Source organism: Pagrus pagrus (assembly GCF_965226575.1).
Source record: "Pagrus pagrus genome assembly, chromosome: 23".
NCBI classification, from domain to species: Eukaryota; Metazoa; Chordata; class Actinopteri; order Spariformes; family Sparidae; genus Pagrus; species Pagrus pagrus.
In genome coordinates, this window is record NC_140205.1 from 4,182,853 (window position 1) to 4,419,757 (window position 236,905).

Here is a 236,905-nt window from a genome sequence, read left to right on the forward strand (position 1 = left end):
TTTCGCCAGTATGGAGAACATTTGTGTTCAATTTCGAGTCAATCGGTCAAAAGACGACCGTAACCCTAACCCTAGCCCCATAACCCTAACCCTAGCCCTGTAACCCTAACCCTAACCCTAACCCTAGCCCCAGCCTTAAGCCAGCCTCATGAAACATTGTCCCTCTCACTAAAATATTCACCAAAAATCCAAATTCCACCCGAATCCAATGGGGACTGCTGTGTCTCGTTCAGCCAGTATAGGGCCACATCTGGGAGAAATTTCGAGTCAATCGGTCCAAAGACCTGGAAGCTATTGAAAAAATCGCCCGACGTTTTCATGAAAAAGGCGACTTTTTTCATTAAAATATTCACCAAAAATCCAAATTCCACCCGAATCCAATGGGGACTGCTGTGTCTCGTTCAGCCAGTATAGGGCCACATCTGGGAGAAATTTCGAGTCAATCGGTCCAAAGACCTGGAAGCTATTGAAAAAATCGCCCGACGTTTTCATGAAAAAGGCGACTTTTTTCATTAAAATATTCACCAAAAATACAAATTTCACTAAAAATCAATAAAAACTGCTGGTCTTTCTTTCGCCAGTATGGAGAACATTTGTGTTCAATTTCGAGTCAATCGGTCAAAAGACGACCGTAACCCTAACCCTAGCCCCATAACCCTAACCCTAGCCCTGTAACCCTAACCCTAACCCTAGCCCCAGCCTTAAGCCAGCCTCATGAAACATTGTCCCTCTCACTAAAATATTCACCAAAAATCCAAATTCCACCCGAATCCAATGGGGACTGCTGTGTCTCGTTCAGCCAGTATAGGGCCACATCTGGGAGAAATTTCGAGTCAATCGGTCCAAAGACCTGGAAGCTATTGAAAAAATGGCCCGACGTTTTCATGAAAAAGGCGACTTTTTTCATTAAAATATTCACCAAAAATACAAATTTCACTAAAAATCAATAAAAACTGCTGGTCTTTCTTTCGCCAGTATGGAGAACATTTGTGTTCAATTTCGAGTCAATCGGTCAAAAGACGACCGTAACCCTAACCCTAGCCCCATAACCCTAACCCTAGCCCTGTAACCCTAACCCTAACCCTAACCCTAGCCCCAGCCTTAAGCCAGCCTCATGAAACATTGTCCCTCTCACTAAAATATTCACCAAAAATCCAAATTCCACCCGAATCCAATGGGGACTGCTGTGTCTCGTTCAGCCAGTATAGGGCCACATCTGGGAGAAATTTCGAGTCAATCGGTCCAAAGACCTGGAAGCTATTGAAAAAATCGCCCGACGTTTTCATGAAAAAGGCGACTTTTTTCATTAAAATATTCACCAAAAATACAAATTTCACTAAAAATCAATAAAAACTGCTGGTCTTTCTTTCGCCAGTATGGAGAACATTTGTGTTCAATTTCGAGTCAATCGGTCAAAAGACGACCGTAACCCTAACCCTAGCCCCATAACCCTAACCCTAGCCCTGTAACCCTAACCCTAACCCTAGCCCCAGCCTTAAGCCAGCCTCATGAAACATTGTCCCTCTCACTAAAATATTCACCAAAAATCCAAATTCCACCCGAATCCAATGGGGACTGCTGTGTCTCGTTCAGCCAGTATAGGGCCACATCTGGGAGAAATTTCGAGTCAATCGGTCCAAAGACCTGGAAGCTATTGAAAAAATCGCCCGACGTTTTCATGAAAAAGGCGACTTTTTTCATTAAAATATTCACCAAAAATCCAAATTCCACCCGAATCCAATGGGGACTGCTGTGTCTCGTTCAGCCAGTATAGGGCCACATCTGGGAGAAATTTCGAGTCAATCGGTCCAAAGACCTGGAAGCTATTGAAAAAATCGCCCGACGTTTTCATGAAAAAGGCGACTTTTTTCATTAAAATATTCACCAAAAATACAAATTTCACTAAAAATCAATAAAAACTGCTGGTCTTTCTTTCGCCAGTATGGAGAACATTTGTGTTCAATTTCGAGTCAATCGGTCAAAAGACGACCGTAACCCTAACCCTAGCCCCATAACCCTAACCCTAGCCCTGTAACCCTAACCCTAACCCTAGCCCCAGCCTTAAGCCAGCCTCATGAAACATTGTCCCTCTCACTAAAATATTCACCAAAAATCCAAATTCCACCCGAATCCAATGGGGACTGCTGTGTCTCGTTCAGCCAGTATAGGGCCACATCTGGGAGAAATTTCGAGTCAATCGGTCCAAAGACCTGGAAGCTATTGAAAAAATCGCCCGACGTTTTCATGAAAAAGGCGACTTTTTTCATTAAAATATTCACCAAAAATACAAATTCCACCCGAATCCAATGGGGACTGCTGTGTCTCGTTCAGCCAGTATAGGGCCACATCTGGGAGAAATTTCGAGTCAATCGGTCCAAAGACCTGGAAGCTATTGAAAAAATCGCCCGACGTTTTCATGAAAAAGGCGACTTTTTTCATTAAAATATTCACCAAAAATACAAATTTCACTAAAAATCAATAAAAACTGCTGGTCTTTCTTTCGCCAGTATGGAGAACATTTGTGTTCAATTTCGAGTCAATCGGTCAAAAGACGACCGTAACCCTAACCCTAGCCCCATAACCCTAACCCTAACCCTAACCCTAGCCCCAGCCTTAAGCCAGCCTCATGAAACATTGTCCCTCTCACTAAAATATTCACCAAAAATCCAAATTCCACCCGAATCCAATGGGGACTGCTGTGTCTCGTTCAGCCAGTATAGGGCCACATCTGGGAGAAATTTCGAGTCAATCGGTCCAAAGACCTGGAAGCTATTGAAAAAATCGCCCGACGTTTTCATGAAAAAGGCGACTTTTTTCATTAAAATATTCACCAAAAATACAAATTTCACTAAAAATCAATAAAAACTGCTGGTCTTTCTTTCGCCAGTATGGAGAACATTTGTGTTCAATTTCGAGTCAATCGGTCAAAAGACGACCGTAACCCTAACCCTAGCCCCATAACCCTAACCCTAGCCCTGTAACCCTAACCCTAACCCTAGCCCCAGCCTTAAGCCAGCCTCATGAAACATTGTCCCTCTCACTAAAATATTCACCAAAAATCCAAATTCCACCCGAATCCAATGGGGACTGCTGTGTCTCGTTCAGCCAGTATAGGGCCACATCTGGGAGAAATTTTGAGTCAATCGGTCCAAAGACCTGGAAGCTATTGAAAAAATCGCCCGACGTTTTCATGAAAAAGGCGACTTTTTTCATTAAAATATTCACCAAAAATCCAAATTCCACCCGAATCCAATGGGGACTGCTGTGTCTCGTTCAGCCAGTATAGGGCCACATCTGGGAGAAATTTCGAGTCAATCGGTCCAAAGACCTGGAAGCTATTGAAAAAATCGCCCGACGTTTTCATGAAAAAGGCGACTTTTTTCATTAAAATATTCACCAAAAATCCAAATTCCACCCGAATCCAATGGGGACTGCTGTGTCTCGTTCAGCCAGTATAGGGCCACATCTGGGAGAAATTTCGAGTCAATCGGTCCAAAGACCTGGAAGCTATTGAAAAAATCGCCCGACGTTTTCATGAAAAAGGCGACTTTTTTCATTAAAATATTCACCAAAAATACAAATTTCACTAAAAATCAATAAAAACTGCTGGTCTTTCTTTCGCCAGTATGGAGAACATTTGTGTTCAATTTCGAGTCAATCGGTCAAAAGACGACCGTAACCCTAACCCTAGCCCCATAACCCTAACCCTAGCCCTGTAACCCTAACCCTAACCCTAGCCCCAGCCTTAAGCCAGCCTCATGAAACATTGTCCCTCTCACTAAAATATTCACCAAAAATCCAAATTCCACCCGAATCCAATGGGGACTGCTGTGTCTCGTTCAGCCAGTATAGGGCCACATCTGGGAGAAATTTCGAGTCAATCGGTCCAAAGACCTGGAAGCTATTGAAAAAATCGCCCGACGTTTTCATGAAAAAGGCGACTTTTTTCATTAAAATATTCACCAAAAATCCAAATTCCACCCGAATCCAATGGGGACTGCTGTGTCTCGTTCAGCCAGTATAGGGCCACATCTGGGAGAAATTTCGAGTCAATCGGTCCAAAGACCTGGAAGCTATTGAAAAAATCGCCCGACGTTTTCATGAAAAAGGCGACTTTTTTCATTAAAATATTCACCAAAAATCCAAATTCCACCCGAATCCAATGGGGACTGCTGTGTCTCGTTCAGCCAGTATAGGGCCACATCTGGGAGAAATTTCGAGTCAATCGGTCCAAAGACCTGGAAGCTATTGAAAAAATCGCCCGACGTTTTCATGAAAAAGGCGACTTTTTTCATTAAAATATTCACCAAAAATACAAATTTCACTAAAAATCAATAAAAACTGCTGGTCTTTCTTTCGCCAGTATGGAGAACATTTGTGTTCAATTTCGAGTCAATCGGTCAAAAGACGACCGTAACCCTAACCCTAGCCCCGTAACCCTAACCCTAGCCCTGTAACCCTAACCCTAACCCTAACCCTAGCCCCAGCCTTAAGCCAGCCTCATGAAACATTGTCCCTCTCACTAAAATATTCACCAAAAATCCAAATTCCACCCGAATCCAATGGGGACTGCTGTGTCTCGTTCAGCCAGTATAGGGCCACATCTGGGAGAAATTTCGAGTCAATCGGTCCAAAGACCTGGAAGCTATTGAAAAAATCGCCCGACGTTTTCATGAAAAAGGCGACTTTTTTCATTAAAATATTCACCAAAAATCCAAATTCCACCCGAATCCAATGGGGACTGCTGTGTCTCGTTCAGCCAGTATAGGGCCACATCTGGGAGAAATTTCGAGTCAATCGGTCCAAAGACCTGGAAGCTATTGAAAAAATCGCCCGACGTTTTCATGAAAAAGGCGACTTTTTTCATTAAAATATTCACCAAAAATCCAAATTCCACCCGAATCCAATGGGGACTGCTGTGTCTCGTTCAGCCAGTATAGGGCCACATCTGGGAGAAATTTCGAGTCAATCGGTCCAAAGACCTGGAAGCTATTGAAAAAATCGCCCGACGTTTTCATGAAAAAGGCGACTTTTTTCATTAAAATATTCACCAAAAATACAAATTTCACTAAAAATCAATAAAAACTGCTGGTCTTTCTTTCGCCAGTATGGAGAACATTTGTGTTCAATTTCGAGTCAATCGGTCAAAAGACGACCGTAACCCTAACCCTAGCCCCATAACCCTAACCCTAGCCCTGTAACCCTAACCCTAACCCTAACCCTAACCCTAGCCCCAGCCTTAAGCCAGCCTCATGAAACATTGTCCCTCTCACTAAAATATTCACCAAAAATCCAAATTCCACCCGAATCCAATGGGGACTGCTGTGTCTCGTTCAGCCAGTATAGGGCCACATCTGGGAGAAATTTCGAGTCAATCGGTCCAAAGACCTGGAAGCTATTGAAAAAATCGCCCGACGTTTTCATGAAAAAGGCGACTTTTTTCATTAAAATATTCACCAAAAATACAAATTCCACCCGAATCCAATGGGGACTGCTGTGTCTCGTTCAGCCAGTATAGGGCCACATCTGGGAGAAATTTCGAGTCAATCGGTCCAAAGACCTGGAAGCTATTGAAAAAATCGCCCGACGTTTTCATGAAAAAGGCGACTTTTTTCATTAAAATATTCACCAAAAATACAAATTTCACTAAAAATCAATAAAAACTGCTGGTCTTTCTTTCGCCAGTATGGAGAACATTTGTGTTCAATTTCGAGTCAATCGGTCAAAAGACGACCGTAACCCTAACCCTAGCCCCATAACCCTAACCCTAACCCTAACCCTAGCCCCAGCCTTAAGCCAGCCTCATGAAACATTGTCCCTCTCACTAAAATATTCACCAAAAATCCAAATTCCACCCGAATCCAATGGGGACTGCTGTGTCTCGTTCAGCCAGTATAGGGCCACATCTGGGAGAAATTTCGAGTCAATCGGTCCAAAGACCTGGAAGCTATTGAAAAAATCGCCCGACGTTTTCATGAAAAAGGCGACTTTTTTCATTAAAATATTCACCAAAAATACAAATTTCACTAAAAATCAATAAAAACTGCTGGTCTTTCTTTCGCCAGTATGGAGAACATTTGTGTTCAATTTCGAGTCAATCGGTCAAAAGACGACCGTAACCCTAACCCTAGCCCCATAACCCTAACCCTAGCCCTGTAACCCTAACCCTAACCCTAGCCCCAGCCTTAAGCCAGCCTCATGAAACATTGTCCCTCTCACTAAAATATTCACCAAAAATCCAAATTCCACCCGAATCCAATGGGGACTGCTGTGTCTCGTTCAGCCAGTATAGGGCCACATCTGGGAGAAATTTCGAGTCAATCGGTCCAAAGACCTGGAAGCTATTGAAAAAATCGCCCGACGTTTTCATGAAAAAGGCGACTTTTTTCATTAAAATATTCACCAAAAATCCAAATTCCACCCGAATCCAATGGGGACTGCTGTGTCTCGTTCAGCCAGTATAGGGCCACATCTGGGAGAAATTTCGAGTCAATCGGTCCAAAGACCTGGAAGCTATTGAAAAAATCGCCCGACGTTTTCATGAAAAAGGCGACTTTTTTCATTAAAATATTCACCAAAAATCCAAATTCCACCCGAATCCAATGGGGACTGCTGTGTCTCGTTCAGCCAGTATAGGGCCACATCTGGGAGAAATTTCGAGTCAATCGGTCCAAAGACCTGGAAGCTATTGAAAAAATCGCCCGACGTTTTCATGAAAAAGGCGACTTTTTTCATTAAAATATTCACCAAAAATACAAATTTCACTAAAAATCAATAAAAACTGCTGGTCTTTCTTTCGCCAGTATGGAGAACATTTGTGTTCAATTTCGAGTCAATCGGTCAAAAGACGACCGTAACCCTAACCCTAGCCCCATAACCCTAACCCTAGCCCTGTAACCCTAACCCTAACCCTAACCCTAACCCTAGCCCCAGCCTTAAGCCAGCCTCATGAAACATTGTCCCTCTCACTAAAATATTCACCAAAAATCCAAATTCCACCCGAATCCAATGGGGACTGCTGTGTCTCGTTCAGCCAGTATAGGGCCACATCTGGGAGAAATTTCGAGTCAATCGGTCCAAAGACCTGGAAGCTATTGAAAAAATCGCCCGACGTTTTCATGAAAAAGGCGACTTTTTTCATTAAAATATTCACCAAAAATACAAATTCCACCCGAATCCAATGGGGACTGCTGTGTCTCGTTCAGCCAGTATAGGGCCACATCTGGGAGAAATTTCGAGTCAATCGGTCCAAAGACCTGGAAGCTATTGAAAAAATCGCCCGACGTTTTCATGAAAAAGGCGACTTTTTTCATTAAAATATTCACCAAAAATACAAATTTCACTAAAAATCAATAAAAACTGCTGGTCTTTCTTTCGCCAGTATGGAGAACATTTGTGTTCAATTTCGAGTCAATCGGTCAAAAGACGACCGTAACCCTAACCCTAGCCCCATAACCCTAACCCTAACCCTAACCCTAGCCCCAGCCTTAAGCCAGCCTCATGAAACATTGTCCCTCTCACTAAAATATTCACCAAAAATCCAAATTCCACCCGAATCCAATGGGGACTGCTGTGTCTCGTTCAGCCAGTATAGGGCCACATCTGGGAGAAATTTCGAGTCAATCGGTCCAAAGACCTGGAAGCTATTGAAAAAATCGCCCGACGTTTTCATGAAAAAGGCGACTTTTTTCATTAAAATATTCACCAAAAATACAAATTTCACTAAAAATCAATAAAAACTGCTGGTCTTTCTTTCGCCAGTATGGAGAACATTTGTGTTCAATTTCGAGTCAATCGGTCAAAAGACGACCGTAACCCTAACCCTAGCCCCATAACCCTAACCCTAGCCCTGTAACCCTAACCCTAACCCTAGCCCCAGCCTTAAGCCAGCCTCATGAAACATTGTCCCTCTCACTAAAATATTCACCAAAAATCCAAATTCCACCCGAATCCAATGGGGACTGCTGTGTCTCGTTCAGCCAGTATAGGGCCACATCTGGGAGAAATTTCGAGTCAATCGGTCCAAAGACCTGGAAGCTATTGAAAAAATCGCCCGACGTTTTCATGAAAAAGGCGACTTTTTTCATTAAAATATTCACCAAAAATCCAAATTCCACCCGAATCCAATGGGGACTGCTGTGTCTCGTTCAGCCAGTATAGGGCCACATCTGGGAGAAATTTCGAGTCAATCGGTCCAAAGACCTGGAAGCTATTGAAAAAATCGCCCGACGTTTTCATGAAAAAGGCGACTTTTTTCATTAAAATATTCACCAAAAATACAAATTTCACTAAAAATCAATAAAAACTGCTGGTCTTTCTTTCGCCAGTATGGAGAACATTTGTGTTCAATTTCGAGTCAATCGGTCAAAAGACGACCGTAACCCTAACCCTAGCCCCATAACCCTAACCCTAACCCTAACCCTAGCCCCAGCCTTAAGCCAGCCTCATGAAACATTGTCCCTCTCACTAAAATATTCACCAAAAATCCAAATTCCACCCGAATCCAATGGGGACTGCTGTGTCTCGTTCAGCCAGTATAGGGCCACATCTGGGAGAAATTTCGAGTCAATCGGTCCAAAGACCTGGAAGCTATTGAAAAAATCGCCCGACGTTTTCATGAAAAAGGCGACTTTTTTCATTAAAATATTCACCAAAAATACAAATTTCACTAAAAATCAATAAAAACTGCTGGTCTTTCTTTCGCCAGTATGGAGAACATTTGTGTTCAATTTCGAGTCAATCGGTCAAAAGACGACCGTAACCCTAACCCTAGCCCCATAACCCTAACCCTAGCCCTGTAACCCTAACCCTAACCCTAGCCCCAGCCTTAAGCCAGCCTCATGAAACATTGTCCCTCTCACTAAAATATTCACCAAAAATCCAAATTCCACCCGAATCCAATGGGGACTGCTGTGTCTCGTTCAGCCAGTATAGGGCCACATCTGGGAGAAATTTCGAGTCAATCGGTCCAAAGACCTGGAAGCTATTGAAAAAATCGCCCGACGTTTTCATGAAAAAGGCGACTTTTTTCATTAAAATATTCACCAAAAATCCAAATTCCACCCGAATCCAATGGGGACTGCTGTGTCTCGTTCAGCCAGTATAGGGCCACATCTGGGAGAAATTTCGAGTCAATCGGTCCAAAGACCTGGAAGCTATTGAAAAAATCGCCCGACGTTTTCATGAAAAAGGCGACTTTTTTCATTAAAATATTCACCAAAAATACAAATTCCACCCGAATCCAATGGGGACTGCTGTGTCTCGTTCAGCCAGTATAGGGCCACATCTGGGAGAAATTTCGAGTCAATCGGTCCAAAGACCTGGAAGCTATTGAAAAAATCGCCCGACGTTTTCATGAAAAAGGCGACTTTTTTCATTAAAATATTCACCAAAAATACAAATTTCACTAAAAATCAATAAAAACTGCTGGTCTTTCTTTCGCCAGTATGGAGAACATTTGTGTTCAATTTCGAGTCAATCGGTCAAAAGACGACCGTAACCCTAACCCTAGCCCCATAACCCTAACCCTAGCCCTGTAACCCTAACCCTAACCCTAGCCCCAGCCTTAAGCCAGCCTCATGAAACATTGTCCCTCTCACTAAAATATTCACCAAAAATCCAAATTCCACCCGAATCCAATGGGGACTGCTGTGTCTCGTTCAGCCAGTATAGGGCCACATCTGGGAGAAATTTCGAGTCAATCGGTCCAAAGACCTGGAAGCTATTGAAAAAATCGCCCGACGTTTTCATGAAAAAGGCGACTTTTTTCATTAAAATATTCACCAAAAATCCAAATTCCACCCGAATCCAATGGGGACTGCTGTGTCTCGTTCAGCCAGTATAGGGCCACATCTGGGAGAAATTTCGAGTCAATCGGTCCAAAGACCTGGAAGCTATTGAAAAAATCGCCCGACGTTTTCATGAAAAAGGCGACTTTTTTCATTAAAATATTCACCAAAAATCCAAATTCCACCCGAATCCAATGGGGACTGCTGTGTCTCGTTCAGCCAGTATAGGGCCACATCTGGGAGAAATTTCGAGTCAATCGGTCCAAAGACCTGGAAGCTATTGAAAAAATCGCCCGACGTTTTCATGAAAAAGGCGACTTTTTTCATTAAAATATTCACCAAAAATACAAATTTCACTAAAAATCAATAAAAACTGCTGGTCTTTCTTTCGCCAGTATGGAGAACATTTGTGTTCAATTTCGAGTCAATCGGTCAAAAGACGACCGTAACCCTAACCCTAGCCCCGTAACCCTAACCCTAGCCCTGTAACCCTAACCCTAACCCTAACCCTAGCCCCAGCCTTAAGCCAGCCTCATGAAACATTGTCCCTCTCACTAAAATATTCACCAAAAATCCAAATTCCACCCGAATCCAATGGGGACTGCTGTGTCTCGTTCAGCCAGTATAGGGCCACATCTGGGAGAAATTTCGAGTCAATCGGTCCAAAGACCTGGAAGCTATTGAAAAAATCGCCCGACGTTTTCATGAAAAAGGCGACTTTTTTCATTAAAATATTCACCAAAAATACAAATTTCACTAAAAATCAATAAAAACTGCTGGTCTTTCTTTCGCCAGTATGGAGAACATTTGTGTTCAATTTCGAGTCAATCGGTCAAAAGACGACCGTAACCCTAACCCTAGCCCCATAACCCTAACCCTAGCCCTGTAACCCTAACCCTAACCCTAGCCCCAGCCTTAAGCCAGCCTCATGAAACATTGTCCCTCTCACTAAAATATTCACCAAAAATCCAAATTCCACCCGAATCCAATGGGGACTGCTGTGTCTCGTTCAGCCAGTATAGGGCCACATCTGGGAGAAATTTCGAGTCAATCGGTCCAAAGACCTGGAAGCTATTGAAAAAATCGCCCGACGTTTTCATGAAAAAGGCGACTTTTTTCATTAAAATATTCACCAAAAATCCAAATTCCACCCGAATCCAATGGGGACTGCTGTGTCTCGTTCAGCCAGTATAGGGCCACATCTGGGAGAAATTTCGAGTCAATCGGTCCAAAGACCTGGAAGCTATTGAAAAAATCGCCCGACGTTTTCATGAAAAAGGCGACTTTTTTCATTAAAATATTCACCAAAAATCCAAATTCCACCCGAATCCAATGGGGACTGCTGTGTCTCGTTCAGCCAGTATAGGGCCACATCTGGGAGAAATTTCGAGTCAATCGGTCCAAAGACCTGGAAGCTATTGAAAAAATCGCCCGACGTTTTCATGAAAAAGGCGACTTTTTTCATTAAAATATTCACCAAAAATACAAATTTCACTAAAAATCAATAAAAACTGCTGGTCTTTCTTTCGCCAGTATGGAGAACATTTGTGTTCAATTTCGAGTCAATCGGTCAAAAGACGACCGTAACCCTAACCCTAGCCCCATAACCCTAACCCTAGCCCTGTAACCCTAACCCTAACCCTAGCCCCAGCCTTAAGCCAGCCTCATGAAACATTGTCCCTCTCACTAAAATATTCACCAAAAATCCAAATTCCACCCGAATCCAATGGGGACTGCTGTGTCTCGTTCAGCCAGTATAGGGCCACATCTGGGAGAAATTTCGAGTCAATCGGTCCAAAGACCTGGAAGCTATTGAAAAAATCGCCCGACGTTTTCATGAAAAAGGCGACTTTTTTCATTAAAATATTCACCAAAAATCCAAATTCCACCCGAATCCAATGGGGACTGCTGTGTCTCGTTCAGCCAGTATAGGGCCACATCTGGGAGAAATTTCGAGTCAATCGGTCCAAAGACCTGGAAGCTATTGAAAAAATCGCCCGACGTTTTCATGAAAAAGGCGACTTTTTTCATTAAAATATTCACCAAAAATCCAAATTCCACCCGAATCCAATGGGGACTGCTGTGTCTCGTTCAGCCAGTATAGGGCCACATCTGGGAGAAATTTCGAGTCAATCGGTCCAAAGACCTGGAAGCTATTGAAAAAATCGCCCGACGTTTTCATGAAAAAGGCGACTTTTTTCATTAAAATATTCACCAAAAATACAAATTTCACTAAAAATCAATAAAAACTGCTGGTCTTTCTTTCGCCAGTATGGAGAACATTTGTGTTCAATTTCGAGTCAATCGGTCAAAAGACGACCGTAACCCTAACCCTAGCCCCGTAACCCTAACCCTAGCCCTGTAACCCTAACCCTAACCCTAACCCTAGCCCCAGCCTTAAGCCAGCCTCATGAAACATTGTCCCTCTCACTAAAATATTCACCAAAAATCCAAATTCCACCCGAATCCAATGGGGACTGCTGTGTCTCGTTCAGCCAGTATAGGGCCACATCTGGGAGAAATTTCGAGTCAATCGGTCCAAAGACCTGGAAGCTATTGAAAAAATCGCCCGACGTTTTCATGAAAAAGGCGACTTTTTTCATTAAAATATTCACCAAAAATACAAATTTCACTAAAAATCAATAAAAACTGCTGGTCTTTCTTTCGCCAGTATGGAGAACATTTGTGTTCAATTTCGAGTCAATCGGTCAAAAGACGACCGTAACCCTAACCCTAGCCCCATAACCCTAACCCTAGCCCTGTAACCCTAACCCTAACCCTAGCCCCAGCCTTAAGCCAGCCTCATGAAACATTGTCCCTCTCACTAAAATATTCACCAAAAATCCAAATTCCACCCGAATCCAATGGGGACTGCTGTGTCTCGTTCAGCCAGTATAGGGCCACATCTGGGAGAAATTTCGAGTCAATCGGTCCAAAGACCTGGAAGCTATTGAAAAAATCGCCCGACGTTTTCATGAAAAAGGCGACTTTTTTCATTAAAATATTCACCAAAAATCCAAATTCCACCCGAATCCAATGGGGACTGCTGTGTCTCGTTCAGCCAGTATAGGGCCACATCTGGGAGAAATTTCGAGTCAATCGGTCCAAAGACCTGGAAGCTATTGAAAAAATCGCCCGACGTTTTCATGAAAAAGGCGACTTTTTTCATTAAAATATTCACCAAAAATCCAAATTCCACCCGAATCCAATGGGGACTGCTGTGTCTCGTTCAGCCAGTATAGGGCCACATCTGGGAGAAATTTCGAGTCAATCGGTCCAAAGACCTGGAAGCTATTGAAAAAATCGCCCGACGTTTTCATGAAAAAGGCGACTTTTTTCATTAAAATATTCACCAAAAATACAAATTTCACTAAAAATCAATAAAAACTGCTGGTCTTTCTTTCGCCAGTATGGAGAACATTTGTGTTCAATTTCGAGTCAATCGGTCAAAAGACGACCGTAACCCTAACCCTAGCCCCATAACCCTAACCCTAGCCCTGTAACCCTAACCCTAACCCTAACCCTAACCCTAGCCCCAGCCTTAAGCCAGCCTCATGAAACATTGTCCCTCTCACTAAAATATTCACCAAAAATCCAAATTCCACCCGAATCCAATGGGGACTGCTGTGTCTCGTTCAGCCAGTATAGGGCCACATCTGGGAGAAATTTCGAGTCAATCGGTCCAAAGACCTGGAAGCTATTGAAAAAATCGCCCGACGTTTTCATGAAAAAGGCGACTTTTTTCATTAAAATATTCACCAAAAATACAAATTCCACCCGAATCCAATGGGGACTGCTGTGTCTCGTTCAGCCAGTATAGGGCCACATCTGGGAGAAATTTCGAGTCAATCGGTCCAAAGACCTGGAAGCTATTGAAAAAATCGCCCGACGTTTTCATGAAAAAGGCGACTTTTTTCATTAAAATATTCACCAAAAATACAAATTTCACTAAAAATCAATAAAAACTGCTGGTCTTTCTTTCGCCAGTATGGAGAACATTTGTGTTCAATTTCGAGTCAATCGGTCAAAAGACGACCGTAACCCTAACCCTAGCCCCATAACCCTAACCCTAACCCTAACCCTAGCCCCAGCCTTAAGCCAGCCTCATGAAACATTGTCCCTCTCACTAAAATATTCACCAAAAATCCAAATTCCACCCGAATCCAATGGGGACTGCTGTGTCTCGTTCAGCCAGTATAGGGCCACATCTGGGAGAAATTTCGAGTCAATCGGTCCAAAGACCTGGAAGCTATTGAAAAAATCGCCCGACGTTTTCATGAAAAAGGCGACTTTTTTCATTAAAATATTCACCAAAAATACAAATTTCACTAAAAATCAATAAAAACTGCTGGTCTTTCTTTCGCCAGTATGGAGAACATTTGTGTTCAATTTCGAGTCAATCGGTCAAAAGACGACCGTAACCCTAACCCTAGCCCCATAACCCTAACCCTAGCCCTGTAACCCTAACCCTAACCCTAGCCCCAGCCTTAAGCCAGCCTCATGAAACATTGTCCCTCTCACTAAAATATTCACCAAAAATCCAAATTCCACCCGAATCCAATGGGGACTGCTGTGTCTCGTTCAGCCAGTATAGGGCCACATCTGGGAGAAATTTCGAGTCAATCGGTCCAAAGACCTGGAAGCTATTGAAAAAATCGCCCGACGTTTTCATGAAAAAGGCGACTTTTTTCATTAAAATATTCACCAAAAATCCAAATTCCACCCGAATCCAATGGGGACTGCTGTGTCTCGTTCAGCCAGTATAGGGCCACATCTGGGAGAAATTTCGAGTCAATCGGTCCAAAGACCTGGAAGCTATTGAAAAAATCGCCCGACGTTTTCATGAAAAAGGCGACTTTTTTCATTAAAATATTCACCAAAAATACAAATTTCACTAAAAATCAATAAAAACTGCTGGTCTTTCTTTCGCCAGTATGGAGAACATTTGTGTTCAATTTCGAGTCAATCGGTCAAAAGACGACCGTAACCCTAACCCTAGCCCCATAACCCTAACCCTAACCCTAACCCTAGCCCCAGCCTTAAGCCAGCCTCATGAAACATTGTCCCTCTCACTAAAATATTCACCAAAAATCCAAATTCCACCCGAATCCAATGGGGACTGCTGTGTCTCGTTCAGCCAGTATAGGGCCACATCTGGGAGAAATTTCGAGTCAATCGGTCCAAAGACCTGGAAGCTATTGAAAAAATCGCCCGACGTTTTCATGAAAAAGGCGACTTTTTTCATTAAAATATTCACCAAAAATACAAATTTCACTAAAAATCAATAAAAACTGCTGGTCTTTCTTTCGCCAGTATGGAGAACATTTGTGTTCAATTTCGAGTCAATCGGTCAAAAGACGACCGTAACCCTAACCCTAGCCCCATAACCCTAACCCTAGCCCTGTAACCCTAACCCTAACCCTAGCCCCAGCCTTAAGCCAGCCTCATGAAACATTGTCCCTCTCACTAAAATATTCACCAAAAATCCAAATTCCACCCGAATCCAATGGGGACTGCTGTGTCTCGTTCAGCCAGTATAGGGCCACATCTGGGAGAAATTTCGAGTCAATCGGTCCAAAGACCTGGAAGCTATTGAAAAAATCGCCCGACGTTTTCATGAAAAAGGCGACTTTTTTCATTAAAATATTCACCAAAAATCCAAATTCCACCCGAATCCAATGGGGACTGCTGTGTCTCGTTCAGCCAGTATAGGGCCACATCTGGGAGAAATTTCGAGTCAATCGGTCCAAAGACCTGGAAGCTATTGAAAAAATCGCCCGACGTTTTCATGAAAAAGGCGACTTTTTTCATTAAAATATTCACCAAAAATACAAATTCCACCCGAATCCAATGGGGACTGCTGTGTCTCGTTCAGCCAGTATAGGGCCACATCTGGGAGAAATTTCGAGTCAATCGGTCCAAAGACCTGGAAGCTATTGAAAAAATCGCCCGACGTTTTCATGAAAAAGGCGACTTTTTTCATTAAAATATTCACCAAAAATACAAATTTCACTAAAAATCAATAAAAACTGCTGGTCTTTCTTTCGCCAGTATGGAGAACATTTGTGTTCAATTTCGAGTCAATCGGTCAAAAGACGACCGTAACCCTAACCCTAGCCCCATAACCCTAACCCTAGCCCTGTAACCCTAACCCTAACCCTAGCCCCAGCCTTAAGCCAGCCTCATGAAACATTGTCCCTCTCACTAAAATATTCACCAAAAATCCAAATTCCACCCGAATCCAATGGGGACTGCTGTGTCTCGTTCAGCCAGTATAGGGCCACATCTGGGAGAAATTTCGAGTCAATCGGTCCAAAGACCTGGAAGCTATTGAAAAAATCGCCCGACGTTTTCATGAAAAAGGCGACTTTTTTCATTAAAATATTCACCAAAAATCCAAATTCCACCCGAATCCAATGGGGACTGCTGTGTCTCGTTCAGCCAGTATAGGGCCACATCTGGGAGAAATTTCGAGTCAATCGGTCCAAAGACCTGGAAGCTATTGAAAAAATCGCCCGACGTTTTCATGAAAAAGGCGACTTTTTTCATTAAAATATTCACCAAAAATCCAAATTCCACCCGAATCCAATGGGGACTGCTGTGTCTCGTTCAGCCAGTATAGGGCCACATCTGGGAGAAATTTCGAGTCAATCGGTCCAAAGACCTGGAAGCTATTGAAAAAATCGCCCGACGTTTTCATGAAAAAGGCGACTTTTTTCATTAAAATATTCACCAAAAATCCAAATTCCACCCGAATCCAATGGGGACTGCTGTGTCTCGTTCAGCCAGTATAGGGCCACATCTGGGAGAAATTTCGAGTCAATCGGTCCAAAGACCTGGAAGCTATTGAAAAAATCGCCCGACGTTTTCATGAAAAAGGCGACTTTTTTCATTAAAATATTCACCAAAAATACAAATTTCACTAAAAATCAATAAAAACTGCTGGTCTTTCTTTCGCCAGTATGGAGAACATTTGTGTTCAATTTCGAGTCAATCGGTCAAAAGACGACCGTAACCCTAACCCTAGCCCCATAACCCTAACCCTAACCCTAACCCTAGCCCCAGCCTTAAGCCAGCCTCATGAAACATTGTCCCTCTCACTAAAATATTCACCAAAAATCCAAATTCCACCCGAATCCAATGGGGACTGCTGTGTCTCGTTCAGCCAGTATAGGGCCACATCTGGGAGAAATTTCGAGTCAATCGGTCCAAAGACCTGGAAGCTATTGAAAAAATCGCCCGACGTTTTCATGAAAAAGGCGACTTTTTTCATTAAAATATTCACCAAAAATACAAATTTCACTAAAAATCAATAAAAACTGCTGGTCTTTCTTTCGCCAGTATGGAGAACATTTGTGTTCAATTTCGAGTCAATCGGTCAAAAGACGACCGTAACCCTAACCCTAGCCCCATAACCCTAACCCTAGCCCTGTAACCCTAACCCTAACCCTAGCCCCAGCCTTAAGCCAGCCTCATGAAACATTGTCCCTCTCACTAAAATATTCACCAAAAATCCAAATTCCACCCGAATCCAATGGGGACTGCTGTGTCTCGTTCAGCCAGTATAGGGCCACATCTGGGAGAAATTTCGAGTCAATCGGTCCAAAGACCTGGAAGCTATTGAAAAAATCGCCCGACGTTTTCATGAAAAAGGCGACTTTTTTCATTAAAATATTCACCAAAAATCCAAATTCCACCCGAATCCAATGGGGACTGCTGTGTCTCGTTCAGCCAGTATAGGGCCACATCTGGGAGAAATTTCGAGTCAATCGGTCCAAAGACCTGGAAGCTATTGAAAAAATCGCCCGACGTTTTCATGAAAAAGGCGACTTTTTGCATTAAAATATTCACCAAAAATACAAATTTCACTAAAAATCAATAAAAACTGCTGGTCTTTCTTTCGCCAGTATGGAGAACATTTGTGTTCAATTTCGAGTCAATCGGTCAAAAGACGACCGTAACCCTAACCCTAGCCCCATAACCCTAACCCTAGCCCTGTAACCCTAACCCTAACCCTAGCCCCAGCCTTAAGCCAGCCTCATGAAACATTGTCCCTCTCACTAAAATATTCACCAAAAATCCAAATTCCACCCGAATCCAATGGGGACTGCTGTGTCTCGTTCAGCCAGTATAGGGCCACATCTGGGAGAAATTTCGAGTCAATCGGTCCAAAGACCTGGAAGCTATTGAAAAAATCGCCCGACGTTTTCATGAAAAAGGCAACTTTTTTCATTAAAATATTCACCAAAAATCCAAATTCCACCCGAATCCAATGGGGACTGCTGTGTCTCGTTCAGCCAGTATAGGGCCACATCTGGGAGAAATTTCGAGTCAATCGGTCCAAAGACCTGGAAGCTATTGAAAAAATCGCCCGACGTTTTCATGAAAAAGGCGACTTTTTTCATTAAAATATTCACCAAAAATCCAAATTCCACCCGAATCCAATGGGGACTGCTGTGTCTCGTTCAGCCAGTATAGGGCCACATCTGGGAGAAATTTCGAGTCAATCGGTCCAAAGACCTGGAAGCTATTGAAAAAATCGCCCGACGTTTTCATGAAAAAGGCGACTTTTTTCATTAAAATATTCACCAAAAATACAAATTTCACTAAAAATCAATAAAAACTGCTGGTCTTTCTTTCGCCAGTATGGAGAACATTTGTGTTCAATTTCGAGTCAATCGGTCAAAAGACGACCGTAACCCTAACCCTAGCCCCGTAACCCTAACCCTAGCCCTGTAACCCTAACCCTAACCCTAACCCTAGCCCCAGCCTTAAGCCAGCCTCATGAAACATTGTCCCTCTCACTAAAATATTCACCAAAAATCCAAATTCCACCCGAATCCAATGGGGACTGCTGTGTCTCGTTCAGCCAGTATAGGGCCACATCTGGGAGAAATTTCGAGTCAATCGGTCCAAAGACCTGGAAGCTATTGAAAAAATCGCCCGACGTTTTCATGAAAAAGGCGACTTTTTTCATTAAAATATTCACCAAAAATACAAATTTCACTAAAAATCAATAAAAACTGCTGGTCTTTCTTTCGCCAGTATGGAGAACATTTGTGTTCAATTTCGAGTCAATCGGTCAAAAGACGACCGTAACCCTAACCCTAGCCCCATAACCCTAACCCTAGCCCTGTAACCCTAACCCTAACCCTAGCCCCAGCCTTAAGCCAGCCTCATGAAACATTGTCCCTCTCACTAAAATATTCACCAAAAATCCAAATTCCACCCGAATCCAATGGGGACTGCTGTGTCTCGTTCAGCCAGTATAGGGCCACATCTGGGAGAAATTTCGAGTCAATCGGTCCAAAGACCTGGAAGCTATTGAAAAAATCGCCCGACGTTTTCATGAAAAAGGCGACTTTTTTCATTAAAATATTCACCAAAAATCCAAATTCCACCCGAATCCAATGGGGACTGCTGTGTCTCGTTCAGCCAGTATAGGGCCACATCTGGGAGAAATTTCGAGTCAATCGGTCCAAAGACCTGGAAGCTATTGAAAAAATCGCCCGACGTTTTCATGAAAAAGGCGACTTTTTTCATTAAAATATTCACCAAAAATCCAAATTCCACCCGAATCCAATGGGGACTGCTGTGTCTCGTTCAGCCAGTATAGGGCCACATCTGGGAGAAATTTCGAGTCAATCGGTCCAAAGACCTGGAAGCTATTGAAAAAATCGCCCGACGTTTTCATGAAAAAGGCGACTTTTTTCATTAAAATATTCACCAAAAATACAAATTTCACTAAAAATCAATAAAAACTGCTGGTCTTTCTTTCGCCAGTATGGAGAACATTTGTGTTCAATTTCGAGTCAATCGGTCAAAAGACGACCGTAACCCTAACCCTAGCCCCATAACCCTAACCCTAGCCCTGTAACCCTAACCCTAACCCTAGCCCCAGCCTTAAGCCAGCCTCATGAAACATTGTCCCTCTCACTAAAATATTCACCAAAAATCCAAATTCCACCCGAATCCAATGGGGACTGCTGTGTCTCGTTCAGCCAGTATAGGGCCACATCTGGGAGAAATTTCGAGTCAATCGGTCCAAAGACCTGGAAGCTATTGAAAAAATCGCCCGACGTTTTCATGAAAAAGGCGACTTTTTTCATTAAAATATTCACCAAAAATCCAAATTCCACCCGAATCCAATGGGGACTGCTGTGTCTCGTTCAGCCAGTATAGGGCCACATCTGGGAGAAATTTCGAGTCAATCGGTCCAAAGACCTGGAAGCTATTGAAAAAATCGCCCGACGTTTTCATGAAAAAGGCGACTTTTTTCATTAAAATATTCACCAAAAATCCAAATTCCACCCGAATCCAATGGGGACTGCTGTGTCTCGTTCAGCCAGTATAGGGCCACATCTGGGAGAAATTTCGAGTCAATCGGTCCAAAGACCTGGAAGCTATTGAAAAAATCGCCCGACGTTTTCATGAAAAAGGCGACTTTTTTCATTAAAATATTCACCAAAAATACAAATTTCACTAAAAATCAATAAAAACTGCTGGTCTTTCTTTCGCCAGTATGGAGAACATTTGTGTTCAATTTCGAGTCAATCGGTCAAAAGACGACCGTAACCCTAACCCTAGCCCCGTAACCCTAACCCTAGCCCTGTAACCCTAACCCTAACCCTAACCCTAGCCCCAGCCTTAAGCCAGCCTCATGAAACATTGTCCCTCTCACTAAAATATTCACCAAAAATCCAAATTCCACCCGAATCCAATGGGGACTGCTGTGTCTCGTTCAGCCAGTATAGGGCCACATCTGGGAGAAATTTCGAGTCAATCGGTCCAAAGACCTGGAAGCTATTGAAAAAATCGCCCGACGTTTTCATGAAAAAGGCGACTTTTTTCATTAAAATATTCACCAAAAATACAAATTTCACTAAAAATCAATAAAAACTGCTGGTCTTTCTTTCGCCAGTATGGAGAACATTTGTGTTCAATTTCGAGTCAATCGGTCAAAAGACGACCGTAACCCTAACCCTAGCCCCATAACCCTAACCCTAGCCCTGTAACCCTAACCCTAACCCTAGCCCCAGCCTTAAGCCAGCCTCATGAAACATTGTCCCTCTCACTAAAATATTCACCAAAAATCCAAATTCCACCCGAATCCAATGGGGACTGCTGTGTCTCGTTCAGCCAGTATAGGGCCACATCTGGGAGAAATTTCGAGTCAATCGGTCCAAAGACCTGGAAGCTATTGAAAAAATCGCCCGACGTTTTCATGAAAAAGGCGACTTTTTTCATTAAAATATTCACCAAAAATCCAAATTCCACCCGAATCCAATGGGGACTGCTGTGTCTCGTTCAGCCAGTATAGGGCCACATCTGGGAGAAATTTCGAGTCAATCGGTCCAAAGACCTGGAAGCTATTGAAAAAATCGCCCGACGTTTTCATGAAAAAGGCGACTTTTTTCATTAAAATATTCACCAAAAATCCAAATTCCACCCGAATCCAATGGGGACTGCTGTGTCTCGTTCAGCCAGTATAGGGCCACATCTGGGAGAAATTTCGAGTCAATCGGTCCAAAGACCTGGAAGCTATTGAAAAAATCGCCCGACGTTTTCATGAAAAAGGCGACTTTTTTCATTAAAATATTCACCAAAAATACAAATTTCACTAAAAATCAATAAAAACTGCTGGTCTTTCTTTCGCCAGTATGGAGAACATTTGTGTTCAATTTCGAGTCAATCGGTCAAAAGACGACCGTAACCCTAACCCTAGCCCCATAACCCTAACCCTAGCCCTGTAACCCTAACCCTAACCCTAGCCCCAGCCTTAAGCCAGCCTCATGAAACATTGTCCCTCTCACTAAAATATTCACCAAAAATCCAAATTCCACCCGAATCCAATGGGGACTGCTGTGTCTCGTTCAGCCAGTATAGGGCCACATCTGGGAGAAATTTCGAGTCAATCGGTCCAAAGACCTGGAAGCTATTGAAAAAATCGCCCGACGTTTTCATGAAAAAGGCGACTTTTTTCATTAAAATATTCACCAAAAATCCAAATTCCACCCGAATCCAATGGGGACTGCTGTGTCTCGTTCAGCCAGTATAGGGCCACATCTGGGAGAAATTTCGAGTCAATCGGTCCAAAGACCTGGAAGCTATTGAAAAAATCGCCCGACGTTTTCATGAAAAAGGCGACTTTTTTCATTAAAATATTCACCAAAAATCCAAATTCCACCCGAATCCAATGGGGACTGCTGTGTCTCGTTCAGCCAGTATAGGGCCACATCTGGGAGAAATTTCGAGTCAATCGGTCCAAAGACCTGGAAGCTATTGAAAAAATCGCCCGACGTTTTCATGAAAAAGGCGACTTTTTTCATTAAAATATTCACCAAAAATACAAATTTCACTAAAAATCAATAAAAACTGCTGGTCTTTCTTTCGCCAGTATGGAGAACATTTGTGTTCAATTTCGAGTCAATCGGTCAAAAGACGACCGTAACCCTAACCCTAGCCCCGTAACCCTAACCCTAGCCCTGTAACCCTAACCCTAACCCTAACCCTAGCCCCAGCCTTAAGCCAGCCTCATGAAACATTGTCCCTCTCACTAAAATATTCACCAAAAATCCAAATTCCACCCGAATCCAATGGGGACTGCTGTGTCTCGTTCAGCCAGTATAGGGCCACATCTGGGAGAAATTTCGAGTCAATCGGTCCAAAGACCTGGAAGCTATTGAAAAAATCGCCCGACGTTTTCATGAAAAAGGCGACTTTTTTCATTAAAATATTCACCAAAAATACAAATTTCACTAAAAATCAATAAAAACTGCTGGTCTTTCTTTCGCCAGTATGGAGAACATTTGTGTTCAATTTCGAGTCAATCGGTCAAAAGACGACCGTAACCCTAACCCTAGCCCCATAACCCTAACCCTAGCCCTGTAACCCTAACCCTAACCCTAGCCCCAGCCTTAAGCCAGCCTCATGAAACATTGTCCCTCTCACTAAAATATTCACCAAAAATCCAAATTCCACCCGAATCCAATGGGGACTGCTGTGTCTCGTTCAGCCAGTATAGGGCCACATCTGGGAGAAATTTCGAGTCAATCGGTCCAAAGACCTGGAAGCTATTGAAAAAATCGCCCGACGTTTTCATGAAAAAGGCGACTTTTTTCATTAAAATATTCACCAAAAATCCAAATTCCACCCGAATCCAATGGGGACTGCTGTGTCTCGTTCAGCCAGTATAGGGCCACATCTGGGAGAAATTTCGAGTCAATCGGTCCAAAGACCTGGAAGCTATTGAAAAAATCGCCCGACGTTTTCATGAAAAAGGCGACTTTTTTCATTAAAATATTCACCAAAAATCCAAATTCCACCCGAATCCAATGGGGACTGCTGTGTCTCGTTCAGCCAGTATAGGGCCACATCTGGGAGAAATTTCGAGTCAATCGGTCCAAAGACCTGGAAGCTATTGAAAAAATCGCCCGACGTTTTCATGAAAAAGGCGACTTTTTTCATTAAAATATTCACCAAAAATACAAATTTCACTAAAAATCAATAAAAACTGCTGGTCTTTCTTTCGCCAGTATGGAGAACATTTGTGTTCAATTTCGAGTCAATCGGTCAAAAGACGACCGTAACCCTAACCCTAGCCCCGTAACCCTAACCCTAGCCCTGTAACCCTAACCCTAACCCTAACCCTAGCCCCAGCCTTAAGCCAGCCTCATGAAACATTGTCCCTCTCACTAAAATATTCACCAAAAATCCAAATTCCACCCGAATCCAATGGGGACTGCTGTGTCTCGTTCAGCCAGTATAGGGCCACATCTGGGAGAAATTTCGAGTCAATCGGTCCAAAGACCTGGAAGCTATTGAAAAAATCGCCCGACGTTTTCATGAAAAAGGCGACTTTTTTCATTAAAATATTCACCAAAAATACAAATTTCACTAAAAATCAATAAAAACTGCTGGTCTTTCTTTCGCCAGTATGGAGAACATTTGTGTTCAATTTCGAGTCAATCGGTCAAAAGACGACCGTAACCCTAACCCTAGCCCCATAACCCTAACCCTAGCCCTGTAACCCTAACCCTAACCCTAACCCTAGCCCCAGCCTTAAGCCAGCCTCATGAAACATTGTCCCTCTCACTAAAATATTCACCAAAAATCCAAATTCCACCCGAATCCAATGGGGACTGCTGTGTCTCGTTCAGCCAGTATAGGGCCACATCTGGGAGAAATTTCGAGTCAATCGGTCCAAAGACCTGGAAGCTATTGAAAAAATCGCCCGACGTTTTCATGAAAAAGGCGACTTTTTTCATTAAAATATTCACCAAAAATACAAATTTCACTAAAAATCAATAAAAACTGCTGGTCTTTCTTTCGCCAGTATGGAGAACATTTGTGTTCAATTTCGAGTCAATCGGTCAAAAGACGACCGTAACCCTAACCCTAGCCCCATAACCCTAACCCTAGCCCTGTAACCCTAACCCTAACCCTAACCCTAGCCCCAGCCTTAAGCCAGCCTCATGAAACATTGTCCCTCTCACTAAAATATTCACCAAAAATCCAAATTCCACCCGAATCCAATGGGGACTGCTGTGTCTCGTTCAGTCAGTATAGGGCCACATCTGGGAGAAATTTCGAGTCAATCGGTCCAAAGACCTGGAAGCTATTGAAAAAATCGCCCGACGTTTTCATGAAAAAGGCGACTTTTTTCATTAAAATATTCACCAAAAATACAAATTTCACTAAAAATCAATAAAAACTGCTGGTCTTTCTTTCGCCAGTATGGAGAACATTTGTGTTCAATTTCGAGTCAATCGGTCAAAAGACGACCGTAACCCTAACCCTAGCCCCATAACCCTAACCCTAGCCCTGTAACCCTAACCCTAACCCTAACCCTAGCCCCAGCCTTAAGCCAGCCTCATGAAACATTGTCCCTCTCACTAAAATATTCACCAAAAATCCAAATTCCACCCGAATCCAATGGGGACTGCTGTGTCTCGTTCAGCCAGTATAGGGCCACATCTGGGAGAAATTTCGAGTCAATCGGTCCAAAGACCTGGAAGCTATTGAAAAAATCGCCCGACGTTTTCATGAAAAAGGCGACTTTTTTCATTAAAATATTCACCAAAAATACAAATTTCACTAAAAATCAATAAAAACTGCTGGTCTTTCTTTCGCCAGTATGGAGAACATTTGTGTTCAATTTCGAGTCAATCGGTCAAAAGACGACCGTAACCCTAACCCTAGCCCCATAACCCTAACCCTAGCCCTGTAACCCTAACCCTAACCCTAACCCTAGCCCCAGCCTTAAGCCAGCCTCATGAAACATTGTCCCTCTCACTAAAATATTCACCAAAAATCCAAATTCCACCCGAATCCAATGGGGACTGCTGTGTCTCGTTCAGCCAGTATAGGGCCACATCTGGGAGAAATTTCGAGTCAATCGGTCCAAAGACCTGGAAGCTATTGAAAAAATCGCCCGACGTTTTCATGAAAAAGGCGACTTTTTTCATTAAAATATTCACCAAAAATCCAAATTCCACCCGAATCCAATGGGGACTGCTGTGTCTCGTTCAGCCAGTATAGGGCCACATCTGGGAGAAATTTCGAGTCAATCGGTCCAAAGACCTGGAAGCTATTGAAAAAATCGCCCGACGTTTTCATGAAAAAGGCGACTTTTTGCATTAAAATATTCACCAAAAATACAAATTTCACTAAAAATCAATAAAAACTGCTGGTCTTTCTTTCGCCAGTATGGAGAACATTTGTGTTCAATTTCGAGTCAATCGGTCAAAAGACGACCGTAACCCTAACCCTAGCCCCATAACCCTAACCCTAGCCCTGTAACCCTAACCCTAACCCTAACCCTAGCCCCAGCCTTAAGCCAGCCTCATGAAACATTGTCCCTCTCACTAAAATATTCACCAAAAATCCAAATTCCACCCGAATCCAATGGGGACTGCTGTGTCTCGTTCAGCCAGTATAGGGCCACATCTGGGAGAAATTTCGAGTCAATCGGTCCAAAGACCTGGAAGCTATTGAAAAAATCGCCCGACGTTTTCATGAAAAAGGCGACTTTTTTCATTAAAATATTCACCAAAAATACAAATTTCACTAAAAATCAATAAAAACTGCTGGTCTTTCTTTCGCCAGTATGGAGAACATTTGTGTTCAATTTCGAGTCAATCGGTCAAAAGACGACCGTAACCCTAACCCTAGCCCCATAACCCTAACCCTAGCCCTGTAACCCTAACCCTAACCCTAACCCTAGCCCCAGCCTTAAGCCAGCCTCATGAAACATTGTCCCTCTCACTAAAATATTCACCAAAAATCCAAATTCCACCCGAATCCAATGGGGACTGCTGTGTCTCGTTCAGCCAGTATAGGGCCACATCTGGGAGAAATTTCGAGTCAATCGGTCCAAAGACCTGGAAGCTATTGAAAAAATCGCCCGACGTTTTCATGAAAAAGGTGACTTTTTTCATTAAAATATTCACCAAAAATCCAAATTCCACCCGAATCCAATGGGGACTGCTGTGTCTCGTTCAGCCAGTATAGGGCCACATCTGGGAGAAATTTCGAGTCAATCGGTCCAAAGACCTGGAAGCTATTGAAAAAATCGCCCGACGTTTTCATGAAAAAGGCGACTTTTTTCATTAAAATATTCACCAAAAATACAAATTTCACTAAAAATCAATAAAAACTGCTGGTCTTTCTTTCGCCAGTATGGAGAACATTTGTGTTCAATTTCGAGTCAATCGGTCAAAAGACGACCGTAACCCTAACCCTAGCCCCATAACCCTAACCCTAGCCCTGTAACCCTAACCCTAACCCTAACCCTAGCCCCAGCCTTAAGCCAGCCTCATGAAACATTGTCCCTCTCACTAAAATATTCACCAAAAATCCAAATTCCACCCGAATCCAATGGGGACTGCTGTGTCTCGTTCAGCCAGTATAGGGCCACATCTGGGAGAAATTTCGAGTCAATCGGTCCAAAGACCTGGAAGCTATTGAAAAAATCGGCCAACGTTCTCATGAAAAATGGTGATTTGTGTCTAAAATATTCATGAAAACTAGAGCCCATTAGCTCAGTTGGTAGGGTGTGTGTCCCACATACAGAGGATTTGTCCTTGCTGCAGCGGCCCCTGGTTAAAGTCGTACATGAGGCCCTTTGCTGTATGGGTATTCTAGGCAGGTTACTTTCAAAAATGCCATCATATTACTAGTTACCCTCATTTTAAAGTAATCTATTACGCAACAATATTACTGTCTGCATAGAGTAATAATATATTACTTATTACACTACTTTTTTAGTTAGGCCAAATTTTGATTTCAAAATAACTCACAAGCTGTATAAATTAAGGTGGCCCTGTGATGACCCTCATATACACCGCGTTCCAAATTATTATGCAAATGATACTTTTCTCTGATTTTCCTAAATAGTCGATGCAAATGACAGTCAGTATAATTTTCAAGTCATCAACCGTTAGGGTATAACTAGAATTTTATTGAACAAACCTCCCAATGATAACAGTATTTTTTTCAAAAATAAAAAACTCAAAATGCACTGTTCCAAAATGAGTCTCTATCATTTCAGAACTCATATTGGACAATGTTTCTTGTTCTTCAATAAATGTACAACATGTAGACATGTACTGTATATTTCAAAGGTGGGGTACTATGAGGACGTCCAGTATGAATTGTATTATAGTGCAAAAGTTTTACGTTACGTTACTCAACCTTATCAAGTCTTTAATGAGTCTGTCTGTCTGTCTGTCTATAATTCTGTGTGGATCATTTTAAAATGAGATGTTTTCTTAATGATACTTCTTAACGCCACTTTAACTGAGGAGAGCACGACGAAGTGAAGGATGTGCGGACAAAAACAGGAGGAGAATTTGGATTCCGGCCCACTGATGTGTTTTCACTTCCTGCCAATGTACTCTTGAGCGTGTGTGTGTGTGTGTGTGTGTGTGTGTGTGTGTGTGTGTGTGTGTGTGTGTTTCTGTGCTCATGCCAGTGCCAGTTTGTGGGTGGGGCAGGAGGGTTCAGACGAATAAGGTGGGTCTGCTTATCAGTAGTCTGGTCATGTTCAGCCAGGAAATGATTCACGTATTATAATCTGATTTGATGCAATATAAATGATGATGATGAACACATGTACACTTGCGCAACTTCAACCTGAAGGACAAAATCAGAATTTAAAACCATAAAGACAGACCTCCTGAAGTATTGTACTGAAGAGCACATTCTTTATTGTGGGTTAGGTTATTTGTCGAAGCAATGCAGTGCTCGCAGTCTCGGTGCGCAGGGGAACGGGTTGGTTCTCATTTCACTGGGAAAATGCCGAAACGATCCGGGGAGTACACGCCAAACTCCGTTAAGAAAAATGCAGATTTAAAGATTATTCTATTTTAACAACCCGCAATCATTTTTGCAAACTCGATTCAAGTAACTCAATGAATCAACGGGACTGTCCTCTTTAATTCGGCATGAATTGCACCCATTAAAGACCACACATGTACTTAAATTATAACTTTTGTTTAAAGGTTGCATGATGCTTTAAATGCCAAAGTTTTTTCGTCCGAGCAATAAACCAAATCTCAAAGTTGAGATCTAAATAAAGCAAAGTGCTGTTGTCGCTCCTTTTTTATATGCCGAATTTATCAAACAATTGATATGACAACTTGTCACTTTGGGGAAGCACTGGCAAAGTAACTACAACATAAAAAATTTAAAAACACTGTAAATCATCCACAATTCAAATGGAGTTCATGACTGATTTGTTCTCGACACGTTTGTTCCTCCTCTGTCCACAAGATGGCGTCCTCTCTATTAAAATGTAAAGTTTCTTCTTCAGCAAAATCCAAGAACACAAAGGATGTGAACATTGTAAAAAAGTAAAGGTCTTTATTTCATTTTCTTTATATACATGGCAGTGATGATGTAGTTAATATTATATTATAATATTAATATTAAGACTTTATTTGCTGGTGAAAATCAAGTGTCTCATTTCTTTCATTCTGCTGCACAAACAAATGTTTTGATAAATAATGGGAATTAAGAACAAAATGGAAAACATCACTGGGCTTCAGAAATACAGCTTATTGTTTTAGTAATGTACTCGTGTGGTAAAATAAATAAAAAATATATATAAAAATCACAGTACAAAATATTTTTGTTAATATTGCATTCAAAAAAACATGAAAGGTACATCATAAAAAAAATTGCAACAAACTTGGCACATTGCTGAAAAAAATCATTGTCTTAAGAAAATAATATATTGCTTTTTTCTACCAAACTACAGCAGGAATTCTGCAGATTTAAGAAGTCTGCAGCTTCCCAACATAACATTTAAATCACATTACTGTAGTTCATTGGCTCAAACTGTTTTTTCTTTGGCTCTGGATCCCTGTAAGACTCAAGTCACACTGAAACATCACGCTTTAATATTTTTATAATGCATACAAATCCGTTAATGCTCATCAGGTCTTTCATGTGCATGTAAACTGTAATGGCAGAATATATATATATTGAAGCTGAAGGAACGGAGTGGCAGATTTCACCACTTCTTTCATTTCAATGGACTTCATCTTCATCCTCGTTGTCACTGTGAAAAGCTTCCTCCTGCCAAAGACAAGAAAATATCAGCATTAATTTGAAAAAGGCTTCAAAGAGCAGACTATTTTAAGAAGGTATTAACAAGGTGTGTGTGTTTGACGTACATATCCTCCCTCCTGCTGTGCCCAGGATGAATAATGATCCCGCAGATATCTGGCGCCATGATCGAGCATTCGGCTCATGGGCAGAGTGTTCACTGCTGACAGACGACTGGTGGCCTGCCGGAGAACAGAAACATGTTCAGCTATTAACCAAAACAGACCTTTAAAAAGAGAAATGACTCAACGAGGCCGTTTATATTCCAGCCAAATAAAGATACAGTCTGAACACATCAAGACAGGATTTCACTTTTAAGATGGTCACTAGAGCTGCAATGATGAGCAATAAATCGATCGAGGGAACATTGCCAACTTTTCTCGACAATCAATTTTGTTGTTTCAGTTGTTTTTCATTAAAAAATGTCAAACAGTTTCCGTTTCAAGCTTCTAAATGTGACGATTTGCTTTTCTTTCTTTCTCAATGAAAAGTCTTTGTTGGTTCGTCGTGAGGCGTTGTAGATGCTGCTTCATTCGTTGTCTTCCAGTATGAAATACTACATGGAATAAAAACAGTAAACCGTATAAACTGTAGAGCTGTTCTCACCTCGAGGGTCACAGCGATCTGGGTTTTGGGGGACGCTTGTGGTCCCAGAGTGTTGGGTTCAGTGTTAATGAGGCCCATCCTGATGAGAAGGGTCCTTACTAGCCTTTCAAAGAAACGGTAGTTCCAAAAGAGCTCTGCAGCGATGTTGGTATCTTTCAGCACCTGATGGAGACAAGAAACATCTTGTGTTTCATCACTGAGACAGATTTAATTAATACAGAGGAGATACCTGGCACCAGTTCACACTCTAAAATATGTCTTTTAAAAACGTTTGATGATATAAATGTAATTTAAACAAAAATATTAGGTTTTTTGGAGCAGAATTATTTTCACTACTGTAGATCAAAAACAGCCAGTAGCTGATAAATTATTTAAAAAAGTTGTACATTTGTGAAATTCAGACAGACATTCTGTCGAGAAACAGTCGACAGCTTGAAGCGCGTACGTCACCTCATGACGTGACGTCTTGCGTGATGACGTGGCTGTATGCAATATTTGCCGTTCATGTGAAAAAAGCTACTTATTTGCTCTATTTTTGAGTTTTTCTTGAGTTCTTCCGTTCAAAATCAATACAGTGATTAAAATATCGATTAAGAATGTGATCACATCAAGAGCAGAGTTCAACAAAGTGTAAAATGTAGTGAATTTCTTTGCTCTTTTCTATCTAGACGAAAGTGAAACTGAGAAATAGTGACACAGCAACAAAGTCAACAAAACAAAACAAAGCAGGGAGTTTCAACTTGATTTATTTTAAAATGATGGGATTACTCAAATGATGTTACAGCTGTACAGTCCGGTATGCTTTGTCATTATGCCTCAAATATATGTACAAGATTTTATTTTCTTCCCATGAACATTTCACGTTCATCACAAAGTTAACAGAGGGGGTTTTTTTCTTTGTGGTGACAGAAACTTCCAGAACAAAGTTAAACGTGTTTTGTTCTGACTCGTAAGTGACGCAGTTCTTTAATAAATGCTTTGTTTTGGCACTGAGCTGTGGCAGGAGAAACGAGGAAGTGTGAATTAAATAAAAAAAGACAAAGCTTACATTCTTATAGATATTTTTCCAAGCACAGTTAGTTATGAAATCAGGGTCGGGCTCCTAAAAATGGGTTAAAATGTCTTCAGTCTGAAGTCTTTAGAGAAACTGGGAACTTTTAAAAAGAAATAACCTACATTTTGATTTAGATTGAGCTGACAAAGAATTCTTCCTCTTTTACAACAGCTGTCTTCACAAACATCACGTGCAAACATGGCGTAATCATAACATGACTCACGAGTCATGGGAGACCTTCAGCCATCACAAACAGAATAAAAGGACCATATTAAAAGACCTTAAATTCAAGTTTGCAACCAGTGTCGATGGATTTCATTAAGCCTTGAATTTTTTTTTAGGAGTCACAAGTAAAAAAGGTAGAAAACTACGAGTGTAGAAACGTCTGTCCACCGTAGTTATCAGTGATTTTCATCCTTAAAGGGGCGATTTGTAGTTCAGAATTTCTAAAAATGGTCATCATACGAACTCAGAAATATTTATTTTGTCCATAACTCAATAAACAAGCTGTTCTCAGAGGAAAATAAGGTCCCAGAACACTGTTTGACCCTAGAAAGGTGGCGGGGTCCGCCACATATAAACAAAGTAAAACAGTGTGAAATTGTGTTTGTTTATTTAGTTTGTTGAGGCAGAAAAAACTACATAGTGCACCTTTAAGTTAGTTGCTTCACTTTAGCTTTGTGTGTATTGTTATTACGTACAAAGCTACGTGACGTTAGCGCGTCACTCAGTGTGGCACCAACGTTGCCAAACGACTGGAGTCAAAATCATTTTTGTGTTTTCTCTACATATGTCTCGCTCCATATCTCACCTATAAACCAGTTTCAGGCCCAACAGTGGCAAAAAAAGCTGTTTTGTTTGTATTTTTAATGGTATTTTAGAGTTTTTAACTTCCTGGAAACATTAAAAATGCTGATGAGTACAGTATTTGTCTCTAGTTTATGACGTTGCCATGGATGCATAAAAAGAAGAACATCGCCAGGGGAGTGTGTGAGTGGATTACTTTGCAAAGACTTGTTATTACGTGATAATGACATGAACTACTCATGATCTCGAGAAAACAACTACATTTTAACTTGTCATCACAGGAAAACGGAGGAATTATGTGTATATGTTTGATCCGTGACCATTCAGGGCGTCCATGCTCATTTCATTTCGCACAATTCTGCTTTTTCAATTCCATCTCTGTAAACAGTTTATGTTGTGTTGAAACAAATGATGAAATAGTCTCCACACGAGGTTACTTTAGTAGCTGCTCTGTAGCTTTTATTCAGGTTAGGAAATTGTAAATGTTTCTGTTCCTACACCTTCTGTTTCCAAGATAAAGAACGAGCTCAACCAACATTGATGGGAACTCCTTCAGACAAAGCACAAACTAAAAAACCCCTGGTAACTCAATCCAATGAGGAAGCTCCAGAGCAGCTGGACCACAGGTATGTTTGTCCTTTAAGGAAATACCCAGCGGTGACACATCGAGCTTGTGTTCGTCTTCACGGCTGCCTGATAAATCTCTCAGTCTCGTGTCACATTCACAGTTCTTCTACAGTAACGGGAGTGACAGTCTAACCATGTAAAAGTGAAATTTTAAAGTGATAATGAAACATAAAAAAAAACGTCAGGATACAGTGAACATGTTCCAGTACGCCTGGAAATGTGAGCTCGTCTAATGACCATCAGAATATATAAAGTTTACGACTGAAACATCACAACGAGCGGTAAAATATGATGCAGTGTGGATTTCTAAAGAGAGATTTCACTGTTTCTACTGGCAGAGGAGTCTCAAACCGTAAGTGACCTTGTAAAAACACTTACATAACTCAACACACCCTGTAATAACCACTGATAATGATTTACAGAGGGGAAGTTTCCACTCTGTGATTACTTAAACTAATAATATATTTTAAGTACTTGATTCACATTCAAGGCATCTTTCCAGACCTCGTATCACCATTTTAAAAATCAAGGTAAACAAATTTAAACCAAAAAAAAGAGACCATGATTCTTAAGGTTCCAGTTGTGAACTCTATCGTACGTTTTATTTTAGATGTTTTTTGTTGACTAAAAAGAGCCAAATCTACGGTATTACATAATCTATGGAGGACTGAAACTGCTGAAATGAAAAATAAAAATAAAGAAAAAAAAATAATTGGCTCAATATTGGTCATTAAATTTACCAAAACCTAAATTTATTTATAATTAAAAATGTGGCTTAAATTGATTTGTTTTAATTTGCTTCTGTAGTCATTTATCTTTAATCAATAGTTATTTAATTAATCCCCCAATTTATTTACTTTCATTTAATTTAGTAATCTTTTTTCCATTTATCCATTTTAAGTTGTTTTTATTTACGTATTTATTTCTGCATTCTTTTCCCTTTGCATCTTGAAAGATAATACATAAACAAATATGTAAATGAATAACAAATAAATAAATTCATACATTTAATTATTAATGCCTATATTTATTTATTGAGCCATTTATTTATTTATTTTATTTTGGATGTTGGCAGTTTCAGTCCTCCATAATGCTCACATGACTTCCTGTATATTACTGTCAGTGTGATGGCAGGAAAAATAGCTGTTTAAATGTAACTTTAATAGTTTGATAACGTCCATAAAAAGTGCAGAAAGTGAAAGTGAAATTTCTTTATCAACTTCCCTCTGCTGTTCAAACTGACCAGATGGTCTTAACTCCGCCCGTCCGGGTGAATCCACAGAGCTGAATCATCATATTGTACAAAGTTAATGACTGATCTTCGTTTGCCTGCGTACAATACGAGCCTGTGGTGCAGCAGTGGCTCTTTGATTTGCATTGTGATGTTTGATTTAGATTTTTGTGTCGTGCCATGAATTATATCATCAATATCATTTTGACCCAAGGTGCTGAAAACTTTATCTGGTGACAAGTGAAGTTAATGTTTGTGCAGGTACAGGTTTGTCTCCTGGTCAGCCTGGTCATCACTGAGCCTTTTAGGCTGTTGGTACATATCTGACTTCGTATGGGCGTGGGGACAACTTTCTGATGTTTGGAGTCAATGAGCAAATGTTCCTCACACCGTGGGGGAATCTGTAGTCAGCGTAAAAAACTGATTTCCTCATTATGTTAATATATTTTTAGATAAATGTTTTTTTGATTTAAGAAACAGCAACTTCCCGGTGTCGAGTTCTCGAACAATCTTTCAAACAGGAAATAAGGTCAGAGGCGACATTACAGCATCACATCTTCTTTTAACAAATTAATAAAATAAAACAAACAAACTTCAAGTAATTCCATCATCATCATCAGCAGAAAAATAAGAAGTACAAAAGCAGAAAAGAACAAAAAAAAAAAAACAACCTAAGAGAAAACTCAGGTAGAAATCATTTAAAACTAGAATAATTTAATAATTTAAACAACAATAATAATAATGCCATCCTTTATGCCATGACCAGAAAATAATCCCAAGGGAGGTAAGAAAATGCCATGCATAGCCAACGCTGATGAGAGACACAATTTAATACAAAGTTTCTACTCAATAAAAGAGTGATAAGAAGCGTGTGTGTGTGTGTGTGTGTGTGCGTGTGTGTGTGTGTGTCATTCAGAGCGGGCCGAGCTTAGAACCACAGTCACTTCATAGAAAATGTCATCACCATTCACAGAGAGTTCAGGCTGTCATTTACACACATTTCACATAAAGACACTCAGAGGAACGTCTCGGTGTCGGACGTCGACATTTGTAGCCATCGTAGAAATCCTGCGTCGTGGAGAAACAAATACTTGGACAGGAAAATCAAATCTGAGAGGCTTGAGGTGCAGCAGAGCATCAGGAATGTTGTAAACAAAAAACAAAGATTGTCATACGAGTTTAGGAATAAAAGGAAAAAAAAAAAACAATCGCATCATTGTTCTGCTTTTTTGTAAGAAAAGTAGATTTTTGTGTGTCGTTCCCAACTCATCAAAACTTTTGACGACGTGGGACCGACGCACAAAAATCAACTTTTCTTACAAATAGCACCTTTAATGCAGGTGCTGGAAAAGTAGAACATGAAGGAGCCTGTCCTGTAGATTGAAAATGAATGCAGCTTATCACGACCCATATTTACATTTCTTGTCTCGGCAGCGACCCCTAGTGGCTGTAGAAGTTATTACAGCTGCAACAGAGGACGTGAGGGGGAATGGTGTAAAGATCGACAAGTCCGCATAGAGAGGACCGCTGTTCATGTCTCATGTCAGAGTCAGAGTCAACAGTGCGTTATTTTAACTTACTAACGTAGGAAATGATGCAATGTGCATAATCTATTTACATAACATCGATATGTTGGTTACTGAAGTTTGAGGTATCGTAGCTATTTTACCCAAAACCACAATGTTTTCCTAAACTAAACCAAACTGCGACTGTACGACAAATGTCTGGTACACGTGCTGCAACAGTCATGTTGTTTTGGTAACGGTGATATATGTCGTTTTGGGCGTTATTGGCAATCGACAGAGTCTTACGAGGATGAGCTGTTTTTAAATGTGAAAACAAAGCAAAGTTTGACCTTTCATTTGCCTGACAAGCACTGTTTTATTCTAGCGGGTGTGACTGCAGATAAGCAGGGGAAGCTAAGTGATTCACATCTAGAAAAAAATTAAGTTGATTTATTATTACTGTACAAATGTTTTTCCCCTTTTTGAAAAAAAATATTTTACACCTTTTCTGCCCTCAAGGTTAAATATCCTTTTCCGTCTTTGATTTTACGGCATTTGTGAGATAAATGTGTTCCAATTTGTCTCTGTAATGAAAGAAAAAACAAACTTAATAAAATGCTTAAGCTTGAGGCTTAAGGTGCGTCGATATCTTCTCGAGCTTTCGGCCACATCATGGAAAGCCAAAAATGTTGCTTTCTGAAAGACTTCTGGTAAGTGGACCTCGATTGAGAAATTTTGTCTAACTGGAAAAGATGCTTTCCACTAAGAGGAAGTTAAAATAAATGCTCAGTTTCTTGCTCAGCTCTATGTTAAAATAAAGTTTGCCTTGAGCAAGTTTTGATAGTAAAGAAAAATGACCTGATGGAAACATCAAATGTAAGAAATCTTTGAGTAATACTGTGAGTCTGATGTCTCCATGTTAAAAATCCAGACTTCTACGATGGCTACATCTGACAAATGTTCAAATGTCCCCACAGATACTTGGGAAACAAATCCTACTTTATATATCAATTTAGTTTACAACAGGTTATATCAAAGAGACCTCACAGGGTTGTTTAAAAGTTCAATCCATCGACATACATGCACACAAAAGAAATTTAAAACAAAAAGAGCAAGACAATCATAAACCCAACCAGCACTGAAGTAAAATTGCACATTCAATACTCCTCGGTGCTAAATGGTCGACTATGTTAAAAACATTAATGTAATGTAAACGATTAATAGAGAAATGCAAAAAGACGTCATCTATTCATATTGCATTGAATATGGCTCAGATTTTTCTTTTTTTCTTGGATAAATGCTGCGCACACACACACATACACACACACACACACACACACACCAGACAGTCTGTAGTTGTGTACATGCTGAAAAGAGAAAGTGAAGTTTCTTCCTTCTCTTGCTGCTATACTGACTTCTCTCTTTTCAGCTTTGATATGGAAAGGGGAAAATTGTAACACACACACACACACACACACACACACACACACACACACACACACACACACACACACACACACACACAGCATGTGAAAAGCCTTGTCGGGTCAGGAGTACCAGACACACACTATCGTGGTGTGAAAAGTTTGAATATTTGTTTGTGTGACGGCTACCGCAGAGTCAGACGTTTAAAAATTAACAGGTTTGTGATTATGCTTAAAACGCCTGTTTTTTGAATGTAGTTTGGTGTGTCCTCTATGATCAACTAGCTGCACTCACCGCAGGATCAATTTTCTTGATCCTGGTGCTTTCTAAATAATGTGAAGTGGTTCAGTCAGTGATATGAGCTTCAGTTCTATTTGATTAAATCTGGGAAGCAACATTTTATTAAGACTTGATTTAATATAACTAAGAGTGTTTTTAGCATTTTAGTCCTGTGATTCTCTGGATTTGAGCAGCAACTGATGCTTGTTTTTAGTATCGATTTATCTGCCAGTTACTTTCTAAATTAATCGATTAATTGTTTGGTCTGTCACATATTTAATATAAATTTGTTTGTCTTCCACACCACATAATTTTAGTCCCAACTCTTCTGTAATGACTCAGAGGACGCTGTAATCAAAAATGAAAAGTTACACAAAGTTTTGATCATGTTTGATTATTTTCTATTTTCAATATTGTAACATATACCAATATATAAATGTCCTTATTAATATCTTAAAAAATATTTTTTAGCCGTCTCGCACAGTCCTGTTAGACCTTTTCCACTAAGATGATAATAAAAACTACACCTAAGTTAATTCTTGTTATGAAAGACAAATTTAAGTCCACATCATTATGTAACATCAGCTGTCAGCTGTCCAAAATCCTGCGACCAACGACAAGTCCAACACACGGTGGAATGAAACAGTAAAAACAGGAAACTGATGATTGTTGAATAAAATGAGTGAAATAAAACGTTTGAACCACACAGAGCAAAAAAAAATGGATGGTTACTTAATAAAACAGGTTGTTTTAGAAGTCACTAGAGGATTATTACTACTTGTTTTAGCATCTTTGTATATTTATGATTTTTTTAAAAGCACATTTTTCATGCTGTTCAGACGTTTTATGATCAAAGTTTAGGGCAAATGCTCCAAAACTTTTTGGCTTGTGACGCCTTAAAACAAATCGATATCCACTGGGAGCAGCTGTGATTCTTTCTCGAGGGGTATTCTTCATAAAAACTGTTTTATATGAGTTCCTGGTGTTTTATGTGAACATGTGAAGCATCTTGTCTTTCTTGTTTTAAAAAAAAAATAAGGTTATTTTCGTCACTTCCTGCCTTCTGCACTTAAACTAAAGTGAGTCATCTGAAAGACATTTTTGAGCTCTGTTGATCCGTCGATGGATAATGAAACATCATAAATTTAAAGCAATCTGTTTTGGGGATTAATGTGAAAACCAACCGCTGTGAGGGATCATTAGTTAAACAGATATGACACTACGTCAGTGCAATGTCTTTGGCACACAGGTTTTATGGGGTAAACACAGAAGCCTTTAGTACGTCCATCAGTTCAGAAATGAAACTTTGTTATATTGATTATTTTTCAAACACTTCTTACTGAGTAAATTCATTCTTAAAATATGAATTGTGACCAAAATAAACAACGTTTTCATGAACTCACGACCCGTGACGGCTGCTCAAAGTGCACTTGCATCCTGAACCGTTAAAAGTCCTACAATCAATCACTCAGTCGATCAATCAGCACAACCAATAAATAGAATATGAATAAATAAATACAAATAAATAGTTGACCATCAAAATCTCCACTGCAGTGCTGCTGTGAGCTGAAGCAGTTCACTCCTCTGCTGTGTCTCGTTCATCTCTGTGGAGACAACGGAGTCCGATTTCTTTTATTTTTTTTACACTTTTCTCTCTCGGATTCGTCTCCACTGCGAGTGTGTGAGTCCAGAGAGACAGAGTGAGTGTGTGTGAGCCTCAGACAGCCGTCTCCAAGTCTTCGTTGGTGGTAGAAGAAGGGTGTTGGGTGCTCAGGTAGGTGGCGAGCTCAGAGTCTCCCTCTGCTTGCTCCGCGGGAGTCTTCCCCTGGTGGAGACACACAGATGTTAATGTTTGAGAGGGGACATGGTCATTAAAATTAAAAAAATCATAAGGCTGAAATTGAAAATGATTGAGTTGACGAATTTAAATGTCTTGTTTTTTCTTGTTTTTGTAAACTGTAACTGTGAGGGCAAATGATCCCAGAACAAACAAACAAAGTGTCAGAGACGACTCAGGTTTCCTAAAACTCCCAGAAAATTCCTGCATCCACCTTCCACTAGCTCGGGACATCCCCCAAATAAAACGTGAACACGAGTCAAACCTGCTGACAACCTGTTGATCAACTTCATATTTCTGTTCTACGCAGTGGAGGACACACCCTGGCAGTCAGTGAGTGGATTTCTCTGTAGATCATTTACATGTCAGGCTGCTGCTCCGATATGACTCAGCAGGACTTACGGGAAACCTGTTTGTTTTCCAGTGAGCGTGCAGCGTGTGTTTACCTGGAAGTTGGTCTTCTCGAGCGACGCACCGGCCTCCACCAGCAATCGACACACGGCATGCTGCTTCTCTGAAGCCGCTTTGTGCAATGCAGTGTCTCCTCTACACACAAACACACAGAAGTTGTTATTAGAGCACAAGATTTCCTTTTACGGTAATCTGATTAAATCTACATTAACACATAAAACCACTGATGTTCCTTTAGAAAAAATAAAATGAAAAGTACCCAACATACTTCTCTCTGTCTGTCAAATCCAGAAGCACCTTAGAGCCTGAAGAGGAAGAAACAGACACAAACAGATTTGTTTGTAAGGACAAAACACAACAATGAGCAGAACCACAAATATCATCTTTGTCATTACACATATTCTTCTTCCTTGTCAAGATTACCCACAATGCAGCTTGCAGATTCAGGTGTGCTATGCTAGTAGTGGCTAATGTAGCTTCAAGCTATATTACTTGAGGCAAATCTTCAGATTTAAGCCACAAAAAGCTTTATGCAACTTCATATATGCAGCAGTTCTCCCCAAGACCTGGAAACTGACTTTGATGCGTAAAATCAGTGGAGTTGACCTTTAACAGTTAATGTTTGTCTACATTTTAAAAAAGTCGTCATTGTTGATAAAAAAAAAAAAAAACAAGGAACCCAAAATACCGCTATTGTAGAATTCCTGTTACTGTAAACAAAGCAGGCAGCTATTCTCAGAACAGAAGTGAGGAGGCTGTCTGAGCCGTTTGTTTACAGTAATAAACATGACCAATGACACATAAAGCACATTACACACATGCACATTCTCACCCTGTTGCAGTATGTAGCTGACCAGCTCTGTGTGTCCGTTCTGAGCAGCTATATGTAACGCTGAACAACCTCCAGAGTCTCTGACCAACAGGCTGACGCCTCGACGCACACACTCTGACAGCTGCAGACAGAAAACAGGGAAGTGGAATCAGGGTCCTACAGTACAATGACTGTACAGAGATTGAACGAACTGCCTTTATGCTGACTCATTTTTGGCTGAGCAGATTTATAAATGTCATGAAGGTGAGACTTGTTCTGTTGAGTCTTCATAAATCCCAGGAAAGTACCGCAGATACAAACAGATGAAACTGGTTTTAAATTACACAATCAAGGACAAACTGTGTGCGTCCGTCTGTTTGTGTGTGATTCAACTTTACCATAGAGAGGTCTCCGGTACTGGCAGCTTTCAGCAGGGCTGTATACACACAAACAGACAGAAATCATCGCATGAGATCACACTGCATAACAAGGCGTCGGTTCACTGATTTCTGCAGAATTCACACTTTCCACAGACACCTGTTTGTCTTCCCCTTCTTCTACAAATATCTGTGTTGAAATACAGCTGTTAGATTTGATGACCAACTCTGAGCAAAGTTCTGGGGACTTTTCACCAACGTTATTTATTATTTAACCAGATTTCTGCTTAGATTGTTAATCGTGTGTGTTTTAAGATAAAGGAAGTGAGAAAATAAACATTTGTTTGTTATCCCGCACTCGTGAAGGTTAAGTTTCACTTTCAAGTGGACTGGAGCAGACCGGCTTGAGACGGGAAACATGAAACGAGGGGTGAATCCTCATGGACCGGGGCAGCAGGAGGCGAAAGGTGACGGGGTTGATCCTTGAACAATCTTGAAGGGGCCAACAAAGCGTGGCGGCAATTTGTGAGACTCTACCCGCAGTGGCAGATCCCTTGTGGAGAGCCACACCCTCTGACCAACCTGATAGTTTGGGGCTGGACGACGATGCTGGTCTGCGTAGTGCTTCTGCCGTGCCACAGAGTGTTGAAGAGACGCACGAACGCGCCTCCAGGTAGCACGGCACCGCTGGATGAACTGAGCAGCAGAAGGCACCCCCACGTCTCTCTCCTGTTCTGGGAACAACGGCGGCTGATAGCCATACTGACACTCAAAAGGAGAGAAACCAGTGGATGCATTCTGTAAGGTGTTATAAGCATACACCAGTTGTTCGCTCCACGTGGTCCGGTTGGAGTGTCTGATTGGTGCGCTCAGTCTGAAACCCTGACGAAAGACTAGCCGAAGCACCCACAAAGGAAAGAAATGCTCTCCAGAAACGGGAAGCACACTGAGGACCTCGGTCAGACACAATGTCTTGGGGGAGGCTGTGGTAGCAAAAGACATGCTTGACTACAAGTTGGTCGGTCTCTAGGGCGGAAGGAAGCTTTGGGAGGGGGATGAAATGGGCTGCCTTTGAGAAGTCCTGTAATAAAATCCAGGGCCACATGAGACCAAGGGCGACTTGGGATAGGTAAAGACCGGAGCAGACCAGCAGGAGGCTGTTGTGATGTCTTGTTTCGGGCGCAAATAGTGCAAGCCGCCTCAAACTCGCTCACATCTCTCCCCATCTGGGGCCACCAGAATCTCCGTTTGAGAAAACCAAGAGTGCGACGAACACCAGGATGATTTGTGAAGCGTCAGGAGTGACCCCACTGAAGCACTTGTGATCGCACCCGCATCTGCCGAAACGTACCGACAGCCTGGGGGCCCCCCTCCTGGGTCTGGCTCCTGCTGTTGAGCCCCCTGAACCACAGTGTCAATCTCCCAGGTGAGTGGGGCAAGAATGCGAGTAAGGGGCACAATGGGCTCTGGAGAACTGTCACTACCTGAACACTCAAAATCGGCGAGATAGGGCATCTGGCTTCAGATTCTTCGAACCTGGACGGTAGGAAAGGTTGAAATCAAACCTGTTGAAAAACAGGGCCCAGCGAGCTTGGCGAGGATTTAGGCGTTTGGCCTGCTGGATATACGCCAGATTCTTATGGTCTGTCCAGACCTGAAACGGATGCTCGGAACCCTCAAGCCAACGGCACCACTCCTCTAAGGCCAACTTCACCGCAAGCAGCTCCTTGTTACCCACATCATAATTTGAGAATGCACACAGATGGAGCTTTTGGTCTTTTGGAGAACGTTGGGACAAAACTGCCCCAACTCCCACATCAGATGCATCAACCTCAACAACAAATGGTATCGAGGGGTCTGGGTGAATCAGGACCGGTGTGGTGGTAAACCTTCTCTTAAGCTCTGTAAATGCCTTCTCAGCCTCCGGGGACCAACGGAATCGTGAAAGGGGACCCTTTCCAAACGCTGAAATAGGGACAGCAATTGAACTAAAGCCCGTAATGAAACACCGATAAAAATTTGCGAACCCCAAAAAGCGCGGAACCCGTTTGACAGAGTCAGTTTGAGGCCACTCCTGCACCGCTTTGACCTTGCTTGGGTCCATTCTGACACTGTCCTGTGCCACCATGTACCCCAGAAACTTGACTGTGGGGGCATGGAAGACACATTTTTCTGCCTTAACAAAAAGTTGGTGCTCCAACAACTTCTGGAGAACCCTCTTAACATGAGACACATGCTCCAGATAGGATTTAGAAAAAAATCAGGATGTCATCCAAATACACGTAGACAAAATGTTCAAGCATCTCCCTGAAAACATCATTAACAAATGCCTGGAAAACTGGGGGGCATTCTAAAGTCCAAAGGGCATGACCAAATATTCGTAGTGCCCCCGTGGAGTGTTGAAAGACGTTTTCCACTCGTCCCCCTCTCGTATGTGCACAAGATTGTAGGCGTTCCTAAGGTCCAACTTTGTAAAGAAAGACGCACCCTGTAGCCGCTCAAATGCCGTTGACATGAGGGGGAGCGGGGAGCGTGTAGCGTTTAACGGTGATGCTATTTAGACCCCTGTAATCAATGCAGGGTCTAAGCCCCCCATCTTTCTTCCCTACAAAGAAAAACCGGCCCCAGCTGGAGATGTAGAGGGGCAAATGAAACCTGCAGCTAAAGCTTCATCAATATAGCTTGTCATAGCCAAGGTTTCAGGTCGTGATAATGAATACAGGCGGCCCCTTGGGGGTGTAGTGCCTGGGAGGAGATTGATGGAACAATCATAGGGCCTATGGGGAGGAAGGATGGAGGCCTTCTGTTTACTTCACTAAGTTCAGCATACTCTGCAGGAACCCCATTGGGAAGAAGAGACCCAGAGGACGAAGAATCGGAAGGAGTCAAGGACTCAAGAGCCCCAAGAGTCAGGGGATCACGGGTGAGATCTCCTGAACTGGGAGATTTTGAGGCAGAGGTGTTGGTGGCCGCGGGAAGCTCCAGACCCATAGGTTGGAGTTGAACAGAGTCTGATTCCATCATGTGAGATGCACAGTCTGGGCCCCAGCTCAGCACCTTCCCAGTCCTCCAATTGATGTGAGGGTTGTGTTCCTTGAGCCATGGGTGTCCCAGAATGAGGGGTAACTGAGGCGCATCAATAAGAAAAAACTTAATCTCTTCCGTGTGATTGCCAATGCGAATGAAAATCGGGCAGGTGACCCTCTCAACCCTACCCATACCCAAAGGTTGCCCATCCACTGAGGTGATTGCGAGTGGACAAGGAAGATCCAAAAATGAGTAATTTTAGATTTCGGGCCAGGGTTGAGTCCATAAAACTACCTGCTGCTCCTGAATCAACAAATGCAGAGAAGGTTCCCCAGTGTCCATCCCATAACAACTCAAAGGACAAAAAGGTGTGATTATTGGCCACAGGCGGGGAATTATTAAGACTCTGCAAGACCTCCCCATGGTCTGACGAGTCTACTCGTTTCCCTGCGTCTCGTTTTTCTGCACTGAAGGACACTGGCGGATGAAGTGGGCCACCCTCCCACAGTATAGACAAGCTCCACTGCTCATACGCCTCTGTCTCTCCACTGAAGTAAGCCGTGTGCATCCTATTTGCATGGGTTCCTGATCATTATTAAGGGATCCCTTAGGCAGGTTAGGTCTTTCATGAGGGATGTTAAGCTCCTCTGCCAGTGGGCGGGTGTACGTCTGTTTTCTCTCTCTGTTGCACTCACGGATTCTGTTGTCAATTCTAATTGCCAATGAGATTAAATCCTCAAGTGAATCTGGAACCTCACGGGAAGCGAGCTCATCCTTAACCTTCTCAGACAAAGCATGACTAAAAGTGCTTACCAGAGCCTCCCTGTTCCACCCTGATTCAGTAGCTAAAGTTCGGAATTGAATTGAAATTCTGCTACGCTTGAAGAGCCCTGACGTAACCTAAGAAGGCGTTTGGCTGCTTCCTGGCCACTTACATCGTGGTCGAACACCCTTCTCATCTCCGCCATGAAGAGGGCAGAGTCAGCGCAGACAGGAGTCTGCCTATCCCACAAGGCTGTAGCCCATGAAAGGGCTTTGTCTGAAAGAAGGGATATTATATATGCTACCCGGGCTCGGTCTGTGCTGAACATAGAGGGTTGTAACTCAAACACTAAACTAGATTGGGTGATAAATCCCTTACACCTCCCCGGATGCCCGTCATAGCGGGCTGGGGTTGCCAGCTTGGTCTCCTGAACTACAATAGGTCCATGAGGTGGAACTGGAGGTGCTTGGGGAGTTGCAAGGTTTGGTGCTTGTACTTGGGTTGGGGCTGGTCCAGGTGTCTGTAAACATGCAAGTATCTCCCTAAGCATATTATCATGAGAGACCTGTTGGAGTCGCAACAAACTCTCCAGCACCCCAAATTAGACACTGGGAAACAGGCAATTGACAACAAATACACACACAGCTCTGAGTTGGTATTATAGAAACACCGACAACTGGAGAAGCTACAGGGAGAACCTCTCACTATTTCTGAAGGTGAGATAATGAGTCAGCACAGGGCACTGGAGACTCAGGGTATATGAAAACTCCCCACACCTGGGCTTAATCACAGCCAATCAGTGCCACACACACCTGATTGCAGTGAGTTGATTCTCTCACTCTCACAGAGCAAGATTGAGTGCCCTCACAGTTAGAATTGAACCAACAAAACAATGAAACAAACTTGACTTAAAATGAAACGTATGAAGTTACAAACAGGCAGAATAAGAAAATACAACAAGAGAAAATCAAATCCAAGCGTTTCAATCTCAGAGTGTGTTACTGTATATTTCTAGTGTTGTAGTGTTGTTTGCTGCTGCAGGTGTCAAAATTGAAAGTGGATAAACAGCAAACATGTCAAAACATGTGAGGATGAGATGAGGAACAACTTCATTAAACCGGTGAATCCCAGGAATCACAGGGACTTATTTTGGACGTGAGACCAGGTGGCCACGCCACCACAGTAAACATCTGGAAACTTCTACAGCTTTTCCAGAACACGTCTCCAGAGACATTATTGTTCTAATCATCAAAGGGCTGAACGTGGTGATTTGTAAAACTGAAACCTGTTCGGATTATATTTAGCAAGCTGCTTCAAACTGTAACTTTTGACTTTGCATGACCAGACATCCTTTGATTGGACGGTTTGTTATAGACATGATTAGTATGAAGCTATGAATATGAGCTGCTCGCCTCGGGACGACGCTACAGAATATTCCTCGCAAAGAAAAAGATCTGCAAGTAGAATTTTGTCCTGTTAGTGTGATGTTTTTTTAACCTTGTGCACATGTTTGTGTTTATATTTTCCCATGAGACGAAAGACCATTTTCTTGCTTCGGCTGGACAATAAAGTTATTCTATTTTAGCCAAAACAATAAAGCAATCCGGCATCTTTTCTTGATAAAAGTGCAACTTATTAACCAGGAAATATTTAAAAATATCTCACTGAAAAGTATGAGAGGCTTCACTTACAGGTTTTAAAGTGATTAAACTACAGCCAGAAATCAGTTTTTATACATTTATGTGTGCTAAGGTGTGTGTGTGTGTGTGTGTGTGTGTGTTCTACCTTGTTCCTCAGATGTCAAGGGAGTCCTGGAAAAATAAATTAAAGAGGAAATTAAGAATGTGATTGATAGTTCAATACTGCAAACAGGGATTATTTGGTAACAATTTATAATAACCATCATTAATAAACGGTACATTTATAGTAAATTGAGCTTTGGTTAATAGTTATGTCACTGCTAACAAACAATGAAATTACTTATATACTATTTATTACAGTCAGGTCTCCCTTGCAAAAGAGGATTTTAACCTGGTTAAATAAAGGCTCTAAAAAAAGTGTGTGTGTCTCCTTTATCTGCTGACGTACCCAGCAGTAGGTTCCACCACCAGATCAGGCATCCCCGTGGACACTGCCTGATTCACCATAGGTCCCTCGTGGTCCAGGATAAACACCTCGTCCTGACAAATTTCTGTCACAAAGTGGAGGTGCTCCTACAAAAGCACAGAAGAGAGGCATGTAAGTATACGAGCAGACAAACGTTTCAGTCAAAATCAAGTGTTATTTTAGCCAAAGTGTTTACCTGAGCCTTGTCGATGCGATAGAAGCGGTCAGCTGATGTGGCTGCAGAGCAGAGACGTACATGTGAACAAGGAAACACTTTTACTGTTGCTTGAAATTAACTCTGAATTATCTACTAATTTGTCTCATTTATTAAGTTTTACTTTTTGTTAAAGCACTTTGTAAAAGTTGAGAGCCCTGAGAGGCAAGTGAGGAAAATGGAAGACGAGACAGTGATGTTGCAAAATATGCTCACAGACAATATATGTACTTATACTAAAGTAAAACTTGCTTGGACGAAAACATTAATTAGAACGTGTGGTGGTGGTGCACATCAGCCTCTTGTGGCTGAAATTAGTGTTACAAAAATCTGGTTATTGTTGTTGGGGTTGCTGATCTTGGTGTTGTACAGTAAATATGCATTGTCTATATGTGTATAGCTAACTCTAGCACAGCTAAGAGGCTGTGCACAATCCCTGTCAAACGAACAGATAAATAATTTTCTCAATCAAGGTAGTCTGACCGACAACTGCGTTTATGTCCATCGTTTTCATTTCTTATTTCTGTCAGCATGTGTCAGGGCTTCAATCACTCACAATCCAAGAAGCTCCAGTTGGGAGAGAGTCTACTGGTTGAACTGGTCCTGGGGACGCCTCTGCACTCGTCCTGGAGACAAAGAGACGGACACTGTGATCTTCATCATCCGTTCACTGAGCAATAAAACTGAATATTATAAAGTTAACATGGGGTTTATTTGAAGAGAGAAGAAGCAAAAAGAGAGAAATCCAGACAGAGATTAAGTGTTTTTGTTTTGAGCAGTCGAACAATTAATAGCAAGACAGAGACAATTAAGACAATGAGGCAGCGTGTAGCTTGGTTTAAATTAGTTTTAGACCGAATCAGTTTATATCTTAAATGTCCAGAAACATTTTCTTTACTCAACATGGGTGTCAGTCTGTATTAGACCATATTTAGCTAGTTTTTACAGTTGAATTCCTCATTTTAAAGGGTGTAGTGTAACCAAAAAGGTATTTTTCTATCATTGCAAGAAGAACATTCTGGGAAAAAGTCTTTAAAATCATGACACAGATTGTATAAGGTCAGACTGAGAGATTTTTAAAAATGTAGCAAGTAGCTTCTAAGTTCTCCAAAACTAATAATAACCCAACTTTTCCTGCAGTGAGACACCCAAAAGTCATATACCTGGTAGTGCACTCTGTGGCCAGTAGATGGCGCCTGGTGTAAGTCCTAGCAAGCACAGCAGACAGGTTTCAAGGTTAACAAACAGCCAAAGCATTTACATCAAAAACTTGCATGGATGTTAGCTCGGCTAGCAAAGGTTTCCCACATAAGACAGACAGCTCTGCATTCCCGCTGGTGCTGGTTGCATATCCATCTATAAATAACTGGTGGAGAGATGACGCTGCAAGCATCATGAAATAATGATGACGAGGAAGAACCAGAGGAAGGGAGAGAGAAAGAAGAACATTAAAGTAATGGTAAAGCTAAAGGGGAAAACTTGCCTCTTGTAATCTGTCGATATAGAGTCGGCATGTCTCAAGGTCACAGTCGCCCCTCACCACCACGATGCCCACTGGGATGGCTGGAAGACACAAACAGGTTGAGAGGGAACTTATTGTGAGTGACCACTTTCACAAACAAGCCAAAAAATACGGGTTATTGACCACATCTTATGATCGGTGATACAAAAACCGTAGTTTCGTCAGAGGACAGTGTGATAGGCTACGTTACACTGTTTTCTTTTCTGTTTTCTTAAAAAATGTGCTGTTTTACATGAACCTTGTCTCAGGCGATACTTCTAAATGCACATAAAATAGATTACTTGAAACACGGCTACCATCAAGTTTCTTTGATTCAGAGAAAACAGAGCCTTACAGATGTCTCGTAGTCGTTCTTTGTCGTACTGCAGTCGGTCGTACTCCTGCAGGCTGATCCGATTCACCCGGAGACGCAGGCGATCCGGAACCGCGTGAGGGCTGGAAAAAGAACCACACACACAAGTGCATGTACGTGCACACACACAGTTCATACATTCCCCAACATACAACAGTAAGGACATGTATATACATACATGCACACACAGACACGCATAGACACGCAAGTCACAAACTAAATCTGAGCTTTTGCAACATAAAGACACTTCTAGTTTTGTAATTCAGCGCATTTTAAAAAATAACTGGAAGTTTGCAAAGAATAATAAAAGTAATAAAATCTGCCTGTGGTAGCAAAGATAGATCAATATAGACTATGCAATCCTTCTGCGACACAACCCTGATTTTAAGTTTGAGTTTGAGGTGGGCAAACACATTTTAAAGTGAATGTTTTTGTGGGTATTGCCTTCAGCGTGAATCAAAGAATATTGACGTCAGAAACACGGTGGGCGATAAGAAAAAATATAATGAGAAAACACTGTTGGCAAAATAACCCATCTTCCCAGCCTCAAAAGCTCAAAGCCTTACCTGCAAAGGAACGAAACGGGAGTAATGTGCATAAAATTTACATTGTTTTGGTTTTCTCACTCAGAGCTTAAGCAAAATTACAAAAAAAACAGCTTTTCTGGGGGAGGGCATGGACATCAAGTGAGAGCAAAGGAATGGTGCAGGTCTAATCAGAGCACAGCTCAGGGTAAAGTTAAAGGTAAAAGGACTACAGCAGGAAAAACATCAAGACGAGGCAGAAGCACAATTAGAGGTGGAAGGCTTCAGCATGCAGCCATACAGTCTCTCTCTCTGTCAGTCTCTCTCTTAGTCCACATATATATTATAACTTAACACACACACAACAGAAACATTCAACACGCTACAATTCAACTTGGGTTCGACCAACATGAGTTTTTGAAGGCAACACTGGCACAAATTTGTCTTGGACTTCTGATCTGAAGCCGTTTACCGACGGAGGAGAGCTCAGAGATTACTTTTTAATTTTAGGGATAAGAAGTTGATTTATCTTCACTCCTATTTATCAACCTGACTGCAGCAGTGATCCACGGATGTGACCTCCACTGTCGGATGTGTATGTTCTGTAATGTTGACTGCTGACTGGACTTCATGAACATAACGTTATAGAGAGAAGAGGGGGAAAGAAGAGAGAACCAGAGTCTCTGGTGAGTGCTGAGTTCAGTCATTGACTTGAATGCAAATACACGGGTATTAGCTTACAACTTATGTACAGTAAAGTAAATTAATCTGGCTGTTTGTGGTGAATAAACACAAATGATCCTGCAGTGAAACTCGCTCTGCTGGTGGTGAACACACCATTAAAATCGGACGTGACTCGAGGTAATGTTTTAAAGTTTATTTCACGTTACGAACTCTTACCAAAAAGCTACCATTTTGTCAAAAACACTACGAACTGTGTGTACAGGTCCATTGTCTGTGTGTATTCTAATAAAAACTTTAATTAGTAATGTGAAGATGTGGAAAATGGGGACTTTCATCACTGTAAATGCCTTTTATGTAAAGTGTTGGTTTCTGTCATTCATCATAAACACTGACTGGTTTCAATGTCATCAAATCAATTATTGATCGAACCCGAGACGAAACATGACACAACGACACCAACGACTCATTTACTCACACAGAGACGTACAGACATACATACAGTGACATACAGTGACATACAGAGGGCTGAGGTACTTACACAGAGAAGGAGTCTGGGGGAGCAGAGAGGCGGCGCAGATCAGCTGCACACACCTTCTGAATACTACCGCCGCACACACCCAAACACACACACAGAAGAGAGGAGGGATGTATGGCGGAGAGGAGGAGGAGGAGGAGGAGGGAGAGTGATGGAGAGAGGAGATGAGAGGAGGGAGTGTAGAGGAGAGGAAGAAAGAAAAGTGAGGTGAGACAAGAAGATAAAAGAGAAGAAGAGAGTGGAGGAGAGAAGCAAAGAAAGAGGGGAGAGAAGAGGAGAGGAGAGAGACAAGGAAAAGCAGGAAAGATGAGGAAGAGGCAAGGAGAGGAGAGGAGATGAGAAGCAGGGAGGAAAAAGGAAACAAGACAAGGAAATGTTGTAAGGTAAGGAGAGAAGAAGGATGGAGAAGGAGAGGAGATGAGGAGGAGGAGAGTAGGAGAGAAGAGAGGAGAAACAGAGGAAAGGAGAGAGGAGAGAAAACGAGAAAAAGAGAGGAGAGAAGACAACATTGGGAGGAAAAGATTAAAGATTTGGAGGAGTAAGGGAGAGGAGACAAGGAGAGAATGAGGTAAGGAAACAGGAGGAGAGAGAGGGAGGAGACAAGGAAAAGAGAGAGGAGGGGAGAGGAAACATTGGGATGAAAAGATTAAAGACGAGGAGGAGACAAGGAGAGGACTCAAGGAAAAGAGGGAAAGAAAACAAGGTCAGAAGAAAGATGGAGAAGGAGATGAGATAAGGAGCAGAGGAGGAGAAAAAAGAGGAGAATAGAAGAAAATGAAACCAGGAGAGGAGAGAAAGGAAAGGATCAGTGGTGAGGAGGAGTGAAGGAGAATAAAAAGGGAAGAGAAAATGAGGAAATGAAATGAACCAGAGGAGAGGACGGAAACAAAGGACGGGGAGAAGGAAATGAAAATAATAAATAATCAAAGAGTCCAGGCATGTTTTTGGCAAAAAAGAAGAGGAGGTGACAGGAGGAGGTGACAGGAGTAGGGACAGACGGAGAGAAGCCCAGTGGTAAGTAGACAAACATTGATAGCACAGTAGCAGAGCAGTACATCAAGCAGAGACACTAGTTACTGCAGCTACAGCGAGTACTTCAGTACTACTCTTCTCTATTTAACTCTCATGCAAACATTTACTGTTGCCTGATAACTTTAACACACAGTTAAATATCACATATATACACAGAGATATACATGAAGAGTTATTAGTGCTACAAAGACGGAGGTGGTGGAGGGTTAGTAGCCACAAAATGTCAGATGTAAACTGTTTTATCTCTGAAAGGAATCAATAAACATCTCATCTCCTTCTTCTTCTTCTTCTTCTTCTTCTCTCGGGTGAACCACACAGTATTACATGTCAGTGTGTCACTGGAGAGATCCCTCCCTGGTGCGTTTGTTTGGATTAATATGAGTGGACAACACAGATATCTCGACATTGATTGTGGTTTTTGGCGAGCTGAAGAGAGATGTGGGACATTGAGAGGAGTGAATGTCAGCTCCCACTAAACAGATTGTATGACTCACTCACAGTGCAACCCGGGCTTTTACAACACTGCTGGCCTAGTTCCTCTGTCTGTACTTGTGTGTGTGTGTGTGTGTGTGTGACTCACTCGTTGAGCAGGGGCACAGAGGTGCGCCTCTTGCTCTTCTGGACCATGTTGGCCTGGTTACGTAGGGAGATGCGAAGAGTGGAGGGAGCGAGTCGACACGGCTCACCGTCCACCTACGTACACAAAAAGACACAAGGATCATGGTCAAAAAATAGAAATTAATAATTAAGCAGACCATAAAATATTGCAGTTGTTGGTGTTAGCTGACAGGCAGGATGAGGCAATGATGATTCAATATCAGTGTCAAAACAACACCTATATAAAAAACTTTCTGGGTTCCATAGTTTCAGGAATAATCAGCAAGTTTGAAACAATTTTTCAGAGAAAGAAATGGTAAAAACACGATCAAGAGATATCATTATTTATCTTCAAAAGAACGAAAGAAAGCCTGAGGTGAAGCAGACGGAAACATTAAAGCTATATGGTAGGAATGGCAGATTTAAGGGTCACCTTGAAGAGAAATGTCTATTTAATGTTTTATTGTTTATCATCAAAATTTAAAGGTTCCCTCAGGAGTTTTAGGCCTCTCACAGTGCCATGGAGTTGTTTCTCATCAATGCCGGGTACAAGACAAAAGAAAATGTGCAAGCAAAGGCAAAGAAGAAGAAGACTAAAGGTAAAATAGTGATGTAAACAATGCTGGATTTACTTTATATACTATAATACCACAGGAAATGTTACAAGGCAGAACTAGGCACTAACTACTGATATTTGATTTTGTCTTCTCAAAAGTACTTTTATTAAGTATTTCTGAGGAGATTTAAACATATTTGGATATTGGAGTCTTGTAAGTCCATGTTGGATGGTCATGTATAACACAATAAAAAACATAAACCAATAACTAACACACATTTCAATACTTTTAACACGTATTTATTTGTTAAAATATATAATCTGTGTGTAATAATAATAATACAGTTAATGCAGTCACTGCAGTGAAAGGGAGGCTGGTGGGGGGAGTGTGTGTGCTCACCTGAACAGGTACGGTCTTGAAGGTAGTAAGAACGACTTCTCTGCACTGGTGCAACCTCTCTCCGTGACCGCCGACCTGTAGCGCTGCCTGGTGGACAAAAGGGAGACTTACAACAACAGGAGGCAGAGTAAGACAATCCCATTAAACATTAACACACCGCTCCTTTAACGTTGGGTTCTGTTGACCATTTTTTCGTTTCACCGACGTTTGTCTTTTGGAATTTTTTCCAAAATGGAAATCTCTGTCTTTAAAATAACTTCTCACAGTGGAGGAAAAAATACAATTCTGTCTCCACCTCCCCTGATGAGGCAGCCATGCCTGTCTTTGACTTCCTGTTTCTGCTGCCAGTTGGCGTCCACTGAGCCTGTATTTGGGAAGGATCAGTCTCTGTTTCCTATCTCTGATGGAGTGGAGATACTCAGCCATCTAATATTCTGTTTGGAGTCAAATAACAATTCTCTCACCAGCGAGGCCATGGTGAAGCCGATAACCTCGATGCAGCCGTCGTCGTGGCGCTGAGGTTCAAAGTCGCGGTGGTCACCTGTGTTTCCCCACGGCATGGTGCCAGCACAGTACCTACACACATAGACAAAAATTAAAATATAAATAAAAACATCTAGTTCACTAAAACAACTTGACGCACAGCTCCACACATAAATCAGATAGGACGCTTTCCATCCAGAAAAATCTTCCCCTACTGTATGACGATCGCTCCCTGACTACAGTAAGGGAACATGTTTTCATTAGTTGTCTAACCAGAGAAATATTCTAACTCCGGGGCGATGTGGGAGGATTTTTACTCAGTCCTGTCGGAGTCTGAAAGAGAGAGCAACCTCATGTCCCTGCCTTTAGGACTAACCAGCCTAAATTAATTTCATTAGTCGGGGATTCACCAGAGAATTGTGGTGTCTCATCTATTTATTAACGCAGTCTCAAAGGCTTTTTCACACGAACAGGAAACACTGATTAATTAGAGTTAGGTAGAAGTTTTAGTCATGAAAAGGATCCAACTGAAAGATGTTGCCCATTGACAAAAAATGTCATATTACACTGAATTCTGGTGTTTTTGTTGTTATTTTTTGTTCTTGTTATTTATGTCCCATTGTGCTTCAAGTGTCTTGGTGTATAAACTTGATTTTTATCCTGTAATATTCTTATTGATTCTTTGATCATCAGATTTATATCTTAAGGTTCTTGATTTGTCTTTTTAATCTCTTCTGTTTTTCATTTCAGACTTTCGTCATCGACAACACTGTAAGAAAACGAATGTGATACAAGCCACAGTGCAACCAGACTTTACACAGTATCATGGACTGTGTGTATCCACCTACCTGGGAATGTTTAAAAACACAATGCACTGAAACTTCAGCTCCTGGATCTTAGGAGTCAAATCGGTACCATCGCACTGAGAAAGACAAACACAGAGACACAGAAAGTTGAAATTATGACTTATGTGTTTAATTCTTTTGACTTGACTGTACAAAACAACTGGTTTTCGCTCTCAGATCAAGCTTCACTTTCCAGTTCTCAGTTTCATTCTCAGTTTCAGTGTTCTCGCTCTGGCCTAGTTCCTCTGTCTGTGATTGATTCAGGTCAAAGGTGAGACCAGATCACTCAAGGACTTGTTGCAGCAATGAGGCATGTTGAGACCTGAAGTATGATGTGTCAGTCTCAATCTTTTATGGAAATAACATGGAAATAACCATTTTTCAGTGAGGATTCTCTCTCAGCAAAATGTGAGATGTGCAGCAAAATAATCTGATTATTTTCTATATTTTTCTTACTATGAATGCCATAAATAGGGTAGGAAACCAAAACTACTGAGATCTTTTAACAGATGTGTTAACAATAACAAAAATATAGAAAATCACCAGCCTTAACCTTTAGCCTTTAGCCATTAGCCTGGGATTTTAATGTTTTGGTATATATTTTGCCAATGTGGCATTTTTTACTGTTTTCTCACATTAATCAATAAAAAATCTGCAGAAATCGATAATAAAAACGAATGTCAGTTGCTCTTCTAATCCTAGTACAGAGGTCAGTGGTCAGCAGCAGTGTAGTGTCTCTGAAAAGGATTCAATATCTGGCTGAAGGACACTTGAGCATGGCGGATGTTCAAAGAGCAGTTGAAGGACGGCGTGTGTAATCACCAGGCCGACCTGCTGCCCAGACATGTCGACATGGAAAACGATACAGAGAGAGAGTGTGTTAACACTCACCACCACTCTGACGTGCTTGGACAAATCCCTGGAGCTCCGCTGGAGGAAATCTGAGAACGCAGCCTGCAAACACACAAGCATGTTCACACACACAAACACACACATAAACAGAGAGAAGAAGCCAATCAAACAGAATTACAGTTCATTACATTTCCTTCATTAAAAAGAGATGCTTCCTCTCCAACTCACACCCATCTTCTCTCACACGTCGCTCATCTGCAGCTTCCGAAAAGTTAGATTTAACATTTCCTTAATGCAAAACTACGGTGCAGAATAAATCATCAAAATTAATTATTTAAAACCATGACATCCAAATGTTAACAACAGCGCACAGGATGCAAACTGCACCTCTGACACTCATCATTATTTATCTAAATTGACTAGCAAATGCAGTTCAATTTAGCAATACATGGTGGCGAGATAACACCACATCCAACTGCGTTAACAACAATAATTACAACCTTTTATGGCTGAAAATACTCTTTAAAGACCCTTCACACATTCTTCTTTATCTTAAAAACCTCCCTCTTGTAGTTCATGGTCTGGTCTGTTTTTCCTCGACCTGACCTTATACTCCTGTCTTTCCCCTAATTCCCTTCCTTCATTCCAATCTTTATTTTCCTCTCAGCTATCATTCTTGTAAAAAGCTTGTGCCTGTGTGTCTTATTAAATATTCCCTTTTATTAAGGCATACACAGAAGTTTTATGATATTTGTCTGACATGGTTTCTCTGATTTTTTTCATGATTCGACTCAATTTAATGGTCACAATTCGATTTAAATTTTGTTTTTCGGCACAGACAGCATTAACATTGTTAAACTACCCTCTTCGGATTTGTCAAAATCTAATCGTTGGTTTTATGCCCTGACAACATTTACATTATTAAATTCTTCTTCAAAAAGCACGGCTCAAGGGTGCCACTGTTTTAGTCGAACACGCACCCAAAACTTTGTCAAGTGAAACAAACCACTGGTGCTCCTTATTGGCTTCCAAACTGCGATGTCACAAATCATGCTCATAGGGCCGCCTCTTAAAGGTCCAATCTGTTAGATGGTCGATTATTGATTCTCATTCCCAACTCGTCAAATTCTGACATGACCCCACCAACCCAAAGTGTCAGTATTTGACGAGTTGGTAATGAGAATCAATAATCAACCATCTAACAGATTAGACTTTTACAATTAGATTTTCCAAAGAGCACAGAGAAAATGTACACTTTCTACAGAGGAATGTGAAAACAGCCTTCTAGAGTCAAACTGCACATATATTATTGTACGTAGTGTAACGCAAACATTCAACTGTAGGAACAAGAAGAAAAATACATATCTGACTTGGGGGGAACTTAAAGACAGACAGAGAGAGCAGCAGGAAGCCAGAGAAAGTTTCGGTGTGCATGAGGCAATAAGTCAAGAGGGACACTCACTCCTGCATAGAACATCTTGTTGCGGAAGCGGCTGTTAAACTTCTCTGGGTTGGCCTCTGGAAAGACAAAATCAGAGAGGCAGAGAGAGAGAATACATTAAATGTGTTGCAAAGCTGCTGGAATTAAAAGTGAAAACAAAACACAGAGGCGTGGAGGAAGATCTGAGTAAAATCTGACTCATCTGTGCATGCATGAACGCTTGTGTGTATCTGAACGTGTCCTTTTAATATTTTATTTCTGCTCTCTGAAGTGGGGTGCATTAACAGGAAAGAGGAGGACTTAATGGACTATAAATAGAGTCGATGCAGGGTGAAATGTAAAAGAAAGACATTAAAATAGATTTCACCGACCTCTCGACTCGTGGAACTCCAGGGTGACGTGAGCGTCGAAGCCCAGGCTGAAGTAGTTGTTGAACACATTTAGAGGCAGCTGAGGACGCAGGAAAAAATAGTCAAGTGAGCGTTTTTGCATAAATTTTACACAATTTATTCACATAGACAGCTCATATCCATACTGTCCAGCACATGAATCTTAATCATATCATTATGCCCATCCAGCCAGTGTTACAAATGTTCTGTTCTTTCACACATATTTTGCGTATGGATTTTGTATCCCTACCAGATCAACACACTGATTGTTTAAATATATTTTAATGATAAGAAAGGTTGCTTTCAGTCATTTTAAGTGCTTACATGTGCACAGTAATGTCACTGCAGCAGATATCGTGGCACATGTAAGCAGCAAAACTAAAAGCTGTAGTTATAAACTTAACAGGACAGAGGAAACTCTCCAGAGGAAACAGAATTCAACTTTTAGCTTTTGAAATAAAAACGTTTTTAGGCGGCTCTGATGGAGCTCAGGATTTATCAGAACATATTGGGATATTCAAGTAATCAATGATGTTAAGCTGCTGTGTCTCCTGCTACTGGGGGGATCGCTGTCGTCTTTACCCCGTACATACAGAAACAGGCACACAATCAACGCTGACTCCTGACCTTCTGTGTTCCCTCCTCTGGCTGTGAAACACTTTTCTCTACGAGGAGGTTCCACCTGTCCAGCTGCACCACCGAACCGTCCTCCACGTGACATAACACCTTGGACACTGGCTCATCCGTGTAACCCTGCGGAGAAAGAAATAGTCACAAAAACAGAGCGATATTGAAATTAATTTATTCGAAGATGAAACCAGTAAAAAGTAGAGTGAGAGAAAGGAGGGAGAAAACTGAAAAAATAGGGAATGCCTGGATGGAAAAAAGAAGAAAGAAAGCAGAGAGACTCAGATGGATGGAAGGAAAAATGGTGTGGAGAGAAGAGAGAGGCTGAGGAAGGGATGATGTCGACTCAAGCTTATTTATGGCCTCTATCCCTCTTTCTATCTGTCAAACTGTCAAGGCCTCGCTCTCCATCCCTTATCTACTTGCTAACAAGAACACACACACATACTGTGGACAGAGAAGAGGAAAAAGAGGAGTGGAATGGTCAGTGAGAGCATGTAACGATTTTCTTTTAATAAGTGATCATCACATAAACACACACACTCATACATACAGTAAATAACTGGATTTTACAGGCAACAAATACACGTAACTCCTCCCTTTCTTTTCCCATCAATCCATTACTTCCTCCTCATCCCTCCATCACATTAGTCATTCGAGCCAGGTCTCTCTAATGGACACTATTTTCTGTCTTTCATTCAGTCTCTCCATCCTCTGTCGTCTGCTTTTAATTTTCTGCCTCCCTCTGGACAGGGTCAGGAAATCAGTGTACCAAGGACTGCACTGAGTCACACACACTCACAAGGACACAACAAACTGATGATAGTAGCGCTCATCAGCAGGGCCTCCTCTGAGGCACTCACACACACACACACACACACACACACACACACACACACACACACACACACACAGCAGGGCTCACACTCGGACACACAGCAAGTTGCAGGGTCATTCACACTCGCACGGAGGGAAAGGCGGGGTGGAGGCAGCGGTGAGTAACACAACTGAGTGTTAAAGTGAGAGGAAAGAGAAAATTAAATAAAGAGGGGGAGGAAAGGAGAGGAGAGTAAAGGAAGGGAAAGGAGAAGTGAGGAAAGGAAAGGAAAGGAAACAGGAAGTAAAGAAAGGAAAGGAAAGGAAAGGAAAGGAAAGGGAACAAGAAGTAAGGAAAGGAAAGGAAAGGAAAATAGACAAGGAAAAAGGACTGGAAACAAATAAAAGAGAAAAGGGAAGAAAAGGAAAGGAGTGAGAAAGAGCAGCCAAACTAAGCCAGTGACGTGAAGAAGGACAGACAGAAAAGGAAAGGAAAAAAGAAGAGATAAAGGAAACGAGTGAAGGGGAGAAGAAAAGGAAAAGAAGGAGACAGGAAAGGAGCAACAGAGACAAAGTGGATAAAGAAACCCTGCAGTCACAAACAGATGAAACAGAGGACAGAAAGGACACACTAATTACACTAATTACACACATGGTAGATATGAATTCTCACTCAGCCTTATCCTTGTTCAAAGATCTATCTCGCTCTGCATCAGGACTGTTTCAGCTTTGTACTCCTGCAATCCTGAGACGCCAAAGTCATTCATGTGTCCTTGGCTGCAGTGCAGGCACAGACTGTAGCACGCACCACATTCAGTCGTTGTAAAAGAGCCTTATTTCACTAAAAACTTCCACAAAACTTTATGAGAACATTTCCATCATGGTGCAGCTTGAGACAACACACTGCGCCGATTATGAGATAATATCCCAAATACGTAATGAATGAGACAATGTTGCAGCGCAGAGTAAACCAGCTTTTTGACTCAGACTTTTGACTCATACACAGAGATATCTGAAGTATTATCATCGCTACAAGCCCACATAACTGGTCTAAAGAAAAGCCTAATGGAGGAATGTGGGTGCTTGTAAAGGTCGCTCCTTCTGTGTTAAGGTGCAGTTATGCAATGTGTGTGAGAGTGTGTTTGTGTTTGTCAAGGGGCAGATTCTTGATGCTTCAGCACTTCACCTTATTTTAGTACAAACTGAAGGAGCCCATACTACAGATGGATAGTGTTCACTTTCATAAGTATCTTTTATAAGCAGCCTTGCCTCAGCACCTCGCTCATTTTTATGTGGTCACATACTTACAGTAGGGTAGAGAAGGTTCGATTATATTATTAGTGTCATCCAAATGTAAAATGAAAATACATGTTTTGACTTTCCCTGAACACAATTTTTACATATCCAGCAGTTACAGTGCTGCATTATATTTCATGAGTGTCCAGCTAACTAATATAAGTCACTTGTTTTATATCTTTTAGCTGTTTTTGGTCTCTACCAACTCAAATCTGGCTTGTTAGTTGGTAAACTCCAGTGTTTTCCACACATAGACTTTACTTGCGCGGGCCAGCCAAGTATATTTAGCACTCCCTTTTACTTTCCTTTGTTTTAAACATTCAGGAGAATGACGCCATCCTACGAGTGATCGGTTGTCCACATCGGCAGATTAAAAAATAATTATAAAGAAACAGGGTATGAGGCATATCATCGCGGAGGGTTTTAAACTGGGGCACCATATCCTACAGTGATTGTCTGACCCGACAGGTGAAAAAACAAAAAACAAAAACACACATACTTTCAATAAACAGGATGTGAGGCCTATTAATATGGTGTGTCTGAAACCTGTGCACAAAAATTCCTTGACTACACATCATTACGTTACACTCCATTGTGTTTTTGGTCATTCATGCTGATCATCTGATCATCGGCTTACGTTTTAACCACTGCATAGTGATGCTGGGTTCCGATTCTCCAAAGTGGCTTCTGTTCCTACTTATTTGCAGCAGGCAATTTCTTTTTTTGATCCACAGTGCTGCAGCCCAGACAGACTACACTCACAAGGAATGGAGGACTGAGGTTTTCACCGCAACGCCTGATTTGGTTTGAATCAAACGGATAAAGAAGCCCGACTTGTTTCGACAGAGCTTCTATTTCCTGCTCTCTCAGCTACGCTTTTGTGGTTTGACCGTATAAAGAAAGAGACAATGTTACAGTAGATGTAGGACACAGGATAAAACCAATTAACAAATTACGACTGTGTCATCTTTAGTTGATGTGTTGTGGCTTGGAGAGGTCAGGGTTTAGAGGATGAGTTACACAGGAAGAACACTGTCGTGGACTTCCTGGAATGTGGTGTTTTTTCTAAGTAGCTCCCAGCGGTGTCGAAGACGTAAACACAGGATTTATTTTAACTACATACCATATATGTCCATAATTTCCTTTATGCATTCACTTTTTAGATATTAATTTCCATGTATTTGTTGTTTTTTTATCTTTATTTGCTGTATCTTAATATCATTTTCCCTGCAGAGATATTCACACCTGAATCAAGCGGATAAATGACCTGAACTCAAAGTCATCAAAGAGACAAAACAGATACTTTGGAATGAATAACTTTAGGGAGGAGGAACCTCTACGTCCTGCCGCTCTCAGAAGTCAAGGTTAGGAACTCACCCCGCCCCAGTTGAGCGTCCTGGCGAGGTCATTTCCTGTTCCCAGAGGAAGAACAGCGACCGGAGGCTGGGGATTCATCTGCAGCTCGTCTAGAGTGGACAGGATCCACCCCACCTACACAGAGACATGCACAGAAACTATAAGCTTCAAAAATTTAGCACAGAATAGAAACAGATTGTGACAGAAGAGAGTCTTACCGTGCCGTCGCCTCCGCAGGCGAGGATCCTCAGATTTGGCACTTTCCGATACAACTCCAATCTGACGATTCACAAAGTGCACAAAGCAGAACAGTTGTAGAATAAAAGAGGCTTCTGCGGCACAAAGCACAGCTGATTGGTGTTGAGTGGGTGTAATTGGTCCAAGTTTCATGAAAATGGCTCGACCCACAATGACTCAAACTCAAGTGAGAAAATACAGCATTTTATCCCCGCATTGGATTGTGATAACACTGTGATATTAAATGACTAAAGTAGAGAATTATTACTAAATTGGCGACAGAAAACACTGTTTCACAATAAGTACATCCTTTACACGTTCATGAATTAGCACAAACGTCAGTCAGTCTGTTCAGAATGTCACACTGACAGTAACCCAATGTGTTAAAGGGTACTTACGCCTCTCTTAGTCCTCCCTGTGACAGGTCAAAGACTTGTCGAGGGTTCAAGATCCACATGAACATCTGTAACACTTTTGCACCCTACAGGGACGCACAGAAAGAAACACAGGCAAGAAGAGTTTTCTTAATATTACATAGTTTAAATAACCTACACCTGCAACTAAAAGGTGTCCACACAACCAGACACAACCCTATAAAACCCTATCAGAACTGCATTGTTTATTTCTAGAACAGGTCCTATATTTGGAGCTGCTACCAAAAATCTCAGCATGATGTAATAATAATGAAGTTTTTCTTATCTGATAAAACTAATAATGTTTCAAACTGACGTCTTCTTCATTAAATGTTCTGCACATTGTAATAACTCTTGAAGGGTACTGGCTCAAACAGTGGAGGTGTAAATGAATAAAATCATCATTTATTAAAGTCTGATACCATCAGGAAGCAAGAACATGTTGATATTCTTTGGCAGAAATGACGTGAGCTAATTTTGATTAAAGATAATCTAGAGACAGTTATTTATAGAATAATTTGTGCGCATATATAACCATATGTAAGTTCTCCTATGAGTCCTATGAAACAGTACAGAGTGAGTATAGATTACATGACAGGCTCAAATCATAGATGATGATAAAAGTATATTATTTCAAAGTTTTCTGACCTGGTTGCCTCCACTCTTTGGATTGACAAAAACCAAGATGGGCTTCATGAGAGGTGAGGGGAGAGGCTTCAGCATGAACGGACGCCATTTAGACTCCTGACGAAAGAAAGAGACAGACAGAGAAAAAAGTTATATGAAGAAAGTCATTATAATTAATGTTATGTGAAAGTATCAATACAATATTGTACAAAAAACACAATGCTAAAATGATTAGTAGATTAATCAGTTAGTTCATGGACATAAAGTTAAAGCTAGGGCTGTCCTGAATACCATACTTTGAGCTCCAGAGCTTCGGTAGTAATCAACAGTGAATATTCGAAGCTTTGTTCACAGGTGGCTCTGGGAAAGGCTCGTGAAGGACACAGCCAGACATTTCTACATTTTCAGCTGTGATGGAGGACATAGTGCTGCTACGTGTCTTTTCGGTTGAAGAAAAAGCAATAACTTTTAAGAATTCTGCTATTCTACAGCAGGTCAAGAATCTGCTGTCCACTTACATCTCAAGGAGAAAAATAATTCCTTTGAGGACAACAATGTAAACATCAAGGCCAGACAAGACAGATGGTTTGAAAGATGAGTAAACAAATCCATCTACGTCAAACCGTCTTTGAACAGAGGAGGTGGCCTACTACATTACTTATCACCCACCCCTCCCCAGACAGCTTAACCATTCATACCTGGGCTCACCTAGCCTTAGCAACCCACATGAAGGCCAGTTTGACCAACGACCATTTTGCAGTTTGCCTTTTTTGATAGCCTACACTTCTCAAAAAACTGCAAAAGACACACAGTTTTTATCTTGTGTTTGAAAAGGAATAAATCAAATATATAAATCTGAACCTTTTACATAATGCACAACAATATTCTCTGTCGCAGTGTTACTTACGTCCAGTCCCTTCTTGCTTGTCCTTCGTTTGAAAGATGTCCGCTTTTTTCTCCTGGCAGAGTTCTTAAGTGAGCTCTAGGGTACAAACACACACAGACACACACAGAGTTCAACAGTTAGTTCACTGTCACATTGTCCCTTGTGATGGTAATTAAAAGTGCAATGAGCCATGTGATGTGACTGAGGGATATATATGTGTAAGTGTGTGTGTGTGCGTGTGCGTGTGTGTGTGTGTGTAGTTGAGTGTGTGTGTGTGTGTGTGTGTGTGTGTGTGTGTGTGTGTGTGTGAGTGTGTAGTTGTGTGTGTGTTAGTGTGTGTGTGATGACAGAGGCAGACACAAACCCACAGTTCCCTCAGACAGATCAGACATGTGTCAGCTCATATCAAATCATCGCCAAGATCTCTCTCTCTCTCACACACACACACACACACACACACACACACACACACACACACACACACACACACACACGCCTTCTTTTAGAGTTTTAAATTTAGATCCAACACAGTCGTTTCTCATTACTGTCACAAAATGACAGCTTCATCAACCAGTGGACTGACTGGTGAGGGACGCCTGTGATGGGAGTGTGTGTGTGTCTGTATGTGTGTGTGTGTGTACACCTGTGGTTTCCTGACTTTGATGATCCAGGAGGGTGGTACTATGACTCCAGCGTGGGCCCCCAGTGAACACGGCTCCTCAATCTGGTGCAGCATGAAACACGTCACCTTATTGTGGAACTGCGACAGAAACACACCTTGTTATTATTTATTCTGTTTATTAAAAATACACATCAGTTTATATGCTCCCTCTTGGCCACCTTAGACGTAGGCATATATCTGTTTCCATTTGTAAGCAGATGATACATAAATCTATCGAAGCTGTGACACAAACAACATCACAACACTGTAAACCTGCTAAACTGCCTTCATGACATCCACAACTGCTGGATTAGACTGTTGTAATTCCTTGCTCTCAGGGATCAGTAAAATATCCCTCTCTCACCTCCAGCTCACCCAAAACTCTGCTGCCAGGATTTGACTCGACCCTGGCTTCCTTACACAGGCTACCTGTCGCTTTAAGAATTGATTTTAAGAGTTTATTGATTACTAATAAAGCCCTGAGAGGCCACACTCCAGGTTATTTAACAGCTACATCTCTTCTCACCCCTACAGATCCTCAGATGCATCATTCCTTGTTGTTCCAAGGTCTTGATTAATAGATAAAGGTGATAGAGCCTTCGCAGTCAGGGATCCTAGATGTTTGATTGACCTGACTGAGGTCTTTTCAAATCAATTTTGAAAACTCACTTTTTTAAAATTGCTTTTCTGTGATTGTATTTGCTTTGTGACATTCTGTTTTAGTCTTTTTGTGATTTCTGTGTTTAGTTTTTATGTCTTTAAGCTTGTTTTATTCACTCTGTGTTTTATTGCCATGGATTTCCACTCAACTTGGATGGAGGATGAGTCTGAGCCCAGAATAGACCCCATTAACTTTTGGTGCCGATCCAGAGTAAGGGACGGATCCAGAAATTGATTCTCGCTTTATTTAACACTGTGAGATAGGACGTTTTTCCACGGTTTCTCAGGGAATAATACATGGATCATGATGAAAAAAATTAGGTGTGTTTAGGTGGCGGAGTGAGTACAATTTGACGTGGATCCTACTGTAGAGCTGGTGAACATGTATGTACATCTTTGCTTTACTCTATAGGGATTAACACAGACGAAGAAATACTTACAGCCTGTTTACACCAGGAACAACTGATGGCGATGATTTCTTTACTGTGGAAGAACTTCTGCTGAAAACTCTGCAGAAACAGACAGAAAGATACTGAAGTAAGTCTGAACAGTGATAATTGTAAACGTGTGTGTGTGTGTGCTTGTGTGTGTGTGTGTGTGTTACCTTTCCACATTGTCTACATTTGCCCTCCTGTCTTCGTCTGTGAACCCAGTGATGTCTCAGTATGTTCTGCTGTTAAAGAGAAAAACCAAACACGTTCACGTTTACAGGATTTGTAAAAATAAGAGTAATCCTCTTCTCTCACATGTCTAAGGTTGTACACATATAAAAAACACAACCTGCTACACACAAACTTACATCTCTGAGGCACCGTGATCCTCCCTCTCTGAAGGTTGGCTTACATCGGAAGTTAATCTGGAGAGAAAAAACAAACAAAAACAAATAACAAACCACGAACGTTGGCACAAAATATAAAAATAATGTCAGTTTTGTTCCAAAAAAATATTAGTGCCAAAAACGCAAATAAACACGTGAACAATTACAGTAACAGTCATCTGCACCTTGGACAACAGCAAAACTCTTTCTATTCAGTTTTTGCTCCAAGATTAGCAGGTACGTAAGTTTTGTATATAACATGGAAAATAACTTTTCTTTTTTGGCAGCCAGAAACACATTAAGCTCCCTTGCAAGGATGTTTATCCAGGATACTTTTCCTTTCCGTGTGTCTGTGTGTGTCATACCTTTTCTAGTTGCTCTATGCAGCCGGTGTGAACAACGATCTTACAGGCAGCACATTTCTTCCTGGGGGCCGACTTCTTAAAGGAGAAAACAGACACACAGCACAGAGGGCGGTGAGAAACGCACAACAAACACGAGCGGTGCAAGAATGAACACTGACGATGTGTTAACCCGGTTACACGCAGATAAAAGCACACAGACTGTTCAAGGTGCCCAAACATTTCACTCCTCTCCACGTTTGGTTTAAAAAAGCTTCAGAAGCCTTTTAACAACAGCATTAACAGAACAACGAATCCTCCAGACCATGACTTTTAACTGTTTCAGTTATTCTTCTACACCACTCTTCACTCAAAATGATAAAAAAGGTTAAATTAACCGGTTAACAATGTTGGAAAGTAGTACATGTACATTTGTAAATAGAAAACCTCAGAAGCTATTGATTTGGCTCAGCGATAACCCCGGTCATTTATCACACAGTGGCAAACAGTCAAGAAGCCAAAGTGCTGTTTGCTTTCAATAAATAACATTGCTCTGCTGCCCTCACTCTAACAAGACATAAACTATAGGTAACGACAGCTGATAATGGAGTGGTCAATAGGTCCTCCCTTGATTGTCACAGAGAGCAACACTTATGGCACGGCGCTACTCTCATACAGAAAAAGAGACCTTCTCATTGGCTGGTGGCTCTGAATGATCTCATGGTGAGAAAGTCCCACACAAAATGTTCTTTTATCAAGAGAAAAGGAAGCAAGATGTTCTTTTCCAAGATGCTCTGATAAAATGTTGGGGAATGTTGGGTCCTGGACAAGTAAACTGTAACAGTATCAACACAGGAACTTTTATCACACATTGGCTTTTAAGTAGCCATGGTTATATTTGCAATGTTGATATAAACTGTTTGGTAGGAAGGCACTACTTTTGGTGCCTAAACCTAACCAAGTAGTTTTGGTGCCTAAACCTAACCAAACCGCGACTGTGTGACAACATAATAACAGTCCAAAAGTCAAAATGAAGTCAGTTTTTGGAGTCCTTCATGTCCAAAACTGGCCCTAGAGGTGTAGATAGAGCAGTTTGAACGTTAAGGAGATTGGTGAAGCTGCTGTATTTGACATGTTGGGAGTGAGAACCTGTTGAATGTTTCAGATGTCTACAAGCTGTTAACAGCTCCACCGAAGAGGAGAGCCACTTCCCCTCTAAACATTTGGGATGGTTTCCTTCAACTAAATGTTTGAGGCCAAAAAAGATCAAATAATGCAATACTTCACAGATTTTCTACAGCAGGGTTGAGTTTAAAGCCTCCCAGCATCCTTCAGACTTTTTCCTTGAAGACTGAGACTAAATCATCCATAACTAGCCGAGAACAGATAGGAATGTGCTTATTCATGTCAACCATGACTTGTCAAAGCAATCTGAGATTCCTCTGAGGTCAGCTTGTCCTTTTCAGTAGCAAAAAGCACTGACGTAATACTTTTCTAATTAAAATGTATGACAAAGATTATAGTGAATTAATTTCCACTGCAGTTCCAGCATTCTCACCTTGTTCTTGTTCACACACTGCAATTACATGTCATCAGTAAAAATATTTAGATGTGTCATTATATCATTGTCAGTTGTAAAGGTTAGATCTCAGGTCTTCATTCAAAGTGCTGTTGTTCTTTTTAAAAGGTGTATGGATGCAGACAGTGTCCATAATACCTATAATTTAATACATCTCTGTGTACTTGTAGTTTTAAGTTCACTTTCTCTATCTTCTGAGTGATTTCTTATGCTGCTTTGTAGACACGGTTCATCTGAGTGAGAGTGTGGCATCCTGTTTAAAATAACGCTAAATTACAAGACTGCATTTAAGATACAAAACGCTCCATTTCCAGACTCCTGGGACCACCTGCTCTGTGCACGAACTATGAGCGACCATTATTTGATCCATGAATCATGAAGGAGGGGTGAGGAGTAGAGTGAATCGCATGTGGATTTTGAACATTTTAAAATAACACGTGAAGGAGGCTGTTTGTGCTGTACTATTATATGTGGGTCTCTTTTTTCAACATTTATCCAACTTTAAATGAGTTACTGTCACGAGAGCTGCATTAAAATCAGTTTTCAAATGAACAGGAACATTTTACTTCTTTCCTTTCAGTCAATACTTTCATTAGAAATCCAGAATGACAGTAGAAAAAAATAAAACCATACCGCTGCTGCAAACAACTGATGCAATACTGCATCTTTACTTAACCTAATTCCAACCAGGTTACTCCAAAATCTTGTGAAACCCAGAGACATCAAGTATTAACTGCTGCTGATTCTGAAGTCATCGATTCTTTCTATTTTGTCTTACTGAAAGAAAAATGGATGGAAAGTTTTGAAAGAAAAACAATAACAAAAGGCAGCAAGATACCATGCACCATTTTGTTGTCGCTTGTTCTGCGATGTGAAACAAAACATGTATTTGCACCTTTATTCCTGTGTACAACCGTGTTCACAATGTGCTTGGAAAATACATTTAAATGAATAATTGGGTGCACCTAAATGAAAAAGTTAGGCGCACCACAGGAGTGGTCAGTGTGTGCACTACTCACTGCGGTCTTCAGCAGGCAGGTGTCCTCGCCGAGATAACAGAGCTCTCCTGAACAACTCGTCTCCATCCACAGGTGATCGCCATTCACTGCGTTCTCCTGCAGAGACGCGGACAGAGAGCGGGGGAAATAATGATATAATAATAATAACTCACATTATCCCTGTGCATCTCTCGCTCAAGATTATTTCCAGTCACATTAAACTGCAACCATATGCACATGAATACACCGTAGTGAAAGCGGTCAACGAGTGTGTCAAGCACATAATTGCCGCTGCTGAGTGGGTGTGTAATTTCACAGCGCATGTTAATCAAAATGCTACAGGAGCGACAGATTCAAGTGGAAACACACGTGAATGGCTGCATACATGTAGAAGGATTATATTAGGTTTAGTAAACAGCCACTATCCATGATACTTACAGTATATAAACCATACTATACTATACCATGTATTATTGTACAGAAGCAAAATGTTTATTTGACTTGACTGACATTGCCTAAGAGACAATATCATCAGGAGCACAACATTTTGGGTTGTATGTTTTATTTCTTCTATTTATCTATTTGTTTATTTTTCATGACAAATGTGCACAAACACAGTTGACGTCTTTTCTAACTGAGTTTTCTTTTTCTGTTTTAGAAAGACTGCACATTTAAGAAGCTGAAACGATTAATTGATTATGAAAATAGGCGATTAAATTTATTTTTGACTGACAAATCGTTGTAGCTCCCAGCTATATGTGAGAAAAGAAGCTAACAAAAACTAAATAATCTTATAATATACTTACAGAAGGTCTTGTTTTCGTCGTAAAATACATTTGTGTTGGTGAGATTAGAAGGTGAAAAATAGTTTGGGTTTTTTGCCTTGTTATCAGGACTGTGGGTGTGTTTTGTACTGTAGCTGTTGCTGACATGTTGACTGTAATCTTTTTTTAATCTGTCTCTCTGTCTCTAACTCATAGCCACAACTGCCTCTCTGCCACAGCTGTCAATCAATAAAGCTACGTGAAGTAGAAATGCTTAAAAATAAACAAAATTAGTTTCTAAGTTCTGCCATTATTCTGTCATTTTGCCAAAACCTATAAGTGGCCCCTTAGTGAATACGACAAACACTACCTGACTCATCAGCACTTAAAAGGAGGCCATAAAGCCGTAGTAAATCAACCCCTGAGTGTATATTAATGAGAGCTTAAGCACAATGATTATATATGAGCGTGTATGTGTGTGTGTGTGTGTCCTGCAGAGAGCTAAAGGCCAGCGATGACGTGGTGGAAGTGTCCCTGCAGACAGAGCCAGAGGGGAATCTCAGATGTGAGCCGGCAACAGTTTGTCTACTTACAACTTCCAATTAATTATACAGCAGGTTTTATTGAGTATACATTATGGATGTGCGATTCACTCAGTGCTCATTTATACCGTAAGATTATTACAGATTATTAGTCGACCAAGATCACTGGAGACTATAAATCTCCCACACAGACATTCTGGTTGTTTTTGAACTTGATTAAACAAGAATCAGATTTCAATGAGTTTGAAGTATTTTGGATGTGGATGGAACAGCCTTGTTTGTTTTCTTTTCAGAGCTCCAAATTGGAAATTGAACTGATGATTCTGAGTAAAAATCCTCCCTCTGTCGTTCTTCTCGTGTTGAATAAGATAAAAATAGAAGCATGTCTGTCTTCCGCAGGGCCCATTGTAAACAAGGTGAAGTTGGCAGCGGTGGTTTCTGCTAATCCTGTTTTAGAAACACAGACTATCATCACAAATTCAGATCGAAGGATCTTGGATTGTTTCTGTGATTATTGTAGACCAAAAAGCCTGAATCTGCAGTGGATCTTCTGAAAAACATATTTTGTGATTTACAAGTATTTTGTGTTTTTTGTATATATTTTTACAAGAAAACCTGGTTTCAAGTCATTTACAAACTTATTTAAAGAATTTATGTTATTTCTCGTATTCTATGGAGTCATGGGAGTGCCATAAAAAAAATCTGTAAAAGAATAAGAAAATGATGTGGATATATGAAGAGAAATAAATAAATGAATCACATAACATATGGTTTTATATTTCCAAAAACAAATGGGAAAATTAAATTAAATAGGGAGAAGAATGAGAGAAATAAAGAAATATATACATATATTTTCTTTTCCTTCTCCAGATTTGTCTGGCTGAACTTCAAATCTTCAAAACAAGAAAGAACAAGGTGCTTCAGTTTGGGCCCTGTAGAAGGTTCAGATGTGATTGGAGCTGGTAAATGCTAGGATGTTAGCTCTGCCTAATAAAGACCACTCCAGAGTAAAACATTTCAGATTAATTAAAGAGTAAAAGTCACTAATTACAGAAATTTCTAACCTTTTCATTGATTTGACCTTTTTCTGTAAAAATGTGGAATTTACAACATTTTAATCTCCTGTTTGAATGTTCAAAGGTTTGATTTTTGTCATCACAAATTGCTTGATTGAACAGCTTTGAAGTGCCACAGCTGAAATTGACAAACATGAATTTGTGCATGTCTCTGTGAAGTGTCCTTATAAAGCTCTTATTTTGCATTCACATGGATTTAAATGGAAATAACGATGCCAACTAACATTTTTGTTTCACTTTTTGGCATTGCTGTCTAAATTGAGGAAAGTGTTTTTAAATGGCTCTTTAGTTTTGTGCACAGTTATGTAAATGAAATCCATTAACTTCTGGCAAATAAACCCAGAAAAACTCAAATCGCATAAAGGCCTGACACATAAAACTTTAATTCCCGCATTCAGTTATAAAGAGACATTTTCTAATAAAAAAAAAAATCCAAAAGAAAATTGCTGCCTTTCATTTCCACATGAACATATGTCGGTTGAAAGCAGTCTGGTAACAAATCTGTCACCATGAAAATCCAAATGTCATTCAGTGACTCAGCCCAGACAGAATAAGGACAAGACAGATTGGGACAACTGTGTTTTTATGCAGTGTTTGAACCTGTAGATGCATAAAGTACATTTTGAATTTAACTCCATTTAAGTACATGCGCAGTGCCTTTCCACACTTGGGGCATTATATTCAACATATTCGTAGCAAATATTTGCATATTTGTGTTGTTTATTCGTCACGTCGCCTGTGTGTAAAGCCTTTAAGTCTGCATGTGTTAAATCTAGTAAAACATATAGGGCTGGGTGCTACTAAGTGCTGTAACGTAGGCAACTGGACTTGTTTCATTTTCTTGAAGACGTTTCAAGTCTCATCCAAGAGGCTTCTTCGGTTCTGGGTTTGGTGACGTATCGATATTATATCGTTAGCATGACATGACATAAGTGTTGTCTTTTCCTGGTTTTAATGGCTGCATTATAGTAAACGGATGTAATTTTCTGAACTTACCAGACTGTTCTAGTTGATCTAACATTTGTCTTGGTCATGGTCAAAATCTTATTTGGTTCATATCAGGGAACTACTACCTACAATTTGCTCAAGTGTTGTACTTAAGTCTCTACATTTTCTGCTTCTTTATACTTCCACATCACTGCATTTAATTGATACCTCTAGTTACTAGTTACTTTGCAGATACAGATTACATTAAGTGTTCATAGGCTATTAATTGAGAGGAGTAACCAATCACACAGAAGACTAAATTAATCAATTTTATCAGCAAAAATGCTGATAATGTATCATAATCATACCGTAATCTGTCCCAAATTCATATTTTGTCATCCTTATAATACTGTATATTACAAAATCAATGTATATATGCATTTGATCAAAAATATCGCCCAGATAGCATTTATAAAGTGCTGTTGAGGAGATTTCAGAATATCGTATTATATATTCTGTATTGCCCACATCGTCCAGCTCATATATATGCAATAAAAACACATGATCAAGAAGCAGAGAACAAAGCACAGAACTCTGATCCTTATTCATATCCCGTTATATAAGCTGAGTGTATGTGCATGTCTGACCGTCCAGTCCACGCCGGTGCGCAGGTCCTTGTTGGGCCCATTGGATGCAGGGGGCAGGGAGGGCTGGGGTGGACCGAGGTGCTGAAGGCCTGAGCGGGAGATCGCTTTCCTAAAAACAACATGAAACAAAAACTTTATTAGCAATCGAGCCGGAAATGCTTGTAAAGAGGTGACACTGATGCAAAAATCAACACTGTCATCCTCATGTATGACACCGCTCTCTCACCACAGAGAACTAGATTTCAGTATAATTTAGTGTGTCAGTTAATTATTCATGTTATGAGACCATGTTTCAGCGGGTTCAGCTGCAGATATTTGGTTGAGGAGAAGTGGGAACAGCTTGGAGGAGAGACTGCCAGCAGCACTTTGGGGTGACGAGAGACGGATCTGTTCTGTCGGAGCATGAGTCAGCACTCATCTCTCTCTCTCTCTCTCTCTCTCTCTCTCTCTCTCTCCATGTTTCAGTCTCTGACGCTCGCCCTATTAGGCTTTACTTCCTCTCCCCACTTTCTGTCATCGACATGTTTATGTATTTCTCTGCGTTTCCATTTCTTCACCATCACCGCCTTCAACCCCACGAAACAGCCATATCCTGTCACAACACCATCTCTATGTATTCATCTATTAACTGTTTAACTATCAGTAACAAATGAATGTTCATTAAAGCAGTAAAAAAAACAAATCTTCCTGCGGTGAAGTTGCCTTTAAAGGCCCAGAAAACCTGTTTGTATTCAGAACACAACCTTTTCTGCCAAAGTTTTAATTATTTTGGTTATTTCACCTGAGAATGTTCAATGTTTTCATCTTTGTTCCAGCTTCTCTCTCTGGTTTGATTTCGGAAAACACATGTTGTGGTTGCACCAATCAGATTTTAGCAACATCTGAATTAAAATATGATGACAGGTGTGGGTGGCGTTGTTCCGTTATGTTACCAACACACTGTCCATCAATCTGATCAAAACACACCCACAGCCCTGATAAGTTTTGACTGTTATATTCTTAATAAATAACAACTATGAATTTTTTTTATAGTATAACTGGAGAAAAAAAAATGCACATAGCATCCGTTTAAAGAAGTTTTCGTTCCAACGGCAGTTTTGATATTAAACTGCATATTATTGTCAAATCTACAACAAAAAAGGTCAACATCAGTACAATATTTACAGATGCAAACTTTTTAAAAGTGAAACATTTCTTACAGTTAATCTGAATCCGTGGTGCATAAATCAAAATTGACTATTCCAGGACTGGTGCATTTTTCCCTAAAAGAGGTTGATTTTTTACTTACAGGGTTAAATCAGATTACCTGAAAATGTAGTCAGATACTGTAAATAGTGACGTAATCCATTGGATTATGAAAATAATGGTAATCTAATCTCAATTCTTTTGGATTACTTCAGAATCAAACATTGACTATATTGCACCTTAAACACAGGAAACTGACACAGCAACAACAATTTCAGATCCTTTTTCTTCTTTTTCATTACAAGTGCAAGTGCAAACTACAGATGTACTGTGTGTCTTCTACAACATGTCGGACGCTGTTTCACAAAAAAGGGCCATCTTTTAAAGATTGAAAAACTGAAAACGTGATCAATTAATCCCTGACAATGTGAGCATAATGTAACTACACTTTTAAAAAAATGTAATCTGGATTTATTATAGTGCGTCATATTTTACAATCTCATTACATAATCCCTACTACATGTATTCAGTTGCTACACTTGCTAAGTGTGTGCTTTTAGTAAGATTTTATCTTTACCATGGACTTCATTCAATTACAAAACGTTCCTGTTCTCCATCAACTGAAACGTGGTGTTTTTTAATGCCCAGATTAAAATTTACATCTCATTTTAAGAGAAAACCCTAATAATTAAGTTATTTTTATCAAATTTTGTCATTAATTTGTATCATGTGAAAATTTCAATAATATAATTTCACACAAACTTCCAGACGTTCTGAGATCCGGAAAATTGAGAATTTCTGAATTAGAAGGTGATGTGGTTGATGAGCACGACTTGTATAGTGACCTGGTATTTACGGGAATCAACCGGTGTATGTGTGTGTGTGTGTGTGTGTGTGTGTGTGTGTGTGCGTGCGTGTATGAGTGTGTCTGTCTGTCAGTGGAAAACGTTGCACAGAGCATCTGAACCCTCTGTTGAAAGTTTCAGTGGCTGTCTGTCTAAAATTATCAACCAGGACAAAGGGGAGTCCACTTACACACACTGTAACCTGATGACACACCCTGACACAACCACACACACACACACACACATTCACACATATGCATGTACGCACCCTCACGACTGCTGGGCTATAAATAGTATTGCGTGGGTGACAACAGCACAAATACAAGGACGTATGGTGACTGGACATATGCTACATAGAACAGGGGACCACACAAACACACACACACATACACACTTCATGTGATGTTTACCATCAGTGTCTTATTTTTGTAGTTTCGGTCATGTTTTCCTTTGGGTTTAATAAGTTGCAGTTGAAACTCAACCGCTGCGACCCAAGGACGTGAGAACGAGCTCAAACCGCATCCATTAAGGGAAGTAAGACGAGCAGTCAGACGATCAGACAGTTTTATTGAAACTACTTATTTGGAAGTGAAACCGAGGGCAGAAAGTGAACGTTGGACATCTACGTATAACGTTTATTTAAAGGACATGCCAGGCTTGTTTGTGGTTTGTGCTGTTTTATTTATACACTTTAGTTGTTGTAGTTTTTGTTTCATTTTAATCTGACTGAGATTTGCTTGAGGTTATGTGAATCCCAACAGGGGTTGCCATATCCACTGCCCTCCACTCAGTCTTCACACCCCTGGAGAAAAAGAGCAGCTACATCAGAATGCTGTTTGTTGATTTCAGCTCAGCATTCAATCTCTTCTATGAAACTGATAGGAAAAGGTAACACTCCTGATATTTTGCTAGTTTATTTTGTTAATTTATTACGCTAACATATACAGTATTGCCCAGCTGAAACTACAGGGCCTATCACACTTTCGCCTCTTGCCAGTACAAAGCGGTGTTACAAGACGGGACGAGCCAGATTAGCTGGTTAGCATGCTAACTTGAGTAGTCATCTCTGCAACACAGTACGCAGATGTCTTTGACATTACGTCAACGCTGTTGTTTCTTCACATTCTGTTGATGTTAGTTCATCTTTTGAATGTCTTTCACTTAATTCTGGTCATATTTAACAAAAATTGCCTCTTTAAGTTGGTGGATAAACTATAACGAGTAGAAATGATGGCTAAAACAATGAAAACAAGATCCTGATTGTTCAACTAGACTTTGAACATCCAACACACACACATACACACTTAACCCTGTTGCTTATTGCCGTGTCTGACTGTTGAGCGGCGAGGATTATTATAACCTGATTATGGTTGATCAGATATGAATGAATAGGCTGTGTGTGTATGTGTGTGTGCAAGTCTATTCATAATGAAACAATCCTTGCATGAAAGTGTGTACCTGAGTGTGTTACGCTGCCAACAGTCAGAGAGGGAAAGTCAGAGCGACTTAAAAAAGACCCATCAGCTGCATCAATGTACTTGACACGAAACAAGGTAAATGGGAATACACATTAAAATATGCAAACACACACACACAGAGACACACAGACACTTTCATCCAGAGGTCACAGGCCACCATTACATTTGAGTGAGTACTAATCTACTAAAAGCAGACAGGATCACAGGCATTAAAGCGCACTCCTAAAATCTAAACACACACACACACAAGCAAAAACTGCAGTGTGAAGCTTTCTGTGGTCTGCACACATCAAAACCATGGCATCACACACACATACACACACTTTTACTTTGCTTCAGAGTTATTTTAAGTAGATTTTGTCCACAAAAGAGGCAGCGAGAGTGCATCACTCTAAAAATAAATCTTGTTTTAAAGCATTAATAAAAGGAAAACCACCGTGTGACAGAGGACAAATCACACCACATCAACCACGAACAGTCAGCGTTGGATTTTTGTGTCTTACATAATAATTTGTCGACTTTAAGAAAAAACAGACAGATGCAGACACTCTCAAAGAACACGTGTTTTCTCTGTAAATGCACAGGTGAGGATAAAAAAAAAAGAATTATACAAGCAGAGAAAGCGGAAAGATGAGATGTGAGATACGCAGATATGAGGCGTTGCCGTGAAGTTTATGGGAATTAATGACTTGCACCAACATGAACAACCTTCATCTAATTCCATCAGTGTTGCAAGAGGACGACTGCTCACTTGCAAACTGATAGCGGTCGACCTTGACTTCCGAGAATGCTGGTTTTGTTCCTTCATTTGCTTGTAGGTGCTATATTATGACAGTTATTTGGTTTTTCTTCTCTATTTCCAGCCCGCCTCCTGGAAAGAGTTGGATCAACAGGTCTGCATGTCACATTGTTGGCATGTGGAAGTGTGACCTGCAGTTACCCATATCACTGTTTATGTACGAGGACATGAATTTCAACAGAACTAGGATTCTAGCGTCAGTTGAACTGCTATCACATTTCTTCACAGGAACAACAACAAAACATGCCACTATCTACGACTCACTGATCTGATAATTATGGGCAGAAAACAAACTCAACAAACATTCTAGGTACCAAACTATGTCTGACTTGGATGTTTTAATCTAGCCACACATCTTGTTTTATAAATCTACAAAGTAGAGCCTAACCATTACTCAATTTTTTGGGGCTGAAGCTGATACCGATATTTGGATGTAAAAACATTACATTTGGCAAAATATTGTTTTTGTCTAAAATGACATCAATTCACTGAAATGGTCAACGTTTTCTGCATTAAAATTTTTAAAAAGAAGAATTTTCATATCAATGCTTATCAGGCAACATATACACCAAAGTATGAAGTAGCATCCATCCATCCAAAGTACAAATACCCAGTAAAGTATAGGTAGATCAAAATAGTACCAAAGTACTTTATGTACATGAGTAAATCTACTGAGTTTCTTCTGGTAATGACCTGTTGGAGTGGGTAAGCACACTTTGGGTAACAGCCACCTACAGTAACAGCACACTGGGTGACACATAATGTTCAGAAAAAAAAAAAAAACACTTTCAAGAAAGTCGTCAAGACTCAACAGGTCAAGCAGAGTTAAAATAATGGAGGAATAATATCATTTATGATCAAACCTAACGTATTTTTACAGATCTTGAAATAAGTGACATCACCACAGCTAATGTAACATTAAACGTGTCAGGCTTGCAGAGAGGAACAGACACTCGCTGCGTTGAAGCCTCTGATGAAGAGATTACATTGAAACCTTAACAGAGTTGAATGCAGCTGCTCACAGATCTAACACCACCTACTCTCTCTATAATTCTGTCTCCTTCTCTTTACATGGCCCCGTCCTTCTTTACTGTCTCTGGAACTAATCGCCCTCCTCTTCCTCCTCCACTCTCTTCTTCTATTCTCCTCCTCCTCCTCCTCTTCCTCCACGCTGTCTCCTTTTTGTCTCCAACATCACTTCTCTCAGATCTTCCTCCTCTCTCCGCCCTCTAATCTCCCTCTTTTTCTTTTTGCTCCTCCTCTTCCACCATTCCTCCTTCTCTTGTCGTCCTTTCCTCTTTCTTTATTTTCTCCTCCTCCTCCTCCTCCTCCTCTTCCAGCAGAGGTGGGTTGTCAGCGTCGCCATGACAACGGCACAGCGGGAGCATCGGCAGCTCATCCAGTAATTATATTTGTAGAGAATCTGCTTTATGTATGCATGTGTGTGTGTGTGTGTGTGTGTGTGTGTGTGTGTTTGTTTCAGTAACTTTACAGTAAACTATAAATGCAGTTAAGACAGAAACCTCATGTGGGATGACTTTACACAAACACTGTCTTTATTTCTCAGCCTACACACTGAGGATGATGTAATGTGTAATTCTTTAACTGTTTTCTAAATACAGATCCTCAGTAACCACAGAGGGGTCAACAGTTACTACAGTAGGAAGTGTTTATAAAAGCTCTGAACTATTCAGGTGATTAAGGTGGGAAGAAAATACCCTTCTCTTGGTGAGTGGTATCATTGATGGCAAACAAGCCTGCACTGGTGTAATTTTCTGGCTTAACCAGTTTCAGAAAATCCCAGCGTCTGTGTGCCTCAGCATGGCCAGGCATGGCAATTTGTGATTACTGATAAAGTGAGAACAAAAGTAAGATCCACAAGAATAACAGGCAGCTGCAAGTGGGAGGAATCGAATTTAACGTCTTCTGACTAGCTGAGCAGAAGATGTTGTGATTATGTGGGAGAAGTTGGTTGACAAAAGAGACACAACTGCACCAGTGTGGGTTTAGTGTTGAGTCGGTTTCGCTGTGCAGGCAAATGTTTGTTTAAGGTGTGATGAAAAATTCAAAATTTGGAGGCAGATATTTGCTTTTGTAATCAGCTATTACATGTTGTTACCTAAGCTTTCATAATCATTTAGTTACAAGCACGATGTGAGAAATGTGTGTTTGTACTTACGAACCTGTGCCAATACATCTTAAAATGTGAAAGACTCACATGAAACACAATCTCAGAAATGTTTACTGCAAATGTTGAAGTCCAGATGAAACATGTTTCAAGAATATCTAGCTTGCGTATCATGACGTACTTCCAAGTAAAAGAGGATGGGCAGGCTGAAGCTGAATGCAAGCCAGCAGGCCATAACCACAATATTTTGGGGATACAGAACAAGGTTTGAGGTGGCTAACACACAAAGACACACCCATGTAACATGTTGTTGCTAGCCAGCTTACTGATGAGTCTTAGCTCCTTTGCTACGAAAAGTTAAAGATCGGTTGTGGATGTCATAATATGGTTGGTTGAAACTGGTTGGTTTAAGCCTACGTAAGCACATGTCATATTTTGTTTTACAGGTAGGTTTATAAGCAGGAGTGAAGATAACTCCACTTTTTAATTGTAAAAGTTAAAAAATAATCTCTGAGCTCTCCTCCCATCGGTAAATGGCTCTGGACCAGAGCAGAATCCGATGTGTTTATTCCTCCAGAAGGTCTGGCTCTACACCCGACTCTCTCTCCAGAGCTAGTTGTCTCAATTACGTATTGAGCGTTTAAGTAATTGTTACGTGTTTTAATCAGTTGTCTGAAGCTCAAAACAACACATAACCGTGTTCTCTAGATGTGTATATGTTATATTTTAGTTAAATACAAGAAAGAGTGACAGCACACTAATGCACAGGGTAAAGGACACAAGTTATTTTACACAGGACTTCTCTTTATCTTCTTTTAGCTGAACTAGAAGTGACCTACACTGGCATCAGTTATGGTTTAAATACCATCCAATAAGGTCAACTTTTCAGAAGGATTCTGTTCTTTCAAGAAACATCTACATTTTAAACATGTATTCACCACACACAGAAATTAAACACCTGCACAAAGTCCTCACAGCTAGGGACAGCTGTCTTGAAAAGTCAACAGCAGTCGGAGTCATATGAATTAGCGTCACAAGAATTGATTTGTTTCACTCCTGCTTTACAGCTGGTAATAATCCTTGTTACAGGCAGATTTTCAAAGGTTAACATGGCAGCCACTCGCTCCACAGTTTCACTCACCTGTAGCCGAGAAGCCGGTGAAACCATCGTACTTTTTTCACCCTGCCTTTCCTCTCTCCCTGCCTACCTGCTCCAACATGTATCATTATGATTATAAAGGGTTTTCACACTTTTTCTGCTGCTAATGTCCTCCACAGAAAAAATCCAACGTGGACTGACTCAACCAGCAGTTATTTCCCGGCACAGGTCAGGTAATTATGCCAATCAATGTGACGGGCGACGGAGACCTGACACCAGACATCTGAGCTCTGTACTGTGTAACAATGTGTGTCTGTGTGTGTGTTTTTTGATTCAGGTTGAACTTACGTAGGTAGTACAGAGTTACGATTAGCTTGATATTCAGTCTAATAATAGATCTGCCTTGAAGCTAGCCAAAGTAGATGAGATTAACGATAAAGGAAAAGAATGTACACAATGGAAGCAGGAAACAATAGTGAATGTGTGTTTGTGTGTGTGTGTGCTTGAGAGCCGTGGTATCCAATGAACTATGACACTGGATCCACTACACCTCCTCTACGTCCTCAACTCTCCTTTACCTCTGCCCCCATGTTAGATCAAAGGTAATAGGCTAATTTACAAGTTCCCATCCAAATTTTAACCAAATTTTTCTGAAAAATCATCAGAAGAAGATGCTAATTTAAAAGAACGCCAGTCAAACCTCAAAACATGATGGAAGTATGGCATTAATCTTGGTATCAAGTATTCTCATTGCTTCACTAAGGTTTATTGTCACCATTGTTGTCTCTCCAGTGGTTGTTTAGGTCACATGCTTCAAGTACATCATGATATATTAGCCAAGTCTGTTTCCATTGCACCATCTTTTCCACCTCACTTTACAGTCCTAATGTAAGAGATGCTACGTCAGCTACGCTAACCTCTTGAGGAGCGGCCATTGTTGTTCTCGAACAGACTGTTGCCTCTCTCACTTGGCTCTAGCTGCCAGTATTTCCTCATGAGACACTGATTGGTTCAGCCACTGTGTGTTTTGCCATAAGCTGATAGCTTGAAGCTTGGCGAGAGGAGAATCCAGCTGCCTCGCAAGGTAATGGAAACCATAAAATCTTCTATGGCTAAGGTACATTTTCCAAAAAGGACGTGTTATAGATAGATACAGATAGAAAACCAACATAAATGTGCTGCTTTGGCACTTGTAAATGAATGTACCTTATCCCGACAATACAAAACTAAATAAAGCAATCCAGCACCCAGTTGCACAACACTGCTGGTATGATACTAGAGTCTTCAAAGAGATTGCATCATCTCATGGTTTATATCATCATATTGCCCAAAATGTCTCCCTGTTCTGTCATCGACTGAAAAGTTACATGTGTGTGACTATTTTCTGAAAGCAGCCTATTCAACCTAAAATACCGTCATGTCAATATCATGATAATGGTTAAAAATCTAAAATGGAGAGCATCTAGTTTCAATAAAAGGATGAAGTTTTGACTTTCTTTCTTTCATCCCCCTCCACCCACTCTTCTCTCTTCTCTCCTCTCTGTGTCCTTTCCCCTCTTCGTTCCCTTACAGGTGAATCTGCTCTATTTTTGGACCATTACGTAAGAGACAACCTGGCAAAGGCAACCTGAGAAACACACGCAGCCACACAACTACATGAGCTCATGCTTACACATAAACGTGCACACAGTCACACACTTCTCAGTTGTATGAAGAGAGGCATTTAGCTGAATGTTTGTGCAGCAGAGTTGGACTGATATGGGGATTTAAAGGCCAAGAAGACCAGCTCTTTTTCAAGCCTTTTTATGCTGATGGAGAATTTAATTCTTGTCAGAAAAAAACGACGTTCCAGAGGATTTAAATGTCTCCTCGTGACCGAAAATAGACTGACAGAAGTACTGACGAAACTAATGCACTTTCTCAAATGATAAAATGTCTTAAACTTGTGTCTATGTGTAACAAATTTCCAACTTAAATGTCCAATTTTTCCAGTTTCCATTTATAGCTTAAAAGTTTTTCTATTAAATAATTTTCTATCATCCAGAAGGACAGTAAATTGAAATAATTTGGCATGTGGTTTGGCACAAAGGTTCAGCACTTATCATCCACTGCAGAGATTTCGTGCTGTGTAAAACACATGATGCCAAACGAAGCTCCTAACTGGCTAAGATAAGAGGAAATCATGTCAATCCTCACTTGGTTCAACTCTAAATGGACTTAGTAAAATACAGTCTAATGATCTCAGCCTCAGTTGTCTGACAGAATTATTGATCAAACCAAAAATTATCTCTTCGGACTCCACTTCACTAAGTGCACATTAAAAAATCACCAAGTGCAATAAGTTCAGTTAGTTAAGTTATCCTTTATTGAGCCCTGTAGGGATATTCATTCTCTGACGTTAACCTATCCTCAGTATTAGGCTGGAATATATCTCTTAGAAAACATAACACATGCTGCTGATACAATTTTCTAACGAGTCAACAATATTTTAATTTGTTCCATGTATGAAATCTGTCACTGGCAGAGACCATCCATCTGGTATCACTTGGTAATTCATTGGTATCAGTTGCTCTTAGCAGCTTTGTGAATAATGTAGGTCTTAAGAAGAACCTCTTAAACCGCTTTCACATTGGACCAAAAAACCTCCTAACATCTGGCTGCTGTCTTCAGTTGGAAAGGGTGCAACTGGCATTCATCCCTGGCTCAAACGCCTCTGCTGTAGTCCCAGGTATCATGCTAATTTTCATCCCTTTTCTGGCATGGTACGAGGATGCGCGTTTAAGTAACGAATGCTGACGTGTAAATAGTCCATTCAGCGTTGAGTTTGAAAAAAAGGCTTGAGTAGAAGATATTTAAAAAGTAACCTGATTAAAGGTCTTTTGGATGACAGCAGATATACTTCCAACTTGTTAATTACTGACCCTTTGGGTTGGCTCGGCTGACCAATGTGAAGCATCAGTATCTGACAAGTTGGGATTGAGACTCAACAGTCAACTGTCTTACAAATTGGATCTTTGAGCCTTTAAAAAAGTAATGTGTGTCTGTCAACTCGATGTCAGAGAGAAGAGAGAGTGAAAAAGTGGTGTGTCGATCGCACAAAATGAGCATTGAAACCATTTCAAATGTTCAGAATCGATCGATATTTCATCATCTTTGACAACACTAGTGGTGGGTTTACTCACATTTACTAAACCTGCATGTACACGATCATTTTGGTGTAATAACGGTACTTTCCAGGCACTTTTACTTAACATGTATCAGAAGGATAAGATCTTTGTAAATATGCACCCTGGGTTCATTTCCCAGCGGTGTGACCTTTTGCTTTCTTAATTCAGTGACCGTAAATCGCAGTGTTTGCCGGTGGAAAGCCAGAGAGGGATCACATCATTGACTTTACATTACATTAGTCGGATGAAACTGAACCCAACACAAGACGCAGATCTGTCAGCTGCGGAAATTTACAGCCTTAATATGGACACAGTGACGTAAAAGCCTCATTAACATGGAGCTCAAACATTCGAGGTGACAGTTAAGGACACTTCAGTTCCCGGCAGACTCTGTCAGCATCTTCTTATTCGGTACAATCTACCAAACACTTGATCTATTCTTCTGTTGCTCCAATTCTTCTGGCTTTATCTCTCTCCTTTCAATCTTCTCCAGTCCTTCTATCTCACCACAATTTCTCTACATCCTTTTATTCTCTCCCTCTCTCTCTCTCCCTCTATATGGGTCAGTGTGAAAGGCTCGCTCGTTGCCGCTGGTGACACAGCATGCCCAGAGTGTGTACATGTGTGTACACGTCTGTGTGTGTGTGTGTGTGTGTATGGGTGCATGTGTGTGAGAGAGACAAGAGATATGTGTCTGTGTCTCTACTGGCCTCCTCTCAGTGCCTCAGGTAATGGAGTGTGATGGATAAAGGTTGATCACCACATGCAAACACACACTCAAAAATTACAGACTTCATGAGACAGATGGAAGGGGGTTCAGCGTCTCTTGACGATGGTTTTCAACATATTCAGACCTTAAAACGGTAAAAAATAATGCAAAAACATGACAGAAACATGGCATTTATGTTTGTTTCGTGTATTATTTTGAGGAATGTTGCAGTCTCCTCATTGCTTCCCACAGATCTAATGTTATCGTCTCGTCAGTGGAAGCTTAAGTGGATTTTTTAGTCACATGCTTAATGAACGTCAGGATTTTACTAAGATTTGTTGTGTTAAAACTCAGACGTTTTTTTTCCTTGTGGAACAAGTACTACAAATATCAATTTTGTTGTCTTCCTTCTTCTCAATGCTCATATTCAACTTTCATGTGCATACCACCATCTACTTTATCGGACTGTGACGATGCTGCGCTTGTAGTTTCATTATTTCTCTTTATCTGGCCCAATATTTATCATGCATCCCTTCTAAATACCAATATATTTTCAATGAGCCGATATCGGCTGATTTATAGGTCTAGGTCTAATGATGATGTGTTCTGAGAGCTGCCAAAACGTGGGCTACTGTGCATGAACACATCCTGCATAGACACTGAAGGCTTAAGCTGCTGCAGTCATGATGTGAGGCTGCATTCAGGCCGACAACAGACATGAATTAATGTGGTGGAAAAGCCAAAATGGTTGGCAAAATAAGACTATAAAATCATAAAACAATGCAAGCAGAAGTAATCTATATATTATCCTGCAGCTGTAACACACAACAACTGTTTGGCTTCAGGGCTCAGCCTCAGTCTGACCTCAAGCACACAAAAATACACACAGAAACACACAGGAACATGACCGCACACATGCCACAACTGACAATAGCAGGAAGAAATCAACACACAAAAGACACCCACACACACACACACACACACACACACACACACACATATGCACACAAGCACAGAGTTGACACAGTGAGCTGCAGATAGTGCTTCTTTATTGTCAGTCCACACAAAACAATATCTTATCTGCACACACTCGACAGTGATCACACACAAACACTTCCCCATCTCCCCGCTTTGCACTTGTGTTTACGTGTGTGTGCCTGTGTGTAGCGGGCTGGGTGTGAAAGGGTGTGGTTGTCATGGCAACCCCACTCAGACTTCCTTCCCAGTTTTATCAGAGCCTACAGCATTCCTCCCCGTGTCTGTCTGTCTTCCTCCCTGTCTGTCTGTCTCGCTCTGCAGACCTCCTCTAATTGTGTGTCTGTGTGTGTCAGTAGTCGTTAACCACTCAGAGAAAATGTCTGCTCGGATGTGAAGTTGCCCCAGCGGTAGACGACAACCAGCCACCAGCTTGAATGATTTTTGCCCAGCTGTTCTGCCAGCCTGCTGAGACACACTGACTATCTACCAAATAAAACACCTGATGCACCTGTGGGCCATCGAAGCACTGCAGGCACGACTGGCCCAAATAAGCCAGGATCAGACTGCATAATACTTGCGTCTTTCCGAATGGTCGTCGTCATGTCGTGGCCTGGATAAAAGACATGCGTGACAACACGTTGAAGCTTGAGCACGACCTGCGTGATGTGCAGGTGATCAGGAAGAGGAGACACATTTTGAGTTGGTGGTAGATATTTTAAAACTAGGTAGGACAAATTCTGACATCTTTCTGTCGGGGCCTCGTGAGGTGTCCTAGATTCAGAATTGGTTGTCTGACACTGTGACACCGGCAAAACATGTGGCGATTATCAAACTAATTTTAGCGGGGTGTTTGACCTGTAGTGCAGCGGTATTTGTTTTTCTTGTCCCAACGAGTAAATAATGTTCTTCCCCCCACTGACATTGGGGTGAGCTATTCTGAACCATTACTGCAAAGCATAGATTGTGTTGGACTTTGTTGTTGCCCAAAATTTGAAAGGATAGAGTCGTAAATGTATTACCTGTCATTTTGTTTTTCACTTTTTAACGATGTTGAGACATGACCTCATGAACTCTTGTCACAACATCCTCCACCGCATCCGTCCATCTTTTTCACCTTGTTTATCACTCACATCACAAGTATTGGGCTTCAGACACTCAGCTGCTGTGACATTTTGGGATAGCTAGATTAAATAGCGATATAGCCTACCAGTGTGATAGCTAAAGCAAGCTGGACATGAGGTCATGCATTTGAGATCAAAGACTAAACTAAACAACAAGCTTTTGAAGCAGCACTAGCCACCTCTGCTAAACAATTCCTGGAGAAATTTCCTGGTGAAAAAAAATACGTTGTTTTGGCATGAAAATGAATTAATGTCATGTTAACAAACAATGTGACTGCACACTAAATCACAAATAATAATAATAACATTAATCACAAATTGAGGTTGTGATCTGTTATTATCTTGATAAAACGCTTTTAAAAAACAGTTAGGTAAGAAATGTTTTATGGTCGTATTTCTACAAATAAGTTGTTCTTGAGTTTGTTTCCTACTGAGCTGGGGGTTTTTCTCTACTTTAATAAGTATAATATATTTAATTATAGTCTACTCTTCTCTTCTCTGTGTGTCTCTGACAGCGAGTGGGTGTGTGAGAGCAGCTGCAGTCGGGTACACCATCAACTCTTATTAGATCACTTCTCTCTCACACGCACGCACACACACACACACACACACACACACACACACACAAACACACACACAGTTAACATGCAGGCACTTCTGGACAACACACTGTTATCGTGAATGCAGTGCAACGTGGGGACCAGTAACACACACACGTACACACACACAGTCATATAAACACACAGAGAGAAAGAGGCATGTTAACTGAAATATTAAACAGTTTCACAGAGGAGCACATGTTGAAATACAGCAGGGGGTTTAATAGTAGAATAGAATAGAAAGCAGATATGTCGTGTAGAAACTTTAAAAAGATGTAACAGGTGGTCGACAGAAAATAACCTAAAACAATTTTGATAATTGCTTTATTGTTAAAGCCATCTTTCAAGCAAAAAGGACCAATGCTTTTCTTTGTTATATATATCGTAAATTAAAATTTCTTTAGGTTTTGGACCATTTTGGACCAATCTGAGGATGTCATATTCCATTCTGGGAAATTCTGACAGGCCTATTTATTTATTTTCTGACCTTTAATTGACTAAATTGGTTAATCTTTGAGTCATTAGTTGTAGTCCTAGCAGTGTTGCCAACTCTTTTCCAATGAAAGTAGCAGGCACTAGCTCCATCGAAGTTATTCTTTAGTTCTTATGGTTTCCAAAAAACTATATGAACGACTGAATTGTGGAGAATCTAACCGATCTACAATGTATAACCTGTCTATATTCGCAAATAAATTACTTTATGTATTACTTTTGTATTGGTTATCCCCAACACTGCTTACAAGCTCCAATACAGAGAAAGTCGAGAGTGACGACATAACCACAGAAACTCACTACAACCAACTGAACTCCCACAGCAGGAGAGAAAGAGACCCTGGCGTTGCTGGCAGAAGAGCCGTGGACTGCTCTCTCTGCTTACTCTGAGCAGCATGCGTGGGAATGAATTACAACATAATATATTTGAATATATTTCTCGCCTTTTCCCTGACGGTCTGAATAAGTAGATTATTTTGTCAGTCGTGGCATTTTAGAAATAATGTCACTGATCAGTCGTTTGTATATGCTTTCCATTCATTCTCTATGCAAGCAGCCGTGAATTGCACTCTGGTAGCGTCGCTTAGCGCTTCAAAAGATGTGGTGTTTCGTTGCCTGCTCCTCATTTTTATAAAGTTGGGGTTAAAGCTACTTTATACGAATCAATGGTGTCCAGCATGACTCTAAAAACTATCAAAACTAACCGTTGTCGAGTTAAAATGACGCTTCAGCAACTGCATGGGCTATTTCTCGTCTAAAATGTCTTTAGAAACTCAGGTGCAGCCAGTGAGTGTTTGCGTGGTTGTCGGCGGGTGTAGCCCGTTTTGGTCAAGCATGCAAAGCCGGGAAGTGGTGCAAGCCCTCAGTTCAAAAACACCCCTGTGGACACCGTAAAAGGGTCTGAAAAGTTGCTTAATCTAGCGTGAAAGTCGCTGAGTTGTGACACTGAGCCCTCGATATAAGAGTACAAGACAAAGTAGGAAACAGTGAAGAAGATTAAAGTATAAATAAACACTAACGCTGGTTTGTTAACATTGAAATAACTACTGACTAACTTTAATTAACTATGATGGCGGTTGTTACCCCTAAAACATTTTAGATCTTATATCAAACTTATATCAAACTCTTATATCAAACTTAAAACTTAAAACTTTATGTTACATTTGTGTGTGTTGTGTATGTGCATGTGTGTGTGTGTATGTATCCGGTTGTGGGGCTGGATACAGGAAGCCTGACTCTTTCCCTCTGACCTTCCTCCCTCTATTTATAAGCACTCTCTCTCTCAATAACATACATGTCAATTTTACCCTCTCAGCTGTGTGCGCCCTTTTTTCTATGAATGTTCTGCATCTTTACAACTGTGTCATGTAGAAAACAGTCAGTATTTTGCACTCATTTTTATAGTATAAACATAGTATAGTTTTTTCCATTCAGTATGCACCGACGCCTGTCAATCAAACCATAAATTTGGAGAGCTACTGCCAATTTGAGTATACAGTACATTATTTTTGTCACTATTTCCTCAAAGTCTGCTCAGAATGAGATATGGAATTAGTACGCACATCACGTCTTCCTTTCTCTCAATTCTGTTCACTCCCAATCTGCCTTCCCGGCATGACAGGACAAAAACAAAAAGGTACAAATCTATCTATCGATATTTCTGAAGGACTTCAGACCACACATGCAGATCTGATGCTGTCCTTCACTTGAGAAGGTGAAGGTTTGCTGTGTTTGCCTGAGAGAGCGTGCCTGCCCTTCACTTCACTTCTACACTGGCCTACATTACTTCTCCTCTGGGGGTGGACGAGGAGGAGAGAGAGAAGAGAAGAGAAGAGAAGAGAAGAGAAGAGAAGAGAAGAGAAGAGAAGAGAAAAGAGAGGAGGGGAAGTCAGATTAGAGAGAAAGGAAGGAGAAAGAGAGTGTGAAAAAGAGAGGACAAGAGGAGAGAGAGGAAGAGGGATAACTGTGAGAAATGAGAGGGAGGGAGTGAAGGAGAGAGCATCTGTAGGCGGTCTTGGCTTTGCCCAAAGGCCTTGGCTTCTCTCCTCATCCTCCTCCTCATCATCATCATCATCTCTCCTTCACACTTTCACTCTCTGCTGCTCTCTCTCCTTCCCCTTCCTCAACCTCTTCCTCATCTGCCTCCCTGCTCACATCTTTCTCACCATTTTTCTCTTCCTTTTTTTCGTCTTCGCTCACACTTTTGGGTCGAATTCAGATCAAATTATAATGTATGCAATTGAATTAAAGCCAACACTCTGAAGGAGGAAGGTGTTTTCATAAAAAAAAGGGAAGACTTGTGACTAATAAATAAAAAAACATACCGCATTGTGATGAAATTTGCCTTGATAATGACGATAAACTTTGAGTAAATGTGGTTCTTGCAACGTTTTAAAGTAGTTGTTTTTGTAGTAGTTGTAGTTTTAAAGAAAGTGATTAGAAAATTGTCGATAAAAAGGAAAAACTACTAAAAGTATCAAGATTAACATTATGCTCATTTTCAGGTTAATCATTTTATTTTTCATTATTACACGAAAAGGTGTTGCAGGTTGCAGCACTGTATTAGCCCTCTGTCTGGAGCGCTCTGTTTAGCTCCTGTCTCTTTAAGGCCCCTCCTCCTGAACACCCAGTCTGCGCTGATTGGTCAGCTGACACATGCCTGAGCCAGCACAACCAACAACAACAGAGCAGCTGTGCTAAATTCATTCTCATGTGCCAAACTAGCTGCTAGGAATAAAGTATGCAAATGTGTGACATGGTAATGTAGTGTGATGTCACAGAGTCACTGAATTAAAGGCGGGACTACTGACGAGGCGTTTCAGGAGCAGAGGTTTCTGTGGGAGAAGGGAAGAATTTAAATAGGAGACAGGAAGTAGGTCTACATGAAAACCACGGTTTGTTTTATAGCTCAAGACACAAACCTGTCGTCTATAAATCAACTTTATGTAGCACTAAATTCTTTTCAAACCTACGTTGTAGTAGAAAATGTAATGACTTGGGTGGTAAATGAAGCACCACATTTACACTTTACCACAACTACTACCTCTGACTCACCAGGCTCCATAGCTCAGGGGTTAGAGCACTGGTCTTGTAAACCAGGGGTCGCGAGTTCAAATCTCGCTGGGGCCTATAAATACTTTATTGAATCCATCCTACAAGGATCAATAATGGCACATCTTATCTTTGTTGGGGGTACAAAGTGCAGGACTGTGATTTCAGAGTCAAACTATCTATGTTAGGTTTACACTACAAGAGCATTCTGGTTAGGTATGGCCTGAGACCAAAGTCGGAGTTGACTCTTCAAGTACCCCTCCAGGCAAAGGTGTGTTTTTCTTCTTGTTCCTGCAGTACAATGCTGTTGTGCTGTTGTAAATTATCTCTGTGCTCACTGAAAAGGGTGATATGTGACATCACAAATAGTTTGAGAGCCAATCCGGGATTGGTGTTAATGATACTTTTTTTCTGCAAAAACATGTCAGACACACATTAGATATATTTTATGTATGCCTGAATATATGTGTGGAGGAGATCTTTAATAAACACATTGCATCTCAAGTGAATGTGGACTTACTTAGTGCTGCCAGTGCCTACACAAAGCCATAAAAAAGTTTAACAATGTTGTACAGATCCTGTTCTCACCACAAGCAAAGGCAGTATTACAAGACTGGATATTTTGGCAGAAAACCAAAGAACAAATTAATTGTTTAATACCTGCCAACACTCCCTCTTTTTCACACGCTAATGTTGGCAGGTATGGTATAAAAACATAATTTCTAGGTGACCCCAAAGCACTGCAGGATAAATATGGGGAGCCAAGGAGGATGACTAACAGTACTGGACAGCAAAAGAAAGTAAGAAGTATTTTTATTATATTTATAATACTTCTCTCGTCTTTGCTTTCGGCTGCTGTATAATTTTTACATCTTCAGGCCCCTTAAAATATTGAAATAACACAATTTGACTCTTTCAGTTGAACTGGCTAATGGACTCAAGTGGTTTCAAGCCAGACAAGATGGGAACCACCGGTATAAAACATGGCTGAGCATACCAGGAAGACAACCTGTATGAAATAAGAATGAATTAATAATACGGAAATAGCAATAGTAGTTAGTTGTAGTTGTACAGACAAGCTTGCTTTCAGGAATATCTAAATATCTTCAGACTTTACTTGTCTGCAGCTCTTAAAGAATATTATTCTAATATTCAAATAAACATAAAATATTTCTACATCTCTAAATTTCTCCTGTATTAGCTGATATTTTAGAGGCACACACTTGTGCTCCACTACCAGATTTTCTCTCTTTTTCTGTCTTTTTGTCCAGCAGAGTCAGCAAAGTATATTTTCCAGAACTCCCACTCAGAAAACCCACTCTGTTTCTATAAGTGGGAGAGAGAGAGAGTGAGAGTGAGAGAACTGCTTAGTGTCTGTGAGCGGGCTACTAACAGTTATAGTGGTGGAGTGTCAACTCAACATGAAACTGAAACAAACACGCACACACACACACACACACACACACACACACAGATACAAAGAGTGATTTCCATCTTAATGGTTTCGAAAAAGTAGGAGAAAAGACATAAATTATTAATGAGAACTAATAAAAACAAAAGCGTATTTTCCAAGAAAGGTTTCAGCCAATTTTCCAAAACAGTCCAGTCGACTAATGTGAATTTATTACTGCAGAAAAGACAAAGAGAGAGAAAGTGAGGGCCTCCAAAAATGTTAAAGCTCTGTAAACAATCCTGGCACATAGCAGACCCACAGGTAAGTTGTCCTTTCAAGAGGCAGATGATCTGAAACACGGCTTGTGATCTCATATTATCCATTTATAATGAGCCGTAGGGTGTACGTGGTACAACAACACAGGGATGTAATTGCCAGGTAATGTTCCAGTGGCAAGTTTGTCAGTGCCAGCCCCACGGGAGACATTAGTGCCTGAAAAAACATACTGCACTCTGTAAATGAGCCGTCAATAACAACACGCACACCCTCTACTTGATTTAATGTACTGCAAACTTGTGAGGAACAAGGAGAAGCTAAACACAAAAAACAAAATTAACACTTTTATCACACGCTCCATCATCCAGTGTTCACACCTCTTCAAACACCATGACAGGACACTGACTGGATTTCTCACTTGTGATTCATTTGAATACTGGTGCAAAGCATGTCTGGAAATATGGGTTGTTTGTTTGTTTGGTGAAACCGCTCAGACTTTAGATGATTTTTGAACACAAAAACACGAAGGTGAAGGTCAAGGTGTGTTCAGATTGAGTTTGATGCAAATTTTGGGCAGCCCTAATGCACACAATGTCGACTGGGAGACACAAGCTGATGCAAATAGATGTTAACAGATGCAAATTGAGAGTTATCTCTGGTTTATGACACTGCCTTATGGAAACAGGATCAGCAAGAACAGCGCTTGGAGAAAATCGAGAAACGGTTGGAGTTACTGTGACATTTTGAAATGAATAGTTACACACACTGACATACATCACACTAACTGGTTTCATTTCAAATTCGGAAACACAGCTTAAGATTGTTGAAACCTGCCAAAACTAGACGACACACAAACACACTATTTCCGTCGACAGACAGACAGTCAAGCAACAAGTTAGAAAAAAAATCAAACACGTTTAAAATTAGGGTTGACCCAAATGCCTCGAAGCTTTGAAGCTTCTACCGTTGCCATGGTAATCAACATCCAAAACGGTATTGAAAGCAAGGAGGTGTTGCATCGGCTCCACCGAAGAAGAGCCAAGAAGACTGACAAAGAGAAAGAGAAATGGAGCTCCTCTGTGGCGTTAAAGTGGTCTCAAACCTGCACACGACACCAGCGAGGGAGCATTTCTACTCCATTACGAGTACTGAGTTTTGCTGGATGTAAGCTGAACCCTCCATGTTAGCATCTGCTCAATATTCACTCACATTCTCGTTAACTTTGCTGAACTTTGGACGCAAGTCCGCTGAGCGGCAGGATGAAACAATCCCCGAAAACTCACGCTACAATATTTTCCACGATATTTAAAAAAAAGAAAAGAAAAAAGATTAACTGAAAAATCTCCTTTAATAATAAATGTGATGTGTACTGCATTTATTATTTGTATACGATTTGTGTTTACTTTTTCATTGAGGTACTTCTGCTTTCCTTCAATAGCAAAATAAAATTAGCCAGCCATGACATACGCATGTGTAAAAAGTAGCCATTGTATGGCCATGTACACTTGCAAAACAATACAGCAGCCAGTAGCAGTCACTCCCTCCCTCGGGTTGTGCAGCGGGACAAGAGACAATCTTACACTAAAAAGTGTCTCCGAAGAATAAGTGAGGAGGCCGGAGTGTTACTACAGTTCAAACTCGCCAAAAACAGAAATCCCTGTTTAAGAGTTACATAGTCAAGCTGCATTTTTTAATCGCAATATCATACTATTCAGTGTATCGCTACATCCCTATTATTTAGCCTTGACAGGCGAGCACAGATGGGGGTCAAATCCCAAGCGAGTCCTCCAAAACGAGTAAGCGATGAGCAGTCACACGCCGTTTTCCGCTCACCGATATTGTTTTGTGTGAACGTATCACATATACATGCCTGGTTTTTATATGTGCAGGTTTTGAGACTGAATAAATACCATAGAGGAGCTATGCCTCTTCAAAAAAACTGAAAAAACCTAAAGCACTCGAATACTGATTCGGTCACCGATTACCATGGCGACGACCGGAGCTCAGAGGCACTGGGGGTCAGCCCTGGATAATACAGTATGTATATTCTACTCTACAATCAGTTAAGACATGTCATGAACCGCAGCCAGAACACAGGAGTGATACTACCCTCTCCTCCTCACCCATGCTCTCTTTCTCTCCCTCACATCTTCCTCTGACACCTACATAATTACAGTCTGTCAGTGTGTGTGTGTGCATGTGTGTGTGAGAGTGAGCATGTAATGTGGGGGAGGCATCAGAGTCACGCTGTGCATCTGGATCTGACCTTTACTGCTTAGAATAGACACACACACACACAGAGAAAAGACTGCAGAGAAAACGAAGAGCAGATAAAGATGGAGAAAGGGTGAACTGATAAAAAGAAGAGGATAGAAAAGAGACAGAAAGAGACAAACAGAGATGGTTTGGGACATGACAGGTGCAAATACAGAGAGAATAGAAGTAAAACTGGGAACAAAAAGCGAATAATTACTAATACTTGTAAAAAAAATCTTAAATCTTTCCTTTAAAACAAAGTGAGCGAGTGATGAAACGAGGTGACCGTGCTGTCTCTCTAACATCAGGCTACAGCTGCCTAGTAAAATTAATTATTTACTAATGACTCTCATCTGACCTGAGCAATTAGTGCACACACACACACACACACACACACACACACAAACACAGAAAGAGAGAGCGAGATAAAGATGCTGTCTCACTAATTATAGCGTGTCTCTGCAGCTGAGGTCTGCCAGGTCGTGTGTGTTTTAGTGTGTGTGTTTTAATGTGTGTGTGGGCGAGCCAGTGTGTGAGTGAGTGTGAGTGCATCAGTTTGAGTCAGGGACAAAATGCAAAACAGCAAAAGAAACTCTTAACTGAGGAGGAGGATAAGGAGAAAAACTTAAAAAACTGAGATATGTTTATGTACAGAGCGGCATTTTAATGTGTGTGTTTATGTGTTTATGTGCGTGTGTGTGTGTGTTTGCGTTTGAGCGTGGACTCATCTAACTGAGCGCTGAGAGATGATCAGCGCTCGGTAATCCTACCTGCATAGACACACACAAACACACACACAACAGACACACACAGACACAAAAGAGACACTTCCAAAAGGCCGGGGTTAATCCCTGCAGCACATACATGTTCGCAATAATGGTGGCGTACATGTGTGTGCATATTAATAGGAATCTATAAATAGGGAGGGATGCAGATGTACTGTACTGTTTCAACTGAAAGATAGAACATTTCAGTGCGATCTAAAACCCAAATCTCTTGTCTCTGTGATGTGGAGCTGACGGAGCAGCTGGCTGCGAGCTTCACCAAATTAGTCAACCATTTGGCATCAGAGCTACAGATCTCTCTCATCCATCAAAAGTGCATTTAAAATATGATTACACTGGACAATACAGTGATGGGGATTAATCAAATAAATAATAACCCTTTGTGTCAGTCTCTTAGCTGAGGAATCCATCTGGCAGAAGAAGAGCTCATAATAAGAAGTCCGAGAGTGAAAAACAGGTGGAAATCGTGAGGTAGATCATGGTAGGTAATTAAATTGTGAAGGCATGTGAATTGATGTTATTTCCTACTGTTACCTAGATACTGAATAAAAAGAAAATCTCCTCTGCACTTAAGAAAAAAAAAAGGTGTTTCATGTTTGAAGGAACTACTCCAGGATTCGTGACGCTGACAGAAAGTGAAAAAAAGCTTCAATATCTCTCAGGGGAAGATGAAAATATAGCAAAATAGAAGCAATATTTGTCCCTTCACAGTAAAGTTTAATGAGGCAGAAGAAATAGTTTTAAGGATAAGTCCAACTGATTTTGGTGAATAAAATTCAGCCATTTTCTTTTCACCCTCATGTTGCAGCATTCTCCTAAATAACTTAAGATCTCAAAAGAAGATTCCCAATTAATTTAAAGACATGCGTTGAGATTGTGCGTCCACACAATGCGTGTAACTTAGCAGCTGCAGATCTCGGCTTTAAAATGGACATTTTATGTTTTTATTGGTTGTTGTTTACATTTTAAAACAAGTCCTCACCTACTTCAGTTGTGTAGGAGAAGATAATGACTTAATTTTTGGGTGAACGCATCCTTTAAACTTACACTGAGTATTTAACATTTTTGTGCAAAGGTATGGCAAAGGCAATTTAGTGTATTGTGCATAAAAAACATGCTAGATTAGGGCTGCAACTCATGATTAATGTCAGTCAATTAACCTGCTGAATATTTTCCAGAATCCAAATATATTCAATTTACTGTCATATACGATTGAGAAAAGCAGCAAGTCCCCACGAAGGACAAGCAATGATTTTTCTGATATCATACTTTGCTTTTACTTCTTACTCTAAGTGCTGTATCATAGACAACTGGACGTGTTTCAGTTCTAACTAACTGGAGGGGAGTTGCAGGCTTTTAAACTCTGTCTCGCCTCCAGTTAGTTATAACTGAAGAAGCCTCTTACATGAGAGGTGAAACGTCTTCAAGAAACTGAAACGCATCCAGTTGCCTACGATTCAGCACTTAGAAATAACTGTGACCTGGATGACTGAGAACCTTCATCAGCGTTTTATTTCTTATGTTTCCCCTCTGCATATTCTGCAACACAAATGTATGTAAATGCGATGCCATTAAACCGAGCTGGACCTGATATGAGAGTGAGACAGAGAGAAAGCAAAGTGTTAGAGTTTCAGCAGCAGTGATGGAGTCAGTGACACCTCAGCAGTCAGCTCCACAGGTTCATTATCGGCTCGAACGAGACAGATGGGCCTGTTGGAAGAGAGCGAGGAGGTGCTACTGTTCAAGTACAAACCAGGAAAACACGACTGCTGCTCTCTCTGGAGGAGAGTGCTGTGGTGTGTTTTAAAGCACAGTCAGAGTGGTAGGGTATCCTTTTCCATTTTCTTTTATAGGCTCGATCTGCGCTCTGTTTAGCTCTCTTATTACAATCCACCTGTGTGTCCTTCCCCTGTCTGCTTGTATTAATGTATGCCATTATTTCTCTACTGTAAATACTGTAAATGTACATTAGTATACAAGAACAAGAGCAGGCTAAAGGCTCAAAGAAACACCATCCATCCACACATCCGTCCATCCGTTAATCTAATCTAGGCTAATTAAGGCAGTCCAGACGTCCCTCTCCCCAGGGGTCTCTCCTACTAGTTGGATGTACCCGGAAAACCTCCTAAGCAAGGTGCCCAGAAAGGATCCAATTTAGATGACCAAACCACCTGAACTGCCACCCTGTGACATGAAGGAGCCCCCACTCCGAGCTTAAATCACTGCAATAGCTTCTCAAAGTCCTGTTTCTTTATCTTTTGTATAGCCAATTCTCAGTGTACTTGTGATTCTCCCTATCCACCTAGATATGTACAAGACTCGCAACAACCTTCAACCAACTATAAAAAGAGATTAAAAGAGATTATTACTGTAGCTAACCCGTCGCCCACACAACCAGCCAGGCAACTGTTCACACTGCCAGGAGGCACACGAACCAGAGACTGAGACTGTATTTAATTGACATCAATGCCATTATAAATTCTGCTTCATGATCAGATTCATTATCAATTCTCAAACTGATTCCTGATCAATGTTCTGTGTGGAAAAGAGTAGGCCCACATAGCTTTTCAGCATCAATGCAATTCAAGCTGTAGCAACAATCTGTCTGTCGTCATCTAAAACGGAGGGAAGAAGAAAATATTTGTACAGCATTAGTTTTCATTCGGGTTTTCTTTGGCTCTATTCCAAACTAGTATTACCGGGCGCAACATCCTGTATTTTAGTCTTATTCACAAACATTATTTCCTGGATATGATGTCAAGACGTCGATGTAACATCAACTTTCAGGAAAAGTCTGTTCTTCAGCAGCCACATTATTAATCATTTTGAGTAGTTTTACCCACTTTCTACATGCGTGACAAGCATAAATATACATGTGAAGCTCATTTAGATTAAGTAAAACTGCCAAAAAAAGACCCCCAGCTAGCAGACTATCTCACTAACAGAAGGAAATCCAGTCCATTCACTCAATCAGTCAATCATTCAGTCAGCTCCATCCACATCATTTACATACAGTTGGTGTGCAGATGTGTCAAGCTTTGGTTGTTCTCAGTGATGAATGTTAACAATGTTAACACACAAAAATCAAATCAGTAACACCTTTCAAAACAGCTCCACAGATCAAAGCAAGACCTTCACTGTTACTGTCAGCTTCTCTTAAGTCATGTTTTATACAGCAGCAAGTCAGTGTCAATCATAAACATTACAACCCAGCAGGTACAGAACGAATGTGCTGTCTCATTTTCTTGTTATGGTTTCATCAGGGTTTAGTGAAGGAGAATTCACTTGCAGCTTATGAATGAATACAGAACTGTAACTGTTGACTCATGAGTCTAAAATTATCACAATAAAGCACTTTATGAACACTCCTTGTGTCTTTTTCAGTCGGTAGAAAACCTCTAAAATGAGTGTGTGCACTGCAGAAGGTTCAACACATGCCGCTGTGTTGAACCTTGACAAAATTTACAACTCATCCCTGCTCTGTGCCTCTTTCCTTTACATCAGAGGAATGTTAACACACACTTAGGGTATATAAAGTGACAGGGGAGAGTGTGTTCTGCCTTCTACCCTAAATCAAGACAGGTCTTTGTTAATTTCGCTGCCATGCTGTTGTCTTTTTGCTCATCATCCTGTTTCATCAGGTAATTTCTGAAGACATAGAGGAGATGTTCTTTTGAAGTGGCTCCTGACAGGTCAGAAAAAGTTCATGTAGACAGTGATCACACTGAGAGGACCTTTAACAATAAGTCTTACTAATGTGAAACATGTCAAGTGTCTGATGGAGAAGGAAGTAATTGACTAATCTCCAAGACGTCATGGTTTCTCTTCACTTCTCTTTTCTCGTCTGTTTCGCCTTTTGCCCTCTTTTTTTTTCATTTGCAAGCAGGAAAAGCCTCTTACAGCCAGCCAGACGACTAATAAGGAGCGGTTCCTGTCAGCCAATCCCCCATAATACCTCAGCACAGTGCATTATGGGCAAAATAACCCCCCAACACACACACATACACACATGCTCACACTCTCAAACACTCCTAAAAAAGGCCAGGAAAGGAGAGAGAGCGAGAGAGAGCTCAGAAATCTCACTACGGTTCCTAAAACAGACATCATCATTCCTCTTCTTCTGAGCAGAAAATGAGTGATATGAATAAGTATACACAAACACACCACCAGCCAACTGGAACAGTGTTATGCAGAGACAGCGGAGGGGGATGTACTGACATCTCTGTCTGTCTATATGTGTGTGCAAAGAGAGATAGAGGAGCGAGGGTGTTAGTGTGTCCAAGTGGCAGAGACACTCACCACATCATGATGAACACACGCTTACACTCACACTAACATACACGCGCACATTATTCAACATGTTTGACTGAGGCAGGAAGAGATACACCGACTCCCACCAGTATCACAGCATCCGTCCTGTAGGAAATGTTTATGTTTGGTTTGTCCTCACCTTCAACCTGAGAGTCACTCTGTCATCATGTATAGAACATGTTTGAAAAGACATATATTGATTTTATATAATTAAAGTTTCATTTTACTGTCACAGAGGAGGAAAGAAACCAGAAAATATTCACATTTAAGAAGCTGGAATCACTGAATTTTGACTTTTAAAAGAAGAATTTACTCAAAACGATTAATCGATTACCAAAATAGCTGACAACTAGCCGATTAATCATTGCAGCTCTACGTAACAGTAGTCACAGAAGATGAACTAGCGATAACTGGCATTAACAAGACCGTTGATAAAAAGCCAACTGCAGCCTAAAATAGCAGCACTTGACTATGTCTCTTGAATTATCCATACATCCACACAGCTCATCTCTCCTCCTCCTAATTCTCCTCCTCCTAATGGGAAAAGAGTATCATAAATATGCATGTATATCTGTTCATCCATTCGGAGGATGAGAGAGGGAAATTGTGTCAGTAAGCCTTGTATTTCATCAACAATCGGTGCTCTGATCGTCTGCTTAAAAAATTCATGAGTGTCTTTAATCTGCCTGGACTCTGAGCCAAGCGTTCCACTGAATTTAACACAAACTGCGCTCCAAAAACGACTCATACAACGTTTGTATTAAACATAAGAGAGCAGCTCTTTCTCCTACTGAGCATACAGGTGTATTCAGGTGAAGCTCTCATCTCTCATTGGTTTTATTGATTAAATCCACTTTAGCTCTGACGGGAAAAGGAAAAAACAGACAACCACAAGGTAAAGAGCTCTTTGTGCTAGTTCATAACAAGTATTTCATTCTGTAGTTCTTACAAAGGGATTGAATTATTCAATCAGTCACAGACTACATAAAAGGAGCGTAGCAAGATGAAGCATCAGGGGATTAGTATTATTCCAATTCATTCTAAAAGTGTGACATGTGTGCACCAAATTTCATGACAATCTATTCAGTAGTTGTGAAGCGATTTCACTCAAAACTGCAAATGTGAACCTCATGGTGTCAAAGGATCACCAGAATCACTGTATATATATACAATATATAAGAACAGCTAAAATTCGTTTGGACATTCTGCAGCCGTTTCTCTGTTGACAAAACCAAGTATTTTTAGCGAGACGTTACAAGATTTTGCAGACGTTTTTCTGGTGACAAAACTGGGTATTTTTAGCGAGATGATGGGAAATTTTGCAGCCATTTTTCTAGCAACAAAACCATGTATTTTTAATGAGACATCCGCACATTTTGCAGCCATTTTTATGGTTAAAAACCAGGTATTTTTAGCCAGACATCAGGACATTTTGGGCCATTTTTTCTAGCGTCAAAACTGGGTATTTCTGGCGAGATGCCAAGATATTATGCAGTTGTTTCCTGGTGACAAAACCAGGCATTTTTAGCAAGACCTTACTGACATTTTGTAGCAGTTATCCTGGCAATAAAACCGGGTATTTTTTGCAAGTTGTAGGGAAATTTTGCAGCTAGCTTTCTGGTGACAAAACCGGGCTTTCTTAGCGAGATGTTGGGACATTTTGCAGCCATTTTTCATTGCGACCAAAAACAAGTATTTTTAACGAGACATTGGAACATATTGCAGCAATTTTTCTGCCGACAAAACCAGGCATTTTGAGCAAGACCTCTGGCCTTTTTAGATTCATTTTTCTGGCGACAAAACCAGGGATTTTAACCGAAACCATGATCTTTTGCAAAAACCCTAGCCAAGTTGTCTTTGTGCCAAAACCTAACCGCACCTTAACCACAGCATTGTCCCCCCCGCTTTCCTGTCTCTCTTCAGCTGCTTTATCTAACAACAAAGGCAAAAGAAAACTTAAAAATATTTCATAGCAATTTATCCAACAACTGCTTAGATTTCAGTCTATAACAAATTTGGTGGACAGCACCAATAGTGTGGCTAAAAATAGAAAAGCCAAGTTAGTGAACCGAATATTAATGACCTATGCACCACGGTACCGTTTGAACATGTTGCATGACAGATGTGACTGTGAAATTTCAATGTCGACCTCTGGTTACACTGCACCCTCATCCTTTTTTCCCCTATCAGTGACTTCTTCAAAAGATAAAGTGCATAACTCTCCACACTTGTCAAAATCTGATTCATACCAGACACTTCAAAGAAAAACCTGATACATCTTTTCTTTGTACCAAGAGATTAAAAAGATTATATGTGAGTACTCCCTGCTGTTCCATAATTCAAACTGTAACTGTTCTGAACCAGTAAATATGTTGAATGCTGTCCCCTGTTGTGTATAATGATTATTTTCTTCTGTTTTGGCCTTTCAAAGTTAATTTCCCAGGGGAAAAGCCAATGCTGTTGTGCTGCACTGTGACATATTGCTCGATTACTGTAAGCAGCATGGCATTACAGAGGTTTCTAAATCTGAAACATCTCGTTCTTTCAGGCTGTTGACCCGTGTTTACTGTTTATATAAAAGAACTTAGGACTCGTATCACAAGGTTAAAAATTCATGATGCCTTTAAGTGCTCGAGGTAAGTAAGCCTATGAAATCTGATACAGTCTTTACTACTCAAATATTCCCCTTGGCCATAAACGTAGAAGTGCAAGGGTACATTAGAAAAAGGGGAAAAGAAAGAAAAATGTACATTTAACCAAAATGGTGTGGGTGGAGTAGAAGCGGGCCCAGTTAACTAAACAAGCTGAAAGCTAGCATGCTAGCTAAGGCTAACAAGCTATCTGTGTTCACACATAAAGATTAGCGAAACAAACACACTGCGCTCTCTCGACTCTCGGTGTTTATTCCTCCAGAAGCTCTGGGCTCTACCATCTCCTCCAGAGCTCGCCAGCCGTAAGCATGTTTATTTCTGCAATGAAGTTGGGAGTTTGGAGCCAGCCTTAGTGGCCATTCGATGAACTGCAGTTTTTGGTACTTCCACTTGGGTTTATTTTCAGCCGCTATTTGAACACACCATTACCTTGAACAACATTTGAGATTTTTCTGGGTTTGAACATTGTAAACACTCAACAAGATATATAAAAGAAGATCAAGTCATTTTTTAGGCATTTTAATGCAGATATGTGTTTTTAAAAGGAGGTAGACTTGAGAAATCTTTTCTGGCAGATTGGTGAGCTTTTCATCTTCAGTGCTCAGCCTCAATAAGCAGCAGCTGTGGCTTTAATTGTTAAAAATATATCAGGGACCTTAAATGCCTCCTTCTAACGCCGGGAGACAGTCTTTGAAGTCATACAAGTTATCAGGCTGGTTTTATTTTTAGACTGAGTTCACTTTTTTATTGCCACACCTCGTGTATCAGTTCTCCATTGGGCATTACAGTAATCGTCTTATAATCGGTGTCAATCTGTCACTATTGCCTTGTCATCATTTTTTACTTCCTCTTCGTCTCCTCCTCCTCGTGACACAACTTTGACTTTGTCTGGAACATTTCTCCCCTTTCATGCCTCCCTCTGTCCCCCCTCTCCCCCCTGTGTTTTGTTCCTAATTGAATGCTGAAAAGAGAGTTTTATATTCTGGCAGCATCAAATGATGAAAGGCCTTTGATCACTGTTTACCCCTGCAGGTGGTGCACAGCGGTAGCAACATGAGATACATCTATATCTTTTTATGTTGTTCCCTCTCTTCTTGTTTTTCATGCGACTCTGCAGTCTCTCTTCCCTGTCCCTGCTGTATATTGTCTCATGGCCTACGAAGACATGAAACACAAAGTATATTGGACTGTGGTATGACAAGCACTTATTGTGATCTGTTGTTTGTGAAGTGGGCTGTAAATAGTGGAGGGATAATGTTACAACATCCTGTCCTGTGGCAGTTTGTTTCTGCACCATTTCCCACGAAGGCGGTGGTGAAATCTGCTCACATGATCAGCTGTGTGATGAAACAAAGAGTTTGTTTCTTTGTATTTTCTCCCTCTTTGGCAAAGGTGCATTTTTACCAGCAGAGTCAGGGTCGGGGGGCACGACTTAGTTTGCCAGGTGGAGGCTCCAGTAGAGGTTCAGGTAGTCATTAAAGTCTGAATGTTGACTGTGAGTATATTTCACGGGATCAAAGAAAAAGCCAGTTGTGTTGTTTGACAGCGGGACAAATCAATCTTTGTGCAGACAAACAGAAAACCAACAATAGGAAACAGCAGCTCGCCACACCTTAAAGTGGATCCAGGTTCTACCAGCCTGGTTGGGGAAATCACAGAAGCCATTAAAGTGCCCGTATTTATTATTCAGCAACAGCGTGCAGTCTTACAATAACAACCAGAGGCAGAGCTCAGCTGAAGGCTTCTGTTTTCACTTCATTATATTTCAAGCTTTCCCCGGTTTTGTACTAGCTTTAAGGCTGGGCCATAATTTAATATTATTCTACTTTTTATGTGATTACATGGTCACGCAATGTTACCATTAAACACAAGTCTGCTGTCAAAGATTCTGGTAAATATCCAAAACTGCCATAAATCGGTCCTCATTATTGATTTGCAAATTGAGCTGAAATGATGGATCAATTAACCAATCAGCTAATTGACTTCGGCTGCATGTCCAACTGTTAATTCTGGTGCTGTTCTTTGTCACATATAACATTTAAGTGAATATTTGGAGACAATCTGAAGGCTTCACATTGGGCACAAGCAATCACTTGGTTAAAAAAAATACTCCATAACAAAATGCAGTTGCAGTCCTTGCCCATTATTGCCCAACACACCCAGAGACATTAAAATATAGTTACCACACAGTATAAACATTATGGCAAAATCCAATATATGTTTCACCATATCTAACTAATAACAGCCGAGCTGCAGCACTAAGTGGCACTGAATATTTCATATGTTTATCTCATTACAGCCATCTGTCAATTGTGACATTAGTAATAAAGCATTCCAGTAAGGCTGCAAACATTACAGACATCGAGATATTGGATTTACGTGCATTAAAACTTCTGGGTGGACTGTTCGATTGTGATTTCAGGGTATAAAGGCTGTGACGTATACAGGACCTCTAGTCTTTTATGAGCTCCAGCCTGCAGGTGACTAACTATCTTGACAGCTGGATGGTCCAAAAAACATTCAAATGAACTGCCGACCACCTGACTGTCACAGATAGGCAGGAAGTGCCGGGAAAAACAACTTCCTGACTCACTTACAGATTGAGTGACCAGCTGGTTGACTGACTGGCTAATTGAAGTAATGTCTTACAGACTAACTGGCATGCTGACTAACTGGCTAGTGTCATACACACACACACACACACACACAAAGCAACTGTCTTTCTGACGAAGGGAAGACGGTCATGCAGGCAGACAGCTAAGAATAGATAAAAGGAGGGACAGTTGGAAAGCACACACACTCACAAAGTGTGACGAATGTCTGGCAGATAAGTTACACGTGCCTTACGCTGCCATAAACACGTTATACCACAACGCAGCGCACAAAAGCACACACACACACTGGCTTTGATGTCCGACGGCATCATTTCTCAGCTCTTTCATATTGCCACATATGGTAATTCTCTTCTTGGCACTGGCCACTTCAAAGCTATGTAAACTACCTTCTTACAAATCATCTCTCCTGACCGGCTAATGCCATTCCCTCCACATGGCTGAGTCCATGAAGAGGAAAATTCGCAGATTATACATAGCTTTATCCAACGAGGTCAAAGGTCAGAACAACACCAAGACATGTAACTGACACTCCTGTGTGTCCCTGTGATTGTTTTCTATGGTAGAGAGGTGCTAGAAAATGACACAGAGAGATTTTCTGGCATGATTAAAGGTACCAGACTGCATTCATCCTCACATACAATTAACAGACTGCGGAGGATTAAAAATACAGTAAAGACAAATCTCCATTGTAGTCCAGAATACAGTCGGTTCTCTCATGAGTGTTTTGGTAAATTCACCATAGACGCACACCACGATCCACTGTTGTGGATAATAACAAACAACGGTTGCAGTTACACGAGCCAAATGTTCTTTCCAAATGAAATTAATCCAACTGGGGACTCCACTGAAGCCGTTTACAGTACACGAGCACTGACTAAAATGACTGGAAGAGGCTGCAGAGCACAGGGTGACAAGGGTGGAAAATATTCTCCCAATCTTGCCCTCTCACTATATTTTTCTTCTTATCCAAAGAGCAGATTTCCTGCCATAATGATCCTGTCACTGTTACTCCCCATCCCATTTCAATCAAATATATATATAGAGATAAATATGGAAAGCAGCATTTATTTTGAAATCAACTTCACCACTTGCTCCGATCCAACTCGATTGTGTCGATAAGACCCAATCCTTGTTACATTGCACCGTAGTATTTAATTAGGGTATTAAATGAGATAAATTAGTTAATTACAAAGAAAATGATTCAATTTCAGTACCAATTCTGGGTCCATGTGGGCTGTAGTGATACTGCATTTTGGTTTGTATTTTAACTCCATTAGCTTAGGCTACAACAAACTTTTAGAAAGCTGTTTTGACAGAACTCATCTTTATGACATATTTTATTATATAGTAAACACGTCAGAAAGTCAGATACAGGTTATAACTCGATTTCAACTGAATAGTTACTGTGTTGCTTTTAGCAGCATTAAAGAGAGACAGTTAACTGGCCCGTCTGTTTGTATAACACAGGACGAAGACAGCGCTGAGATGACTCAGCAGGTGTTGTTTATAGGATATGAAAGCATCAACAATGCATTTTTTTTCCAAAATGTGATGCAAACACTTTAAAATAACATCATGAAACTAGAATTACTGCCTCGTGGTTGTATGCCTCCAACCTCCAGTCAAGGTGCTGTTCCTGAGCTATAGCGTTGAATAATGACATAAACATTTTATCACAGTAAAGTTGACTTTTGTCCTTTTTGAGATAAAATGTCATCACTTTTACTGACTGACTTTTGTGCCAAATTTGAAGAAATTCCCTCCATGTGTTTCTGAGATATCGTGGACAATATAAAATGTGTTAATTAAGCTTCAGGTTTTTCCTGTGTGTTCGGTCTTTATGCTAAGCTAAGCTAAATAGTTGCTGGCTGTAGCTTCTCCTCATCTAACTCTCTGCAATAAAGCAAATATAAGTGCATTTTCAAAAATGTTGAACTATTCCTTTGAGGACAGGAAACATGAGTAACATGGGATGCACAACAGTTATCTGGAGGTGTGGTTTGCTGCTCGCTTGCACACATTCATACAGGTGCAGCTGTAACAAGTCAGCTGTAACCTGACACAGAGCACCTTCAGATGCATCAGATGATGACCAAAACAAGAATCTCAAATAACTATTGATTCACACACACACAGTGGCCATCATATAGGCAGAACTAAGTCCATATGTCCAAAGTATGGCTAACAATGTCCCCACATTTCAAATATGACCAACATTCACTGATTTCAGTCAGTGTTTGCCACAATAAACTAGGAGATTTGAGTGTATCTGCATCCGAAGAGTGATCAGCGCACCTCTGAACATCAAATGTCCTCCAGAGTACATGAATTAGAGAAGGGTTTTGACATGCACACTGTCCCAAATTCACCCCTTCATCATTTTACCACAGTTTTTTTTTGTTTTGTTTTGTTTTTTTGTGACTGAGGCAACAGATTTATCAGCTTTATCAGAACAAACTACTGCTGTAGTTATAAAATCAGAGAGGCCAGCTGTGGCACTCCCCTGAAGAACAATCTCCTGGAAACCTCACTTAACCAGAAATGGTTTCCCCGGGGAAAACACCCAGAGGAAGAAAGCTTCTGTAAATGATGATACAATAAAAGTGAAGGAGTGGTGTGTCTTCCCTGGGTAATGCATTTTGCTTACAGTCAATGTTACTCAACTGAGTGTTTACAGACTAAAGGTCTTCAAAAAGTGGAAAACAATCAACAGGACAGATCATCATCTATCAGATGAATTGTAATAGGATTATACGACACCATCCCTTTATCAAATCAGATGAATTTCCTCCCGAATGGCCAGTTTATTGTGTTTTAATGTGTTTGCGTGACGCATTTATAATCTAATTGGGATGTTACTTACTGCTGGAATAAAAGCTAATATGAACCTTGTTTGACTTTTAATATAATTTATTGAATACAGCAGCACAGTCACCAGGATAAAATGTTGCCAGTTAACATTTTTGCAAACCACTGATTTGAGTCATATCATGTTCACATTACATATTTATGACCTGGCTTTCATGTCTGGAGGTGAAGAAGGCCGCCAGTGACCGCAGTTCATATCTTTGACAAGGGACCAGTGTTGTATTGTAAGTGGGAAACCAGTGGATATTTGTAAGGACACCATGGGACAATCTCCAGATGTTTTTAACAAGACTTTTTACACAATTTACAGCCGTATTTTTGGCAAGGCAAACCAGATATTATTGATGAGAAGTCAGGACATCTTTAGCCATGTTTGGGACAACAAAGCTGGGTGTTTATGACGAGATGTTGAGACATCTCCAGCTGTGTTTGTGGTAACAAAACTGGGTTTTTATGACGAGAAATTGGGACATCTACAAACAACAGTTTGTGGCAAGAGGAAAAGGATGTTGGACAAGAAGTCAGGACGTCTCCGGCCATGTTTGTGGTGACAAGACGGAGTGGTTTAACAAGACCTCACGACAATTTCAAGCTTGTGTTTGTGACAACAAAAGACAGATATTTTTGATGTTATATATATATCATATTTCATGTTGGTGGCAACAAAATTAGGTGTTTCATATGAGAAGTTGGGACATCTCTGCCCATGACTGTGACAAGTCAGGACATCTCCAGATCATAAACACAGAGTTGTTGCAACCAAAAAATAGGAAACTGAACCTGAAGAAGTTGCAGCATAAAGAAATGTCAAGTTTCAACATATCCATGGTTTACAGAAGGTACATTGCCAACATGTATTTTGGCGTCTGGGTTGAACATGAGTCTGAAATACAGCCATAAACTGTGACAGAAAGACACATGACTTTATCACCATGCTACAGTTTAAATTAGTCCTAAAACAACAAATGCTCGCTTGCTGCCTCGACGCTGAGGATTTAGCTCGTTAGCTTGATTCGATTCTGGGTACTAACTTTTACGTTTGCTTTGTCACAGTGCCCCGAATCAGACACAAACACGCTAAAATGATTGATTTGACCTCCATTTCCAGTAAAGGTTGACACACACACACACACACACACACACAGCACAAACAGAGACAAAATTGACAGACACTTACATAGATGGATGCCACACATTCCTGACAGTGACATTTGACAACCAAAAAACTGCTGTGTGACTGTGTGAGAGTGTGTGTGTGTGTGTGTTGTGTTTGGTCTCTGGCCAGTTTTCACTATCAACAGCAGCTGCCAGTCGCACCAGGGTGTCAGGCTGCTGCTGGCATTCACACACACACACACACACACACACACACACACACACACACACACAGCCTCAAAATCAATACTGTTTCTCCCCCTAACCCCCTTCACATGCTCCAACACCACAGGCAGATACACACACACAGACACACACACGCACAGATTGTTGATGTACATGATAAACTGCTTTGATCCAGCAGTGACATGAGTTAAACTGCTGCTGCTCATGTGTGTGTATCAACGCTATGTCGAGGCTGTTAACAGCATAATGGTGACCATAACGTGGCTAGCCTGGACAAGGCTACCACAGCATGATGTGTATTTTGAGAATTTGGCTTTCAAATGAGCAAAATAGACTCTAATGTAATCCCTCACTCTCTGCTGTGTTTGTGGTTGTAAGCTCTTGCTAGCTAACATTTAATTCTTACAACAGCATTAGCTTGAAATATGGAAAATGTACATGAATACAGTGGCAGACAAGCACCAACACATCCTCCTCTGACCAGTATCCTGTCCCAGCATCCTCCCAGCTCCCCCACTCACCGATACGAGGTCTGTTTTCTGAACGCCAGTCCTCTTAATTTCTCCTCCAGCGTCTCTTGCTCCATGTCGGGCAGACTGCTGAACGTATCGCTGCAGCAGCCCACGGCAGCCTCCTCCGAGCCGGCTCCGGACTCCGAGTCTCCCCCGTCCGCTCCCAGAGAGGCCAGGCGCCCGCTGAAGCCCCCCGTCGCTGGGCTGGTTCGGTCTTTCGTTTGGGGGTCCATGCTGGTCAGTCCACGCTATCCGCGCTGGACCCCCCTCTCTCCCGGCTTGTGAGGGGGCACAAGACGCCGGTGGTGGAGAGGAGAGTGGGGGTAAATAACGGGACGCTAACGCTGTCAGCGGCTCGACCGTCGGGATTTCTGACCGTTGACTGCCTTTATATACTGCAGCCAGGTACGGCAGCACGCGCAGCCGCCTGGACAACAGACCGAACTGCACTCACGAGCCCTTAATGACCAACGGCAAGCGAGTACGTCAAGCTGCCGACGTCAGCCAGGAAGTGGAGCGTGTCAGCCTTCACAATAAAAGCTAGACATTTAATTATTTAATTCTTTGTTTTTGAAAATGACAATGTACATTAATCAAGAATTAAATTAATGTGCCCCAAAATGTGTTACAGTTACAGTTTTATATGAGAAGTCAGGACATCTACAGCCATGTTTGTGAGACAAAATCAGGTATTTTTAACAAGACCTCGGGTCAATTTTCAACAATAAACTGACAGTTTGACTAGAAGTCGGCACATCTCCAGCTGTGTTTGTGGCAACAAAAAACTGACATGTTTGACGAGAGGCAGGGACATCTCTAGCCATGTTTATCGCAACAAAACCAGGTGTTTTTGACAACTCCTCAGGACATTTCCAGCCGTGTTACCGGTGACAAAACCGTGTTTTTGACGATGTCTCCAGCTGTGTTTGTGGCAACCAAAAACACATGCCAACATGATCTTTACATAACCCCAAAAAGTGATGTAAATAACTGTTTTCCACTGTAATTTTGGTCACAACTGGTGTCCAAACAACTTTAACCTTACTTTAAAATTATTTTATTTTGAAATATGTGACCGGAAGTTGTGCATTTGATGGTTTCTGATCTGACACGGGTTTAAAATCAGCGAAAGCGCGAGCTGTTGAGAGGACGGCGACAACAGACACGTTCAGTGGGAGCGGACCACAACTAACTGCAGCATCCATCCATCCATCCCTCCGTCCATCCATCCATCCATCCGTCCATCCGTCTGTCCGTCTGTCCGCCCATTATCCCTCCGTGTCTGTCTGTCTGTCCACCCATCCATCCATCTGGCCCATGGGACGAGCAGTGTGGCATTGTGGGATATTCCCTCTCCTCCTCCTTTCTGCAGCATCATCAGTCAGAAAGTAGGGCAGAGGGTGAGCACGAACACATGCACCCTCTCAGTATCTCACTCTCAAACACTAATGACACACACACACACAGTCCATATTATGCTCTGTGCATGCACTTTGTGTGTATGTGTGTGTGTTTCATATTCTCACTCTGCCCTTCATCATGTCAACCGTTCCTCCTCTGTCATTAGCAGTAGGTCATCCTGTCAAACATCAGGCCACTTGTGTCAGCCTCCTTTTTCGCCTCATTGCACTGAGCCATCAGGTTTACGGTCACCACTGTCCTGAGGTGAACTGTGTGACCTTGCTGTGCTTTTATTTCTGCGGGGCACCATCTGTTTGCAACCTCTGCAATTTTAAACCATAGATGATTTCATCGAACGATGTGTACAGTTGCAGTAGAGAGAGTAATTAGTACATTTAGTCAATACATTTTTCAGGTACTTGTAAAATACTTGAGTATTTACATTTTCCGCTACTTTATACTTCTACTCCACAACAATTTTAGGCAAATATTGTACTTTTTACTCCACTACTCTTATCTGAGAACTATAGTTACAAGTTATTTTGCTGTTTTACTACAATAATATCAATAATGACATCATATTATCAAGATAAAACTTTATTGTGTCCCAGGAAGACATTAACAAGCTACACAGCATATATAGATAAAATATATAAAGTCGTCAAACTATCATCAATAATTTTAATCCAATAATACACATTATTCTGAAATATTCTCCACAATATAAACTTTTAGTTTTGGTATTTTTTGTACATTTTAATGCTTATACTTTTACTTAAGTGTACATTTAAATGCTTATACTTTTACTTCAGTATAAATTTAAATGCAGGACTTCTATCCTATTACTCAGATTGTTTACTCAAGTACAAGTACCGATACGACAATGTAAAAAATACTTAATTACTCATAAAAGTACTGCGATTAAAAGGATCCCAGAAGTTAAAGCGACAGGTGACCAGATGAAACACACTGTTAACCTGAGTAAACTTGTGGATTTCTTTGGTTTGAACATTGTTAGAAGTACACAACTCATATATTCACAGTAAAAATGCATGTTTTACATGTGATGACAGTAAAAATGAAAGTTAAGTACTTAAATGTATCTGCTACAGTGACATACTATTTATTATTTAACATTTTGATTTAATACCTCCTAATCTTGATCTAGAAAATCAAACGTTTTTGATTTAACTGCTCCTAAAAGTGACTACAACGTACATTTATATTTTCATTTTGCATAACTTTTCATCTATTATTTTTCTTTTCTTTTCAGGGAGGGCTCGTTTACAGTACATTTGTTCACATCAGGACAACAAAGACAAAAAACAATGCAGGAACTTTCTCTTTTAGTCCTGATGAAAGGAGTTTTCATTTATAATTAACACGTGTGCGTGTCTGAAAAACTCCTGCAATCCTGAATCAAAGTGTGAAATCAGACCGCAGCTCCTCGATCCATCCACTGACTCTCTGTTTCATCACACACTTGAGGAAGTCTGTTCTGACGCTCACATTGATTTTACGACAAACACGATGCGCTTTAACTGGAGCCACACTGGAATTCCTCGTCGCTGTGTTACTATGAGACTGGACTGTTGTGAAGCTGTGGGACTGTGTATTGTCTCGGGACTGTCAGAGAAATTCGCACTACTTATCATGAGGCGCTGCTGCGGATCTATTTTAGGATCGTTGTCATGATGGAGGACATAGACGCTCCTCTATAGCCGCCTGTGTTAACCATGAGACTCCCTTCTGTCCTAATGGAGTTTGGACTTAACTTAATTTAAAGTTGCACAGAAAACGCTTTGAAGTCGCATCAGCTACGTAACATCCACTGAAGTAAACATTTTTATGATTTGGCAATGTTCAGTTTTTGCTCTTAGTTTGCATGCTCGGCTGTCGGTCACAGATATGCTGAAGGAAATTCAGGTGAAGTTTTGTAGTCCACAAAATATTTCAGGAGCTTCACAGCAGAACAGTGTTGCAGCGTTCTCCTCAGCAACTGAAGCAGATGGGGACTTGTTTTAAAATGTAAAAAACAACCCCGCAAAAAAACACAAGATGGCTCCACAGAGCTCATCCAGCATAATCCAATGTTTCAAGAAGCCCAGAGATCCCAAATTGATTTGGAAATATGTTATTTACACCATTTTTTAAGCTGGAATCTTCAACGTAGCTGCTAAGCTAAAAGCGTTAGCGCACACCTCGAGGGAAGTGCGCGCTGAGGGTGTACATGATGTCTTTTCAAATGAATTTTGGATCTCGGGCCTTCCAGAGACTTGGATCATGCTGGACGAGCTGTATGGAGCCATTTTATGTTTGTTTTGGTTGTTTTAACTGTACAGGTGCTTTACAGTATGATTCACTCAACACAACTTTTCTTTACCTTACTGCAACTTTTTCTTTACGTTATGATAACCTTACTGTACAGTAATTTTAATGTAATGAATGAAAGGATCCTTTGTTTCCTATGTTTCTCTCCACGATGTCAACAAATCATCCACATTGCTGAAAAATGTGTCACTCCTGACACACATAAAAAGTGATGCTATGTGTGCTGATTAAAGATTTTAGTGACTGTCGGGTACTATTTACGACGCCGGTCTCCATCTTGGTTTAGTGTGTTAGCATGCTGACATTTGCCAGCCGACGGTTGATGGTAATGTCATTTGATTTGCAGGTAATTGGTCATAAAACAAACTACTTAACGACATAATATAATCGGAAATACTGTCTCGTCATCTTTTCCTTAATGGAAACCGAGTTCCACGAACAAACCACACACAACCGCAGATATGATGCTTTTACTAAGGAAAATACTTTATTCATTTGAAAGCAAAGAGACAGAAAGTCTACGTCAGAGTGGCTTTACACAGGAGCAACACGGAAATGAAACTGATTTGGAAAACGATCTCTAACGGCTGCTAGTTTCAGTCTCAGCTAGAGGAGAATTTTCCATAAAAATGATCAAAACATAAAAACATGTTCATCTCTCCTATACAACCTTTGTAGACTCTGTGAGGAATGTAGTTTTGGCTACCTCGGAGCATCGTCACTGCATCCTAACTACAGCACAGATTTAACAATAAGTCTTTGATGGTCTAGCCTCTGATCTACAAAGCTGAAAATATGAGACTTTGATACACAAATCTTGTTTTCTAGTCTCTAAACAGGACTGGGATCTATTTAAGTTGACAGCTTGATTCATCCTCAGTTGTAAAATACAGTTTGTTATGTTTCTTGGCTTATTAAACTTCAATTTTGACAGGAGGAAATTGGTTAAAACTCATCTGACTAACAAACAACAACAAAATGAATGTACAGAGGGTGAACTGGCCTCATGTGATATAAGAGGACTGTAACACACATGAAAGAACGTGTTTCAATAAAGCTCAGAAAACTCAAACACCCATCTGCGAGACACTTGAAATGGAGAGTTACGACATTTAAAGCCACGATGTGTGATTAACAAACCCAGCAGACAGTCAGGACAAACCATGACGGTATCACGTTCATAATTTATCAACAACATCCAGAATAGACTCGTCATGAATTATAGATTGGTTCATAAACTGCAGATCCCAGACACATTTAAACTTCCTCATTTATTAACAAGTTATATTTACAAAAATAGATACTTTTTTAATTCATTTCTGGGATAAAAGTTTTTTTTTGGCAAATGCTGAAAGTGTTTAAGGCAAAAAACATCGCAGGATTTAAGGCAAAAATAAAGTGAGCGCAGGAAGTTGATTCTGTGGTTCCATCACATATTTTTAAAAAAGACACAGTTTGACATTTTGGGGAAATATTTTTTCTTCTCTTTTTTGCCAAGATTCAACTGAGAAGATTGATACCAAACTCAGGTATGTCGCAAAGCATGTTTAACATGCTAAGCGGCTAGCAGCCCCAGCCCAGTCCAGACAACTAGCTGCACGGCTAACTGAGCTAACTTGCTAACTTTAGTATCGATCTTCGCATCTAACTCTCTGTAAAAGTAAGCAAATGAGCGTATTTTCTATGATGTCAAACTATTCCACAAAAGAAAGACAACATTATGGGCCAAATATTGACATTACAGAGAGCGCTAAGTCAAAATGTCTGAAGCATAGCTAACAGGGTCCTTACATGTCAAATATGAACATTTGTGGGGGGAAAAAGCTGCTTTTTTCTTTTGGTAAACATTCATATTTAGCTGGATTTTTAAAATTTCAGTCAGTATTCGTTGTGGAAAAAATAGTAGATCACCTGCAAGTGACTGGCAGACCTGCTAACATCCCAAACATGATGTTAAAAGTGTCTTGATATGTGACATTTAGTCTTCAGCTACTGGAAATCAGTTGCTAGAAATCCTTTTTCGTTCTTTTGCAGCCAATATGTCAACTTTTTTTCCCAAATAAGCGCAGGAACCCCAGAGCTAAGCCTTCAAAAGTTTGCAACGCTAAGTCAGAACAGGAAAAAAAATATGCACAATATATAAAAAGAGTACAATAAAATAAAAACGCAAAAATACAATATGAACACAAGTATCAAAATGGGATGTATGCATCACTGGAATGAAATAAAAGCATTTAATATTAAAAAGAAATACAAACTACAAAGAGCAATAATTTTTTTTGAATAACAAAAAAAAAGTTTCTATAAATACAAAGGTTCTCTGTCAGTGTCCTGTAAAAAGCCTCACATGTCATATTTTAATATACTTTCTACTGGAATAAATGCCTTGTTATATTACTCACTAGATCTGTTTGAATTTATCTCAAGTGTTTCATGCCGATACAACTTTAAGTTATTCAGTGCAACTTTACTTCAGAAATTAAGGCAACCAGTGCCTCTTTGTTATCATTATTATTATTAATATTATTATTATTTAATTATTACTACTATTTCAGTGTATCTGATTTAGCAGAGATGGCAGAAACAAAATGACCTTAAACAATCAGCAGTGGGAACTACTGTATGAGGTTTGCTCCAGGACACTGAACCATGCTCCAGAGGGGGCAGGGGTCAAAGGTCATCATGGGCTTCAGGTGAGATGAGGTGGGGCGGGGTGTGTGTGTGTGGGGGGGTGTTGATATGAACCTCAGGAGGTCTCGTTGACCGTTCGCTCCAGCTCTATCACTTTACTCCTGCTCTCATTCGCCCTCTGATCCAGAGACCTGAGAGACAAAGATCAGAGTATGAACCACACTGCAGACCGGAGTCTCTGTTAACAGTAACACAAAAGCACATCCGCCTGATCCGGACATGATGTTTTTTGCACAAAGAAAGAAAAAACTTCATGTATAACATATGCCGAATTCACAAGAAGGCCCAAATGATTAAGAATTTGTTAGAGGGAGCATTTCACAAATGTTACAAAGCTACTCCTGACTCAAAAACTCACAAAATTGAGCGATTTTATAAGGGAGTCTGGTGCTGTTCAAGTTTGCCGTCTGCTGTAGCGCAAAACGTTCCGAGATTGTTGTTCATAACTATTAGATAAAGTTATCCTGACCATTCAGATCAACACAAAAAAACATAAAAGACCTTCAGCACCCCCAACAGTTCCTCTTCTGTTGTGAGTAAAGCGTGTATTGTTGTCGGGGTGTGTGTTTACCTGTGCATGTCCAGCAGCAGGTTGTTTGACGTCTGCGTCTCGTTGCTTTTATTCCTGAAAGGTGGGTGCGTTTCCACCCTGCTGGGCTCCACCACCAGTTTCTGCTGCTCCGAGCGACGCCACGCTGCCATGACGACGGCCGGCGCGTCCTCTAATTGGTCGGGATATTCTCCGCCCAGGCCGAGGACGTATGGCGGCTCGTCTTCGACGGTCGATAACAGACTCCTCGACTTGACTGAAAGAGAGACGAAAGAGAAAGATTTAAATTAAACTTATTTCAACTCGCTTAACGCTTACATTTTTTTTTTTGCATGTTTACAGTATCTTAAACAGGATAATAACGTTTTTTTAACTTTTTCATACTGAACACACACTACACCACATGTTAACGCCTCTCTTTTCAAAAACAGTGCAGCCTGTTTGTGGGTGTGTGGGCAGGATGGGACAGGAAACTGAATCTGATTGTTAAGACAATTATATCTGGTCTCTATTACAAAAGTGTGTGTGTGTGTGTGTGTGTGTTTGTGGGTGGTGGCAGAGAGGATGTAGTGAAAGGTCAACTCTTCTAATCAGTCTCTGTAGCTGTAACTGCAGCGCTGTAGGTGGAATCTGATTATTGGCAACGTTGTAATGGACCTCCACAGTTTTATAACCAGGAACTAATGATTCATCACACTGGAAACAGCAGGACACATCAGTTTAAATGAAAACTGTATAAACGTGACTCTCACTGTGTGAGTGTCTGACTCTTCGGGAGCTACGGTGCATATTTCACCGTAGCTACACACACATATGAGGATATTTATGTACTTGTGGTTCAACTGAAACAAAAGTATTTATATATCATGCAAAATATTAAAGTAATTATGTAAGTTAGTGTAAGACTTGACTGTAACGGTAACAGTGTGTGTGTGTGTGTGTGTGTGTGTGTCATTACCTGTGGTTGTGTAGGACTCCACACCCAGCTGTTTGGAGGCGACTCCAGTTTCAGTGATGGTGGAGCACGGAGTCAAACTGCTGGGGTAGAAACTGCCCAAAAACAGAGCGAAACACAGCACGACCACCTACAGAGAGAGAGAGAGAGAGAGACACACACACACACACACACACACACACACGGGGCGAGAGAGAGAGCAAGAGAGAGAGGCGGGGTAAATAAATTATGAATCAACACTAAGCTGCTAATGAATGATGGAAGCAGATGTTTCCAATTCAATATTTTAATCAATGCTTCAATCTCCTGTTAGCACACACACACACACACACACACACACACACACACACACACACAGTGTCGTACCATTAAGCAGGATGAAGTCTGGGTCCCAGCCACCCTGCAGGACTTTGGGACTTTTCCTGCCACGACCGCCTGCAGCGACTGCAGCTGCTGTAACAGAGACCTGAGGGACGAGCACACACACACACACACATACAGGTTAGACACACACACACATCACATAATATACACATGTTACACAAACACACAAACACACAACATACAGGTGCACATGATGTAAATAAAACAATTACAAGCAATGTGTCTCATATTTAGCATTAGTCAGAAAACTGAGGTTTGGTCCTGCTGTTAAAAGAAGCAAAAGTCTCGAAATAACACGTGCACACTATACAGGTGCACGTGCATCAACAAACACACACACACACACACACACACACACTTAAACACACTTAAACACACATGTACAACTGGTTCATTTAACTGTCAGACAGTGACGATAAAGCCCACTTTAACCAATGAGAGGAAAACAGTGGAAAACAAGACCCAAAACAGCTGTCAGCCATACACACTGCGCGCACACACACACACACACACACGCACAGTTCATCCATGCATAACGAGAGCAAACAAACGCCATCCAGCAGAAGCAGCTTGAGCATTTTACATTAAAATGGCCTCATGACTATGTATGGACTCAACATCTGAGCGGATCTACAGGAGCTTTTGATTCAGCGCCATTTCAAACAGTAAAATTCAGACAGCGTTTCCCGACACAAACACACCGAGTGTCATCAAAACAGACGCCTTTAAAGGATCGCAGGAAGAAGACGAAGTGTCAAAACAGATCCAGGTCTGAATCATCCCTACTTTAATTTCCTGTCATAAGCAAGAAACATCTTGTATTAATTGTTTAACTCAAGTTTGAAGTGTTGTTTTTCCAGCGAGACCTACTTTTCTTTAGGATCTACCCGATGTTATGCATCATTATTACTCACATTGCTGATATAATACAGTTAAGTACTAAATTATTGAAGTTATAGCAATTTAAACAATCTTTTCACTTACTTCAAAGTCACAAATAATGAAAAACTACTTCCAAAAATGGGTCTAAAACACATTTTTATGCAAATTAAAGACATGTCAGGACTTTTCCTGTTTATTAAGTCATCCACACATGTTTACAAGTGAATACATGTGTGTTAATATGTGACATTGACTGCTTCTTACTTGTTTGTACACTCCAGAGTTTCCACTTTCCTGCGCAGCTCATTGTTTTCGTTGGAGCAGGTCTCCACCCTGTGGTCAGAGAGGAGAACTGCAGGGTCAGTGACTGATCACATCTCATACATCCATATAGCATGCTTAATATTTATTTTTATTCATAGTTATTTTTATTTAATCTTTATTTAAGCAGGAATACTCCCGTTGCAATTAAGGCTGCAGCTGCTGATAGTTTTAGGAATCAAACTGCAAATGTTGTCGTTTGCAAGCCGACAGTTTCTCCTCATCACTTTATAATCTGCTGCTTTTATTCTGCACGTTCTCAAAATGCTTCATTTAAAACCTGACAATATCTTTGCTTCACGGTTAGCTCATAAGACAGGAAATTATTTCAATATTTTACAATAGAAAGCTAGATTTTGCCCAATGAAAGACAAATCAGTAATGGAGTTGAGGTTATTCCAAACAGAAAGAGCATAAAACAACATGGAGGAGGACTCACTTCTTCTCCAGAGTGTCCATGTACTCTTTCTTCTTCCTGCGGCTCTCCTGAGCAGAAATCTAAGACAGATGGAAAACAAAGGAATTTGTTTGTGTTACAAGTTTCATCCACTGTGACAATTTAAAGATGTTTCAAGATATCTGGTGTAGATGCTGCGGCCGGACACAAAGCTGAGGTTGATATACAAGTCAGACAGTCATCTGTACCTTATTTTTGATCTTCCTGCGGATCTTCTTCAGCGCCTTCTCCTCGGCTTTGGTGAGCGGCAGTTTGGTGGGGACCGGGTAGCCTTCAGCCACCAGCGTACGACGCTCCTCCTCAGTCAGCATCAACGGGCCCGACCCCTGCAGCTTCTACACACACAAACAGAGACAGTCAGTCATTATGACACATAAAATGCTCATGCATCTGGATTTTCTGGACGTTCTGAGGCAGGAAACTTCACTCTAGACCTCTGATTTTACTTACGTGAGGAGCGGTGAGCAGAGGGGAGTTGGACAGGCAGGAGGCGGCGCGAGGCGACACCTTCAGGCTGGCCTGGGATGGAGGAGGGCTGGTGGGGGAGGTGGGGCAGGACAGGCCGGGCGGGGCGTGGACGGGGCTCTGACTGCCCTCCGAGTCGCTGCCGTGGGAACTGGGAGGAGTGGGAGGCATCTGCAGAGACTCCAGACCTGAAACACAGCGGTTAAATGATTAGCTCTGCTGCTGCTGCTGCTGCTGGTCACTTGTTTTATTTAGTTTAATTCTTTAATTTCATTTATTAATTAGTTTATATTGTTTTGTTTTTAATGTGAGTCGCATAAAAGGGACTCCAACTGTCATTTTGTTGTATAATCCTGGTTGTATAATGATAATTTAATTGAATCTCAAGACTTGAATCTTAAATGCAATAAATGCAGAGTGCAGAGAAACAAGAACAATTTATTCTTTATTTTTTTTATGATGAAAAAACTATAAAAAGCATTCATGAAAAAGATAAAAATGTAGGAGGAAAATGTAGGATTCATCAATGTGAGGAAAATCCAGGTTAAAGATGCTTCATGAAACCGAGTCCGTTGGCCTTTTAAAGTCTTTGTATTTGTACAAACGGCCTGCAGGGGTCAGTGTAGCATCAGATAACTGACATTTAACAACAAGCAGAAGAGGAAGAGAGGAAACGGTTCAGATTCTGACCTTTGGGTGAAAGATTGAGGAACTGGTCGACTTCATGAGGCTCCAGTTTAATCTGAGGGATGATGCTCTCCTCCTTAATCTGTGAACACAGAAACAGTGACAGGAAAGATCAGAAATTAACAAGAAATTCAGCAGAAAAATATGTGAAAGTGTCAGTTTTCATCATCGCATTCTCACCTTGATGCCTTTGCCTGTGTTGTGGCTGTTGACTGTGGTCTGAACCGGGGCGGCAGCAGCAGCAGCAGCAGCAACAGCAGCGACAGCAGGGGCCACGACCGGGCCCTCGGGGGCTTGAGGCCCTGAGGACAGTGAGAGGGAGAGGGTGGGGAGGAGGGTGGGAGTCTCACACAGGAGGCTGTCGATGGCCTCGTCCTGCTCCATGGGCCACTCGGCTGAATCCCCATCAGACTCTGTTGGAGAGGAGACAACATGGACGCCTGTTAGTGATTTAAAGATGACTCATTTTTGTAAACATCTGAAAAACACAACTGGTTCAACTTTGTACCCACTTTTAACTGTTTAGAAATCAGAAATGGTTGGAAGATTAAATTTGTTCCATTGCTCCTTTGTTTCTACTTTTAAAACCTTTGTTGTCGTCACACATTAAATCTGTGTCTCACCTGCTTCGCTGCCGTGCTCTCCGGTCAGGTGCGACAGGGGCGACTGAGGACGGCTGTCCCCGCAGAGCGAGTAGCTGTGCTCGGCCGTGATGTGCGGGGGCAGAGGGGAAGACGGGGACAGGTCGCCACCGTCCTCGCCCTCCATGGCTTCCACGCCGCCTCGCACTCCGGACAGGAAGGGGTCGCTGAGCAGCTGGCCCAGCAAAGCATCCTGGGAGAGGTCGTCTAGGAGCTCGGAGAAGTGCTGCACGAAGGAGACAGAAAGAAGGGAGATATTTAATACAAGCACACAATATCAATCAGGGAGGAGACAGACAGATAATTAAATAAAGCCACACAGTTAGAGTCTCAACAGTCTGACTGTAATTAGAGGCTGCTAAATTTTTTATTGCCACCTTTCCTTTGAGTTTCCCCTCAGCTCTCCCCCGGGGGAAACACTGAAGAAGCCAATTAAAAACTTGTAAAACTCACTGAGAATCTCACCTCTCCGATCAATCTTCCTCTTTCTTTCTGTGTGTGTGCGTGTTTCTCAGTGTGGCGATACATTCACATCTACAGCCCCTCTGCCCTCATTCTCCTCTTTCATCCCCCCTTCGTCTTTCCTCCACCTTCACCACATTCCTGCCGCTTCCCTGCTCTCTATCTTTCCCTTCCATCTCTCAACAAGGTGAGTGCGAGCGCAGATCTTCCCTCTGTGTTCAGGTGTTGTGGCTAACATAAACAAAAAGGCAGTCAAAGCAAAAGCCTGCTGCTGATGTGGTGATTACACAGCAGCATCTCCGGTGTGTGTGAGGCACTCGCACTTGTACTTCATGAATGACCGGTCGAGGCCTCTAGTTACTGTTTGAGCCTTAAAGCAGCAATTTACAAGTATTTTCATTGTAGATTTTATTCCAGAGGTTTTTCAGTCGATGAATCCACAAAATGTTTGGACAAAGTGAAAAGTTGCCCATTATAGTGTCTTCAAATGTCTTGTTTTATTCGACCAACAGCCCAAAAAACAAAAAAAAATTAGTTTACAAAGATGCAAAACAGAGAAAACCAGCAAATCCTCAGATTGGAGGATGTGACAAACCTAAAAGAAGAGAATGATTGATGTTATGTGGTTGTAAATATGGGTAAACACAGTGTAAATCACATATTTTCGGTAACTTTTGTGCCTCATTCATGTTTAACGCAGTCACTTTGTGCATGTAACTCTTTATTTATTAGTTTCTGTTCAGGATTATCTAGTTTCTTGGACTTGATTGGACTTGATGAGAGAAATGCCACCGGTGCATTTCTTAAAACGACATTATTGTGACCTGGCTGCTCTCCAAACAACGTACACAGATGCGTGTTTATTATTATTCGTCTTGAACTTAAATGTGTTACATTCGCATAAAACCTGCAGAATAAAACCTTTTGTCTTCGCGGTCCTGCCCTCACTCGAACTCATCGCCCCGAGAGAACCTCAAAGTCTTTCTGATGTAACTTCAGCTGCTCAAAGTTTTGTTGCCAGGCAGAATACGCAACGTGCATCCAATGGAATATTAGTCACGGCGGAACGTCCTGGGCTCGGCCAATGAGGAGGCAATAAACCATTTAAATTAAACACACATGGAAGTGAGACATTCTGAACTGTCGACTCAGAAAAGACGAGTCTATGGACACATTTACAGCTCGGACAGATACGATTAGTTACGTCAAACAAAAAGATGGAAGGACACGAGACGTACGGACGTATGGATGAACAATAAACGGGTAAAGTGAGATTGGATTAAAGATGGAGGAAACAGGAGGAGTGTGGCCGACCCAACACCGAGCATGTGGCTTCAATTACAGCCCGAGAGAGAGACTTGACTTGTCTCTCTCTCATACACTCATACAGAGAAATGACCTCCTCACTCCATAAACACACAGCACACTGCTGCTGCCGTATGCTGCCCTAAATGGCCCGGATTCAGGCCTGTGTGTGTGTAATGCAAACAGCGACAGCATACCGTGAATCTATTCAAGGGGGGAAGGCAAATATTTACACATTTATCCACCAGTGGGTCCATTTCCACCTTTAAGATTAACCATCAGCGTGAACAAACCATGATATGGATGCATATGTGCAAATGCCAAAAACGTTACGAGCAAACATTTACATAATTTTACTACGCGTCGCCCCCTCCCCCCTCGCATCTCCTGTTAACTGCAACCAACCACATGTTGCTGCTGTTATTATATCTTTAAATCTCTTTAGATCTTAAAGCACACACAATGACAGTGATGTGATGATGATAGTAATTATAATGTCAGCTCAAGTGGATAAAATACCACTTCTCACTGTAGGCTACCGAAGGGGAAATGTTAAGAATGTAAAGTTAACTCCCAGAAAAAAAAGGAAAGAAGAGTTTATTCTAGTTTCAAGAAAAATGGCTGGAAAATATCATCAGATTAAAATTAAGGACACCTTGCATGACAAAAACTCCTGTTGTTTTGGGGGAGAAGAAGAAGAAGAAGAAGAAGAAGAAGAAGATGACGAATAAGAAGACAAAGAAGAAGAAGCAGAAATAGACAAAGAAGAAGACCAAGAAGACCAAGAAGAAGAAGAAGAAGAAGAAGAAGAAGGAGAAGGGATTTCTTTTATGTAACTTGTCTTGGAAGAAAAACTTGGTTATTACTGTCGGTAGTGGTCTCAGATACTTAGCCGGACATGCTAATGTTTGCAAGTTGCATGAAATGACTCTGCTGTAAATGATCCAAAAATTAAATGGCTGTGTTTGTTGGGTTAAGTTGTTAACTTTCACTCAACAGTTTGGAGAAGACGGCCAAATGTTTTCCAACTATTCAGATCTCGAATTCATGATCTGATCAAAAACTCAAACTGCTGCTATATTTGTTGCGTCTTATAGTAATTATATGAATAACTAAATGATAATAAGTTAAACAAATGTTTTAGTTTGTTGGTTTATGTGCAGGTTATTACGATGTTTTGAACAGTTTTGGCAGGATTTGAAATGATCAGACATAAGAAGACGGGGTTCAGCTCAGAAAGAAGAGGAAACCTCATGATGGAGGGCGTAGTTTTTAGGGAGGAGTAATCACACACAGACTTCATCTTTAAAAGCCATACTTTGTGGGTTCAAGTGTGGTTTATATGACCTTTGACATCGGCCTTTTATCTCTATGGCTCAGCGCTGCTACTCGGTACAATACACCTCTGAATCATCTCAAATCCTGAATTAAAACTCAAATAAACAGAACCAACCTAACATGAGCGCAAAGAAAGACAGAAAGCGTCATTTTGTTTAAGAAAAGGAAATGGGAGAGGTCCAACACTGCCTGCATGAAAACACAACCACACCAAAGACGCATAGTGAGGATTTATACGCTCCCTGTCATTTTCACGGTGACAGTGTGCGGTTGTGTGTGGTTGTGGTTGTGTATGAAGAGAAAAAAATGTGATGCAGGGCAGTAGGCCGGGCCGCAGGATCGCTCACCGGCCGGGTGTAACTCATCACACACAACAGAAACCTCTTTGTCTCTGCAGCCCAACAGAGAGGTGTTATTTAGGGCCAACTGTAACTCGACACTCGCCAGCTGGAGAACAGAACCTCCAGACGGGAGAACTGGGACCTTAAACTGGGACGAGTGGGTAAGAATCAGTGGGTCATACTCTGAAGGAGCAGCGGTGATAACAAAGAGGCCATTCTCATCGTATTCTTCTTAATAACGTTTCACCAGACAAGCAGAGAATTTCCCTGAAAGTGCAGATTTAAATCTTTTAATGAAGTCGAGGACGAAATGCAGAATGATTATCCCTCGAGTTCTGGTGTGTCGCGTACAGAAAGCCCGTGTCACGCAACGATAGAATCAGACAAATACAGATGAAGGGGAGACTCCAAACTAGGTCAGAGAAGATGGTTGAAGAATCAGAGGCAGAGAAGTGGCGACTAAGGACATGATGGATAAAACACAATGCTTTCAGAGTCTACAGTCAGGGTATTTTAGGCTAAATGCTAATGCTAAATGCTAACAACCATGCTGTTTTTCAGTGGGTACATTATAGTGCTCCCCATGTACAAATAAAAGATTAAATAAAATAAAAAAATGTAAATGTTGGTAAGGAAATTTGGCAGAAGCTTAGTTCTGGCTAACGCTAGTAAGAATGCTAAGATAACATCAACCGAGACAGTGAAGAAAAAGCCAAGTTATCTCCAACTAATTAAAGATGTTGTGCCTCGTCGTTCATGTAGGAGGGTTCGCCTCTCCGTGACAGCGCCGGATACAGGTTTGCTAACGTCAGTTGCGGCTGCTGCAGGAGATCTGGCTTCAGGCCATCACACACGGTACACTGTTTGACTTTTAGACAAAGCCTATTTGACGTTTGACCAGGTGTCACTGTGACATCTCTTTCTACCGTACTGAAATTTGGCACCAGTTGTTGGTTGTACCAAGTTTGTTACCCAACCCGAGAGACTCACGCGGGGCACCAACACAGATGTAATACGTTTGTATTTATGTTCTTATGATCTGACGAGTAAACTGACCAATTGACCTGTTTCCTAGAAAAGCAGTTACCAGGCAGACTTGACGATAAAAGCCTCCACAGCTGTGTTGGTCACTAATTAGCAGCTAAATTAGTGGGCGTGGGAGAGGGGAGGAAGGAATGTCCTCTCTGCTCTGTAATTCTTCTGTAAAGTAGGATATATGTGTCTGCTTTAACCCTTCACGAGCAGACGTTTCAGCTTCGGAGGCAGGAGGAGAGGAAAGTCTGATGATGTAACGCCTTCCTCCCCTGAAAAGCAAAAACCAGATGTTGAAGAGCACGCTGGAAAAAAGGACCTGACCAGACTGAGGACACCCACACAGGCCCAAGGGTCATCTCCCTCGAGTGTGTGTGTGTTAGTGTGTGTGTGTGTACCTTGCCCTGGACTCATCTGTGTGTACACACAGCGTGCACACACACACTAATAAAAAAGGCAAACACACACTTACACATATAAGTCAGGATGAACTGAATGACTCATCTGTTTGATTTGCTGTAGACTCGTATCAGCCACTACACTATCGCTGGTTATCTGCTTATGATTGGACACGTGTTGCTAATTTGTGATAAAGTTTGAAGCGATATCTGAGCATTTATCTGCCCGTTAGACAAACTGTACTGCAATATAACATTATCTGCTGCTGTACTTTAAAACCCTGAGCTACCAATCAAGAACTCATGCTACTTTTCGAAGAAACATCCATAGATCTGCTTAGAAGTAACAGAAAAATAGACGCTCCTTATATCTGCAGAACTTGCCTAAGAAATATCATGTTTTTAAGTTTACCGCAGTATCAAATCAATTCAGTGATAGTTGTCTGTACATCCGTGGGTACACTGTAAACAGGAAGTGCTAATAGTGAATTCGGCTCACTGTAAAATGAAAAATCCGACTTGATTTATATTAATAAGTCATTAATAAAGGCTCAGGTGTTTCTTACTTTCAGAGCTGTCAACAAAAGCCAGTAAGTCGTCTTTAATTATGAATGCAAACAACTCATTAATAAAGGTTTCTTTTAATAATTCAAGTCTGCAGTTTAAAATTTTAATTAGTTGTTAATGAGTGAACTCTGGTCGAGATGCTCTATTACAGCGGATCAAAGGTTAAAGTCTCCATGGGAGGAAACTTCCTGAAGAATTAAAGAGTTAAAGACGCATTAAAAGATAAGATAAGACAGAACTTCCTGAGGAAACTGAGAAAGTGTGAAGTGAAAAACACAAAATATCAAAAATATACACAACTAGAATGGCACGTAGTAGATCACATACCTCCGCCAAGGCCCAACAAACCAACCAAACAACATTTCAATTCAAATGTTCACTGATTATATTGCACAATATGTCCAAAGTGTCAACAACTGCCACAACCTGGCAACAAGAAAAGTTGTTTACAGCTGATTTACGAAGCAAATGTTTCATTAAATAACCTTGTTACTATCTAATTGCTTGTAATGGTGTCTTTATCACTTTTATTTTAGTTTAATGCCTCAAAATTCACACTTTCTTCTATTAAATCCTTTGATTTTGGTTTCAAATACCTTTTAAAAAAAATGTAACTGTTTTTTTTTATGTACTTGGGAAGCCCCCACTGAGATTAATATCCACTTCTCAGGAGTTTCCTGCGAAAGACAGGGAGGAAATAACACATCTATATCAGGCTCGGTCCAAACACTTGAACCATGATATGAAACATCCAAAGTATACACATAAAATACATGTTCAAGAACAGAGAAGAGGGTTGTGTTTTTAAGACATGAAAGAGAAACAAGCTTGTTGCTAAAAAAACAAAAAACAATTTCAGTTTCAGGTTTTTGAATGTGAGGCCTTAAACGAAGAGACACATCAGCTACAACTCTCGATAACAGCACATCTGATAATCAAATTTAAAACGTTTCTGTACAAGGAAGGTAATTCTTCCTCCAGTGTCCTGTTGGTTCAGAGCTCTACTAAAAGGTATTTTGTTACAGAAGGAGAAAAAGTCATTCATTCTCACGCCCAGTTTGAGGTTCTTGTACGATCCAGTTTCTCTGCCTTCTGAGCTAATCAGCTCATCCTGACCCTGTGGTGAAAATTCCCAAAACACTTCAAGATAAAAGACAGCAAAAACATTTGCATATACGCGAACCTCAGTCGCCGTCGTTACGGTGTTTTAGGATCGGCATTTCTTCCTGCAGCCAAAGTGCAGCGAGTATCTACAGGAATGCCAACAATGTGTGCAAGCTGTGTTAACACTCAGCTGAAGAACATGTGGAGAAACTTTATCTGCAGAGCGGCAGGGATCCCTCCACTGGCTCTTCACACAACCCTCAAAAACTGCAAGTGCAAAGAGTTGTGTGGAGCAGAGTCAGGAGACGAGAGTTTGAGCCGTCCTTTCCTTCGCCTTCATCGCTGTTGGGGGTCCATTTCTTCCACTTTTGAGCACGCTATGTTATCATTAGCGCCAGGACACACCACACTGGCATGAAAGAACTGACGATGGTGTAATGCATATGTAATATATTCATCAGAGTAAAATAAAACAACATAACACCCTCTCCCAAACAGAAATATGCCCACATAGACATGATGTCAGACTGAGTAACGACATATCAAAGAAAGGGTGGTTCAGTCAGATTTGTTTCATTAAAAAGTCAGAGGAAAATAATGAGGATTCAATTTCTGGCGAGCACAAATGTCCAACATTCAATGCTCATATATTAGTAAGTATAGGCGTGATTAAACCCCAACACACGCTGCACCGTAAGGATCCAACACAACAACTCAACCCATTATTCAGCCGAGCCAGAGCCTGCATCAGATAACCGGACTATATATCACCCTGGGACCACTTATCATCTCTTGTAACAGCACTGAGACTGAGGCTGCCACATTGTATTTGCCGCTGCGTTGTTATTGTCCGTGTCAGCGTAATAAGACAGATCGCAGGCCTTGGAGGGCTCCTGCTATCTGGGTCTTATCTGCAGGAGGCGAGTCCAGCACCAAGGCCTCACGTCTGGACTGTGTTGGAGCTCTCACAGCGGGCGGCTTTATGTGTCAGACTCGTCATTCCTAACAAAGTGCGAACACAGTCTGGCTGCTTGTCTCCACATGCAGACGCACACAAACACATTCGTTCATCATTCGTTCCATAATGTCTGAGCTCCCCCGAGGAGGGCGAATCCCCAGGACAGAATGACCTCGCTGCACAAAAATGTCCTCGTTCTCACAAGGAGACGAGCGCAGCTCACACAATCCCTGACCCAGATTCAAGACATCGATCCTCAAACCTTTATTCTAATCGGGGAGGCACCAGGAAAAAAAAACAGGACAGGAAGGAAGAAAAAGCAGCAAAACAACCTGCGGCTTGATTTTAGCTAAGAGGGGAAATCCTGACATGATTAAAGCTGGCTTGTTTTTCCTGACCAGTTTATTATCACTTTCAACAAAGAAAAGCTGAGAAGTTGGACTCAGGAAATGTTTTGCATTCTTGATAAAAAATGACCAATTATCCGATTAGTTGAGGGATTAATTAAACATCTGTTCCTGCTGAGCAGAGAGGTGGATTCTCCATCCACCCAACCCTGAAGGCAGATCTTCTCTGAGCTGAGTCAAAGGGCCAAGTGATTAATGAGATACTTCAGCTAGAAAAGTAACTAAGGAAGGAATTTGTCCCAAAAAAAAGACTAAAGCAGGGGTGCAGACTCCTTCACTTCGAGGGCCAAACCTGAAATGATTGTATTGTTTTATCAAGATGCAAATACACTGAATCCCTGAGGGTGTAAATAATGTACTCTAAATGCAAAACGATAAGAAATAGCATGAAATAGTTAATTTCAAAGCTCCTGAAATATGCAACAATAGCAACATCTCCCTTGATGTTATCATATATTTGACTCCTTTCTCTAAATAAAAGTGTAACAGGGGTGGAGAGATGGTTAACGGATGTAAACAACAGGATGTGAGAGAGAATAACAGTAGGCGTGATATCCAGCAGGGCTTCAAGTGTTTACCCTCCACCCACAGCCGACGACAGCAACACACACACACCCACGAACAAATAGAAATCACCGCAGATCCATTACAAACCAGTTTGCAGACCTTAATTTCCATTTCCTGTTTAACACCGCGGCCCTTGACCTCTTTTCAGTCTCATTAATGTTTCACGCCTGAATAAAAGAAGTCAGAAGTTATGCTGAGGCACGACAGGAAGTGTGTCAAAAATAGAAAATGTCACGGGGAGATGTCGACTTCACCGAGCGGTCACTAAGTCAGGCGTTATCAGTGGCCCGCCGTGCTGATATTAGAGCGCACGTGTGTGTGTAAATAAGTAATACAGATAAACCGGAGGCCTCAGACTGAGATGGTATAAAACAGACCAAGAGGATGACAAATGGAAAATGGTCTGTATTTTCCTTTCCAGGTCCCCCCTTCTTGTTAAATCCCCCCCGTCTGGCTGGTGGAGCTTCCCAGAGGTCCAAAGGAATCCCTCCCCCCAACACACACACACACACACACACACACACACACACACACACACACACACACACATATAAATACACAGTGGCACAAACTTTCCAGCCTCTGTCATCATGACCGAACACTGAGTACAGCCCCCACTCTTCCCACAAATATCCAAACACACACTGTCCCTCCAGATGTTGCACAATGACTCATACCAGCTTCCAAATACTCCTAATTTAGGCTGATATTGTGCTTTTATATCTGCAATACCTCAGAGGATATGGTTGGCAGTAACATAAGTGTCCATGAAAAGAACAAAACCAACAAACAACAACAAATATTGTCTGTTTTCCCAAGAGCAGCAAGTAAAAATAGTCGCTTGAGACATGAATAAATGAAATAAAAATGGAAACCATGGGCCAAACCAAATGGACCACAGGGTTTCCAACAGATAATTTTGTTTTGGGTGAGGTAATAAATGATTGTACAGTGTAATGGCTGCAGAAAAATGACCCCATCCACATACAGATTGGTTCCCTATAAACCTCCCTTCCATTCGGTCTGCCACCAAAACAGGAAGAGGCATTAATTTTCTCGGTCACTTTCCCCACGTAACGTTGGAACAACTGGAATAACTGCTTCAAAGAAATGAATCAGCTGAGAGAGGAGGCGAGGAAGGTGAAGAGTGATTGAAACCGAGGCACAACAAGAGTGAACAGACGGCATTCATTCGATGGAAAGCGCTGCGGTGTTACAAAAATGTAATCGGCTGGTGGCAAGCAGGACGCAGGAACTTGGCTTTCGATCTTGAAGAGTCGCATCATTTATTCACCGACATTCAAAACTGTAGATGCTTACTGCTGACTTCATGCTAACTCTCACACACTGCACACTTGCAAACGTTACAACCAATGTATGGAGTTATTCCTTGAAGGAGTCTGGTAGGCGTAAACACATTTTAGCTTAAAAAAACATCTTGTAAATATATTTTTCATAAAGTTCCCAACGCTCAGGAACGGCGGGAGTGTTTTAGTTAATATCCAGAATGATCCCGTAATCATTTATAATTAAATTCATTATAATTTGGGTCTTAGTGTCGGTCCGACTCCACTTCCTGTCCCCAAACACAGCTGCAGAGAGACTGTTTGTGCCAAAGACAAGCACAGCTGCCTTCTGATGTCTCTCACCCTCTCTCTCCATCCTGAGTGTGTGTGCTGTGTGTAAACTGGGTCAACACACACACACACACACACACACACACACTCAGACACATAACTTTTTCCATCTCTCCACTGTAACACTGACCGGTCATTGAGTACCATTACACACACACATTAGCAGACACGGTAGTGAACTCCCTCACCCTCCTGCTCACACACACTGTGTGTTTTTCCAGCTTTCTTTCTTTTTTTTTTATCATTTAATCTTCCTTTTCATCAACTTTCTCTACTTTAAATCACTTCACCTCAACAGGTTTCATCTCTAAATCACTTCAAACTGCTCGTGTCTTTAAGTGAGAGTCTCTTGAGCGCTTTCTTTTGTGTTTATCTGGATGTTTGCTGCAGGATTATCCCCCAAACAATTGTTGTCAAGATCAGTAAAGACGTTACTTAGGTCGCAAAACAAACGTAGTTGTGGATGCTGGGTAAAAACTGGGTCAATGCCGGTCTCGCCGAGTACCTCATAGTGAGGGTTTTAATCCCTGGAAAAGGCAAACACTCCAGGAAACTTGTTTGGGCGCGCTGCTGATCTTAATTCCTCCGATGAAGCTGCCAAGTAGAAACACGCTTGAATGTCAAGACATACACAAACACACACAGACACACACAGTGAACTTTGAATGGATGAATAGGTTTGTTCATGTCTGACTGACTGAAGGGGTTCATGTAAGAGGAGAGAAAAGGTGTGATGGAGAGTTGCTCTCAAAGAGGAATGTGAAGAGAAGAGACAAGTTAATTTGACTCCGGGTTTAAAAATGTTGACATTATGGATCAAAGCTAACATTTAGTGTGTAAATTCAAGTCCTGTCAAACACAATCTTTCTGTTCGAAAAACTGGATGTAAGAAGAAACGTTTTCATCGTTCATAATCCAGTATTTTGCAGAATCGTCTAATATCAACGTTTTTGTCTGGGAATAAATTAACACTCATCATTAATCATTTAGCAAACATTATATATGGGTTGTGGTTTAACCTTAGAGAGAAAAAGAAAGATGTAGGAGAAGAAGTTTTATCAAAGAAGAAGAAGAAGTTTATCGAAGAAGAAGAAGAAGAAGAAGAAGAAGAAGAAGTTTATCGTAAAAGTTTATCGAAGAAGAGGAAGAACATGTTTGTCCAATAAGAAGAAGAAGAAGAAGAAGAAGAAGAAGATGTTTATTGACGCAGTTTGAAGAAGAAGTTGTTTATCCAGCACGTATCCAACATGCCGGCTTGTGACCAACCAGGATAAACTGAAACAATGTTTTTATACAAAGAAAGTCAGAACTTAATGTATTACATCTGCTTAATTTGCAAACAGGGACAAATACTTAAGAATGAGTCATGGTCAGTGTTTCACAGAGGTCATAATGTTTCCCCTGACTCAACAACTCCCAAATCTCTGATTTTTTTAAGGGAGTCTGGAGCTGATTTGATGCCAACTGGAGATTTCTCCAAGAGGATAACAAGAACGCATTAAAAGGTTTAAACTCTCTAACCTCTGAAGTACTCCTCGGCCGGTTCATCTTTCTCTACAAACTCGGCCAAACGTTGCTCAATTTTTGATTTGTAGCGGGGATGGGGCCAAAATCGCTGGAAATTCTGAGGAAATTGTTTCGTAACATAAAATATAAAACAAGACGGGTATTCACAAGTACTCTGGGTGTTGAGTTCATTACACTTCATTCAGCTTCAGCCTCACATGGCCTCAAAGGGAAAAGCAGTTGCAGAAAATGTAGGTTCTGAGTGGTTTATATGAGAAATCGAGGCTGAAAAAGCCGGTTCAAGGAAGAGAAACCAGGAGGTTAATAAGCGCTTTTGCAGGCGAAGTCGTAGCGGTGAAGAAGTTTCTGGCATTTTGGACAGGAGCCGACTCGTCCTGCCTCTCAGCTCAGCCGGAGGAGGAGGAGGAGGGCTGGAGCGAGAGGTGAAAGGTTAACCGGACAGCGGATGTAGAGGTTACTTTCTCGAGAGTACACTTGGAGCTACCAGTCAGGATATGAGCTGCAAGATCCATTAAAAACATCAAAGCTGAGTGGATCTCCCAGCTCGTACACCTCGCTGTTTAATAAGACGTTTAAAGGCTTTAGACACTTTGATGTTTCAACACTGAAGCTTGTGCAGAAATCCCTTTTAAATTCTGCTGATTCAACCACTTTGAAGTCTATAACATGGATATATTTTAATTTCTTCTCCATTATACGCCGAAGAAGAAAGAATAAGCGGTCAGTTTGTTGCATTTCAGCAGGCTGCAACTAAATAAAACTGCTTCCAGGCTCATTTTAGGGCTGGGTGTATAAGCAGGGATATTAAACCCACGCCCTGCTAACCACACACACAAGCTCACACACAGCCATTTAACATTTCATGGTGCCTTAAGCCAAACAAGAGGGGGCAGATGGGGGACGGGGAAACGCAGAATCAAGAGACAGACAGAAATACAGACAGACAGAAGAGGTAAATTTAGTTTAGCCTCAGAGAACGAAGGCTCCTGTGGATTTTCCATAATGATCCCTCACACACACACTGATTGCTACCTTCGCTTTGCTCCCAAATGGCTTCCTGCCTGCAGCAAAAGGCTCCAGTCTGAGTTTTCAGAGTCGGCGGAGAAGTTGCATCAGATGTGAAAAGGAAGAAAACGTGTCCTCCATGTGCTGACCATCTGTAGATCGCTGCTGTCACTTTTTTTTAAAGCCAGAGAGTGAAAGTCAGCAAGATGGGTTTCATTTAAGGAACTTTAAAGGGATTAATGAAGTAAATCTGAGACAGGTGAAGTTAGATCTGCAGAATATTGTATTCTGACCAGGGTGGAAACACCACAGAAGAAGTCTTTAGAGCCCAAAACTTTGGTAAACTTCAGTAAAATCTCATCAAAATGTCACAGAACACATTTTGGTGGACGTCCATTGTTACGACTGACTTCAAAACTAGATGCATCCCAGTGCAACTGCTCTGGAAACACATGGAGGTCCAAAGCAAAGTGATGGTGAAGTCTCTGAACTTCACAAGCAGATTAGCAGACTTTAAAGCAGACGTGAGGAGCAGGATAGCATCTGAAGCTTGCATAGACTTAGTTCTCCACATTTCGACTTCAATCACAAAATTATATTTCAACTTTATTCTAAAAACTGTCCTACTCTGATTTTTTTCCTCACCCCTGGCCCTAATACTCTGCCGTAAAGTTAGCATGCTAATTTCTGCTAATTAGCAAAAACACAAAGTGCAGTCGAGGCTCATGGGAGTGTCGTTAGTCCTCTGTCACAAACTGAAGGGTTGGACGGATCAAAACATTGAGAGGAGATGGTGATGATCTTGATGAACATGTGCACCACATTTATGACTCCAGGAGTCGATCCAACACAGGACGTGTTGAGACATTTCACTGAAAAACTAATTTCACTAAAATGCCGAGCTGCATGTTGGTGCTGGTGGAAAAGTGAGAGGATCACACAGTCAGTGGGATTCATTATCAGGGAACCATGAATGTCTAAACGTCTGAAACACGTTCACAACTTTTGACATCAACAAGTAAAAGTTCACGCCTGTGTGCACTCTTCTGTAACACTGCTGCTGCGTGAAGAGCATACAGCACCCTGTTATATTTCCTTTGCATATCTCGACTGAGCACTTAACTGAGAATTTACATGATGAAAAAGCCACAAAATATACTACACCGTAGTGTCAGGGCGATTGTGAAGGCATGCAGCGTATAAAGCACAAATATTTTCTTAATCTCAGGTTGGACTGACAGCCAGAAACTTTTCTACACGCAGCAGGAAAATCAAGTCTGTTACTTCTTTGTATCATCTTTCTATTTGTATCTTGAAGAAAGCCACACAGTCTTAATATGCCGTTGGACCGACCTGAAGATCCGGCTCCACACCTGCAGTAATAACACTGCAGCTTCATTATCATACACAGGTGTGTTCCTTCAGCTGAGCTACAGACAGACAGACCGGCAACTCTGAAACTGAAACGCAAACGTGACCTCTGATGGGCAATAAAATGCGACTAGTTGTGAAATTATGTCGTCATTTATTCATTATCTAATATAGTAGAGCTGCTGGGTGAGTGTGTGTCTGTGTGTGTGTGTGTGTGTGTGTGTGTGTGTGTGTGTGTGTGTCTCTCCCTACAGACACATGGACCATTCAGAGAGAGGCCACTACAGCGAGCAGGATGCCCTGCCCCGACGGAGAACAGGCTCTGCACTGTGGGCACATGGATCAAGCTGTTTGAATGTGTGTGTTTGCTCTTGAAATAAAATGACTTTACGCTGGGTGTGTGCCGAGCTCTCACGGCCATCATGCATATTTATAAAAGAGTTGGGTTCGATAGCAGAGACAGAAGTGAGGCTTTAACTGCAGGCATGCTGTGTGTTATGTAAGGAAAACCCCGGAGCATGTGCACTGCAAATACACTCTCTTCCTCTGCACGTTGGTCTTTTTCCTCTTCACCGCAGGAGCAGCGAGTACACCATGTGTTGAACACCACGCCAAGGTTTTTTTAAAGTATGTGCATGTGCATGAAATAGCATTTAAATTTAAGGGTACACTCTCGCTCTGTCTGTCTGTTTCCAGAACTGTCTGACAGAAATCCGATCCGTGTCCTTTACGCTCCGTCTCTCTCTGTGCTGCTGACCTTTATCTTTTATTAAAAATCTACTCCACCTCCAGTATAAAGCGGCTTTACTGACTGCTGCACATCTACATTCATCGTATACCTGCTGTTCAAGTTGTCGTCTTTAACCGTTTTTGCTGCACCCAGTCGTTCCACGGTTAATTGTTGACAAAAAATGTGAAAAATGCTCATCACGTTTTCCCAGAGCTCACAGTGATCTGCAAACTGCTTCTCTTTGTCCAAACAACAGCCCAAAACCTAAAAACTCTTCATTTACTGTCACATTTAAGATGCTGGAACCAGAAAATGAGACAATTATCCAAAATAGTCGGCGGCTGACTTTCTTTGCAGCTCTGTTATAAACACCTCGGTCAAGATGGTGTAACTTTGATTCCTCCGACTACGCATCCATCTGTAACTTACCGTATAAGTAACTTTCTTTCTAAGAAACAACAAACCCTTATCAACCAAATCTGCAGCTTGCGTTTTAACCTCTTCCAGCTTATTGTCTTGGTTTTGTATCCTGTAACTTTACTGTAATGCCAAATATATCCCTCAGAATTTGGAGGTGGTGACCAAAAACAGAGCAAAAACAGTGAGTATTGGTGCGTCAGTGAACACATCTAATGATTCAGGGTGAAAATGAGTCACATGCTCTGATAACGTGAGATTGCTCTTACACAAGACTCATCTATCATTCAATGTAGATGGACTATGAAGATCTACAGATGAGAATGGGAGTCCAAGAATCCAAGACATACCAAACGAACAGCTGTGCATTTATTCATGTCGATTAACGCGTTATCATTTACAGGGTTAGGTTTTCTGTCTGATTAAATCATAAGAGAGCAACTTCAGCATAAAAACAGGACTGACAAGATCTTCCAGAGTGTCATAAAGAATATTAACACTCCCATCTATGTTTCCCATCAGTTACAACATCATATGAACTCCAGATGTTACAGCTACACAGCCTGTTTCCCCTCCCCTGACGTAGATATAAATCATATCACGCAAACATCGACTATTCCTTCATACGACGTCAAAGAGGATTGTTTTGAAAGGCGACTCCACCTTCATACCGATGCAACGTCACTTTTCTAAAACCTGAGTAACTTGATCCTGATAATAAAGGCATTCGTGCAGCAGAGGACAGTGACGGCAGAAGCAGGCGTCAGGGTTGAGGATCCCACACATGCTACCGACTGAGAGGGTTTACATTGTTGTGAGGAATCCAATGTCAACAGACCCCCGCGGAGGCAGAGTGAGAGTGAGACTCGACCCAACAAAGACTCCAGTCTGCTCCTCGGGCTGCCTGAGATTCAAACACTGCAGTCTTCACATTCATGCATCCCCCACCCCTCACACACACACTCACACACACATACTATTCATGCTTTACTATATATAGAATATTCACCTATTTACACAACCTGGTCGTTGTGTGCTGTAGGTGGCAGCGAGAGTGAAAGGCTTTATGTTTGACGACTAATCAAACATGTGGAGAGGAACTCTGGTTCAAGTCAGAGCTAATACAAACAGGTTTGTGTTATTAGAAGCAGCTAATGTTCAACAATGTAGGAACTTATTGTGGTTTATGTGGTGAATTCATCATGCAGCCTCCTGTATTGCCAAACAAATAAAGAAGTCTCTGTTTTATTGTGAAAGTTGTTGCGATAATCTGACTAAGCTGTTTACAACATGTCAGATCATCGCACTACTTCTGTTTCTCACCGTGTCTTTCACAATAACGGCTTACTTGGACGAGATATTGTCCCGGACACGATTGCGATCAGCACTACTTTTGTCATGTTAAGATCAATTCATGTTATTGATATACTGATAATATAATAGAAGCATAATGCAAGTACAACCCAAAAGCAAATATTGAAATATTCTAAATAAATAAAACAAAAATTAAATAAAACCACACAAAGGAAATGGACTTTCATGCTCTGTTAACAAAAACCGAATCTCAACACAACAGGCAACGTTGAGGTCAACAAAAATGGCAGAGGTCACGTCCATATATCGACAGGTAGATAAGACATGATGTGTCGTCATTATCTTGACAGGGCAGTTTCTATAAAACTACATGAGGACGGGCAATGCGAAAGATTAAAATGTCTGTGATTTTTCTCTCTTTGCTCTCATAACTAGCTATAATGTTGATCAGCAGGTCAAGCTCCAGAAACGTCCTGTAATTTTTCCTGTCATCCAAAAAAAAAAAAAAAAAAACTCTTGCAGTCAGCAAAAGCAGCTGCAGCTCCCTGGTCCGATCTGCCTGATGGTATCTGACAGGATCTGTAGCCTCAGGACTTGTTTCAAGGACCTACATTCGCAGCCTGAACACGCTGAAGCTTCAACAACACAAGTCTTTACCTGTCTGTAGTGTGTGTGTGTGTGTGTGTGTGTGTGTGTGTGTGTGTGTGTGTGTGTGTGTGTGTGTGTTGTCTCGGGCTCAGCAGGCCTCTGTGGTGTCTGATTCCCATCCTGCGAGCCAGCTGGATTTTTCCCTGTAAACCCAAACGCTCCCCCCGTCGTCTCAGCACACAAACGCACACACACGTGCACACACAGCCTCACACACACACACACACACACACACACACACACACTCGGGTCTCTGTCTCACTCTCCCCGCCTCACACACACTCTCCTCTCGGCCCACAAAGACACATATGGCTGGAACACACACTTCAAGTTACATAACTGGAGGTGAAAGGACGTTTAGAGCGAGGGGCTCGTTTTACTGAGGAGATGCCGCGTGTGTGTCGACTGTTCCTGCAGTATACTGACATAATAACATTAGGAGGCATGAAACCACTGGATAGTTCGAACCAGAGACCACTGTTCGAGACAGTGGTCCAACATTTGTGAGCGTGACACCACTGATTACTTTTAGTGAGAGGCTATTGTTTAAGATGGCATTTCAACATTTTCAAGCATGAAAACACTGGATATTTTTAGTGAGAGTCCGCTGTTCGAGACAGTGTCTTTACATTTGCGAGCGTGAAACCATTGGATAGTTTTAACAAGGGACCACTGTTCCTGTCACTGTTTCAACATTTGTAAGCCCGAAACCACAAGTTATTATAACCCTTTCCAAGCGTTAAACCACTGGATTTTTCTAGTGAGAGACCACTGCTCTAGAAAACATTTGCAATCATTGAAACACTGGATATCTGTAACTTCAGACCACTGTTTTCAACATTTACAAGCATGAAACCACTGGATGTTTTTAGTGAGAGTCCACTGTTCGAGACACTGTTGCTACATTTGAAAGCATGAAACCACTGGATATTTTCATCGAGACAGCCATTCGAGCCACCGATTCAGCCTTTCCAAGCGTGAAACCGCTGAATATTTTTAGTGAGTCCATTGCTCAAGACAGACTTTCAACATTAGCAAACGTGAAACCACTGGATATTTTAAGTGAGAACTTTTAAGCGTGAAACCAGTGGATTTTGAGGAAAATGTCCTGACATCATTTTTCAGCCATGTAAGTGGTGACAAATACGGATATTTTAAGCCAAAACATGATCTTTGCAAAACAAGCACAAAAAAATAAACAAAACATAAAATGCCTTCTGATCCTCCAGCGTCATCCAAGTCTGCAGAAACCCTGGGATACAGATTTGGGTCGGGGTTTTGGCCAGTTGGCTTGACAGACAATTTCAAGACACCACATTGAACTCTATGAACTTGTGTTTGTTGCAGTCCTATAGTGGTCTCTAATGTCTCCATGCCTGTTGTTCACATCTTTAATTTGTTGTTTTTATGATAAGTTTGAATATATTTGTGCAAGAATGCCAAATATTCTCCATTTCCAGCTCCTGAAGTGTGAATATGTGCTGCTCTTCTCTGTTTTATATGATCAAAAAGTGAATTAAATACAAATATCTTTGGGTTTCTGACAGTTGTTTTAACAAACAAACGATCGATTAAATGTCGATAAATGGAAAAATAACAGTTTGTTGCAGATTTTCTCGATGTATATTTATTTTTCGCAACTTTAACTTGTTGTTTGTATAGAAAATTAATATATATTTGTGCAAATATGACAAATATTCTCCATTTCCAGCTCCTCAAGAGTGAGTATGTGCAACTTTTCTCTGTTTTAAATGATCAAAAAGTGCATTAAACTGAACATATTTAGGTTTTGGGCTGTTAGTCAGACAACAACATACATTTGAAGATGTCCTGATGGACTGTGGGAACTTTTTCTGCAAGAAAACTAAAGTCGACTTTTGTCCTCGACTAGTTTTGAGTTGTATCCTTAAATTATTGTTTGGGTTGTTCGCTTATGTGCTAAAAAAAAAAATGTGTTTAAAAGAAAATAAAAGGGAGGAAACAAGAGATAACCCAGGCTGAGAAACTTGCATCACCTTGCAGGACCCCAAGGCTCAGGTTCTGAATGGAGAGCCGGGTTCCACACACACACACACACACACACACACACAGAAAAGTAAACATTACTTGAGCCTCGGTCACAGTGAGATAAAGGTGATTATTTCCTACTGATAGGCTCCAGAGCCAATCACCAGGCCCTGATCAAGCACTCACACATCCCTGATCGATAACTTACATTGGTGTAGAGCGCACAATCGATCTCCCCGGCCTCAGACAGCTCGCTCAGGTTCCTGTCCCAGTGTAGAAACGGTTCACTACTATCCAGGATCTCCATGGTTTCCTCCACAGTCTCTTCCTCTCTCTCTCTCTGTGGCCTTTTATTCTCTCGTCCAGCAGCGACAGAAGAAACTCAGCAGGTCTTTTTTATTCTGATGCAGTCAGACTGGAAACAAACTCCAGCTGCAACTCCGCCAGAAGAAAACTTCCACACAACTCGTGAAGAAACGGGAATAAAGATCTAAAAGAAACACGTCCGGGTGGTTGAGACTCAGAGGATGAACTGTGGGCTGTGTGAGGAGCTGCAGCGGTCAGATCGAGGCTGTGAAGTGATGTTGATGTTGATGATGTTGTTGTTTATCATCTCCTCTCTGGTTCAGGGGGTCCACAGGCAGCTCCCAGCAGCCTCTCTTCCCTTTTCTTTGCTCCTGCTGCTCCTCCTCGCAGCCCAGACACACAGGAATGCGAGGGGCGGAGTCACACTCAGGCTCAGGAATCACAAATGAAATCAGAATAAATCAATAAATCAGCAAAAGTTATAACGACTGTTCGTGTGAATGTGAGAGGATCCTTCGGAGGTTTAATGCAGGGTATAAAAACGTGTGGCAATCTGTCTGTTCCAGCTGTTTATGAAATTAAGGTAAAATACCTGCATTAAGAAATTTGCGTTTCCTGATTGGGATTTCAAAATAAAAGCATCTAATTCCTCATTTCTGTTTTTTGCAATTTGTTCTGGTTCAAACAATGTTTGTTTTTTTACAATCAACTTTTATCCATATATATATATATATATATATATATATATGTACATATATATTTTTTATAGTTTTTATTGAGCTTTTCATAAAAACATTCAAAACCAAAAACTTACAAGATGATGCCGAATTGTTTCAAAAAATATAACATTTTTTACATAAAAAGTTTCTCGAGGTAAAAGTTAATTGAATTCAATTCAATTTAAGACATATATTTTGCATTAATGTCATATATCTATGGTTAATATGCACTAAAATTTTATTTTAAGCCACAACTTTAACTTCTATCGGCAACACAGGACAACTACTCCTAAAATATTAATGACCAATATTCTCTCTGTGTGTTAATTATGATGATATCTTCTGGAAATGTAACATTTATTATATTTTTAATCCTTTTAGTTGCTTCATTCTTGCACCGACATGCTTTTATTTTTATCCGCTTCACTATTTCCGGCCTCAGCCTGGTTCGCGCCGTCAGCTTGACGCAGCTTCTCTGAACTGAATCCACAGGTTCCTCCACAACTCACAGCCCCGCCCACATCCAGCCGACTGACCAATCAGATCGCCTCTCAGTTTAAAGCCCGTTCGAACGTACAGCTGAGTCTGTAACTGACAGGTGAGGCAGCCAATCAGGAAAAGGGCTCGAGAATTCCAGCGACCAGTAGTTTAAGGCCAAGAATCCCTCGGATTTAAGCCCGCCCCCGCTGTCACAGAAACAGCCAATCAGCGTTCACGAGTGAGAAAACTTTTTAAAAGTCTCTAAAAGTGAATAAAAATGAAATCATATAAAAAGTATTCGCTTTTACTTCACATAACTTTCATTAAATATAAGTTTTTTACGTTTTAATGCAAATATCTGTCATTAACTTTCACTGAATTCTGTTTCTAAGCTTGTTTTAATGGCTCACATGTAACTTGTATTATTTTTTTCCTCTTAAAAGTGCTTTGAAAGTTAATTTAGGAAACAGATACGTGCACAGGATGGTTGAATCACACATGTTGTGACCGTAGTGAATGAACACAAACAAAGTCTGGAGTAAAGTCTATTATAAGAACTGTTACATAGAAATTAATCAGCAGTGGTGAGCTGAAAACAAACAGGAAGGAAACAAAACACAGATATGAGTGATAGCAACTGACAAGAAACTGACAACGCAGAAAAAAACGGATGTAGATAAAACATAAAAACATTAAGTACACACACTAATGTTGGCTGAATGATGCACAAATCAGGAAAATAAAATGCAGGAGATATAGAAAAAATGGTGGATTTTAATTCCTCTAAATTTGAACACCTTTCATTCATGAGGGACAGCTGAGAGAAGTCGGACCACCAATAAACACCAGCTGAGAGGAAACTTTACACTTCAGTTGGAGTGACAGTCAATATTTTTCTTTTGGCAACAAATTCCATGAAAAGTGCTTCAGTAAACTGGACTAACACTTGGTTAGCTTTGGTCTTTTCATGGGATGTGTGGACAATAATATAAAAAAGAAAAACACTGAATATTGACAGCCTGTTCCTTTAACAAGCTTAAATTTTCATGAATCTTGAAGGATAAGTTCACCCAAAAATAAAAATCGAGTCATTATCTACTCCTCCCCATGCTGATGGAAAGTCCGGTGAAGTTGCGTAGTCAACAAACTTTTCTGGAGCTTGTTTTAAAACATAAAAAAAAATTTCTTTTGACAGCGAGGAGCAAATTTTGCAGCACTGCTAGAAGATTAAATGCAGGGATCTGGAGTGTGACCATCTCGGCCGCGCATGCACCCGAAAATCCGTCAAGAGCGACAAAACATTTGCATTGGTTGCACCGGTGCAGCCGTCATCAGCAGGTCAGATAAAAAAAAAGTATAAAAATATTTTTGTAACAAACTTTTTGTTGCAGGAAAACACTTTACTGCATCTTTACTATATTGTTGGGGAGATTAAATTACAATGTGTTAAAGGGTGCACCTGAATGAAAAGTTAGGCACAGCAGTGCAACCGGTGTAAAAAAGTTGCAGCTCTGTAAATGATTTCTTTAAAATAAAAGACCAGGGGAAAGTAGATGGTTCGAGACCCCTGAATTACAGACGTCCTCATCAAGAAACAACTCCTGATTTATTGAGCTTAAAGAGACTTTGTCTTAACTGATACAGTAAAGAAAAACAATAATAAACTTTGTCTGTTAGCTTCAACACCTCTACAACAGTGATCAGTGAAACATTTTTCATTTTTTTCACCTAGTTTCCAACATTATTCTCTCTGGTAAAGCTTGGACACACGCGAAGAAAAAAAAAGAAAATACAAACTGTTTCTTTGTACTGGTTATTTACAAGTAGCAGGATAGAAATCAGGATCAGTAAATGTATTTATATGACACTTAGGGGCTCTTTGGGCCTCTCTTAATGCCTCAAGATTGGCAGGAGTTGCCACAGACCAACACAAACTGTGTCGCAGCATATTTTGTCCCCTTTTCTCTCATGTAAGTCAGTCCCTTTACTTGGTGGCGTTCAGGTCCTCAGTCTTACTTCTGAATAAACAAGAAAATACAAAAAGAAGTTGACTTGTTGTTGGGCGGAGACCGCGAAGAAAGTCCTTCACATTCTGTCTTTGTCGCTCAGGAAGACGATGTTGTCTGGAGAGGGGAGGAGGAAACAGATCATTTGAGTCTGAACAAGAAACTTTGACATTAGATTGTAAGGAACGTGTGTGTGTTTGCTCTCTGACCTGCGATGATGGTGGTGGCCTGACGTCGGACTTGGTTCTTGTCCGTGTACTCGCCGTAGTCCAGTTTTCCCTCCACTAGAATCCTGGAGCTGAAAGAGAGAAAAATCAGGATTCACAACAAGATTTCAACAGTTAAGAATTTTGTACTTGAGTATATGAACTGCCGTGTAAAGAAGTTTTAAATATCCAACTATAATAAATGAATAAATAAAACTAAATGAATATATTGGAGGTCCAGGTCCCAGCTCGTACCCTTTCTTGACGTACTGGTAGGCCACGTCTCTCAGACCGGGTTTGAACACCGATATGCGATGCCACGTCGTCTTCTGACTGACGTCACCTGGAGTCACGACACACATGAATCATAATCAATCACATTATGAGTCGTTACAGCCTACAGGCCATTAAAAACTCACGGAAACACTCAGAAGGTTGTCTGTTATGACCTCTACATTAATTTCTCATCAGCCCATTAGTTATATTTATAATTTTAAATGGTGAATGATGCATTAGGGCTGGAAATGAGCTTCAGGGACGGACGCAGCATTACCGGGGCTTTTTAGTGCCCTTTAAATTCAGCTTCTTACACCGTGTATGCTAATTTAAAACCTTGAAATCAACATTATTATATCATGTGTTCAGGTTCATTGAGACAGAAGTCGTGGTGCGACACTGACCTCTAGTGGGTAGAGTTTACCTGTAATTAAACATGCTTCATTTATATTTTCTGCATTTCTATCATCAGGTGTCGTCTGATGTCGCACCTGTTTGATTAATCTCTGCGTCTCCAGTGCGCCACGTTTCATTGGTTGCTATGGAGAAGATGGTCACAGGGTTACGACCCTCCACTTGTCTCATCACCGGGTCTTGACCCACTCGTCCCAACAGCTGCACCCGGTTTATCGCTGGAACAAAGACACGCACATCCACGTTATTAGACCAGAGTTATGGAGTTCGTATTAACTTTGATGTCTTTTTGTTTTGATCATGATTATTTATTGCTCGCTAATTTGTGTAATTCCTAACCTTGAAAACAAAACCATATAAATCTGTCTCTTAGAGGTGAACCACGGAGGGCTTTTACTCACATCTCTCCAGGATGAGGCTGGTGTCAGTGCTCGTGTATCTCACCACCTGTCTGAACATCTGTGGAAGGACGAGAGGCCAAATAAATAAAATATTAACTTCATAAAATCGTAAGTATACAGAGGTGCTGTGCATCTTCTTTATCAAAGCTAGTTTGAATAATTTTTTCACCCATCATTTCATTTTACCACCTAAAATTGCTCCTGCAAGTCTGACTGGTACAAACACAGTAAGTCACAACAAAAACACTGTGTTTCTACAAGTACATGTATCCAGTATAACACATATGGTTTAGTAATAATCATTTCATGCTCACCTGTGCTGAGGCACTTCTCAACATCTTGAATGGAGTCAGTGGGCAACCAACAGCAGCTGATGACTTTCTGAGGACGGATCTGAACCACAAGAGGCAGGAAATCACTGACTGAGGGTGTGGGATGTATAAATATCATTTTTAAAGGCAAAGCAGCTGCATGAGATTGACATTCACAACGATTCTGACTCAACGAGACTATATTTTGAGGGCAAACTATATAAAAAAGACTGTTTATTCTCATTATAATGTAAAGCAGTTCAACAACACAACAAACTACATCCTCCAAAGTAGGCAAAACAAAGAAATGTATCAGGGTATCTCAAAATTGGAGTGAAAGTACTTGGTTACTTTCCACCACTGCTGACCAGCCATTTCTAAAATGATCTGCTAGATGACAGAGAGACGTTTTCTAGTTCCAAGTGCTGTAAGGTGAATTATTTGCTGTTTCATGGCGTAATGAGCTGTATATTAACGACAGACACATCAACAACAAAACTGACAGATTTCTGAATGGAGTTTGGTGAGATTATGGTTGTTAGCTGGAGGTTTATCCGCGTGTCTGGGTCTGAAGTCAGACAAGCTGAGGAGCCAAACGCGAACATGGATTCAACGTCCGAGCACCTCCTTCATTACAACTGCAATGAGGCTTCTGCAGTCTCCCGCGCCATCGGATGTGGACATGAAATAAACCCTCAAAATTAACGTTTTTCTGAACGTGCTTTGGTTCACAGGTAACGGAAGCCGAAACAGTAGGTGATCCGCAACGCGTTGGTAGAAAACGGCGTTAAAGTGAGCTAGAAGAAGGACGAGGCAGCTGAATCAAAACTTACCAAGTGCGACTTCAGGAGAGACTTTGGTAACCTCACGCTGCTTCCGGTCCGTCTCCAATAGACTTCCGAACATTTGCCGGAGAGCACAAACGTTCCGCTTCGAAAGTTCTCACCTAAAATTTTATATTTGGTTTCCAAATGAAAAAACATGTTGATATTATTCTATTATTATTATTATTATTCTATTTTTTAAAATTCTAAATATATTAATACATAATAAGTACGTGATGTATATTTTTTATTAAATAAATAAAAATATAAATATATAATAAGTAACTAATGATTAAGTAATTAGTAATTAATGAGTCTGTATTGTATTTATTAAACACCACACCCACCGATCTTTATTTTACCTCACCCAGACTTTTTGCACTTTGTAAAGTATTCATCTTATTCTAACAAACACATTAAAGTTGTTCCTTGTGTTTAAGTCTCTGCCAGGTGTGGAAAATACACTGTTCAATGTACTGTTTTAACGGTTGTGTCCTTGCTTGAGATGATAAATCAAATGTTTTTGTATAATTATTGTGTTTCAGTGATTCTGCTGTGGGGAGGACAAGCCAAACCTCACTCAGACGCTCAGGAAGACTCCTGGAAGAAGATCTTATCTTTTCTACAGCAGACTCTAGTCTCCAGCACACCTCCAAAAGCCAAATTGTGAATGGTTACATAAGCTCAGATAGCAGGAGACAATAATGTTGTGTGATAAGATCTGTCGTACTGTCATTATGGCAAAGGGTGCCCACTATTTGAACTTGTGCATTTTTGTGATGATAAAAAGTGCACAAAATAATTGTCTTTGTTTGTTTTGGTAGAAGTGTGCATCTGTTTTTATTAACTTGTATCAATAAACAGATTATTCAGTAACCCCTCAGTTTACTACTAGTGTAATAGTTTTATACGGCAAGTATACACTTAAGTTTTCTTTCAGTGAACTTGACATCATACTTAAAGTCTACTCTTTATATATTATTTTTGCACTTTAAAGTATACTACTAGGTAACTATTTAGTTATTGGTTTTTTTTCTACTTTACACAGACTTAAAAGTTAATCATATACATATTTTTTCTTTTCTTGTGTACATCTCAATCAATAGATTAAGTTAAAGGCAAACATACTTGAAGTTCTTTTTAATAAACCCAGTAAGTAACAAAAACAAAACAGGTTTTCTTGCATAAGGATGACTTTCACATGCACCTTTGCTCTACTTACAATCCAAACTAACTTGTGTGTTTATGTAACAACAAACTACACTGGTTGTACAAGACATACAGCCAGTGTGAATGTGAATGTGAATGTGAAAGGATAGATTTTTGAGATAATGAATTAAAATAACCTCATTCAATGTCACCTAGTGTATATTACAACACAGGAAGGGGAGGTCAAGAACAGTTTAAGGAAATTATAAGAAAGCGTCCAAAGTCCACCAGAGAGCTCGCGTGCATTTTTAATCTCCTGTGGACGTGTCAGAAACGTGCAGCAACCTCTGCGGTGAGTCCTTTGGTGAGACTGTTGTTCTCATTCCTTTCATTCAGACTAGAAAATGCCACCAGACTCCTTTAAAAAAATCCTCAATTTAGTGAATTGTTGAATTAGGATAAACTTTATAACGTTGTGAAACACTGGCTACAACACATTTTTAATTATCTTGGCCTGCTTGTTAATTCGGCAAATGTTATAAATGAAGATGTTTATTTCTTTAAAAATCAAGTGTGTTTAGAAGTACAGTAAACAGTAGCTAACATAGGCAACTTCTTTGGAGTACCCAGACTCCCTTAAAAAAACGCTCAATTTTGTGAATTGTTAAGTAATAAGAAACTTTTTAAACACTGTGAAACGCTGTCAGAAACACATTCTTAACTAGTTGGGACTCGTTGTTAATTCGGCAAACGTTATACGTTATATATTTCTTTCTTTGTGTTGTCAGTTTGTTGTAGTGATGTACGTATGACCTCAACGATGTAGATTGAGGATCGTCTAAGTCTACGTCTAATTAAAGGAGTAAATTAAGTCCTTCTAAATACTAATACTAATACTACTACTACTAATAATAATAATAATAATAAAAATAATTATAATAGTGGTAGTGACGTATAAGTCATGCGACCGCAGTATACTGTTTACAGCCTAACATTAGCTTTTTGCTTCTAGCGATTCAATTTAAGTTTAAAAAAATCACTAAAGTGGTGTTCATCTGTGGAGATTATCTTGTTGAACAAACCGTGTAAGTATCATCAACTTGTGTTCGTGACAGAGATTATTTTTCGGCGATATCGAAAAAGCCAATGGAAACATCCCATAAGCTTTTTGACGAGGGAGCCAGGGCGATGCTAACTTCCGGGTTAGCCCACAGATACGTCATCACTGCGCCACTTTTTTATGTCGCCGAGAGAAAAAAGTTTGCTAAAGCGCTAAAAAAGAAGAAGTAGGAACACAAGCTGCGACGTTTGGGTTCCGGCCGGTGGAGTTAGGCGGGAGCACATTAAGGACAGAAAAGTAAACAACTGGCAGGGTTTAAGTGCGTGGCTTCTGTTGTGTTCATGTATTGGAGACCTGCTCCCCTGCTGGGTTTAAGGCGGCTGGCACTCGGTATGAGCGTACATCGACCTGTCAGGTACTTTAAAGTTAGTTTATGTAGTTTTTTAACATTTAATCAGAGTATTTGAATGTTTGTAAAATAAACCGTTATATTTGTTTCCCCGCAGAGCATCAGTGGAGCTTGAGTTAGAGTTTTCTTGTCTTTTTTTGTTTATTTTTCTTTGACTGTTGACCTTCAAAGTCCGTTCACTTCCTCCACCCATAGCTGCCTTTACACAAGTTGAATCTCAGCTTGTCAGTCAGGGCAGCCTCTGGGTGATGGTTGAGGCTTGCAGTGAATCACGTGTGTAATCCTGTTGTGCTGCTCTGTGAACACACTGGGGAGGCAGCTGTGAGGAGGTTAAAGTGGCTCAGCATGAGTTTTCAAAGCTTGCCTTCTGTAACAGACCTGTTTAATAACCTGTAGAATTAAGAACAGATACATAGATTATGGGGATTGAAAAGAAAGGACAGTTTATAAATTAAAGATAACAAACAAAAGCAGAAAAGGACGGTAAGAAAAAAGACGCCACATGAGAGGAATTAAAAAGAGATAAAAATGTTAAGAGCAGTGAAAGGAATGAAAGATGGAAATTCAATTAAAAAACGTTTGCCTTCACATACAAGCAAGCCTATAAAAGTGGGTTTTAATAAGTGATTTACATAACTAATTAAAAAACACATTATAAACTATTTTAATGGCCTGTGATTGAAATGTCTCAACATCACCAGCTTAAAATTGGTCTTAAAAATGTCTCCACAGACGATTATCCACCATGTCCCCGCCCTTCTCTCCGATTCTCTCGGTTCAGCCCACTCGGGCTCTGGTCGACGAGAAGTTAAAGGTGGTGGTGGAGAACCTGCCTCCAGGATCTCCGGTCACACTTCACTCCCTCCACCACTCTGAGGATGAGGACTACTGGGAGGCCTACGGACACTACGTCAGTGATTTCAGAGGAATAGTGTCTGGTGGGTTTTCTTCTGTTGTGTCAAGTCAAGTCTGAACACAAAGATGCCACAGATGTCTGCTGTTGTTGACATTTTCCTGCTTGTGTAGTTGCAGAGGATTTGAGTTTTGGGGGAACGTACACAGGAAAAGAAGACATGGGTTTGTTGTGGAGTATGCGCCCCGTCCCAGGCAGCCGCAAAGGCCTCAGGTAAAAGTGTTCGTCTAGAATGAAAATCATAATTAACAATCTTATTGAGCTCTGATGTGAAGAATGAAACATCATCTATCAGCAAGTCTGTCTGAGTTCACGAAAAAAAGGGAAAAAAGCATAAATTAAATCTCTAGAAGTAAAAAGCTAATGTTAAACATTTCGCCCTTTTCTTCACCCGTCAGGTTGAGAAAGATGAACGTCTGCAGCCCCCTGCTGTTCAACATCTCGGTCTACAGTGGACATGTCACTGAGGGCTTCAGGGAGCAGACCCCTCTGACCTCGGTGCTCATAGAGAGATGGTACATGGCTCCAGGAGTCAAGAGGATCGAAATCAGGGAGAGAGGAGTGCGAGGGACCCTCTTCATACCTCCAGGTACACCTGCACCACCTGGAAAACGTATTCCCTCCACATATCTTCCTTTATTGATCTTGAAATAGACAGGAAAATCCTCTGACCCAATTTTTGTTTGATTATGGCATGATTAAAGATCGGCTTCTTTAAAATCTGTCCCTCCCTGCCTCAGGTCCAGGACCCTTCCCTGGGCTGTTGGATATGTGGGGCGGCGGTGGAGGGCTGATAGAGTATCGTTCAGCCTTGCTGGCATCACATGGTTATGTTTCTTTGGCGATGGATTATTTCCGCTCTCAGGAGCTGGAGTCTGCAGAGCTGGAGTTTAAGTATTTCGAGGTAAGTTATTTAGTTCACCAACCTTTAAAATAGCCACAAAACCTTTGATCATGTATGCTTTTCATGCTTTAATCTGTAAAAAGACTCCTGAGATTGAGGACAGTTGAGGCGTGAGGAACTTTCAAATAGTCGGTTTGACTTTACAAAGACTGACATTTGGATTTACAGATCTCGCAGATGCAAACAAAAGATCTTCCACTGTTTTTTTTCCTTAATTTCTTGTTATCTACTCACAGACAGCATTTAATATTATCAAGGAGCATCCTCAAGTGATCCCAGACAGAGTCGGAATTTTTGGTCTTTCCCTCGGCTCGCTGGTGACCATGCATGTGGCATCGGAGAGCACCATTGTAAAGGCAAGTAACAATATCTTGGGGTTGCTTTTTCTGTAGCCATGAATATGTGGTAATTGTTATGTGCCATGGAGGCAAATTAGATTTTTTAAAATTTTGATTGAAAATCACAGAGATCCAGAATTTTAAGGCATATGCACAGCGGGAGCGTTTCTTTAATGTGTCATTGTGTTGTGTTCCAGCCTCGTTGTTGTATTTGTGTCAGCGGGAGCCACTTTTATCCGCATGATCGGACCCTAAAGGAAGTCGTTATGGAGCCGATGACGTGAGTATTTTGTTCTGTCAGTAACATAAATACATTGAACCAAGTTTTTATAGCTGGAGTGATTTAAACGATTACTTGGGATGGCAGGAATTCTCACCGGGTACGTGTCGATGAGAACAACCATCATATATGGCGAGATTTGTGGAAAGAATTATTGAGCGACCCCTCAATGAAAGTGGACGTAAGTACCTGTATCAACATAGAAGAGCCTTAAACCTGCTTTTCTTTCTGATGGCCAGCAGGGGGCAACTCCAAAGAAGTCTGATGAATGAATGACCTTATTACCTCAGTAAATGGTGTCCTAATGCGTTTATGATCTCAATCATCAACTTCAAGTCTCTGTTGATTTTGTAAATTATTGTTAAACATTTTAAACACCACATCCTTCAATCTGTATTTCACACAAAAAACTGATGTATAGGTTTATTCTAACAAACACATTAAAGTGGTCCCTTGTGGTTAATTCTCTGGCAGGTGGGGAAAATAAACTGTCCCATATTGTTGGTCAATGGCCAAGATGATCAGAACGTGCCTGCGGATGAGTGTGCTGAGGATGTGAGTACACACACACACACCTGACAGTGAAGGGCCGGATGCAGTTTTCATTCAGAAACTGGAGACAAACTGCAAAGTTGACAAGAGCATATAATGTTTATCGTGTCACATTAAAGTAGTCCTGCCTGCTCTGAAGCATCTAATCTGCTGGAAATATAACAGAAGAAGATTATTCTCACCAGAGCGGTACGTTCAGTTTGTGCTGTCTTTTGACATGTGACCTTTGACCCTCAGATCGCCCACTTGATGAATGCAGCAGGAAATGGGCACCTCCTGACCAGATTGCTCTACCCTGATACTGGACATCTGATTGAGCCGCCTTACTCCCCTCACTGCAGGTCCTCTAATTTTAGAGCGGCCGCAGTAGCTGAAAAGACAGGTGGGTCGTCCTGACACTGAGTCACTCAGGCTGTTTCTTTACATGTAGGTTCAGAGTAAGGGGAGGTGGATGTAGATAATGAAAGACATTGGGTGAGTTGAAAGGAGCTTATAAATAAAATGCTTTACTATTATTTTGTTTTTTCAGTGATGCTGCTGTGGGGAGGACAAACCAAACCTCACTCAGACGCTCAGGAAGACTCCTGGAAGAAGATCTTATCTTTTCTACAGCAGAATCTGTACTCCAGCACATCCCCGAGAGCCAAGTTGTGAATGGTTACATAGGAACAGATATGCAGGAGAGCAGTGATGTTCTGCATAGCATCATGTTTACTACCTCAAAACTACCGTAATGTGTCTCACAGTACTAACCAGGTCAGTACATACAGTATCATGGTATCATAGTATAACACAATTATTATAGGTGACCTTTAACAGTGAAAACAGGATTCTTTTTCGAACAAATATTTTATTATGATTTAAAAAAAAAAAAATATCCTGATGGACATTAAATTTTATATGAACTTGAAATATATATTTTTTAATCACAGTATCATGGTAGAATAGTATTCTAATGGTAGGAGTATGTAGACTAGAGACTGTCTTGTCATTAGGGCCACTTCTGGGTCGTTGGTCAAACCGGCCTTCAGGGTTAGGTGAGCCCAGGTGTGAATGGTTGTTAAGCTGTCAGGGGAGAGAAGTCAGCACAGCACTGTAGGTGGGTGATAAATGATGTCATAGGTCACCTCCTCTGTTCAAAGAAGGTTGTTCCAGTTTGACATAGATGGATTTCTTTAGTCCTCTTTCAGAGTCAGGGGTGTAAAGTAGGGGGCCAATGATGCCATGATGACACACACCGACTCAAAATGAGAAATTGTGTTACTCTTTTGACTTCCCAGTTTAGTTTACTAGGGTTGAATTGTGCGTCAATTTTTATGATTTGTGTCAATAAAGCCATTATTAATTAAATTCTTCTGAGTGTTGTTGTTTTGTTGGCAATAAAACCTGGTCACCATTGAGCTCTGAAGAGTTTATGAACCCGTCTGTCCCAGGTGAAGATATCTTTTTCACACTAGCGTTGCTGGAGAGTTTTTGGTTTCTCCTCTCCAGCACCGAAACAAATACAAACCGCTCAGGTTCATTCAGACATGAGAAGTGGTTTTTATTTTCATTCCTTTTTTAGAATAACCTGTTAAGATAACACTCATAACACCTGGAGGAGATTTCTGCAGCGTATGACTTGCCCAGAATGACTTGTGTCGTCTGTATTAGCAGCTTAGTGCTCAGTTCGTTCGAGGCAGCAGTGAAATTCAATCACTCAGACTTCAGTAAAGGCACACGCTGTCACAGTCCTTTTTCTAGGTGCAAGTGCACGTGTGTTTGTGTGCGATCATCTGAGCAGAGTCTGGATCTGCTCGACCAGTCGTAGTGTCGGTTGGCTGATCAGGTAGTGAGGCGGCAGCTTCTCCTCGGCACATGACAGCTTCACAAAATACCTGCAGGGAAGAAACGGCAGCTTAAGACGGACGCTTCCACCTCATCCTCAGTTCATGATTGAAAAGAGCAGCATCACAAACCTGAACTCCTCTCTGAAGTGAGATCTGAGGTGCTGACCCAGCTGGGTGTTGTACTGCAGGCAGGCCAGCAGGAGGCGACAGCGCTGAAATAATAGCACAGACTGGACTGGGCTCAGAAATGACTCCTGCAGGTCGGACAGAACCAGCACCACCTGCTGAGCCTGGTAACCAATGAAGGACGTCTGCAGAGAGGAGAGGAGACCACCAATGATCTTTTTTTATCACAATCTCTTATGATACGGAGGAAAGTTTAACTGAAGGATGCAGCTCCGAGTTTACCAGGTGAGGATGAGGCTGCAGGACTCGGAGGATCCAGCCAACAGACAGGAAGTTGTCAGCCGAGGAACATCTGCTGGCCTAAAACACAGAAGAGTTACAATAAAGTGTGACGTCACCAGCTGAATACAAACGTTTGAACCTCACTTGCAAACAGGCAGACTTGCACAGGAAAGTACCAAATCAGACGTCACTTTCTGCAACCTTTCATTCAGGAAATGACCCTTGCTATAATTAATAGCAAGTACATTTACTGCTAATGCTGCTGTCGTTATTCAAGATTCAGATTCAAAGGCCAGTTATTAACCTGATTAATAGATTCATTAGAAATCAAGTGGCTGTTGTCTCAACTCACCTCGTGGCCTAACAGCAGCAGCTCGAACAGCAGCGAGGAGGCAGCGTCCAGATACTCAGACAGTAAGGCCTGAAGACAGAGAGCAACTGTGACATTAAAGACAGGTTTAAATAAATAATAATACTACTAAGTTAAGAGTAGAGAGCAGCTCACCTCACAGTCGATCAGAGATCCCTGGTTTTGTCTTTGCTGCTCTGGATCACATATCGAGGCAAGCAGCATTCTGGAGGCCAGGGCACCTCTGGAGGGAGGGAGGGACAAGATCATCTTTGAAGAGCGTTTACAGCAGAAAACATCATCAATCCATCTGGTTATGACTCAAGATTTGATTGAAGGTGAGCTGTTTACTTTTCGGCAGAGAGCAGGTTGAGTCTGGCCGGTTCCACCTCCGTCTCCCTGAACATGACGGCGAGCGTCTGGACGATCAGAGTGCTCAGTCTGAACGGAGGGAGAGAGCCGGAGTTAAAGTCAAAACCTTTCAAACAGTCAAACATCACAAACTCTGCAGTGCTTCTCTGGACCAACACATGCTGTCACCATGTGGTTGTTCACTGGGTTTGATGTAATAAAGTAACATACAAGGTAACTTAAAGGATCCTGCACATTTCCCCATGTTAAAGCCTGCATACTTTTACGTTACTGAGGACCATTTTTCAAGTGTGCTGTGGTGTTTTAGATGTCTGATTTTGTTTTTGTAGCTTCTCTGCAGCCTCTAGATTCCTTTAAAGTCTTTAAATGTTTTGAAGCTGAGGTCTTTGAGACAAAACAGAAGGATAAAGAGGCTTTAAACATTATGAACGAACACAAATTCTATCCTTCTTAAAACAGTCGTAAGAATGTTGTGTAAAAACAGCAATGAGCTTAAAACTTCAACACACACACACACACACACACACACACACACTCTGAAGCTTACAGTAGCTGATCTGCCGTGTAGACTCCGCTGACGCTCTGACAGCCGTGGAGAGATTCCTCCAGAGTCTGAACCAGGAATACACACACCTCACCGGACTGAAACACACACAACAACGGAGGAAGAGTCACCCGAGTGCAACCAGATTAAACTGTACTCAAGTCTCTGCTAATCATTGCAGCTGTAAAGTGTCTTGTTCTCAGGTTCACTGTCACTATACCAGGAGAGTCTTAAATATCGTAAATATTCACTCAGTTTTTGTGGGCACGAATTGTTTTTGGATTGAAATGGGTTCACTGGGTAAAGGTCGTCACAGGTACAGAAGTGTAAACAGCTCACCCTCCAGAAGAGTCTGCGCAGGGTGACGTTGCGGTGAGCAGCAGTCCTCAGCTCCTGCAGCAGCAGGTAGAGACTCTCCACACTGATCCCCTCCTGCAGGAGCTCAGAGCTCAGCTGAGCAAACAGGTGAGCTGTCCGCTCCCAGCTGACCACACACACACACACACACACACACACACACACACACAGTATCTCATTATTCATGATTCTGCCTCTGTTATCGTCCTGTTCTGTGTTGCAGCAGAGTTTTGTTACCTGATGGCAGGAAGTCGTTTTCCAGGAGGAGAGTCAGACGACGCTCTGCACCATCCTCTGTAGAGAGGGTCCAACAACAGCGTGGACCTCTGAACACACACACACACACACACACACACAATCTTAACATTGAAGTAGACTCTTAACATCCCAGATTTATTCTTTGCGTGTCTTTTTATCGTCACTCACAATAATGTAGCTGTTCCAGGAGCTCTGCAGGTGGAGGTAAAGTCTGGACGTATGTGAGACGGCGTAGAGATGCAGCTCAGCCTCCTTCTCCTCTCTGCTGCTGTTCACAGCGTCTCTTTTCAACAGGCGAGACAGAACCGAACCGATCCTCCTCGGCACCTGAAACATAACAACACAGGACGGATTATAGCTTCACTGCTTCCATATCAGTAGCTGACAGTCTAATGTTTCCTGTCTTTTGCATTTATTTTATCTTTTTAACCATCCATACATCCATACATCCCTCCATCCATCCATCTGTACCTTGCCATTCTCAGGGATGCTCAGAGGAGAGGTGGGCGAGCTGGTGGAGGAGTAGAGGTACGGTGGTGTGGATGGAGGCTGGGTTGGAGGGTGTGGGAACCTTGTGAGGCCCAGAGTCTCTGGGTTTGGACAGGAGGCAGAACGTGTGGTCCTCATCGTGTGAACCCCCTCCGTCTCCCTGTCACTGTGGATCATGATGAACAGGGAGTTGGTTACCAGTAAAAAAACAACTGTTTTGTTTATGATGTGCAGCTTCAGACTTCCAGTGTTGTTGACATCGACCCAGCGGGCTGCTCAGTAATTTGAACGTAATGATTCGACGGCCGTAAACTGCTTTCACGTCTCCAAAGATCCTGTGTGTGTCTAATGACGTCCCGGGAGGTGAACTACACCTGAGCAGCGAGACGGATAAGCATGAGACAGCGTTTAAACTCACACACACATCAGTTTTAACGCAGTGTGGCGTTTGTTGTAACCAGGCGACAGTTCAGCGTTTAATGACAGTAAACGTGTTCACACTTCCTGTCGTCTCTTCACAGTCAACAGACTGTTTCCTGACGGATGCACAGGGGAGGAACATAATCCCCCCGGACACGACCAAATCAAAAACACGGACGACACGAAGGACTCAAGTTAAACGTGTATGAATCCTTTTGTCTTCTGATTCTGTGTCCTTGTGTCCTTCTCATATAGTTTCTGACTGTAGCAGCAGGTGAACTGAGGTGAAACACGCCTAAATAAGTCATGAGCTACCTGAGACACTGAACAGGATCAGTACAGAGCCGGACAGAGTGGGACCACTTTCACTTCAGGCATTATTCAGTTGTTTCCCATCCGAGAGTGGAAGACGATATTTAACTTTGAGGACTGTGGTCTGAAAGTACCACATATATAAATGCAGGTATGTGCACTTGTAAGCTCCTAAAGTTTAACCCTCCACCTTCTTCCTTTATGTCTCTTGCAGCCCTGCAGACATCCAGAGCTGTAAAGGTTTTATAGTTTTAAGAGTTTGTCTGTCTCCGTGACTCCCGGACAGAATCTCTACAGCGCACTTTACAGACAGGACGGAGAAAATGCTAAATTAGAGTAAAGTTACAAAGTGTCAAAGTCTGAAGTGTCAAATAATCCTTTAGTTAAGAGATTGATGGGGGAAAACAGCCATAATTTAGGACTCGAGTTCAGACTAGCAGGGATTCAGAACTCTGCTTCTCCAGGCTGCGCTGGATGAACATGCATGTAGGCAGCAACTGATTGTTACACCTCCGCCAAGGCCCAGTAGTCCCCTTTTGTTCTCACTCATAGATACACCCAGCTAAATATGCCTTTTTCATCAAAATCCATGTAATACTCCCAAGAAATCAGAATCAGAATCAGAATTCCTTTATTTGTCCCGCAAATTGGGAAACTTCTTTGTCATCTCGCAACTCTAACGAAAATAAAGGAAGAAATTCCTCGACCTGTCATTTTATCTGATCCGCACCAAAAGTTAATGGGGTCTATTCTGGACTAAGAACCATCCTTCATCCAAGTTTCCTGATAATCTGTTGAGTAGTTTTTGTGTAATCATGCTGACAAACCAACAACAGACAGGGGCGAAAACATAACCTCCATGGCGGAGATAATAAATCCTGATATCCAGCACTTCTCTGTGTTTTGTAACTAGTTGAAGAGTGTTCAGAACACACTGCACATAAATGCATCGTCTTCAGTCGGAGTTTTTCCTTCAAGACAGTTACAGAGGAAGAGAAACCAAAGCCAGAGTCTGCCTGCAGACATGGATATCATTTGACAAACCAGAGACCAGTGTGTGTGTGTGTGTGTGTGTGTGTGTGTGTGTGTGTGTGTAATGCTCACCTCTGTGCAGGATATCCTGTCGGGGAAATAAAGACACAGGGTGGTTAAAGTTACAGTTTAAGGTATCACGAGCTGCTCTGCTGATGTCTGTTACAGATTTTCTCTCTCATCAACTTTATATTTGTTCTTTGGCCTTTCAAACCAGCTTTATTTCCTTTTTTAAAGCAGGTAAACACTCGTCTTTACCTTCTAAGGTGTTTCCTAATGTTGAGCAGTGGCTGGGTCTGCGAGAGGGCGGGGCTACAGGAGGAAGACCCGCCCCCCGGTCTACCCTCAGCCAATCACGCCCCCTCGTCGCAGGCTTTTCAGTGACATAGGTGATTCTGATGTGCTGGCAGAGCTCCCTGTCTTTCCCACGGAGGAAATCTGGGAGGTCGTTGACCTGCAGAGGAAACAGAGGCAAAGATTGTTGTTGAGGATGTTTCACCTGATGGTGTCCATGAGTTTCATTAAGTTAAACAAGCTGTGATTGATGTACAACTGACTGATTTTTCTGTTTTTATTTTGACTATTTCTTTGTGTTTTTGTGTATTCGTCCATTTTCTCTTCTGATTCTATCTAAAATTATTTTTTACTGTATTTCTCTCTCATGTATTACAATGGCTGAGGCTGTCACCACCTACGTCTGGCTGTTACTATCTGTCAAACACTTCATGGATGTTTAAAATAGTCCGTTGTCGCAGCTTTAATGTGTACGCTGCCTAAAAATCTGACTTTCCTCCATTTTGTATTCTCCATTTTGTGCGTCTCCTCCTCATTAATCCCAAATTAGTGTAATTTCCCTTCAGAGCGTTCCAACAGCGGCAGGTGGAAAAGTCAAGGGAGAGCACTGACTCCTCGTCTCTATATAAAAACTTAACGCCGCTGAAGCTGTGAGGGCACACCGTTCAACACGGGCCGTAATCTGATGGTTTAATGCAGACCGGATTAACTCTCCTTAGAACAAGTTAAACCTTTGACCTCTGACCTGCGTGACATAACAAGATGATAGATGGTAATTAAAGGCTTCTACTGCTGCACACAGCTTCTCCTCAGTTATGCAGTAATATTAAGTAGCATTGAGTTTGAGTCCATTTTAAAACCCTGGTAGTCTAGATTTGTAAATAAAACCTGACGATAATCGTTTCCTGATTAGTTAATGTCTTTATTAGATGTTACTGAGAGCAAAGGCACCAAACTCCATACAAATTATAGGTGTTTTAAAAACACTTCAGCTGAAATCAGCTGTCATATATTAAGACTTCCTACTATTTTAGCTATTTAACAGCTAAAATACAAAATGATTGAAAGGAAGGTCAAAACATTATGACCATTAATGGAACAGGTGACTTTAAGTACACCTGAAACTGATTACATCGTCGTTAATATCATGGATCCGTTAGCTGATCAAGTTTGCTAGCTAGCCAACTAACATATCCACTCAAAGCAAGAGAGCAAGCAAGCTAAAGTTAGCCAGTTAGCATTAAGTAACTACACCGACTGGATCTGGCGTTGGTTGCTCTGTAATGTTATCTGATAAAGTAATTTGCTAATGTCGAGCTAGCCAAATTACCAGCCAGATCAGCCCTGAGAGTCAGGATGAAGTAGATGACATTATCCACGAAGGACGGTATGTTAGCTCGTTAGCTAGCTAGCAAATAATGTAAGCCAGCCGTAGCCAACTAAAACCACAATATCACAATATATTTACAGTAACATTAGCTTAGACTTGTGTTGGACTCTGTGTTGTTATGGGTGCCGGTTGTTTTTTGACATTAGCGGACTTAAAGCTAACGTTAGCTTGTGTTTCATACTGTTCAGGTCACACATCCCTTAGATTTTCCTTCCTTCCTTTACATAGAAATCCTGATTTTAAAGTTACGTTACAATTCGTTCACATAATACACAAATTAAATTACTTCAAATTCTTACATATTGCTCCTTTAAACCTGAAATAATCTGAATATCCATTTTAGACGTTGGAAATGGCGGTTGAGCAAAGTCGCTTTGTCTCCTTGACAACTGTCGTCCCAGAGATGTGACTGACAGCCAATAATATGATTTCATGTGGTAATTTAAAAATAATGTTGAACTCTGGACACTTTAATGTGCATGTTTTACTATTTCTGACATTTTAAAGATCAGCTGATCGATCTGTTATTGAAGGAAATGATCAGCAGACAAATCAGGACTTTTAAAAAAATCTCCCTTTGTTCTCTGTCAATCGATTAATCGATCTGTCTGAGCTCTGATCACACTGTTAAACTTTATTCAGTTAAACTCACCAGCTGGATGTCTCTCACGCGCCTGAAGCTGAACGCCTCGGTGAGCGTGCGCGGCGGGTACTCGGTGAGGTACACGCGCTCATCGGTGAGCACTACGTGCATGTACACCTTGTTGACGGTGTGTGAGACCACCACGCACGGCTCGTAGGCTCGGATCCGCTCGTACACCGCCCGCTCCGTGTTCCGCTTCAGGAACGAGTCCAGCTTGATGTTCCGGCGGGAGAGGAGCGAACCGGAGCCGGTCCGAGCCATGGCGGTACCGGCAGAGCAGTTAAGAGGAGTTTTGGGACGTCAACCTCCACTTTGATGTGAAGCAGGTGATATTCTGAGCCGGTCCATCCGGTAAATGTCAACTTTACGCCGATGTAAAACTTCCTGTGAGGAGCTGCTGCTGCTGCGGGTCGTCCCGGTACCGAACACTGAGCACTGAGCAGGTAACCGCCGCTGTCCCGTTCTATCAGTGCACCCAGCTCTCTGATTGGTCGGCGCGGTGAGGGGGAAGGCTGCTGATTGGCTGGGAGATAATGACTTATCAGAGCCACATGAAGTAATGTGACATTATAAAATAAAAGTCCCCGGAAGTAAACACATGTTGTCCTTTTAAAAAATAAAATGTTATTTTAAAAACAATTACTTATTTATTTAATAATATTGACTCATTTATATATTTACCTTTATTTATATATTTATTGCCCAATTTATTTTTTATTTATTTATTATATATGCTTATTTATTTATTTATTTATTTATTTATTTATTTAATATTGACCTTAATGGTATTCTATCAAAGCCTTTGTCAGGATTTTATATTAAAGTCATGGGCTCAAGTCCAAGAAAATGTTTACCAGTCACATAAAGCCTATTTATTCAATTTAATGTATTCAATCAATTGAATTTGTATTAGAATTATTGATACTCACTGAAATAAATGTAACAAAAAATAAAAACTGTGTTGAAGCTTGATTATTTCTCAGTCAAAAAACATTCCCTCCAGTCCCCATCACTTTTACACAGTGAGATTATGGCAGCCAGACTAAAAAAAACTCATCTAAAAACTTAAAATAAAACCCAGACAAGTCATTTGAGTCATCATGTCTCAAGTCATGACTCTTTAATCTCCAAGTTCAGGTGGAGTTTCAAGTAATTTCTCTTCAAATCAGTGTGATTCGAGTCCATGTCTCTGTCCATGGTCCTAGTTGTCCCTTCAAACAGGAGGCTCAGAGTTGTTGCAGTTTCCAGAGGCTACCACTAGAGGGCGATGTAGCCTCTAGATTACTTAAATACCCTCAGATGTATGGGTATGTAGACATGTGGTCCTTTAACTCTCATGCTTTAGTTGTGCATGTGATCAAAATTCTCAATTTTCTGTTTATTACTGCTAAATAATTAAATAAATACATCCTTGTGTTACTATGAGACATGTGGAGTTGATGTAAATCTGGAAAAATGTTGAAAATGTGTTGTCTCCTTCATCCTCCTCTGCCTCATCTTCCTCTCGTTGACCCTTTTCTGACACACACACGTACACAGAGAGAGAGAGAGAGAGAGAGAGAGAGAGGCGGTGGCTGCATCTTTGAAGGGGAGCTTTGTAAATGGTGCAGAGATGAACGCTGAGTTGTTTTGGACACCAAAACACACACACACACACACACACACACACACACACACACCATGAGGGAGATGAAGGCAGTGTTGTTTTACGGAGGGACACACTCTCTTTTATGCAGCTCAGTAAGAAGACTGAGACACTATAGACACACAAACCAGGCTCCAACTAAAAACTCCCCGATTAAAACCCCCAAATTCAGCCACACACAATGACTCATCATGTTCAGATAAATTAGTTTGAACATGTGCTACTTTGGCTGTGATGCAGCATGTAATCTGCAAGGTAACTAACTGAAGTAATCAAGTAAATGTAGCTAGGGGAGTAGAAAGTAAAATATTTACTTTCCAAGTTCTGCTACTTCCACTTTGCTTTGGAAGCAAAGTACAAGTAACTCAAAGTACTATTCTTAAGTGCAATTCTGAAGTACTTACTGCTTTATTCATGTATTTAACTGCATGCAGGACAGTATAGTACTTGAGTAAATGTATTTAGTTACATTCCATCACTGTATTTACTTAAGTACTGCTCTTCAGTACAATTTTGAGGTACTTGCTGCTTTATTTATGTATTCAGCTGCATGAGCTGCAAAAGAAGTTTAGTAAAAGTAGACTATGATATCTAATAATCTGATGTGTAGTGGAGTATTAGTGTAATGTAATCTAAATACTCAAGTAAAGTTGCCTCACACTTGAAATGTACTTTAATTGAACTTCCTGAACATGAAGTACAAAGTAATACAAACACATGAAAGAGTGCTGTTGCTCTTGTCCTCTTGGTTGCGGTTCTGGTCAGCTGGGTCGCACTGTACTCCTTCTTCATCATCATCATCAGCATCTTCATCATCATCATCAGTGTGTGTTTGTGTGCAGCTGCAAACAAAAAGTCGTGGGCTGAGCGGTCACACTGTCGTCTTTGTTCTGCAGAAGAAGAAAAACAGTCACATTTCCACCAGAGAGAGAGAGAGAGAGAATATAGCCCCGTGTCACACACACACACACACACACACACACACACACACACACACACACACACACACACACACACTGGTTATAGTTGGTGTTGACCTTTGTGGCATTGTGAAGGCTGCTAATGAGGTTTAAAGTTCAGACTCTGAAAATGTGACCATGCTCTTGCTGCCAAATTCATGAATTTTTGTTTTCCATAATCAACTTCTTGTCAGACTGGAGAAAAATCTGAACCAAAAATATCTTTACTGACCCAATATTCAACCTAAACTTACCAGTTTTCTTTCCCGTATTGTAATTATTTCCCAGTTATTGCTGTTTTTTTCTTTAAAGTCAATGAACTCATCCTTGTTTTTCTTTTAGGAAGAGTTATACGAATGGTGAGGTGTGTTTACCACCTTATTTCACATCTCATTTTGGCTTTCTTCAAAATAAAATAACTATTTTCTGTGTGCATGATTTTTTTTTATATATATATTTCTGTATAATGCTTAACATTTGAACTCATCATCCAACATGGGATTTACAAGATATATACAGCAGGTGTCTTTGAATAAATTAAACCATAAGTCACAAAAAAAATTATCCTGACCTACATGTTTATAAAAAAGGTTTTCATTTATACCATTTCATTTTGATCATGTTTTACCTGTATTATTATTATTATTATTATTATTATTATTATTGTTTCTTTATGCTTAAACAATCTAAATAAACAAACCCTCTTTGTTTTCATGACTGAATAAATTAAATAAACAAACTGACGTTAAAGGACAACACAGTTTCATACTGTTTTACTTTGTTTACATGTGGCGGACCCTGCCACCTTTCTAGCTTCAACAAGTGTTCTGGGACCTTATTGTCCTCTGGAAACAGCTTGTCTATTCAGTTATGGGAAAACACAATTGTATTATCACCTAACTAATACTGTAAATATAAAAATTCTGACCCTTTAAGTTTATTATTAATTATCTTTAATTGGATATTGGACAAATATTGGATTTTTTTTTCCACTTTGTGGGACTTTTTATTACTTTAAACTCAGCTGACAACATGTAGGCCCACTACTTACTTTGTGGTGTCATGTTTAACAGCTCTGATGGCCTACAGATATTTTCAATTCTGATATCAGGATGTTATTTATCGTTTATTTCCTTCCTCTTTTCTTCTTCTGCTTCTCTTTCGTTCACAGTAACGCACAATCCAGACATTTCTCTTGATCACAGGATGTGTTCTCGGCCCTAAGAAGGACTAAAGACACAAAGAGGAGCCAGAAAGACAGAAAGAAAGACATAAATCTCAGTATTTCTGTCTCTTCTGTGGGCGTCGAGCAGTTGATCGTCTCTGTTTCCTCCCCAACGGGTCGGGCGCGCGGACAAACAGAGCGGCGTCTGTTGAGCGCCGGTTGACGGAAGTGCACGAGGCGAGCCGAGCCGAGCCGAGCGCGACAGGTTCGATCAGCTAAAAACTGACAAACGGCGGCGGATAATTCAGATAGTCCGCAGATCAATTAGCCGACGAGCTAACAGCGTTGAAACACAGCGCAGGGATGACGGCTTTAAGCAGCTGGGAGCTGTGCGTCAAGTACGCCCTGTTCATCTTCAATTTCGTCTTCTGGGTGAGTTTACTAAATTCAAAATAAACACATAAATACCGTTAAAGTCACAATATTTAAGCTACAAGAGCCACAAGAAGGGTTAGCTAGCTAGTTCATGTCGTTTTAAAGTAAGTGGAGTTTGCTATTAGCTGAATCTTTATGATAATATTCAGTGTTGATGGAAGTAATCAAATATTTTATTTCAGTAAAAGTAGTAATACTCGATTACTAGTACAAGTCCTGCATTCAAACGTTACTTGGGTAAAAGTACATATGTAACGTTAGCATAAAGAAGACTACCAAAATAAAGCCTAAAGTTCATATTTCAGAATAATATACATTATATTATGCATTAAAGTGTTCGTCGCTTTATTGTTGCAGCTGTTAAAGGTTGAGCTCCTTTAAACTAAATTATATAAGCTACTTAATAACAAGTTTATTTTTAGATTCATGCTTTTATTAATAATCTGAATCTGCAAAGTAACTAGTAACTAATATTGTCAAATAAATGTAGTGAAGTAAAAAGTACAATATTGTCCTCAGAGATGTGGTGGAGTAAAAGTAGATTAGAAAGTCTTGTAAGAGGAAAATACTCGAGTAAAGTACAAAAACCTGTATTAAAGGACAGTACTTGAGTAAATGCAGTAAGTTACTTTCCACCTGTGATATTTAAGTGATGTTTGGATATTGGGGGCATGTTTTAAAACTGATGTATTGACCTTTTTGCTGCATGTGTGCGGTCACACCTGTGGCGTTTGTTTACATGTTGAATTCAATTTCAACATGTAAACAACATTCTCATCATGAGAAATTGGGAAAATTCTAATCCACGTCTGAAAAAAGCCAATGTGACGTTGTTTTATTACCAGCAAAATAGTGGTCCTGAAGATATACGGAGCGGCAACAGCACCACAGAAGCAGCTAGAAATACTTTGCCAGGTGTTTTGTCAGCAGGATAGCATCACAGCTGTGCAAGACACAGTCATGACACTTTACAGGTGTGTGGTTGAGATCCAAATGGTGGCCGAGTTTGAAGATGGGTGTGGTCCAATCCATGAGTACTGATGTAACAATGCCGTAATGACTACTGAGAGGTCATGGGTCAGAGGGGGGACATGTTGATGGCCTTTGCCTGGTTTGATGTCGTCACAAGATGGTCTCTAATTTTCACGTTAACATTTTTGTGCATTTGTGAAAAAATCTCTAATTGCATTACGTCTGAACACTGTTCTCCCTTACTGTTTGATCATTACTATGTACATACTGCCTAATCACTGCTTAAGTTTACTGTTTATAAGTTTTTCCATTTCGATTTCTTGGGGTTTTTCTGCTGGCACTTCTCTCTGCTCTGAGTCAAACCATGCTAAACCACCCTGTCTGTGCAGGAAACCAGAGAGAAAGATGCTTTAATTAGGTCTCTGTGTGTTCAGCTCTCAGTAGTTTTGTAGCTTCACAGCAAATCTTTGTGGTTTGAAGTTTAGTTTCTATCCAGTGTTCCTGTCTGTGTTCTCAGCTGTATTTTTTTGTTTCATGTTCGCTCTAAGCTGTTTCATAAGTCGTGTTAAGTTAGTACTGGTGAAAACCACATGTGATATTATCATGAAGGCGGTCAACAGGAAATAGACAGCTAAGGTTTGATTGGTAGCAGTTTTTTTTGTTTTTTTGTTTTTTTACATTTGAGTGACATCAATCAACCCTGTCTAAAGGTTACTAATCTGAATTCAAATAATCCTGTGATAAAGTTTGTCTTGTGTCTGGAGTGAAAACTATTTTTTTACCTCCACCAAGGAGATTATGTTTTCACCTGTGTCTGTTTGTTGGTTGGTCTGTCAGCAGGATTACACAAAAGCTGCTGAACTGATGTCCTCGCAACATAGATGGAGGATGGGTCTCGGCCCAAAATAGACCCCATTAAGTTTTGCCGTGGATCCGGATAAAGGGACAGTTTCAGGAATTTCTTATCGCACTTTCTTTAACATTGCGATTTCCATTTTTCAGTATTTTCTTTAATTTCTCAGCGAATAACATAACATGGATCCAACAATGCTGGTGTATTTAGGGGGCTGGTGGTTTGATTTACTTAAAGGGGCCCGTTGGGCCTTGGTGGAGGTATGCACTCTACTGACAGCCATTCTAGTCTACTAAATGGAAAACATGCTTCTGTAGAGGCTTTTTCTGAACCTTTTTTGGACTTTGATTCTGATAAAGTCCAGCAGAGGGCATGATTGAGGCCAGTCTGTCATGAACAGATAGGTTGTGCAATCTCCTTTGCTCTTCTTCCTTCCTTCTCATGTTGTTTAACACTATCTAGCTCCTCATCTCTTAAAGCCTCTTGTGTTTGACCTCATCCTCCTCGTCTTGTTTTGTTGTACCCCTTTTGTTTCTTCTTCGCTCTCCAACAACCTCTTATCACTCTCCTCTTTGTCTGCTATTTTAAAGAATGTTTTAAACAAATATACAGTTGGGATTTGTGCACGCTTGACAAACAAATCAGTTTGTTACTCCTGGCAGGAGAGAGGGAAAGAAGGGAGGAAGCAAAGAAGGAGAGTGAGAGATGGGGGAGGCTTTAGCAGCTCGGAAACAAAGCTGGTGTTGTTGGTTTCACTGGGTCTACTGGGAGAGGAGGGCAGCTCGAGTTACCTCAGCAAACAACACTGAGCTCCAGTCGCAGGAGGTTTGTGTGTGCGAGTACACCTGTGAGGCCTTCGCTTCCCTTCACTCATTCAGAAAAACCTTTATCTTCTCAATCTTTCTCCAGGTCTGTGTCATCTGTTGTTTATTTATACTGTCTCTCAGTATGCCAGACTCTCAGACACTTTGTTATAAAATTAGATAACCGAGTAATTGTTAATGTCATTTATCACAGAAAAAATGTGATTATTCACTGTTTTCTCCCCTAAAAGTGTGAGGATTTTCTGCTTTTCTCTGTTTTATATAACTGTAAATGATCAGCATATCAGTTTTGAACAGACAGAATAAGTTATTTGAAGTCGTACATTGGACCCTGGAGGATTGTGATGAGCATTGTTCACACTAAACACTTAATCAATCAACAGATGAATCAATGACAATAATCAGCAGCCGCAGCCCTACTCGAGATAACGAAACAAAATGAAGAATGAAGCTGTGATAAACTGGGAAATGTGATAAACAAAGTATTTTATCTCTTAACAACAAAGCAAAACACATTTTTAAGTGAAAGGGGACTTTAGATTCCAGTTATGTCATTTTTTATCACATGGCTACCGCATGTTTTTACAAGAAGGTATATCATGACACATCAATTTACTGATATTATTGTTTTTAGGGAATTATAAGTGTTAAGCCAACATACCCACTTAAATCCGAACAGAAATAGGAAGTTTACCTGCTCTGTAAATCAGAGCAGGTGAATGCTCTTTAATTGCATTCACCTGCTCTGATTTACACCTCATGGTTGCCTGTTTAAAGTCCACTGGAACAGATAGTAGTCTTCTCTCACTCCCACACTTCCTCCCCCACCCAGTCCCTCCCACTGACTTCCTAAGTACACCCAGGTGAGCCCTGCAAGGGTGTGGCTCACAGAAAAATCCTCCAGCTACACCTCTTTTCTTCCTCCCACGCTGACAAAGACGGTCGGACTCTTGAACAGAGAACATTTGGATTTTTCTTCTCTCTATAAACAACTAAATCTTGAATTGGAGCCATGGGCGCACTGCAGTGCATCAAATACCTGGTGTTTGTGTTCAACTTTCTCTTCTGGGTATGTAGTGTCACTTACACAATGTTAGTTGCGGTTGATACATGAGACTCTGGGTTAGACAGAGCTGCGGTTTGAGGGATTTGATTGGTTCTTTGTAGTTTAAAACAGGTTTCACTGATTAGAAACGAGAAGAGTTAAGTGAGAATGAGCTTTAAACTTTTAGTTTGTGGAGTTTGTGTTGTGTGAGACACTGGATTGCTGCTTAACTTCTGGTAAAAGAACAGATCAGTGAAGCCCAAAACTACTCGAGTTGATCTCTCAGGGTTACAAAAGTGTTAAAAAATGATGACTTAATGAGTCAATTGTTGACCAAGGTTCCCTCCTCTGTGTGAAAGCTAGAGGACAATTGGAAAAGTTGATTCACCTGTTGTCTGCTGACGTGCCTGTAGTCACATTGTGCCTTCAGGAAAATGTGTTGCTGGAAAAACTGACATGTGGTCTGACAAAAATGCCTGGCACGAACTTAAAACATAAGGTTTTCCTGCTGGAGTTCGTCTGAAGCTGCAACACATTTTTCTATGATCTATTTCAATTGTGTTGCTTCAGCTGTTGTTGACCAACAGATTTGATTTGGAAATATTAGTTACTTTCATAGCAATTTTTAATTAAGGCAAATTAAAATAACTATGATGCAAGTCGATTAGCAAAATTAATATGTGGTGGGTCTTTCTTGGAGCTGAATACATTAGATGATTAATTAAAGTCACATTTGCTGCTTTTCTCTGTCATTGTAAATTTGACATCTTTTGACGACTTTTCACTAAATTCTCATCTGGTCTCATGCTTTTGAGTAGAAGACATGTTCGTCTGAACCATTACGTTTCAATGGTAAATTAAACATCCATACAATCTACCACACAGCTTATTTCTTGATAAATATTGGCTGTCAAAGCTAAACAGTTCACCTTATTTTTATGGTATTCTACATATTAGAACACCGGCAGATCACACTACATGCGTATCAGTTTCAAAGATGATACTGTTTGTTGGGATGCTGTTTCTAATGGAGTTAAAAAGGGAACTGATTTCCAGCCAGCTTTGTATCACTGCAGTGTTGGTAGTCCAAGCAAATGAACAATGGTAAACTTCTGTCTCACTAAACTCTGATCAAACTGTAAATTAGGCAGTGCTAGCTAGTAGCTGGCCGCCATATTGTATCTGTATTGTTGGTTTTACTTTATTTACATAATGTTAATGCAGGTTTGTACTAAGGAGAGGATAACATCGTGCAGCAGAGTCATAAGTCAAATAAATCAAAGCGGCCCACGTGGCTTGTCGCATGAGTCAAAGACACACCTTTAGCGGCCTAAATACCCAATCACACTGGAATAACTGGAGCCACTTGGCAGTTTTCTCACTCCAGTTCTATTCAAAGTCTGAGCCTCAAGTCTGGGTGAAGTTTTGTATGAAACGACTGAAAGTTAGGTAGCCGTTTGTTTCCCACAGCATTTACTCATAAATATTCACACCGCCTGCTGTGTTATTACTGTGATTACCTGTTTACAGTGTTCGAGGAACACACACACACACACTGTTGGTCCAGGCTTAATGACTGTTTTGGTTTAAGTCTGCAGTTTAAGCGTGTAATGGTGGCAGGGACCGGCTCAGGGTGGACAAATGAGATGACAGCAGTACAAATGAACAAGCAGAGCGAAGCCCAGCCTCCCTGAAAAATAACATCAGATTAGATTTGTTTTTTTTACTCCAAAGTGTAATGACCGAGCTGCTGGTAAACAGGCGCTCAGCGGACTGAGGCTTGTTACTGTAAACAAACTGGGCTCCATTTTGACAGTGTTCCTGTCTCTAGATGTTAAGAATACATTTCCACATTTCTTACTGTCGTAGAAGTATTTCCTTTACCTACGCAGTCTCACACGGTGTCAACACAGTGTTGCAGCCTGTAAAAGCTGCCAAGCCTCTCAAAAATAATTCATTTCTTTGTTTGTGCTGCTAATGGTGGTGCAGAGTGTCTTTGTGGGTAATGAGGGCTAATGTGAACCTCGAGGGAAAAGGGCTGTTTTCTTCCAGGATACTTAAGATGGCCCGTTGCACAAACACCACAACTCCCCTGAGTGCGTTTACTGCACATTAACACCAATATCCATTTATCATTCAGGACACTGCAGTTTCCTGTTTCCCCTCTTTATTTGTATCTTTTAATTTGGAGAAGACGTAATGGAAACAATATTATATCAACTGCTTTATTAAATTGGTTTCCATGGCTTCATCGTCGTCGCTGCAGACTATCAGACTTGAGGATCTTTATGCTCAGACAAACATCCAGGACATATTTGATTTAGACGTTCACATTGGGAAATGAGCATTTGTGAATACATTAAGAGCTCTTCAGGCTGTAAATAAATTTGAATGCAGCTTACTTTGAGCATGGTGTTGGAGTTATGCCATCTTCTCCCTGTTGTCTTGGTGGAACAACTGAGAAGGATGAGGACTTATGTTTGTTTTTGCAGCCTTTACATTGATGACACTGACAAAACCATTCAGTATTGTGCCGTAAAGTAACTATTGCTGGGTTCACACGCCAGTACAAGTGTGATCTTAGGCTGCAATCTCCTGAGAATTGCTGCTGACAACACGTAAGAAAGCTGTTTACATTTTGGTCAGAGGTGTGAATCCTCTGACAAACATCACAGACGCCTCTGCTGCACAAACCTCTGTATTGGACGGCATAGATAGAGACTAGGCATGGTTCCTGATTTTTGAATATTCGTTAAATTAGATGTAATACCTCTTATGACTTGTTGTGTCTAGAAAAATATCAGATAAGAACAGGTGTTGCAACTGAACAAAGTTTTTAAAAGTTTAGTGTGAAATTGCCTAATTTAAAGTCTATCAGTTACTGTTGGCTTTACACTTGATCTCAAAGTGAATTATAAACTGTATTTATATTTATATAGCACCTTTTCAAACAAGAGTTTACAATGTGCTTTGTCAAAGAAGCAAACGCAGGAAACTCGGGAGGACAATATTACAAAATAAACACACAACAGTAAAGCCAGGCTATGTCTCAAACCCTCTTGAATGTACATATACAACACAAAGGCATACTGTCAGTTGTGTGTACAGTAAATTTACCTTTACATTCATCGTAAAGCTCACAATAAATCAACTTTGACAAACATGATCTGCTGAGGTTCAGCCACAGTCTGAGCTTGAGGCTGCTGTTGTAGGTTTTCACTGACGATGAGGTGACTATGTAACTCTGCTTGAACAGTGACTGGTTTTAATTATAGTTAAAAGCAAAATGCGTCGCTCTGACAGATTGTTAGGTGTGGCGGTAAATAACCTTTCTTTAGGGTATTAAATTGGACAAAGGTTTTGTTGAATGGCGCCCTTGAGTTCTTAACTTTTTACTTTCTCGATATTTCATCAAAGAGAAGTTGAGTCAGAAGTTGCAGAGGGCGTTTGTTTTTCCTTTATTCTATATTATTAGTTTACATTTTTACTTCACTTAAAAACATGCAACTCTAAAGGGATAGGTGTCTTCTGGTTCTGGCCACCAGTTTTGATTATTCCAAATGAAATCTGAGAGATCATGTTTTGTATTAAGTTTGGCGTGATGGACAGCTCTAGATACTACAATCCCCATAAACCTTTGCTGCCATTGCTTCGGAGAAGAAGTGATAATAGTGAATTTAAAACACTGTTGTTGCATTTGGGAACAAAATTGGAGCACCATTGTTGCTCCAAAAATGAGCTCAGAATCTGAAAATAAATTATTTTAATCTTCATATTGTTGGTTAATCTCTGTCAGCAGCACAGCTCCTTGTGATTGGATGTTTCTTGCCAAAATGCACCTTTGTGTTCTCTCTGGATACAGATTTTATTGCCTGGACTCCGAGTACTACCCAATACCTGTTGGAAAAAGGCAATGGATAAGGCTGGATATATTTGGCTTTTATTGTAGTTGTCATAGAGTAATGTACAATATGAATTCTCAAACACCTTACTATGTGTTCATCTTTTGATATTGAAGTTACATGTTGTACTGTAACTGTGGACATGTAACACCTGATATACAAAAGGGAATTCAAGAAAGATTCCTGTAAGTTTATCTCCCTGATTTGTTACATATTACAGCATCATTATGGTTTAAACATGCTTATTGTATGACACTGTAAAGCAGAACACTGATGACTGCTAGATAACGTGTCATGTCTCTAAAGGGGTGTTTAGTTGTACACGGGGAAAAAACTGAACTCGCACTTCTTCTTCCTCCTCTTCTCTGAAGTAGTGCAGACATCACGATTGGGATGTTCTGCAAAAGTAGTCCGGCAACACAAATTCAGTCGCGTGTTTGTCCCAGACAAGCATCCCAAATATTCCCCCAGTTATGCAGAGGTGGGTGCACATTGTTGAGTTGGTGTGTGTCCACTGATTCATGGTCAGCAGACTGCAGCGGGAAGGATCCTGAGGACATGTCGGGGCATGATGCTGCCTGTTAGTGTGGATGCTTGACTTGCCTCTCTCATCTCCTGTTGCACAACAACACCGACGTCAACAAATACGACGTGGGACATTATGGAAGTTATTTGGGTGGCAACAAAGACTTGGTGTAACTTGTGTTGAGTGGTTGCTGAGGAGATGTTGAGTCATTGTAGTGGGTTATTACTGTGGTGAACACCAACGGAGAGGAAAATACACAAACACAATGACTTTGCATTGCAAAATGTTCTGGGGAAAGATCCATACATTCATCAAGTGAAAATTATTTAACCTCAAGTTTTGAAGTCCTGGGTGATCCTGGCAGATGTAGGAAATCACAGAATAATGAGTGAATAATAATAATGAATTTTCTTTTTTAAAACTAGAAGAGCTGTTTCTTCAAATATTTCTGGGTGGAGTGTTGAGCAGCAAGTTTAGCTTCATGTTTCAACAGCGCTCACTTCTACTCCAGTACACAAGAAATCAAGATACTTAACTTTTTTTATAGTAACAGGAAATTATGCAATATATGCTCAGTGAAAAGGTGATTAAAATTATGACCTGAATGCTACCACAGGCAGAATAAATTACCCATTCAACATTTATTGTTTTGTTTTCCTTTTCTGATGTTTTCCTGGAGGTCTTTCAACGTCCAGCTGTTTCATTTCTTTTGTGCAGTGCATTGTGGGAGAATAGTATTCATCAAAAATCAGGGTTAATCGTTTTAGTCTGCATATTAACTTTAAGTAAGCTTAATTTTGTCCCGTTTACATTGTGAAAGAGCCTCTCAGAACAGAATGTAGTATGGATTTCTAATAGATAATATACCTGCTAAACATCAACATGTCAGCATTGTCATTGTGAACTAGCATTAGCATTTTGCTCAAAGCCATATATAAGGGATTATGTGTGAAATATGCTCAGACCACTGACGTTAAAGAATTAAGTATCATGACATATCCTCTTTAACTCCATGGTAACAGTATTGGATAATGGATAAGATTTAAATGTTAATTTGATTCGGATGTCTTTTAGCTCATTTGGATAATCTTCCAAGAGTCAACATTAACACAACATTTTAACTGACATTAACTAATAAATGGTGAAGTGCATAATTGTTTTTTTCCCTCCTCGTGTAGCTGGCCGGTACGGCAGTGCTGGCTGTGGGTCTTTGGCTGCGTTTTGACACCAGGACAGCAGGACTGTTTGAAGGAGAGGACTCGCCTACAGTCTTCTTCACTGGTGAGCTCTTTGGCATTACACTGCTGTCTTTACAGCTGAACAAGAAAAGCAACAGATTGTCTAATGTGAGAAGCCGCAACGAGGGAATGTCTGACTGAAAGGATTGATCGGTCATCTAAATGGCGGCATATTATTCTGGAAATCTCCACAGAAAAGATAATAATGTTCTTAAAGTGCCACTTTAAAATGAACACTGACAGGAAGTCCTGAAGTCCTCCTGAGGGATCATTAAAGCTCCATGTAGCTTACTCCAGGAGTGTTGTGAGCACAGTTTAGTGTTAAGTGCATGTGAAACCATTAGCAGCATCGATGTTGTGTGGTGGAGTTGTTGCTCTGTGTGAAGGCTGCTCCTTAATCAGTGTAGTTTCATAATTTAGAAAAAGATCCTCGACGTAATTATTAAAATCCCAGTGAAGTTTAATGTTTTGGTGTTTCGTTCATGTACATTTGGATAAATTATCTTGAAATTTAATTGAAATGTAAGTGTCTGAAACCTTTAGACTCACTGGATGATCCATAAAAACAATGTTGTACTACAATTCAAACTTCTCTGCTTCAGATTAGTTTTTGACAAGTAAGGAACAAACTGGAGGCATTTATTTATCACGGTGGCAGTGTGCAAACTTTTGGGCTTCGATACCTGCGTCCACAAAACATCTAGTGGCTGAAAAATAGCATGAAAGCATTGTTATTTCACGTATTTGCCAGAGGTGACCTGTTGCTTCATTATGAGGGGCATTAGTGCAACAACAGGAACAACTCGATGTAGAGCATCAGGCTCCAGGGCGTACCGAGGGCAGCTGAGGCCAAAGTTAGTCCACAGCGAGGCGGCTCCCCCGGCCTGCCAGAGCCGTCCACACATAGCTGTCATTCTTCACCGTTTGACAGAAACGTCTTTGTTTCTCCACTTTTGTGTTCTCTGAGGAACTCACAGAAAGACGGACTCGCTGCCTCCCTTCTGTCTTTGTGTTTCTCTTCCATCAAACTGATAAGTGGAGTGGGCAGTCAGAGGATTGTCTTCGAAATGACAAACATGTTAATAACAGGCTGGGAGAGCGAAGCGCTGGAGGAGGATGATCTGCGTGGATACTGTACTCGTGACATCAGTGCTGCGGTTATTGTTTTCCTACATTCATTATGAAGCCACATCAGACGGGATTAAAGAGGCTGGCTGACTTTTAGTGGCTCTGAAATCATGTGTCTCATTTGTTTTTGCTTAAATATGATTCATAACCACATCCAGAAGGGAATTACAGAAACACAACAACTGGACTATTGTTTAGTATCTGACTGGATTGTGTTTATTTACAGGAGTAGAGTGACATCAGTACCCTGAACTAAACAAATATTTGATGCAAATAAACAAGAACCAGATGAAGAACTGGAGGCAAATAATCCAGAACTGTGTGTGAGGGGATGTTGTTCACAGAGCTGCAACGACATGAGTTGTCAACCACTATATTACTTGATAGTTTAATTAATCATTGAGTTATTTTTGAAGACAACATTTTAATAAATTCTCTGATTCCAGCTTCTTACATGTGATTATTTTCTGGTTTCTTTCCTCCTATGACAGTAAACTGAATATCTTTTGAGTTGTGGACAAAGTGAGACATTTTGAGGACGTCATCTTGGGCTTTGGGAAATGGTTATCAATATTTTTCAGCATTTTTCTGATATGTTGTAAACCAAATAACATTGATTAATTGAGAAAATGTCGCATTTCTCTCACTGAAATGCTAGTTTCTAGGTGATTTCGTCGTCTAATAAATGTAATGAGATATTTTGACTTGAGAAAAGATGATGATCTGCCAACAACGAGAAATTAGATAAATAAACCTGGTAAGATTCTGAGTTGGAGTCAATGACCATGTTGACTTGATCAATTGGATTAATGTGTCCGACTGTCCTGTAGGTGTGTACATCCTGATTGCGGCGGGGGCTCTGATGATGATCGTGGGCTTCCTCGGTTGCTGTGGAGCCATCAAAGAGTCGCCGTGCATGCTGGGACTGGTGAGTTTTCTTTTTGTTCAGCTGTTGGATCATCTGTGTACCAAGACATTTATGTGTCGCTTGGCAGAAGCACAATTCCAGCTTCAGACACACTTTGAGAACCCAATGAAGGGAAAATCTGAAGAACAAACATCACAAAAAGACAAAGAGGAACAGTGATCACAAGCTGATCTTTAGCTCGCTGTATTGCTACTGTTCCCCGTTGTCATTGTCTGTAGTTATCTTTGTGTAGGGATCCGTAAACATGGCTGGTGCACGGTAGGGCAAGTCTTTACCCGGATATCCGTTGGCTACACTAAAAGCCCTGAAACGCTGGTTTCCCCAAGAGACTAAATTGTTATCAGCCCATTGCTGTGCTGTCCTGACCTGTCTGAACATTATAAATGGCTGTGTTGATAAACTGTGCTGATAAACTTTCATACAATATAAACACGTACGATACGCCCCCAACATCTCTTGCATTTTTTTTTGTTACACTACAAACTACGACCTCAGAAAAAGCTCAAACGTACGCCGTGTTTATTCTGTGTGAGGATCACCAACACGCTGAACTGACTCTTGTTTTCTTCTTTAGTTCTTCCTCTTCCTGCTCCTCATCTTCGCTGTGGAAGTGGCTGCTGGGATCTGGGGTCTCTCCAACAAGGACCGGGTACACAACACACACACACACACTGACACACACTGACACACACTTTGGTTTTGCTCAGGCGTGGAGTTTTAAATTGTTGTCGTGTCTTCAGGTGGTGGAAGAGGTGACGGAGTTCTACAAGCAGACCTACGACAACTACAAAACCACCAAACAGGAAGCGCTGAAGGAGACCCTGCGTCTCATCCACTTTGGGGTCAGAACACACACCTCACACACCTGAGCGCCCGTTTCTTACCTATTTAATATCCACTTTTGCTGCTGTTATTTAAATTGTCTTGAATTGGAGCATCATATCTGTTGATGTGAGGTTACTGATGATTTGTCTGACGTCTGTATTTTATCCTGAAGTAACTAAAAGTCTTGATGTTCTCGCTCCTCTTCACAGCTGAACTGCTGCGGCCCCACAGGGACGGTGATCGACGCTGCCAAAGATATCTGCCCCAAGAAGGAGGGACTGGAGGCCCTCATCACCACGGTAACAGACGGGGTTTCTGACTCACTTATACAGGGCGTAAAGTCACATCAAGACATCCTGTCGAACCAGTTTATCATGATAAAGGAATTTCAGTTCCTTCCAGTTATTGTTGATACATTCCTGTTTCTCTTCATCTCTTCTATCAGAGCTGTCCGGCTGCAATCGACGAGATGTTCAACAACAAACTGCACATCATCGGCGGGGTCGGCATCGGTATCGGCGTCATCATGGTGAGAACTGACAGAAGAGCCGATATGAAAAACTACACACAAATTGACACTTAGAGTACCTTTTTAAAACCTATTTTATCTCACGTTACATCCATAATCCATTTTAAATATGATGATTCAGTCTCTGGTCCAGGTTTGCTGTATTTACTAAGAGCTAGATTTGATAATCAGATCAGCAAACAGGATTCAAATCAAACCATCATGACTATGGGCTGAAATTTACTCCTCCCCACAGATCTTCGGGATGATCTTCAGCATGATGCTCTGCTGCGCCATCAAGAGGTCCAGGGACTTTGTCTGAACAGCCACAAAAACACACAAACCTGTCCGTCTTTAACGTACGTGTCGTCGCTCTCACAGCCTCTGCTTTTAGAGTTTCTATCAGTTTAATAATCATAACAGCCGTCCTTTAGTTCGGATCCATGCAGGATGGCCACGTCGACCTGTGAGAGTATGGAGCCTGTGCAACGACGCCTTTTTTTTCTTTTTTGAGGTCTTTTTTACACCAAAGTAAATCAAACAAATGTATGTTTTTAGTTTGTTACCCACCATAAAGAATTACAGAACAAGTTGATCGACAGGAAAAAGAGACTTTAATGACTCTGCTGCCCTCTGGAGGACCTTTTTTTTTTTTTTTAAAGATCATTAACAGTTTTTCCTTTCGTCAGCTCTTCACTGTTGGATAACTACAGTTCAGTTTATGTAAAGTGTGTCGAGTTCGCCTGTGATCAGCTGTAATCTAACAGGGTTTTGCAGCTAACTGAATTTTACTGTTTGTTTTTTTTTAAAGAGATTTAAACGTTTATGAAGTTACACTTTAGATGCTTTTGATTTTTATAAAAGCAGAATGTTGGAGTTTTATGCAAATATTTTGAAGAATGCAGTTTGAATATATCTTTAAAATGCCAAATAAATAAACTAAAACACTGGTCGGTGTTAAAGCGAGCCTTTTGTAAAAAATCAAACACATACTGGAGAGTTTTCTTCCTTCATCTTGCACCTGAAGGATCAGGGGGCATAGTTTGGATTGATGTGCTAGTTTATCTAAATGAAAAAGTTGGCACACCAGTGTATAAAGTTGGTCTGGAGCCCTTAAATTCTGTCTTATTAGGAAGTATTTTAATAAATTCATACAAATATAAACTTCAAGAATATGAGAGCAAGTTGTGTTCAAAAGATTCAGGATCATTTTCTCAACATGCTCAGTATCTTTGGCTTTGTCGCCATCTGGTGGCTGTTCAAGTACTGACAGTGAGAGGAAACAAATGATACTTTAAACACCACTGATGATCCTTCATTCTCCATTAATAATATTTTTTTAAAAGCATGGGGGGAAGAAACAAAGATTCAGTCAGGGTACATAATTATTTATTCCATAAAATGAATGAAATAAATACAAAAAAAAGAAACACATGGCTTTGACAATCCTAAAGTCGTGGCAAGGTCGATCCTCCGGTGGAAGGCGGGGCTCGTTGGCCCCTCAGTTTCTTTTAGCACTGAGCTCTTTGTCACTGTCAGTTATCATCTGTTGCACAAAGCTTTACTGCAGAACGCATGTAAACAAAGCTACAGCTGCAAAACAAGAAGACAAACGCTACGAGAGAAGTGAAGCTACGCGAGGCAACTTTAGACGTCTGCAGCCAAGTCGAGTTTGAGGTTTCGTCACTCAGAGCCGGATGGTTTATTGTTGGCTTTGTAAAATGGCAGCATCTTCCTTTTAAGATCTAACTTGAGTGAGTTTTCTCTTCAACAGCTTGAGTTTCTTTTACTACCTGTGACCAAACCTGACACGTGTGCTGCAGTTGAATAGTCTTGTTTTTCTAAGATCGTCTGGTTTCTTTGCCTTCTCTGACAGTAAAATTAATCTCTTTGGGACTTTGGGTGGACAACAAAAAACAATCTGAAACAAGGATGCACAATATCGGATCTTTTGATATTTTGGCTGATACTCATGCCGATATTTGCACATCTTTTTTTCCACATAATTGCAGAAAACTCCTCTCTTGTGATGAAATATTATTATTCTGCCCACTTTAACTGTGTCGACCCACCGGTAGATGCTTTTCAAATGTACACAAAATAAGAAAACTACTCGTCAATGGTTCCCAACATGAGCAAAATTAAAGCTTCATCTTATCGGTAGAAACGTTCATTTCAGGCCGATGCTGATATTTGATTTTAAAGCTGGAGTAAGAGAGTTGTGTCTCCCTCTTGTGGCAGTTAGGTTTCTCTGCCATCAACTCTCTTGTGATGAAAAATTCAGCTTCAGGTGAGAGTGCATTTAAAAACTGTGGTATACTGCAGAATACAGGGAGGTTTATCTGGAGGGTCGAGGCGTAATCAGCCATGTGTGGACTTATTTGGCAGTGGCATGAATATCAAAGACTCGAGTTATCTCGACTTTATCGTGCGTAATTTAAAGACATCAGATTAAGCTTTGACGAACTGTGAAGAGCATTTTTACTACTTCCTAACATTTCTCAACCAAACAATTAATCAAGAAAATAACCTTTGGATCAACGGTCACTCGATTCCAGTTTAAAAAGTCATTTCGTCAAAGAGATTCTTCCAACTTTGGTGCATCTGGAAACAGTCCAGCTTCTGTTTTTTTTTCTTTACGTGCATGTTGAGGATCTCTAAAGCACCTATGAGTGTTTTTTCTGACTTGAAACATCCATAACAAACCTGTTTTAATAACATGAATATGAAATAGTAGTTATAAATTAGCTGATTGATTATTTCCGTCATTTAAAATTGCAATAATGTCAAACATTTGCTGGTTCCAGCCTCTTAAATGTGAGGATTTGCTGCCTTTCTTTGTCATTTATGACAGTTAATGAAGAGTCTTTGGGTTTTGGATTGTTTGTTGGACAAAAGATTAAACAATTAATCGATAATGAAAATAATCCTCAGCTGCAGCCTAAAATATCAAATGATTTCAACTCATTCTTGATGTAAAAACAGAGAAATCAAACTCAAAGCTCCTTCATGCTACAGACGCTCCGATTTGTAAATGGCAGAATAATTAGTGCAAAATTTAGATGGCAGACATCAACGCGGCGTAGAAACGTAAAGATCTGTTGCGCTGTGCAGCTTCAGTGTAAAAGCCACGTGGATTGTTCCCGTTCATTCTCATTGGTGCTACAGCTGGCCTGAGAGTGTGTGCTTTCATAAAAGTGTAAATCAACCCATACTGAGTGTAAGAATTGGCAGTGAGTCAAAATTCAGCATTTAAAAAAAAAAAAAAAAAAAATCCTCTTAACAAGACTTGATTTGGAAAATTCATTAAACCCGACCTGATAACCAGATCAGCTGAGAGCAGGAAAGAAGCAAAGAAAAACAAACTGTTGCATATATTCGCCCTGAAGCTGCTTGTGCTATTGCTGTGTTAGCTAGTTTAAAGTACAGTCTACAGTACTGAAGGGAGGAGGAGGCTCCGTCAACACCTCCTGCTTCGCTCCGTGTGTTTACATGCTCACAACTTTGGTCCCGGTTAAAGGAAAAATCCACCCCGTTTAATTCTGAGCAGTTAAAAACAACAAAAAAAGCAAATATTTTCATGTCCAGCAGCTACACATTCAGTTTGATAACAGAATAAAGTGTTTTCAGAAATCTAAACAGATCGTCAGTTATGAAGTGAGTCAGTCTGGATCAAAGAGTTCAAAGCTGTAGATGTGGTTTTGGGAGCAACTCATCCCTGAGTCAGATGACGTCACTGCAGCCTCCAGATCTAATGGCGCATTCAGGAAGTTCAGAAAGTCTCATAATTTCCAGGTTTATCACCAAGATGCTCGACTTAAACGACTGAAATTGGTGTAAATACTTATCTTCAGTAAAAGCTTTCATCAGAATTAGTCGTAGAACTGCATCCATTAGTTGATTTAACGAATTAGTCGACTGTTTCAAAGAAAATGTGTTGAAACGTTTTCACCGTCTTGTTGGTTTGTCAGCAGGATTACACAGAAAACTACTGAACAGATTTCTACGAAACTTGGAAGGAGGATAAGTCTCGGCCTAGAATAGATCTCGTTAACTTTTGGGACAGATCCAGGAATGTATTCTCACTTTCTTTAACGTTGTGAGATGTGATGTTTTTCCAACGTTTATAAGGTAATAATACACGAAATTAGGCATTAACTGACAATGAAAATAATCATTAGTTGCAGCCCTAAAAACAGGATACTTGACATTTAGTACTACATACTCTACAGTATTTGTATGTAGTACAGAATTGGGAAATTTTTCACAGCCTGTAGTCGCTTCTCTATTGGTCGATTTCCTGAACGCACCATTAAACAAGCAGGCAGCAGATTTGGGGATTTATTGTCGTCACATTGGTCTTGAGAAACAAAATGTGACACAGCGTCTGTCTTCATCATGCAGCGTGATTCAGAAGTTTATAATAACAGTATCCCCCAGAAATTAAGCAACATTTTGTCCCCTTTTTCTGGATGTAGTTTAAAGATATAAATATAGTTAATTGGATACTTGAGGACAAAGAAAAAAGACACCAAAATCAAAACAATACAAGATTAAACAGAAGATTAACAGCAACAGGGTGAGATTTTTCCTTTAACCGTCATCTTATTAAAACCCAGCTGCATTCTGTCATAAGTGCTTGTTGTTGTTGTGAAGATGAGACTGTAAACAAAGACGTTTATGTGCATGTAAACACACTTGTTTTACCTCAGATTGCCTCCTCCAGCCGTGTGTCTCCAGGCAGATTAATGGCCTCGAACAGTACGTCGTGATTCCTACTCTGTGACATCATCATGCGTGTGTGTGTGTGTGAGTAAGTGTGTGCAGTGCACCAACAGTCTGACAGTTTTATCCCACCGGAACCATCAAGTTTTACTGGTTTTGGTCCGAGAGTCTCCAGTTCGCTGCGGTTCATTCAAGTTAGTGTGTGATGAGTTTTTTTTGTCATCTTGGTCCGTCTGTTCGTCCACGCAGTCCTTCAAGCGTGTGTTTCCGTCTGTCAAGGCCATGTCGTCCCTTCTTCTTCGTCGTCTTCCTCGTCCCTGCCTTCACTTGACCTCGTGGAAGTAGAGGTTGGCACATAGACACAGCAGCACGATGGACACCAGCATGTAGTAGATCAGATTCCTGAATTTAGGCTCCAGGTCGCCCTGCCGGTACCAGAATATCTAAAGGGGAGAGACGGGAATATCAGTCCTTGTTTCAGGAATAAGTGGAGCTGGTTTCACAGAACATCCTTTTAAAGATTTTACGTTCTGTGTTTGTGCTGCTTTCTAAGTGACCATAACCTATTTTTGATGAAAAACAGGTGTAGTATCGGTCAGTTGTACAACAAATACGTGAATTTATTTACCAGCACTAAAGCGGATCCACAGGCGAGCAGGATGCACACCGCAAAGAAGACATTGAGCGGTCGAGGAGGCAACGAGGGGAACACAAAGGAACTGATAACAGTCACCTGGAAGACACAAGAGGACAAACATTAACACTTCATAATCTTCGTTTACAAAACTCTATTTTCAAAATAACCAGAACTATTGAAAATGAAGAATTTGATGAGATTAACTGCATTCAAGTGTGCGGGACGCTGGCAGTCGATTTGGACTTGAGCCATCCTGGAACTTATGCTAAAATTTCCACCTTCAATCAGACATAACGCTGTATCAGGTGCCAGTTGACACATGTAGAGTTATCACCACGTTTGTTTAACACGGTGCTTGTCTGACAGGAGCTCCTTTGAAGGGCAGCAGACGGTAGTAGCTGCAGCAGACAGATTGTCAGGAAATGGAAACCAAGAAAAAAAAACACGAGTAACACTTTTCACTTTGGAGAAGAAGAAGTAAAAACAGTTGAGTCATTATTTTAACTGCAAATTCCCTTTTCCTCTTTGGTTAGCAGCCAGATTTTACTGACTCATTAACTGTCTTTGTCTCTCCGGGATACGATGATGATGTCAGTTCTCTGTGAAACACCAGCTTTCAGAAGCAGAGCATTTACTCTTCAGCAGCTACATTATTAATATAGTTTAGAGTTGTTTCGCTCACTTCCTGCATGTGTTACGAGCATAAAAAACACATTTGCAGATCAAGTAACAGATGCTCAGTGGATGTATTTAAGCATAACAACCTTTTGTTGCTCTTAACCCTCTCTCATTTTAAACTCACTCAGCAATTCTTACTTTACAAACTACCACCATGGCAGATTCACACAGGATTAAGATCACAGACGTCCTCTGGACTTATTACAAATGACTGAAGGTCTCCACATTACACTCGCCCCCGTGCCAAAGTGATATTCAGCATGAAGAAGGCCAGACGTGACAGTCTGTTCAGATCATGTGTAGATTTCATGGAGCCACAGTCGAGTCTTTTAAGACCCTTTAACGGGTCTTTAATGTGTTAAAGCATGCGACACAGGAATGTGCTACTAACATGCAGCGTTGACAATTTTTGCATTTAACTGTGCTAATATAAGATTCATTACATCAGCATGTGAAATTTTAATTGCTCTAAAGCTTTAACGTCAGATCAATTAAGACCATTTGAGGCTTGAAAGGAACCCATCATACCCCGACTAATGGTAATCGTTAAAGCATTCAGAGTACGTACAGGCTTCTACATGGTTGCATTTTCAAAGATATGGTTCGGTTCAGCTGTCACGCGAATATATACTGAGAGAAAATATGAATGAAATGTAATTCTCAAACAAATTACTAGAACCCCAAAAGATAAAATTGCCTTTGGTTGCAAACCTCAGATGAAATGGAGGAAACTGCTTGAAGAAAGAACAATTTTGTGACATAATGATGAAGTACGACATTTTACTGACACAACTTTGAAATCTCCAACAAGCAAACGAGAGCATCCACACCGGGAGACACACGCTGCAAAGAGTATATAACAGCGATGCAGCAGAAGATTTGTACTTACTAAAACAACCAAAGACGTGAATCCCCCCACTGCCAGGTTGATGATTCGATCCTGCCAGAAAAACAGTTTAAATCATCAGTTATCACAAATCACATAAAAACACCTGAACCATCAATGAATGTATGCTCCTAACTAGTGTGTATCCAGCCTGATGCATCTTATTCCTCTGTGTCACAGAGCTCCAGTGTTGACCAAACACTGAGACTGACTGAGGGGGGTCAGAAAGTGTTGAGAGTCGTACTACCACATTTTTGGTTTTGGCTTTTATGTGAGATTTGTTGACAAAAAGGAAAATCCCAGCAACAAAAGTGTGCCTGTGACTACAGGTATCAGACACTTTTTTACCATAAAAAACGTTCAGAGGAGGTTGACTCATTTTGACAAAAAGTAATTAAAAGATAAATAAATGAAATTAGATAAAATGTTTTTAACCCTACTACAAAGCACACTTCCTCCAGGGTCCTACCCGTGCCGAGGTCTCCCCGAACAGAGGTCTGTTGTCCAGGCCGCTGGTGCCGTACGTCCTGGTGGTGAAGTCATCCATGGCCGGTTGGGCACACACACACTCTCTCAGCACCGACCACTCGCCTCTCAGCAGCGCCGCCTCCTTGAAACACCGGGCCAGTGCTGCATGCTAGCTAGCTAGCTTCCAGCTGCCTCCCTCTGCTCAGTGTCAGCATCAACAGACTGATGAGTACATGATGATGGTGAGCCTGCTGATGAGGGAGGTTTGTTACTCTACCTGTGAAATAAAAAAACAGGAAGTGTTGGGTGAGGGTGAACTCCACAACATCATCATCATCGTTTCCTGTAACATCCTGCCCTGAATGTCAAACCATAAAACTCCTGTGCTACATTTTTCTGTATTTATTTTACTTTATTAAAGCAATGTCTTTAATAAAGTCCAACTACAGTGTGTCTGCACTGCTGCAGTGAGGAGAAGTTTACAAGTGTCATATTCATGTCTTTAGATTTAACTTCCACATTTATTTCATACAACAAAAACAAATCTTATAACTTATTATCTCATTACATGTTACATGAAACATTTGGAGACGTTACCATGCACCCTGTAAAACTGTGATGATTTTATAGATGACCCAATTCAACTCATAAAAATCATTAATACATGACTGCTGCCCTCATTGTTGTTATTTTGTGTGGACCTCTGGAAAAAACCAGCTAAAAATAAAACCAGAGAACAAAGAATTTGTTTTGTGCTCTCTGATAACACAAAAGCACAGAGACACCGACTGTGACAGTGGTTATTGTGTTACACTAACAGAGGATGATGGCGGTTTTTCGTTCTGTCAGACCGCTGCTGATCAAAACAACAGACAACAGATTCATATTCTAGCTCATTCTGCTCCACTTCCTCTATTTTCAGGTGCGATAACAACCACAAGTCACTTCCATCTGTCAAAGAAGAATAGCGATGATGATGATAGTTGTGTGAAAGAGGAAGCTGCAATCAAGTCTGACTTGGCCACAATTTGAAGGTCTATTCTTTACCAATGTCTGAACCTGTGATTTCTAAACCTAAACCCTGACAAAAACAGAAGATTTCGAGGCGAAACATCCCAAACCTCTGAACTGATACGTCACACAGAAAGGTAGAGACCAGCACCAGCCGATAATTAAGTCACATCAATAAAGTCAGAAAAGATCCATTATGATTCATGAATTTCAGATGAATAAATGAAATAAATGAGAAACTGTGTCCATCAGAACATCTCATCACAACCTTCACAAGAAACAGACGTTGTGGTGACATCATTTCCGTCATAAAGAAACTTTGACTCTCATGTTTGGTTTCCTCGACTGGATAGAGACACAGTTAATGTTGTATTTTAATAAAAACTGCCCCTTACAACCTCATCTGGGATCGATGTTTGATTCAGACGTCTTTTTAGGATAATATTTAATGTTTAGATATTCCTTGCCCTCTAGTAGAAATAATAGTTGGCAGAATACTTGCTGAGATAAATGGGAAAGTGAGGGAAACTTTGTAGCATCAGTGGAGGAGTGGAGAAATTTAAATGATAAACAATGGAAATCTACCAACTCACTGCCTGGGAGAGAGTTTTATTAAAAAAACATGGTCAGATACTTCATGACACCAGCACTTAAACAGTTCAAGGACGACAGGGTGCTGGAGAGGCTGTGGGACCGGGAATCACTATCACATGTTTTGTTTCAGGAAGGCTCCGGGGTTTACAGTAACTAGAGGACAAACAGAGATAGGATGGGAAAAGTTTTAAAAAACAAGACTGACTTTTGTTTTCAAATGATGCCACCACAGCTTCTTGGCTCTCCTAAAGTATGCATGTTTGGAGTAATGTTGCCAGCATTTACCAGAGAGAGGTTATGTGAAGGTCCACAGGCATTAGCAGACTGGTTCATTGTGACGCACGACATTTCATGTGAAGTAAAAGAACATCAGCTTTATTGTAACTCGATGGATTTCTGCTACACGTGCTCTTTTGGACTTTTTGTTTGTGTAGGTATAATATAAGATCCTTCTTACCTGTTGACTCTCTACTCAAATATAAAGAAAATATCAAAACGAAGATTAAGAAATCTTAAATTGCACCCTAACAAATACTTTTACAGTACGGCAGGACTCTATGTAGCCTGACAAGCGAAACCCAGGGCAGGAAATCTGCAAAAACCACCTTCTGCAGCACATGCACTAGTTGCGATTTTGTGTTTATTTACTATAAAAAAGAAAAGTTATTTCTGCCAAAAATCAAAGAAGTCATCTAAGATCTGTTCCTAAACTTCCCTGAGGAGCTTTAAAACAATTTTGTGAGATTAAAACTCAAATATTTTAGAAATGACACAGCCCGTCTGCAGCCAGCGTCATCAGTTTGCACAGCTGGGGGCACCAGCTCATGTTCACACACTTTGAGCATAACAAAAACAACAAACATCAAAGTTTCTTAATCTTACTCTTCTCAGAAAGGATTATGAAGTACACAACTGTGGAGGCAACCGTAAAGGAAATGGGGTTGACGATGCCTCCACAGAGGTTAATATACTTCTCTAACGTGTCAGCTTCACACCACAGCGTCTCACAAGGCTAAACAACCATTATTACACTGGCAGCAGCTGCGGTTGCCGCTTCCTTTCTGGGTCAGAAGGCAGCAGGAAAGGGAATCAAACCCTCGCAGAGCTTTCTCAGCAGAAAACACACACAGTGGAAAACAAGAGCTTCATTATAGACTGGCATAAAACTGGCCTAAAGCTACATTCCTCCAGAGCCTTGTGATTTTTTAGTCTTCTTAGAAAGAGACCCCACGACTTAACGGAGCTAAGAGGAGGGATATTTGGTTCATGTGTGAGCCGACAGAACAGCCCAGTGTAATGACACCTCGATAAAACCTTGAGACTGAAAACAAACAAACAAATCAAGGAGACAAAGTGAAGCTAAACTACAGCTGCAGATAACGAACATGTTCATTACTTAGTTACTTAGTCCTCATATCCACATTACTGATGATTATTTATTTATTATTTAATGCCCAGTCTGAGCACTTATAAAGCACTTTCAAGGAGATTTTACAAATATTGAGATACATATTGTCTATTGTGAAATAACCAACAATAATATTTCAAGGCCCTGCCCTAACATAAAAATAAAATCAGATTTTAATGTTTATGTTGAAAGTGAATTAAAGTCCAAGATAACTAAATGGCTTTAGAGGCCTGACATTCGTAGAGATTGAATTTTTGAGACAACGTGTCAAGTCTATAAGTATCAAACACTTATATTCAATGCTTTTTAAGACTAAGACTAAGACCTTTTCAAGGTAATTTTTAACTAAATGTATCTAACGCCTTATACATCTTTTTCCTCTGTGTCATAGAGCTCCAACGTTGTTCAAAAACTGACGCTGAGAGCCACAGACAGTTCAGGGAAATCGAAAATGATTGAGAAACAGATTAACACATCGTTGGTTTTGGCCTTTTGTGAGATTTGGTGATAAATGCTGAACAATGCCAGCCTGATCCTTACAATACAATTATATAATTAATAATTAAGGGTTAATACATTGAAAAAATACATAATTTATAAATGTAAGAATAAAGCAAAAAGACAGTATTAGTACTGGTAGGTTTACAGATTTATTTAAAGGATGATGTTCCAGGCCTAATATGCATACTCTTAATGCAAGACATTTTAAGACTCTGCAGACATCCTGTTACAGGTTTTTATTTTATTTTAAGGTCCTGCAGACAGCCTGGTTTAAAGTTGGTTTCCCCCACCTGGGTGCAGTGACAGGTGATACTGACTTATGTGAATACACTAGAGGCTAGAAAACCCCCTCTACATGTTATGGGCAAATATTGATGTGTAACTTAACATTGCCCTAAAATCTACTATCACACTGCTCCAGTCAAAACATGGAGATGTGGAGAATTATGGCATAAAACCTGCATCTAAACACCTGAATGTCAACAACCAAGGTGCCAATAAGCCAAATGAGACAACCAACACTTTCTGTGACAGCTGAGTACAATACCAACTGTATCATCAATTATCTTAATTAGTAAATAACTTAGCTTGCTAGCAAAAGCTAACATATACCTTTAACTTTACCCAAACAGCTTGTTAGCATTGGGAGTTATTTGACAGAGCTAAACGCTACCTGGCCGAGCATATGCTACAATTAAGTGGGGAAATAAACCGAAAACACACATCATGTATTACTACTATAAATACTTCTATTCAAGTATAAAATGACGGCTATAAACGATGACACCAAAGCTACCTTTACTGTTAGCTAACCTGAGATTTACCCGATACAAGGCCAACTCTAAAGCAGGTTGGCATGCTAACGACGCTAAGCTAACCATCCAGACAGCTCCTGAACTGCAAAAGAAGAATCAATACATTTACAAAACATAGCAAACAAGCTGGAAAGCCGGTGTTTCTGCCGTTTAACCGCCCCAGTTATCCGTCACACTTGCCTTACAGCCTCCGTGTTGACTCCAGAGGAAACATAACTTCAGAAAGCCGAGCGGCAGGGTCGAGTATGAATTAAAGGGAATAAGCCCGGTAGCTTCAGTTCAAGCTGTTAAAGGCGAGGTCGATTACTGTTTAGGCCGACAGCAGGCAGGTTCACTGACGGGCACGCAGCTCGCCGAACTCCATTCAAAAATAAGGCAATTTAACAGTCGATGCTTTAAGGCAGAAGCGCTGCGTAGACTACTTATCATTGACTGACTTACTCGTTTATTCGGATGTGCTATATTAGATAATGATACAGCACCAGGAGGAGCCATTTAAAACAACATTTGAGGCCAGTTAATGTGTTTATGTTATTCATACAATTCCAATTAAAGTCCTTTAAAGTTTCAATATATCTTAATAAGGACGTTTGGCGGTTCATGTCAAACATACCCAGTTATAGTAACGAGTTGTCTTCTGTGACAAGTGCAGTAACGTCAATTTTCAAGAGTACTTTAAATCGCCAACATTTTGAACGAAGTTTGGCGTAAGAACCTCTGAATGAATGGAGTTTGGTTTGAGGATCGTTTAAGGTTACCAACAGCTGTTTTCTAGTAATTAAAAAAAAGGCATGATGACATACATCAAAACAGAAAAAAAATCAAGTTTGAGTCAGTTGTATTGTATATTTTTTTTGTGAAAAGTAGCTTTAAAAACGTGCAAGAGTACCTTAAATCGTCACAATTCTGAATGGAGTTTGGTTTGAGGATCTCACCGTGTCAAGAGTGTTTAAGGTTACCAGCAGCTGTTTTCTAGGAATTAAAAATTGGCATGACGACATACATTAAAACAGAAAAGGTCAAATTGGAGTTGGTTCCTATTGATCCTTTTCTGTCACACAAGCAGTTGCTTTAAAAACTTGCAAGAGTACCTTAAATCGTCACAATTATGAATGGAGTTTGGTGTAAAGATCCCTCCGAGAACAGTGGAGCTAAGACAACCACATCATATCATATTTTAAGAATTAAAAAAAATCACCTGACAAACATTGAAAGAGAAATGGACTAGTTATAATTATTACATTGTGTAGCTGTTAATATAAAGTAATATGTTACTCACCTGCCTTGCTGTCCCAGGCCTGTCTGTGCTGCAGCAGGGGTCCAGTCACATCTGCCTGTCAAGCTCACTGTGAAGCACCACGTGGTCAACTTTATTTCTAATTGCAAGGTAATAAATCATATATATCTCATTCCTCAGCCGGCTGAATAAAGTGGCATGTCCTTGATCTGTGGAAAAACCTCAGATCTGAGAGCCAGTGGGGTAAATACGTAATCTCCCCCTTCATGCTACCATCACATGAGGAGAGTGTGACAGGGCCGGCGTTTAATCCCAGAAAAAGAAAAACTCCAGTCACAGTTTTAAACAGCTCATGAATGTTACAGTTAGCAGCCATGAAATCCCTCCTCATTAAACCCTGTAGCTCATAAAAAGTATTACTTAACTCATGAAATGTATCTCACTAAAACTTGTTTAGTGATGCTAGAACAGTACACACAGTTTAACCTCAGGATGAGACGACTGATCCGTGAGAAACAATCACACATCAGGCCCATGCAGACAAAATAAATCCTTTATTAAAAACAAAAGAGGTCAAATGGATTTAGATGAGAACACTTTAATATCCATACACAACGACTTTGTAGAGATCACAGTCCTGGCACTCCCTGCTCCTGCTGAAGTGATAAAATGTGTCGTCTCGACGTTGGAGCTTCTTCACAAAGCCGGTCTCTGGCCATTTGTCAATCTGGGACAGAAAAAGAGACAGAGATGATATTCAGCTGTTGTTAAAGGCACAGTATGTCATTTCTGCTGTCTCTCAATCAAAACATTGAAAATAAAAGAATAGTTGATGTTATCTTCATTGTTAAATAACCAACATTGCCTGTGAAAATCTATCTGACAGGACTCGGGCAGAAGGGATCACAGATGAAGTCATATATTAATTATATATTCACTTTATATTTAGTTACGTTCGCTGACCTATTTCCTTACTCTTTGACGTACTCTGACATAAATTACAGATTTCTCTGCTTTTTAAAAAGGTAGAAACATTTAGGTAAAGTTTCCTGTAAAGTTTTTCAATGACTGCAGTGTTTGTGTCTTTTATTGTGTGACAACAGTTTTAAAACCTGAACCACCTCTGGCTCCTCCTCTGTAATTACAATGTTGTGTCCCATACTCATAGTAGGCCAACCATGTACTACTTAGAAATAAGTGCTCCCTTGATCCTCCCTCTGACTCAATGACACAACTAGTTACACATTCAGCTCTGAATATTTACCAGGGCCCCGAGTTTGCATTGTAAGTACTCCAGTTCATCTCTGTAGCCCGCCTGCTGGAATCTGAACAGGTTTTCCACTTCTGCCGTCCATTCTTTGGCTCTTTTCATGGACTTAGGCTTGGCGTTGTTGTCAGTAGAAAAGGGCATGGTGGATATGCTGAAATATGTCCAAGAAATGCACCGTTTAACTGACAAGATAACAGACAAAAATGCCTTAAAATGATTCAAAATACAATATATATAGGTTCAAAAGAAGCAGAAATGGTTCACGTTCTTCAGAGGGACATTCAAGAATCAAGGTCAATTATAATTTTACAACCAGAACTGTAAAATGACATGATTTCACCAAGAAAAATGTATATTTTAGCTCCATTCTTAATATTATTAGGAATCAGCAGAGACACTTATTAGAAGTTCTCACATAGGCCAAACTAAAGACGTTCGGGCAAATTCGGCATACAATTGATTCAACAAGCAGCAATTTGTTGGAAATAAACTGTTGATTGGATGGAACCGGTGTATTTTTGGAAGAGTCAAAGGCTTCCCTGACATAAAAAGTGGCATTTCACAAAAATAAGCGCCGCTTTATGTATTGTATAGTATGCCGAACTCAAGAATTGATACTAAGAAATGTAGAAAATAAAATTAAAAAAACTCTATTGTGTCACCATATTCACATATACGAAGGGATATTTTAAAATACAACATTCGTGAATAGAGATTCGTGTGTGGTGGACTAGAAATACGAAAACATGTTTTACAGCTCACAGTCTCATGTACGTTTATTTCTATGCATTTCCCCATTTAGTTGTGAAAAATATAAAAAACATTTTTACTTACGTTAGTTAGTTTTAAAACTTTTCCTGGTATATTTCCAGTCGTTAGTTAACAAGGGGCTTGTCTTTGGTTGCCTGGTTACCGTGAACTTTCTTCTTCTGCGTTGGAGGACATGGCAAATTAATCGAGCGCCAACTTCCGGGGCTGAAAAATGAAGACAACCAAGAAAAATAAATACAAAATATAATATGTAACTATAAAAGCCCATCTTCTGGTTTATTATGATTAAAAATGGAAAACTTCAAACGACCAAAACTCATGTAAGCTGAAGCAAAAATCAGCGATATGATTCAGCTTCCACAAGATGGCGCCAACGGACATGACGGGACAAAACTACTCCGAGGAAGTGTTGTTGGTATTATTATCAAGGTATTTGGAGAAACAATAGATAAGCTATTGTTTATTGTTTTTCAAATAAAGTGTAAAACAAAAAAGGCTTAGGAAAAGCGGCTAGATGACGAAAATAACGCCGAAGTACAAGCAGACGCTAGGTGGCGCTAACACTTACTGAACGCACCAGAACGACCGTTAAAAGAAGCGAAGAAGAAGACGAACTGAAATCGGTGGGCGGGACAAAAACAAACACCGGCGGTGACATGAACAAGATCTGCTCTCTTCACTGGAAACGACGTTTAATTAATTTCAGACGATAACTTGAAAAGCGTCCATGTAAAGATGAGTTCATTTGCAGGTCGAATGAAGGAATATCCCACAATTTCTCTGGACCGGTTCGACAGGGAGAACTTACATGCCCGGGCATATTTCCTCTCCCACTGCCACAAAGGTGAGCCTGGCAGTTAGCTAGCATCACCAGCCACAGACCATATTAAGTGTAATTACTAACACTTAGCACTCAGACAGCCTTGTAATAACAGATTAAGACAAGTTTCCATCTTGTTTATCTGTCTTATGTCTGTCATTGCTTTCAACAGATCACATGAAAGGACTGAAAGGACCAATACTGAAGAGAAAGCTGCAGTTCAGGTGACAGTTTGGGTCTTTGAGCATTAATACTAAGAGGGAACAGGAATTAACTTAATGACACAAGCTGCTGTGTTGTAACCTCATTGATACTGAAGGAGGAAGTCGATGATTGTGCTAGAAAATAACACAAGACGTTTTGAACTGTTTCATTCATTCAAATCCTAAACAATTAGCAATTTTAATGTCAAATCTGTAAGTTGTTGTGTCTTCCTCTCCTACTGGTATAATCACATTCCCTCATCTGTACAATAAAATAGATGTATAACTTGTCAAACAAGGTTTATCCTGTATTCCTGACCCAAACAAAGATTTCAAGACTTCATAGACAAGTAATTAGGCTTAGGTGCAGCACCCAAGTTGTTTTTGGCACAACCTAAACCATGTAAATAATGTGAAATCAATGTTGAGAGAGATCAACACTAACTAATGACAGATATTTATATATTTTATTATCTGCTCCAGCTATTTCAACAAGTTGTATTCAGATATTTTAATAATTATGGTCTAAAATGCCGCTTAGGTCAAGCTGTAAACGCGGTAATAGTCATATACTATCTTCATCTCTGTGTGAGTGTTTCTGCTGGTCTAATACTATATTCCCTTTCTGTTCCAGTCATACAGTCTGGCTCTACTGCTCCTTTGTGACCAAAGAACTTCTGCTGAGTAATCCTAGGTACTCTTTCTGGGAGGATTACATTGTAAGTCCCCTCTATAATGTCAATTTCATTGTGTATAAGGGCTGCATTGCGATTATTTTGACAGATATTACGACTGCGGTATGATTCACGATTAGTGGGAATTATCATTTTTGCATCACAATTTTCATTTTCACTGAAAAAACTATTAGTATTCAGTTTTCTTTCCCTCCTGATGAACGATTTGTTTTAGGTTCCTTTAGAGCTCGAGAGCCCGACACAGATTTCTCTGGTTGATGAAGCGTCCGGAGAGGTAACAACTGAAGATTTCCTGACTTTCCTGTCCATTCAGATGTGTAGATTTAGCACATCAGTTGCACAATGTTCAGTGTCCTTCTAACTTTTATTCTCTTTTAACCATGTTCTCTGGTGTTTGTTGGACAGAAAGAAGATCTTGTGGTCACGTTGCTTCCTGCAGGCCACTGTCCCGGCTCTGTCATGCAAGTCGATCACAGCAGCTCCATTTGCAACATCACAGACAAGAAAAAACAGACAAAAACAGATATACATACATTGAACATGACATTAGAATCACAGAAGACAGTATCATTAGAAATATAATTGAGACATCTTAACATGAAGTCGGAAATTCTGTGTGTAGGTTCCTGTTTGAAGGTTCTCAGGGAAACGTGCTGTACACAGGAGACTTCAGGTTGACCGGTGGAGACGCCTCGAGAATTGAACATCTGCACTCTGGAAGCAGGTTGGTCCTGATGAACGTCTTCACTGTTTTCTGTTTCATCAAGTCTCTGTGTAGCTGATGATGTTTTTTCCCTGTTTCACACTCAGAGTGAAGGATATTCAGAGTATTTATCTGGACTCGACTTTCTACGACCCACGGTTCTACCAAATTCCTACTCGGGTAAGTTTTTGGGACGAGGACAGGAATCGATGCCGGAATATTTGAGCCTTTAGTGGGAGCAGAAATGAAAATGTTTTGGATCTAAAATCATATCATATGTATTTTTTCTGTGCGTGTGTGTGTGTGCAGGAGGTCTGTCTGAGTGGTATCTTGGAGCTCATTGGAAACTGGATCGGTCAGAGTCAATATCATGTTGTGTGGCTCAACTGTAAAGCTGCATATGGGTATGAATACCTGTTTACTAACCTGGGAGAGGAGTTCAACACACAGGTAACACAAACACACACATTTCTGTCTTTTCATGCATTTCCTGCTGAAGCCCAATTACACGTTTACTTATTCTGTTGTTTGATTCTGCCCTCAGATCCACGTGAAGAGTCTGGCGATGTTCAAGAAGATGCCAGAGATCTTGAGCTACGTGACGACCGACCGCAGGACACAGATCCACGCCTGTCGACACCCCAGGGTCAAACTTTATGTCTCTCATGTCTCTTACAAGAATTTCAATGACTAAATCAGTCGTCAATTTCAGTATACACATACTGTAAGTCTGGCCTCTCCTGCTTCATAGCTCCAGACTCAAGTATGATCATCCTTTGTCAGTTCATTCACTGAGCCCTGCTTTGTGTGTTTTTGTGTACAGGAGGAGGAGTTTTTCCAAGGCAGCAGGCTGCCGTGTGGCTGTACGGCCTCTGACGGGACTCCTCTTCGTATCATCAGCATCAAACCGTCCACCATGTGGTTCGGAGAGAGAACGAGGAAAACCAACGTGATTATAAAGTGAGAGCAGGTTCAAATGTCTCAGAGTTTATCTGTGGTCAAGATCCGATTACAGTTATGTTGCTTACACTAAAAGAAGAATTCATTATAAATCACATTAAGTTTGGTTTGTGAGGTTTGAACATGGATTTTTGTTGTTTTTCCAGAACAGGAGCCAGTTCCTTCAGAGCCTGCTTCAGTTTCCACTCCTCCTACTCAGAGGTACTTCAAATGTCATGTGGCTGTGGTTAGACATCAACAGTATATTAGTTTGTCATAATACAAAAGTCTAATAGGAGGTTTATTAGAACCAGTTCAGCTTATTGATTACTGATTTAATTGATGTTCTACAACCCTTCCTTACATCTTTCCTCCTTACTTTTATACTTAACACAGTGTTGCTCTATAATTTCAGCTTAAAGACTTTCTCTTGTACCTCCGGCCAGTCAACATCTACCCCAGTGTTATCCCTATTGGTCGGACACTGACCGAGGTTACACAGATGTGAGTCAAGTTTTATTTATTTTGATTAATTTAACCTGCACTTTAACACTTTATAACGACAGATTTTTTATTTTTTATTCACTTTACTATATGTAGACCTCTACCAAAACAAGTTACGCTGTCAAGCTACGTTCAGATGACTTTGTAGTCAGTTTGTTCTTTTGGACGCTGTGTGTGTGAACAGGTTGATGCAGATGTGCAGGAAACCATCTGATCAGACGTTCATATACAAACCTCTGGGAGTCCTTAAACGCAGCACGCTGGAGCGACCCACATACGGTGAGACAAACACACATTATCACAGCAGGTGTCACCATGTGGAGTATGAAATATAAACTGTGTGCTTCATATAAACTGTTATACTGACTGAAAGTTGGTCTGTACTGAAAAGGATGAATTCATAAAGTTTATAGACTAATTGAAATGTTGGCTTCAGCAAGTCATACTTTTAGAAGACAATGTGATTAAGATAGCTTATTTGTCTAAGAGGAAGTTAGTCCAATGCCCCCTCATGTACACATGGCCAAACAGAGCCTGAGGTTAGAGATGCCCCCTGATCTCCAAACAGAGCTGAAGAGTCTTCTACTGCTTCCCCTCGATCCGGCCCTGGTGATGGAAGAGCTCGTACTCTACAGTAGGTTAACAGCCGACGTGTCTGGCCGACGTTTGTTTATTAAGCTGCTGCACGTCAGTTAACGTAGCTGCAGAAGGTTTGGAGTTTTGGCCCGTTCTGGTGTTTCTGTGTCTCAAGCTCTTTATTCAGAGTTAACTAACTTAAACTAACTTCGCCTGCTACACTGTGTTGTATTATTTATACGTCTGTTTCCCATTTTTTGTTTTGAAAGTTGATCTTTGAGATTTTTTCAGCATGTTGTTTGTGTGTGTGCCGAGTGTATAATTTAAAATCCTCTTCTGACATCATTTGAAATGGCAGAGAAGAATGAATTCAGATCAGGAATATATATTTAAGATTTACAGAATTTTTTTCATCAATAATCAATATCAGTTTTGTAAATAATGAAACTTTATCACTTGTCTGATTAAAGTATTGACCGTCTCTTCTTCTCTGCTCAGACTCAGACAGCGATGACGGGCTGTTTGACAGACAGGACTTGGCACCAAAGAGAAAGAAGATTGGGCTGAGCCAAGAAACAGAAAGAGGTGAATAAATATTTTAGCTTCCTTTTCTTTATTATTTTCTTTGTTTTGTTATTAAGTAAACTGTTAATTTATTTTTTGACGCATTGATCTCAGTGAATGCTGAGAATGCTCAGAAAACAGCGCCCCCTGTGTCCGTGGAGGAGTCTTTACCTGTGACGGTCACGGACTCGCAGCCTGTTGCAGGAAACTTTGTGGACTGCACCGAGTCTAACGATGAAGAGGAGGATGAGGAGGAAGAGGAGAAAGAGAAGGGAGAGGGGGATGCAGAGCTGAAAAAGGAGGAGGTGAACGGTGCGATGAAGGAAAGTGAGAAGAGTAAAGAAACTGAGAAAATGGAGGTTGAGGTAGAAGGTTCCTCTAATCCGCCAAAATGGGAGGATTTCTTCACCACAGAGACGCTGCCTGACAGCCAGAACAGCCAGAACAGCCTCAACAGCCAATCACAATCCTGCTGCTCTGTCCCGAGCACCTCCCCCTCCAGAATGACCGGTTCACAGACCCCAGATCTGTTCAGTGAGGAGGAAGAAACCCCCAACAACGACGAGAACTTCAGTCTGACCCTGTCCGCCTCTCTGTCGAACCATTCCTCCCAGAACATGGACTCGTATTTACCCGACACCTTGATTCTCCAACCAGAACAGGCGGGGCGGGAACAAGGAGACTCGAGGACCAATAATGTGTCTGAGGAGAAGGAAAGCAAGGACCAAAATGTCCAATCGGAGCTGGAGGAGCTCTCTCAGGAGTCCCGGGTGTCGTCAGACTTTGATATTCCCTGCACACCGGAGTCAAAAAAGCCACGAGAGGATGAACTGTCGCAGTTGTACAGGAAGCTGGCGGCAGGAGAGGACGTTGTCATCAGAAAGTGTCTACAGTAAAGTCATAGGAGGTGGATAACTTGAAAAAATGCAGGAGTTAATGCTCTCGCAGAAATATGCACCATTTTACGTTCAGATTTAATGTATATGAGCTATAGATGACACTTAGGTGAGACCACTGGTACACTTCCCGTCACAACCACCGAAACCAGGTCATTTTAGCGAATGTTGGGACATTTTCCAGCCCGGTGAGCCGTAAATGAAATTTCTTTTGTTGATCATTTCTGTTACATGAACTTAAAAGTGTCCTGCTGCTCACAAGGTGACTACATTGTTACTTCACGTACTATATTGTGCCAGATTGCTGGTTTATATGTGCGATAAACACATAATGAGCTTCTATATGTGAAAACCTCAAACGCCTTAAAAGTGAGAACGTTCCTCTTCAGCTTCAGTCGAACCTACAAACCACACAAACCTCAGTGTGCACAGCAATACACACTCACACACTCATTCCAATGCACTTTAAGTCCACCTGTGGCCTACATCGATCAGTACACCTGTGACCTTCACTGCTGACTTTTCCTTTGTGTTGACAGTTTGTGGTTTCTCCTGCTGAACACTTGTGTCTGAAGTGATGTCAAGTAGTTTTGTATCAAAGCAGAACTTTTGTTTCAAAATAAAAGTATTTAATTTAAAGTTGAAGAGCATTTTTTCAATGATTCGTTTGACTAAATATTCAAATATTCAACCTTAGGATGAATGAGTGAAACTGGAAGATATTCAGCAATTACACTACCCTCTGCTATAAATGTTTTAGAGCCTGACTTATTCTAGATGTTTGTTTTGTGATTTAACCCTCAAAAACTACAAATGAATTCCTCACACATGACCTTAATCTTCTCTGATCCCCAAATTATCAAAAACCTGATTTGTTCCTGGAGTTAATGTTACCTACATGTTTTTAAAATAGCCAAAATGTCACAAAGGTACCAGTTGATGTGAGAAAACTGATGAAACATAAAAGCAGCACTTGAGGGGAGGAAAAGATTTTACTTTCCCTCAAGCAATCTTTGAAAATACAGAAAACAAGAAACAGAGCTTTAAAAAAAAAAGACATGTACAGGCACCATAAATCCACCTGAGTGAGAATCGGCACATAAAGACAAAGAGCAGATCATTTAACAAGAAAACCTTTTGTGTTGACATGACTTTGACAAACTACACATTTACACAAATTAAACCAACTTGCATCAACATTAAGATCGCTTTTAAAGGTAAACGAGCAAAAATACATCATTGAGAAGACGGAGGAATCTAGTGTCATTAATTGTGCAGAAATGTCTTTTACCGCATCATGAAACTAGATTTTTTACATCCAGTGTTTTTCTTACAGTAACTTAAATGAAAAGTGTAGAGCAGCAGGTGAGGACTGTCACGAGAAGCCGGGATTATAAAAAAAGATGAAATGACGTTGAGATGTGGTGAATGTTTGCCTTCAGTCCACTTGGATGAGGCCACTATCATCATTGGGTCTGCCGCTTCTGGGTATAGCAAACAAATGCCTCTTACAAGCCCCAGGGACATAACATGGTAAACTGAAGGTGTAAAGGGGCTACAGGGTTTTAAGGGGTTCCCAAATAAACAAAGTCTTCTCGCTAGAACGATGAGGGCAGCAAAGAAAACAAAACAGGCCTAAACAGACCAGAGTTTCTCAGTGGGTCAGGGTGAGACCCTCCGTTGTGCCATTTCCCACCTCTCTTAAGCCTTTACAAACAGGGTGTTGTCACACCCTGATTGGCTGGGAGGGAAATGCCCCAAGCTGCTTCCACTCCTCAATCAGGAGTCAGTCTCCCCACCTGTGCACAGATGATCTGAATCCCCTGCAATTAGTCCAGAAGGGAAAATCAGCCCAAACAAAGAAAAATAGCAAGTCTCAAACAACTGGACTGCTGGAAAACATCATTTACAATTCTAATAACTCCCGACCAGCAGCAGTCTGCACAACCCCGGACCAGCGTAACATCTCTGCCTCCTCTTGTAGTGCTGTCACAAGTGTTCACTCTCTTCTCCGACAGCGGGTCGTGCTCACGTAGTCCCGACTCCAACTTCAAGAAGGGTCATTCCAGTCCAACTCACCCAAAATCCAGAACTTTTGCCACTTCACGTCATGGATTCCCTGACCCTAACTATTTAAATGAATACATGTTGTAAATGATCCTCGGGGTCCAAAGTTCATAACTTAAAAAGTATTTGGAGTACGGCTTTAGGATTTGACAAGGTGACATGAATTAAATAAACGTTTCAACATGATTTTTCAAGGAAATCCATGACATGAACAGGGAGGCCATAGATGATTTTATTCCCATATTTCATGTCTTTTTTGTGGTATCTGACATCCAGTATTATGACACTATCCTCTTGTTTTTGGGGACTTTAACTTTTAAGCATGTCTACAACATTTAGCAACCGCCTATGCAACAAATAGCTGTGGCATCACTGGTGGGTTCACCCTGAGCACAAAGTGTAAATGACAGTAGACTCTCCATCACAGCTGTCTTCTCTTTACCATGTTAAAGCCCCGAAGGAGAAGACGACTCCCTGACGTCACCTCACAGCAGGAGCCACTTACTGTTCGTGTCCTGGACGACCGTGAGTCTGCAGGTTTTTATTACAAACAAGTCCTGCTTAGCATTCACCAGTGTCAGACCTTGAATTATGACCTCAACAAGGAGAGCTTCAGCACAGCTTCACCCTCTCTGTCTGCCATTTTGTGCCGATCAGCTGACAGATGTTCACTGTAGCACCGTATTAAGCAGCTGCCAGGCCCGACTGAAGTGTGCCCAGTGGATTCTTCCAGCTTCTTCATGCCCTCATTGAAACACCTTCATCCCTTATTTATAAGGCTGAGTCAGGTCGACATCTGCTGCCATTAAAGCATTAAAGTCTGAAACCAGTTGGTCGACACATCAGGCTCCACAGTCAGGTAAACCAGGCGGAGCTGATCCTGTTTGAGTCCTTACGGGGAGACTGGCTCCTCTGGGTGCTGCTGTAGCTTCCTGATGACAACACTGAGGACCTGAGGAACATCTGGAGGCCTTCTTCTTCTTCTCCTTCTTCTTCTTACTCGATATAGTCCCTCCTGACATATGAGTCTGCTGTAGCACCTTAAATTCACAGAGACAGCGTTAATTATATAATAAATATAATAAAGTATCAAAAGTACAAGTAAAAGTACAAGTTAGATCTCATATTCAGCATTTTTCTCATAATCAGAATCTTTTTTTTAGTTGTTTATCTGATTGCCAATCAGTTAAATTAATTTAAAATACATTGATTTGGCTCTGATGCATCATGTTATCTGGAAAGTAACTAGTAACTTAGGTTATCCAATGAATGCAGTGAGTAAAAAGTACAATATTTGCCTCCAAAATGAAGTATAAGTTAGCAGAAAATGAAAATACTCAAGTAAAATACCTCAAAATTGTACTTTAATACAGTACTTGAGTAAATGTACTTAGTTACCTTCCATCGCTGTTCATAAACTCATAATGATTTAATGATTATTAATAACCTTTCTTACAATCAGGGACACTGCTGTGGTCCTTTAAATGCTGACGTGACACCACAGCTCTCATTAATGAACTGGAACTGGAGGAGGTCGTCTTACACACACACACATACGTGCACACACACACACACACACACACACACACACACACACACACAGAAACATGCACAGACCTGGCTCTTCATTAAAATTAGAGTCCGTTCCCCCACAGCGGCTTCCTGAGGGACAACGAGTTCCTGTCACTCTCTGTGGACGACAGTGTCATTAATTAACACACTCACACAGCAATTATTAAATTAACTGCACATATTACAAATATATAAAATACATGTACATTATGTACTTTCACACACACACACACACACACACACACACGTGAGATTCATAACGATAAAAAACAAAAACACAAACACGTTCAGTGATCGTCAGTGTTTTCTGTCTCCCATGCTCTCACCATGACCCTGGTGACTCAACAGGAAATTGAGGCTTTCTGTGTGTGTGTGTGTGTGTGTGTGTGTGTGTGTGTGTGTTTTTGTGTGTGTTTTTGTGTGTGTGTGTGTGATCAGAAATTGTATATGTTGTGGTATACTGTCACGTAAGCATGCTGCCTCACACAAACCACTGGAATGAAACACAAACACATTTATTGGCTAAAGAAACAATCTGACAGGAGTCTTGTGTTTCAGATTCAGACACAGATTTAAAGGATTTTATTCAGCTGACCCAAACGCAGCACTGAAGGCCACGTGGAAGCGTTCAACTCTGCTCTGGATATATTTGGATGTATAAAAGAAAATCCTGAAGGTCCTCTGTTTGAATGAAGTGTGTTTTATGATGATCTGTGAGGTAAAATTACTGTTTTTTAAAATTACCAATTTTGTCAATGGAGTCTGGTGTCTTTGAGGAGAGCGATAAGCGACTGATCTGCAGGATCTTATTCTTTAACAGAAAGGTTTATCTCTGTAATGTTGTCAGACGCTTAGGATAACAATCTGAGCCTGTCAGTGGCTAAAACAAGCACTTCTAATGGACATACATTTGACGGTTGGAGGATTATGTTGCAGTAATTGCCAACTGAAGCGATATACTCGACTGAATCTGAAACTTTTTGTGCCTTTTAGTCGTTTAGACATCAAAATACAATATACAAAAAATGGACCAGGTTTAAAAATATTGGAGTTACAGAAGCCTGGACCATTTTTATGTTTCGCTCTTTCTAAGTTTGACAAATTTGGGGACAATCTTCCTTAAAATCACCGACATGTGCGCCTTAAAAACAAATGAGGCAGTACAGAAGTTAGCGTTTTGACTTAATGAAGGATTTGTAAGCGTTGTTGTTGTTGTTGTTGTTGTTGTGTGTTTGTGTGTGTTACCTCTGAGTGATCCTATCTGTACTTGAGGAATGTTACTCAGGTCTGCAGGAAATCCCACATACACACCTCCATAGTTCCTACAAACACAAACACATGAAGGATTTCATTTCAGCTGACACACACACACACACAAACACACACACACACACACACACACGTTTATCACATTTATTCATTATGTGTGTGTGTTTATTTATTTATTTATATGGAAATGTAAACTCAATGACTCACTGCCATTTGTCGTCTTCGGGCACAGTGTCCTCTGATCTGTCCACACACACACACACACACACACACACACACACACACACACACACACACACATTAAAAACCCACTGTGTGTATTGAAGTCAGTCGCTCTACGTCAACAGAAAACTTCAGAGAAAGGTCAAACAACACTGACACGGTTCAACATCAGAGTGTGTGTGTGTGTGTGTGTGTGTGTGTGTGTGTGTGTGTGTGTGTGTGTGTGTGTGTGTGTTGAGCCTTTAAAAGTAACTCACGCCTTGGATGACGACTCAGCACGACCTGAGTACACAAACACACAGAGGGACGAGATGAATCGTTGACGAATGTTAAATTAACTTTCCTGCATTTATTAAAACGAACAATCTGCAACATGAACATTTAAAATATCTCCTCACGTTCATCTACCCCCGAGTACAGAGACACAACAGAGACACAACAGAGACACAACAGGAACCATTTTCAGAGTGTAGGTCGCTAGCTGGGTTTTTGTTGTTGTTTGTTTCCCATAGAGACAAAAGTAACATGAGACATTTGCTTTTATGGCAGCAAGAATCTGCTGAAATCTTTTGTTTCTTTTCTATTGAAGCACATTTCTGCCAGTTCATGCTGAAAAACCACACTTGAAAAAAACATTCCCACGGCCAATTAAAATTATGAGACAAAAAAATTATAATTATGAGTTAAAAAATCAGAATTATGAGATAGAAAGTAACAAATATGAGATAAAAGTCAAAATCATCAAATAAAAAGTCAGAATTATGATTAAAAAAATCGGAATTATGATATATTAGGTCAAAATATCAGATTAAAAATATAAATCATTAGATAAATGTCAAAATCATGAGATTAAAAATCTAAATTACGGGGTCAAAAAGTCGGAATTGTGAGACAAAACGTCACAAATATGAGATAAAAATCAGAATCACAACATAAAAAGTCAGAATTATGATTAAAAAATCTGAATTATGATATGTTGGGTCCAAATATAAAATTAATAATCTAAATTATAGATAAAAAAAATTAAGAAAATGAAATCATGAGATTAGAAACTGAAATTATGAAATGAATGTTGACTTTTCATCTCACAATCTATCTGATAACTTTCAGTGTGTATGTTGCGAGCTCAGAGGTTCCTGTTTCCCATGGAGATGGGGATTTAGAAAACAGTAACACGCGTCTGAAAGAGGAGAACGCCGCCTGAAACAGGCACCCAGTGACAGGTTGATACCTGCAGTCTGCATCCAGTGAGTCAAATCAAAAAGAAACATCCTGTCAAACAATAAATAATCCTGGTACAATGTAAGAACGCGAGGAAAACTTTACACCTGTTATATATTCTGCTGTCATCGTTTACACACAAGATGTCTCAGGTAAACAACTGTTTCATGCACACACACCCTCTCACAGTGTTCCTCACCTGCTGTGCTGCTGCTGCTGTTGTTGTTGTTGTTGTTGGCTGGTGAGGAATTTCCACATCCCATCTCTCATCTGACTCTACAAAACCTCAGAGGAAGAAAAAACCAATGAGAGCGAGAAGACGTGGAGTTTGAAATGAGGATGCATGAGAGCGTCTTTTCTCGCTGTATTTCCTTTTTTTCTCCTCCTTTTCTTCTCCACTCTGAGTTCAACTACCTCTCAGCGTGGAGGGAGGATTAAAATGACGCCAAGAAATGAAATGAGAGGAGGAGGAGGAGGAGGAAACTGCAAGAAGGAGAAGCAAAGTGTGTTCACCCCTGCTGTTGAGGGAGCAGAGCCTCATTACAGTGTGTGTGTGTGTCTCGTGCTCAGCAGATCAAAGTCAGCCAGAATCGATTTAATTGGTGCTTTTCTGCCCAAATCCAGCAGAAGTGCACTTGAGGTGCATGATGGGAGAGTGGAGGGGCAGAGGAAATGCTCTGGAGGGTTTTCAGTTTTTTATAAAGGAGCTTGTTTTCCAGTTATGTGTGCGTCAGTGTGTCAAGTGGCAACAAAATGGCAACCTTGGACCTGGATCTAAAAATGTTCATGAACTTCAAAAAAGACAGCAGAGAGGCTGTTACACAGAAGAGCCACAGGAAATAATTTAATGAGAAAAAAACTTATTTTCTATGGAAGCTGATGTCCACCAGGAAAAATAAATGAGTAATAACTAAACTGATGAAACAAATATCACCATGGTAATGAGTTAAAAAGTTCAAATATCAGATAAATGCTCAAATTATGGATTAAAAAGATCTTAATTATGAGATAGTATGAGGAGTTAAAAGGTCAAAATAATGAGTTTGAAAGTCAAAATTATGAGTTTGAAAGTCAAAATTATGAGATAAATAGTCAAAATTATGAGTTAAAATGTTGAAATTACAAGATAAAGTGTAAAAATTCTCGGTTAAAATGTCAAAATTATGATATAAAAAATGAAATTATGAGATAAAAAGTCAAAATTATGAGATAAAATTTTCAATTATGAGTTAAAAATGTTGAAATTATGAGATAAAAAGTCAATATTATGATTTCCAAAGTTGAAATTATGAGATAAAAATTTTAAGTAAAAAACAAATGAAACTCAGGTGAACCAGGAAAAAGACAAAGGGAGGAAGTGAAAAGCAAAACATGACATACGAGGAGAGAACTTCAAAATAAAACAGGAAACAACTAAACCAAAAACTCCAAACTGCGACACAATCGAGACAAAAGTGATCAGTAGAGTGAGAATCAGAGTCGCCACGTCTCAGAGAAACCAGCTTTTTGTTGTGTCTCCAGGAAACTTCACAAATCCTGCGAGAACATTAAATCCTGTGTGACTGAACCACAACAAAGACGGATATCAGGCAAAATGCAGTTATCTCAATGAAGCTGCAGGTTTGTGGGCGACATGAAAGTCGAGTGATTCTGTCTGCTGTTTGTGTGAGTTTTTAGTTTCGACATAACAGATCCACCTCTTCAGAACAATCACAGTCGGTGGGACTGACGCTGCCGTCCATCATCCACGAGCAGCAGGAAGTGGGAAACACATCATTATCGAGCTCTGTGCCAAAATAAATCACGCCTCCGGTAAAAAATGATTGCTCAGCTTCTCACAACTTTCAGTCGTTCGCATCGAGCCGGCTGACATTACAATCCTGCTGTGATGAATTATAAATAAAACACGCTGAAAATCAAAAACAAAAGCGTCAAAGTGAGCTTCAAACATCACATGGTTATCTGTGACGGGCCTGAATCTAAAAACAACAGGCTGGTTGTGCTTCCTTTATTTCTGCTGACTAACAACATAAATCCACAAAAGATGATTTGTTCTTCTGGGTGATTTTAGCCTCTTTGCAAGCAGAAGCTGAATTTAATCTTATAATTACTGATTGTTTGTCCACATTAGTCTTTAATTTAAATGCACAACATGTGGAGCTGCTGCAGCTGATCAGAGCCGGCTAGCTCCGGAGGAGAAAGTCAGGAGCTTCTGGAGGAACAACATACAGTTCGTACACAACTGAACAAATTATATAACAAAGTCTTTCATTTAGACATTTTAAAGCAGAATTTCATACGTGTCGTATCTGTAAGCGGACTTAAAGAAGCCTGTAATCATCAGATTGTCGTCTGGCTGATAATAACAATATTTTTTGTTTCCGCTCGATTGCAGAAAATGGAAAACCAGCGTCAGAGCAGGAAGGACGACGCTCTGTCCTCCATTATGTCTCAGAGGTACCTTTTATTTTTCAGCGTCCTCCTTCCTCTCTGCTCCTTTTGTGCTGAAACATGAAATGAGTCATGCCACCCACACACACACAGACACACACACACACACAAACACACACACACACACACACACACACACACACACACACACACACACACACTCAGGCCTTATAATAAGAGCCCTCTATTCTAAATTTAGCTCAGCTATGGGGTGAAGAAAAGTGACTTTCAGGACATAATCGATTGTCCTCAGCGTTTCCTGCAGAAAGTGAAAATGACTTCTGCCACACGCTGAGGGTTTTGTTCAATGTGCCGAGAGTTTTAAATGAGAGTCTACCTCCGCTGTTTGTTACGGAAGCCCTGAGGGACAGGTGAGAAATGTTTTTTTCTAAGTCTGATCTCTTATTTTCTCTCCCGTGTTTATGACTTGTGATCTGCTGGGGAAAAAACGTTTTGCCAGGCAGTGGCGGATTTAAGAAATTTGGGGCCCAAGGCAAAGGCAGGCATGGGGCCCTCTGAAATGAGAAGACAACACACAAAACAACAACAACACACCTCTCTTCCTGTCCCTTTTTCACGTTGTCTCTCTCCCTCACTCTGAAAACAAACACACACAAAACACAGTATAAGGCTCTGACCCAGTGGTGAAGTGTAAGTATATTTACTCAAGTGCTGACGTAGACATTTTAGGATTTCATGCAACTTTAATTTTGTCTGCTCCGCTGTATCTCAGAGGCAAATACTGCACTACTCCACTACTGTACATCATTTACGTTGCTGGTTACATAATTCAAACCCTTCCTGCCCAGTGAAAACCATGTACCCTCAAAATGATGATTTAATGCTAATATTTGTGATAAACTGAAAGAGTCTTCCTTTGTGGGGCGACTTCTTCAGCCAAAACTCTTTAAAAAATCGTCTTGGGCCGGCTGGAAAATACATCATGACAAGACTTCAGTGAAGTTAGTTTTAAGTTGGATATTCGACATTCGCAAGCCACTCCAACATTTCAAGTGCACCGTATTGCAAACTTTACCGTTAACACACGGAGAAGACGGCTACAGCGTGTACCGACTTCCTGTTTTCAAAGTAAAAATGTGGGATATTTAAAGCAGAGATACTGTTTTTAAAGCTATTGAGAAGCTATTGAGCTAAGATGCTAATATTTACATATAGCCTAAAAATTAATAAAAAATTATGATCAGATGTAAAATGTAAAAACAAGAGGCGTATCTCATGCAGCCAGTGTAGTTACATGATCCCACACTGATTTTGAGTCAATTCATCACATGACCTGGAAGCTATTGAGCTAAAATGCTAATATTTGCTAATAAATATTAATAAAAAATATTTCGAGATGTAAAACGTGAAAACAAGAGGCGTATCTCATGCAGCCAGTGTAGTTACATGATCCTGATATGATTTTGAGTCAATTGGTCACATGACCTGGAAGCTATTGAGCTAAAATGCTAATATTTACACGTAAAAATGAATAAAAATGAATAAAAAATATTTTGAGATGTAAAATGTAAAAACAAGAGGCGTATCTCATGCAGCCAGTGTAGGTACATGATCCCACACTGATTTTGAGTCAATTGATCACATGACCTGGAAGCTATTGAGCTAAAATGCTAATATTTGCTAAAAATGCTAATATTTGCTAATAAAAATTAATAAAAAATATTTTGAGATGTAAAACATAAAAACAAGAGGTGTATCTCATGCAGCCAGTGTAGTTACATGATCCCAACATTATTTTGAGTTAATTGATCACAAAACCTGGAAGCTATTGAGCTAAAATGCTAATATTTACACATAAAAATGAATAAAAATTATGAACAGACGTAAAATGTAAAAACAAGAGGTTTATCTCATGCAGCCAGTGGAATAACATGATGCAAGACTAGTAGGGCTCCAATGATTTTTTTATAACATAAACATGTCCCTTGTTTCTATTGGCATAAGACACATTTCCAGGTTTTGTCCATGGACAGACATGAGCCATGGAACCACTGGTCGCAGTCATCACATTGGATCTGTTTAATTGAAAACAAATGATATATTTCATTATTTTTTAATTTATTATTAATTGACACCTAAACATTATTATATTTTTTTCATGGCTATATAACAATTCAACATGTCTTTAACTGTTTTTCAATTACTCAGCCATTGTACAATGGCAGTTCCTGGTCCTGGTGGTTTGAAGGTGGCACACATAGCACAGCAATTTTGATCATCAAAGACTAAAAAAAAACAACATTTATTTAATTATATATACCTCCTATCTATCTTGTTTTTGATTTGTTTGCTTAATTAGCCTTTACCTGAGGCCTCCAGGATGTGAAGAGCCAGATCTCTCCTCTCCTCCGTTTCTTTTTTTAGATGTGCTGAAGTTCATGTCAGGGATGGCTGGGAAAGCCTTTATCAGGGCTTTTGCCATCTAAACAAGATCAAATGCAGGTACTTACAACAATAATGGGGGGCATATAATAAACTACATACACTCATGATCGCTATTTAAAAAAATGTTATCTCTAGTCACACTATAATTTGTACATTTGCAATTCATCTTTCCCAAGAAAAGTTCCTACCTCACATATCATGAAAACAAATTGTTTTGGACTTACCTTTACAACAACGACACCACAGCTGCTTCATCTTGTTGGAGTGAATGGGACATACTTGACATCCACCCATTCGTCTTTCCATGACATGCGCGCCTCATCATGAAGTACTCCCTAAATAAAGTTTATATTCATCATTCTCTTTAAATTCAGGTCCTAGGCAGCCGCCTATTTTTGCCTAATGGTAAGTCCGCCCCTGTTGCCAGGATGTGTTGCCGGTGAAAACGAACATGATAGAGGGCCTCTGGCAACAACAATCTTTGAGCTGTAGCTGTTTGAAGCTGTAGTTCCTCATTAACGACACAAAGAGGCAGTGTTGTCACATATTTATGTTTTTAACTGGCTGATACAGAAAGTAAGAGTACAGAAATATTAGATCTACTGAGAATTGTTCAATACTGTGATTTGCTTAAAGCAAACACAACATCCTGTTACACTCTGCAGCAGCACAACATTTCATTTGTTCTGCAAAAGTCAGTTTGTTTTCTGTGTTACCTGTCACAAACTCCCCACATAGGTAGGAAATCACACTGTTTTAAACATCATCTTATAAAATCTTATTATTGTTGTTACTTTTGGTGATATTGCTGTTACTAGAGACTTAACTTAATTACGAGTCCATGTCCATGGCTTTCCCACAAAATGTCAAGCAAATTTTAAGCAAACTTTTGAAGTTTCGCAATTTTAAAAAAAAAGTAAAAATGTGAATGAATTAGGCTTCATAAAGCGCTTTTTTGTCAGAGGACTATGCGGTGTCAGCTACGTGGCTACGTCACACATGGATCTAGAAGCAAACAGAGGCTAAAGGTTAACAAACCAGGAGACAAAATGGAGAGACACCACAAGCCAGCGTACAAACATTTTGGCACTTTTTTTTTTGTATCTGTGGCATTTTTTGGAGTGGCACTAACCACACTCCATACTGGTGGCATTGCTTGGCATGGCTCTATCCACACTCTGTACTACTGTTATTTCTTGGAGTGACACTATCCACACTCCATACTGTTGGCATTTCTATTTTATGTATTTTTTAATTATTATTTTATTTTTATTTTATTTTTTTTGGAGTGGTACTTTCCACACTTCATACTGCTGCAATTTCTTTTTTTTCTTTTTTTTGAGAGTGGCACTATCGACACTACATACTTGTGGCCTTTCTATTTTATTTTATTTTATTTAGTTATTTAGTTTTTGGAGTGGCACTGTCCACACTTCATACTGCTGCCAATTTTTTTTTTTTTTTTTTTTTTTTTTTGGGGTGGGGGGGTTTGGGCACTATCCACTCTCCATACAGTTTTCATTTCTTGGAGTAGCACTGTCTACACTCCATACTGTTTGCATTTCGCGAAGTGGCACTGCCTACACTCCATACCGGGCACTTACAACACATCTCCCTCTGCCTGTACACTTCACACTCACACAGACACACACACACAGTTTGTGTCTGAGCTGCAGGAGCATTAACGTCACCGACAGGACGAGCTGTCAGTGATCCTGACTCGGACATGTCGCTCATCATCCACCTTTTAACAACTTTGGGTGAGTTTGTTCTGTATTTTAATGTTTTCTGTGTATAAACAGCTGATGTTGTTTTCAGCTCACTGGCTTGATTCTCATCTTCTGGAGCTGCCAGCAACAACACATGTAATGAGAGACATATGAGAGCCATTATTCACTGTGTGCAGAAGTTATGAGAAAAGGTGAAGCTGCTGCAGGAAAGTTTGACAGCAAAACACAACTTTATCTACAGAGAGAGAGCATGTGAGTTTAATTTATAGGAAACTTCTAGGTTTTACAACTGAAATCAAGTCAGGCTGAACTGTTTCATAACAGGGTATCTGTTTTTATATCTGTTTTATAAGACAATATCTGTTTTTATAAGAGAATATCTGTTTTATATCTGCTTTATATAAGAAAATATCTGTTGTTATAAGCGAATATCTGTTTTTATAAGAGAATATCTGTTATTATGAGAAAATATCTGTTTTTATAAGAGGGTACCTGTTTATTGGAGCTTGTGGCTGATCAGATCATGTCCAGGGCTGACAGTATCTTCCTCCCTTGCAGCCCTGTGGTGTCCCATCAGGGCTCAGCTTCCAGAGTTTGCAGATGTTTGCACGGAGGGCAGCTGTTACCCGGCCACAGGTGACCTGCTGATCGGCCGGTCCCACAAACTCAGCGCCTCGTCCACCTGCGGCCTGAAGAAGCCGGAGCGCTTCTGCATCGTCGGACATCTGGAGGTAAGAAATGGAGCAGAAAATCAACTCTCTGAGCTGCTGATGTTGATTTTTCCAGCTAAACAGTCCAAAATTCAGATGTTTGGGTGCCACTTGACGGCAGTAGTCATTAATAAAAGGTCAATTTCACTGTTAACAAATAATAAACTGCTTTATAAACCATTTATCAAGCAATTGTTTATTGTAAAGTTGCAACTCATGTTTATAATAATTTGTAAATGGTCAATAAATACTGTTTAAACTTTTTTTTTTTCATGTTTATAAAGCTAAATACACAGTTTACAAAGCAGCTCATAGTTTGTTAACAGTCTCAAGACTTTAAGCTAAAGTTTAAATAACCATAATTAATGATGGTTGTAAAATTCAAAGATCACTAAAGACGTAGTTCTGGTTCAAAACTGCTGATTTTAACAGGCTTCATGACCGCTTGTCTGACTTATCTGCACTAAAGTTCCCGTGAACTTGAACTGGAGGGATAATTTCAATGTTTGTAGCAAATATGAAACAAAGAGTGAGAAAGTTTCATCTGGATGATCTTTAGTTTTGCAACCAAGTGAGCAAAGTTTATTCAAAAGTGATTTACAGGAAGAAGAAAGAGAGAAGAGACAGAAAACAATGAGTGGAAGCAGAAACACAAGTTATAAATCAAGACAAAGGGAACAAATGAGCGCCTGTAGATCACATAGATATGAAATCAAAGACTTTCATTAGACGACATGCATTCCTTCACAAACACTGTATGAAATGCATCACGTCGCTATAATAACGAGGAGAAAACAGCTGCATGCAAAGAGATAAAATGTGATAATGAGGATGAGATGTTCTGGTGTCCTGGATGTAACAGATATATGTTTGAGTTTGCTTATATTTGATGTCTGCGTCCGTTTCCTCCTGTAAATATCTTTTACGTGTGTCCCAGTAAACTGAGTAGGGCTGCAACTTATGATTATTCTCATTGTTGATTAATCTGTTGATTCATTTCTCAATTAATCGATTAGTTGAGTCTATTAAATGTCTGAAAATGGTGAGAAATGTTGATCAGTGACGTCCACAACCTCGAGATCCTCAGTTTATTTTCATAGAGGAGGAAGAAACCAGGAAATATTCACATTCAAGAAGCTGGAAGTAAAAAATGTAATTGAGTAGTTGCATCACAATTAATCAAATAGTTGTCGCAGCTTCAAGATAGAAAGTTTTTAATTAACTCTGATCTAAACGATGAAGGATAATGACCCTCCTGTGAAGAGCGCAGCTTTAATTAGAACAAATAATCGTGCTAAACTTTGGATTTAATTAAAAAACAAAGTGATAATAAATTATTTGTCGTGTTTCCTGTAACTTGTTGAGTAATTTTCTCGTCATTCGGTCGGAACAATGCACAGAAAGTGAGTCAGCCTCTCTCATTTTTACTGTTTAATCACGACAGAGCTGCAACGATCCATCGATTAATCAATTAGTTGCCGACCGAAACTTAATCAGCAACTACTTATGTATCTTATTAATCTGTTTCTTCACAATAAAAGCTCAGATCTCCAGCCGACGGCTCTGGATTACGATGAAAACCGATTTAAAAGACACTGAAAACTCATCGAAGCCTCTAGTTTACATCGGGTTGCCAGGTTGGGTCTGTGCTGCGTCTGTGTTCACTACGTCTGTCAGCAGGGGCCTCGCCTGCGCGCCAGATGGTTTGGCACGCACACACACACACACACTTAAATCTCACATTATTGCAGCGTGTGAACAAACAGCACAAGTTTCTCAACTTCACCGAGCTCCTGCCAGCCCGCTCTGTGTTGAAATGTGAGCTAAGTGCTTCCACTCAGCAGCGTTGTTGGGAGAAAAATGTCTTCCCCCCCCTCCGTCCTCGTCTCATGCTCGAGGACTGTGCTCATCCTCAGGAAGCTCAGCCGTTGTCCGTGATTTCATAAGGACGCCATTCACAACGCGAAGTCGCTCGAGGGGTGTTTGATAAAGAGCAGAACATCCCCGGCCTCGCCCACCCGGACCACATGCACACAGGGACGGGATTGTGAGGAGCACAGCGCTTTTATTGTGGCGAGGAATGTCTGAGCTCCCACTCGACAAGACAGCGAGGCAGATAAACTGTACATGTGCACGCTGTCACACACACAGACACACACACAGACACACAATGTTATCTGAATGGTGTTGACGTAGAGCTCAAACTATCGATGAGCTCATTGAGAGACAATTAATCAAGACGTTGATGAGTCCAGCTCCTCAGATGTTCTGCTTTTATTTATTTTATCGGCCAGTTGACTGAATATCTTTTGGGTTTCCGGGCAAACAAACAATTTGTAGTCACCACTTTTGTACGATGGGCGTTTGTCGCTATTTAGTGATATTCTAGGGAGCGATTAATGGATGATTCAGGAAGATAATCCACAGTAGTTGCAGCCCGAGGTTAATAAAACAGCTGATCTCTGGTTTGAATCAGACTTTAAATGAAGCTGATACATCGATTTAAGGTCCTATTTGTAAGAAAAGTAGATTTTTGAGTCTCACTCCCAACTCAAAACGCTGTTGGATGGCAGCGGACCCGTCCTACGATCCCAAATCGTTAGTTCCCTGCTTGATTTAAAGTCTGATTTTGGTAATAAAACCAGAAGAGGGCTTCAACTAGGAGTATTCTCATCGGTTAATCTGTGGATTATCTTCTCGAATCATCGATTAATCGCTCCTTAGCGACGCTGTCAGCACGGTTTACTTTAAGAGGTCTGAGAGACTAAACGTTTTCTTTGTAATTTGAGCGCACTGACCCTTTAACCCTCTCTGCTTCACTCTCGTGTCCGTCAGGAGGAGAAGAAGTGTTTCGCGTGCGACTCCAAGAAGATGTACGACGAGGACAACAACCCCACCAGCCACACCATCGAGAACGTGGTCACAACCTTCGCCCACAACCGCCTCAAGACCTGGTGGCAGTCTGAGAACGGTGAGAACTCAGTAATGACTAGACAGGAGATCACAGAGCCTCTTCACTGCAGCCAATCAGGCTAGAGGGGGGGCGGGGCTTACAGGTGTGCTGAGGAGAACAGGTGTGCTGATGGGAAACAGATGTGTGTCATCGCTTGAACACACACGGGGCCTTTAAAGTGGGAAAAAGGGAAGCGTGTAATGAGACGGCGGAGGTTCAGAGAGCTCGGCGGTGAGAACGAGGGACAGTTTGTACTCTCACAAACAGGTAAGCTCACCTTGACGCCAGGTGTGTGAGCTGTAATAAGACTTCCCACAGGGCAATAAAAGAGCACATTCTTTCCATATGGATGTCACCGCAAAGTATCTTATATAAGAGGCGTTTTAGTGGTTAAATAAACGCCGTCTCACTCATCTTTTGAATTCGGAGGCCATTTTCTTCACCGTTTTCACTTAATTTCAGTGTAAGTCACTTTAAATGTGCAACATGTGTGTGGTTTGGGGGTTTATCGCCATAATAACATCCTCAATTTGAGCCCCAGAAAGAAGGTTCCCATACAAACATGCCCTCTGCTCCCACGTCCACGCTGCACATGTTCGCTCTGAGCGGTGGGAATCCGTCTTGAGGTGTGAGTCATGGAGGCAGCGGCGAGCCAGCAGCGCAGATGTGTTTGAAAGAGCAGGAAGCTGCAGGCGCACAACGGCTTTGCTTGGGATTTCCTGATTCCCCTCGCAGTCGTCCTCCAGATCCAGTTCGGCTTTCCATGCCGGTTGTAGCCGACCAGCTGTTGTTGGAAACTTAGCTTGCTAATGTAATGTTATTTTAGCAAGCTGAGTGTCTGTTAGCTAACTTAGTTAACGCTAACGTGTTTAGATCAACAGTAACTGTAAAGATTTTAAATTACATCGCACAAAAACACAATAAACACCTTAGATAACAAATGTTGTGTCAGTAATTTAAATAACCTGCTAATATATGACCGTTTAGATCATAGTAGCGTTAGGAACAGTCAACATGTCGTTACAAAGCAAACTGAGCTAGCTTACTGACAGAGCTTAGGCTACGTTAGCTCGCTAATGACTGAATAACAGCATGATAGATTTACATATCACCTGATAAATGCTGTTAAAAAATTATGCTAAGTGGTACGAATAACACAATAAACCACAAATGACACAACTTAATAACTTTGGTTGACGTTGGTAAGGTTAGCGTAACCGTCAGTATGCTAATATGCTCAAAATGCTACTTTTTAGCAGGTATCCTGTGTTGTTTTTAATGTTTACTATGTTCAGTATCTTAGTTCATTATGTTAGCATGCTAGCATTTGCTGATTAGCACCAAACAAAATGTAGCCTACATGGCTAATGGCTAATATCATTAGTTTTGCAAGTATTTGGCCAAACTAAAGTATTTTTTGTCAGTTTTTTAATTTAGTCAGTAAGATGAAGTTATAACCGACAGATGAAGCAGCAGGACTCTTTTAATTTCTATATCTATCTATTTTTATTTGTTGATGTGCTGGTATTTGTGTTGTTTTAAATCACATGATACTCAATCCAACACACACAACACGCCTGGGGTCAAAGACAGAACAAGTGAGGAAGCCTCTTGTTAAGTTAATCACAGCTGGGTATTTCCCTCCTCGCTGATCAGATGATCAAGTGACCTTCTGGTGAGGACTCCTGACAACAACTCACCCTGAGAGGAGCGTCCATGTCTGTGCCAGATTATCAGTGGTTGTCTGACCGAATGACCTATTTTCCCCATTCCTAGCACGCCGCTGCTAGTGTGGCTAATTAAGCAGAGTCACACAGATACTCACAAAGAGTTTGCAGGACATTTAATCTAATTTTTTGCCTCCTGGAAATGTTATTTTTGTGAGTTATGGCTGGATGCTACATTTCTTTGGTTTTACTGGTGTAAAGTAGCTGGTAGGACTTAGAAAATAGGATCCAGAACCGGAGCTTTGATTGATTAGAGTCGTGTGTGGGCACGACCGGAGAGCCAGGCTGCATAAACATCTGCAGAAAAGAGTCAAGAGAAAGTGTGTGAGAAGGAGAAAATGTCCGTGGTGTGTCGACAGCTTTAATACTGAGAGGGAAATCAATAAAGAGAGATTTAATAGTTAATTTCCTGTGTGGTCGTGTTTCCTTTTGTCTTCCAGGTGTGGAGAACGTGACGATCCAGCTGGACCTGGAGGCCGAGTTTCATTTCACGCACCTTATCATGACCTTCAAGGTGCCTGTTCTCCCTCACACACAAACACTAACAGACACATATATCAGACGAATACTCGAGTATATAGATAAACAGCGTCGGACAGCTGCGGTGGAGGAATGTGGAAAATCATTCTTGGTCTCTGGAGAACGGTGGGAAAAGACGAAGAGGGAGGGAGAGGATGAGTCACAGCTGGATCGGTGCCTCTCGTTGATATACGTTGTAACTCTACACACACACTCAGAGACATTTTCCATGTGTGTCCAGTCGCATCCTGTTGTGGGATTAGATGGCAGGAAAGAGCAACATGTTTAACAGCCTCAACCCTTCATAATGAAATACTTTTAATATCTGTTGTAGTTGAAAAGCTGCAGGAAAATTTACTTTATCCAACAGTTTTTTCTTTTTTCTTCAAGACACAATAAAAGCCACAAAACAAGAACAGACACAAACACAAGGAAAACAAAAGAAAAAAGAGAGTTTGCATAACTACTATTTTATTACAATCGGAGAAATTTAGTTTGTTTTCCTCGATTATTTACACAGAAACTTCATAATGCAAAGAATCAAGTAATTAGTTGGGATGAATCGAATGTTAATGACCAGAAAAGGCCTCAACAATTTTTAGTTTTGAGGACGAATCACAGAAAAAGGAAACTGACATCTGATTGTAAGAGAATATTAGCCACAGTTAGCAGCAGTTAGCGGTTACTGTGCTGATATGCTTTAAATGAAACAAATCAACAGTCTTTAAGGAAAATAAGTAGAAGAAGATGATATATGAATAAGCAATAATAAAACTTACTCGTGCCTCCGCTGTCCGTTTCCTGTTGACAGACGTTTCGGCCGGCTGCCATGGTGATCGAGCGCTCGATGGATTTCGGGAAGACGTGGCAGGTTTATCGTTACTTTGCGTACAGCTGTGAGTCGCCTTTCCCCGGCGTGTCCTCCGGGCCGCTGACCAAAGTGGATGAAATCATCTGCGACTCCCGTTACTCAGACTTCGAACCGTCCACCGAGGGAGAGGTGAGTCTACCTTTGATGCCTTTTTCTGTACATTTTTGAAGGTTTTTCTGTTCAAAAGAGTCTCTGATCTCTGACTTTTTATGGAAAGGGCTCATGAACGTCTGTTTTCTTTCTCTCTCAGGTGATATTTCGGGTGTTGGACCCCGCCTTTGAGATCGAGGATCCCTACAGCCTGAGGATTCAGAGTAAGATGCTCTTAAACTTCCACAAAAAAAGCTAGACCTGACCTTTGACCTCTGTAAAAACAGTGAACTCATTACAGTATAGAGATGATTTCTAGTCATCTGTAGTCCAGGTAACATCTACCTGGAGCAGGTTTGTGGTGGTCGGAGGTCAGACATGATGGAATTTCACATGTGGATGCGACCCGGCCTCTGTACACTCACCTACATCCAGACTGAGACACACACACACATCCAGAGGCCTCATGTTAAGTATGTGGTGAATGCTGTGGGTGTGTGAGGACAGAGAAGATGCCGCTGAGCAAGGCACTTAAACTTTCCGTCACACGCTCTAATCTTTGTGTGCAGACATGCTGAAGATCACCAACATCCGCACCAAATTCATCAAGCTCCACACGTTGGGCGACAACCTGCTCGACTCCCGTGACGATGTGACGGAGAAGTACTACTACGCCCTCTACGACATGGTCGTCCGCGGCAACTGCTTCTGTTACGGCCACGCCTCCGAGTGCGCCCCGATCGACGGAGCGCCGACCGGAGCGGAGGGCATGGTACGTCAAACACGTACTCACATCTTTATGTTTTATATGTTACAGACCTACAGTTAGTGGTCATTTATGTTGTGTGTGCAGGTTCATGGACGTTGTGTCTGTAATCACAACACTGAGGGTCTGAACTGTGAGCGCTGTAGAGACTTCTACCATGACTTACCTTGGAGACCTGCTGAGGGACGCAACACCAACGCCTGCAAGAGTGAGAACACAATTGCTCCGTCACATGTTGGGAGATATACTTGTTTTTGTTTTTGTTTTACTGAAAGTTTGATGAGAAGATGGATACCACTCTCAAGTTTGTACGTTAATGTGGCGCTACCGCTAACGTTAGCATGAGACTAGCTTAGTTTAAAGACTGAAAACAGGAGGAAAGAGTTATCCAAAACCTCCAAAGCTCACTAATCAACATTTTATATCTCAGTTGTTTAATCTTTATAAAAAAAGTGTAAAAACATTTTAAAAAGTATGCTAGCTGCTTCCCCCAGCTTCCAGTCTTCATGTTAAGCTAAGCTTACAGACACAGAAGAGTTAGTCAGGCTCTTTTTACCTAAACAAAAACCTCCAAAACTCACTAATCAACACTTAATATGTCACATGTTTAACAAATCTAGTGTAAAAACATTAGCAAAAGTATGCTAGCCGTTTCCCCCTGCTAATTAAGCCAACGCTAACCAGCTGTTAGCGCTGTAGCTTCACTTTTAGCTTACAGAAACAAAAGAGTTATCGGAGCTGTCCAAATTTAACAAAAACCTCCAAAACTCATTAATCAACATTTTATATCTCATTTGTTTGTAATCTGTATTAAAAAAATGTGTAAAACATTAGCAAAAGTATGCTAACTATTTGCCCCTGCTTCCAATCTTCACACTTAGGCTAGCTAAGCTAACCGGCTGTTAGCAGTATAACATTAGCTTTATATTTAGTGTACAGGCACAAAAAGTGGTGTCAATCTAAAACTCTGAACAAGAAAGTTAATTAACGTATTTCCTAAAATGTCAGACTTTAATGTGAGTTAACCTTCATGTCAGAGATAAACCACCACTCTGTCTCCTTCCTCCTCAGAGTGCGAGTGCAACCATCACTCCACATCGTGTCACTTCGACCTCGCCGTGTACATGACGACCGGCAACGTGAGCGGCGGCGTGTGCGAGGACTGTCAACACAACACGCAGGGCCGGCAGTGCGAGCAGTGTGCGCCTTTCTACTTCCAGCACCCGAACCGAGACCTGCGGGACCCGAACGTCTGCGAGCGTGAGTCACCTCCGCGTGACCTCTGACCTTTGAGTGTTCCCACCACCGCTCCACTCATTACACGAACAGGCTTGTTAACGTGCACGTCGCCATCCTCCTCCAGGACGTTTTCACCATCTGGAGCTGCGACGAAGCCTTTTGAAGTGACAAGCAGAAAGTGGCCGTTGTGACATCATGATTGTAATTAGCTGTTAAGTGCCGGGTCCAAGTGGAAACACGGCCTCCCGCTCGTCTTTCAAATCGCATGCTGCTTTTCTCAAGTCTTTGCTTTTCATTATCTCGCCCGTTCTCACACAGAAACATCTCACTGGACCGGTTCTGTTATTACAAGCATCTCTTTATTTTCTTAGCATCATGTAGAGTAGAAAGAAGTCGTTAAGACAGATTACCAGGATTTGTTTTCCTTCTCACTCCTTCATCCATCAAGATATTTCAACATGTTCTGACCACATAGCCCTGAAATTGTTGTGCTCTCCAGAGGATTTTGTTGACGTTCCAGCTCAGTTTCTCTTGCTTCATCATCAGGCTGACTCTTTCTCTCTGAGAAGTATAATTTTCTGGACACACCCGTTCAGTTCTGGACACTTTTTCCTTCTTTCTCAAAGCTCAAATAATGTTTCTGTCCTCAGAGATATCATGACCCTTTTTAAATGACCGTAAACTGTGGGAATGAAACGTGTTTACACAGTCTCCTTAAGCTCATTATTCATGTCTCTGCAGAGTGTAACTGTGACCCAGACGGGTCGCTGCAGGGCGGACTGTGTGACGCTCGGACCGACGTGCAGGCCGGGCTGATCTCGGGCCAGTGTCGCTGCAAAGCCAACGTGGAGGGCGAGCGCTGCGACAACTGCAGACAGGGACACTTCGGGCTGGGACAAGGGCCCGACGGCTGCCTGCGTAAGTCTGACATAGTGAAAGTACAAGACTTGTTACAAACACACACAGTGTAGATAAACCTCAGTCAGGCTGACGCAGTTGAATCTGTTGCTTCATTGTCTCGTTGTGTTTTCTGGCAGCTTGTACCTGTAACCCGCTCGGCACGCTGCCTGGAGGAAACCCCTGCAATTCAGAGACAGGAAGCTGCTACTGCAAGCGGCTCGTTGATGGACATAACTGCGATCAGTGTCTGGTGTGGATACAAACTCTACTGGATATTATACCCTTTATATACATGTGTGTCTGCAGTGTGTACAAACTAACGTCTGCTCTCTGCTCTCTGCTCTGTAGCCGCAGCACTGGGGTCTGTCCAACGACATGGACGGCTGCAGAGCGTGTGACTGCGACCAGGGCGGTGCTGTTGACAATAAGTATGTTTAAAGACCATTTTTATGAAGCGATTCATTGATTCATCTGTGAATGAACACACGTAAGATACAGGAACTGATATAATATCCACACTGCCTCTCTGTCCACAGCTGTGACCCTCACTCTGGACAGTGTGCGTGCAGAGAGCACATGTTCGGACGGCGCTGCGATCAGGTCGAGTCCGGCTTCTACTTCATCGCTCTGGATCACTACACCTACGAGGCCGAGGACGCCAAGCACGGACCTGTGAGTGTGTTGATCTGTTGCGTGGTGCTTCTACCCAGATATGTGCAGCTCGGTTAATCTCTTCCTCTCTGTCAGGGTGTGACTGTGGTACCGAGGCCTTACCCTCTGGATCGTAGTCCGACGTGGACCGGGATGGGCTTCGTTAACGTGCCAGAAGGAGCCTACTTAGAGTTCTCCATCGACAACATCCCCGATTCCATGGACTACGACATCCTCATTCGCTACGAGCCGCAGGTAACGTATTCATACAGTTAGCAATCGCTCCACTGGTTTCAAAAAGAAGTCTGATTGTATGTAAGCTTATGAGAAAATGACCCTATGTCTCTCTTGATTCATCACCTCACTGGAGTGAACGTTGTTTTTCAAGTTCAGAAGAAGACGACACAGCTGTAACTCGCAACAGGTGTTCAGAGAGGAGGGAAAAAGTTTAATAAATCTTATCGGAGCTATGAATTAATAAATCATCCGTCTTTGCCAGCTTCCAGAGCAGTGGGAGCAGGTGAACGTCCGAGTGCAGCGTCCCGTCTTCAACCCTCCAAACTACTCCGGTCACTGCAGCAACTCCATCCAGAGCGGAGACGACCAGTCCATCTCTCTGCCACCTGGATCCAGGTAACACATCGCTTCACTTCACTGCTTCAGCAACGTTTTCTACTCTCACTGACTCCGTGTTGTGTTTCAGACACATGTTGCTGTTGAGGCCGATCTGTTTCGAGAAAGGACTGAACTACACGGTCCGACTCAGCCTGCCGCTCTACTCGTCTGTCAGCGACGTCCAGAGCCCGTACACCCTCATCGACTCTGTACGTACAGAGCACTTTTAACTCAGCACCCTAAACATCTGAAATAATAACTCCCTCCTCTCTGCTCCTCCTTCTAACCTGTGTTTTTGTTATGGCTTCCCTCCTCCTCCTCCTCCTCCTCCTCCTCTCTTCATAGCTGGTGCTGATACCGCGGGTCAGGGAGCTGGACATGTTCCATGGGATCGATGGCGAGGGAGCGTGGGATACGTTCCAGCGCTACCGATGTCTGGAGAGCAGCCAGAGCGTTGTGAAAAGCCCCATGACCGACATCTGCAACGACTACATCTTCAGCGTCTCTGCTCTGCTGCACAAAGGAGCCATGGGTACGAAGTTAAATCTGTCCAGCGTCTTTGATTTTACACAAAAACATCTGGAGAAATCACAAGACAGGATGTGGAGTTTTAATTAAATCTCCAACTTGTCTCCCAGCATGTCAGTGTGACCCTCAGGGTGCCCTCAGCGCTGTGTGTGACCCTAGCGGAGGTCAATGTCGGTGTCGACCCAACGTCGTGGGCAGGAACTGTGAGCACTGCGCTCCGGCTACGTTCCTCTTCAGCCCCGCCGGCTGCAGACGTGAGTAAACGGGCCTGTAATCCTACAAGCTGATGCTTATCTAACCCGGTAGAAAGAAGTGTAATGAGTCATATTTTTGCCCTCAGCTTGCGAGTGTGACCTCCGCGGCTCAGTCAGCGGCGTCTGCCACGAAGCGACGGGCCAGTGCGAGTGTGTCTCAGGGGCGACGGGCCGCCAGTGTTCCCACTGCCTGCCGGGCTTCTGGGGCTTCCCTCAGTGCCGGCCGTGTCAGTGTAACGGACACAGCGAGTACTGCCACCCTCAGACCGGAGAGTGTCAGGGCTGCAGGGACTTCACCACCGGACACCACTGCGAGAGGTGACGCTGTTCGTTAATCTGGATTCAACGTCAGACAGAATTCGTCCAATTAGGATGTCAGGTTTTATGTCTCGTTTGTCTTTCGTCCTCCAGGTGTCTGGGCGGTTACCACGGCGACCCAGAGCTGGGTTCAGGTGGCCACTGTCGCCCCTGCATGTGCCCCGATGGTCCGCGCAGTGGACGGCAGTTTTCTGACAGCTGTTACCTCCTGAGTAACCAGCTGGTGTGTGTGTGCAGCGCGGGCTACAAAGGTACACAGATTTGTTTTTATGTAAACAGCCTTTAAAGTGCTCAAAGCATCACACGTCTTCACTTCACACAAACACTTCAAGGTCCCCTTTGAACTTGAAAACACGCTCCTCACTCCCTGTTTCCCGTCCTCCCTCCAGGCGCCAGGTGTGACGAGTGCTCTCCAGGTTATTTCGGGAACCCTCTGGTGCCCGGCGGGCGCTGCCTGCCCTGCCAGTGCAACAACAACATCGACATGCACGACCCGGCGTCCTGCGACGCTCGGACCGGCTCCTGTCTCAAGTGCCTGCACCACACCGAGGGCTATGCCTGTCAGCACTGCAAACGGGGTTACTACGGCAACGCTGCCACGCAGAGCTGCAGGAGTGAGTACAGCTGTTAATGTAAACATACACATATATGTATATAATACAATTAACCATGTTTGATGACCCAACTTTTCCCCTCGGAGGCCCAAAACTAAAATGTAAAGTTTGTTTAAAGCTCCTCTTCTCTTGTATCGTTCCAGAGTGCATGTGTTACCCAATGGGCACGGTACCTCAGGCCTGTTCCTCCCCCGACGACTGTCAGTGCGATCAACACAGCGGTCAGTGTCCCTGCCAGCCCAACGTGGTGGGTCAGAACTGCGACCGCTGCGCCGCTGATACGTGGAACATCGCCAGCGGTACCGGCTGCCAGCGCTGCGACTGCGACCCCGACCACTCCTACGGATCGTCCTGTAATGAGGTGAGTCAGACTTTGCATCATTTCCTGCAGCTGCTTCTTCTTTGCTCTCAATGAACTATTGTTGCCAGAGTTTCCTCACACGATCTGGGGACCGGTTAGGACATTTTTCCAAACAATCCTCATTGAGAGTGAAGCTGCAGGGCGGCTGTAAGTCACTGTGACCAACCATCTAATCACTGAAACCTGTTTGCGAGTAGATGTGTTGATATATGGACTCCAGCTGTTTGGGAATTTCCTCTCTCGCTGTTTTTCTTCAGCTCTGTTTTACTCGTGCACGCAAATCTGCTCGAGTCTCTGACACAAACATTTGGGTTTCTGTGTTTACTGGCTGCTCTCCATCACAGGAAGGAAGTCTCAGAATACACTAAGGAATAACTGAATACACATTTCTGTAAGAGGAGCCAGTTGAATTAAACAACAAAGCTCCATTGTGTCTGCAAGTGAAAGGAAAGACAAACAGAAAAACAGAGAATAAGACCAAAGGTTTTCTCACTCGTACACGTACTGTGATAACACTTGGTTGTTCTTTGTGTTGATGCTGATCCTGAAGGTCACGGGTCAGTGCTCCTGCAAACCAGGTTTTGGTGGGAAGACGTGTCGGGAGTGCAGAGAGCTGTTCTGGGGGGATCCAAAGGTTAAATGTCACGGTAGGTCGTCATCACCCATCACCAATATACCAACCAAAGACGTCTGATCGTATGTTAGGTTCCCTCATGAGTTTTATGGTCTCAGTCACTACTTTCAAGTCTTCTTCAATGCAGCATGATGCTCATTTAGTAAATTATGGTCCCATTGAGAGTAAAACAGACGATAAATCAGGGTATTCTTTAGATTGTTCTCAGATCAGATCAGGATATCCTCTCCAGCTCCACCCTCATGTCCAGATATGTCGCTTCTGGCTTCAAAAGACCAAGATGGAGACGGCCGTTATACCAAACTCAAGGCTTTAAAGCGGTCCACATACCAAGAGGTGGGGTCAAGAAACGAACAAGCCAAATTCATTGCTCAACATGCAAGGAAGGATCCAAATCTGTTCTGACTTTTGAAAATGCCCAACTTTGTTATCAAAAAAGATCGTGGCAGAGAGCATTTAAAGTCCATTACAAGCTGTTTTAATCAATATTTTACAAAAACAATGGGACAAATGGCGAAATTTACCCTCTCATTGGCTCAATTTCTAGGCACAGCAGGCAGCCAGACAAAGTCAGCGACAAGCCGGTGAACATAATCAAACATTTAGGCACTAAAGAGTCAGATGTTTTTCTCAGGAGTTAGTGGAGACTAAGACTGAGCTAAAGACATTATAACATTGTACTTGGATTTGCTAAGATGCAAAAAAAAAAGTGAGTTTGAAAGTGATTTATAAAGGCATGAATAAAACAGCTGCCAGATTTTTTGGGATAAAGAAATGGATGAATCCTTGAAATGTTTCCAAGATTGTGAAAACGGGAAGAAGCCGTTGATTCATAATGTTTGTCTAAGATGAAGTTTTGATCAAAAATTACTTTGATATTTGAGAATTTGCACAATCTTGACTTACGATCAACATCTCTGTCTTATCGGCATTTAGCGGTTTGGAAATTCAATTATATTCGGCCGGGACTGGACTGCAGCTACATTCACTTCCTGCCTTTTTATGGGAGCTTTTGACATTCATTCTGGTCCTCAGTTCGTAAAACATATCACAGTTTAAGTGAGGTTTGGTGAAGGACTTGGCCAGCCAGGAACACGTCACTGTCAGGCCCTTGTTTATACAGTATGTTTCTGGATTATGGATAAATAAGGCCATGAATCCCGCACTGTTCACCAGATAAGGACGTGAACACTCTTCGAGAGCCTTAAATGTCACGGTGACTGTTTCATTTCACATTGTGCAGCTCGTTATGAATGAGGAAGCATACCAGCAGTGACTGAAAATTGGTTTTGGTATGAGTCGGTTTTGTCAGACAGTTGATTACATGTCGGCTCGTTATCTCTCCCTGATCCAAAATAGTTTTATTGTGGTGTGTTGAACAAACTGCCGGATAAATGAGCGTCTCCCAGTAGCTGGCTCGCCCTCAGAGGGAGAGAGAGGGAGTAGGAGAGGCGAGGAGAGGGAGGGGATCTGGGAATGACCTCTCCTCCCCTACACATGAGAACCAGATGTTCTCCAGCTCTCCCAGGCTTCCCATTTTCGTCATGCACTGATGCCCAGAGGACCCAGGAATCCTGAATTATTCCCGCCGTATTCCCTGAAGGTCTCCTAAGCTGTTAAACCAGCTGGACCTCGCACAGATGATTCACTAATGTGTAAATTCATGGGAAATCTGGGCACGCTACTGAGAAATGTGTGGGAGTAAATGTGTGGAGGGAGTTGATGATAAAGCCGCTACAGCTGAGAGGTTGTTCTTCTGTCCACATTCAGGTGTCAGAGGTTAAAACTTTTGTTTTGTCGGCATCTTTGCAAGCAAGGTGGGATTTAAGGCTTCGCTGTAGATGGCCTATAATCACCATGTATGTTCTGGCCCTGAGGTGTAATATTTCACCGTGACAAAAACTTCAAACCCAACCCTCACCTCCTGCTCCATAAATCACACAAATAAGTGCAGGAAAGTGATGGTAGAAACCTCCCAAACGCTGCATTCCTTGTTCCTGACTTACACCAAACCTCCTCCTCTTCTTCTTCTTCTCCTCTGAGGAGGGAGGGCAGCCCTGTGGAGTGCCTCAACACTGGGGGGGTCAGTATGACCTTCAAGGTCATGTTCACATCCAAGTTTATTTACTTATTTAAGAGGTTGAGTAAATGTTTATGACTTTAAGATGCCGATGGAAAGTCGGGTGAAGTTTCGTAGTCCACAAAACATTCCTGGATCTTCTCTCTCTCTCTGTTTCCAGCTTGTGACTGCGACGCTCGGGGAATCTCTAGCGATCAGTGCCATCGTGCGACAGGTCAGTGCACCTGTGTGGAGGGCGTGTCAGGCCCACGGTGTGACCAGTGTGCCAGGGGCTACCAGGGTGAGTTCCCCTCCTGCGAAACCTGCCACCAGTGCTTTGCCGTCTGGGACAGTGTGGTCGGCGAGCTGACCAATCAAACTCAACGTCTGGAGGCCCAAGTAACGGAGCTCCAGAGCACCGGGGTGACGGCACCGTATAAAGAATTAGTCAGCAGTCTGGAGAGAAATGCCAAGGCAGTGAGGGAAATAGTGGAGAGCAACCCTGCAGCGGTGAAGCTGGAGCAGATACAGGACCTGATGCATGAAATTACGTACGTACAAAAACAAATACAGATCTAAGAAAAGATTAATTAGACACCCTTTTTGTTTTATTTTTAGTTCATTACTGCCTTGCTTCCTCAGTGGTGTGATGTCCTACCTGAACGGAAAGCTGAACACAACGGAGGAGACCTTGAACGATCTCCACAGTGACGCCAACGCCACAGATGCAAATTTGGACGCCCTGACCGATGAGGCCAACCAGCTGGAGCTGAGTGTGAAGGAGCTGAGACAGCAGGTGTACGACGCCAAGAACGCCAACATCCAGGGTGAGAAACACGACTGCAGGAGAGAAAATATGTTTTTTTAAACCTTTAATTGATAGGAGTACATGGGTGTCATCAGCATATTGCTTTATATTCATACGGTTATACTTGTTTACTCGCTTTTTTAGAATATTTAATAAATAAATGTAAAAAGTACAATATTCTGAGATGTAGTGGAATCTTTCCATGTATGTTTTCAGGTGCCACGGACACCATTTCAGAGGCGCACAAGCAGTCTAAGATGGCGGAGCTCCGCGCCAACGCCTCCACCAGTGATCCTGGAAACACAGTGGAGCAGTCAGCTGCAGTACGGAAAGCCACTGAGGACAAACTGAGCAGTGGTCAGAAGGAGTTTGATCGCAAGCACCAAAGAAATCAGAAGAAGCTAGACAAACTGTCAAATGAGCTGGAGCAGTTTGAGCTGGTATCACTCAGTGAAAAGGTGAGAAAAACAAAATATTCTCAGAAGACATTAAACCAGCCGTGAACTGATTGAATATTTGCTCACATTGTGTTTATTCTCTCTCTGCAGACGTGTGGTGGTGCAGCTGAAGGCGACAGCTGCTCCGACTCCTCCTGCGGTGGTTTGGGTTGTCGTGGAGATGCAGGGCCTCAGTGCGGAGGAGAAGGATGCGGAGGCCTCGTCATCACTTCAGAAAAAGCTCTTAAATCAGCCAAAGACCTGGACCAGGAGATCCTGACAGCGATGCAGGAGGTGGACAAGCTCTCCAGGATGGTGAGTGAACATTTATGAAGATGCACGATAATTCAAGGTGGATGTGAGTCCATCACTGATTTTGTTTGTGGTTAGGTATGGGAGGCCAACAGCCGCGCAAACGAGGCCAAGGTGAACGCTATGGAGGTGCTGATCAAATCCAACCGGAGCAAAGAGAGGGTGGAGCAGAGCAACGACCAGCTCCGCAACCTCATTAAAGAGATACGAGACCTGCTGAACAGTGAGTACACCACAAACACAGACACTGTAAAGTGACCGCATGTGACTTATTCTTACTTTTTATATAAATTGTAAAGTCTGTAAAACTTTTTAGATTTTTCAATATTTAAAAAGGCGTCTCAAATAAAAGGACTTCAGCTTAAAGTATCCATTGTTCTTTACCGTATGGTTTAAGAACCTGATAAGCACAAGGGGAAAAGGATTAACTCTGTTTTGTTTCTGATATTTCAGATGAAAAGGCAGACGTTTCCGTGATCGAGGCGGTGGCCAACGAGGTGCTGACTCTGGAGATGCCGACCTCGACCGAGAAGCTGCAGGAGCTAACGAAGGAGATCAAGGAGAAGGTCAGCAGTCTGACCAGCGTGGAGTCGATCCTCAGTCAGAGCGCCGAGGACATCCAGGCTGCTGAGGCGCTGCTGAAAGAGGCCAAGGCTGCCAGGTAACATCGTCAGAAAGGAAAACAACAAAAAATCCCTTTTAATATCAAAATTTGAGTCTCTTTAGCTTCATTAAAACTATAATATAGTCTATTTACATGTGAAATGATGATGACGATGTGAAAGCCCCACATCAACTGTTTTTGTCAGCTTGTTTGCACAGGATATATACATAAAGTTATGTTTATATAAATAAGACAAACACACTTGAGAGTGTTTTAAACATTTACTCTTTCTGTCCCTCAGTGAGAAGGCGTCCAACATGAAGGACACAGCAGAGGTCGTGAAGGCAGCACTGGATGAGAGTGAGCGGGCTCAGAACGTCGCCATGGACGCCATCCAGCTGGCTCAGAACAACACTAAGGGCACCCTGGACCTGCTGATCACTGTGAGTACAGTACAGTGTGAACACAACAGTGGTCGTCACTGGAAGAAAACCAGAATCAGTAGATTTTGCTGTTTTATTGAAAATCAGACCTGTTTAGATACTAATGTGATGGAAACCAGTGGAGACTGGTGGGTCAACTCTTCAATCAGTTCTGTCTGTGTGTGTGTCAGGTGGAGTCGGAGACGGCCACGTCGGAGCTGAAGCTCAGTAACACCACGGGTCGCCTGGTCCAGCTGGAGAGGGAGGTCGGGCTGCTGAGACAGAACAACCTGGAGGTGAACCGGCTGTCGGAGACGGCCGACTGGATCACAGAGCAGGCCAAACAGAACGCAGAGGAAGCGCAGCAGGTCTCTTACGTTACCTTACATCTGACTTACGGGTGGACAATTTTTCACCAACCTGATCGTAAAAATCTGCCACCATCATCCCAGTAACTGTTTGTTTGTTTGTGTGAAGGAGTTTGACGCGGAGGTGAAAGAGAAATTCGAGGAGGCGGAGGACCTGGTGGGGGATAAAGGAGAGTCGGTGCTGCAGGCGAGGAGGAAAGCGGACGAACTGCAGAAGGAGGCCACAGAGCTGCTCGCTCAGAGCAGCACCAAGCTACAGAGACTCGGAGGTAACGTCAAGATGTTTCATATTGTGTGTTTTCAGTGTGTTTTGTTCGTCCACTGATAAATCTTTACATTCACACTGATTATTGAAGCCTTCCAGAAAGTCTAATTTCTCTGCGTGTCTGTGTTTTCAGAGTTGGAGAGATCCTACGAGTCGAACCAGCGAGTCCTGGAGGCCAAAGCTGCAGAGCTGGCCGAGCTGGAGCAAAAGGTCCGCAAGATCCTGGAGGACATCAGCTACAAAGTGACGCTGTACAGCACCTGTCTGTGATGATCACCTGGACGCTCCAGCTCCTCAAACTCTTTAGTGTTCTCAAGTGGGATCTTAATGGTGCCAAAGATTTTATGACCGCTCAAAGATGATTCCCTCGTATTTTAAAGCTATCAGGACCAAACACTGTAATATGTTTGACACCGTCAGTGCCAACAGTTGTGATTATGTGTGAACCAACGTCCAAACAGCCCAGTGTATCGGACAGCTGTGCCGAGAAGTATTTTAACAATGGAAACAGCCAATAAAGTATTGAAGTAACGAGTCCCAAAGGAAACCACTAAAAGCCAATGTGACCTCAGTGCTCGAAAACCAAACTGTGTAGAGAATATACAAAAATTTAACTCTATAAGCTGCGACAACGTGTGTATTTAAATATATGACTGAGCATTTTTGATAGAAATATTAAAGTTTTATAAAGTTTTATATTTACTGAATAAGCCCAAAGATAAAAATCACTGTCTGGACCAATAAAAGCCATTGTGAATGGTTATGTGACAAAAATGTTATATTAAATTTTGAACTGAAAATGAAGTTACTGAAGCATCTTCGTGGTCTTTTCTCCTTTTCAGTGAAAGTATGTTTTTTTATTGCCCCATGTTGTGATTCTGATTTCATAAGGTTACACCTGCATTAATCAACATTTGAATTGAATCAAAGTACTTGGGCGTAAATAGGAGCCTCTTTTATTTCTTTGTTTTGGTTTAAAAGTTAATTTACTGCATGTGACTGAGCCTGAGCAGCTCATCGACCTCCCATGTGCATCTGAAAAGCTGATAAACTTAAAAAACAGTTGTTTTTGTTGGTTTTCGGCCCTTAGATAATTGTAACATTGAATGGAAGATATTTTTGGGCCTCTTTAATACCAGTTTGATTCAGCTATAACATTAGGCTTTATGTTTAGTTAGCTACCAAGCTTCTGTGAGGCCGAACAGACAGTTAATTAAACGACCCACATTAAGTGAAATCAGCCTCTTTTCCCTGAATGTTGACATTTAATTAGCGTTTTAGTTTTTAAGGTGTTGGATGAGGTGACCCACTGTTTGACAGGGCTGAAACCAGAAAACTGGTCAGTTCTACCATTTTAAATACTTAAAATATAAGATTTACCAATTAATCTAGCATTAATTGACAATTTCTGACATGTGTTTAGTGAGATTACACTTTGGGGCCTGGAGACAATAAAGCTTGATAATGCTGACATCTGATTTAGAAAATGGTCATGAACTGTCTTTGTAACTTCGTAACAACTACCAGCTGTAATAAAAACAGACCACAACATTTAAAGAGCAGATTAATTCACAAAAAAAGACAAAAATCATTTAAAAGAACAGAGAAACATTTTATTTGTATCATTTGGCATTCAGAAGAATATCTGTTCCTGTTAAAATAGAGCATCCTCCGTGAAATAAAAATTAATTCAACATCAATACAAAAGATAACACAGGCCTAACTCATACAGTAGTACTTATTACAGATGGACTAAATTTATTCTGTGTATCTATAATCTTTGTTCTATAGGATCTCTATACAGACAGTTCAAGTCCACAGGACTGTTTCCAAACCTTCAACCCCCTCTGGAAAAGTGACAAACGGTAAGATGTGTTACGCGGCGCTTCAAACGGCGGCAGCAGCAGCACTTGTGTAGATTCTTGAGTTTAATACAAGCACAACGGTTAGACAGACATGAGGTTTAAATGCCAAAGCCGACATGTGAAGCTGAAGATGATCAACACTGTCCAATCTGAATGCCTCAAGAATTACAATTTTTCAATGTGAAATAAAAACTGAAGTTCACACCGTCATGGGACAACAGAAAGGCATTTTAATCAAATTATTTGATGGATATTAGCAGCTTGATAAGGCGGGGCGAGGGAGGTTAAACAGACCGACAACAATGAAGCTGTTGAGGAAAACATCCTCCCACAACACACTGGAATGATCTCTGCTTACAGACATCTGGTGTAAAAATATACAGAGGTCAGAGAGGAACCCTCACATTAGATCTTAAATCAAAATCCTGACCACATTTATTGGTCAGACGAAAATATATTTCATCAACTACAGCTCTTACAACAAAACAGACTGTAAAAGTGCTTTATAGCTTTAACCTTCTCTGTAATTCATGGGGTTTAAGAGTCCAGACAGATGTGGGGTTCCTGTAAGCACAAGCCTCAGTTTGTGGTCTACTCCCTGCTGCGGGGGCCGTGTGGTGGAGGAGCTCCTTCCACAGGAGCCGAGCTGGGAACGGACAGCAGCTGGCCGGCGTGCATGCGTTCATTGACGCGCAGCTGACAGCCGTCCTGCAGCATGCGCAGAGCTATCCTGGCGATGTTGCGTGAATCGTCTAGACCGCTGTGAGGACGACCTTCATACTTCAGACCCAAGTTCTCCAGCATGGTGCTCAGCTTCGTCTGTGTGCGGGGGACCTGGAGGAGGAAGACAGCTGGTTGGTGGCTTGCTGGTGTTTCTAATCAGACGAGTAGCTTTGTCCATATACTCGACCTCCTTTGAGGATTATTATGAAAGAAAAGTCTAAAAAAGACATTTATAATCAGTCTCCTATCTTAAAACTATTAAAGACACAAACCTTGTAGAAGTTTCCATATGATTTCCTTATATTTATCCACTTCTTAGCGAACTGAGGATATCTGATCCGGCTAAGCTGGCACTGGATGTTGAGGAACTTGCTCATATCCCAGGCCCTAAAAAAAAAACAGGAGTTAAAGCAAAAGCAACGTAACCGTCAGACAAGGAGAGAGACAAACTCGGTTGTGCAGGATTAGTGAGTCCAAAACATACCCATCAGTCAGGATGGCGTATTTATACTTTGTCCCAAGCTCCCGCTCCTGAAGCCAAGTCACAACTCGCTGGAGTACATCTTGAAATGGGTGTGCATCATCGACCATTTTCTGAGACACAAAACATTTTATTTATGTACATAAAATCTCTTGATCATATCAATACGACACTTTGAAAGTAAGTAGGGCTCAGCCTACCTGCGTTATCCCTGTTAACTTTATACAAAAGTCTGAAAGCTTCGGGTTCAACTCTGGTTTTACATATTCCTGAAAAGAGTCCACCTGCAAAATAAACGAGGAAAAACATTTATTAACACAAAATTCACCCTGCATATTAAAAACTGAACAACATCACAGACTCTACTTACAATTTCTAAAGTGTGCGTGTTGATGAGAACCATGGGGAACTCAATGATTTCATGATGGAAGTCTGAGGGATTGTCCTCCTCACACGTTGCTTCAAAGTCCACCACACAGATGTAGTCGTAGTAGGTGTCAGTGGGCCCTCCCTCGGGTGCTGACTGCAGCAGCTTCTGCTTCTTATAGTGGCTCTTCAACCTCTTCTTCATCACATCCTTCACACCTCTTTACACACAAAGAGACAAGGGTTTAAGAAACTCTCAAGCATTTACCAAATGCTGCTGTAGATCCTATAAAACAGTTTTGTTGTTACCTTGTGTCCAGCTGCAGCTCTGCCAACTTCGTCCGAAGCTCCTGCTTTGACATGCGGTTTATGTGTCCGTTAGCCAGAGCGATCTCTTTGTACACCGGGTGACTGAAGTCCTTGTTTGACTCAGAAGGGGACACCTCGGGGACAGGTTCTCCTTCAGGACAAATCCTGCTGCAAGGCTTCGCCTGAAGAGGAATTATATCAGCCATTATGTGTCACAGAAACAGAACAAATTGAAAATTAAGCAAGTTATAGATACGGTTTGTTTATAGAAAGAGATAATGTCAGAGTAAAGTCCAAACGTGTCATTCTGTAAATGGGCACAGGTCACAAATGTCACTGAATATCTTTCTAAATCAACAATATTTTGGTGTACACATGGGCAAGGACTTTCCATTCCTATGTGGTTGTAATGCAAAGCGTCAGTATTTGACAACAGTGGTTAAAATGCTGAATTTTCACAATAAATATTCATATAAAATAGAAGAAGCACTAAAATGTAATAAAAACAGGTTTGTCTTATTTGTCCCATTCAGTTATACAATTCGGCAATGGTCTTGAGTCACTGGGTCACATGACATGGAAGCCATAATCTTATAAAAATGTTTTTGCAAAATGAATACACAACACATTAGCAATCAAAACAAGTGTGCTACATGAAATCAGTTTAGCTTTTTTGTCATACTTTTCACTAATATCATCCAGTCAGCATGAAAAAATACTGTTTTGTGTAAATCAAACAAACAATAGGGTAATTCTGGAAACCTAAAACTAACTTCACCTCGGTCTGACAACAACAAGAGCTCATAAACTAAGATGGTTCCAACCACCACGTTTTTGTAACGTCAGAAGACATTTCAAACGAGTACATTACATGTTAAAGTATTTAATTAATATAACTGTAAAGTACTTTATCATTGCAGCTTTAATGCCTCAACACGTAAAAGACTCAGCTCTACATTGTTTGTTGCATCTGGCTGTTGACACACATCAAAACATGAAGCTAGCACGATGCTGCTCACACCAACCTTGTCCTCTTCTCTTGTATTAGACATCTTCACGTTGACGTCCTTGGCATTAATGTTCTCCTTGTGCTCATCCATTTAAAGTGGAAGTTGATCCAGAAACCAGTCAGCAAATTTTTAAAAACGACCTAACGTGAATTTATTTAACACAATTCATTGAAACAACGATGCTAACTGGCGCTGGTGGTCTTGTTAGCTACACTTGCTAACTAGGATAGCCAACATTCCTGTGTGACTCCTTCACGCGTGTCTGCTCTGAAGCGGCCGAGTACGAAGCTAATACGTTGAGCTATTATTCCGTTTGTAAAAAATTAAAAACTAACGACGCGTTTTTAATCCAGAAGCTTGTATGTCGGCGGCAGTTGCAGCTGCAGCTCTCCGCAGCAACACTAAACTTTTTTTAAGGCGGCCGGTTATGACGACTTCCGGTTTGCGCCAAAACCGCCTGACGCTCACTGCCGCCACCTGGTGTTGTGGATGACGCACTACACGTCAAATACTAACACCCTGTTTACATTTTGAAATATGTTCATTTTTAATTTATATATACGTATATGTTATATTTATATATATTTAAAAAATAATACAGATATTTATTTACTAGATTATTATTAATTTTGTATATTTTCTGGACAGTTTCCACAGTGTGGGACTAATAAAGGACTATGTTATTAATGTAATATTCACACATAGCTCCTATTTTGATTTATTTACTTGTATTGGAGATAAATAATAACACTTTAAATTAATTTGTCACATTTGTGTTATGTTTATTTATCTATACTCTTGATTGTCTTGATTGTTTTGTCTTTATTCTTTCTCTCTACATATGTTGTGCCTGACTTCTTTAACTTAAATTGTTTCCTGTCTTGTTCTGTAAATTGTGATGTTGTTTTTTTGTATCACTTAATACAGGACGAAAACAATACTGTACACTGCTTTAGCAGCAGTGAAAACAATCTTGATTTCCTTCTTTTTTTTTATAACTAGAAGGGTAAACAGTCATTTGAGTTTTCTTTGACATAGGCTGAATAATCAAATGAGTTATATTTTCCCCCAAACATGTTTCTGTGTTTAAAGCACTAAATGAGACATATTAATGTTATTAATATGGTGGTGATACCTTGTGTTGATATGATGGATGATATCTATAAATAAAATATAACCTGTCACCAGTGTAGCTTAAATAATATATACGTAAAATGTGTGTAATGTATAAAAACTTTGTAAGCTATAACATTACATGTGTCAGACAGACAAGATAATATACATAAGATATATCATTATTTTTCTTATATACTGTAACTAGTGTGTATTGGAGGCACCGCTCATCTCTGACAGCTAGGTGTCAGTCTCCTCTGTGTTTTACAGTGTGCCCAACACTATGCATGCATTGAATATACAGTAAATGTGCCTGAGCAGATCTGGAGTCAGTAGGTGTTAAAACCTGAGCTGCTCTGTGCCTGAAGCCTTTCTGAGGAAAATGAACTCTGGCAGAAACAGAGCAGCGTTCAGGGCGAAGAGGTGGAGGAACAAACTGGAGCAAAACGCCAGCTGAATAATGAATAATAAGAGCAGAACAACAGGTGAAAAGATTAATGATCCACAAAAACAGCTGGATTGTGGACTTGCCATGCAACACTGACACACATCAGTGCAGCTGAGATGCTTCTGTGAAAGGGAAATATTTATGTTTGGCTTCAAATCTAATTAAATCTGAATGCCTTCGTGATGGGAAGTAATAAAAACCACCTGACATTTATCTCAAGATGCATCTGTGAGTCCTTCAGAGTTCATTTCCTGTCAGTCGCCTGTGTCTGTTACGAGTAAAAGGGCTTAAAACGCCCGAAGTAAACTCAGAGCTGTTGTTTAAAGGTTACACTCTGACTTTTTCCTCCAAACAGTCAGAAGCCTTGAAGTTCTTCTGTCATCGATCGATAGGAGTCTGAGCACATTGAGTTATTTATTCATTTCACTGAAAAACAAGCCTGTAGACGACCCTGTTAGCTGGAAAACTCCACATAATATGCAATTACATGGTCAAAGTTCACATTTAATAACAATACCAATAAAGAAATAGACACTCTGCATTTGTTTTTCTAATTAAATATCCAGACAGCTGGCAGAAAAATGCAATTCTGTGACCTGCAGAGAGCCCTCCATTAAAATGTTATGTTAAGTAAAAACACAAAAGTAATACCATCAAAATATACTTAAAGTACCAAAAGTATACAGAGTAATGTATATTATATTAGAGGATTATCATCACTGATAGATTAATATCATTTTAATGGTGCAGCTGGTAAAGGTGGGGATACTTATAACTACTTTATACACTTCTGTGTAGCTTCATCTATTTAAATATATAATGTTTTTATTGGTTGATAACATTTTGTAATAATAATCTTATTTGGAAAGGAAGTAGTGACTAAATATAACAAATAAATGTAGTAGAGTAGCATAAAAAGCACAATATTATCCTTAGAAAAGTAATGAAATATTAAGTAACATAACGTGGAAGTAGCTCCAAACTGTGTTTAAGTACAGGACATGTGTG

At 41.0% G+C, this 236,905-nt stretch overlaps 12 protein-coding genes across 20 annotated transcripts; 4 read left to right on the forward strand and 8 right to left on the reverse strand.

The window, feature by feature from the left end:
- Window positions 1–28,722: 28,722 nt before the first annotated feature.
- LOC311252361 (apoptosis facilitator Bcl-2-like protein 14) lies at window positions 28,723–30,197 on the reverse strand. The gene is made up of 3 exons (XM_084345445.1): window positions 30,006–30,197; window positions 29,468–29,581; window positions 28,723–29,369 (listed from the first exon to the last, which is right to left on the reverse strand). The coding sequence occupies exons 1-3, from the start codon at window positions 30,081–30,083 to the stop codon at window positions 29,322–29,324; spliced, it is 240 nt and encodes a 79-aa protein (XP_084201571.1). The 5' UTR covers window positions 30,084–30,197; the 3' UTR covers window positions 28,723–29,321.
- Window positions 30,198–34,266: 4,069 nt separating this feature from the next.
- On the reverse strand, window positions 34,267–109,070 carry LOC311252359 (diacylglycerol kinase iota-like). 3 transcript variants are annotated; one of them, XM_084345442.1, is made up of 34 exons: window positions 108,630–109,070; window positions 71,962–72,070; window positions 68,027–68,122; window positions 65,453–65,527; window positions 65,070–65,126; window positions 64,875–64,943; window positions 64,711–64,779; window positions 63,608–63,709; window positions 62,971–63,045; window positions 62,085–62,180; window positions 61,422–61,504; window positions 61,005–61,065; window positions 60,808–60,921; window positions 57,319–57,444; window positions 56,674–56,752; window positions 56,324–56,379; window positions 54,901–54,963; window positions 54,013–54,086; window positions 53,146–53,257; window positions 52,682–52,768; window positions 51,709–51,821; window positions 50,100–50,162; window positions 48,336–48,436; window positions 47,963–48,042; window positions 47,643–47,687; window positions 47,036–47,105; window positions 46,462–46,502; window positions 46,248–46,372; window positions 45,945–45,970; window positions 40,391–40,428; window positions 40,014–40,134; window positions 39,441–39,486; window positions 39,217–39,316; window positions 34,267–38,758 (listed from the first exon to the last, which is right to left on the reverse strand). In XM_084345442.1, the coding sequence occupies exons 1-34, from the start codon at window positions 108,851–108,853 to the stop codon at window positions 38,651–38,653; spliced, it is 2,904 nt and encodes a 967-aa protein (XP_084201568.1). In that variant the 5' UTR covers window positions 108,854–109,070; the 3' UTR covers window positions 34,267–38,650. The 3 variants fall into 3 exon arrangements, with proteins under 3 accessions (XP_084201568.1, XP_084201567.1, XP_084201566.1); XM_084345441.1 differs by having other exon boundaries at window positions 39,450–39,486; window positions 63,593–63,709; window positions 108,630–109,069; XM_084345440.1 differs by having other exon boundaries at window positions 63,593–63,709; window positions 108,630–109,069.
- Window positions 109,071–112,814: 3,744 nt separating this feature from the next.
- On the reverse strand, window positions 112,815–140,317 carry creb3l2 (cAMP responsive element binding protein 3-like 2). The gene is made up of 12 exons (XM_084345838.1): window positions 139,729–140,317; window positions 120,368–120,611; window positions 119,925–120,157; window positions 119,748–119,826; window positions 119,043–119,245; window positions 118,781–118,927; window positions 118,575–118,633; window positions 118,079–118,147; window positions 116,915–117,014; window positions 116,552–116,678; window positions 115,615–115,849; window positions 112,815–115,174 (listed from the first exon to the last, which is right to left on the reverse strand). Exons 1-12 carry the CDS (start codon window positions 139,825–139,827, stop codon window positions 115,099–115,101), a joined length of 1,671 nt encoding a protein of 556 aa, XP_084201964.1. The 5' UTR covers window positions 139,828–140,317; the 3' UTR covers window positions 112,815–115,098.
- Window positions 140,318–142,579: 2,262 nt separating this feature from the next.
- On the reverse strand, window positions 142,580–145,561 carry ssbp1 (single-stranded DNA binding protein 1). The gene is made up of 7 exons (XM_084345287.1): window positions 145,473–145,561; window positions 144,643–144,721; window positions 144,329–144,386; window positions 144,005–144,145; window positions 143,493–143,580; window positions 143,241–143,329; window positions 142,580–143,148 (listed from the first exon to the last, which is right to left on the reverse strand). Exons 2-7 carry the CDS (start codon window positions 144,664–144,666, stop codon window positions 143,111–143,113), a joined length of 438 nt encoding a protein of 145 aa, XP_084201413.1. The 5' UTR covers window positions 144,667–144,721; window positions 145,473–145,561; the 3' UTR covers window positions 142,580–143,110.
- A 2,322-nt stretch (window positions 145,562–147,883) lies between these two features.
- Window positions 147,884–152,499, forward strand: LOC311252474 (peroxisomal succinyl-coenzyme A thioesterase-like). 3 transcript variants are annotated; one of them, XM_084345658.1, is made up of 11 exons: window positions 147,884–148,087; window positions 148,814–149,019; window positions 149,108–149,207; window positions 149,393–149,583; window positions 149,735–149,898; window positions 150,135–150,254; window positions 150,434–150,516; window positions 150,604–150,697; window positions 150,991–151,071; window positions 151,306–151,450; window positions 151,598–152,499. In XM_084345658.1, the coding sequence occupies exons 1-11, from the start codon at window positions 148,014–148,016 to the stop codon at window positions 151,720–151,722; spliced, it is 1,383 nt and encodes a 460-aa protein (XP_084201784.1). In that variant the 5' UTR covers window positions 147,884–148,013; the 3' UTR covers window positions 151,723–152,499. The 3 variants fall into 3 exon arrangements, with proteins under 3 accessions (XP_084201784.1, XP_084201785.1, XP_084201786.1); XM_084345659.1 differs by having other exon boundaries at window positions 147,884–148,062; XM_084345660.1 differs by having other exon boundaries at window positions 148,076–148,097.
- Window positions 152,500–152,586: 87 nt separating this feature from the next.
- Window positions 152,587–160,245, reverse strand: cUnh12orf56 (chromosome Un C12orf56 homolog). Its single transcript, XM_084345657.1, has 14 exons — window positions 159,775–160,245; window positions 157,697–157,892; window positions 157,511–157,526; window positions 155,657–155,840; window positions 155,354–155,512; window positions 155,165–155,253; window positions 154,910–155,054; window positions 154,574–154,668; window positions 154,006–154,095; window positions 153,811–153,898; window positions 153,658–153,726; window positions 153,306–153,383; window positions 153,027–153,208; window positions 152,587–152,945 (listed from the first exon to the last, which is right to left on the reverse strand). Exons 1-14 carry the CDS (start codon window positions 160,024–160,026, stop codon window positions 152,840–152,842), a joined length of 1,749 nt encoding a protein of 582 aa, XP_084201783.1. The 5' UTR covers window positions 160,027–160,245; the 3' UTR covers window positions 152,587–152,839.
- A 3,503-nt stretch (window positions 160,246–163,748) lies between these two features.
- On the forward strand, window positions 163,749–177,668 carry LOC311252753 (CD9 antigen-like). 2 transcript variants are annotated; one of them, XM_084346263.1, is made up of 8 exons: window positions 163,749–163,966; window positions 173,270–173,372; window positions 175,288–175,385; window positions 175,960–176,034; window positions 176,126–176,227; window positions 176,420–176,509; window positions 176,656–176,739; window positions 176,975–177,668. In XM_084346263.1, the coding sequence occupies exons 1-8, from the start codon at window positions 163,898–163,900 to the stop codon at window positions 177,038–177,040; spliced, it is 687 nt and encodes a 228-aa protein (XP_084202389.1). In that variant the 5' UTR covers window positions 163,749–163,897; the 3' UTR covers window positions 177,041–177,668. The 2 variants fall into 2 exon arrangements, with proteins under 2 accessions (XP_084202389.1, XP_084202390.1); XM_084346264.1 differs by lacking the exon at window positions 163,749–163,966 and adding an exon at window positions 167,537–167,687.
- Window positions 177,669–178,090: 422 nt separating this feature from the next.
- On the reverse strand, window positions 178,091–188,812 carry tmem243b (transmembrane protein 243, mitochondrial b). Its single transcript, XM_084346265.1, has 5 exons — window positions 188,622–188,812; window positions 184,114–184,389; window positions 183,648–183,698; window positions 182,072–182,176; window positions 178,091–181,886 (listed from the first exon to the last, which is right to left on the reverse strand). Exons 2-5 carry the CDS (start codon window positions 184,189–184,191, stop codon window positions 181,767–181,769), a joined length of 354 nt encoding a protein of 117 aa, XP_084202391.1. The 5' UTR covers window positions 184,192–184,389; window positions 188,622–188,812; the 3' UTR covers window positions 178,091–181,766.
- A 3,150-nt stretch (window positions 188,813–191,962) lies between these two features.
- On the forward strand, window positions 191,963–198,254 carry dclre1c (DNA cross-link repair 1C, PSO2 homolog). 3 transcript variants are annotated; one of them, XM_084346474.1, is made up of 16 exons: window positions 191,963–192,148; window positions 192,471–192,563; window positions 192,712–192,763; window positions 193,377–193,461; window positions 193,652–193,711; window positions 193,843–193,898; window positions 194,060–194,161; window positions 194,248–194,320; window positions 194,450–194,590; window positions 194,685–194,786; window positions 194,964–195,100; window positions 195,247–195,301; window positions 195,495–195,583; window positions 195,768–195,862; window positions 196,658–196,744; window positions 196,838–198,254. In XM_084346474.1, the coding sequence occupies exons 2-16, from the start codon at window positions 192,476–192,478 to the stop codon at window positions 197,617–197,619; spliced, it is 2,004 nt and encodes a 667-aa protein (XP_084202600.1). In that variant the 5' UTR covers window positions 191,963–192,148; window positions 192,471–192,475; the 3' UTR covers window positions 197,620–198,254. The 3 variants fall into 3 exon arrangements, with proteins under 3 accessions (XP_084202600.1, XP_084202601.1, XP_084202599.1); XM_084346475.1 differs by lacking the exon at window positions 191,963–192,148 and adding an exon at window positions 192,171–192,342; XM_084346473.1 differs by lacking the exon at window positions 191,963–192,148 and having other exon boundaries at window positions 192,171–192,563.
- A 320-nt stretch (window positions 198,255–198,574) lies between these two features.
- On the reverse strand, window positions 198,575–207,021 carry LOC311252277 (overexpressed in colon carcinoma 1 protein homolog). Of its 2 annotated transcripts, XM_084345293.1 has the most exons (7): window positions 206,977–207,021; window positions 204,170–204,246; window positions 203,007–203,031; window positions 202,735–202,770; window positions 202,504–202,580; window positions 201,304–201,376; window positions 198,575–200,726 (listed from the first exon to the last, which is right to left on the reverse strand). In XM_084345293.1, exons 2-6 carry the CDS (start codon window positions 204,231–204,233, stop codon window positions 201,321–201,323), a joined length of 258 nt encoding a protein of 85 aa, XP_084201419.1. In that variant the 5' UTR covers window positions 204,234–204,246; window positions 206,977–207,021; the 3' UTR covers window positions 198,575–200,726; window positions 201,304–201,320. The 2 variants fall into 2 exon arrangements, with proteins under 2 accessions (XP_084201419.1, XP_084201418.1); XM_084345292.1 differs by lacking the exon at window positions 206,977–207,021 and having other exon boundaries at window positions 204,170–204,375.
- Window positions 207,022–210,437: 3,416 nt separating this feature from the next.
- Window positions 210,438–230,386, forward strand: lamb1b (laminin, beta 1b). Its single transcript, XM_084345941.1, has 33 exons — window positions 210,438–210,587; window positions 211,116–211,288; window positions 214,103–214,238; window positions 216,388–216,461; window positions 217,278–217,466; window positions 217,588–217,651; window positions 217,997–218,199; window positions 218,281–218,401; window positions 219,265–219,453; window positions 220,174–220,350; window positions 220,470–220,582; window positions 220,681–220,760; window positions 220,869–221,004; window positions 221,080–221,238; window positions 221,483–221,616; window positions 221,687–221,807; window positions 221,944–222,130; window positions 222,237–222,380; window positions 222,467–222,698; window positions 222,792–222,949; window positions 223,088–223,312; window positions 223,456–223,673; window positions 224,224–224,320; window positions 226,548–226,917; window positions 227,009–227,193; window positions 227,391–227,632; window positions 227,723–227,926; window positions 228,002–228,146; window positions 228,377–228,584; window positions 228,829–228,970; window positions 229,141–229,317; window positions 229,427–229,586; window positions 229,716–230,386. Exons 1-33 carry the CDS (start codon window positions 210,554–210,556, stop codon window positions 229,850–229,852), a joined length of 5,334 nt encoding a protein of 1,777 aa, XP_084202067.1. The 5' UTR covers window positions 210,438–210,553; the 3' UTR covers window positions 229,853–230,386.
- Window positions 230,387–231,170: 784 nt separating this feature from the next.
- On the reverse strand, window positions 231,171–234,765 carry eri1 (exoribonuclease 1). Its single transcript, XM_084345696.1, has 7 exons — window positions 234,352–234,765; window positions 233,327–233,508; window positions 233,022–233,238; window positions 232,852–232,935; window positions 232,655–232,764; window positions 232,443–232,557; window positions 231,171–232,281 (listed from the first exon to the last, which is right to left on the reverse strand). Exons 1-7 carry the CDS (start codon window positions 234,424–234,426, stop codon window positions 232,039–232,041), a joined length of 1,026 nt encoding a protein of 341 aa, XP_084201822.1. The 5' UTR covers window positions 234,427–234,765; the 3' UTR covers window positions 231,171–232,038.
- Window positions 234,766–236,905: the final 2,140 nt, after the last annotated feature.

Coding starts and splice junctions, on each gene's coding strand:
- ssbp1 (XM_084345287.1), bottom strand. CDS start 144,666: ATGTTGAGAAGTGCCTCAGCACAG. Junction 144,146..144,328: donor CAGCCTCATCCTGGAGAGAT/GTGAGTAAAAGC, acceptor TCTTTGTTCCAG/CGATAAACCGGGTGCAGCTG. Junction 143,149..143,240: donor GGCCACCACCATCATCGCAG/GTCAGAGAGCAA, acceptor TCCCCTCTCCAG/ACAACATCGTCTTCCTGAGC.
- LOC311252474 (XM_084345658.1), top strand. CDS start 148,014: ATGTATTGGAGACCTGCTCCCCTGCTGGGTTTAAGGCGGCTGGCACTC. Junction 150,517..150,603: donor GTCGTTATGGAGCCGATGAC/GTGAGTATTTTG, acceptor TTGGGATGGCAG/GAATTCTCACCGGGTACGTG. Junction 151,072..151,305: donor CGGATGAGTGTGCTGAGGAT/GTGAGTACACAC, acceptor TTTGACCCTCAG/ATCGCCCACTTGATGAATGC.
- dclre1c (XM_084346473.1), top strand. CDS start 192,455: ATGAGTTCATTTGCAGGTCGAATGAAGGAATATCCCACAATTTCTCTG. Junction 194,162..194,247: donor CATCTGCACTCTGGAAGCAG/GTTGGTCCTGAT, acceptor TTTCACACTCAG/AGTGAAGGATATTCAGAGTA. Junction 195,584..195,767: donor CTGACCGAGGTTACACAGAT/GTGAGTCAAGTT, acceptor GTGTGTGAACAG/GTTGATGCAGATGTGCAGGA.
- creb3l2 (XM_084345838.1), bottom strand. CDS start 139,827: ATGGAGATCCTGGATAGTAGTGAACCGTTTCTACACTGGGACAGGAAC. Junction 120,158..120,367: donor AGAGCACGGCAGCGAAGCAG/GTGAGACACAGA, acceptor CCTCTCCAACAG/AGTCTGATGGGGATTCAGCC. Junction 117,015..118,078: donor ACTCTGGAGTGTACAAACAA/GTAAGAAGCAGT, acceptor CTCGTCCCTCAG/GTCTCTGTTACAGCAGCTGC.
- LOC311252277 (XM_084345293.1), bottom strand. CDS start 204,233: ATGGGATGTGGAAATTCCTCACCAGCCAACAACAACAACAACAACAGC. Junction 202,771..203,006: donor GCTGAGTCGTCATCCAAGGC/GTGAGTTACTTT, acceptor GTGTGTGGACAG/ATCAGAGGACACTGTGCCCG. Junction 201,377..202,503: donor ACAGATAGGATCACTCAGAG/GTAACACACACA, acceptor TGTCGTCCACAG/AGAGTGACAGGAACTCGTTG.
- tmem243b (XM_084346265.1), bottom strand. CDS start 184,191: ATGGATGACTTCACCACCAGGACGTACGGCACCAGCGGCCTGGACAAC. Junction 182,177..183,647: donor TCACGTCTTTGGTTGTTTTA/GTAAGTACAAAT, acceptor TGTGTCTTCCAG/GTGACTGTTATCAGTTCCTT. Junction 181,887..182,071: donor GTGGATCCGCTTTAGTGCTG/GTAAATAAATTC, acceptor TCTCCCCTTTAG/ATATTCTGGTACCGGCAGGG.
- LOC311252361 (XM_084345445.1), bottom strand. CDS start 30,083: ATGGGCCTCATTAACACTGAACCCAACACTCTGGGACCACAAGCGTCC. Junction 29,582..30,005: donor AGATCGCTGTGACCCTCGAG/GTGAGAACAGCT, acceptor GTTCTCCGGCAG/GCCACCAGTCGTCTGTCAGC. Junction 29,370..29,467: donor CACAGCAGGAGGGAGGATAT/GTACGTCAAACA, acceptor TGTCTTTGGCAG/GAGGAAGCTTTTCACAGTGA.
- LOC311252753 (XM_084346263.1), top strand. CDS start 163,898: ATGACGGCTTTAAGCAGCTGGGAGCTGTGCGTCAAGTACGCCCTGTTC. Junction 163,967..173,269: donor TCTTCAATTTCGTCTTCTGG/GTGAGTTTACTA, acceptor CTCCTCGTGTAG/CTGGCCGGTACGGCAGTGCT. Junction 175,386..175,959: donor CGCCGTGCATGCTGGGACTG/GTGAGTTTTCTT, acceptor TTTCTTCTTTAG/TTCTTCCTCTTCCTGCTCCT.
- cUnh12orf56 (XM_084345657.1), bottom strand. CDS start 160,026: ATGGCTCGGACCGGCTCCGGTTCGCTCCTCTCCCGCCGGAACATCAAG. Junction 157,893..159,774: donor GCGTGAGAGACATCCAGCTG/GTGAGTTTAACT, acceptor TTTCCTCTGCAG/GTCAACGACCTCCCAGATTT. Junction 153,209..153,305: donor TGCAGCCTCATCCTCACCTG/GTAAACTCGGAG, acceptor TCCTCTCTGCAG/ACGTCCTTCATTGGTTACCA.
- LOC311252359 (XM_084345440.1), bottom strand. CDS start 108,853: ATGGACCCCCAAACGAAAGACCGAACCAGCCCAGCGACGGGGGGCTTC. Junction 64,780..64,874: donor AATGTAGACAATGTGGAAAG/GTAACACACACA, acceptor CTGTTTCTGCAG/AGTTTTCAGCAGAAGTTCTT. Junction 51,822..52,681: donor TCAAGACCGTACCTGTTCAG/GTGAGCACACAC, acceptor TTGTGTACGTAG/GTGGACGGTGAGCCGTGTCG.
- eri1 (XM_084345696.1), bottom strand. CDS start 234,426: ATGGATGAGCACAAGGAGAACATTAATGCCAAGGACGTCAACGTGAAG. Junction 233,239..233,326: donor GAGCTGCAGCTGGACACAAG/GTAACAACAAAA, acceptor TTGTGTGTAAAG/AGGTGTGAAGGATGTGATGA. Junction 232,282..232,442: donor CATATGGAAACTTCTACAAG/GTTTGTGTCTTT, acceptor TTCCTCCTCCAG/GTCCCCCGCACACAGACGAA.
- lamb1b (XM_084345941.1), top strand. CDS start 210,554: ATGTCGCTCATCATCCACCTTTTAACAACTTTGG. Junction 222,131..222,236: donor GCTGCACAAAGGAGCCATGG/GTACGAAGTTAA, acceptor CTTGTCTCCCAG/CATGTCAGTGTGACCCTCAG. Junction 227,633..227,722: donor TGGTATCACTCAGTGAAAAG/GTGAGAAAAACA, acceptor CTCTCTCTGCAG/ACGTGTGGTGGTGCAGCTGA.